We start from the raw sequence: 288,358 nt of genomic DNA, 5'->3' as shown, positions 1-288,358 counted from the left end.
ATAACTTGTCCAAAAGCATCATCGTCACATTCAGCTTGCCACATGTGGTGCAAACATGCAAGCACCAACACATTAACATGTGTTTTCTGACAATATTTGGCAATTACGGTTGGGGTTACCTATTAGCTATTGTTCATCAAGAAGACATTCCAAGATAATGAGTCGATAATTCATGTGATGTTCATTGAGTTGTTGCACAGATGTGATACAGCAGTTAATTTGACTACTTTTGAGGTGTGTTTTACACATCTGGACTGAGCAACTTTATTTGTTCAAAAGACACAAGCATAGACATGTCTTGACTCCAGATTTGTGCTTAATGTTACAATCTAATCTGTATATCAAAAAGCAGTTTATTGCAGGTGTGTTTTTGTATCTCACTTCCCAGAGATGCCTTTTCCGTGAAGGTTGCCTGATACAGCCAGTTAATGCTTCAAATGTTAAGGCTTTAATGAAAGGGCTGTAGGCTCAATTGATATCATGTTGTCTTATTCGCCCTGATGTAGTGAATTTCATTTCATTTTATTAGACATTTATTTAAATGACAATACTTAAGATTCTTATTCTAATGCAAGGAAATGCGAAGCAAATATTTCCAAGACTGTTCACATTTTCTTAAAGCAGAGCCAACATTAGACTTTCACCTTACAGACATAAGGTCTTTGAAAGCTAAACCAAACTGCTGTGCTGATAAACCTCCATAAACCTGGAGAGAAACTCGCTCTGGAGGCAAATTTGGGATTTTACCCTTTGCAGACCATTTACATGCACAAAAACCTATAAAACACTACAGAAAAGGGAAAACCCAAAAGATCATAGTAGGGGCTCTTAATTGTATGTACTTAAAGTATTTCTCTCCTTTGCAAAGTTCCCACTGGGCGCGACATAACTGGCCCAGGCCAGGGGTAGTGATAGGGGCAGATATATTAAATGTTTTGTGTCACATCAGCAACAACAATGAGGGTTGGAAAGAGAAGCAGAGAGAGTGGCTGTTAATGATAACTATAATCGTCTCATCTTTTTGAGTGCCGCATTTGCAAAAATGAAATACTGAATAATTCATCCCGCAGAAATAATAAATAATCACTGGAATTCTAATGGGAATCTGTAGCATGTGTATTTTATGAACGAGCAAAAGATTTAAGACAAACGGGTTCATTATAGCACACACACACACCAAGACACACACAGACTAATTGGTATGATTGCTTCCCCAAACACCCACAGTCTAAACCTTCAAACAAAAGTCTACAGACGGTCTTATCCGAGGAAATCTATGCCAGCTACATAGATAATGTCTTTGTCTCCAGCTCTTTTTTCCCTCTCTGTTCATTGAAGTCATTTTATGCATATTCGTAAAGGCTAATTCTCTGGCTCTCACCCCGATAGTACCCCTCTGTGCATGTCTGTTCATGGCAGGGAGCAGCCACTGTGCGCAGCTGCATTAGGGGAGATAACGGCAAGATTAGGAACACATGATATAGAGCCACACAAAGAGGGAAAAGTTCTACTTAACTTCAGACAGAACTGACTGAGTATGCTGGATTGCTTCCAGGTCTGGAAGATGGCTCGGGTGACGACTGAATCTCATCTAACTCTGAAGTTGAAACCTAAAATATCAGGCAATATGGATGAGATACAATAGCACATAATGTCTACGGCATGGCAAAACAAAGTAACTCCTTTATTTATGTCTATATGACGTGTTGAGTTGGGATAGAGTAGCTTGATCTATTCGAACTCCATTCCATTTTACATATTTTTTAAATATATTTTATATATTTTACATCTTTATTGTTATTATTGCACCTTATGTTATTGCACTAGCGTATTGCACTAGTTTATTCTTGTTTAATATTTGAATTATTTGATTTATCTTATTTGCACTATGCATGTTGAGTTGCTGGAGGAGCCTGGGATATAAGACTTTCATTGCCAACATTTACGCTGTGTCTGCTGTGCATATGACAAATAAAACCTTTGAACCTTTTGAACCTTTGAAAACACACCTTTTAAAAGTTATTTGCATGCCATCTTGTAGAGACACTCCTCAAAGCATGTTTGTTTATTAAAAGATATCAGCATGTATTTATTTCGGCTATATTTTGATACGTGTATTGCATTTAAATCTATGTTTTGGAGATAAGCCCTGCCTCCTGGCCATTGTGTCCAGTTTGAGTGGTGCTAGTAAACACAGGGTGAATTCCCTTCACTTTTTTTATCCTAATTTTGCCTCTTAACATTTAACCATCCAACTGTCCATACAGTTGTTAAAGAATCATTAAACATTTTGATATTGTTTGTGCAAAAGAGACTAGTTCTACTTTTGATACTCTCGGTGCATTTTGCTGATAGCTCTTGTTTAACTCTTTTTTCTAGAATAATTGTGTAAAATATTTTGGGTGTGATGCGATAATGCTTGTTTATTTCTATTGTTTTGAATAATGAATAATCTTTGATCATATCTTATTACTGCTACTGTAATTGTAAAAAATAGACCATCCCATTTATTCTCTTTTGTGTGAATGGTGTAAACATGTGTCATAGTCGAAGAATGAAGTTTGATGTATCCAGAAGTCCAGTATTTACTAACACAACATAACATTCAAGCTTCTCGACACTCATCCCAACACAATTCCTATAAAATACACCCTTGGTGTAGAGAATATAGATGCAATATAAATGTGCTTTTAACAGAAATGCAATATCTGAGACTGTCTTTGTTTATGTCTAAGAGTAGGAAATCATTACTAATTTGCACTGAGAGCCATCCTTAAGTAATATGGCCTTGAAATGTGCTGCCAGTCTTTTTCAGGATAATGGAGTATACAGCACCATAATACAAACAGATGACTCTGAAATGTTGTTCAGCCACTTTATTGTCAGTAGTTGGTATGGCAACAAAACTATCAGGAAAGGTAAGGAAGGCTGTGCATAGCAGCAACATGCTACTTTAAGTCAGGGTAGGAAGTGCTTCTTGTTCTATACATTTTCTATTATTTTCTTAACAAAGTTTCTTGATCACGTTTCAGAACTATGTAGGCTACACTTCCCGCCTGCTTAACATCTGCATATTTCCCTCGAGGCATTTATAATCGAGCCAATACAAACAGACTGAATGGAGTTCAATTATATTAGATTTACTATTTTGCGATTGATTGAAGAGGTTGTATAACTACTTGGTTTACATCTTATGCTTTTCAGTTGTTGACTTTTTACTGTGTGTTGTGCATTGTTACACCATAAGCCATGACATTCATGCAGCAAATCCCCCCCCCCCCCCAGGAATGGGGGAGAGACCGCGGACATAATACTGCAAAGGGCTGCAGGTCTGATATGAATCCATGTCACTGAGATAGGATACAACCAGCGGAGCTACTGTGTGTGAAGATCACAAAAATAGTACAGATGTATTTCCACCCAGGATAAATTCTAATTGTTCATCTTGCTGGGTCTTTAAATCAAAATGGCTACATACCTGCCTGTCTAATCCTCAGCTGTACTTAGTGTTGAGGGTTAATTTGCAATTTTTAAGCATTTTAACATGATGGTGAACAACAAATAAGTACTGCCATTGTAAACATGTGGAAATGCTCACATTGACATTTAAATCAAAGTACTGTTGTTACTTTACACTATAGTCTCACAGAGCAACTACGTAGCTTAACTTTTTTCTCTTAAAACCAAAGGCAAGGCCAATATAGCATTGCCCTGATCGATCCAAACTCCATTCACAAAACAAGCATTTTAAGGAGCTGTTTGCTTGTTGCTTTGCCTGACAAAGCATGAAGGGTCAGCAAATAAAACACAAATGATCCTGCGGTTGAACTCATGCAAGTAAAAAAAGGCAAGAATTCCCTTTCCATCTGGTGAGGCTGTTTCTAACAATTGTATTTTAACACACAGCTTTAAACATTTTTACAGTTTAAACAACTGCTTTTCTTAAAGTTCAGATAAATGAGTTTAGATAAGCTAAACTAAATAAGTTTAGCTTAATTTCAATTGTGTTTTATTCATTAACATGGTAAAGTTTCTGGGTCAACTTGTTTTAAAACCTTGAACAAGGAAGAATCCTTCTCTTTGGTGAATCTTCTGGATTGACGGACAACATCAGGGTATGTGTCTGTCAATATGTTGATGTATCACATCTTCCTTTTACTTGCACCTCAATTTTTCCAGTGCTTCTGGGCCGTGACTTGCTTTCAATATGTACGATTACAAAAAAATATTCTGTGTGGTATAATCGTCCTTGGAAAAGTACGGAACCCGTACAGGGACATGGGAAAATAAAAAAAACGTAAACGTTTCTCGTGCTCACACGAAAGTTTCAAACCTACCTAATGTCAGGTTCGGTCATAGGCAGTGTTCCTGGTTTAATTATTATTTTATGTAATGCATTTAGCATTAAAACACGTGAATTAAAGTGTGGTTGAAGTTTTTTCATGGATTTCAATGACATTCACAAGGCTGGGGTTTCCATTGGTCATCAGCTTTCGGCCGTATGTTGACACTGTGTGACGAAACGAGACCTTGAATAAGATCTCACAGGGAGCTTATGTACTGCTGTGTGTGTACTCCTGAGTGTTCTTATGTACTGCCGCGATACTTTCTTGTGAGCACAGGAAACGTTTGCGTGCGCACGAGAAACTTTCGCGTGAGCACAAGAAATGTTTACGTAGTTTTTTTTTTCCCATGTCCCTTTACGGGTTCCGTAAAAAAGAGATACTTGACTGCAAAATAATTGCACAAAGTTTAGCTGCAAGATTTACAAAAATAGTTCTGAGTGCTTGTGACATCCAAATTGTGAAAACTAAGAGTCAACACAAGAGGAAAATAATTTGGAGAGCAAGTAAAGGTTATTTTTTTCACTCTTTCCCACTCAGTTATAGTAAACATTGCATTATTAATTACAGTCTGCTGAAGTAATATTCATCAATTTAACAGAGAAGCTTTCACTGATATTGGCCTTTGTCTCCTTCCTTGTCACTATGGATACACATACACATCAGTACACACATATACACACAACACACACACAGTAAATGTCACATAAACATGTCTTTTATTACTTTTTTTATAATATGAAGACTTTATTTCCCATATCTAGTTGTAAATTACTTTAACGATGTATGTAAAATGGTGTTAAGGTATGGTTTTTGAATTGGAGCTTTGGTTTCATGAGAATATTTTACCACTTTGACTATTGTAATAACTCATTTTATAACAATGGTAATAATAATTAACTAAGGGTACATGTACGTTTCTCAATTGTGTTTACACAAAGACACTTTTCCAGATTACCAATCTGATTTTTGTGGAATCTTCCTTAGTTTTTCTTTCCAACATGGCAAATAAGGGCAAGTCCTTCTACAGTGTGGTGCATCGCAAGGGCTCCCTCGACAAATAGCAATAGGATTTCCTTACATGGAAAAAAAAACACGTTGTGGCCCTTTTATGATATTTAACATGTTTGTATCAGGATAATCTCCACATACCAACACTTTTTTGAGCGTAAATGCAATTGGCAGAAATGAAAAGTTAACGTAATGCTGTAAACAAACTACTACATCACCAGCGCTAAGCTAAAGGCGAACTCGTGTTGGTGTGATGACATGTAGTAGTTTAATAAGTCACTTTTTAGCAACTGCCGACTTTATGACAGATAGAACCTCCTGGTAGGCACTAGTGGATTATTTACTGCCCTATTTAGGTCGTACAAGAACACATGCAAATCTCTTCAGCTTGTACTACAGACCTTATGTCTGGCTTCGAACCACAAACACGTTCAAAAAGATTGATTTTCAGATGAAGGAACCAGGTGCCCACATGAAAAAAATTCAACTGAGGTCAAACGTTGCCCGTGTCTAAAAACGTTCCCTCATGCGTTGAACCTTGTTGCCAGAAAACCTTGAATGCTCAGTTTTTATTTCCACTGTCCAACCCCCTTGTGTAAGCTAGTTCATATTTGAGGGTTTGAGTCAACATATATTATTCCTACTTTTGAATAAACTTTGCTAACTTGTTGATGTTTGCAAAGGGAAAACTGTACTTCCGTCTCTCTGAAGGGATGCTTCAGAGACGCTGATAAACAGAACTTGGAGAAGATTTTCTTTTGATGCCTTACCGTCTTTTGATAACAAGCACTGGTGGTTAAATATTAATGTGAAACTTCAGATAAAGAAAGTTAAGTTACGTCATCAGCCAAAGTAATCAACAAAAGTGTATGTGAATGCGAACTTTAGAAATCCACAAGGCTAAAAACTTGACCTATGTTTTTGAAGCAGATAAGGAAGCATAACTTAAACATGTATCAGCCAATCAGGTGGGTCAAAAAGTGCGTACATATTATATTTTATTTAGTTACTGTTTTCCAATTATCTTTGTGTTGAACTGATACCTTCTCTCCCATAATGTAAATGTCACATGGTAAATGCAACTTCTTTTTTTTAAAGCGCTTTACTAGGTACTCAAAGTCACTTTACAAAACTTGTTACACAATACACACAAATACAATGAGTTAAATTAGAAAAAATACAAAGGAACTGTAGGACAAAAGGATAATGAACTGGTGGATTAATGACTTTTGGGAAGGACACTCAACAGGAATAAGCAAGTTTGAAGAGGTGGGTTTTGAGTATGTGTTTAAAGGTTGGTAGAGGGGGTTGACTCTCTGATGTGGCATGAGTTCAATGTCCTCAATACACAAACCATATTCTGCTTTTACCTTTGTAAGAAAATAATGATTATCTCGATTTGTTGCATTGGTGTAATAGCCCTGACTCTATGTCACATATGGGTGGAGTGCTTTAAAGTGTGAATTAAAGCTGAAGACTGCAAATGTTTTTTTGTTTATTTTATGTGCTAGAGTGGCTTGTCCATCTTTCAGATGTTTCTGTCGTACAAAATAAAAGTGTAGGGGCGAATGACCCAGATTGTGCAAAGCAAATGGAGAGAGAAATGGAGGAGTTGAATAAGAAGGGAATTACAGATTGTATAGGTGGGTGAGGGGAAATTGGTGTCAAAGAAATCAGAGCATTGTACTACAGTGGACCATGAGTCAGGAGAGACTTGGACTTAATGATTCAAGAGAGAGATTTGTGGTTGTGAACCTGGATGCAGGGAGATGGGAAAAGTTATACAAATGAAGAAAAGTTAGAGGGTGAGTGTGGAAAAGATTAAGTAATGATGTAATGAGGCCAACAGGAAGAGAAGGATGGGCAAAGCAGAAAGTGGGAGGGCAGTGGGTAAAGATGGAGACATAACTGGTGAGGATAATGTGCAAGGAGGGTAAATAAAAGATGTTCACACTTCCACCTAAAACTGTTCACTGCACCACAACATGTGCAGCTATAACAAAAACATGTCTTTGTTAATATGTTTTTCTCTTCAGACCAAATATCCTTTATTGCCTAGCGAATTTGCCTTATTTGCACTTGTGCCTTCAAAGGTCTGTTTTTTCTGAAACTTAAACTGCAAAAACACTGTGAATACATGTAGGTCCAATTATATAAACACACATACTGTACACCCCCATGTTCGTTTTTGTAAGAAACACATTGCATCGACTTGCATTAATTCTCTGAAAAATTAGCACCTTATACATCACCAATGCTCTGCAAGCCCAACCCCAACCCTGGTTGAGGCAGAGCTGGGCCTACGTTACACCAATTATTCACCTCGGCATCTGTTAGTTTTTCTATTGTAGGCAACAACAGTGGTAACTAATCATAAGAAAAGTACGATAGCTCAATAAATGGTTAAACATTCAATAGGTGTGTTCCAATCCATGCACTTTATAATGTCGCCACTGCAAAGACTTTTACATAAACATTACAAGATCCCCATGCTCTCTTAAATGTACTTTCCGTATGTTTAAGTCTATTATAATGCTATACTGACTTGTGTCTGTGAAACGTTTCAACAGCGAGTGTTTTCACACTCCTCTACCTAATGGAAAAAGGCTGTGCAGTTACCTAAAATCTCTTTAAACGTACCCCGGGGCAAGCTTGATTGGTCACATCGTAAATTCAAAAGCCAATCCCTGTCCAAAAAGAAACTGAATACCAAAAACCTGACAGTGAGCTAGCATTAGCATAGTGAATGTATTGAAGTTTTTTTGGTAACTCGACCCTGTAGCTGCCTTCTATACTTTGTATACCAAAACCATTTCCATCAAATTGGATACAAAACAACAGAAAAGAACAAATCCAAGATGTTAACTACACTTTCCAGTCTGATTGGTCTGCTTGTTGCTGCTTTTGTCGGACCCTTCTCTATCCGATGTTTCCTCTAACCATCTTGATGCCTATTGCTTTTTCACCATTCAACACAGAGCAGCTGTCGGCAGGCATGCTTTGCATATTTAAATATTTATAGGTGTCAATAAGGGAAAAAGAGTATATTTGCTCCTGGGAAAAGTATGTTCTACAAACTTTTTACACATTCTCAAAAGTGTCTTCAGGGAAGACTATAAGAAGCACTACCCTATATTAGTAAGTGTGACAGGACAGAAAACTCTAAACTTTGAATCACTAGAGGGAAATATTTTTAAGCAATAACGTTTGCGCAGATGAAGCAGAGCTCAGCCAGGACAACTGCTATGTCAAAACCTATTTGCCTGTGTAAAATCTCTGTCTTGTATCTTGGCTATGGTTAAAGTAGGGTAAGATAAGATGATTAGACGCACACAGGGGAAATTTGCAATTTGTACAAAAATTCAATTTCCATTACTGTGTAACAAATGTGACCGTACACACTCTCAATTAACAAAAGCACACATTGATCCTCCAGCTGTATGATAGGAACAAGTGTTAAATACATTTCCACATAGAATCAGTTTCTGGCAACAAGACAGAACATCAGGACCGAGGTTTCGGCAGAACCCTGGATCATGTTCTGTGATGTGTAAACATTATCAATAAGACTCATTATTACAACCCAGAAAAGGCTTTAAATACATAAATGTTGTTTGAGTGATTTTGGAGAGGTGTCCAGATTTTATATTTGAGAATATTGATTATTGATTACCAATGTATTTGTAAAAACCACAAAGCAAACAAAGAAGTAGCAGATATTTGTGTGTTGTTTATAGTTAATAATGGATAATAAGTTGTCTGTAAAAAAAGAGGGCTATTATAAAGATGCAAATGATGATTATTATACCTTGTTCAATGGCCAACAAAATCAACAAATTAACGCTTAATAATTTGTTTTAGGATCTGATGTCTTTTTGATGTTTATAGATTTTTGTCTCGATATTTTGGTAACCATTAACGGCTATTGTATATTACATATATTTTGTTTAATATGTGCAACAATTACCTTTTAAGAATAGTTTTCTAATGTTATCAGAGTGTGTTATCATAAAGTCTGGTTTTTGATTGACACCTTAATGGTACACATTGTAGAAAACTGCTTTTGGGCCTAAAGGGAAGTGAGGTCTCTTTTATGTGACTGTATTTTCTCCCTGCAATATCATTAATACAAGTACACACCCACACACACACAAATAAACAAAGTGTGTGAACACTTCTGTGGAGCCCTAGGGCCAGCATCAGTTGTAGTAGGAAGATGCAAAGTGACATCCTACTGATTACACTTTTATTCATAAATAGCAAAGTTGACAACTAGCATATGCTTTAAATCATTTTCAGCTGCAACTCACATAAAGAGCTGAAAACAGCATATTTGTTTTTGTCCCAATCTCCTCTAGTACATCTGCCAGCAGCTATCACAGCAGCCATTAGCCAACGTCTGCAGATATGGTAGCCTCGGGTATCAGAGAGGAATTAATTTGGTACACGGTAATATCAGGAAAACAGACCACGGTAATAACCTTTATTTAATACAGGGACACTTGTGTTGTGTTTTTTGTTTGTTTTAATAGATAAAGAACACTCATTTCCCTTTCTGCAGCAGTGGCCTAGGGAGAACAGTAGTAGCAGGAGGACGCACTTCCATATATTCCGCATCCACACCAGTGCTCTATCTGTCACTGCTGGGAAAATAAAGTCTTTTGTGGCTTTGAAGGTATTTCACCTTCTTATAGATCCAAAATAACCTTTCTCTTCCTCTCACCTTTCAAACACTAAATATATTATCTATCCAGCATACAACTCAGATAAACTCATAACAATAGGGCATCACACCTATCATTATCAGCACATCTTAAATATCAGAAACTATTCTAATTATTACATTTCCAATGCAGGTTTTTTTATTCTCTACTTGTCTTATCTACCAAAGAGTCCCAGTATCTGAGAAAGAAGGTGATGAGTTTCTTAATTAAAAGCCTGCATTTCACATTCCTCACTGAGTTTCCACCCTGTTAAAACAATGCCATTAAGGCAAGTTAGATTGGTATTTTACTGAATGAGTTATATTTGGAATCCTTGTCATTCTGTGTTAGTATTACCATTCTGGGGCATGGAAACAAGATGCAAACACAAAGCTGACATCATATTTAAAGTTGCTGTGGTGAACAGTATGAAGATGTGTTTAGCAAACGGTAACTTATTTACACATCCAGCAGTTACAGAGATACAGTATTATTCATTTGGAGGCATGCTTCTGATCATCCGGTGGATTTAAGTCCCTTCAGACACTTTTATATTGTCATTTGATACATTGTCATAAGAAAACTATAAATATATAATGGAAAAGGGAATTGAAAATGCCAGAAATTCAGAAGTAGCAATGATGTGCTGAATGTTTTCTGTTATTTTTCTCCTATAGTAAGCTGGTAAGTGGTTGTGCTATTTTTTGCTCTTTCAATCATAGTTGAGAGTTGAATGTTGACACTGGCCACAGCAGTCAGACTGAATTATGTTCACAAGCTGTAGCTTTAATGAGGCTTGTGTGTAACCAGCAAGTGTCAAGACCCAGCTCTTGAAGTAGAATAGGAAAGGGAAATGCTCCTTGTTGTACTGGGAAAACACATCTTCATGAAAAATGTCAACCGTTGAATCAGGGGTGTGTGAGTGAGTATGTTAATGTAAACTGTGGCAATTTGTGAAACTAAGAAAATCCCAGCAGAAGAAAACCAGACAAAAGGTGCAAGATGCAAAGCCAACTGTATTCTGGATGGGCTGGCCATACAGGAATACATTACCTGAACCTAAAGAGAAACACAAACAAACTAACCCTAATAAAGCCTGATTTGAGAACCAAACCAACCTCAGAAAAGTTAAGCCTGATACCCAATTGATAGAGATGGTGTAAACAAGGCAGCCAGGCAATTGATGCAATCAAATTGTGCTTTGATAGACGGAAAAGGCGCTTTGAACAGCATGGCAAGTTTTAACCTCCTTTATTTAATATTTTATGTTTTTTGACAATTATGATGAAAACAGATCCAAAACACACAGTCTCTCTCACATGATTTGAATATCAAAGTCTTAGCTACTTCTCGCTTTGCTCAGTCGGTTTGAAGTCGGCTGCATGTTTCCCAAGGCTGAAACATCCGCCTGTAGACTTCCCTCCCTTCACAAAGACAAACCAAAGCTTGTCTTTAAGTCAGATTATTATGATGCAAAAGGCTCTTTCCAAATAACAAAATTAGTGTCAAGGCTTCAGAAGTTCTAATCCTTAGCTTTTTTACAATTGACATCATAATCACATTTTTTATCAATCAGTAGATTAATGGAACAGTTTTTTGGGGCATATCTCTCATGATTTTTGATTAAGTTTTATATTACAAAACTAATTTATTTGATGTTTTGTTCGTTTTCAAGTTTTTTTTCCCATTTGAATTTGGAAAGGAGATCCATTTTAAATAGACATGCAGGGCAATTACTCTCAATAAATCACAATGTGAGAAATAACAGAATGAGCCCCCACACAGGCGGTCCCCATTAAAAAAAAAAAAAAGGAAAGTCTTAATGAGGAGTAAGTAAATCTGACCGGGTGGAATTGTTTCGACGCGAGTCGCCCTCTGTGACTAGACACCATTATTGCCTATATCCTCTTCTCTGACAGGGTCCACCCAATTTGTCACATTACATAGCAAAACATTGTTAAGAGTGCTTCATGAGCTGGATGGAATAAGAGGAAATATTGTAATGTACATAACCCCGAGTGGGGACTTGTGGGGCGCAGACACACACACACATAAAGATACACACACGTAGGAAATGAAGAGCTGAAAGGTCAATAAGATCCACCAATTACTGCAACTCATTACTCACAGTGGAGCGGGGGATGAAACGATAGATTGAGAGAGGACAGCTGCTGGTGAAATGTTTTAACAGTTGGATAAATAATCTGTATTTCTCACCATAATCCCCCCCTCCTTCCCACTTGATGTATTTGGCTGAATCCCCACTCACTAGCCCTTTTCTTGCTTTCCTGCAGTTGTTCTTCTTTTTCGCCGGGCATTGTCCTCGCACCACCTTTTTTCTCCCCTCTCATTTATTTCAATTTGTCATGCCTTGCTCCCCCTCCCTCAGTGCAGGGAGGAGGGTGGCGCGTTCAGGACGAGTGCATCGGGAGAAGTGAGGAGAGATGGGCAAAGAAATTGGTATCTCCACTCTTGCTATAATGAAACATTTAGATGCGGCCGCAGCTATGCCTCTGCATTAATGGCTCGGATGAAGGGGAGAGGGGAGGGGAGGGAGGGAGGAGAAGTGGGGGACCAGGCAGTCAGACCACTTCACCCTAATAACCCTCAAATCCAGGTCAGACAGGAATACCGTCAGATAATCAGCGCTGCCACCTTCCCTCCATCCGCCATCATGGCTGGAAAAGGTGTGTGTCTGTGTGTGTGTGTGTGTGTGTGTGTGTGTGTGTGTGTGTGTGTGTGTGTGTGTGTGCGCGGCGTGCGTGCGTGCGTGCGTGTGTGTGTGTGCGTGTGCTTCATTCCTCCTAGGGGAATCTCAGGTGTCATATTTCCTTGACAGGAATGAATATTGACGTTTTTCATCTAGGCCAAGATTAGACTGTTAGCAAACTTCCTTTAAATTGTTCCTCAGTTTAAATCCTAGACGAGATGGTCCACTGACAAAGTGGCTGAGGTATTACCTGGAAATGATGATTGACTGGCAGGATGGCCGTGCATTCATGTAGGAGTGACGGAGGAAAAAACGGAGACTTCATCATCTCTGAAACAACAAAGCCCTTCAGAATAAAAGACCCAGCCACCTTGATGCCACAGTTTCTCAGCCTTCCTTAAGAAGATTCTACAGCAAAGCAGAGAGTTAAAAAAACTTAAGTTTGATTCCACAGTCGTATGGGATACCACACTTGAACTTGCTGCACTTTTTGTCACCCACCTTTAGATGTTTTACCTTTGAAAATAAAACCATTCATAAAATATTGCCATTAATATCAGAACAAAACCAGAGCCGTCTGGGTGCTTTGTTCTCTTTTCAATGTGACTTCTGGAAACTCTCAAGTCCGTTAGTGAATTTCCAACCAGCCCGCTCACTGTCACCCGAGTGTGTTTGCGATGAATCTGCCCTCAACACTTGTCACTTCAGATCCATCGGTTAATGTGCACCGGTGCTGCTCCCAGGCTCTGTGCTATTATTTATCTGAGGCCAGTAACTGAGTATGACATGCAGAAATAAAGACACACCCGTATGCAGGCCAGATAACATACAAGTTCACACATGAAGTCCCTGAAAAGACAAATAGAAATACAAAACACATGGTAAAATGAATGTCCTTTTCATGCACACAATTAGTGTCTCCCCCTTTATTTAACCACCAGCCAGATGAAACACTAAATATCCCAGCTGACAACACTTCACAAACATTACGTAAAGTGTGTGTTTGTACAGCTTCCTGCCATGGATTTCAGGGGACTGTTTCTGTTTACATTGTTTTTCTTTTTCTTGATTTGGTAATAAATTGGCTAGTGACCTGTTGGATGATACGGTACGATATATGACATGGTGTTGCTTCATTTTGTTTCAGTCTAACTTTTTTTAAGTCATGGAACCCTGCACCTCTGTTTCGATTGTCACAGTATCTGTCTCTCTGTCATCAGATTATTCCTCATACAGTACGACTGGACCCCTCGACTTAAAATTGTTGTGTCTATTTTATAACTGTATGAGCCATGATATCTCTTTGGGCTCGCTGTGATTCACAATTTGAAAGAAAAAAAAATGTGACTGTTTTATCAGTACCATCACTGCTGTTGACTTAGCACTCCTTAAACCAGCCAGTTGTAGTGATTATCAACTGCTTTAGCATTAGCAGCTAGGGTAACAAGCCATAGCTAGTCTTTGGATTCCGATTAAAAGGTTTGATTGTGATATATAAAATAGCCAGCTAGCTTTTCATAAAATACAATACACTGAACATAAATATAAAGATAAAAAAAGTATTGCAACTACATTTTCAACAAAAAAGTCAGGGTTTTGTCTAAACCGGGTAACCGTGTCTTACTTTTCAGTGTGTGCCCTCAAACCAAAATGCAGATTATCTTTGTAAAATGTTAAAGTGATGCCAGAAAACAATATTTATTTTCGTCAAAAACTGTATAATAACTCAGAAATACTAACATCGTGTCAGATAGAGCGTCAGACGTCAGAGATAACTTTGTTTTTCTGGAGCTCCAAATAAATAGGGGATGGGTGTCGGGTGGGTCTGCCGGTGGACAAGGCAGCAGCAGGCTTACACTGAAACTGAGATTTCTGAATTTGTTTTTTTACTCTCTTTTTTTTCTGTAGAGGAAGTAAAGATTGAGGATTGAGTTGTTGTTTGTGGTGCAATATATGATTCAGCAGCTTTAACCAATGCATTATTTTCGGTGGAAAGTGGGCGGGGCCCGCAGTTTGGTGATGTTAGTGCCCTCATGCTATATTTTTCTAGAAAAACCCTGGATGTTATGTCGCAAAGGTTGTTGTAGGAACAGAAAAATATATAAACATAGAAAATAAAATAAAATAAACACAATATAAATAAAGGCCACGTTTTGTACTGTGTCATAGCTCAAAAAACTGCTGTGGAAACTTGAACTGGAGAAAAATATAAGAATGAATAAAAAACAATATGTTATGATTCATTAAAGTCATGTGCCATACATGTTGAATGGAAGAAAACTACCCTGCTGGAGCTGATCATTGCTCATTCATCATTTCTTTCTTTGTTTTGTTTTTACTTAAGCATTTTAAATCTCCCATAAGCGTATCACAGAAATATGCTATATGCTTATTCAGTAAGTAAAATAATATTGGTACAGCAATAATGGTAACATTTAATCTATTTTAAATCACCAAGATAAAAGGACATTTGAAATAGCCTGAAACAAACTCTCTTTCTTAGAAAATCAAGCACAAAAACAGATACATTACACTTGATTTATTGCAACCATGACTCGGCAGAAATGAAACCACATCAGAGAGTGTTGGTTTGAGATTAAAGCAGACTATGAAATCGGCTATGAGTGAAAACTACCATTAAGAGCAACAGCAGCTACTCCTAAAGATGCGCCTACATGGTGTCGGAGAATCGGCTTATTTTTTTCCTCCTTTTTTTTTAATGAATGCCTTTTTAACTCATCCTGCTTCTCCTTTTGTCACCCTCAGACACACACTATCTGTAAGCTAATGGCTGCCTAAACCCAACGGCCTGCATAACTCTTCACCATCTGACACTGTACTGTCATATCCGGCCGAGGCTTCATTAATTCCCCATCCTAGAATCAATGACTTGCCTTTGTAACGGATTTGCAGTCTCCGGCACTTTCTTCTTCTCATGCTCTCTCGGTCCCCCTCTCTTCCCCATCTTCCACTTTTTTTTCTTTCCTCTATCCGGTACTACCTCAAGGGAAGAGAAGTAAAGATGAATGACAACGGGGTCATTTTACCACAGGCAAAAATCTCCTTCAGCTAATAGAAAGTGTGTGTGTGTGTGTGTGTGTGTGTGTGTGTGTGTGTGTGTGTGTGTGTGTGTGTGTGTGTGTGTGTGTGTGTGTGTGTGTGTGTGTGTGTGTACTTACATTTTGTTTTAAAACCAAATGTAAGTACATGAGTGCATGCATTTGGGTCTGTGGGCATAAATGTGTGATGTTGCTGGCATCAAGGGTGACATCTCCGCAAATAGTGTCATAGCCTTCCAACCCACTCTGACACTTTGCATTATAGTCACTGTTTGGAGATCAGATCGGGACGGAGCTTCCCGGAAATTTCTCTTCACCTTTGTACTCAAATGTCATTTAGTCTCGGGTCAGCTGTTGCTTCGTGGGCTCAAATGTTTTTGAGTGACAAGATTTCTTGCCTTAAAGCAGGAATTTGGACAGTGCACATTTTGCACATATATTGGCTTTGATAACCTTCACATTTAAAGATGTTTTTTTCTATTTCATTCAAGAGAAGTCAAATATTATCTGTTGTATTAACACTGGTCCAGGGGTCATTATCCGTCAAGTCAGTAAACCTTTTTATCAAATCTCCTGTATTGATATTTATCTTCTTTATTGATCCTCAAGTGGAATCAATAAACCAAAGGCACTTTCAATGACCACAACATCATTTATATCGGCACGTAGCTATAAATAATAAAAGGCTGATGTGCATTCAGAGCACATGGCTCAATAATATTAATCCTACCAGTGGTAATAAAGCTTATTTATAAAGCACTTTGCATCGCTGCGTTTACAGTCTTCTGTAGAAAATGGAGCAATAACTCAACAGATATAAATAGTGAGACAAATACCAGTATGAATAAAAAATACGAGATACATATAATATTATAATGCTTATTTCAGTCTGACAAGAATATAATGCTTTAGAGCTCTTTATTTTGTTTATTCCACAAGCCAAGAAGTTTATGTTTTCGGTTTGGTTTGTTGGTCTTTCAGCAGGATATGGAAACACTGCTGGCCAATTTTCATGAAACTGGATGGAAGGATGATCATGATACAATGAAAAACCCAGCAAAAATGTGCATCAAAAGTGAATATAAAAGGAGATAACAATGATTTGTTTTCTAATAGAAACAGTCTTGGAGAAGGTCCGTTCTCTCTGAGTGCTTTTCTAGGTATGTTCTTTGTGTAAATGTGAAATAACATGACCTTTCTGATAATCTTTAAAAAAGACTCTTTGTGTCTTCCGTGAGTGAAGGTTCCTTATGAACTACGGATGTAAACAGGCATGTCGTCATCTCTGGGTTTAATAAATCCAGTTAGTTAACCATCAAGCCCCTATTAGCTCCTGCCATGACCTCAGTATCTGATGTATCTGCTTCCACTGTTTTATCACTGTGTCTATCACTAACGATGTGAAAGTGATAATGAAATATCACATCTTTTTTTGGTTCCCGTTAAACCTTGCTCTCTTACTCCACCCTCTTTCTCCCTTTGCGTGGCTCTTCTCACACCAGAAGCAGAACCTTATACTTATTACTCATAAGGGAGGTAGAGAGAAAGAGTGTGAGAGGGGCCCCTGTCTCTCATCCGACCCCTCTATTTGTCAGGAGACTCAATCAATGTGTAATTACCGTGGATAGCTATCATAAAAAACAATGGCAAGAGCCCTCTCAAGGTTATCCGCCTAATTGCGTTATTTATAAATATGAAATGGTTGTAAATGCGTCTGCCACAATGGATAGGGTTAACGTCTGATGAACATGATATATTTCCAATTTGCAGTTTGAGATCCATGTGGACAGGTCGATGCGGCTAAGAGCTTTCCTGACTGTGGCTAATAACGCTGATAATAAAGGCCCGCGCCTGAATCAGCCTCTCAGGTAAAACAGATAAGAAGCTCAATTCATTCAACCAGGTTTGACAGCTCAGTGGTTTCAGAGATACTCTGTGATTGTATCTAAAACTCACAAGTGAAGGTGTAATATTTTAATGAATGAAGCCAGTAAAAAAGATGTATTTAAGAATACTTTTCATTCTAAGATAGTGGCCTTAAACTGCAGAGGGACAGGCCTTCATTTTTGATTATATATATTTAATCTTTTCTTTCTGATCTGTCACATTGTCAGTTTAAAATGTCAGATTAAAGTCCTAGTGCTGTCTGCTGGGAGCAATAATGAGGCTGAGACACTTAATGCTAAAATTGCTAATTAGCATTACACACGTGTCATAGAAAAAAACAGTTTTAAAGGTCATTTGGTGGTGAACTACTGTATTAGAACAACATTAACTTGCAAAACAAGTCATCCAGAGGATTGGGGGATGTGAATATGTGCATTCTAAATTCCAATGCTACAGGTTAGCTCCATCGCTAGCATGGCTACAGACACATGTGTAACTCTTATCAATTATTTTTCTATAAGTGTCAAAACGCTATCCAAGTCAGTACTTTGGAAAAATATGTTTCAAAGAGCATTCAAATGTGTGCAGATGAAAAGGTTATGAACCAAAAGCAGAACATGTTAATGGGATGACATGCTTGCCTGTGCAATGAAAAAAGTTAGCCAAAAATGTGCGCTTATCCCGACCTCATGATGCGATAGCTACTTTCTATATACTGTATAGTAGATTTGTTGCTAGCTAAGGTCCGTTCAGTGTCGGTTCAGTCGAAACATTGGCAGTTTAGAGAAAGAAAACATACTTTTGAATCTTTCGTCAGACGGTATTTCAAAATGCTCAGTTCTAGCATGTGAAGTTTTGAGAGTTTGTGACTCATTCCCTTCTTCCCTCACCCAATGTCCTGATGGGAAAACAGCTAACTGACAGCTATATTCCAGTCAGAAGATAAAGAAAAAAAAGCTTTCCATCCTATCAATCATCCCTTTTCATCCATGTGTCTTTCTTTGACTACCAACCTCCTCATCTTATTCCCAGGTAGCGCTCAGTGAGTCAGCCTCTCTTTTCCACCTCTATCTTCCTCCTCTGATCCCCAGCCCGCCACATTGCTTCATCACCTCCACCCCATACCACAACCAGCACCCGACGCCCCTCAGGGAACCATGTCAATCCCGAGCCTATAAGAGGGGGCTTGACATGGGCCTCTGAGGACAGCCAGCTCCCCTTAGCTCCCCCTGCTCACCGGAGGATGAAATTAGCCTCTGGTGGACCGTCCATAGCGGTGGGTCACTCCAGACAACCAGGCAGCGGTGCTTGACCAACGCTTCACCCTCTTTCGCCACAACTGAGCACCCACAAACTCCCCCCCCCCCACCACATCCCTTCCAAACCTCTGGGCTCCATGCCTATAATCCCGCGCACCTCACGTCCGTCTTGCCTTTTTGCCCCCTGGAGTTAAAGCTATTTAACCCCCAGCATGTGGCAGAAAAGCTGGGGCGCAGGGGTGAGGGAGATTGCCCGTTTCACGTTGAGTTCAAGAAAAGTTGCCGTTTAAATCAAAGCCTGTTTGGTATTCCAGAGTGTGAGCCTGCGATTGTCACGTAGCAGGACTAGGGCTGCTGTATATAAGCTGTGAACACTGGATGCAAGAGGATACTACTCTCATCCCCTCTCTGGAATGTTGATTTTCCCTTATACTTCCTTATTTCAGGCCATGGTAAAGCTTCTGTCTTGCTTCTTCATAAATGTACACGAATACCTCTGAAGTCTGCCTCTATTTCTCGGAAAATGCAGTTATGCGACAGCACTTGAAACCTGAAACCATCGTAATGTATGCAACACCAAGCTCCCCTCCTCTGCATATAATTATTACAGCAGTTTGAAGCCCAAAATAGTCGAACACTCCAATCTCATCTAATCCCGAAAACACAGGGCCCGTTCTTTCACGAGCATCCGTGCCAGAAGTCCCCAAAGTTAACGGCGCAATTACCGTGAGTGTCTATTAAAGGCGGGCATAAAAGATGCCTGAGTGTGATTCACCACTGCATCAGACACATAAAGGAAGCAAGATGTGGAGGAAGAGGTGTGAACTCCCATCTTAGAGCAAAGGAGGACAATTACAGCCAGGTTTTAAAGGATGAGATAAGAGCTTGTCTTTAGAGTCTATTTGCTCCAGAACGAGCCGAGGAGCCAAGAGGAGTTTGTTGTATGATAGGAAGGTGGAATGTAAATGACTGCCTTTTGCTCCCTTCCTTGGAGTATTAGCTCCTCTGCACGGCTAATTCCTGTCTCATATTTGTAAAGTCAGTATCCTGTGTATTGGATTTTGATTTTGGGATGCCAAATGGCACAAACGGTAAAAAAAAAAACTTCTGTCAATCAGTATCATTTTTGTTTTTCCCTAAGATTAAGGTTACTTTATTTATATTGCATATTTCAAACAGAAAGGCAATTCAAAGTTCTTTACATAATTATTAACACACAATAATCAAATAAAATGTAAAGAATAAAACTAAACAGACTTTTTTTTTTAAAGAAAGTAGTTCAAATCTGACATGTGTATATTATACTATTTTCTGGTGGTGATTAATCTTCTATTCAGTCTATTTTTAATACACTTTAAATTGTCCTTGGAGGGACTTTCTTTTCGCCAGTGTTTATGATGGGAGCTATTTTTGTATTGGACATATTTTTCCTGCCAAGATGAAAGCTCCTGGCTATCGGAAACACTGGCAACATGCTTTTCTACATTGGAATATAACTTCTACTAAAATATAGAAAGTCTTATAAACAAACAAAACCATTTGAAAACCAAACTGTTTTCCTATTCACACCTTATGTTCTAAAAAAAATCAGGGTTGGAAGTAAAATAAGGCAGTTCAAAGACGACGACCGTTCTCATCTGCACCGCAGTTGGACGATAAGGCAAGCCGTTGTTGTCACTTTCAATAGAATTCACAATAAAGACGCCACCTTTCAGAGAATGTTCCCTTGAAATGTCAGGGCCATCCTCAGGAGCCTTGAAGGACGGCCTCTCTTTAAAAGCAATATTGGCAGTAAACATGCAAGGCGCAGGCTGTCTATCTGCTTCCGCCATCAGAGCGCGGCGGAGGAGGATAATCGCTGTGAAGGAACTGCACCTGCAGGAGTTGAACTTCACTTTTTTCACAAAAATTGGATCTTGGAGATTGTCAGAAGGCAGTTTTGCGTGCTTGGAAAAATCCTTACATTTACCCTCGTCTTCCACAAATACATATAGGGGGATATTGACACATTGCAATATATCTTTCCAGTGCGCTCTCAATATTTGATCTAAGAAAAATCCCTTTTTTCTTGCAAAATATTAGAATAAGTGCATTTCATGGGGTATTTGGGGATATCTCCAGTTTTTTTGTGCTGCTATGCTTTTCTTCCTATCTCATCCACCACAAAATTATTCATCCAATTTATTACTTGGAACTGTAGTGCTGCAGTGGTTAACTAGATGTGGCATCACAGAAGAGCAGCAATCTCTGAGTACTTCTCTGCTGCCTGACTTTCATCCTCAATTTAATTTGGCTGTGTTAAAGAAATAAACTAATACAACAAGGAAAACAAGTACGGGTACAACAGGCTGTTTATGACAATTCTGTATGACTAAAAAGAAAAACCGGAGAGGATGAGTAGTGGCAAAGTGTATTTTTGCATTGTCCATCATGATGCTTTACCTTGGCACTCAAGCTGGCTAACACTAATGGGTTACCATAGACACTATCTGAGCAAAACTGATTTTTCTCTGCTTTATGTGGTTGAGATTTGTAAGATTAATTGAGAATGTACTTAAAGAGTAAGTGTGAGTCTTTTCTCCCACATAGCACATATACAGCTGCGGAAAGAATTAAGAGAACACTCCAATTTTTTCTTAAATCTTTATCTCTACTTGTATGGCAGCCATTCCAGTGTCTGTTGAATTCCAAAACAGAGAAAAAGTGCCATTAGTTTATAGAATACAATAAAGAAAAAATTATAATAATTTTGCTCAAAGACAAACCTATCAAAAATAAAACAAGAGAAACTGATAAGGCTGAAGTGGTCTCTTAATTTTTTCCGAGGCTGTATAAAATACATTAGGTATAACTCACACCTCACTGAACCAAGGTGCTGCGGCTAAAATAGACGTGAAGAGTGAAGAGGAAGAAAGGATTTGTCACAACATCTGTTTCAGGAGTGTCTCACACTGACTGATATTTACCGCTGAATAAAACGAAGTGCTCACAAGGGGGAAGGGTGTTTGACCTTGAAGTAGGAGGCTTAACTGATGAAGATTTATCAAGCACATCTCCTTACAGTTCACTTATCAGTATTTATTATCGAAATGAACAATGCAATGTTATGTTAAAAAGGCCCTATAATGCTTTGGGGTTTTTCTTTTTGTGTTTCTTATGTTTTGTGTATTTTAATGGTCTGCAAAGGCTAAAATCCCTCCAGTTTCTCTCCAACACCCCCCCTGAAACGCTGCCATTGACTCCTTCGTGTACTTGTTTACTCATGCTTCTATTGGCTTACTCTAACATATTGTGCATCACATACAATGCTACGGAGCGGGACATATTATAAGTGGTTAACCACAACAGAGCCTGCCAACTTACCAATCAGAGCAGACTGTGCTCTGGTTTCAGACAGACGGTGAGAAGAGGTGCTGCAGCACAGGCAGTATGAGAGAAATTAACAGTTTTTTGAACATTAATGCAAGTTAAAATGTCACAGTAGAGGAACATAACACAAATTTGAACTTACAAATAATAATAATATGTCCTCTTTAATAGCGTTAAATTAAAAAGTCTAGTATCCTAGCATTGTTTATTTGTGTGTTTATTTAATTACCGATTTATCGTTTTTGTTTATCATTCAACTGGATGACTAACTGGAGGGCTGTTTTCTGTACAAGCTATGCTTTCTGCCCTTCCGCTTCTACTAATTTTGATGGTTTGTCAGATTCATAAATTGACTGCTAATATTGAAATGGTGGAATAAATTATAAAATTAAATTAAGAGAATATTATGTGATTACGCCGTTTCACTCAGCAATTAGTTTTCATCTGCGTAACGTTGACATTCAAATTCTAAATCAACTTCCAAATGGCATCTTGGCTTGGGCTTCAGACCTGCACTACAATCTGAGGCTGCAGCTTTTGAAAGGGGCTTAAAAACCAGGGAGAGTGTATTGAAAAAAAATGCTGTTGAGATGCATCCAGTGTTTTTGGAGCTTGACTGGTTAAATAAGTTGTTCCTGTCCTCAGCTGCACTATAATCACTAGAAGTCATTAATATCATCAAGACGCTACAGTATTGTCTTCCATGTTTCAACACAATAAAAAATGATTTTACTAATCTGCCTCAATACAAATTAAATATCTTTAAGAGCCTCTGTATTACTGTAACTTAATAATATAATCTTGTGTGGAGTGGTTTACAGTATATTCAGGCATGTTATTTAATTAGCACTTTTGTTCTCTTGTGATTTAATCTTGCAGCATACATCTCAGCTTCCATCATCAAGGACTACAGAGAGAGATGCTCAACAGCTTAAGGGAGAATGAAGTAAGTACATATTAACAGATGGATCGGATCATAGATGTGATAAAAATGTAAATGAAGAACAAGAGATTTGAGCCTTTGTGTTAATCAAATGATAAAAAAGAATATAGGAAAATATATCTCACAGACGGAATACATTAAGTAGCATTCAAAGTCTCTCTCTTCAGAACAGGAAGTTGATTTCCTTTTCATCTGTTGCTGTTTACCATCCTTAACCTACAAACTGAGGAGGGATAATAATCACACCAAAATGTCAAAGGATTTTCTTACCACTACTAATTACAGCTATGATTACCTGGAAAATCAAAATCATGAAATCTGTAATTTACTATTCATATCGTACATTTGAGAAGTGCCTGATATTTAGACTCAAGCCCAGACTAATGATACCTTTCCAGGAGTGAAAACACTTTAAAGAAGCCAACTGTATAAAAATTAGCATCCAAATATGGTCATTCCACTCGTATTTATTCCAATAAGCTACATTTTTGTGTGTATGGGAAGCCAGTGTGATCATAGGTCTTGGTGCTGGAGAACATCTGTTGGGTGTGAAAGTACCTTTAGAATTACTAAGGGTGGCAAGGCAGCCTATTCTCCAAAAAATGATGTACTCATTAACAAAAGTGCATTTTAACAGTAGTAATAATATAGTTTATGAGTGCTTTTAAAGGCACAACGCTGGGTAAGACACTTCACAGGGTGGAAATTATTTTTAAATGTCCCTCTCGTGTTATGTGTAATAACGTTTTTTGTGCATGTAAATGGTTTGCAAAGGCGGTAACCCCAAAGTTCCCTCCAGAGGGAGTTTCTCTCCCACACATTTCCCCCCTGCCTGAAAGGCTTCCATTGGACTCATTTGTTTACTTTCTTAACATAGTGACATCACTATAATACTCACAATTGTAATGGATAGTACTCCAACATATTGTATGTGATAGGCTAAGGTGCGCATCTGTAGCAAGTTGACAAATCACCACAGAGCCGGCCAGCTAACCAATCAGAGCAGACTGGGCTCTGGTTTCGGACAGAGGGTGAAAAGAGGTGCTGCAGCACAGGCAGTATGAGAAAAACAAAGAGCTTTCTGAACATTAAATGGTAAATGAACTGGACGTATACACCACTTTATCAGCTTTTAAGGACCCTCAAAGCTCTTTTACAAACTATGAGTCCTTCACCCTTTCACACCTCACATTTATACAGAGTAATGCCAATTGCTTTTGGAAACTAACATTCATAGACATTCACACACCATTGGCCATCGGGAGCAGCTCAGGGTTAAGTATCTTGCCCAAGGATAAAACGACATTTTGAGTGCACGGGCTGGGATCGAACCCACAACCTTCTGGTTCAAGGACGACCACAGTCCAAGCTACAGTCACCACTTAAGTCATGTAAACATGTGATAGTAGAGGCACAAAATACAAATATGACCCTGAAAATGAGCGTAAAATGCCCTCCTTAAACAAACATCCAGAAAAACCTGCAATTTAAATAACTTCTAAAGGTATTTTTATCTTTACTTGAATAATGATGGAAACTTATCATGTCATTTTGTTCAATTTGTGTCATTATGCTTCAATTTACAATGATCACCACACATCTAGCACAGCAACATAATGCAAAGAAAAAAACATGTCCTGCTTAATGCAGTTTTGTTGAATAGGAATTTAAATGTGTAGGACATAGGGTTGGACAAAGACTGCACTTCAGAGGCGGGAGTTAGCTGTACTGTATCGGGAACTAAAGGTGTGTGGAAGTAAAAAAAAAAAAAAGGTGAAATAAAAGAAACAGGAAAGAGGTAAATGTCTCACTATTATGTATTTCACACTACAGTGAGCATTTGACATATCCAATTTCTACCTGAGACACTTACTGTGTGTTTTTGTAGCTGAGAGGGGATATAGGGGAGTTACTGCATAACAGTGTGTGTGTGTGTGTGTGTGTGTGTGTGTGTGTGTGTGTGTGTGTGTGTGTGTGTGTGTGTGTGTGTGTGTGTGTGTGGTTGTGTGTGTGTGTGTGTGTGTGTGTGTGTGTGTGTGTGTGTGTGTGTGTGTGTGTGTGTGTGTGTGTGTGTGTGTGTGTAGTTGAAGCCAGGTAATAAAACATTTTTGTCTTGAATGTGTTTTTAAATAAGCCTTCACTATTTGAATGTGGCCATCTGACAGAGTGGTTGTTTATTTTCTATCGAAACTCTTTATATAAGTGTGTGTGTGTGGGTAAGAAATGATCATTTCACATTTGTTATCCTCTGGGGAGAACACATTTGACGCCCTCAGGGCCACACACTAACACACACACACTCCCTTAGCCCTTCCTGAGGCGCTTTAGCACCTCAATCACCATTCCAAGCTCTTAAAAGCAGAGCGATGCATGCACCATGCTGTCATTTTTTGTCTGTTCCGTAGAATTTGCAATTAAAATTTGCCTGATTAATTATAACAACATGTAACAACATTTTCTTTCTAATTGCTCATCTTTTCTGTTCTGAAGCCTAAAATCTGTCACCACTTGTGAAAAGCATGGAACTCGTTCTCATCAAAGTGCTGGTTAGCGCAAAAAAACGTCACTGACTAAAAAGATGTTTGCCGTCCCTTCTTAATTGCATATTTCTAGAGTAGGAGGTGGCATATATTTTCTCCTTTCCTTCGTTGCCTCTCCCTGAAACTGACCTTGTGGCTCACCAATCTCATTGTCATAATTACCATCATCACAATCACTATTATCTTAATTGGCCTTATCTCCTCGTTAGCTGCTCGTTAGCTAATTGACTCGGAGAATATCCCGACAAACGCTTTGCGCGGCGACACAAAAGGCAACAGACGGAGATCAAGAGCAGACATCTGCCTGTTGAGAGAGGATAAAAACCACGACGAGCTCCAGCTCATCTCTCAAAGTAATGATGTCTCAACAACTGTACACAATTATACCCAGGCAGAACTAGTGCTAATGCAGCCACCACACTAGATACACATGAGGACACACACACACACACACTTTCCTACAAGTGTATGAATACACAGTTAGATCTAGACAGATGCTTAATGACATGTTCAGCTATAAAAAAGTAAAAAGAGGAACGCAATTATACACAAACCTACGTACCCCCACGCTTTCAAGCTATAGGGATTCAGCGTGTCAATTATAGGACATTGAAAAGAAATGGAAAGAAAAAGCTGTAATTACAGCGCGCTGATCTGTGTGGAAATTAGGGAAATGGCAGATAATAGCAGATGATATCAGAATTATTGTCAATTAAAGCTCACGTGAGGTTGCAGATATCCATTTAATGACATGGAGGTGGTTTTGGAAACGCTATAAGAGGAGTAGGAAACTATTTTTTACATCAATTTAAAACACCAAATAGGATCTTGCCAGCATTTCAGAAGTTTCAAGAGGCTTCATGTCATGTCCCAAAACTGTATAATCGGAAATGATTCCTAAAACTTGTGAGGAAATGTTTTTCTTCAAACATGTTGTCTTAAATAATCAATTCATATTTTCTGACCGCCATCCTCTTCTTTTGTATTTCCATACATTCTTGTCCTTCCCCATTTTTTATTTTTTTTGCTCATTTTCCTTGCTCCCTCTTTCTTTCTACTTTGCATTTTGTCTTTGTGTTTTTTACTACACCTCTCTCTTTTTTTCTGTCACTATGTGTAGCTGCAGGGTTGTAGATTCTGGTGGTGTCACTGGTAATAGGGTCCCCTGGGTGCTCTGTTCACTGCTGGGGTCTGAGAACTGGCTGCATAATATTAAAGGAGGGGGGGCCTCGTGTTCTCATGTCCTACTTTCGAAGGGGTTGGTGGCTGGATTTGGTGTGGGCATGTGTGTCAAATGTTAAAGTTACATGAAGCAACCAACAGAAGCTGACCTTAGTAGATGGCTTTTGAACAATTGGTGTGTGTGTGTGTGTGTGTGTGTGTGTGTGTGTGTGTGTGTGTGTGTGTGTGTGTGTGTGTGTGTGTGTGTGTGTGTGTGTGTGTGTGTGTGTGTGTGTGTGTGTTTGGAGGTTTGCTTAGGCTGTAGAACTGAATTAAATGCAATACATACATACAAAACTTTGTAAACTACAGGTCTATATGACTTTGTTACCAACTCACCAAGATGTCATAAAGCATTATGAATATTACACATTTTTTGAAACTTTACAAACCTAAATGGTTGCGTCTTTGTTTCCTAGATGGCTTCCTTTTTCTTCCCTTCCTCACAGGGCCATTTCTCTCATTGTGTGTAGGGCATTGTTGAATAGTGTATAAAGAACATAGAAACCAAGCTGTCCCCTGTAAAAAAGTAGAAAGACTGTAACCGCATTGCAACATTTTATCATTTCTGATTCCTTCACTATAGTTGTAGCATTGTTGGGCAGCTATTGTGCAGCGCCCGGGGAGCAATGGGGAGGGGGGATTGGAGGTGTCCGGTGCCTTGCTCAAGGGCACCACAGCAGGGCCTAGGAGGTGAACTGGGACCTCTCCAAGTAGCAGTCCACTTTCCATATTTCAAGTCTGTTCGGGGACTTGAACCGGCGACCCTACGATTCCCAGTCCAAGCCCCTACTGACTGAGCCACTGCTGGACCCTTTATCCATTGTAATACTGTATGCAAACCCTTATTTTATGAAGTATCTACTAAATAGTTTAGCTATTATAATAGAATAATCCAGTACAAATGTAATCTTAATGATCTAGATTCAAATGTAAAAGTTTAGAGTATTCAGTTATAAGATTTAACTTATCACTTCCTGTGAGAGTCTACCAATTTAAAGAGATACAAAAAGGAATTCACTTTATGAACCATGACAAAAAGGAGTTGTTTGTCTTACTTTAATTTAACAAGACTCGAACACGCAATCCTTTTAAACATTCTGTAAAAAAACATTGTTTTATGGAGTCTTCTCTGCTTATTGTACGTCTGTGGCTCCCACTGTTCATATCAGCAGTAATATAGTGTATATTTCAGTATTTCTCAGGCAGCGCATGAGTAACTCAGTGCAGTTTCACTCATACTGGCTGTCGACTCTGGTGGCTTATTTTCCAATAATAAAGACAAAGATAGAAAAGTCACACAAAGAGAGACATACAGTGAAAGAAAAAAGGAGGGACAAGGTGTTGGAAACATCATCGCTGCAGTATCGGCTGCCAACCTGCCATGGTAACTGTCCAGAAAAATGGTCATCCCTGCAACCAAACTGTTTATAGTACACACATACATACATACAGTATATACTGTATATATATTATACACATCTGTTTATAGTACACATATCTATATATGATACATATCTGCCATATACATCTGTTATACGTAATATATGCATCTGTCCATACCTCCTCTTTCAACAGAGTAAAGTATTTAAATACTTTCAATGTATTCCACATATGTATATATTCACATACTCAAATCTTTAGTGTTGTTATTGTAAATATTCTTCTCTCTTTTTGCACCATGTATGTTGAGTTGTTGGAGGAGCATGGGACATAAGATTTTCATTGCCAACATATACGTTGTATATGCTGTGCATATGACCAATAAAACCTTGAAACCTTGAAACCTTGAAGCAACATACTCTGTGTTGTATAGCAGTGTGGATTTATGGTCTTATGCAAGCAAAATGTGATGAAGTGGCACCAATGAGGCGATTTTTGATGCAGATTGAGGAGTTACCTCATTTTCGAGAGGTATAAAGACAACAGTAATTTAGAAATTGAAACAAGTTACTAAATAGAAAGCAGTTTTATGGTTTAACTAACCATTTTTAAACAGCATAAAAAAAGTTTAGGACATTATTTATTTCAAACCAACTTTGGATCAGCGTTGATGTAAAAATCACACCTAACTAACGCGCCTCCAACTACCAAATGCAGCCGGAGGTCCGTCCAGCCAACCCTGGTGGATCTACACAGTTGGAGGTCCAAACAGCCCCAAGACTTCCTGTCCGTGTATCAATTTGGAAGCAAAAGGATTATGGATATTAATGAGGAAAGGCTCCCCACTGTGAGCCTTTCAAGTTCTAAAATGGTAGTTTCCTGCCAAACCACCTTTTTGAATGCTAACAACCAGTTACTAGGTGTTGTCAGTAGGTCAGAAAGGGCCTGCTACACCAGATATATTAAGTTGTATCAACTATTCCCATGGTTCATCACCAAAATAATCTAATGATTATGCTTTTTGGTTGCATTTATATTTTGACAGCTTCCAGTCTTGAATTATAAGTCAGGGATTTCTCATAGGCAAAAAGTCAAGTGATTAGAATTTGAAGGCAACAGACCTGTCTCAAACAAACTGCAAACCAACACAGAATAAAAGGTAGCAACACTAACCATAGCAACTAAGCTTTCCACTTTCACGTCAGTTGATGCTTTGACTTACATGTATCTGAGGTTAAATGTCAGCTTGTGGGAGGAAGTCAATCTTACACTTTGAGACAGTGGGTGTGCAGTGCTTTCAACCACTCAGTGTGACAATGATGTTCCTGACACCACGCCATTTCTGTCAAGTAAATACGGGTCACTGCGACCAGTTCTATGTAATATTACACTGTGATTATGATGCATTTATGAATTGCAGTCAGAACCGGGTGTAGCTGCATCCCTGTGATATGAGTTTGTTGTTGAATCAAAGCCTCTAAAAAATTCAGCTGTGTCTGAGCTAAGTATTACTGGATAGTAGACAAATGAAGGTGTGTAATGTGTCAGGATCAGGCACTCTTACAGGGGTGATAATATTGGACTTACTGACCTGAAAACATTTTACTAGTCTTCTAAAGTATACCTCATGATCATGATGACTCCACATTCTAGAGCCATTTGTCTAGTTCACATCTGGCTACTAGATTGCTTAAGTAATCTAAAACTTCATCGTATGGTATGATATGGCCTTCTCTCTGCGTTTGTGTCCAAACCTTCTACGTTCAATTCATGCCATTGCTTTTTACTTCCATCAGAAGTATTATTTAGTGTGTCATACTGCAAAAGTGATGAGTACTAGAAAGCCCTCTTTCAGAGCTCATTTCAACATCCGCCTCGTAAATTATTTCAGCGTGTCTTTACTTATTTAATCATTTGGTTTAGATATATTTTCCCTTCTCTTCACCCATCAGTGTATACACCCACTAGTGAACTGGCCTTTAACCTCTCCTGGCCTTTAACCTCCTCCTTGGTCTCCCAACTGCCGCCCTGCTGCCTCAAACAGAGAAATAGATATAAAGAAAATAGAAAAGCTTTATTTTATTAAATTAATTCTGCTGAGAAGGAAATCCTGTTCCCCTTTGGGCTGTGCGGCCGATCAGGAGAGACAATGTAACAAGAGTCTTAGTGCTACCGAGTCTTGTAAAGGTTCAAAAGTCCTGAGGGTCAGGTGGGTTTTATCACCTCAGAAGTCTTATCTGACATTTGTCACAGGGACAGGCCTCGAGAGATAATTGGAATGGGATTCTCCCGCTCTCTCCCCATGCGTTTTTTCTTTCCCCCCTTTTCACACACATTTTCTGCACATTTATCTTGAAGTGCGTACAGAAGTTGGTCTGCGAGCCTCGCCTTCACATCTTTCAATATCTTATCTACGAGTACGACGCCCACGGTTGGCATTTCAAGACGACACATACCGACCCCACATACACAAGATAACTGCCGCTACTACTCACTGTCGCTCACAATGGCCCACACACAAGCTGCGAGTGTGTGTATGTGTGAGTGTGGGCGAATAATTCCTATGAGGAGGCATGTATTGGCTCGGTTGATCTTGTTGTGCTCACGTGTGGTGATGTGTGCATGTTGGCTCATGTCGCTATTTATGCATGAGTTGATGCATTTTCGTTTGGTTCTGGGAGTGTTTGTGTGTATCTGCCTGGTGCAAGCGGTGGTTAGTACCCATTATACAGTAATGCTAGGGCTGTCAGGAAGCCAGCAGGAAGCCTGGTTTTTGCCACAGTGGGAGGAGGCAGCATCATTACCCTTACACCAGCCTCAGTTTCAAAACGGAGTGATACTGTATGCCAGTCTGGACAAAACTGTGTCTTTTCTACATTTTATCTTGAGTGGCCCTCTGGAAGCCATCTCTATTTAATTGTAATGGTGAGCAGAGTAAAAAAAATATTTAACTGTAAGTCATTTTTTACAAACGTGCTTTAAGTGGCATGAGCTAAAACATCTAAATTTTGACTTACACCTTCTAGTTTTTCTAGCCATCAAGGAAGTTTTGGTTTCGTTCAGGGTTTTAATTATGTTTCCAATCACAGTGGCCCCTGCTACAGTGAAGCACTGAAAATATATGAAATTAGGAATTTTGGACACATGCTCAGCATTTAGAAGAAAACTAAAAATGGTTGTGTCCTAAATGTATGATTCAGATAATATGGCAGGGATTTATTGTGTTCGGTTTTCCATGTTTTGCACGTGAAGTCATGGATATAACTCTGTGTGAACCATAACCATGGCAACAACAATCATCAGTGTTTTCCACTTGCAGCTTTTCATTTTCAAGTTCGAAGTACTTTTAGTTTTTAGTTCAAAATAAACCACCAAAAATAAGGACATTTGTGTTTGGTAAATTACTCTTAATTGCAACAATGCTTCTTGGCAATAAATCTTGCACCGAAGGAAAGTCTGTTTATTTCTCTTTTACATTTATGAGGAACATGCATTTGTTGGATGAGCAGCAGAGCTGCGGAGTATGTGGTTTGCACCAATGAAACATTTGCTAAATCGTCTCTGCCAATGCCAAACATCTATTTTTTGTATTTGTTTGGTGGACTGGATGATTGAAATTTGATGAAACAAGAGATACTGTATTGGCAATTTAACAATTTATTAAGTTAAGGGCAGTCATGGCAGGCCTCCTGGCAGCCCAATGAGACCGGTGATTTGCTGCGTGCAGTCAGGTCCGGATTGTCTGGGCAGAGAGCCGTCGGCCAAATCATCCAGCAAACCTTGACTTCAAATCTGAAGGTGATACGGTTCCCAAATGCTGACAGGGTATGGAAACGGTCTGCTTGGGGTGCCGTCTTTTTGGGACGCCCACTTCGTGGCATGTCTTGGACATCCCTCATAATATTGAACTTGGAATTCAGTTTTCAGATGGTACTTCGCTTGACTCCAAATAATTCTGCAACATGGTTCTGCAGAACTCCAGCTAGAAAGTGCGCTAAGGCACCAACTGTAGCAGGGCCCATGCTCATAGGTGGTGAGCACCTGGGGGTACTAGAAGCTCAAATCAAGTCAGTCAATAGCAACAACAATAAAAAGTTTTGCTGCTCATCCCACTATGGCATGTTCCTCACAAATGTGGCACCCCAGAAATAAATCTTTCCACAGAATAAGGTTTATTGCCCAGAAGCATTGTTACAATAAATAAATAATCTACCAAACAAAAATGTCCTTACTTTTTGTGCTTTGTTTGGTTAAAATATGTTTCTTGTGTTTTGTCCATCAGCTTTTTCTATTTTGTGTGTACATTGGACAGGCAATGTATGAATGTACAAAAACCCTGTCGAGCCCAAGTCATTTGAAAGCATCACATGACGTCTTAACAGTCTAAATGAACCTGCAATAAATGATCTGTCCAACTGCCAAGATTTCCCATAACCAAAAGAAAGGAAACTTAACAAATAGTTAAAAGAAAGTCGGAATAATATTGACAGCAAGAGAAAATCATTCCAACACCTTCTTTAGAGGTGTCTATGTGAATATGAAACTGAACAATTGGATGCACCCAAAGGTATTTGACTTAACATTCCCACTTTATAAGGTCTAAAAAGAATAAGCGCTATGTAATATTTCATCGAGTGTTGTTATTTCCGGTTCAAGGATTTACATGATGTTTTACTTTAACAAGAGAAATGGCTAAATGTTCCTTGGGAAAGAACTACAGGGTCAATCTGGAAAACCTACAGTATTTAGTATAGAAAAACTACAGCTATGTTTGACAATACTCTTATCATTAGGGACTGAAACTCCTATGAGTTTAGTATTCACTTTTAGTTAACTCTGCCATTGGTCCCCATTCAATATTGTTTAAATGATTCACTGTTTCGCATGACTTACTGTGTCTACCATGTGTTACAGCAAGTACTGTAAAGTTGTTTTTCAGTGATTTTATGCTGAAATAAAAAACTGCAAAATATTTTTTTCTAAAACTAACAACGATTTGAAGACACTGAAATGCTCTGCAGTCTGGTTATACATCTCCATGGAACCGTGGGACATCCCTTTGAATTTAAGCAGTTTATTCATCCATTGTAAATATGATTATTTTAATAAAGGCACCTCAGTATGCGTTTTATAGCGGGGGCTTTAGTCACTTTCCCAACATTTATTTAAAAAAACTAGCAACCCTCTTGTGTAGCGACACTCTTTTAACACCCAGACCTCTGTAGCTCAACGAAAAAGTACAAATGCTTTAAAACAAATCTTGAACAAAAGAGAAGGACAAAAGTGTGAAAAAAACAAATTGAGTAAACCAGTCAGGCAGCAAATGTATCCTGAAATTAAACGTTGTTGAAGGCCTGTGTTTGTCGTCGAGCAGTGTAACAGCCCCTAGGACACGGACCGTAATGAACTCTGCGCTACGTAGCAGCTTTGTTCTGCCATTTCTATTTCCCCCCTTGCTGATTCTTTATTAGGATCTTCTGTACAAAAGAACGTGATTCGGGTAGGAGATCAACCTCAACCTTCTTCAGCTGTTTGTCATTATCTGCTCCATCGCATTTCGGCCTTACCTTACCTTTAAGACATCGCCATTATAAGAGCAGAACGAACGGGGCGGCCGTAGAGAGGCAATTAAAAATTCAGAGTTATGGGAAGAAGTTTAACTTTTTACCTCAAAGAAGTTTTCTTTGAGGGAAGTGAATTTGAAAGACCAAAGGGCATCTGGAAACATGGACAGAGACAAGGAGACGCTGAGAAATTTTCACCTTAAGGTTTTAAATAAGGAGTGGAGAGGGGAGAAACAAGAGTGGAACAGAAAAACTGGCAGAGTCGGACAGAACAGAGGAGGCTGCTGTAGCTGGTCATTAATAGTCAACCAGGATATACCGCGGGGGGATTGCAGACCGTGGAGGCAGCTTGATAATTCAATCTGTCAAGCGCACACTACAAGCTAGGCCAATTAACTGGAGAGGAGGCAGGCCTGACCCCGACATCCCTCCCTCCCTGCCTCCCCTCATCCTTTCCCCCGTTTGCAACATCCCTGGCATGTGTTAAACCAACATCTCTGCCAGTTAAACTGTCACTCCTGCTGAGGTCAGAAAGAACAGGGAAGCGTGTGTGGCTCGTTGCGTGTAGAATAACTTCATTCTGTTTGCCACACTGTCTGCTCTAATAGTGGGGGGGAGGGGGTTGCAGCGTTTATGTACAGATGGCCAAACAAGAACCGCTGGTAATTGACGGCTAATTGCGAATGCTCGCGCAAACACGTGCCAGGTGTTTCCAACAAATGAAGTGATTTCAGTCTTTCCAATGTATCCTTACATCATCATCTTGTACTCCGTCCTACACACCTTTCTAGAAGACATCCGATGGCAACCCGGCGCTTCTAACAAATAATACAAAAGCGACTAATTAAAAGAGTTAAAGACGCCAAATAAATGCAGTGCAGAGGTGTAGTTGAATGGTGGGGGGAGAGTGGGTGAGGCTGCATGCCAGTTTAATAGGAGCACACGCTTGGGAAAAAAAAACATCTTTTCATACTCGCAGAAAGAGTTGAAAGAGAAGAGCGTGGAGACATTTTGCGAGCAAGGTCGTGGTGGAGTGTGAAAGAAACGTGTCACGGTGAGCAACATACTGTTCGCCGGGCTCAGTACCAGATTGATTGGGCTTTAAATGTGAAAAATAGCTGAAATTATACCACAGAAACCCTCGTTCTACTTACTAAACCTTCAGATATGCTAAAACCTTTTTTCGACCGTCGGTAGGCAGGTGCACTAAAGCCACACTACTAATGTTTCCTCTGTGATTTCCACAGAATAATATCCATCAAATGACAATCATTTCTTCAAAAGACCAGAAGAGATAGAAACCAAGCTTGGGCGACACATACAGAAAGACACTTTGAATATCAAGTGGCTGTTAAAAGGCTTTCATGATCATTAGAATTCTAGATGCATGCTTTCCAATTAGAAGCATTTCTGCACTGTAGAGCTCTACTGTTGCTGTTGAGCCCATGCAGGTTAGCGCAGTGTGTGTGTGAATGTGTGATAGAGTCTTCACATGTCTCTGTGTCACTTTCTGTCTTTCCGCAGCTTCACGGTCCTTCCGTCGTGCTCACTGAAGGGTTAAAGAAGGGCGTCTGTGCGGCTTGCGTGGCTGTGAAATCCAGCACTTTATAATATCTGTTTTGAAGACTCCTGCTTTGATAGTCCTCCACCAAAGAAGAGTCTCCACAGAATTATTTGCCCAACTCCAGACAGCTTCCATGGAAGTGAACTCTAACTTTCCGTGAAGGCGGGTAGATGTAAAGTTCTGCATCAAAGAGCCTCAAAAGTCTCCCCATCTTTCCCTCTCGACCACAAAAAAGGGAAATGGATCTAGTTTTGCATGAACTCTCAAGACGAAGTTATTCAGAGGAGTCTAAAGAGGTTTGAGAGAGTGAGAGGTGAAGCAGGATTTTGGGTTAGAGGTGGAGAACAGCGGTTAGACAAAGAGGGAGGAAAACAAGGCTCTGGTGGTGTGGAACAAGAATCTGGCTCCCCTTCATCAGGAGTAACTGCCTTAGTAAAGATGACTTTTTGGGGTTAGTGCAGTAGAGACGCTTCCCCCTCACTGACACACCTGAACATACATCTCTTTTAAGAGACTCAGGGAGTTTTAGCTGAGGAAGAACCATCTTAAAGACACAGGATTAAAGATACTGAGGATTACCTCTACATGCCACTGCAAGCACATGCGTCTCATAAGCTCCCTGCTTAACTCCCGTACAGTCTTATAGGCTAAATGATAAACACTAATTATAAGAGCAAAGCTTTAAACTGCACAGCCTCGCAGCAAAAACTGGGTTCCTTCACAATAAAACTGTCAGACGGCAAAGCCAGCGTTGTTTGATCATGAAAGTTTCATGACATGTTTCCCTTTCGCTCTGACTTACAAATCTTGCGAGTGTCAATTAGTAGCAGCAGATCAGGAAGCGCTGCCAACTTAAAAACAAACCTTTGTCTTTGACGCTCTGACTCAAGAATGAGAATGAGGATTAAAGGGAACGGGGGAAGACAAAGGGGGGATGCATGTTAGATTTGCATGGCAAACATCCCTGACACTTAGGATTTGTTTGTAGGGCTGCAACACTGTCAAGCGTTCCTTCACTGTTTTTGCGAGAACTTGATTAGACATGATTTTCCTCATTTAAATGTTCCAGAAAGGTCAGGAATGTGCTATAAAAACTTGGAAAAAGGCCACGATTTTCTTTTTAAAGCGGGTTCTAATGGGAGCCAGCTGAGCATGTTAGGAAAAAGCAAGGTTATTTATGAATATAACTTTTTGTTAACTCTACTACTGTAGCAGCAGAAAAAAGATAAAAAGCAATGTACAGAAAAGAAAGCAACAGAAGTTTGAAAAATATTTTGTTTTATGTGTACTAAGTGCATTAACTCTTAAACGCTGTACTTAAATATGTTTTACTCCAATACAACTATTTGCAGGATTACTATCTCCTCTGTAAATTAAAAGTATTGCACATTAGACAATGATAATAACAGTACAACTTATACAATTTAGCAATTAATCAATACAAATAAAATGTATTGGCAACTAATGAACTGTTAATTGTTGGGTCATCTCTCATCGAGAAATGCAATCATTTTATGAATCCAGATGTGCCAATATTAATATTTGCTAGATTTATCTCTGTAGTTTTTTTATATTTTTGTGGTGTGTTAGGACATTTTCTTAGTTTGAGGACCAAGAGTTGGTCTTAAATAGACCAAGAAGCTTCTCTGTAAAGTATAACAATATTTATGAACATGACGTCCCAGTAAGTCCACAAGGGAAACACCGCTGTGGTCCTCCCCCACGCCACTGATCCACAGACCACGTTGAAGGAGTAATCTGTCTACCAGCAGCGTGGAGGAAAAGGCCTCGATCTTCAGTTTACATCAGGTATTGCTACTCTTTGTTCCTTCCGGTCTCGTCTTCTCTCATTGGTTGGCAGCGGGGGCCGGATCCTGTTGGCCCCTTGTCGTCACATGGGCGTATCCCTGTCTCTTCTGTTACAGGTGTGAACTGCTAGCTGTTCCAAAAAATGTAAATCACTGTGAATCAGTCATTTTGCGCTCTTGATTTTTCCTTTATTTACTTAATTTGTGTAACTGGTTGTACTCCTTTGTTTGCTTCCGCAACATAGTGACATCACTACGTAACATTGGCGTAATCTATTGGCTAGCACTACAACAAATCTTACGTCATAGGCTAAGGAAGAGATTGACTGATCACAACAAAGCCGTCCAGTTAACCAATCAGAGCAGACTTGGCTCTGGTTTCAGACAGAGGGTGAAAAGAGGTGCTGCAGCACAGGCAGTATGAGAAAAATAAAGACCTTTTTGAACATTAAAGAATGGAAACATGTCACAGTAGAGGCACAAAAAAATAAATATGAACCTGAAAATTAGCATAATATGGCCCCTTTAATTTGTAGCTGTACTTGTTTTGAAGGTTTTATAAAAAGCAAGAGTATTCAACATCTTGATCTATTGTCCTACCATTACATTAATTTGAACATTTAAATGTGTTTTGTTCTATAATTAAAAACTGTTGTTACCTTCTTAATATGACATCTAATACATATTTCCCCAGCAAATAATCAGCAATCAACATGTTGAATTTTGTATAACAAAGGAAAAAACTACATTGAATGAATTTAACTATTGTATAATTATCATTAGACACATAATACAAGCAACCTAATTAACAGCTTCACAAGATTCTGAATGCTTCTCCTACACTCAACACTGACGAAAAGCTGCAACAAACATGCCTTTGGCAGAGTGACAGAGCCCCAATGGGGAGAGAAGAAAAAAAAACACTTTAAAACCAACATAGTTACCACTATGAAATAATATTTGTTATTCAAAACAGCCTTGTATTTTGCTGATTAACATGTCTACAAACAGATGTTTTACTTTCGTAATAGACTGTAATCTGTGATTCATTGCCAGAAATGTAATCAAGATACAATTCTGAATAAAGGTGTAGTGTATTTGCCGTATCAATTATCACAAGCATAAAAATAAGGTAAGAGGGTAAAGTAGTATTAGGAATGGCCTTAGCTCACGAGATTTTGCAGTATAAGTAAACGTTCTGAGCAACAAGGCTACAGGAAATCCAGCGGGGAAAGTTATGGCCCACTCTTATAAGTAAGCCACACGTTTCCATAGTATTTCCTTTGGCATTTAATAGTTTGTGACACTGAATGACGACCTCAGTCTCCTAAAGGAAGAGAAGGCAACTAGCCAGGAACTGTTGTTGGACTCGCTGTTTTCACAAGCAGGTACACATTGAGTTTCAAAGAAAGAGTCTTTTATAAGGAAGTATTTTGTCATCAGCAAAAGCAAAAATGTAAATTGTTAATTCTTTGGAGAAATGGTAATTCATATCTCAACAACTATTGGATGAATTGCAATAAAATGAGATACAGACATAAAAGGGTGGTGCAGGAATGAGTTGTAAAACCTGTAAATTCCTTAGCATTTCAGTATTTCCGGTTCCCTCGTCTCAACGTCAAAGGTTTTTTGAATGTGCTTGGGGTGAAAAGCCTGAAATATGGTCTGTGGTTCACACAAGCTTGAGATATTTCCATAGAATATAAAAGAGACAACTTAACATCATCCCGCCCAACATTAGCTTAACGGTGGTGACATTAAGTCATGTGACTGTGATGCAGATGTTTGCATCCTTTTGCTATCTTTTAACTTGCGGTGATTGTATTTACACTTATGTATGTCACCATGTGATTATTCTGCTTAATCATAAATGGTGTTTGCCATGCATTATTTTTTCAGATTTATTGTGAAATCACCACTCTACTAGTTCTTTAAGGTTTTGAAGAAGAAGCGTGCTGCTAGTAATAGACTGCACTTTGAGTTGGTTTCAGCTTTCAAGTCAAGATGCATAATTGATATAATAAAGGCCTACATGTTATGTAATCAGAGCTCTGAGAATCAAACTGCCAGTGTTTTGATTTGAAACTTGTAGTACAAGCACTCTGTCCAGGAGCATTAATTCATTCCTCCACTTGAACCTCCGTGTACGCTCCCCTTCCAAAAAAAGCTCTTGAAACAAAGCAGACTCATCTTTTCAGTTATGGCAGGCATCGCTATCATTTTTCCCCATTTCCCAGCAGTTAGACAGCTAGGCTATTGTTCAGCAATGAGATATCACTTTAATTTGGAAAGGGAAGCGAGGACGACAGCGCAGGCTGCTGTTCTCTCTCGGCGTCCATTGTGTCTTGGGAGCTAATAAAAATGAGACTGCTACGCGGTCGCAGCCTCAGTAGAGGAACCCCCTCTGCTGCCCTCAACACACACACACACACACACACACACACACACACACACACACACACACACACACACACACACACACACACACACACACACACTCAAATACTGTATACTTCTTTATTGGCTTAATAATGTGAGACTAAGGGCATGGTGGAAACTGTTTTCTCACTGTGAGGGCTGGAGCCAAAATTCCAACATGAACGCTTTGGCTTTAGGTTTTCTGGAAGACTCGGTAGAACAAAACAGCATGGTGATATAATTAACAACTGCCACCTGTGACAAGCGTGTGTTTGCTTTTGTGGCTGTAATATAGGTCTGTGATAATCATTCCACACCCGCCCCCTTTTGCACTGCATGCAACCACACATGTACAGCAACCTGTTCTTCCTACATTTTTTGAAGTTGAGAGGGAAAACGTGATTTGAACCAGGATTCCTTGTGATATAATAATGAACTGCGCAGATGACACGCTCTCATCCGAGTCTCGCCCCGCAGGCAATTCCCAGAATCTAACCCCTAACATCTGAAGGACGGCACAAACACGGTAGCCCAAGAAAGCACATTAAGGAGAAACTCTCGCTATCTCCCTCCTGACAGCTCACAGGGAACCTCTAGGTAACAAATCAAAAAAGAAAGTCGAAGCCCCCCCAAAACATTTAAATAGAAGTGAGGCACGGTCTCACAATGGTTCTCGCCTTATCTCGCCTCAAACACCTGCCATGTCGGCTGCTACTTATCCTCTGATTACAGCTGTAGCCATTTTTCTGTAATTCGCCAAAAAATTATTCCTGAAATAAATAAGTATTATAACGTGCAGACAGAGTGAAAGCAGGGAGGTGGGGGGAGGAAATAGAGAGAGAGAGCATGTAGTGAAATATTCAAGTGAAATATTCTCTGGGAACATGGTGTTCTGAGATTGGAATAAATAAGTAGACAAGCAGTAGAGGGAAAGAAAAAAGGGAAAAGTCAAAAGGAGGTTTGACGCGATGTCTCGTCTGTAGTCTCCGCTGCACTGTTGATCTCTGCTTCACACAACTCTCAAACAAGGTCATATTATAGCACGCATTGTGTAAAGAATGACAACTTTTCTGCATTCACTTTATGCATCACAGTGTTGTCTGCAGTGGCCATACTAAATGAGATTCTGAAATGTGGCACAACGGTTAGGTAAGGATGCTTGTTGATTGGCGGCACATTACATCATCTTATCTCGTTACATGATATTGATTTGAATCAGTCTATTTATCCAAACCTTATTCCCAGACAACAACGCAAATATTAGACAAATCCGACACTGTTTAAATCCTCAACTACATTGAAGGTAAAGTTAGGGAAATATCTTTTTTATGGATGATTAAAATAATTTAAACTTCAGATGTGTGACAAGAACTGTGACTTTGAACTCCCATCTACTGCAATACATTTGGATGGGATTAACGCAGTTCAAGAACTTTGTGGTTGCAATTATCATACAGTCTGATGCGGCAACAGATGGAAATAGTTGAACCACTATTACATTAAATTACATGTCACTTGTTAAACGCTTTTATCCAAAGCGACTTACAGTCAATACTGTGGAAAATCCACACAGGAGCAACTTGGGGTTAAGAGTCTTGCCCAGGGACACAGCGACATGGCAGTGGGAGTGGAAACTACTCTCCCCTGATCCAAAGATCAGCACACTATCCCATTGTGCCAAAGCCTACCCAATGGCCCCCATTGTAAAACAGCTCCAATGTTGATGAAATAAAATTGTAAATACTTTGAAAACAATGTAGGTACACCGCAAGTAATATGTGACCTGCTCTATCAAAATAGGTTTGATGTCAACCGATCTTTCTGAGGTAAACATGGATTTATGTCAAAAACTCTAGTTATGGTCATTTCGGAATTTTGGTTAGTTTTAGACAAATAATTTTTGCGTTCACAATATGAAGCTTTTATCATCACATTCAGAGCGCCATAACCTCCAACTCTGATCACCGCTGCATCCCAAGTGGCGGCAAGAGGTGTAGCGCCCCCAAATATTAAGCCTGAAGCCCTTTTAAAATAAATCTGTAGCTGGAAAACTTTGAAGGCCTCTTTGTGACATTGTCATTTTATATATTTTGCTTTAAGAGGACAAAAACCTCTTTCCGACAGTGTGTACAAATCAAAATGTGTTTCTGGGTCAAAGTGACTGATTTCGATGGATCAGGTCACATATGGACATAATTGCTAGCGACGATGAGCTGTATCATTACTGAATAACTTTTTTCATTGTAAATGTTTTTAACAGGTTTCGGATAAAATCCTAAGCCTTAGACCTTTGACAGCATATGGTACGGTTAAAACATGTTGACATCGTTTTCTATGTTTGGTTTTAGTTTCAGATCTGTAACAAAATCACTCCAGTCTAGTGGAATTTCAGATGGTCTCGCAACCTTTTGGTGTGTCTTATTAGAATTCACACAAGCTACTCAAACCCCAGCAGGGGAGAAACACTACTGCTTAAACATGCATGAATATGAGTCAGTTAAGATGTAATACTGGCTCGGCTTTAACGCACTCAACAACCCACCATAGTTATACTGTTGCTGAAAATAAATGTACAGCCAATACTTCTTAGTGAGAAGAGAACACAGTAAATTAGAACCCACTTTTTGTATCCTGTCCACTGAGGAAGAATCAGCCCTAATTCAGGTAGGGCGTCGTGTTTTACACATTGATGTTCTTTCCTTAGGCCAATTTGATGAAAAGCAATAGAAGGACCCGCTGAATTCATATGAAAGCATGCAGATTATTGCACACGTTAAAGAAGATCTTGTTTGGTTTATCGGATTAACTCAACAGAATGGGGCGCGTCTCAATAGGTGATGGTATTTGATCCTATACACTCAGCATCCAAGAAGTTCTAATATAATCTTTTTATAGTCAGTCAATCAAAGAGATACAGTGAAAGTATATGCAGGTGGGAGTAAGTTGACTTTTAATATTCAACTTTTAATTTCATCATCATTAAAAACTGAACTATGATGTGAAAGTATGTGAGGAAGGTGATGATGGTGATAGCTTCCATACGGGGCGATATGAGTCACTGATAATGAAACACAGTGCAAAATGACTGTGAATGTAACACAAATTTTATCAGGCGTTTTCATTTTAATCTTCTGACTCCCATCAGATCTACAGAAAATTACAGTGTTTAACGTGCACATGTCTTTCCCATCTGTCTGTCACTGTTGCTTTATTCTTCGTCTCTGCACCCTCCTTTCGCCCTTTTTTTTCTCCTCCATAACTCCTCCCAATACCCCTTTCCACTCAGTAGTAGGTAACAGACAGTGTGAGATGGTCTTTAATCCAAATTCCTCAATTGTGTCAAACAGATAGCAATGCTGCTCTCTGCTGGTCATAACATCCAACCTTATGAGCTGGAGATGAGAAAAATATTAATATTTTTTGGTAGAATGAAATTTTGTATGTAATTCCCATAAAAACATGATTATAAATAATACATTTTATGGATATAGGTTCATGGTTGAGTTTCTCAGCAGTGGATTTTGGCTTCATAATTGCACCTTAACTGTGGGCTTCACTGTATATGCTTGATTCCTCAGCCTCGGGCTAAATGGGGGTTCAGGGTAGATAGCTTATCAACATGAGTGACACGTGTCGAGGCAGGGAACTTGACCAATTGAGAGGCGGTGGAACTGACATTGCACTGAGCCACCCGCAAGGCAAAAATTCACATACATGAGCCTCAATCTCAATTTTCTCTCAGGCGTGTACTTCTATTACAGTTACAGTTGTTGTTGATAGAGAGTGGGGAAATACAGTTTGAGAACTATCAAGTCCAACACAGCTGTCATGGCTTTGAAGGGTTTCAAAGGGACCTGAACAGTACCTGCAGTGATGCAATGTTCCAAAACATATCAGTGTTGTGGATTGTATTGATTGGCATTCATTTTCATCATGCCAGAAAAGACTGATTTTGACCTTGACTATCGAGTTGATGACTCTTACTACGGTTTCGATCTGATGGATAAATGCTTTATACAAAGTGCAACAATTTTTTGTTTTTATAATAAATTGTATCTGATTAGATTACATATATTGGTCATTTGTGTTGAAACACAGTCTAAGCTTCATTCCTCTGGGCAGATGGGGGGGGGGATGTCCAGTTGACTGACAATACAAACCCAGTGTTGCTAGGAGATGTGCTGTCGACATTCATAGTGTTTTACTACTTGTAATCCTTAACAGACTATAATCAAAATCTTGTCTTTTGTCCGCTTTTTTAACCATTAGAGATATATAATGCCTGTCCATCCACAACATTCAACATTTGGGAGGCTCTATTTTGCTGTTAAGTTCATATTCCACTGAAAGACAGCATCAAATAAATGGCCATAACAGTCACGTGTTGATTTGTGGTCTACAGTTTAGAAACTTTTTTGCCCCTTTGGACATTGGCCTCTTGTTTTTTGGAAATGGAAGTGACCGAAGAGCTAAATACTCTCTGAGCTAAATACTATTGAACCCTTACCAAGACATTTTGTAGAAGACTTGATCATCTTATTTTACTCAAAATGGGACCACAATTTACTAAATGATGTTTGGAAGAATGCTTGAAACTGGAAGTTGAGGCTGTAAACTCCTTGGGAAAAGTGAGTAGGGTCATTTTCCCCCAGACTTGTAGACATTGTGTAACAAATGGAGAATCCAGGTTTAAGGCTTACTAGCTTAGCTATTACTAATTCCAATTAATCTAGGGTGCACTTACGCTAAGGCACAATTAATAAAAAATGTGTTTGAACCAATTAGTTAATTTAAAAATAAACACCAAAGATATGCGAGAAAAATAATAATAGTTTCAGTTCGACTTCATGCATGCCTGTATGTGCTGCAACAAACTGAACATTTTAAGCTTCCGTTATCCTGTGTTGTTTGGCTGCCTTAGATGCTTGGCTGATAAACACACTTTCACACTGATGCTTTGCAGCCGAGCAGACTTCCTGCTATTGGAGAGACCTGGAGAGACAGATGGGAAATTAACCAAAGCTGGAGGAGCATTGCCCGGATTTGGCGAAGGCACACCTCTGAGAGATTTCCATTTACTACAGGCTTCTTGTCTTCATCAAAGTTGCCACGATGGTCTCAGTTTTTTCTGTTACTGAAGTGTGTGAATAAAGGAGCCAATGTCACAACACTGCTTACACTGTGAGCCTCATAGAAAAACGTTTTATCCGTATTTATTGCAATCAACAGCTATTTTATCCTATAGATTTTCCAAAAGTTTTCATACATATTCAATCAAGGCTTTTATGCGTCAAACTGCTGGGAATTGACATGAAATAGATGAGTTTTTATCTTCCGTCATATATTTTTTCCACTCGTGTTTGTTGAGAGGTAGAAGGCAGTAATTCTGCAACTGAATGGCTTCCTAATCACACATCACTAATCTGTGTGCCCGCAAACAGCTCCTCACGCTTACCCCGGCTTCCCCTTTTGTTTGCGGACGCGCGGATAATAACGCGGACCATCGCTCCGGTCACAATGAGGAAACGGATCCTGACTCAAATCTCATAACCTGACGCCAGCGACTCACTATTGATTTCTTTCATAAACCACGCTCAGTGTCTCTCTTTACCTCTCCTGCTCTTTCTCTCAGTGTCTCGACCCGCTGTGCTCTCGTCACCCGCGGACTGCACCCACCCCACCCACTCCCCTAAAGAGTAATTACTCACTCCTTTATTTTCTCCTGCGTGGCTCCCTATCGGGCTACTCATCTCTGACAGCGGTGCTGCTCAAATTAAATTCCCCCATCTGATAATGAAAGTCATTAGGTCCCGCTGGAGCTTTGTGGAAGGCCAGACAAAGCCCGGTGGAGGTCCGTGTAATAACCCCAGGATAGTACTAGACTGAACAGAGAGAGAGAAAGGCCGACATTAGATTCACAGCTGATCCCTTTTTACTTGTTATGCATAGGCATCATGTTTTTGAAGATACAAAAATAACCCATTATTTGAATTTAATAATACAAAGTAGGTGAAACAAAATGTATATTTTTTATAATATCTTTGCACAGCATTTCTGTTACACTTGGGTTTTCCTGCACCTGGCTGCATGATCGATGGCCACACCAGTGTTAAAGCTAATTTGAATGTACTTTAAATTAGGTGGCATTTAGAGTTTTCACCATGGGAGTTAGTGTAACCTTCTTCTTACTTTATTACAACCGGATGCAGGTGAAGTGACCTTTGTCATGTTGCGGTTATTTGGTGCAGGGACTTAATTTAGGAAAATAACAAATATTTTATCTTGGTTTTTTCACCTTAAAGGGGCACTATCATGCTCAATTTCAGGTTGGTATCTGAGCTCAGTCTGCTCTGATTCGTTAGCTAGCTGGCTCTGCTGTGGTTTGATTGGTCACCCGCTTAGAAATGTCCTGCCCCTAAGCCCTATGTATGGAAGTAAACAAACGAGTCCAATGGAGGCATTTTAGGGAGGGGGGGAGTGTGTGAAAGAGAAACTCCCTCTGGAGGAAAAATGTGCAGACCATTACCATGCACAAAAACCTATATCACTCAACAGAAAACCCAGAAAAAACATCATAGGACATCTTAAGATCATATCCTGATAGCACCATGGATCTTAGCTGATAAGGACGTTTTGTCATTTTTATTCTTATCATAGTTCAGTGTACAAGTGACAAAGAAGAGTATAAATCTGAATATATCGTAGCTGAAACTGCCACTGAAATACAAAAACTTTTCTCAATACGAGTAACTATGTATTTCTGTGCATTGTCTTAGTTTTACACTGTGTATGTAGACAATACATTTATTTGTTGTCCCTAGCTACATTTAGCTTCTAAAAGGAAACGGCAATCCAAGCCAAGTTTAAGAATGTCGGAAATGCTCAATATTTGGTTTGATTCTCCTGCTAGCCAAATAATCAGGTCTAATGAATAAGAAGAGCAGAGATGGCTGTCTCTATAGTGTGTGTGTGTGTGTGTGTGTGTGTGTGTGTGTGTGTGTGTGTGTGTGTGTGTGTGTGTGTGTGTGTGTGTGTGTGTGTGTGTGTGTGTGTTTGTGTGTGTGTGTTCTCTCTTTGTGTGTGAGTGTGTGTGTGTGTGTGTGTGTGTGTGTGTGTGTGTGTGTGTGTGTGTGTGTGTGTGTGTGTGTGTGTGTGTGTGTGTGTGTGTGTGTGTGTGTGTGTGTGCTCACCATGGCCCAGGTGGGGGGTCCCTTTATTACAACACTCAAACCATCAGGTTCATTAGCCTGACAATTACACATTCATGAATTTGCTGTTAAAATGGCATTTGCTGAGCTGAGTGCCCTGGCTCCTGTCAACCTTAAGTGCTGGGTAAAATACTTTTAATTGGTCTCAGTCTTCCGTCTGGTCGATCACAGGGGTCAGCTTTCTGGGAGTGCGGTTGAAACATGGGGGGCTAAAAGCCTCCAAGATGGTGGGCTTGCAAGAAGCAGAGTGGAGGAGATGCTCGGGAGGGAAAGGTCACGGTAATCACCATAAAGGGCAGCATACAAAATAATTAAAGAGAGAATAATTGGCTAGTAGTTGTTTATGTGTGTGTGTGTGTGTGTGTGTGTGTGTGTGTGTGTGTGTGTGTGTGTGTGTGTGTGTGTGTGTGTGTGTGTGTGTGTGTGTGTGTGTGTGTGTGTGTGTGTATAAGCAGGTGCACTATGAATGCATACCAACATAGTATAGGCACAGAGGCAGACAGTATGTTGGTGTGTGATTGGTAGTGATCACTGTGTACAGGTGTAGAATTTACAGCTGTGTTTACATGATTTATGGAAAATACCTCCACATCCAATTCCTATGCAGGAGATAAATCCAGAATATGCAATATTAAATCTAATTTACATAAGTCATCTAAGTCAGTGTTGTTGTATGACTTTAATCATTACATTCATTGTATTGTAAATCAGACTGGGAGTCACTTTCTGGAGTGATGTCGGTAATGTTGCCAGGCAACCATGTGAGACTCCAGCTTTGTTTTTTTACAAACTCTTGGTGAATAAATATGTTTTCCAAAATGTTTTTATGTTTAAACTAAGTGATTTCTACACATTGACAAATGTTTTCAGCTTTCTGCCGATGCATCAATATGATTTAATGCCATAACATGCTTTAACTTGATTTTCTTTCAATTACATAATATTGTATTTCCCTAGAACATATATCAAACTTTTTCAACTATATTGGATAATTGGACATAACCATGTGGACATTTTCAGAGAAAAAAAGGGTCTCAGAATATGATATTGTTAAATGCATAGACATAGCTATAACATATACTGTCAAACAATTTGACAAAAACAATAGATATTTTACAATGCTAACTACAAGGACATTTTAGGGCGCAGACCTTCTCCTGGGCTACCATAACAAAAAGAAATGTTCAAATCAATTGTCCCTTTTTCTCAAAAAATTCCATGATGATCTCCCTAAGTATGCTGGGAAAGTAAAAACATACAAAACAACCAAACCCTCCTTTGCGAAGTCATTTTGCAAAATTTCACTTGCCGTTGAAAACAAACTTTTATTAGATTATTATTATTAGGGCCCTCCCCATGTTGGCGCCCAAGGTACTTAGGACCATCATTCCCCTCACTACCAGGCCCCTGTACTGTATATGGAAGTGTCTGAGTTGGAGAGATTCACACTTCTTTAGAACAGTGAATTTCTTTTATTATTAAGTTTGGTCTTTTAGGGTTCTGTAGAATTGACCTACAGCTTTTTTTTCCTCATATCAGCTTCCTTTAAATGTACACTACAACTATACAGTCTCACTACATGAACTGTTCAAAACACTAAAAATCTGTCGTGGTTCTTTTAACATTTTGAGTTTGGTTAGAAATTAGTGCATTGAATTGCTTGCACTTTATTTGACTGCTGTGGGACCGTCGTTTCAGTCATTACCAACAAAATAGAAGCGGCATCATGGTGGTCTTCTGCAACGGGAAAGAGAGAATTAATATTTCCAGCACTGCTAACACATGATCACTGTATCTGCCCTGAGAAAGCAGCAAGCGTTTTCACCGTAAACATGGTATAACCAGCATTATGAGATGAGAATCAGAGGCATGCTAATGGTTGAGGGGGATCGATGCCCATGTGGCATTTAGTCAATACCTAACAATGGAACACGTTGAAAACTAAATGCCATAGGAGCACAGTGCTGGAGTTAATTGTGGGATACTTCTCTCCTGCTGTACTTTCACGGCCTAATTAGTTTAAGGTGTCTGGAAAGGGATGTGTGGCTGAATCGATGTTCACCAAATGATGGAAATACACACTATGGTTGGTTTTTCCCCCTCTCGTGATTTCATTGATTTTGAAAATCAGGATAAAAGCTATTTTCCCTTATAGTCACAGGTTGTAATAACTGCTTATTTATTGTATTCTGCTTTTTTCTTCATCTGTTTGTTCCCATGGATGCTCTAAATAATAATAACATACGACTTGTCATATTCACACACTTCCAATTGCAGAATAAATTGGATTTCCCACTGAAAGAAGGGTTCGCTGAATTGTTTGATTTTAGCCGACATGGACAGGACCATTTGACGCCGCCATTGCTGGAGCGTTTCACATCTGTTGTCACAATGGGTGGCACTTACTGATAATGTCTATAATCAGCCTATTTAATGCTTTCAACAGAGTGGCAGATATGAAACAGATGGCGAATCTGCAGGCGTGCTCTAAACACAACACGCTCCATATTATTGAGATCAGCAGTTGGTGGAAGGCCATTGCATCTAAACACTTAAACGTATAGAGGCTGTGAAAGCATGGGAGGGTTAGGAAGGCTGACCAACGCTTTAGAAAAAAGTATTTACAGGTATACTGGACTAACCAACCATGTAAAGACGCTGCTTTCATTTACCGGTAGAAATCCTGGACAAAATGCAAAGCTCTTTACCCTTCCATTGCTATCTACTAGAGAGACTTGTCGGCTTTGTAGTCCTTCTTTGGCCAGGATAAAGAAACCCGCTCCCCCCCCTGCCATGCTGCAGCAGAGATTTGATCAGACCCCCGCTGTGAATCATGTTTACAGTCCTGCACACACACTCCATCCTCCTCAGGAAAGCCAAGGTTTGGTGCACATCTGAAATCTCTTTACAGGTGCTGGCCAAAACATAGGCAGGAGAAACACGCTTTGCCTGATTGCCATCATGTTTGCGAAAATGCTGCTGGTTGTAGTTTGTCAAATGAAGTGCACGTTTGAGAGCTGACAAACAGAGAGGGAGCGTTCTAGATGGATGCTCATTGAGAGGTTATGGTTGCAATCAGAGCCACTGGTGTAAATTGAAATAAAGCTGCCATTTAGGGCCACATACAAAATATGGAGCCATGTACTCATTTGCATGAAGGCTGCAGCTATAGCCAGCGCAAAGCCTGTGTGATTTCCTTTTTTAAGCCTATCTTTGCTTTAGCAGCCTAACAGGGAACAATGTACTATTTGTACTTGTGTATTTATAGATGTAGGTGCACCACGGTGCCATTAAACCATAATCTCCATGTATCCATTATAACGCGTCATCTATTGTCCTTGGTGCCATTAGGTCGGAGGATATGATCTTCAGAGGAACAGGCAACCTGCCATTGGAATTGTCCTTTAAGTGGACGAGCCGTCATTAACAATGATAGCCATGCGGTGGGAATCCCATTCAGCTCTGAGCCCCGCGCCATTCACGCTTGGTAGAAAGACACAAGAAAAACGTTATTCTAATTAACACCCCCAGTGACCCGAAAATAAACATTTATTTTCCCATCTTCTGCGTACAGCAAAAGATTCTTGTCCTTAGCAATTTCAATTTTCATCTTGGTTTTGCTTTCCCGGGTTTCAACCTGTAATTTATGCATCAAATTCATGCATAATTAATTTCAAATTTACCACTGTATAAGTATTAAAACACCAAAACAATTCTATGATAATGGAGGTGTTTGAGGTCCCCCTCAGTTCAAATTAATACCTTCCCCTTCCACCCTTTCTTTTTTTCTTCTTCCGTTCTCTCTGTGAGCAAGAATGAAGGATAAAATAGGTGGAATATTACAGTAACACACTAGTCCAGTGACAAAATCCAGGTTGTCTAATGTAATAATTACATATTCTATAGATGAGATAAGAAGTTGCGATGAGAAGTTGACAAATTAAAGATAAAAGTGCTTCCATGTACAAGTGGCAATTCTGTAATTGTATGTTTTTCTTATGGCTGAACAAACATCTTTGTCCTTGGTTCCAACGAGTCCTTGAAAGTGTGCAAATAATAAGTGACATCATCCCCATATTGTTTTGAAAGTAGACATATGTCTTAGAAAGTACTTGAATTGATATATTTATATTTTTAAAGAAAAAAATGCAATTCTTTAGATACAGTTGATAGGGTACGTTCCACGGTCTGGATGTTTGTGTACCGCAGTTTTTGACATGGTTTTATGCGCCCAGCTCGAAAAAAGTGTGACGTCATGAACATTGATCAGTGTCTCAAAATATTCAATGTTTGGTTCTTGAATTAGAAGCTGTGGGAACCCTGTTTGTCGTTGTTATACATATTTTCACATAAAAGAAAGTGACAGAATCCTTTTTAACAGTAAAAGTTGTGCGTGATGCAAAACACATCCATTCATTGTCAACCGCTTATCCAGAGTCGGGTCACATGGGAAGCAGTTCCAGGTCAGCCCCTTGGTCTACTCCCAGTTGGATGAGCCTGGAACACTTTCCTAAGGAGGTCACAGTGGCATCCTTACCAGGTGCCCAAACCACCTCAACTTGCACCTTTCTATGCAAAGGAGCAGCAGCTCTACTCTGAGTCCCTTCTGGATGGCTGAACTTCTCACCTTACTGCTAAGGGAGATGCAAATTACCCTACGGACAAAAACCTTTCGGCCGCTTGTATCCGCGGTCTCGTTCTTTCGTTCATGACCCGACCTTCATGCGCATAGGAACGAAGATGGTTCGGTAGATCTAGAGCTTTTCCTTCTGGCTCAGCTCTCTCTCCCGCTGCTCTGGTTCTCCGGCCCATCTCACGCTCTTTTGTCGCCTTACATGAGGTAAATGGTGATTCTTAAATTCCTTCACTTGGGGCAAGGACTCATTCCCTACTTGTGGTAGACAGTCCATCGGTTTCCTGCTGAGAACCAAGGCCTCAGATTTAGAGGTGCCAATCCTCAACCCCGCCACTTCATGCTCAGCTACGAACCAATCCAATGAGTGCTGAAGGTTGCAGACCAATGACGCCATCAGAATCACATCATCTGCATAAGCAACGATGCAACCTAAATATCACTGCACCTCGAGTGGTACATTACATTTGCATCAATTGTTTTCAAAAAGGAAAAAGAAAATCAGATTGATTGATTTCAGCACTTAACAGTTAGATAGTCACCAAGTCTTTCAGGAGGGATGATCAGTAGAAATGTAATTCCATGTGAAGGTGAGGGCTTTAATCAGGCCATATTTGGATATTCAGTGTGTGTTTATTGAATATCATCACACTAAATGTACCAACATGTTACAAGTGCAGCTAAATATCCTTTAATATTCCTGTCTCTACTACAGTAAATCCTGTCATTGCTCCAACTGCATTTCCTATATGACAGAAATGGGTCTAGGGGAAACTAACAACCTGCCATTTGATGGCTGCTTTTACCCAAAGTGCCATGCAGCGTCATGATTGCATATATTTTCCGCACAGGTGGCCGAGTGCAAACTGCCCGTAGTCTTGGTAATGTTAAAATGGTACTGTACTGTGTATTATTTGAGCTCTCCATATCTTTCTATATAAGAGAGATTGAGATGTGTCTTTTAAATATAATGTATAAAACACATTCCCTGGAAAAAAAAGAAAAGTCAAACAAAAAATATTTCCTCCTAAATGGGGATGCAGTTTTGAGTATGAAGAGTCTGGGGGGTGGGGATTTAGGGTGTTTTTTGAACTGGCCCTTTAGTTCAGTCATAATTCAAGCCGTGTTCGCAGGGTAAAAAAATAAAGAGAACAGCCCCCACATTAGTGGTTATCTAAATTCTTGAGATCTAGGTACTCAGTTAAAACTACTCATGCGTATTGCTGATGTTAACATGGCTTACAGGTTTTTATAATGGCATTTGATGATGCTGCTCATGTATTCTACCAATCCCCATAAATGTATATAATCGTGGTTGCAGCCAGCCCTATCTTCATATATTGAGGTTACATTAATACAACAATGCAAATTGTGCTTAGGGGGAGTTATTTTTACCAGACATTATGACCTGGAAATATTAAAATGTGTCGGACTTCAACACATTTTACTGGACTGGAACTGGAAAACAGGAGTTACAAGAATACAAAGATCCTGATTCCAGCCTGCCCTGACAAATGTTCATCCTCAGTCACTTTTTTTTGTCTCTTTGAGCTGCATACAAGTCCAATTGTACGGACTTCCTCTATCCCCCTCTATTGTGTTCAACTCCCTCACACTGCTTGCGCCCTGAGGTGCTAGATATAGTCCAAAACAGTCCTGGTTACACAACATCAGTTGTCTGTTTACATACATGTTCGCCACCACTGACACAGATAGTTGATTGGATGTGGAATGCTAGTGGCCACGCAGATGTGGAAGTTTAATTTGTGCTTGAGGGGACATCCTGGCAAAACGCTGTTGTGCTGGATTCTGCCAATGACAAATGAATTCAGCTCAAGTCAGAGACGCTTAACGTCAAGGAATTGGCCATTTATAGTAAATGGTTATACAGTTAGAGTGGCAGAAAATGCTCTGCTGTTCGACGACGCTGTGGGAATATAACATCTGCACAGATTCTTTAAATGTTAATTGTCCTTTATGCAGGGTTATGGGTCAACTTGCATGAACATTAAATCTGAGTGTCACTGCACAGGTACAGTAAAATATTTGTTTTCAATCCGAGAGATTTTAATGAATCCCAACTCAGCTACACAGGCCACCAGGATTTGGTATGCCAATAACAATAAATAATTAACTAAAGCCGGGTGATTTCTATTTACATTCCACCACTTACGTTTGCCTCTTACATTGACGGTCAAACCTGGTCCTCTTCTTTTTTCCTTTTCTTGCATCAGTATTGTCCATCACTATTGTCTCATGCTATGGGGAAAACAAGAAACACTTTTTTGTGCCCACTAAAAATGGGTAACTGCTCCAATTCTTCCTCCATTCCTCAACTGGATTCCTTCAAAACATAGAATGAAGTCTGAAGTACTCATTTTAGACCAAATATTAGCTGTGTTTTTGTTAATATTGCTTTGAATGAAAATCAATATGGGGTATTAGCTTTCTCTATTGCAAATAATCCTATATATTGTCCACATTATTACAAAATAATGTTTAACATTCTGAACAGGGAAGGAGAATTACGCCTAATGAGGAAAAAGAAAGTAACATGGACTGAAATTAGAGCAGTCGTGTGTCAACACGGCAATTAACAAGGCCCTCGCCGCCTATAGCTGAAATGGAGTGGAAGTTTTATCAGCGTAATAAAAGCTTAAGTCTTCCACACCGGGGCCGAGGCTGGGTGTCAATCAACACCCTCCGTCTTCTACCTATCAGACGTGGTCACTCGGCTGTCTCTGCGCAGCTGTTTTTTTTCTTCCTTCTGGCATCAAACATTTTAATGTCATGACATTACATTTTTATAAGAGATAGCTTGGATTGATGAGTCTCTGCTGGATCAATACTTCTGTTCCTCCTCTGAACTGTTGTTGGTAGTAATGGGGTGCCCTTTTGTAGAGTGTGAAGTCTTGTAATCAGGAAAAAGTTTGGATAGCAGAGGCCGACTGAAGGATTTCTTCTGTCCAAACAGAAGTGGAGAGGTTGGTGTGATTTTGCCCGAACACACTAGTCATTTTAGTCAGTCATCTAGACAGTAAAACAATTTGCTGGTAGGCCTTTGAAAGTTGAGTGTGTCGCATGTCAGATACAGAACAGCAATCTGCTGTACCCTTCTTGGTGGGGTTCTATTTTCCAAAATACAGCCTGGTCACCTCCAGCCTGACACCTTAAAGACAGCCTTAAAGTTGTTTGAAAATAAAAGATGAGAAACAAAAGGAATATCAGAAATAGGGACCACCATGTGCCAGAGCCTTCCAGCTGGCTGATGTTGAGTACTTTGGTTAAACTATAAGTCCCATCCTATCAAGGACGCCTATCACAAGAAGTTGTTGATGTTTTAGCAGAAATGCAGCATACTGGGACGCAATCTACAGTTTTTGAAAAGAAATGAAAATGATCTGCCCCAAGGCTCTTGTTATAAAAATGCCTGGTGTGTATGTGTGTAAGAGCACATGCAAAAATTGAGGTAATATTTCAACTGCGAATTGTTAGTATGGCAAACTAACACACGTGCTGTTTCAGGAAATTGTAAAATTGCGTACTGTGAAAACAATTTCCTTTTAATAGCCTTTCTCTGGTTTTGCTAATGCAGCCTTGAGAGCTTTATACTTACAGTGTTCTTGAATCAAAAAATATTTCACAATACTATAGATGTTTCTAACATTCAATTTAAAAAGCCATCAAGCTGCCCACATACAGTACTTTATGCCCTGTAGTTCTGGCAGCACTCATAAATATAGCAAATTATGCTCCCAGAGTACATATTTTATTCTCAGAAATATAAGTACCTCATTCTATAAAGAGAGATTCATGGAAGCGTTATAGAATATCCTTTTTAAAAGCCAATTCCTGCAGAACAGTCAAGTCACAGCAGATGAGGGGAAAGGTGAAGATGGATGAGTGAGAAAAATGGAAGAAGAGGAGAGTGACTTCAGCAAAGTGACGGAGATAAGAGCGAGACATTAGTCGTAGTTCCAGCAGGCATATTTAAGTCACTTGTATTACATCTGATCTCATTGTCGACTTTGACTGCCATGAAGATGAAGCGGCAGAGGTCAAAACGTGATGAAATGTCGGCAGATTTCCCCACAATACCTCTAGGGGAAAGTGCTGACGGGATTGAGGCTGCAGGATGGAATATCAGGGCTTCTTCACACACCTTTATCATTGTAATGAGCCAGAATGGACATGGCCGAGCTTTGTAGGACGGTGTTCTAATGTGCATGTGAGCAGCAGATATGGAAAGATAAGGAGCGAGGGAGGAAAGAAAGGTTATTTCTTCCTTTCATTACTTTCTTTTTTCCCCATTAATACAAGCATCTCCGGAGTCAGCAAACAGCGCAGGGTAAATAGAAATGAAAGCATCTCGCAACGCTTTGGCTGCCATCAGCGTGGTGCATTTAGTCGCGCACACAAGATGCCATCACGGACAGGGAAATGTATGCGGCGAGCGTTTCGCTACAGCAGCGGGTGTTCCTCATTTATTTGCAGAGATTACATGGTGGGTGATCTTGTTTAGGAGGTTTTAGTTTTTGTTTTCACGCTGGATGGGTGGGTAATGTTTGGAGGGAAATGAAGGAAGAAGAGCAACTGTGAGAAATAAATGCGAAAAGTAAACAGAAAAGATTAGGGAATGTCTGGAGAGCACAAGAATGATTGTGTGTCCTTTCAGGCAAGTATTAAATAATGGAAATGCAAGTATATACACATTTTGACCTTGATCAAAATGCACTACTACCTTTCTGATATAACAACAAAAGTTTATCAATCAGCACAGAACGTTAATGTCCTGTCATCTAAAAAAAAAAAGATGTCTCTTCATCAGAAAATATACAACATATGAATCAAATCAACATTGAAGCTTATTTTCCACATGACGAATCCCTTCCAAGTGAATGAAATGAGCTTTGAAAGAGTACGAGGGGGAAAGAGCAGACAAAAAAACGGATCATAATTAGGGGGAAAAAAGCTTCAAATGTTGGTTCCGCTAGCTTAGACTTCTCCCTCCACCACGTCATGCAATCTGCCTTTCTAATTCCCCTAAGCCCCCAAGGCCAATTTTCTGCTATGCTAGCACTATCCTTCCAAGGAATTGCTTATGTTAATATGGCGGATAAAACACTCTCAGCAATTACGGCAATTAATATGTCTGAAATTTAATGTTGTTGTTTACTGCCTTTAAATATTGGCTTTTTTTTATGCCGCTGCGACCAAGCAAAAGATTGAATAAACAAGGAAAACTGCTTTTTTCGTTTATGTTTCTGGAGAACGTTCGATCGGATGAACGGTCCCTCAGTAAAGGAAAACCATAAAGTAAAAGATGTATGAAGGGACAGACCAATCATTTTTTATGTCCGTATGTCTTTAATTTTGAGGACATGTACCTAATGCATGTTTCGTATATACACTGAAATTGGGTTTTTACTCTACCACGCCACCTTCTCGGATAATCTTTTTGAAAATCACAATATACTATGGGGATGGTGGCAAAGTCCATAGGGACTTGGCTTGGGAACTGGAAGGTCACCAGTTAAAGTCCCGGAAAGACCAAGTTCTACCGAGGTGTCCCTGAGATAGGCAATATTTCCTATACTGCTACCCAGGCGCTGTACATATGGCAGCCCACTGCTCCTAACACTAGGATGGATCAAAGGTACTATGTAAATGGCCCCTCTGTGGGACCATTAATGGTTCCTTCTTTGTTCTTCTTTCTTATGGCACCCATTGTCAAAATATTGAGGTTAGTGGTTGAACGGTCGTTTGACTGATTACCAATTAATGGCTAAGATTTAAACAGAAAACAAAACAAGGAAAGTTCTGGAGGAGGATAAACATGTGCAGACTTATTTACAACTCAGAAGCCGAGGCAGGTTCTAACACTGAGGATTCTGAGATCATGTCAACAATTTTCATACAGGAAAAAAAAGTACAGTTTTGTGAAAAAATTAACTTCCAAAAGAAACTTTGTCCTCCATTTATATTCCTGTATGTGTTTTTTAGACTTGTATAACACTTGGACAATATGGACGAACAGATAGCTGCACAAAGCGTGAAATCCAGAGCAAATTCAATACATTTGGCTATTTTTTCAGATTTTTGTGTAGTGGCTTTTTAGTGTCTGGGCAATATGTTCTAGGAAAAGTAATGGTTAAAGTATCTTTAAAACGTTCGTGTTTTACCACTTAACCATAGATAAAATCATTAGTGACAAGTTCTAAACACTGTAGGGTTCATAAAAAATTGTACGCTTTTGTCAGTACAATTCTTGCAGATTTTCCCACCAAATGTGTAGCGCAGCAAAGATGTCAGAGCACACCATTAGCCTTAACGTCAAGCATGAATTCCATATACTGTATAAAGAAATACTTTGTCCTTATATAATAAGACCGGAATTTTATTTTCTGATTTTATTTTTATGAAATAAATAAATAATTGTATATTTTCAAAGTACCTATCTGAGGAGTATCTCACGTTTGATCTTGATTGGATCCACATGCAAATGATTCTATACCGTATGTAACCGTAGACCTGTGAGGATATAGGGCACTCTGCGTTTACACCCGCATATTTTCTGATCACCTACAGAGGCGCTTTGAATGATTACATCGACAACACGTCTGCGATCTACATCTTAAACTAATGTATTTTTGCATAAAGTCAAGATTACACCAGGAGCATGTTGAGTGAAATTGTGTTGTGTTTTTTTCGTGAAAGTCAAGGCTTATGGGGTTATTAATACAACAAATCATCAGTGTAGCATGTGCGAGACAAGGCAACAGCAAGGATAGAGATAGATTGATGGGGAAGGAGATGAGGGGGTGCGGATGAAAGAGACGGCGGCTTGAGAGAGGGAGAGACTATTGCTCATCATAATACAACCCAACCCGAGCTGAGGAAAGAGATGGAAAATGACAGAGGCTCCTAAGTGCACTTTTTGATGCTGAAAGAGCAGGTAAGGCTCTTTGAAAGCAGCCCATCAGTGCTTTTTTCATGGTGTACAGTGCAGGCCATACAAGCATGGGTAAATAACACCTGCAGCATTCAGTCAGTGTGACCCAACATACAAACACTCCTCAACATCAGACAGGTGTAGTGTGTGTGTGTGTGTGTGTGTGTGTGTGTGTGTGTGTGTGTGTGTGTGTGTGTGTGTGTGTGTGTGTGTGTGTGTGTGTGTGTGTGTGTGTGTGTGTGTGTGTGTGTGTGTGTGTGTGTGTGTGTGTGTGTGTGTGTACTGCTTTCTGTCTTTTTCAGATAGAAGTAAAGTCAAACAGTATGCTGCTCTCCATCGTGGCCTGAGTTCTCTCTTTACTTTTTTGTTTTCCTCTGCCCTCTTTCATCCAATATGATCTCCACTTACCTTTCCCCTCAGAACCACCATTATCCCTCCTCAAACATCTCAGGTCAGGTAGTTTCTGAAGTCTTCTTACTCTTTTACACCTTACCTTTCTTCATTGCACCATTCAACATCCATTCATGTATCCAACCGCAGTCAAACACTCATCAGGAGTCCTTTCGCAAAGGAACCAGTTCCAGCTGACGGCCCTAAACTTCCCCTTCCCTGGCCACATCATCCAGCTCTAACTGGAGAAGGCATTTTCAGTGTGGAGATATTATCCATCCACCTGGACCTGAGACTGCCCCTTGGTCCCCGCCTAGCTTGACGTGCCTGGAACGCATCATTACCAGGTGCCTGAACCACCTTATGTGGCTCCCTTCTACGCAAAGAAGCAGCAGCTCTATTTGATTCTGAACTTCTAAATGTATCCCTAAGAGAGATCCCTGCCACTGTATGGAGAAACCCCATGGTGGCCGCTTGTATGCAGAATCTTGTTCTTTGGGTCAGGACCCACCCTTCAGGATCACAGATGAGAGTAGGAAGATTGAGAGCATTGCCTTCTGGCTCAGCTCTCTCTTCATCACAACGTCACTGTAAAGCGACTGGAATACCGCTCGGGCTGCTCCGATTCTCTGGCCAATCTCACGCTTAACTCAAGGGAACGATGGAGCCTTTCATCTTATGCCTGCTTACCTGTTTTAATTGGAAATGTTTTCCCAGGCACTTCCACCTGTTCTAAAATGAATAAGGTCAAGAGGTTAATGTTCTAAAGCGATCGTTAAGGTTTATTAAGGGTAGCTTTTTAACTTAGGTTTCTGCAGTCATCCAATTTAACCAAAGATAGCTTTTTGTTAAGTGGCGGGCAAATCATTCTAATAATTGCATAATGTACCTCCTGTTTTATCAGGGTATTATCACATCACTTAGTAATACGATACGCCTTTTTAGGAAATGTGATGTCTGTTGCTGCTTGTATTCAGGTTAAATGTCCACTTACACTCAACCAATTTTTATGACTGACATTTTCAGAAAAAACAAAAACAAAACATAGTTTTAAAGACAATTTGCTCCAGCACATTCCTATTTGGATATATTTCATTCCTATGGCAAAGCCAAGAATAGCTATTTAAGCCTTATAAGGAATGGAACAGCAGATCATGCCTTTTGCAGTCATTTTGCTTAAAAATTAGCCATGTTCTTCTGACCTTTGCAAGGGAGTGTCAATGTTCGTAGCTGTAGGACTTCGGTACAAAGCCCGTCTTTTTTTGGGGATTTAATGGTCTATTGGACAAATTGTCTTTTGGTCAAACTTTGGGACATTTTCTCTGGAATATTGTGGTTTTAGAATAGTGGGCTTATGCACATTTTCATTTAAAATCAACCATTAATGCAAATTACATTATGATTGATCCGAGAAGAATTATAAACCAGCTTGCATAGACTGATAAGACATAAAACACATTGCGCTACTTTGTGGTAGCGTAATTAATGTTCACAAACTACAATGAGATCAGAGCAGCCCAAAAACCATCAACTGTTAATTAAATATGCATCTGACACTCTGGAACAACAGATGTAGCACACTTATTTTTACGCACTCCTAATTTCCGTTTTCTGTAAATGTTGTTATTCCTTAAAAAGACTCCAGTTAATGCCACAGAAAACAGCAAGGGAGTGTTTATCTTAAAGCAAACAAGAGCTAGATTATAATGCCTCTATTCACTTTAGCAACCCAAGCTAGATTTACAGGCTCCCTGACAGTTATATATTGACAGAGATGGCTACAACTCACACACAAACAGAAGGGTCAGGTGGTCAACACATTGAAAATGATGGCGTTATATATGTATTATTCAGCCTCGGATAGAAAATAAAAAATCCAGTTACTGTTGTTGTGAGCTAAAATGAGAAAATAAATGTTTGAGCCTTTTGACCCTTAATTACAGAGTAGTGCAAAGTAAGCATTTCGCTCCTCTAAACGACAAATATTCTGTCAACTCACTGACAGACAGTTAGTCAAATTGAAATGATGTATGTTCACATGGTACAGTTCATGTGTGAGTGAGTGGATGGGAGTATGTGTAGGTTGGGGGATTCCTCTGTAGACCTCCCTTCTTGTCACTCATCTTGATGAGCTGTCGTTTAACCTGAGGCCAAGTAATGGCCACTCTAAACCCTACACTGGCATTTTAGAAGAAAGAAGATCCAATGCAGCCAATTTGAAATCAATAAACCAAAACTGTTCAAGGATGCCAAATTAACCCAAATGGATTTTCTATTTAAAATGTTAACCTGGAAAAAGGAGATAATGACGTAATCTAAAAAAGTCTCAAAAATGTCCTCATTCATTCAGAGTCTTCTACCTTCCATGAAAGACCAATCAGGATTCATGGAAGGTAGCAATATAAATGATAACATTCGACACAGCTTTTTATTAATTATTTGCTTAACATATATGGAATTATGGCAACATAATGGTATCATTTTAAACAATAGATGAAGTATATTGGTCATCTTTTCAAAAAGGCTGTTTTTAAATATGGTTATGTTCCTTTCTTTCTTTTTTTTTGCTGTAGAAATGTAAGTTCAAAAGTATGACACATCCAAAACATAAAGGGTCTTGAGTAATAAGATAAAATGAAGAGCAAAAATGTATGGCACATATACCAATTGTTGAAAAATGCATATAAAGATATATATATATATATATATATATATATATATATATATATGTAAATTGTTACCCACCCAAAAGATGCTCCATATGTTGCATCTAAAGCAGTACTGTGCAGCTGTGGCCTTATTTTGTGATCAGCTTCAAAGGTGACAAGTGAATTATTATATTTAAGATGTACATTTAAAGTAGAAAAGCGTAATTTAAGACACTTCATAATTAATTATGTAACTCCTTGGGAAAGAGTGTATAATGAAACTGCATATCTCCAGAAGTAAAAAATAACTTATTCTGAAAGCTTCCTCAAATCACACTGAATGAGACGGATTACAGTCAGAACACAAATCTGCAAACTATTAATTTCCTAAAGGGACGGGAACAAGTGAGCCATGGGGAAGGATGAGCATAAAAAGTGAATATATTATCAGTTAATTAAAACACGCCCAGGTGTTTGCTAGCCTCTGCTCTTCCTCTCGTTTTTTGGGTTAGCTGCCAAATTTAGTTTTTTTGGCTGTGGGTCATGAGCTGATTGTGTATGCATGTGTGAATGCTTGTATGAAAACTGGTATCATGGAATAACTAATATAATTCACTGTGGAGCAGTGAATGGACGTTGGATGTACCGGTCAATTGGGCTTCTTCCCTGTCTTTCCCTGGGTGCTGGTTTACAATACGGTATGATGTGATACTGTAGGCTCAGTACGGTACGTAACAATAAGGTACGATACAATATGATACAGTAAAATACCATACGTTTTGATACGATAGTACTTTATTGTCAGATAAAGTCTGAAATCTTCTTGCATCACAGCAGCTCCATTTGCAACACCAACAAGGAAGAGTATTATGCGTGATACGAGGAAACAAACACCTGACATACTATTTTAATCACTGAAGACAATATGTTCAAACCCTTTAACGTACATTTGACCAGGGATAAAAGTCTGCATTTCATTTTTAAATGACTGGTGAACAAAATACTTGCTTTATTAAAAAGTGGGAAAATGTGTCTCCACTTTTTTGCGTAACAATTTGCTAATGCCTTTAAATAAGGGCTGAAATATATATACACATTTTACTGTATATTCAGATGAGCAGTGGTATTGCACTATAGTTTTTTAATATAAAACAAGCCATTCATACAAATAACCTCTGTTTGTAACGAGGATTTGTTAAAACCTAAAGCTAGAAAGCCAATTGAAAAATATAGAGCAGTCCTCTTTGTCACAATCTTTTTATTCGCTGTTTTATTTTGAATTGTCACAGTCTGTTGGTTTCCTGTTTTACTTTGAAAGGTGTTCAGCCCCTGTCTCTGACGCATGTATTTGCTTCCTGTCTCTATGTTTTCCCTCCTGTCTTATTATCTGATTCTGTTCACATGGTGCCTTTGAGTTTTCCCTTCCCTAGCGAGCTGAGTCTTGTCGTCTTCATTGGTCTTGTATGCACATAAGGTCTGATTTTCTGTTGGTGTTTGTGGGTTCTTTTGCGTTTAAGAGCGAGAGATAGAGATAGTTCTTGTCTGTATTGCATGTCAACTTGAATAACTTTTATTTTCGGTTAGAATATTTGTCTGTCTGCACTTGGGTCCATCCTGCGCTGCTCAACCCTAACACTCTTGACCATCTGACTTTCAAAGATCTCAACAATTGAACGATTTGAACGCACTGTGTACTGGAATGCATTCCATTGAATTTGCTGCCAAATGTCACCCTGTTCAGAGCTGGTGTGACCGCCCCTTAAGTAACATTTCCTGTTTAGCAATGTGACTACCACTTGAGAGGCACCATGTTTGCTAACATTTAAACATCAAGATAGAAATCGGATAAAAATCGAGATAAAGGCCCCTTAATCAAGTGTGACTGCAAAGGCCATTTACAGATACAGATCCTGTTAGTACCAGTCGTACATGAGCTTCTGCATCCCGATATCTACACACACACACACACACACACACACACACTCCACTTATTATCTCCCCCTCCCCTCAGGCTCCCTATCCTCCTGTATCCAGCCATCCATCACCACAGCTCTTTTCCACACCACACATCCTTCCTGTCCTCTTTCCTCATGACTGACGGGCATCACCCCTCTTCCTCAGCAACCCCCTCTCATGTACAGACAGACCAATAGGTGGATGTATTGCAGGGACAGAGAAAAAGGTAGATTTGCCTCTCCACCTCTACGCTGTTGCAATATCGAACGCCCGCCCACTCCTGTCATCGCCTTGGTAGATTGCCATTACACTCAGCCACTTCCGAATAGCTCTCCCTCTTTTTATTCTCTTCTTTTATGTCCCTGAAGCTCCTTTCTCTCTTAGTCCATCTCTCCTGTGTTTCATTTTTCTTTCCACCGCTGGCAAATAAGCAACACTGGCGTGACGTTAACGATCAATTTAACAGTATATATTGAGCACAGTTCCCCAGAGAAATTTGTAATCAAGAAGTGTATCGATCCAGTGTATTATTCTGTAGTTTGCTGCGAATGTTGGAACAAAGTCACATAATAACGCTTGATTATGGGCAGATACATCCCACTTTTGGAGACAAAGAAACATTCATACCTGGAATTGAGTATCCCCAGAGAAGAAACTGACTGATTGTCTTTTTACCTTGACAAAAATATCCAAGTTAAATCTATATAGCACTGAGCAAGCTTTGTTCAGCTGCATCATGAAGTCAATTTGCAGGTTGCTTTGACATTTTGCCGTACTTAAGTACTCCGTAAGTTTTGTATTTCACTAAGTTTGTAAGATGACTTTAGCGTTGCATTTTTTCCTGTAACTCTGTTCGACATCTCAAATAATCTTAGGAGGAACACTCCTTTGGTGAATGTCCTCCATTTTGCATTCAATAATGTCATACAACATCAAAGTGTTGTGTCGTTGACTTCGGGAGACTTTGACAGAAGCATGGCACTCTGATAGAGGCACGATTCAAGTTCAAAGAGGAGGTTTTACGCAACCAGGCAACAGAGATGAGCAATGCCGAAAAAGAGAATCTAAATGATCTGATGTACTTGCCTAAAGTTACCTTATGGAATAAAAGAAAATTGTTGATCTAAAACTTGAAACTAAGGCTGAAAAACCAGGAGATGTTAAACACAATTTCAAAATAAGAACCCTGACAGGCAGTTCTTCCAATGGACCAATCAAAAAACCTTTAGCTCTTTAGCTCATTATTCTATATACAGTACACCTAAACTTTTCTTTTTAGATGGGCTTTTCTTTAGTTTCCTTCTGATACTTTGGTCTGTCTTTCTGAACTTGTGACTATGGTGTTGTTAAAAGAAATGCATGACAATCTGCTCAGAGAAAAATCAAAGGGGGTTTTACTTCATCACAGCATGATTCCTAAATTATTGGCATTTAGTCCAACAATTTTCTGACACTTAGCTGAAGCATCGACAAACCACTGTGACGGAGAGCTGTTTTGATCTGTGTAACGTGCGCTACACAGGGCATATTAGCTCTGCTGCTTCCATACGGAGAGCACTTTCTGTTCCTACACCTTGTGTATTATCTCCCAGTCCTGTGCAACTTTAGGAAAACTGCAGCTCCTCCGTCTTCAGCACATCATCAGGGTAGTTATGGTGGAGGTAGTGATGTCCAGTGGACTTCAGTCAAGGCAATGCATGTCTCTTGTGCCTATGCCTCTGCTTTTTTGCCCTTCATTACCATGCAATACATGGTAGTAGTAGTACTGGAACAACATTGGGTCAAACCTGGTAATGTGTGAGAATTTTATTGAACCCGTTAAGGTTTCTGGATTAATTTTGAGTGCTTACACTTACATGTTAACAACCCTAATCTATACCTAAACCCTCGATATTAAAAGGTAGTGCATCTTGTCAGTACTGTAGCTTTTCATTACACATTGTTAGGATTTGTTCGGGATTTATTCCAAACTAATGCACGGAGATCAACTGAGTGAAACTCTGATATGGATGCGTCAATCCTCACCAACTTCAGCTTTGTTGAGTTGAAACTGTGCATAGCATCAAGGCAACCTGCGTTCCTCTGGAGAGCAGGTATGCCACAACACCTTATTGCACTGTTGTTGGAGCGAGGAGCAAGCCAGCTGTGCAGGATGCACTCAACAGCTGGCAGCAAGCCTGTTTGCATGCTCAAACTATAAACAGAATTCTTTTTAAAAAATCACTTCTTTATTGGCATCATTATAAAAGTCTAACAAGCCATTTTGATACCTTTAGGATACATGTTGTGGCCCTTGTTCAAAGTTTCATATCTAAAATGATTAGGGTTATGGAGCCAAGTTGTAGGGAATCAGATGTGTTTTCTTTTTTATTAATTTCGAAAGGAAGAAGAGGTTAATCCAACCTCCTGTTGGCAGTGTGTGGTCATGTGTCGCTCAGGTTACCTTACAAAGTGCTTATCTTAGCTCAGCTGCAATTACAAGGCTCTCTATAGAGTCCTTATCTGGAGTGTTTTCTTCAGTTGCTTGTCCAAAACCTTGTGTGATTCGAAATGGTGGCAACACACCTGTCTGCTCTTCCCTTCAAATTTGACAGGGAAAGAATGCGGGAGCATTCAGCTGTGACATTTTCTGGGCACTTCTAGTGATTGAACTACACACTTTTGGGAAATGCTTTGTTTCTTCTATGAAAGTTATACAACTGTCTACGAGAACACCAAACAGGGCTAACAGGTCCAGCAGACTTTGGGGTATAATTAATAAGGATTTGCAGCCTTTTCATGCACACAGCAGGCTGTTTGTCTTTCCTTGCGTACCTTTCTTACTACATTTTGTGCACGAAAGAGAGGTAAATATCTTAGAAATTGACCTATGCAATATGAATTTTGTGGTGTTCACTGTTCTCTATTTTGGTACAATGACAGCTTGAATGGTAATGAAAGCCATAACACCTGAATTATTTATGTCACAATTTCATTGTGGCTGAGGATGCAATTCCCTTTCCTATAGTCTAAGATCGTAGAAACCCAGCCTGACCTAAAACCGACAGAAATTCAGTTTTGTTTTATTTTGGCCGACTTGAACTTGGGCCAAGATGCTTATTGATAGAACTGTGTTTGTGCGAGTAAGGCGCATTCTGGCACAAAGTGGACCATTTATATGTAGAGCTGCTGGAATATAGAGTTGTTTCCAGAGCAGCCCACTCCAAGGCTCCAAGCTCTGGCCAGTAGGTCCTTCGCTTGTTTGTATCCTTACACTTACGTTTTTTCAAAGGAAACACTTGAACAACCATGTCATGTAGACTAAACCCGGCCATAATATTTGTCTGAATCTTGCCTGACCTGTTGCCTCATACGGGTATCCATATTCTAGTCCATAGTGACTTTTGTTGTGCAGTCTGTGAAAGAGTTTTAAAACGGTATAGTTAGTAATGAGTGTTACCAATTGAAAAAAAGTGATTGAAAATGGCTTGTCTGTTACAGAGAGAAAAAGTCAGAGCAGCAGGAAAGAGAGTATGGCCATACTTGGTATGCTGAATTCATCAAGACAACCGGTTAACATTAAGGAGTTTGTATTAACTTGGAATGAGAGGAAATTAAGAAAAAGCATGTCTCTAATACAAGCCTGTATCAAAAAAAGCCTGGTTCTGTTTCAAGATGTTCTATAGTCACATGAGATTTTCCAGTCCACCCCGAAGCAGGCTGAAGTAGTTCAGCTTGAGGATTGTGAAAGTTTTGCTGATGAGTTAGACCTGCAGCCATTTTCAGCTCTCTGTGGTACTTTTTGTTTTGGGGTTTCCCTTTCCTGTAGTGTGTTTTATAGGTTTTTGTGCATGTTAATGCTCTGAAAAGGCTCATTTACCAAAGTTCCCTCCAGAGGGAGTTTCTCTCCCACACACTTCCCCCTGCCTACACATTGGACTCCTTTGTTGATTATTTAAAGTTACATTATAACATCACTATGTAACACCCGTGCTTATATTGGCTTCTATTGTCTAGAGCTCCAACATATTGAACATGGTATGCTAAGGGGCGGGACATTTCTGACACATCTCTAAGCAGTTGACCATTCACAACAGAGTCGGACAGGTAACCAATCAGAGCAGACTGGGCTCTGGTTTCAGACAGAAGGTGGAAAGAGGTGCTTCAGCACAAGCAGTATGAGAAAGATAAAAACCTTTTTGAACATTGAGGCATGGAGACATGTCACAGTAGAGGCACAAAATATAAATTAGCATGATTCGTCGTCTTATACCCTGTAATTCCAATCAATGATAGGGCATCACGCAAAGCGTTTCCAAAGTGTGGAGATCAGTAAACGTTTAACTGTCTCAGCCGCTGCATTTATAGGGGGGGGGGGAAATACCTTGCTGCTCTCCTACTTCATAGATCATAACTTAAGAGGGAAATGCTAAATGTTTCTTTAAAGCTAAGTGAGCATTCAATCCGGAGAAAGCTGGACCCTCTGACATTCTGTCATCCCTAAAGAGCATGGAGACCTTTATACAAACCATTACTGCTCCCCTTAAGTCTCAGTCACTGCATATGGGTCACAACTGCACTCAGTAATTTCAGTGTGTTCTTCTCTGAATGTGTATCACGTCTGTGCATGTGTGTTTACTCCGAGAAGTCCTCCCACAGTCACCACTGAACGCCTCATGGAACAACTCTTCACTATCCCAATTGGCCTCGCATCCAACAGCGCTCAGCATTTGCCTTTAATGCACTGACTTGCCGGGAACCCTGGGTAAATGGATGTCCTGCTGTTGCGGCCAAATCGCAACACAACATACGAAACAAACACAACAAACAGGGTTCAACTCAACGGGAGCCCTATCACAACACTAATGTAGCGTGCGCTGTATTCATATTTACATTAGAGATGCATTCATGTCTTTATTTCTGAATAATTGTGTGTGTGTGTGTGTGTGTGTGTGTGTGTGTGTGTGTGTGTGTGTGTGTGTGTGTGTGTGTGTGTGTGTGTGTGTGTGTGCGTGCGCGTGCACGTGTGTGTAAGTCTAGCGTGACAGGTTTGTTCTCTGGTGAGGCCAATCACAGCAGAGTTGTGTACACAACGCACAAAACTGGTATCCACAGTACCCAAGGCTCCGCTGTGAAGACATGGCAGGAGTCAAGCAGCTCTTCTCAGTTCCTCTGCTCCCTGCAGTACAGCTTTGGCACACACACATACATGACACCACGCACACACATGTATAAATCAGTCTCTATGTCGACATCGCCTCTGAGGAAAGCCAATCCATTTAGCTCAGCAGTAGCATTTCCATTGGAGCTGCCATTTTGTGGTTGATGATGTGTGTAAGTGTAGTATGCGCCCGTTTCTGTCACGAGATTAGTCAAGTAAGACTTGTAATTGAGGCTTGATGAGCAAAATAATACCAGAGAAAGACTTTTCGTTATACAGCTGACAGTTCCCAGAGAATCTTACATTTCTTTCCTATTCTTGGGAATTCTATTGGATTTTTTTCTTTGTAAAATGCGAGGGTCTAAGGATAGAGATTCTTGTATACTATAATGTAAAGTCTCCTGATACAAATATGTAATTTATTATATTCGTCTTTATAATTACATTTGATTGACTGACAGAAACATTTTCATCTCGTATTACCACACTGCTGTTGGACCTCCTAATCTCACATGCAGCGTGAAATCATTAAACATTTTGAATGATGTTTGTTCACATAGAGGCTAAGCTAACATTCAGAATGAGTTTTGAAATCTGAAATGTTCTGTGGAACTTTATTATTGTCCTGCACAGTATTTAAAACCACAGCTGCTTCACAGGGTTGTTATGTCGTAAATGAACTAATAATAGTTAATGTAAGGTGAAGTGAAGAAACAATAGAGTGCTGCTGGAAGGCGTTTACTTTGAAAGGACCTTTGCCATTATTGGATTCCTCAATAACAGTTAATCACAATGTAATGTGGCATTATTTTAGCAAACACGCATGACTCTGTCCGGTGGAAAAGATAACATAGATACAAAACGTAATCCATTCCTCGACAAAGCCCAACAAAAAATGAGTGCAGGATAATGAATGACATAGGAATTTAAATGTAAAGGATTTGGGGTTTTCCCTTTTTAATTCTAATATTCTCAAATCCATTAAGCAACTGTGTGTTAGTTCCCCCCTCTATACTTTCTGACATTGTTCCTCCTGTTTTTTTGGTGCAAAGGCAACATTTATATTTGTGGATAATTGCAGTCAGACACAGCAAAAGGAAAGTTGAACTCAGCAGAAATACTGAATGAATGTGCTGTCAAATTGTTAGCGTTATATCTTCAGACCTTAGGACAGGGCAGAGAGCAAGAAATTCACAATCTTTCATGAGTTTGGTAACGATGAATCACAAGTTCAAAACACTAATCTTTACTTGAGATTTGGGGGTAGATACAACAACTTCATGGGTGGTGTTATATTAATGAAATGTTAAACTGGTAAGAGGAATCAGAGGGTTTTTAAACTATTTTTTAAAAATGGTTTTCTGATTTATTGGCTTAAAATCCGACATTTCACAACACGTGCGGCAAAAACCTGCAAGCTAGTTCAGTCACCTTGAGCACCAATGATAGATTTACTTGTGATGCGCCTCCTCCCTCTTGCAACCAACCAAACACATTCTCCTAAACCTGCCGCTCTATTTGAACTCCCAGATCTGCCTGCCTCTGCCTCGCTTATGCTGCTGCTTCCACGTTGCTAATGCTCGCCTGTTCCACCACCACCCCAGCATCCACCCCAGCTTCCACCTGTAGGCTCAGGGGGAAAGTTATTTAATCATCACTCAATGTTCTATGTAATTTTGTGGAGTGATGAGGCCTGAGCTTAGACGCCACACTAAAACGTATGATGAATATAATGCTTCTTGTAAAAATATCAAAGAAACATGTGAGTTGTCTGACTGAAGTAAAGTGAATGAGAGAAGTGTTGTCATTACACCAAGATAATTGTGTTTGCTTACTGATATCCAGTTACCTCCAGCCAGTGAAATAGATGTAGCTTGTGCCAGTTCCTCTTCTTCCTAGGGTTTTCACGGCCCTGCGATTCAAGTTAACATTTCAGTCGGAATTGGGGTAGCAACTTTGGGTCAGATTTGCAATATCATTCATTTGCATAGATTTTTTTCACTGATACAGTTTTCAGATTAATCAAAAGTGTAAATGTTGACGGCCCTAGTAAAAATACAACAAACTGTATCTTATCAAAACATATTTATAAGCATTATCACGTGATTTGAAACCGTCTGTGTATAAATGTGTTGAAGTCTGTTAGTAATACGGCTGCATAATTAGTCTTTTGCTCTCCATGATGACTTTAACTAACGCCATGCTCCTTAGTGTGTGTGTGTGTGTGTGTTTGTGTGTGTGTGTGTGTGTGTGTGTGTGTGTGTGTGGTTAGTACAAGTCAAACTCCTGCCAAAGACACAAAGACACTTGTGAACTCTTAGATAAAAGCAGGGTTGTTGTTGTTGTTGTTGTTTTCCCTGATAGAAGGTTGTTGTGTCCTCTTTCTATCCTTCTGTCATCGCCTAACTTCCATAATCTCCTTATGAAAATTCAACATGGCAAACCAGCACAACACAGGCCGCAGCTGCTCCGGTGTAGGTGTGGCGCACGAAGATGTAAATAAATAATTTTGAACAAGTGTCACCTCGCTGGGGAGAGCTAGAGGGGCTCTGGGGGATTGTGACACATCCCACATGGCTTGATACTGTTTCAACTTGTCAGCTATAAAAAAAAAAAATCTAATCCAGCCACTTTCACCTGAGAGCTTAGGTACGCAGTGCAAGTCTCTCAGGATAATTTAGTCTGGAGTGGACTTAGCATACATCAGCCTCATTTTACGCTTCTTATCTTTCCTTGTCACCCTTTGATTCAGTTGACTTTGTTTTCCGCACCTTGTTGACAGATTCATGCTTTTGTTTGTTGTTTAGACCCTGTGAGGATTTATCCCTGCACTGACACAGCTTTTGGCCTCGGAGCTGAACTGTTTGACTCGAGGCAAACTGCTTCTTCTTTTCTTTTCATTTTTTTTTTTCCCTCTGCGCACCCGGTGTAATCCTCACAGATAAAGCAACCTCTCGGAACACAGTGGAGTGTGGCAGTTGCTTAGGCAACAGACTATCCCATCTAATCCAACCTGTTCCCATCTCCCCAAAGTCTGAATACCTGCGCAACTGAAAGGCTTCTTAAGCTTACTACTTGTTAGCCTGGAGTCTTGTGAATAACATATTCTACCGAGATTTCAATAACACCGTGTCTGCATATTCATTGACATATTAGGCGGAGTCACACTGGTCTGAATGCTGGACTGTGGGGAAAAAATTGCACTTAGTTACATTTTTAAAGACCATTTTATGACTTGAACAACACATTTCACTCATGTCCAGCAGTTGACAATTGACCAGGGATGGGAGGGTTACTTTAGAAATGTATCCCGTTACTACTACTAGTAACCTGTTAAAAAGAAATGCTGTCAGTAACGTAACCTAAGTAATGTATCCTGATCACCAAGCCCAGTACAATAACCTCCACATTTTTATAAATGTCATGGAGAACACTGTTAAAAGTGGGCTGTTAATAAATGACATAAGTGACCATTTAATTGTATTTGTAATCTATGATTGTGAAATAAAGACAAAGAAGGAGGAAAATTGCAATAGATATGTAAGAGTAAGAACTGATGAAACAATAAACAAGTTCAGGAATGACCTCTTAAAAAAAGAGTGGAAAGGAGTTTATGTAGAAGAGGTAAATGCTGCATATGAGGCATTTCTAAAGATCTACCTTTCACTGTATGACAAACACTGTCCGACAATGATATGTAAACATAGAAAATCTAGTTTCAATAAAAAGCCTTGGATAAAAAAGGGCTTGCAAAAAGTTTGCAAAAAGAAAAATAAACTTTATAGAGACTTCATTAAATTGAAACAAAGACTGCTGAAGAACAATACAAGACTTATAAAAATAAGATGATATGTATATTGAGACAAGCCAAAAAAGAGTATTATAATAAGAAGTTAAAAGAAAATATAAATGATATCAAAGGCACTTGAAAAATGCTAAACAATGTAATAGGAAATAAACCCGTGTCCACAGGTCTGCCCAGTTATTTCATTAACGACAATAATAAGGAAATAAAAAACATGAATGAAGTGGCAAATTAATTCAATGATTTTTTAGTAAGTGTTGGGCCTAATCTCGCAAATTCTATTAAAAAAACATGAGGATAAGCAAACAGGGAGTGGACTGAATGTGAGACCTAAAGTGTTGCAGTCCATGTTTCTCGGAGAAGCGAGTGAAATGGAAATTAGATCAATTGTAGCAAAATCCCACAATAAGACATCATCTGATAGTGATGGGATCGACATGATTATAGTGAAACAGACTATCGACTGTATGACCAAACCACTAAGCTATATTTTCAATCTTTCTTTTAATACAGGTACTTTTCCAGACAGAATGAAAATAGCAAAGGTTATTCCGATTTTTAAAATGGGAGATAAACACAGCTTTACTAACTACAGACCTGTGTCTCTGCTCTCACAATTTTCCAAAGTGCTTGAAAGACTGTTTGTACAAAAATGTGATACTTTTATTGAAAAGAATACTTTGTTGAATGAGAGTCACTAACAATGAAACACATACTACAGTTTAAAAAAGCTGAAATCAAATTTGAGCTGATAGAAAATGCTCACTATGTTAACAACATATAGGTTCACCTGCTGAATTAAAAACACAACAGATGAACCAAAGAAAGTGAAAACAATAGAGCAGATTCAGGGAGTAGGCGTTCTGATTCACACTTAAAGTATCAGCCTGTACAGCTCACAAAGAAGAAATACAATCTGATCCTTTACAACAAACACTACATGTTCTTTTTAGATGTTTTGTTAACATTGTTCTCCTGCTTGTAATCCCCAATTTTTAGAACAGTAATCTGATAACATCCTTGTTTGGTTGCAACTGTATACAGTTATCTTTTTTTTAATCCTGATTTTGAATCCCTTTACATGTAATCCTAAACCTGGAATTGACTGTAATGTAGATGCAGCTGACGGTATATTACCCCCCCAATTGTTTGTCTTCATGTGTCAAAAGAAAACCCATTCCTCACTTCAGCTCTTCAGTATCCCCATCTCAGAAAGAAATGATTGGGGGAGAGATGATCTGGCAGAGCGTTTTATAATCTTCCCCGGGGTGCCGGGAGCAGCAAAGTGTTGGGGACACAGTATTGATTTATATAAAACTCAATGTTCCCTGCGCTGCCCAGATCTGAGTGTGTCTGCAGCGTGAGAGCGATAAGGGATTGGACTAATGTGAGTGCAGAGCAAAGGGGCCTTGATGCCAAATGGATAAGCTCGGAGTTTTAACAACCTGAAAGTTTCTCTCCTGTCTATTTTATTTTTTCTACATTGTGTGGACGTTACAGTGCTGGGTCTTGATGAATTGGAGCATTAAGGATTATGTTCTCCCAGAGATTCCCCGGTGATTCGGGGTAAAAACTGGAATATGTCACGTCACCGTCTGAGTGAAACGAGCAGCTATACCGCACAGCTTCTGGTCGGATTTATAAGCTTAATTAGGCCGGCCAACAACACTGCAGATTTTACCTTGTCATGGAATTTTATCTGATGTTATCTAAGGGCAGCCGCATCTAATAAAAAAATGTTGCTGGGGTAGCATATACAGCACTTGATAGGAAACAAAATCCGTAGAAATACAGCATGCTGCCTGCAAGGTTCACTATAGGTTATACTCAGAGTAATGTGCAGCTCAGGCAAACAATTGAAGTTCTTTATAAGAGTTTTAATGGGAAATTAATCTAATTGTCTTGTGGAAACGTTTCCTTATTATTTTCCAATTATCCAGTGTTGCTAGCAAGTTGCTTTTCTTTAATTACTTCATTGTTTTTTCTTACCATGTATAATAAACACTCTATAAGGATCACTTGTTTTTTTTCAGGTGTTAATTAAGATACCCCATAATTCAGGAGACTACTGGTGTCTACATTTCAACACAAAGCATATAGGAAGGTATATGTGTATTATTTACCTTATTAAAGTAACAGCACCACAATGTAAAATACCCTAATACAAGTACAAGTACTATGTTTATGTAGTGGAATCAATGAAAATGTAAATAGTAAAATGTAGTCAAAATATCAAACATGAAAGAAGTCATTGTGCAGAATGGGCCCTGTTATTGTTATTAATATTATATATCATTATACTGTTTGAGGTCGTAGATATGGCGCTAATTTGAGCTATTTGATAACTGATTTTCTTTAGTGGGATGTAATTAAAGACGTTTACTTAAATACTGTACCGAAATGCACATTTTAGGTATGTGTATAAGTATTCTTTTAACGCCACTTCTAAATACATAATATACTACGAAAGAAAAGGTTTGCTGCGCTGACCAAGTCTGCATTCATTTTTGTGAAGATACTGGGTATTACCTCATATTTTTGTCAATATAAAGGCTAGACATCAGTGAATATAGTTATGCATGCACACTGGTTCCAAACAACTAATGCACTGTATTGAATATATCCATTTCAATTCCAAATCATTTTTTAGCAATAAATTGCTCAAAATAAGCTGAAACAATTTCCATTTTCAATACATTTTTGGATTTTGCCCAACATTAAATCTATAAATTAGTTTGTTTGGTAGATAATAGCAATTTGCTCCGCAATGAAGGTGCCCTGGCAAAGGAAGCCCTATGTCTTATTACCATGTCTGTGTAAGTTCTATGGAAAGGCCATACTGGATGTTGGATGTACTCTGTGCAGTAATTTACTGGCCTTAACATGCGGAGACCTACTTCTGCAGCACTTTGCTTTACTTTAGTTGGTCCAGTTAATTAATCATAATTTGGGTAAAAATAGTAACCACGCCATGTCTCGTGCTTCAAATCACTGCTGACTTTTTCGGTATAAAAAAAGATGACAGTCTTTCTCTAATCTTAACCAAGAGATTTGAGTGTCTGAACATTACTATATTATGAAGGAAAACAAATGACAAGTTGCAACAGATTTATTCACTAAAATACTTTATCAATATGTTTGGCTGTATTATGTTTCTTTCAAAAACATATTTGCTGCTTCAAGTTAAAATAAAAAGTGCCATAGTTTGTAACGCTGGTGGCCCATGTACCGGGGCTTGGTCCCCATGCAGAGGACCCGGGTTTGAATCCGGCCTGAGAACATTTGCCATCCCCTCTGTCTCCCTATTTAAACTCTGTCACTTCATTAAAGGCACTGGTGCCCAAATTAAACTTAAAAAAAAGAATACTTCAAAATAAAACCAAATTGTAGTAGCGACACAGTTGGAATTTTTGTTTTGTTTTGAACGATCTATGTTCCAAAACCTGAAGTTTTTCAACTAAGAACATGATAAAAAAATCACACAACTTTACCATTAAATGACTTTCAAAAATGTTTTCTAAAGTGAAATAATCTGCACTTGACCTCCTGTCGAAGCTTTAATCTCTATAATAAACATTCTACTTGATCCAATAAAAACTACCATCCTTTGTATGTAAGGCAAAGTCAGGTTAATGATGCATAACATCGTCCCCATGATGTGACGTTAAGAAAAGTGACTGCAGACCCTAGGGTTTTTAGAGCAGTGGGAATAAATATAGCCAAAATAATACAAACATGGAGAATTTGTTTCAAAATGAATGATTTGTTATCAGGAAACTAAAACCAGCATCATTTCCAGCAGTGACTTGTGCATAAAGGTGTATTGTGAGAGCACATAACTTTCCTTTTGCTATGTTCAAATACTGCTTCACATTGTGTGCACTGTGTGCCATGTTTTGTATTTTCCTTTAAACATGAGAACTGGTAGCTGGACTTCTTCAGCGCAGCTCTCATCTGCTGTTCGCATTACAAAGGGGAGCGCTCATGCTTTGATGGAGAAGGTACTCCAGCGCTCCCTCTCTACAACCCCTAATGATACCTGCCTCCAAGCCTATTTCTGGTACATCAAAGGATCAACTGGCCTAAGTGCTTGTGCCACAGTGTGAGAGGTACATATCGAAGCCTGTGTTTGTAAACTCCCATCATTACCATACTGAATTATTTTGCCATATATGCTGCAAAAAGCTTCACCTGTTGGAGGATCTGGCTCTAACGTAAAGCAATGGCACCATCAAATGGACAGCAGGGGTATAGACCGAGCTGCTGGTGGCTGATAATCTTGCTGGATAAAAGAGGAAACCATAAGAAATGTCAAAATGTATGCATGGCTCTAGTTTTAGGCAGGGCAAAGTGCTTTACAAAAATGAAAGACATTAAGATCATCATGAAAAGCATAAACAAATAGCATTTAAAAACATTAACTTTGGCCATTTATAAAATTAAAATACAGACAAGGCACTGACCGTCATGCTCTTACAATGAAAGCCTTCTTTATTACTAAAAGTCTGAAGAAGACACAACTTCTAAACTAATGTAATCCAGACCAATTGTGCATTGGATGGTCCCATTTCTCAAGTTATTTGAAAATAACATGTACGATACAAATAGGATATGTTGTATTTTATTGTTTTTAGCGTTTAAAAAAACATAATCTTGATGGTGCATCCCAAACATTTTTGGGATTATTCACCACTTGAATTGGAAAAACCAGCCCTATCTCACATGTTAATGAAGGGTAATTCATATCAGTCATTGATTCAGATGCGCTTCTAAAGTCAACGTGTTTCCTTGGTCCATGCTGCTTGAAAATCTGGGATTTAGATTTACCGCAATTCTAATACTACACAACCCAAAACACAACCTCCTTGGCAGAGATTATAACATGTCATTGTTGACCTCTGATCTTCCAAATGATAAGGCAAATCTCTGACAGCAGTCACCAAAGTGCCATATTCTGGTTGACTTGAGGGAGCCAACCTGAGCGATGTCAGCTTGTGATTTTCTGTCATGGCTTGAAAAACATCCTCCAACAGCATCTGCTGCTGGAGGAAGGCCAGAGTGATATATCTGTTGCTTAGCAACCACTTTTGACTTATTTTGTTGTGCAGGACCACTAAACAGATTTTTGAGTGTAGGTTGCATCAGTTTGGTTTGATTCCTTTGCAATGCTGGAAACTTGCAGAAATCAAAGACGGGGCGGTTTGTTCTTGATGTGCCTGTGTCTGCACTATTTACTGAAACACATTTCCTAGTACATGACTTTATAGATAAGCGGCACAAGTGAACATATTCAGTAAGGCAAACAATCTTTTTAATCATGTTTGTTGCAGATAAAAGTCCATTCATGTAGTTTAGAATTTACTGAAGAAACACACTCTTTAAAACTCTGGAATTTTCCTCAGTACTTCTACATGTTTAACTTTTCTTCAGTAAATAGGTTATGAGAGGGAAGCAGCGGGGTGGTTATTAATGAAACAAGAACACAATCATGGTCCCACTTACTACTTGAATACCTACTAAATAAACCAGAAACTTGACTCACAGTATGGATTGTATTGATTTCAAAATGATTGGATTGCTTCCGCTATGTTTTCTGTAACTGTCCAAGTCTGTTCACATTTTCCTTTCCATTAGCCAGTCCTTAAACCCTGCCAGAGCCCATGCCGCTTTCCCATTATAGTTTACTTCCTGTCTGTTTTCTTTTGTTGGTTTCTCTGACATCCAGCGCTCCGTCCTTTGACCTCCTTCCTTCTTTTTGACTTCTTTTTCTTTTTTTACTGGTGAAAGTTTAGCTCCCAGGAATCTAAAGTTTTAAAATAAATCTAAAAAGTGTCCTGTGGTGTTTTCAAATGGAGTAAAAATAATGTCCACAGCTGACATTAAATTGACCTGCCTTCTTTCTGTTCCTTGATCCTCCTTAACAGTTCCTTGACAACGGCCTGATCTCCCTAAAAGCAGTCTTTTAGCGAGAGTTAACAACCTCTCAAATGTCCAAATTGACCAATCAGAATTGAGTATTCAACTAAGCCGCGTTATAATTACTGATAATTGTCTGTACATCCATCGGTATATTAAAATAACCAAATGCTAATAGCTAATTTGGTATTCATTTCATTCTAGTTTGACTACAAGTAAACATAAAAAAACAGAGATCATAGCTGACTAACAGATCCATAGCAGGCTTTACTTCCTGTTTTACTCTAAATTCAGGCGTTTTTATCCGAGGGGGGTCCACACTGACTTTGAAATATCCGAAATAAATAAATAATTCAATCAACAGTATTTTTATTAAATAAATCCTATCAAGTGAGTGTTTTTATCTGCCCTATCGTCATTACTTTAATTTGAAATTCAAAGCTCAAGATTAATAAAGCAATGGCATTGAATGTTATTCTTAGTCATATTCATGTAAAATACTTTCCAGTACCAGAGCAAGGCTGTTCCACAACTTTTGTTCCATAATGCATTCATTGCATCATACTAGATGGATTCCAAATATCAGCCCACCATTGTTGCAAGTGCCCTTTAGCATGGCACTGATCCACAACTTGCTCCTCTCTGAGAACAAGTGTGTATGCCAAGAGCAGTGTAGGTGTATACAGGAGAGAGGAGCAAAATACAGGTAATACATCAGGATACATGAATATTGCATCCATTACCATCTATAATACTTAGCACTCTATATACATATGATTACTGCAGTTTTGCTTTGGCTGCTTTTCAACTACATATGACTAGAAAATGCACTTTATTTACAAAAAGCTGCTGTTATTTGTGCTTCTAAAGGAGCAATGTGTCACAAGTAAAAGACTAATGATAGGCTTCAAAAGAACACCACTGCACATGACTAAAGATCGACTGGTGTTTGCCGTGATGACATTTAACGTACCCAACAATATCTGTAATGCCACTCTTCTTATTTAATCACCGCAGAGCTACATTTAGCAGAAACACATTTAAGAAACATTGACTTCAAAATAAGAGAAACCTTCGTAGTATGACCAGTTGTCATTGGATGGTACTACGTGACATTGGTCCTACTGGACCAATAGAATTAAAGCCATTAAGCAACAAAACCAAGTTAACCCATGCTACTTCATGATGAAAATACAACCTTAAGATATTACTTCTGCAGCTGTTGAACATCTGGTAAACAGTCCTGGCACATTGTTTTCAATAGGAGGGGCCATATTATGCTTGTTGGGGTTTTGATTTCCTGTAGTGTGTAATATAGGTTTTGGTGCATGTAAATGATCTGCAAAAGCTAAATTGTCAACGTTTTTGCCTGCTTCTCTCCCTCACGTCCACCCTCGCCCCACCAGCCTGAATCACCTCCATTGGACTACTTTGTTTACTTCTGTAACATAGTGACATCAACAAGTAAGACACACGCTTCTATTGGCTAGCGCTTCAACAGATTGTACCTGGTTTGCTAAGGGGCGGGATATCACTAAGTGGTTGATCAACAACAACAAAGCCGACCAGCTAACCAATCAGAGCAGACAGTTTTGGTGTCAGTTTTATTGCATCTGAGGCTGTCTCTGAGCCTAATGAAAGACTAAGGACATTCTGAATCCACAAAATGTTGCTGCAGCTAACAGCCGCAGTTTAATAACAACTATCTCTACAAATGATGTAATCTAACTCATAGCAACATAGCAAAAGTCAATACAATCTAATTCACCGAACAATTGAGAGACATCTCATAACTGCAGAGCTGTGACATTCTATTATGCTAAGCATGGAAATATGAGAGTGTCATTGTTCAGCGTTTTGTTGTTGGTGACAGGCAGGTAGCAGAAAATAATTCTCCATATATATCTGTTGTTGTGAGTGCAGCGAGGAAAGTGACAAATTGTTTTTGGCAAGTTGCTAATAGAGGGCAGAGCTCACATTGAGCAGTGACAAGTGTCTCCATTTTACATTACAGATGGGACAGCGAATAGGAAGCCTGGGGAAACTGCACCTGTGATATGAAACTGTTCACATGAAGAATTGCGTGTGTTAAAGTGCAACTGGAGCAAAAGATTGGGGAATAACTGGCATGGCTCTGCAATATTAGTAGATTTTCAGATTGCTAAAGTTGCTTCGATAAAGAAGTGAAAAATAAAAACACATCACCCCTATTTCCGCAGTTTCAGTCAGGCACATATAGTAAGTAAGTAGTTAATTGACTGGCATTTGGACTTCAGCGACTTAAACCCTCTTAGACTGTGCAATAAGGGAAATTATTTCACTGTGCATTGCTCTGCATAAAATATTATCTGAGCAATAATCTACATTAATTATTCCATTGTTTAATATATGAATAAGGATTACAGTATACATTTTGAGCAATGATCAGCATTAATATCTTTGTTTATATATTTTTCATTGTTTTATATTTGTAATAAATGAAGGAACTACGAAAGACTACAAAGAAATACATTTTTCCCTTTGGGGATTAAAAAAAAAAAACTCTCCCCGTAAGACAATGAACAAACCAGCAATCGAAATGTACCAGTAGCATGACTTGTAAGTGTAATTCTCTTTTTTACACTGGAGGTTGTTTTCTTTGTGATCAGTAGAGGTCATAGTTTGCCTATTTTTATTGTGATTTCTGGAGGCAAACTGGCACAGACCAAACAGGCTTTGGTTTGCATTGCACTCTTTTTATTTCACTGTATTGGACAGTGCAGTCACATTCGACCAGATTGAAACAATTTAACAACTTCTTGTACATTCTTCTGCTCATGTCTCTTACAAGAACAAATGTCTGCTGTTCCTTAAAGTTTCCTTAAAGAATCTAAACTGTGTGTGCTGTAAATCCACAGGGACTCCATAAAGAGTCTCCAGGTTCCTTCATGCGTTATTCATCTTTGCTGAAATTATTTTTTCTGCAGGTTTCCTGCTGAGTTCTCTGTTACACTGCAATGTGTGCCTTTGAAGACTGCATTGGCATTTATGAAAATGGGGTAACATGTTGTGAGCACATGTTTCCTGCCACATAAATCAGTCTAACTGTAATATTTTGTCTGATTCCCCGTAGGTACACTCAGTCTCTGTTACATGCATATTGTTTGAACCTAGGGTCTTTTGCCCTGGCTTTGACATTAGGTCTTATGCAACCTAGCCCAGGACTCTTCTTCCCCTCTCATATTTGTATTTCCTTATTATCTTACCCCAGATTTGTATTGACTATGGTTTTCGAACCATCAAACTTCAATCTCTATATCCTTGTTCTGGCTCAGTCTTTATTCTTTAAAGGGGCCCTTTTCTTCTAATTTTCAGGTTCAGGTTGTTTGCCTCTACTGTGGCTACTGTACTATATGTACATGCTATAATGATCACGAAGGTCTTTATTTGTCTTATACTGCCTGTGCTTAAGCACCTCTTCTCACCCTCCATCTGAAACCAGAGCCGGTCTGCTCTGATTGCTTAGCTGGCTTGCTCTGTTGTGATAGGTCAACTGCTTTGAGATGTGTTGGAAATGTCCCGCCCCTTAGCCTATCACCTACAAGGTGTTGGAGTGCTAGGGCCTCTTCAATCAAAAATAAACAAATGTAATTGTGGTACCATTCTTGGAAAAAGAATAGAATAGATACAGAAAACGTGTTACAATATTCATATAAACCTCTTGCACTTGGAAATTATGACTTTCTATGAATAGTCTTTTTGAATATTTTGTTCCATAACATTTTAGTTAATTTCATTCTGTAATTTACTAAGTTCCTTGTCACTCAAAGACATTTTATAATTATATTCCAAGTTGCATGCACCTCTAATTTACTGAGATCTAGAGGTTAAACATAGAGGTTGAGTTAAAAAGTGTAGGACTCCTAGCTTGGTGGCTTTAATATTTTTCTCTCAGTCATTTCGTGATATGGTACTAACTACCCAGTTTAAACTAACCAAAGCCTTTTTTTTAAATCAATGTATTGTCTTCATGTGGCAGAACTCTGGGATATTTAAGGATAAAGGTTACTTAAGAAACTAATAGAATACAAGCTGCAAACAGGATGTTTTCCACTTATTTGAAAAAGCAAAATATCAGAACAAGGAAAGCTTCACAGAGAGCATGTGTGCGTGTTTAACGCAGGAGGTGTGGAGGACTTGTACCACTGACAGCTCTAAGACTTCTTAACTTGGGACAGATGTGTCCGGAGACAATACTGCCTATTGTTTCCCAATCAGTCACCAATTCAAACTGAACAAATAAATTGTTACTGGGCAGAAGTAAACACCCCTTTGTTTCCTTGACCGTTGTTTGGATCATTTACGGCTAGAGGTCTTTGTAATGGAGATTGATACTGGCGAAATATACTGTATGTCAACGGGAAGAGACACATCCACAAGATGGTCTGGAGACCACAGGGACGATAGTTATTTCTCTATTCGTCTTCATTAACTTGCAGCAGCGTTTTTCGTCAGCTGTAGCCACTGTCATCTGGAATTTAGATACTGTTTAATAATACCAGACATGATCAGAGATGCTACAGGAATGTTTGATGAATGACTATTAAAGTCCTTCTTGGATGTTTCTTTTGTTTGAAGCAGTAGGTGGAGCAGGAAATATTAAGCTGGCACATTATGTGCTGGTACTTCTGATGCCCAGCAGGCACATAGCAGTATTGTCTGCAGATTCCCTTTAGAAAATGTAGCCTGACTCATTTTTTTTTCTTTTTTTTTGTTTGGTCTGTCACTCATTATTTCGCTGGCACCTTCTCCATCTCACTCCAGTCTCACAGGGTGATGGGGATTTGTATGTGGGATTAACAGCAGTGCCTACTGCACTATAACTGGCTCCTATGAGGTGTAGCATTTCTAATTCTTTCCGACTTTACCTCTATACATTCTGTGCACATATATATGTTTATATGTTGTAACACCCAGATAACCTAGATATTATGTTTTAAGAAACATACTTTTCACTCCAGGTTAGTTTCACACTGAGTGAGTCAAAAGAGCAGCCTGGATGCGTTTTCTTTTTAGCTCCTGGGGAATCTTAAAATGCTATGATGCCATATGGGAGTTGTACTCTTCCCAACATGTTGTGTGTTTGCTCAGGGGTATTTTCAGTGGAGCAGGATCCTCCCCAGGCTGACCCGGGCTCATCCTTTCTACTGTCACCATTATCATTTTCTCTACAAAACTCCTTGACTCTTACCAGCAAAAAAGAAAGTTTGCTTTGGAAGAATTTGACTTTGATCATCACCATAAGTACAAAATGTATATCTGCTATTTATGTGATATAACTTTGTTTGTGTCTCTGTGTCCAAAGTGATAGTTGTTTTGTTTAGCTTAGCTTAGCATACAGCAGCTATTCTGTCTCTGTAAAAAGTTTATTTTTGATTAAACAAAGCAGACATAACAGAATTATCTCAGGAAAAAAAACATTAAAGGTGTTTAAGATGGCATTGTACTTTTTTTATTACAAATGATTGTGTTTTTTAATTAATGTATATAAAGCTAGGCTAACAGTTGTTCATCCTTCCAAACTTTTCTTAAAATGGCAAACAACCCCAAAAAAGCAGTTGGTGGAGACCAAAACAGAGCTAAAAGGACAGTGAATATTGGTCAATGCAGAATTAGACATGCAGGTTGGCAGAAACAGACTCCAAATGAATGCTTATATTTCTCCTGATTGGTTGGATATGCAGATCAACTTTTCGTTCAAGGATATACATTTACTTTCCCATTGCCTGGGAGGGGCTCCCCTAAAAAGTTATTCTGTTGGAAATAGCTGTAGCCACATCTCCTTTGCTAATACCTTACATTTCTTTTACATACTCCTCTCAACTAAATTTTCATGTGAGGGCTAAGAAAGTAGCCAAAGGGAACAATGTCTGTTTGTAATCAGCCCATCCTTTGTGGTCACTTCTCTACTTTTGAATGTAAAGAGACATCAATATTTCGTCCGCTCTAATTAAGCTACCCTTCTGTTTGAAATGCCTCGACTTCAGCTTAGAGAGTTCCACATGAGTGACGTTGTATACTCTGGGAACTTTAAAGTGGTTCCTCTGTGGTCAGACTACCCTTTTGCAACATATTCGGTGCAGTCTTACCTTCCAGCTGGATTGAAACTGAAGCTAAAGCTTTATGGACCAATTGCAGAAGCATTCCACAGCCATGAGCTCCCCGAACATTTGGAAACGTAGGAGCTCTACAATAATTTGCTCTGTCAGGGTACATAATGGCCCAGTCACCAAGCATGCCTCGCTGCAGCGTTATACCTCATTTTGGACGCACGAAAACCATATGCAGAAGAAATCACTGGCCTTGCTGCGTATTATAATCTCCCCACACCCCATTAGATCAATTTAATGACAAGCCCCGCATCCTGCCATTGATGTGGCATGATAGAAAGTACCAGGACATGCTGAGGCTTGGGTTCTCATTAAAGCCGTGTGCCAAACCATTAGTTAAGATGCAGCATGTGGAAGTACTCAGGCTGCGATAAGGCCACTCCCCTGTGAAGACCACCTAATCGTTCCTGCAGAACAACAATTACTGCAAAAGAGATAATCAAAGCTGTGGGGTAGCACAGATTTACTCGATGTGACATCTGTGCCCTTTGATGTGTGCCTCTGTTTTATCAGGCGAAGCAGCACATGGGGTAAAACTATTGATCACAATGGACTTTTGTCCATTTTACTCTTTACAATGGCATCATAACATTCCTTAAGGCAACATCATTAGGAATTGGTACAGTTTGAAATGCACTTATAAACAGCTGTTGTTAATATGGACAGCTGCACATTTGTTATGATTACACAACTAACTCAATTAGGGAGATAAGTACTTTTCTAACACAGCCAAACACCAAGCACATGCAACAACACCAGACATGGTAAACCGGATAATAGTAATTACTACTTTAACAGCAACAAGGCCAGTTGTCTTGCAGCTTTTTATTTTGAAAACACCAACATTGACTGATATCCAGGGGCCTCTTGCTCAGTCACTCTCCTTTTACTTTCTTAACTTCTTTTGTCAACTTCCTTGTCTACACCGCTGCCATAATGTCCGTAGAGGCCGCCAAACCCTATTCCATTTCCCGCTTGCCTTCTAGTCTAGTCTGAGCTGAACTGAGCTGAGCTGACAGCTATCTAGCTGAAAGCAACCGTAGTTAGCAGCAGTTAGCAATTAGCCGTACTGTAGCAACAAATAAAGATTTCTCTCCATCAGGAAAACTCTGGAAATGACAGAGTCCAGGCAAAACAGTTGGAGGATATAAGGTGTAAAACCAAAACACATATCCTCAATAAAATATGATCCAATTTCACACAGTTTTACTTCTGTGAGATCGTACAATTCTATCACTGAAGTTATGTACTGCAAGAAAAATTATTTAGGACATAGATTTGGACTGACATCATTCTCCCTGTTACAAGTCATTGATGCCATTTTGATTTTTAAGCTGTTTATTTGAAGTAAATAGTCAGACAATATTGCTATAGGTTCTAGTTTCTTTTGTCAAAGTATTATAAAACCTTAAAGACAAACAACTCGAGTTTTTAAAGGTGTATTTCTCAATAACAAATTCCATTAAACACCAAAACCTCCCATTAGTAGAAACACATACCAATAGGTGACATGCTTCTAAATTGCTATTGAATACAACAATGTAATACATTTTGAATCACCCCCAACAAATCCAACACATACTAAGCTATAGTGTAGAGTTTAATAAAGTTTATTTATTTTTTTACAACATTGAAGTTGACATCGTCGTAGAATCCAATCCTGCGTGGGATTGAATTAAATAGCTGATGAAAGCTACTGGCTGGTATTTGTTGGTGAAAGGAAAAAAATAATTAAACCAGCCTTATTCCTATTTGTTAGAGCCAGACCTATGTTCTGAAAGGTTTGTAAATGTTGTCCTTTTCTTTTCTGTTAATCAGTACAGACTTTTGCAGAATCTGGCATTAAACAGTCATTGATACTTATCCTGTCAACTCGCAGTATTTTAAAAGCATAAAACAGATTTTCCATGACCAGAAATATATTCTACTACCACTTTGGTATATTAGTGTTTTCAGTTTGCCCACCAAGAGTCTGCTTTATGTTAGAGGTGTTCCTATGTCTGCCTTTACTGTATTGTTTTGATGTCAGCTGCATTTTTGGAGAAAAAGTGTTATTAGATTCATCTTGCATCATAGTTGTCTGCAGCAGGAACGTAAGCCTGTAAATTGTTGAGGTCATATTTGGCAGATGCTAATGTCCTGGTTTAAGAGCGCTGTTAAAAGCCAAATGCTGTGCCATTCTGCGAAAGTGGATTTATTTTATCTTTGTTAATGTTTATTTAGGTGCGGCAGAAGCGTTGGTTCTGTAGAGTCGGAAAATTAAATCATAATATGCATGACTGTAATAGTTTATATACTTAAAGCCTTTTTAGTACCATACAAATCTTGAAGTCTTATATTTAGTACAAGTTAATTTCAACTTTGATGTGCAGCACAAATAAAACATATTATATATGTATAGCCAAGGAAAATGAAGAATTCCAGGGCAAACTTCAAAGATTATTTATAGCCAGGAATGTCTTTAATTTTTAAACTTTTTTTTCTTTTATCCTGCACCTGTGATTGACAATAAAGTCATTTTCTGGACAATATGTAGTGATGGAGTTATAGTGCACAAAGAAATGGAAACTGAGCAAATGCATATTATTCGGGGGAATTCTATCAAACAAATAGCCCTCTATATTACTCTTTATCCTTTAGGGAACTACCAGTCTGTATTTTTGATGAGCGCTGCTGTATAAAATGACCTAGCTGACATACGCAGATTCCAATCATATTCTTCTGTTTATGCATTTTAACTGGGCCCTATTTTGCAAATGTTTAAGTTCATATTTGTATTTTGTGCCTCTACTGTGACATGTCTCCATGCTTTAATGTTCAAAAGCTCTTTATTGTTCTCATACTGCCTGTGCTGCAGCACCTCTTTTCACCCTCTGTCTGAAACCAGAGCCCAGTCTGCTCTGATTGGTTAGCTGGCCGGATGTGTCGGAAATGTCCCGTCCCAAAGCAAATCCCGTACAATTTTTTAGAGCCCTATCAAATAAAAGCACAAATGTTACATACAGTAGTGACGTCTTTATGCTATGGAAGTAAATAAAGGAGTCCAATGGAGGCGTTGCAGGCAAGGGGGGAGTGTGTGGGAGAGAAATTCCCTCTTGATGGAACTTTGTGATTTTAGCCTTTGCAGATCATTTACATGCACACACACGTACAGTATATAACACACCACAGGAAAGGGAAAACCTAAAAAGGCATAGTAGGGGCCCTTTAAACTTCCATTGTGTGTTCCTGTTGTCTTTTAAAGTGTTGTAAGTAAACAAATCATCTGTCTCCAGAGAACCACTGCCAAAATCTAAAAAATTGCATATGAAGAAATCATTCAGGAAGCTGACAAGTCAAGGGCGGAGTTGGTTTGTATTTACAGCTCACAGCAATCCCAAGATAGTAATTCCATAGATTGTTGTTGATATTCAGTATTGACATGCAAAAATACTATTTTGGCATTTTGAAAGGCCAGTAAAAGCATCCATAACATTTTAACGCCAACATTGATTTATGTTTCAAGAGAGTGTGTGCTGGATTTTGCCTCCTTAGTCAGATTTTCTTCACAGTCTATCTTTCAAACTTGTTTTGCCCTGTTGCTCTTTTTCATATCAACTTGCTACACTATATATTCTTGATAACAGGGTCTATTGGCACCCAAATGCCATATTTTAAATCAACACTAAAGGCCAAGCTGTAGGGGGAATGAAGAAGAGTACTAGCAGCATAGAGCAGACTGCTATGAACGGTTTATTAATGGTGTGCAATGCTAAAGAAGAACTGGTTGGTTAACTTGGTTTTGGATTTGTCCATTTGCTGTCATCCATTCATCCATTACTAAGCTTTGATTAATGTAAGATTTTTAATACAAGGTTAATTCCAGACTCACAATAAGACAGACCGCTGAAAACAGTTGACAGGCCCTGATGGCATTCAATGTCAGCACTGCCAGCCCGGCCAAGTCAACCAATCCATCTCCCAGGATTTACTCAACTTTAAATACCAACTACTACCACATTAAAGTCGGGTTAAGAATAATCATCTAAACAGATGTTGCCTTGGTAGAAGGAAACAACGATACATTTACAGTAAATGACGGGTTTATCGTACTAACCCTAACTTACTATGTTTTCTGCACTGGACTTCAGTTCACAAAACTTTGAAACTTTTTCCCCTCAAATAATACTGCTGTGTGTATTGCAAACGTGTAGTCCAACCCTTAGAAGTGCGTTGTGCTGCTTGTTGTATACATTGCTTCTTTGCCGCATTGTGTCAGTGTGGGAAACTAAATGTTTAGACTGTTGTGTTTGACCCAGTGCCCTGGTTACTGTGCCCGGAATGCTGAACCTTTTTGACTGATGTCCTCGTAAAAAATGTCAAACCTAGTTCGGACACTAAAGTTTGCAGGACGATTTTTGGTGCATTTGGCCAAATATAATGTATCATCAACAAGCAACACACCATTTCTAATCAGACGAATGAATGGACTTCTTTAAATACATTTAAATGTATGTCCTTTGATCAATTGGTAATTAGTTTGAAGGAATGAACACAACTTTGGTTATAAAAAGTACTGCAGAACGACGATTCCTTGAGGATAATCAGCGAGTCGTTTGTAAAAAGAAATCAAAACAAAAAGTTCTGGGATTCTTTAGGTATTTCAAGTTGACCAAACTTTTTTTTCCAATACCAGGAAAGGTTAATGTCACCACACCATCACACAAAATGTGTTTCAACTTTTTTCTGTCGAGGAAACAAGCTCGTTATTTTTAAATGGAAAAATGCAGAATTAAAAGGGACTAGTGGACATTTAAAATGACAAATTGGATAGTTAAGGCTGTCTTGCTTTATTAGACTCAATAAACCTTCATGAGTCACTTCCTGCATTTAATTAGGGACATTTGCTTCTGCCTCCTTCACACATATAGTTTTACACATGTTCACATTAAATAGGCCGTCAGTCTGTCATAAATACTAAACCAAGCCACTTTCCCAACAGATCATGGAAACATGCATATTCTCAGGTTCTTCAAAGGACAATAAACAACATGACCATTCTGAATTTTCACTTCAACCTCAGTAGTGATTGCAGTCTAGAAATTGATGTTTGCCCCTAACTGTAGGGGCCACAAATGGTCACTAAATGGTTTAATGACCATGAAAACAAAAACAGCTTTAGGGAGCGTCTGGTGTGCCTTGTGAAGAACGGTATTTTCCAGCGTCATCAGCAAAACATCAGATGAGATCATGGTTTGTGAAGGAGACACACTTGAAGGTGTTTTGGCATCTTTTAAAAGTTCAACACCCTATAAAGACGTATTGCTCGTCAGATTTATTTTGGCACTTATCTGAAGTTATAAACCAAAGTTAATGAAGCTTTTTAGAGACAGTCCCTTAGCAACAGTGTGCAGGCTGCTGTTTGCTTAATATCTTCTTTCGCAACATTTAACATGTTCTGTTACTGCCATAATAGCAGAAAGGTAATTAGCGAGTGCACACACACAGTGATTCAAGCTTTCCATGGTGCAAGTAATAGCTTAATAAAAACTTTTTCACAGTCCAATAATCCCCTAAAGAGCCTCATCAGATTGAACACAGAGGGGGGAAAAGAGATCAAATGTCACAGCAGTCATATAGCTAATGCACGGATTCCGAACCCAGGAGTCATGGCCAGTCGGTTCTGCAAAAGGATGTTTATTTTTCAGATAGTCATCTAACCTTTGGTACTATTTTACAAAGTGCTAGTGCAGCGTTTCACATCTTTAGGCCTCTGAGTTATACATATCAAGTAATCTGAGAAGTGAATCAGATTGTTACTGACTTCATCAGATCGGGTATCGGCCAGTTGGGACCAGTTCACCTTAAATACGTTCTCTTTCTGAACGTTGTCTGTATTTCTCTGTTCATTTGCTGCAGTGAACTTGTCTTAATATGAGGAGGAACTTTGGCAATATATTTGGTTGGAAAATCGTGCTGGTGATATTCACTTCTTGCACCGTCATTTGAAATAATTTTGTGGAAGAAGAATAAACAAAGTGCAATAGTGGAGATGACTAAAAACTAGGACTCATTTTAGGTCTTTTATCATAAATGACAATGAAGTCTGAAGTTAAGTTAAATGAAGAGACTGAAGTTAACAAAACACCAAAAGAGAGAAGTTGCATTTAGTCGCTTTTGTTTTGTGAGGGGAAAAGAGAAAAGGAACATCCACACACAGGGAAATAGGTAACATAAAGAGCAGGAAAAGCATATCATGTTGCTGAATGATGAATTGTAACCCTCGCTCCTGTGGACCTAATCACTGCTCTTCACAGCCTTTTCACAAAAGTAATCTTAAATGAAGTGTTTACTTAGATATATTACGCGTATGTTGAATGAAATACTGTCTGTCCTAAGGTCAGAATACAGTATAGACGCATTTTGAAAAAAATTCAAATTGTATAAACGGAGACCCCTGTTATGACATTGATACTATACTCAATATTGGCAGATGCACAGCTTGGTTAACAAAAAAAGGTACATTGCAAGAAAAATAGCTATATTGAACTGCTTCAGAAAAATGTTTAACATAAAAGATGATTGGGAACCAATAAGCTTGAGAATGCTCTTAGTACGAAGGCCAGCTCTTGTGAAGAGTCCTTCACAAAGTGGAAGTGTCATCATTTGAATAGGCAACATGTTATACTTGCAATTAAAAACCCATTCATGTATGATTATGTTTCTTTTAAACATAGACCTGCTATATACCGACATGGTTGTGGAGGTTTTTGGTAGGATTTTACCCTAAATAAACCGATTTAAGTACAGGCATGCAGATGACATACAACAAAGTCTCTGGTTGTTTGAAACCCGGGTCATACATGTGCAGCAGAGCTCCCATACATGTAACATGTTTACATTGTCATCTTATGGTTGCATTGAAGTCGCCTTGATGAGTGGGTTCCCTTTTACAGGCGCTTACTCATTATGCAGCGAAAATTAAAGTAAAAGCATGCCATGAGGTTTTTGTGGGACTTTTTTCTTGTTCACACTTTAGGTCCGGGGGTTGAAGGATTAATTGAGGGAGGGTCATTTTCAGTTGCTGTTTTTATAACATACAAGACACTGGAGATGTGATTAAAGGTCATAGAAAAACCTGATTTGGACTTGCTTTGTAAGCTTTAAAATAAATCATATTCCTGTATGTTCATAGAGAAGTATGGTCAGCAGACAGGACAGTATCATGACAAATTGTTTGCTTTTTTAGCCAATATGACCTCATTCATTTGTTTGACATGATTGTCTACAATCTGATGTTAGACAGTTGGTGCATTACAGGTTGGCATTGCATGCTTATGATTTACTAGTTTAAGACTTTAAAAACTGGCTTGAGCTAATTTTGGGGGGAAATATCTCTTTATGTCAGCATATTTTAGCACCCTATTATTGTGTTTAAGTTTTACAGGGGATGTCTCCACACTAGTCTCGGCCCATCCCCGTACCACAAACAGAAAACCATATGAGATCAAAGGATGGTAATGAAGCTAACCGCTAACTGCAGGTCTTAACAGCACATGTTAGAAGGAAAGCGGCATACGTTTACTTTCATGAAATTTCATCAGGCACAAACTAAATATATTTAAAGGACTGTGATTCCAGCTTGGATAAATGTACTTTCAATCAGGGCTTGTCAAAACTAAATATTTTCAGATGAATATATATTTATCATATCAACACTGCAAAAAATGAGTAATGATTAGCATGCTCGTACATTTGTACACAATAATTGCAAGCCAAGAACACTTTGTGCCTTTTCTGGACACCCATTATAGTTTTTAACATGTTCTCCATTTATGTTTGGCAGATTGCTATCCTCTAAAAGGGTATGCTGCAGAAGAGTGGCAGATTACAGGCACTTTTTTAGACACTTATGGTAGCGTACACAACAGCAGTTGTTGTAAAAAGGTTTTTTTTCTGTCTTGTCTCCCTTTGGAAACCGAAAATAGATCTTGCTAGCCTAAATCCTAATAGCCTGCCAACATCAATACACTCTTGTTTCTTTATCATTCCAAAGGATTCATGTGAATTGCTCTTTTTCACAGCACTGGTGACAGTTCATCAAGTTTCTCAACATAAATATTGGAGGCAAAGCTCTAGCAGCTCTCTTTGGAGTTGAAAATTTGCCTTGCAACACCTTAAAAAACTTTTTATTTTGCCAACTTACACACATGTCGAAAAATGCAAGTTTTTAGTTGGTCTTTAGTTCAAGATTCCCCCTTTATGCTAAGCTATGCTAATCAACTCCCTGGTCCAGCTTGATATTTGTATCCATGTTTGTGTTGTTTTTTTAAGGGAAAGACAAAACTGCTAAAAATACTATTCATTTAAATGACATGGGTTTAATTCATATCATTTACAACCAGTCTGTAATCAGCAGTGGTTCAGACATATGATATGATACAATGATATGAAGCACACACTATATATGTACACTCAAAATGTTAAACTTTCAGAACTTAATCAATAAGGATAAAGATGCTAACAGCACAGTTAGCATTTATAGAATCCAGCAAACTGACAACATGGTGAAACCCATAGAAAAAATATTTAGCTGACTACAAAACATTTTTGATGCCAGAGATTATAACACCAAAGTGAAAAGACCCCATGATTTATTTCCTTCTGCAATGTCAAAAGACATGTAGGTAGTGCAAAAAGAATGTTACATCCCCTGTTTCTAAGCAGAAGCTATTGCCCGCAGTACTAGTCCTTGGACTAACAATGCTCCTCCACCTTACCAGTTTATGTTGAACTGTTAGTCACAAGTAAGGAGTATGTCGGGACCCTGTGGGTGGTCAGTAAACATCTGCCGGTGAGAGTTGTGTGGTAAGAGCTAACATTGGCCCAAGCAGCCACATAATTTACCAAGTCATCCCGAACCAAGCCTCTCTCATTCTCACATCTAAGTGTCTCCAAGAGATCCAGGAGGCGTTACAAGGTAAGGTATAATGATGGGCATGTGTGTAATGACAGCATTTGTGGATATAACAGCACTCAGTGGCTAAGTTAATGCCATGTATTCAGATTTTGATTTGGTTCAATCCGTAATCAGCACTATGCTGCTAGGACCATTTTTAAACGAAGCACATTTCATCACACTGTCATGTCTTTGCTCATTGGTTTATTATTCTGTCTGAGGAAAATACCTCAACAGGGAAGCTTTAAATTAAAATCAATCATCCTCAGCGATCACAAGCTGACACTGTTTATATTATAACATTTCCCATTTCCATCTTCTATAACTGCTATGTGGGTCTAACTGCATATTTCTCCAACATTATTTACCAAATACACATTTAATATACATACAGCTGTTGGGAAATGTGCATGTAATGGTGAACACATTCAACATTTAGCATGCAAGAGTCAAAGCAATAACAATGTTTATGTTTTTAGCACTGTTATTTTTTAGGTGAAGCATGTTGAGTCTATATCTGTTAGACATATGCTGTATGCCGTAAATAAAACCATGACATGATGTAATGCCCTGAGCATATGGCATTTGGTGTTACAAAGAAATGTGTGGACAGCCTACAGATGATTTTGTAAGGATAAGCAACAAGGATAGACAAACTAAAAAATCCAATACTCATATAGATTTTACATTATTGGACTATTTCTTTCTTAATTGTGCTGTCAGTCGTCTGTTGTTTTTGAAATATTTGTCTTTATCCTTCAGTAGTAATGTGCAACCATTCATCAAATATGTACCCCTGTAGCAATGAGATGTGATTGAATGCTGTGCATTGAAACTTCAATGCTGCATTAACTTCTCTGAGAGCTCCCATGTGGAGAAATGTGGTCTTCAGATGGAGATTCTAGGGGGAATTTACAATTTATCTACAAAGTGGAATTTGATAATGTCTAAACGGTGATGTGTCAGAATTTAGAATTGTTTTAAAGTCCCAAAACGTCTGTTGAGAAAAATGCAGTTTAGTCTTTCATATGTTACACATGAAATTAACAAATGTATGCCATGTTAAATGTACATAATAAACAGCATAGATTGAGTGATACATTGATGGATGCCTAGGTATGTGGTTTTTGTGAGTAGGCCTATTTACTTATACCACATGATGTAGCACAAATCAAGAAAAAACTTGGTCAGTACTGATGACAAATTAACTTTCTAACATTGACAAAACAGAAGTTCAACACTATTCTCTGTAGCTTTTAGGTTTGCATCAAAAAGAAGAAAAAAAACTAGCGATATGAGTTACCAGCTGGTAAACTAAGTATACAAACTGTGTGAGTTTTCTTTGTTTATTTTCTGTCTATTTTGTTAAATGGTGATTTATGTCTGAGAGTTTTATGTGGCTGCAGTTTATTTTTCATGTTTTTGTCATCTATTTATTTATAAAATGACTTACTGCCACCGTAATTTAGTTGTCAGTTTTTGCATGATATAGGACATGCTGTACTCAGTCAATGTTGAAATCTTTGAGCGACTTTAATGCTGCCTTCAAGTACTCCACGTAAGTCAAAATTCTGATACCTATAGCTATACTGGTTAGCCACAGACTAAAACAGCAGTCATGGTAACTTTAGATAATTAAAATATCCTTTATATGTACATATTGCTTGTAATATACACGTTATACATCAACGACGATAAAAACAGACAGCTGAAAATAAATCACCTGAAAAATACGACTTTTCAGAGGAGCATTAACATTTCCGACCCTCGTCGAAGGCAGCAGGCAATCGGGGAGAGGGCTCGAGAGAGGAGGGGGCGTGACGTCATGGCACGGTGCCCCGTCCATGTTTGGCGAAGAAAAAGTTTGTGTAGTTTCGACAAACTCCGTCCACCACCAACAACTAGGGCTAGGGAGCCGCATACTGAGTCTCCATACCTTTAACTTTTGCTTTAGGGATTGTGATATTAACGTAACAATTCTACATGATTTATCTAAAGTGACATTGGTCATCATTATTAAGTTAGCGTTACAAAAACAAAAAAAAGACCAGCGTGTGCTCCTGGATTTACGTCCCACTCACGTTTGAATGAACGGCTAATTGCTGTGTCGTTCAATAGGTCCAGCAAACGGTACCACTGGATGGACTAGGGTTTTTTTTCTTCGCCCATAATTCATGAGTGAGGTACTTATTCCTCGGGGAGTCGCCCATCCTCCGCCGGGTGGTCTCATGTGAAACGTTTCGAGGCAGCGACGAGGGGTTGGGGGCTCCGCTAGCAGAGCCCGGCTTCAGGATGAGGATACCCAGAGGAGGACGCCTGTTCCTGGCGACGTGCCTCGGTTCGCTTTTCGTTCTCGTGCTTTACTTTCAGAGCATCACCAAGCCAGGTAAGACCCCACATACACTCCGCTACCTGACCGAAATAACCACACTAACCGTATGATTATTCGGCTGAAATGTCGTTATTAATAGAATAAGTTGCTATACGAACATATAAGAATCACACAGCTACATACTAACAAAGATGAAGTAAGGGGGTTATTGCGTTGATACTGAATGCACTTTTAACGCGTCATTCAGGCTTTAAATAAGTGCTCTAATAATAATGTGAAAAGCATTACAGGTACACCTGTATGTGTTAAGCTACTGTGTGATACGGCATGTGTACGGACAGAATGAAATGAAATGAAGAATGAATAAGCTCACTGTGAACGGTGTGATGTTGTGATAGCCCCCCTCTTAGCGACCCCCTGCATTCCTGTGCATTAACCCTCCTCTCTCTTCTTACCTCTCCTCTCCCTTTGTTCCCTGGGCTCAGCCCCTTCTAAACATCGGAAAAGCAGATTCCCCCCCTTTCCTCTCAGGGGACTGCAGACACCCAGGAGTAGTAGCAAAAGGGAGAGAGATGATTGATTAGCAATGTGGATAGTATGGAGTAGAGAAGGAGGAAGGTAAAGGTGCACAGAGGAGAAACCAATATCCATTATTTGGTGATATTGTAGAGCAAGGTTATACTATTTTCACAGCTTCACATCCATAATTTCCCCTTGATTGTTTCCAACACACATCACATGAGCCAACGGTTTACACCACTTCAATAAATCATTTTTTATCACCCACCACACATGGAACAATGCTGTCATTCACACAAGCTGCATGTAGCTGAAAACCCACAAGCAACACGTTTTAGCACTCCCGTTTAACCCCCTGCCCCAGCTTGGTGTATGTTTCTCTTATAGCTTGTGACCTGTTCAGGCTTGTCTGCTTTACAGTAGACATTTGAGCCACATGAAAAGCATTTTGGAGCTCCACTTGCGAGGACTAATTCACAGGATGTCAACAAAGCACAGGGCTTCCTTAATTACTGTGTATCTAAGTTGAAGCCAACGCCACATGTCTTGTTTAGTTCTGCATTATCCCTTTAATTTCTCACTTCCTACCCTGTCTAAATCTGACTGGAGCACAGTAAAGTAAATCATGGCATAAGGAACCAGCCAGTAGTCCTTTAATCGAATAATGTGTTGCAAGATGTGTCTTTACTTTGAATAATCATACAGCCAATAAAGGAAAGGTGGGTGGGATTTTTTTCTGGTTGAGATACCCTTCTTCTTTAAGTCTTTAAGGTTAGTCGTGATGTGTTCTTGTGTATATCCAGATCATTTTTCTGTCAAAAGTTCTGGGATACATTTTTATCTGGTATAGCAATAAAATAGTGTGATGAATGTACAACTATCTGTGAGACACGACAACACCTCATAATCCCAATTCACGGGAATATCTTGAGTATGACGTGATGTCACAACCACAGACTGTATGATAATTTGTCAAAAGTCCTTTTCCCTTAACACTGCAAATTTTAAATGCATTTTCAGTGTGGTTAGTAGGTTTGATGGATTTTCAACCAACACCCAGATTATGGAGGTAATGTCGCCTTCATTTTGGATGGAACTGACAAAACAGTGCTAATTGAATAAGCTTAACTCTGAGGTAGGCGTTATACTTGTGGTACTGCTGTGACTGTTCCAGTCTACAAAATGATGATATGCAGTCACTTGTGAAGGTCACATATGAGAAAAGTCTCCTCAGCCTCCTCTGAGCTGATTTTACTCATTTAATGTCTTTCATGCAACCATCATTCAAAGGAACAGTTCACCCCCAACATCCTGGATGAATTATTGTTCCTTCTATCTGCTATTAATCAGTATTGACTGGGTTCAGTTGTGAGTTGCTCAGTGTTAGAAATATTGTCTATAAAGATGTCTTTAAATATAATGGAACTACATGGTGTTTGCCCTGTTGTGTGGCAACTTAAAACAAGGACAAACTTAAAATACTCAAAAGCAATTTCCAAAAATCATTATCCAGTTACTCGAGATAATAAACAGACTTTGTTATGAGATGTTTTATTCAGAAACAGTTTTCTTCCAAGTCTGCAACTCACAGCAAAACAATACAGATTGATAGAAAGCACTAATTGGAAAAGTATAAACACAGGCTTTTCTAGGAATCATTTTAAAGTTCATGTTTCAAGTCCATTCTTCAAAGCCAAATCTCGTAATTAAGCCTACTGTTTAATGCCGGAGAGGAAGCACAGTCCATATTATGGTTGTGCTTCTATTGTCTGACTTCCTGGGCCAACACCCTGGGGTTTGGCCCTCAGGAAAACATGACTCCTATCCAATAGGCTATTATAATCTCATTAGGTAAGTCATGTCAGATCTGCTGCTCTGTTAACTGTTCATTTACTGAGGAATTTGAGTTGGTTTACATTCAGAAATGACACCCCTTTTTTTAAAGCATAGACCATTTAATGATATGTAGTCTAAAGCAAGGTTTCATTTTTCTGTGGCAGTTACAGCCTGCAGGTAGGGTGACCAGATGTCCCGCTTTGTGTGAGACTGCACAGCATTTGTATCATTTGTCCCACACATTTAGCCGATATTCCGCATTTAATTGACAGTTGTCCATTTAAAACGTGGCTTTTTAAAAAAAATGAAGAAACCATTTGGCTGCCATACATGCAGAGATAACGATTTAAGGAAAAAAAAGAGTGGTCTCTGAATTTTCCGGAGCTGTATCTGATGGTTTCTTAGTCCTATATCATAGTAAACAGCAAAAACACATTTGAATCCTTCGCCTTGGACTTGTAGAGTTTTGTTTGAGATGATGTATGATGAAATTCAGGCTGTATCATTGTCATGTATCACCCAGTTAACATCTCAACAGAATCAGATCATGCATTTAGTTAAAGTCATGCATGCAGTTTGTTGCTGTGCTCGATGCTGCAGGTTTCAGGCATAGTTGTATCTAATGGGCAAGAGAAATTCATCCCTATAATCACTGCCGCTCGATCCAAACTAGGGCCCACAAACATTGGACTTTGGGATATTTCTGTTTTGGGAAAGGGGAACATTATCTCCTTTGTCCCTGTTAAGATGTTTTAAATGTCCTCTTGCATGTTGGCAAATGAAAGGTTTGACTGAGTACTTCCAGCAACGTGCTCCCATCACTACTTAATTGTCAGATTTCCCCAAAAAAATCCTCCCTCAAGCCAGTGTGACACTTTGAAGGGAAAAGCCTCTGGGATGTTCTATTTTCAGTCGTCCTCTCTTATTAAATACATCATAATTTCAACGAAAATAGACATGAAAACCCAGTTTCTATTTCCTCTCAGTCGGCCTTTTATGTGGCTGCATTGACTCAGCAGCTGCGTGACGTTTGAGGGTAAATGTTACGATGCCAAGAATCTTACCTCAGCGTGAAAGGGTGGTGCGCAGTGTGCACTTGTAAAAGGTGGGGTGACCTTGTCAGCATTTACTAGGAAAGTGAAATCCACACTTTGTGCTAACTGTGCTCATTTGAAAGCGGTGACACAGGAAACCATTTTTCTATCCTAATCCAGATCATCAAAACGATTTCTTTTACGAGGATAACATAAATAGCACCATTTGAATAAAGCCAATCTGCATTTATTTATCCTTGTCTTGAGATGGTATGAAATCTCATGGCTGCTTGTTATGTTTTGTTTGCATTATGGCTTTGAGCTAACATCAGAACCAGGACTTGGACTCTTGGTAGAATCATCATTCCTGAACCACACACATATTCTCTGTTGGTGTTTGCTCTACATTCACCCTCTCCAACTTTCCCACTCCACTTGCTGGGCAAAGCTTCATGGTTTCACATCCTTGAGGGTGGGAAACCCCTTCTCTCTTTTTCCCAGCCATAGGAGACAATAGTGAAATGATCAAGCTTCTACTCCATGCCATTGTTTGTGTTCTTGACACACACAATGATTAAACCTGAGCGGAATGACAGATCAATAAATAAACTGCCACAGATGGACGACAGGTGTTTGAAGATTGTTTTTGCCACATATCACGGGTGCACATTCTCGTTCACAAAAGCAGTTCTTCTTTGTCTGTCCTGCATGCAGTCAGTGCACCAATTAAAATGATATATTTTACAATCTGTAGACACAGTCATTGTTATCATTGTCCTTGAACAAATGCAATCATGCTCACACATTGAAACAAAGTATAACCCTGTAAGCGCAACTTTAAACAGCATGCAAGTTACTGACAACCATCTGACTTTTTATCAATGCAGCTGTTGTGAAACAAACAAACAAACAAACAAACAAACATATAGAGCCTTTATTATAATGTGACCCCACTACGCCCACAGCTCTTTTGCTCACCACATGCTACACCTGCTGGCTATTTATTCTAAAGACTACTTGTTATCTCTTTCAAGTGTTATATCGTGTACATTGTTAATCCTTCTGGCTGCCATCTTTTTTAATTTTAACTGGGCAATGCTTTGGCTTCGTAAAGGCCTGTCTGATGCTCTCTGTCTGAGGCTGCTGATCTACATTGTTAGCTCTGTGGAAAACCTGTGCCAACTTAGACAGGAAACGGCACCAATTAGCTTTATCTAACATCACAAATCCAGAAAAGCTGGTGCTTACCGGTATTTACTTGCTTTCCATGAGTCAAGTGGAACTCAGTCTGCTCTGATTGGTTAGCTGGCTGGCTCTGTTGAGATTGATCAATCGCTTAGAGATGACTTAGCCTATCACGTACAATGTGTTGGAGCTAGCAAATAGTACCGCTAGTGCTACATACTGATGCCATTATGTAACAGAAGTAACAATGGAGTCCAAAGGAGGGGTTCCAGCAGGGGGGGGGGGGAGAAATTCCCTCTGGACGGAGCTTTGGAATTTTGCCTTTGCAGACCATTTACATGTACACAAACCTATATAACACACTACAGGAAAGGGAAAACCAAAAACAGGGCTTCTTTCAAGGCAGCTTTGAGCTCGACAGAAATAGTGCTTTGATTTATATTATAGTATCAGATGAAACAGAACTTGTATCATATTTAAGTCTACAGCAAGTCTACACACATGATGTACTCGCCTCGTCACTTCATCCCCTTTGGCTCCTCTCATCCTGGCCCCTACATGCATGCTGTATTTATACAGTGGTGAATAACAACCCAAGTGTGTCAAGGCCTCACTTAAATACCTTCATGCCGAATCTGAGTGAACCCATAATCCATCAAACTGAAGTCCTTTCAGCGTTAAGGAGAATTAGAGCGGCCTTCAGGTTTATCCCCGGTCAGTTCTAGCTGTGATATCATACCACGTGTGGAATTAGCTGGTTGGTGTAGTAACTTCATCCTTAAATCTGTTTTGGCAATATTTTAGTTGGAATTGTCTTTATTTGAAGTGTGCCACTTAACATAAAGAGGGCGATGGAGAACTGGAACTGCCTCGCCACAACAAAGCAGATGAGTGGTTGTGTTGTTGGTCTGAGTGTGTAGAGGGTGTGACATTTGAGTTAATCAGCTACAAAACAAAAACAGAAAGTCTGGCGGCTGTGCGATTTCTGATAACCCCGATATCCCTTCCTGTCTTCAGTTGTTTTCATTTTGGCACTTTCAGTTACTCAGTGAATCTGCTTTTTATATGTTCTTTCAGCGTGTGGAAACTTCCATTACGTGGCCCTCATGAAGGCACTCATTTTCAAGTGCAATTAAGTGTAATTTAACCTCCTTTCAAGTAAATATTTACTGTATTGGTACCACAGAATCCTCTTTGCTGTACATCATGATCACAGAGGGGATTAGGGGAGGCTTTTCTTTTTAAGTGGGATTCTTTTCCACCAATAGTAGATGGTGGAGATTTGTTTTGATAAAGAAAATAATATTAACAAAAACGTGCAGGCATTGGGCCACACACAGTGAATGCTTTCTGAATAACCATTTTCCCTCTCTGCCAACTGATGACATAGTGCTGTCTGTTTATAACGCAGCAGTAGAGTTTACAGGGTTAATGGAACCTTGTCTGTCTGTGAATATAACATTAGAAAGTTCAACGGCTGTAAGTGTGTGTGTAGTAACACCGCTGCTGCTCTTCAGTTGAAGAACAGCAATTGTGTCACTTCCCGGGCCTGAGAGGAAGTGGTGGTTTTCTGGTGTATGTGATAGAACACACAAGAAAGAAATAAGATCTGCTTATGATGACCTAAATGTATTTTTCCATGACATACACTGCAATGACTGAGTGCAGGTGAAAGCTTTGATGCATTGTAAAGCACCAGAGAAGCATTCCTGGGTTTAACTACAAAAGATAGCACTGCTGATGAAAGAGAACATCTGAAGTCTGTTTTATTGCTGTGTATAACACGGGTACCTTTTATAGGCTGTTAGAATTCAAGAGAGTAGAAAGACTTTACATCTATTGATAGTCTTTCTTTAAAACTGAGCTCATGGACGCATATGAAACCACGCTCCCCTCAACATGCTTTCACATTCACACCCATGTACACACTCACACACTGAGAGCTTGTGTCCATAATTAAGTTATGCTAACGGCTCTGTGAGGCTGTACTTAGGCTCAGTGGTGCTTTGAGCTAAATGCTAGCATCAGCATGCTAAGATCACAGTGATGATGTTTAGCGGGTTTAATGTTTACCATATGTATATATATATATATATATATATATGTATATATATATATATATATATATATGTATATATATATGTATATATATATATGTATGTATATATGTATATGTGTATATACACACATACATACACAGGCATACACATACTCTCTTTTTTTCATACTGCTCTTTTCACCTACCCTACTGCTTTGAGAGCACATACACATGTGTACTTTATTAAAAGTCACCTATTTTGCAAAATCAACTTTTTCATATCTTTCATACCTAAATGTGTGTTCCCTCTGCGTTAAGAGATTCGGAAAGTTTCTGGAAAAAAGATTCTCTCTCTTCTTGTCCTGATCCATTTATATTGAAACCGGTCTGAAAATGAGCTGATCAGATTTCAGCCACTTTGTGATGTCACAATGTTTTTTTGGGTTCGGTAACACCTGAATCTCCTCCTAGAGCACCATTGTGTTGTTTTAAACCAACAGGGTTTTGCTTTACACTGCAGTCTTTTCTGACCTTGGAACAGCTTATAAAAGTTCCATCATATCGAGGCACTTTTAGTTGACAAACTATCTCCGTAAATACTTTGCCGTTCTGCTCTCTTCCCCTGTGGAGAGATGAGTTGGGATGATAAATGTTTCCTCTCCCTCATGCTGTGTTTATACTTGAAAACTGACAGTAAAGCATTAATATGAGGAGAGTTTCCACAAGTGTCTCTTGACCTATTTCCCAGCTTTCAGAGAAAGCTTCCTGAGTTTGTGGAAAGCTTAGCTGCTTACAATGTGCACTGCAGGGCTGTTGACTGAGAGCTCAGACACCTCTTCCTTTATACTCAGCTCCACCTGGAACTGAGGAGTGTCTGATTTCTGTGCATGATTAGGGTTTTCTGGAAACCTTTTCCTTTCTACTCAACACTAAATAGCATGTATGAATGACATGTGTGTGCCCTGCCTTCAAACACACAACCTACGATTTGAGTTTCACATGTATCCAGCAAAGCTTTCAACATGGTCCAGCAGGACTTAGGTGTCTATCTCTGCGTGATCGGATGATGTGGCACAGATTCGCCCAAAGGAAGTGGAGGATTTTGGTGATTCATGTGAGCTGAGGCAAAGCGGCTGCATCATGACACTTTCAGTCTCACCGCCTGTCTCAGATTCCGTTATACTACGCCCAATGGGCTCATTCATCAGAAGCTGTTCTCTGTTTTCTCACTTCCTCATAATAGCAGGAAGTAGACATGATTTACAGTTTGATTTTAATCCTTTTGTTAGCCATAGTGTCTCAAACTGACAGATGTATAACATTTGGGGGTCATTTCAGAATAAGAGATCAGTGTGATTTGAACTGAGCAAAAAGTAGGAGAGAAGTTGTGTCTCATTCAGGTTTCTATAGCACAGCCCTTTACTGGCATGCTTTCCATTCGATGGAATCCCATTCCCCCCCCTGTCATTCCATAGGTCTTCTTTCAAGTCAATTCCCTCCTGCTAACATTCCATAAAGCACATTCCCATCTCTCTCCACCTCCACCTCCATCTTCATCCCATTCCAGCCTGGTACACCCTATAGATTGTTGAGCCACATGTGTAAAACAAATCACTTTTTTTTTCAAACACTGACTGGCATCAGGCCTGAGTGGGAACAGGAGAGGGGGGAGGGGAGTGGGGGATGGAAGGGGAAGACAGATGTGTTTATAGAGGCTAGAGGAAGAAGGAGAGATGATAACACGGTCTCCGGACAGATATTTAAAACAGTCCTCACACGAGCGGAGCGTCCTGCTGCTCCATCATTACAGATGCAGCCGGGCGTAGTTCTAACCCACAGCCAATCAGGGATGAGTTTCTATCATATTTTGGTTTTGTAACGTTTGAAACAATTGCTTTTGAATGTTCTCCAAATCGTTTTTTGTTTTTATGTTTGTTTTGACTGTGCCCCAAGGTGAATTTGCTGTGCTGATAGATGTCCTGAAGGGTTGCAATAAGTTGGAACAAAGAGAGAGCTGAAGGGGGAGACGTGACTTATATAAGAGTTACAAAGAGAACACACTGTTCCTATGGAATCTGTAAATGAGAGGAGGGAGGATCACGTCATGACAAAGGAGGAGGGTTGGAAACTTGGCTCTGACTGATTGAGTCATTTGAACCTGTGCGCAATGATATGACACATTGTAAAAAAAAGCTAGTGACCAAAAGAAGTGTGTTCAGACTTGAATCAGTGGCACCTTCTTTGTTGTCGTTTACATAAGGCCTGTAAAAAAGTAAGAAATGAACAGGACTGATCGGTTAAGTGAGGTTGTTTTTTTGCTGTCTTTCTGACTGTAGAACCTGGGGTGAAGACAGACAGCAGACCAGGTAAAAGTAGGAGGAGTCCACTGCAGACTCTCTACAATGGAGACCAGGTGAGCACACACACACACACACACACACACACACACACACACACACACACACACACACACACACACACACACACACACACACACACACACACACACACACACACACACACACACACACACACACACACACACACGCACAAATCATACAGTATGTTTGCCAAACGTTTTGCCAGCTCTTTAAAGGTTGAATAATAGAAGCTAATGCCTGTCTAGTGTAGTCTACCACAAGACTAAAATGTCTCTTAATTTCTGTATTCCTTTACAGTTGCATACAAAAATGAATAATCAGATTACTGGTACATTTTAAATAGGATTACAATGTTGCAATACAGTTCAATTGAAAATTAAGAAATGATCAAATACAAATCGATATAATACAGCCAAAGGGGATTTTCCTTTTGGTTTTAATTAAGGCTACTTTCATTTTTCTTTGTTGAAAATATTGATATATTGTTTTATATAAATATACAGCTCCGGAAATTTAAAATTTAGAGACCACTCCAAATGTTTCTTAAATCTTCATCTCTACATGTATGGCAGCCAGTCCAGTGTCTGTTGAATTCCAACACAGAGAAAAAGTGCAATGAATTGAAGTCAAAGAAATAACTATAAATAATAAAACGGGAGAAACTGATAATGCTGAAATGGTCTCTTAATTTTTTCCAGAGCTGTAATATTTAATTGCAGTAGGTGGATACTTGATTTTCTTAAACTAGAGGGGATTAACTAGCACCAGTATGATTTTTGTGAGATGATGACCACCCTGACACCTAAATACCATCTTTTGCATTTATTTGCATCACATTTGATTTTGAGGAACACCAAAGGTAAAGGAAAGTTATCAGGTCACATTGCTTTTAATTTGTGAGGCTCAGATTGGGTTACTGATAAAACATGTTTTAATGTAAATACTAAATGTAACAGAATGCATTCTTAAAGTAACCCTAGTTCCTACTAGCGAGGTATCAGATGACAACACGAAAATAAACCCTTTGTTAAAGGGGTAGTAATGAGCCCACAGAGATCTGAAGCTCCCTAAGGCTTTATGTAGTGTACATTTCAGTTATATGTTCATTTTACCTTACATTCCTGTTTTTATTGTCACTTTCAGTTTTCTACCAGTTTTTATTTTGTAAAACAGCTTTAAAATCCCAAAGTTGATCATTTAGCAGCTGAAGAGCCCGAAACTTCCCTGTAGAAGCACCATAAACAGATCTAAAAAGAGTCAGAAATGCTGCAAATCCATTCTAATGTTCTGCTTTTTGTAGGATATTTAAAGATTATAATAATAATAATAATAATAATCCCCTGAATGTGTGTAGTGATAACCAAACTGTGGTCTCCCTCCTGTAGAGAAACTGGTTCTATGAGTGTCTTTGGGCGCACAACCTCTCTGCATCACATTTAAAAGGTTTTTCTATTTTTGCTTCCTCCTCCTTCAATTCCCCGTTTGGAACCATCCCTCGCCCTGATCCCATCCACAAGCAGCTGGAGCTGCTGGCAGCGCAGAGGTCCCTCCAAGGTCGCAGGGAGCTGCTGGAGCAAGCGTGTCTGAGCCACACCAGGAAGCGCCACGTGCTTTCCCCCGAGGATCTCAAACACCTCATTGTGGATGATAAACACAGTCTCATCTACTGCTACGTACCCAAGGTTGGTGACAATAACATTAAGAAGCGCAGCTGAAACTCTAGGCAGAGGGGGAGAGATGTGAGGCAAGGATATGAGATGAAAGAGACCGCTGCATGTGAAGTTTTCAAAACAAACGCAAGCACATCTTTGTCGTTTAGCATGTGGATTGTTGTCAAAAAGCTCAAACACATTTTAGAATTCATCGTCATTTTTCAGGGTGAATATCCACTCGGCTTAGAAATCATAGATAGGTCTTTATGATTTAAAAACGTGTCACAGAATTTGTTTTTTATTCCCATGGTGCCAAAAATGTCTTGTCAACATTAAAGACTGTGATTTGCATGTTTAGTTGAAACGAGTTGTGATACTATAGTCTGACTGATAGATAGACTGGTGTTTATATTTATTGGTTCTGTACTTGACTTTTTGAGATGCATGGTCCTTGTTCTATAAAGACACAAAGTAAAAGTCAGAGGGATCCAGTGATAGTAAATGTGTACGCTAAAAGCTAATTAATTTCAATAGTTCCAAATAAAAGAATGTAAAAACATGTATGTTTGTGTATTGTGGCCTTAAAGAGAACCCCCCTCTCTTTTTGTCCCCTCCAGGTAGCCTGCACCAACTGGAAGCGCGTCCTCATGGTCCTCACCAGTGACGGCCGCTACACCGACCCCCTCTCCATCCCTGCGAACGAGGCCCACGTGGCGGGGAACCTCCGCACACTCTCCGAGTTCTCCGTCCCAGAGATCAACCGGCGCCTCCGCAGCTACCTCAAGTTCATCTTTGTGCGGGAGCCCTTCGAGCGCCTGGTGTCGGCGTACCGCAACAAGTTCACCCGGAGCTACAACACGGCCTTCCACAAGCGCTACGGAACCAAGATAATCCGCCGGCACCGGCCCGAGCCGGACCCAGAAGAGCTGGAGAAAGGTGATAACGTTTTGTTCCACGAGTTCGTTCAGTACCTCGTGGACCCCCGGACCCAACGGGAGGAACCCTTTAACGAGCACTGGGAGCGGGTGCACTCCCTCTGCCACCCCTGCCTCATCCACTACGACGTGGTGGGGAAGTACGAGACCCTGGAGCCGGACGCCCAGGCTGTTCTCAGTCTTGCCGGAGTGGAGGGAACGCTTCAGTTTCCTACGTCCGGTAAAAGCACCCGGACCGATGGCAGCATGGCCGCACGCTACTTTAAGAACATCAGTCCGTTCTACCAGAAGAAACTGTTCAACCTGTATCGCATGGACTTCCTGCTCTTCAACTACTCCACTCCAGACTACCTCCGGATTTGATGAGGATCAGAGCGTTGACAGAGCTGTGGATGACAACCTTCAGATTTTCAGTTTGTGATCATGTTGCACTTTTTGGTTGCCATCTCTGCCCAGAGTCGTCCATCACAACCTCTGGCTTGTCAGTTAGAACCTCTGGGAAAAAAGACAGCTGTGGAGAATGACTGCGGTTTTCAAAGAGGGGAACTTTTTGTAAATGAAACCAAAAGACAGTTTGCCAAACACCTGTCAGTTGCTTTCTGGTGTGAAAGAGGGTATTGTTCTGATGTTAAGCAGCACAAAGCGCAGATGGGTTGTTCCCAAAGTGTGTTTGAACATTCCAGGTGCCACAAACAAGTCCTTTCTGACGGGGGGGGGCTTTAGGTTCATTTAGAACCCAATATTTATTTTGTATAATTGCGTTTCTCGCCTAGAAATTGCTTCGTGAAACATGTCTTTGACTTTTATTCTTGTCGTCCTTCACATCTGATGTCGGATAAGAGAATTCTGCCCTACCAGCGTCTCCGCGGAGTCCACTACAGTAAACGTTTCCCCGTGGCTCGTTCTTCTGAGAACTAACGAGCCATAAATCAAAGTCACACTTTGGGAGGAGCAGGTTCTCCTCCGGGTGAATGTGCTGACACAGCAGATTCTCTCTCTGGATGGCTTTTATTTATGTATGTTGGTGCATAAAAGTATTTATTATGTGAGGGCCTATGATTTTGTGATTAATGTATTTTATATGAAAGAAGGGATTTCTTTCTGCTTAGAAAGTGACTTGCTGTTTTTGCTTTTGCACATGCCAAACAGAACTCTCCTAGACAATTCTAAAAGCATCATGCTCTTCTCTATGAGGTTCAACCCTGGCTCTGACGCCATTGCCTGGGCTTGTCTTATCTAACATGTGACCAGTGTTGGGTATAGTTACTTTGGAAAGTAGTTAATTAGGTTACAACGTTACTATCAATTAAAAGTTATCAGTTACGTTACAGCGTTACCTATTAATAAAAGTAACGCGTTAGAGTACTCCTGATTACCGAAAATGAAAAGCCGTTTGCAGCGCCTCGCACATGCTGCAGCTTAACTGACGCAGACACACAGCCTACTTTAAATGCACCGAGACGTCCTGACAATGAATAACAGCATCCAACCAAATTAACTCTGCAGGATAACAATAACAAGAAAGACAGTCAGTTATATGCCACACAGCATTTTATTTATTATTTTAAATCACAGAACATGTGATCAAAATTGGTACCCAGCCCAGGTAGCCGATATGATGCAGTTATGAAAGTGCATCAATTTACGTGCGCTTAAGTAAACTGAATCTGAGGTAAACAGGTTGCAGATTCAGATCCATTTATAAATTAACGACCAATCAACGATCTAACAAACATGCCGAATAAAACGAACAATAAAATCGCTCACTGGCACACAGCAGGCACATTACAAATATAGCCTAATAGCTGAACTATGAAAATACTATTCAAGTATCACAGGCCTAAACTCACATACTCTTCAAAGTAGTGATTGAAACGTAGCAAAAGAAGACTTTGGAAACGTTTTTCAACAACACAGAGAGTGCATTTTACCGTTATGTTGTTCTTGTCCTTTACGCTGGTGAATTGAAAATAATGTGCGTACTTCCACGATGAAAACGCTGACCTCTCTGCCATCTTGCCGGGGTTCGAGACACTCACACACACACACACACACACACACACACACACACACACACACACACACACACACACACACACACACACACACACAGAGGTAATGTAGGTCAGCAGCAGGGCACAGACGCATCACAGCGCTGCGCCTCCGCTGACACATCCGCAGGTGGCACAGAACTGTCTGACAAAAAGCAGGCTGCAGTCGGGATTTTAACGGATTACTTAAAAAACTAAGTTACTGATTACCAAACGCACGAAACTAACGCGTTACGTTACTCGTTACTCGATAAAAGTAATTAGAGTACTCCCACAACACTGCATGTGACACACAATCGCTGACTCTATCTCGAAAGTACTTCCGAGTCATTTCCAGAGAAAGTAGCAGTCTACTTAATTCCAGTAAAAGTGTGCTGCTATCCCTCTCTATCACTCCTCTATCACTGTCTGTATTTAGCTGTGGGCAGGTAGGCTGAACAAACAACCACATAGCTGTGGTCGGGGGCCGGGTCCAGCTCAGCTCGGCCCCTGCTCAGAGCTCCCCTTGTTAGCCCGAGCGCAGGCACGTCCAGGGGTTAATCCACCGGCTTCCCCACTGCAGGGCCTTGTTCAGCTGGAGTGACAGCATTTACATTTTGGACATTACAGAGGCTGGTGTAGGAAAATGTTTATTAATGGCTCCGCTGTGAAAAATATCAGTATGCTGCTTCTTTTCATACGGCCTTCAAAGTCTAGAGCGGATGCTAAACTTCAAAGTCGGCGCATGGGGAGTTCGCTGCGTATAGCCGTGTTTTGACAAGACAGAAAAATGCATGGAATTTTAAAAGACGATATCTTTATTAGTGTTTTTTAACGATGTAAAAGGAGTGTAATGCCAAATTGGTGGAAGTCCATAATAATCTATATTGAAACTAAGAGTAAAATCATCTAGATTGTCATGATATTAATTGTAACAGTTGAATCTAGTGCAATATAAAAAAACTATACATTTTTTAAAGCAAGTGAACTTTAAAGTAAATACCATTATTTTTACGTCCCTGTAAATTACTGACCAATTTATTTTCAGGTTAAAGGATTATGTAATTTGGCACTAAATGTTCCTAAAAAGAATGACGTTAATTTATTCAAATCCGGCCAGTAGTTTTCCGTCAACCTCCAGAAAGACAAACAAACAGACAAGCAAAACATATCCTGATTGGCTGAGGTAATAACAGTCTCAGCATTCAGTTTCCATTAACCCTATGATTTAAGCCAAATGATATAATTCCTTTTTTTCAAGAAACCCTCATTTAAATGACAGGAAAGTGTTTAATGTCTTTATCTTCCAAATGTATTTAGTAAAATATTAAAGAATAACATTGGACTGGCCCAGGCATGTCCTCTCTGGAAACATGCTTTTCTTTCGGCCTGCAATGCTTCGAAAAGTGCAATATCGGTGTGTGAGATCTGTAATGTGGTAAACGCTGTGTCCTTATAAGTGTGACTTCCTCTGTCATTGAAGCCTTACGTTTCGTGCAATTCTGCCTATGCCACAATCCATTTCTCTGTTTGCTATGAGTTCAGCCATGGATTACAGGGTTGTCATGTCAATGCTAGCCTCTGTAGCAGTGTGTGATTAAAGCCATAGTTTGCAAGAAGATGTGACTTGCCAAAAACCCAATCACACCCTTCATGTTCTTCTCTTCCACTGTCTGGATGACATGCTGTGCAAAATATAGGTTTGAACTTTTCTTTGTTTTTCTTTCCTGGAAAATACAGATTAGAAATAACCAGTAGGTCGTTCTTTTCAAAGGGTGTGTGTGTATTCATCTCATGCCCGGACGCTGCTGTGAATGAACACAGCTAGTCAAACATCTTTGGTCAGACCTGTCACTTGGTGAGTCATTGTGAAAAAGTCTCCAGTTTACTATGAATGTAATAACTTGATAACTGAAGTGCACTTGCTGATGTTCTGGTTGACTGGCTGGTTACCTTGGAGTTTCTACAAATACAATCCTTAAACAGCAGCTCTGTGTGTGTGGTGTTTTTTTAAACATACTTTACTGACTATTTTATGGAATAATATAACATATCTATTGTTTGGACATACTATTCTAAAAAGATTTTGGGGGAAATACAATCCTATTCAATCAATCCTTTTAATTTAACATCAGTTGTTTTTTGTCATATTTGTATTATACATACCGTGGTTATTCTTTTGTAACATATTTATGAAATTATTTTAAGATGTTTTTCTGACAAACAATACCATGTTGATTTTTGTCTGTTTTTTTACGTACTTTACTATCTCAGTTTTTGTTTTTCTACTCGTGCGAAACCACACTAATTACCACGAAAGTTACGACATCGTTTTTTGTATATGTTTTTGTATATTCTCGACATACTATACAATGCCTTTTTCTGTATGTATTTCCACATATTATACTGTCGTATTTCTATGAAATTTCGACACATGATACGATGCAATATTTGGGATATTTTCGACATACTATCCTCTGTGTTTTTTTTTCTAAATTTGACATAGTACACTATTCCTTTTTTCTATATTTTGATCAAACAATATTCTATATTTTCGACATACTATACTATGCCTGTTTTGGGGACATACTACACTGTCTTTTTCATGTATATATTTGACATACTATGCCTTTTTTTCTATATTCTAGACATACTATACCAAGCCTTTTTATTTATTCGACATATTACTATGTCATTTTTTACGTGAGCAAGAAGAAAATCTTTAATCCAATCTGGCAAGGAATTCAAAATAGCTCCATAGCAGCAGGCCAAGGAGCAGGAAAGTGCATAGATAATTGAAAATGACCGTCTGCTGGGTTGATTGGATCCTTCTGTCACGTTAGAGTAATGAAGTGCACGATGTGTAAAAAGAAAAACCTTTAATGTGGGGTATTTGGGCACAGCATGGAAAGGCTAGACAATTACATTTAAATTGAATTCTGCAAACAGCAAACACGAATCCAATGAACAAAGACAGGTAACCAGAAATTAAATGCATGCAGACAAAAGACACAGCTGGGGAGGGCAGAGAATACACAGGGGCCTCTGGTGAACACAATCAGCTAATAAAACAGGAGGGAAAGCACAGACAGGAAGTTAAAACAGACATGACACAGGGTTAACATTCTTCAAAATAAAACAGGAAACAGACTTTTACATAAATACCACATTATATACAACATCTTTTTTTGGCATATTTTCTACATATTACTGTGTTTTTGTTTGCATAGTTTCGATATATACTATTACTATTTTTCGACATTCTTTATAGCATGTCATTCTTATAATCCATCCAAAGGAGTATAATCCATTTGCAGGTGAAAAGAACTGTGGTAATTCTAAAGTGAATGACCTTGTTTGACCTGCATGCTAAGTCATGCAGGAGAAGAGGGCTTGGTGTTACGTTCCATATGAATTATTTTAGTTAGCTAGTTACTGAGGAAAGTTAGCCGTTACTCTGTTCTGCGCTAGTTTAAAAGTTGCTGTTTTCAAATTTCTCCTGTTTCAGACATCAAAGGTGTAATACTATAAAAATATAAATACGGTATTTAACCTTAATGGGAAAAATCTTAAAATCACAAGATTATATCACAACAGTGTCATTGGAATTGCTATTTGAGTTGCTTACACTTTACACTAAATAAAAGCACCTTAAGCTTCATTGCTTTAAACAAAAGGTGTTGTAAAAATGAATAGTTTTAGTTTTCAGAATTAGTAGAATATATATTTTTATAGTGATAATGGTAGTACCTTATGTAAATCAGAGAAATAATAACCAACTGCTTTAATTATTAATTAATCATTCAAAGTATCTACTCGCACAAAAACATAATGTTATCCTCTCAAATATAGAGATTTGTTTTTCTGTTTTATTTCATACTAAAGTACATAACTTTGGTTCAATGACAAAACAGTGTTAGACTTCACCTTGGTGTTGTTATCTGACATTGTATGGACCAATCGATTGTCTAGAAAATAACTGGTGTATATACGATAATAATCAGTAGTTGAAGACTTAAGTTTTAAAAGTAAAATGAATCTACAATAAAGAAAGTGAATGAAAACGATAGAATAGAAGCTAATATTTGTTTAAACATCCCAAGGTTAGATAATTACAACATGTCACAGCAACTATGTGTAAAATAAAGTGTTTGTCAGTGTTGTGTTCGTCATAAAAACGAGGCAGCAGTCAGCGGGTTTAAGTTTCTCTGCCATCATTGATTTTAACAAGAATGTTGCATACTTTATGAATGCAGGGCTTCCAGACTGAGAAATGCATGTGTGTTTTAATACAAATACAACAGTGGCATTATGTAAGCAGACATTCAATTAATGGTTTAAAATAACTGAAAAATAACAGACAGGTGTTGGTTTTAAGATTAAAGTACATGAAAGAGGACAATAATTCCATATATTATTTAAATTATTAAAGCGGTTTTTAGACACAACATTTATGTCTTTAGGACATTAGAGAAATAGATCTAGGCACACGGGTTGCCTTGAGGGTGTTTTTGATAGCAGCACTTCACATTAAAAGAAATCATCGTGATATCAAAAATTGAGAAAGATTTGCAGGATAGTTCCTCTACACAGAGTGAAGGCTAGTGTAAAAGGGAGACTCAAATATCCGTCCTTGATTTCATCTTTGTCCGTTCAAGCATTTTCTTTTGGCTGAAGCGGCAGGTACGGATGTCGGGTCTCAGACGAGGAGGGGATTGTCCAGCACCGCCACCCCCGCTGCTACGCCTCCATCCGAGTGTTCTGAACTCTTGGTCCTCAGCAGGTGACCCACACACTCATTCATCACCATGTCGTTACCTTTTCTGTTAGAGACGAAGAGAGGTGAAGAATTAGAAGCGTGAAAGATAAAATAATTACTGTTAACCTAGATTGAAAGTGTAAACTCCCTGACTGACATTAAACATACCTACAGCTCCATCTGCTCGCAGTGCATTTGTGAGAGATTAAGCCTTAGTTTAAACTTAAATCAATTCACTTTTTCTGAAAGTACAAAAAGAGGTAGACCTTCGTTTGTATTCGTTTCTCCTTTGGTTAAAACAATACATATTAATGTGGCAGGATAAATGAAACAAGTGACCATTCAAAAAAACTGGACACGAGAACTCAGGGCCAGATGTTAATACGGAAAAATAAATATTGAGAGTGAAAGACGTAATCATGGAGATAGAAAAGAGAAGTAGCATGTTATTAAGTTGTATTGGAAGAAGGGTTTCTTTGTATCATGCCCCGATTAGCTTTTGTTAGTATCAAATGAGCTCAAACACTCAGATACAGACAGAGAGCAAATAGAGCAACTTTTTTGTTACTTTGACACCAAAGAGTACAGTTTGTAATGATTTCCTTCTCAAAGAAAGCAGGATATCAAAAGCGTGATCTGTATGTGTATTAATGGATTTCATTACCGGCGAACCCACTGGGTTTCATACAGTTTTGGCTGCATTAAAGAAAATATTGATGTGAAAAAAAGAGACAATCCCACAGTGGTGTAGTGGCTGTGGGCAATAGCTCATTTTGTTGTTTGTAATACACAAAAATATCTAAATCCTGCTTTAATAATGTACTACTACAAATGCTTGGTAATATTTACAGTGAGTTGTGTAATGTATAGCCAAATTGCACTATTATTGGTTGGAAATTAAATCAATAGTTTTGATCACACACCTGACGTATGTTCCGAACACTCCCAGTTCACTGAGACAGGTGCTGATCTTGAGAGGAGTGTCTTTTCTCAGCAGGTAGTTCTGCACGGGGGTGGGATGAATGAGATCCATCAGAATATAAGCCGTCCTCTCGGTGCTGTCCTTCACTCCCTGCAGGACCTGGCAGATCTCTGACCCATAGATGTTGTTACCTAGAAATAAACAATATATTAATATACTGCAGCCCCTGCTGTATTCAGAAGCTTTACTTTAACATGGGTATCTCTCAATGCTCCCTGCAGCGGTAACTGTGGAAGCACTACAATGAAGACACTGACATTTCAAAGTCCTCTGGTTTAAGAAACTGTGAATGTGGATCTTACCGCCTCCCTCTCTCTGAGGCTTCAGGACGAACCGGTCTGGTGCTGCCAGCGCCATCGCTACTGTCTTGTCCCCTTCAGGTCCCTAAAGACAACCAGGACAAGGACGAAGGACAAGGACGTAAGTTAATCTATCGCATGAATTAAAAAAGCATCAGCAGCATCAGCAGCACACACTATTTACTTCATCTAATTACTTTGTGGTGTAGCGTGGTGAGTATGCCACTAGGTGTCACTGTTGCATTGTCAAATTCCTGCCGTTTGCCCCTTGAAGTACCCCCTTGAAGGACCCCTTCAAGGGCTGCAAATCTTTTTTTTGTCGGTCCCAATGTATTTCACACTTCCAACTATTTTACAACTTTTTACACACCTTAATTCCTGAAACCACTTGTGTTTGATTTTTTACTTAAATTATTTGTCTTTGTTCATACAGCCCTAATTTGAATTCAGTATACTAATATTTATGCAACGTTTTTCTGATGTCTTTGAAAATGTTGTTTGAGAAAAAACCACGACCAAATACAGCCTGCATTTTTTTAAACCACCCGCTTAAATAATGCTCCGGGCAGTTTGTGTAACTTCAGTGTGTGGGTTCAAGTGAGCATTTTTTTGTTTTGTAGTTTTAATTTTGCAAATCATTATCACAGTTAGTTCTAAGCTATTATTTGTTTTTATGTAAATAACTTTTTTAAACAATTTTTAATTTTGTCTGGTAGTTATTTTAACATACATGTTCTATTTTCAACATTGCATTATTGTTTTGGAACGGTGTTTTATTTCAAAACATTTTTCAATTTTTATTTTGCAATACCCAACCTTTGATGCTCTAGTTATTTATGGTCATGTTGATATTTTTTCTAGAATTCATTTGGCCTGGTAGGTATACTTTCAAAAATAAATAAAATGATATATATTCTTCCTAAGTTAAATTATTGTTAGAGAAAGGGGTTCATTCTAATTCTTGTAATTATCTAGCAAAACTGGAAGGCTGTGATTATTTATTTGAAATGATCATTTTAAAGGCTATGAAGCTATCTGCTACTGTGACAGAGTACATCCTACGATAAAAACCTGTTATGGTCTCATCCACAGCCCCTAACCCCACAACACAGAGTTCCATGGGAGTGCAGAGCGACCAGAGGAAGCGGGGTGTGTATAAAACCGCTCAATCACAACGCTGCACGCAGCACGTCTTGTTTCCTCACCAGGTCCAGAGTGTAGAGGCCAGTGAACGTCGCTCTGATCTGTTCCACTACTTGGGCCTGGTCGGGGAAGAACTTCTCCAGAACTCCAGGTCTAGCGAGCACCTGCTGGACCTTCTTGGTTCCGGCCAGGTGAGTGCTGATGTTGGGACACTTCACAGCCAGAGAGCGCTCCATCATCAGACGAGCATCCCAGTCCTACAACAAAACACAAATAAAAGAACAACAACATGATGTTTTCCTTTTCTTCAAGCGTGAACTCTGAAACATACAGTATATTTACCCAGCCAATGATTGAACAGAAATGGATTTAGACATGGCTTGATAAATAAAATTTACATTTGAGCCCAAATTTTGGACCAGTTCCCACATGCTGTAACTAGTTGCTGCATTTGACCAGTGGTGTAAGGAGGAATGAGCTATATATTGGGTTGTTATCTAGCTGTTTTTGTTTGACGTAAATGAATCATTATTTATCAGTTGTTTACGTTTCTATGCTTTTATTTTGAAGGAGGTGTTGCACCTGGTGATTAGTATACATTTGAGACAGGTGGTGGTGGGATTGGCAAGACTAGCATATGTTTTTTTTCCAGGAGAAACAGCCAGAAAGGAAGAAAGAGATAAAGACCATAGTTATACTTATATTATTGGAAATACTTCAATAAACGGAGGAAAGAATATTCTGCCTGGACACTGGACATTATTCCCTGCGTAAGATTTCTGGTGCTCCAGTGGCAGTTTTAGTTTAAGTTGTGTTTTTCTGTTTCATTTCTTTGATTAGTCGCTACAGTCACTATGTATTGCACTTAATACTTCTACGACACTGCAATTCAAACGGAAATATTGTATACTTTTTACCTAACTAGATATTACCTATCTTACAGCTTTAATCTCTTTACAAATTACTTGTATTGCATAAAAACACAACAGTTAAAACATATATGTTTTATAACGGTCATAACTTCCACAATACAAATACAATTTCAAGTGTAGACTGAAGACCTTTTCAGAAATGTAGTTCTGAGGCATGTAGCCGTTCCTGAAGTACACCACAGCAACCTCTTGGCCATCTCTGCAATAATACAAATAAAAATGCACGTTAAAGAAGCACTATCATGATCAACTCCAGGTTCAGATTTGTATTTTCTCTCTCTACTGGGACATGTCTCCATGCTTTAATGTTCAAAAAGCTCTTTATTGTTCTCAGACTGCCTGTGCTGCTGCACCTCTGTTCCCCCTCCGTCTGAAACCAGAGCCCAGTCTGATCTGATTGGTTAGGCGACAGGCGCTGTTGTGATTGGTAAACCCCTTAGAAATGTCCCGCCACTTAGCCTATCACGTACAATGTGTTGAAGTGCTAGCCAATAGAAGCGCAAATGTTACATAGTGATGTCGTTATCTTACGAAAGTAAACAAAAGAGTCCAGCTTGAGGTGTCTTGGGCAGGGGGGAGTGTGTGTGCGAGAGAAACTCCTACTGGAGGGAACTTTGGGATTTTAGCCTTTGCGGACCATTACCATGCATATAAACCTATATAATACACCCCTATGGATACTTCATAACACATTTATTTATTTACATTGAACTTACACAAATAGCCTCTTGTCCTGATCGAGGGAGCCTGTTTTAGAAACATCTTCGAACCGTCTTCTCATTGTGGGAATGTTCCTGAAACACAGGGACAATAGGGGGGCTGGTTACAAAAAGACAAACAACTTGTTGCAGACCATTCAAATGCAATTATGGCATGACAAGACAGAAACCACATGTGGAACAACACGTTCCAGCTCGTCAGGTTTGTTCCATTGATTTAGCATTTGTTAACATCCTAAACCAGCTCCTCCAAACTCACCTGTTCCAGAGCTCTTTCTCAACGTATCGGTGATCAAAGATGTTCCTCTGGACCTCTTCCACCAGGAACATGACGACTGCTCTGTAATGACAGCAATTACTCCTGTCAATCACTCTCACTGCTACTCTGTATTCTTTGTAAGGAGAATGAATTTACTCTGCACATCTTAAATGAGTATGAATGAAACAGTAAGGACGTCAATTCAGGATGTACTTTATGGAGGTCGATTTGTCTCAGTATTATTTGTGTGAATAGATCGACAATCAGTGTGTGAATGTTTAATCAGTTAATGCAAAATACTTAACACAAATGCAAAAAAAAAGGTTGTAGACACAAAAGAAATGGCTGGAAATCTAAAATAAAGATCTGCTTTATACGAACAAATTCCTGATTTTTTTTTATTGTTGATTTACATTAAATGTTGAGTATTTGTGAATATCTTTCCAACATCTGAAATCGTCATTCGGCCATTTTTGGAGCTCAATCTCCTGTCCGCATTTCAAAGTAAGAGCATACTGTGGCTAGTAACATGCATTCTTTATTTTATTATGTAAATGGGACACCGTCAATATCAGTGTGTGTTAATGGTTGCATCTTTTTTATCTAGCACACACTCTTGTATCCATTTCTGTTTGAGTTGGCTTGTTAAGTCAGCTACAGCAAAGTCAACCTTTAGGCTGCTTTGTATGTATTCTTTCAGATGAGTAAAAGTCCCAATGCACAAATACACTTGAGACAAATCTACCTCCATTGACTTTAATTCTTACTTCTCTGATCCGTAGAGCTCCCAGGCTTTAGCCAAACCCCGGGCCAGCCCCGCTGCAGGGTTGTTGTCTAGAATCCGCTCGCTCTCCTTCAGCTGCCCGGCCGCCTTCAGGATGTGTCTGAGAAAAAAGATGAACAACACTTACATCAATTTCAATAAAAGTTCATAATAAAAAAATAAAAACACAGGAAAACTTTTTGCTTTAAAATGGAATACTATTTAAGTCAATACCAAATAAAGAAATGAATATGCCTTTAAAATGAATAAATATGGCTATAAATGAAATAGATATGGCTAGGACATAAAAAAAATGAGGAAATACAGTGGGGCAAAAAAGTATTTAGTCAGCCACCAATTGTGCAAGTTCTCCCATTTAAAAAGATGAGAGGCCTGTAATTTTTATCATAGGTATACCTCAACTATGAGAGACAGAATGAGAAAACAAAATCCAGGAAATCACATTGTAGGATTTTTAAAGAATTTATTTTCTAATGATTGTGGAAAATAAGTATTTGGTCAATAACAAAAGTTCATCTCAATACTTTGTTATATACCCTTTGTTGGCAATGACAGAGGTCAAACGTTTTCTGTAAGTCTTCACAAGGTTTTCACACACTGTTGCTGGTATTTTGGCCCATTCCTCCATGCAGATCTCCTCTAAAAGGTGCAAAAAGTTCTATTTTGGTTTCATCTGACCATATGACATTCTCCCAATCCTCTTCTGGATCATCCAAATGCCCTCTAGCAAACTTCAGACGGGCCTGGACATGTACTGGCTTAAGCAGGGGGACACGTCTGGAACTGCAGGATTTAAGTCCCTGGCGGCGTAGTGTGTTACTGATGGTAGCCTCTGTTACTTTGGTCCCAGCTCTCTGCAGGTCATTCACTAGGGTCCCCCCGTGTGGTTCTGGGATTGTTGCTCACCGTTCTTGTGATCATTTTGACCCCACGGGGTGAGATCTTGCGTGGAGCCCCAGATCGAGGGAGATTAGCAGTGGTCTTGTATGTCTTCCATTTTCTAATAATTGCTCCCACAGTTGATTTCTTCACACCAAGCTGCTTACCTATTGCAGATTCAGTTTTCCCAGCCTGGTGCAGGTCTACAATTTTGTCTCTGGTCTCCTTTGACAGCTCTTTGGTCTTGGCCATAGTGGAGTTTGGAGTATGACTGTTTGAGGTTGTGGACAGGTGTCTTTTATACTGATAACGAGTTCAAAAAGGTGCCATTAATACAGGTAACGAGTGGAGGACAGAGGAGCCTCTTAAAGAAGAAGTTACAGGTCTGTGAGAGCCAGAAATCTTGCTTGTTTGTAGGTGACCAAATACTTATTTTACCGAGGAATTTACCAATGAATTCATTAAAAATCCTACAATGTGATTTCCTGGATTTTGTTTCTCATTCTGTCTCTCATAGTTGAGGTATACCTATGATAAAAATTACAGGCCTCTCTCATCTTTTTAAATGGGAGAACTTGCACAATTGGTGGCTGACTAAATACTTTTTTGCCCCACTGAACATATAGAAATGCTTTAAATAAATACATATAGAAAGGATTAACTATATTTATAAATTAATTCATATTTTTTTGTCAGCTGAAACAAATTAATGTGGAAATATAAAAAAAATAAACATTCGGATTACAAAAAAGTCATTATGGAAGCAATTTTTCGAGCTATCTATTTTTTTTATACATATACATGTTTTCCTTAAATAAATGAAAGAACAGTCTATATATGAAATGCTAATAACTGACCGGTGTACATCTGGCGTGCGTGATGAGAGCCCTCCGAAGCTGGCGGCGATGGTGTTGATCTCGATCTGCTTCAGAGAAGACGAGCCGTCCGCTGCCTGGTCCAGCATGTAGTCTGACCGATTGAGACCCAGCACAACAGGCTGGAGAGAAGTTCAAGATCTCCAGTCAGAAAACTCAGATACCCAAAGCTTTAGCTTCTCTGTTTTAAGCAATATCTGTTTTTCTTTGTGTTTACAGGATAGTACATTTATAAAGTGACGGTTTTGACCATTTATTTGACAAAGTTAGCTATTTAAAGAAAAATCTGAAGGCCATTTTTAACTATTTTCTGATATACAGTGGGGAGAACAAGTATTTGATACACTGCCGATTTTGCAGGTTTTCCCACTTACAAAGCATGTAGAGGTCTGTAATTTTTATCATAGGTACACTTCAACTGTGAGAGACGGAATGCAAAACAAAAATCCAGAAAATCACATTGTATGATTTTTAAATGACTAATTTGCATTTTATTGCATGACATAAGTATTTGATCACCTACCAGTCAGTAAGAATTCCAGCTCTCACAGACCTGCTAGTTTTTCTTTAAGAAGCCCTCCTGTTCTCCACTCATTACTTGTATTAACTGCACCTGTTTGAACTTGTTACCTGTATAAAAGAGACCTGTCCACACACTCAATCAAACAGACTCCCACCTCTCCACAATGGCCAAGACCAGAGAGCTGTGTAAGGACATCAGGGATAAAATTGCTTGGTGAGAAGGCAACAACTGTTGGCGCAATTATTAGAAAATGGAAGAAGTTCAAGATGACGGTCAATCTCCCTCGGTCTGGGGCTCCATGCAAGATCTCACCTCGTGGGACATCAATGATCATGAGGAAGGTGAGGGATCAGCCCAAAACTACACGGCAGGACCTGGTCAATGACCTGAAGAGAGCTGGGACCACAGTCTCAAAGAAAACCATTAGTAACACACTATACCGTCATGGATTAAAATCTTGCAGCGCACGCAAAGTTCCCCTGCTCAAGCCAGCGCATGTCCTGGCCCATCTGAAGTTTGCCAATGACCATCTGGATGATCCAGAGGAGGAATGGGAGAAGGTCATGTGGTCTGATGAGACAATAATAGAGCTTTTTGGTCTGAACTCTACTCGCCGTGTTTGGAGGAAGAACAAGGATGAGTACAACCCCAAGAACACCATCCCAACCGTGAAGCATGGAGGTGTATAAACGTCATTCTTTGGGGATGCTTTTCTGCAAAGGGGAAAAGACGACTGCACCGTATTGAGGGGAGGATGGATGGGGCCATGTATCGCAAGTTCTTGGACAACAACCTCCTTCCCTCAGTAAAAGCATTGAAGATGGCTCGTGGCTGGGTCTTCCAGCATGACAACGACCCAAAACACACAGCCAGGGCAACTAAGGAGTGGCTCCGTAAGAAGCATCTCGAGGTCCTGGAGTAGCCTAGCCAGTCTCCAGACCTGAACCCATAGAAAATCTTTGGAGGGAGCTGAAAGTCCGTATTGCCCAACGACAGCCCCGAAACCTGAAGGATCTGGAGAAGATCTGTATGGAGGAGTGGGCCAAAATCCCTGCTGCAGTGTGTGCAAACCTGGTCAAGAACTACAGGAAACATCTGATCTCTGTAATTGCAAACAAAGGTTTCTGTACCAGATATGAAGTTCTGTTTTTCTGATGTATCAAATACTTGTGTCATGCAGTAAAATGCAAATTAGTTACTTAAAAATCATACAATCTGATTTTCTGTGTGGGTTTTTGTTTTAGATTCCGTCTCTCACAGTTGAAGAGTACCTATGATAAACATTACAGACCTCTACATGCTTTGTGAGTGGAAAAACCTGCAAAATCGGCAGAGTATCAAATACTTGTTCTCCCCTGTATTAGTTGTTTTTTTAGTAAGTATGCATTATTACATTAACTAAGGAAACAATCCGCACGTCTATCATAAGCATGTTATTATTAGTAGCAGACCTGATTTTTTTTTGAGTAGCAGGCCAGTGTGGTCAAGCCACCTGAAAGGCTAACAGACTGAAAACTGAGAAATAAAGTTACATTCCCCTTGCCTAGCACATGCATACAGTTAAACCAATTACATTTCCAACTACTAATAAAAGAGTTTATGACTTCATTTGGATGAAAAAAGCTCTATAAAACGTCAATCCAGGCGTTTACAGGACTACTGAATGATCAGCCTCTTTCCTGTATTGTAAGTTTATGCAAACCGGTTGAGTTTTTTGTATTTGTTTTACTATGTTGATGATCACTGCCTTGCAAACATGCAGAGTATAACACACCATAGCTTTTGTTAAATTGCAGAAATTGTGACCTTAAGGGCTTAGTTCAAATTTCATTTTACTGCACAATATAAATATATCATAGTCTATTTACATTTACATGTATATCGCCTTCTTTTTTTACTGTTTTTATTTTATTTGTATTTGCTTGCACATTTTGCAAAATTCTCTTGCACTATTTTATTTCTATTCTGTTATTTCTCTCACTATTTGTATTGGTTTTATGTTCACGTTGCATTGTTGTAGGAGCCTGGGACTTAAGCTTGTCATTGCTATATCTACACTGTAGCTTCTGTTCATATGACAATAAAGCTTTGAATCTTGAATCTTTGAAACTGAAAACCCATTACAAAGGCTGAAAACACATATTGCTTTTGTATTAAAATAAACAAATGCTAAATGCTATTTGTTTGGCAATTACATTTATATTAGTTTCTATGCATTCTTGATGCTGCGAGATGATCACACTCACTGGTTATCTTTATAATCTAGTAATCATGCTATCAAATGTATGCATTCTAAATATCCTCCATCGTTTCATAAAAAAAAACAAATTCCTCGTTTGTCGGTAAGGAATGCACCCCAAAACAACAGATAATCTTTAATCTATCCAGATTAATATAGGACCGAGATAAAAATAGTAGGTATTTTTTGAGGATCAATTCATTTGTTAAGGATATGTAGCTCTTTAGTTGTTGTTTTTTTCCTGTCCTTATATTGTAATCATTGCATTTTCTTTTTAGTTAGCATTAGCAATAAATGTTATCATGCTGAACAACAAAGCTTAGCGGTGGTGACGTGAAGTCATCTGACAGGGATGTGGTTTGTTTATAGTCCTAACGTTAGCTTTGTAATTCTTGGGATTGCATTTACGCTTAAAAAATCATAAAAGCCGGTGTTAATACGAGGAGATTATCCACACACCTGAGACCTTCCTTCTTTTAGGATTTGTTGGTGGATCTTGAACAACTTCGCCGTGAAATCATCCACTGCAATGGTGCTGTAAACAAAGGAAGTCAACATGTTAAAATCCTGGAATCCAATCCATCAAAATCAAATCAAGGTGTCACAGATTCAGAGGAAGTCCCTTTATTGTTATCACATGCTACCTGGCTAGAGCCTCCTGCAGGAATTCAGCATCCTGGCTGATCTTGTCCACCAGCGTGTTGAAGTGAGTTTGCACCGCCAGCGCCTGGGAGAACACAGCCTCCGGTACCGGTGTGGGGAAGAGTGTGAATGGAGCGTACGTCACCGACTGGAAAACAAAGTGTAAAAACAGAAAAGAATGCTCATCATGAATCCCTGCGATTGCAAACACAGGCTTAATGAAGATCTGTCCCAAATCCTGTGCTCTAAATTCCTAACATTTCTGCCCATTGACTACGCCTGTTTTGACACCCCTGGCTTAACAGCACTCTGGAATGTAGCTCAGGGGGTTAGTGCGATCTTTTTTGCAAATCAGGGGTGCAGCAGTTGGATCCCACCATCTGCAATCAACATGTCCAGGGGGTCTTGGGCAAGAAACTCAACCCTACATTGCTCATGTAGGCCGGTCTATGGCAGTGTGGTTATGCAAGTGGCTTTGGATAAAAGCATTAGCTAAATACCATATAATGTTATAATGTAATGAATGGAATCGTGTCCTCTTACTAGCTGTGGCTTACCTTATGAACTGATTGGACTTATATATATTTAGCTGCTTGAGTAAAAAAATAACTATTGCGGTTGTATGTATGTAGAAGAACTGCTGCAGCGTCCTTTCATTGGCAGATTAACTGTTTGCTAGTTTGTTCCAGTGTTTTTATGGCTATGTCCTTTGTGCATAGGCTATATTACTTGAATAGTTACTTTATTACAGGGCTCATACTGCGTACAACTATTTCTCTCTGTGTATTGAACGTTGTGGTCCTGCAACCTTTTAGTTATGGCAAAGAAATTTGAGGGTAAAAGCCAACAGTTACAATATGACAGAGACGAAGCAACAGTAGTAATAGGTAAGTGTTGCAAAATTGTGATTTGGTAGTAAGTGATTTTATAGCCCTGACAAAGGTCAGCTATTGTAACCCTGACGCTGGTGTTTCCATTGTCTTACTCTTACCCATCTTACTCGAATTATATGATAATGACCAAGCAATAACAACTGGTATGTGATTAATGTAGCATCATAAGAGAGACAGCTGATGAAAGAGGATTTGAATTATGCAAATCAGGTCATTAAATGCTCAGATCTCAAAGCCAGTGTTTACTGCACAACATTATCTTCATACTCATCATGCAGGTGAACTTAAAAAGTGTTCATGTCCTACCTCTGATGAGTTGGGGGTCTCTTGGATCCTCATTAGAACCCCCTTCAGCAGTGCTGTATCTTTTGCCACTACTGCCAAGTTTTCTAATAGTGTAGTATTCATCCTTATCTTCTCTGGTATTGCGTTGGCCATTTTGATTCACCTGTCATGGAAACAAACAGAAGATTATAGGAAACATGTTCAGTCAATTTGAAAATCATAGCAGGTAACAATTTTGTAAATTGATAGCGAGGATAACATTTTATTTAGAATAACATATCATAACCTAAGTCAGTAAATAATCTGCACACTCTTTTTGAACATACCTGCTAAAAACTAAAACTACACCAAGGCTTCAAGTAGTCTACTACAAACTAGCCTACCAAAAAGATCATGTTTAATGCATAGTTTTAAAGCACTTTTAAGGCGAAACATACTCCATACAGTAAGCCCAGTAATACATTTCATTAAGTTGCTTCCTGTGTAGAACTTGTGTTAGAAAGCTAAGCTAGAAAAAACAAATCTAACCTAAACCCCACCATAGTTGTATCCAAACAGCAGGTTAACACTTTAAATTGAACATATGGGCTGTATAGGCTGAACACCTTTGTTAGTAGCTAGTTGATATCTACCTTCAAGCTAGCCGGTTTGTCCAGTCGTTGTTCCTCGTCCTTCTCAACAAGTCTCACAGCACAAAGTGTAACTGTCTGTGGACCAGGTTATACCTCTTATAGAGGTACACTATGCTTAGTAACGTGTAAAATCCAGTTCCTGTATTCTATAGTCCGGATCTGCTGCGCTCCAAACATTCAGTAGCCACGAAGCGGCAGGCGCCTTCTATTGGTTAAACACACTGACGTTACAATTTACACTGACTTGTTCCGCCAATCAGCCCTCACTACGTCACCAAACGCTTTTAGTGAAGTAGAGCTACTGGGCTCAAAAATGCTGACTGAAGAATGAAACAGCACTTTGTTGAAGTGTGTTACCTGGGAAAGAGGAGTTTCTTCTACAGGTAATATGTGTGGCTCATAAGATTTTAAAGAGATTCAAATATCAACATATTACACCGTTTTGTTTCGTTTTCTGAACTGCACTGCAGACATCATAAAACAAACATATAAGAACTAACAACATGTTTCCAAACAGTAATATATAGGTGTGCAGTTGTTTCACAAGGATCACAGAAAGAGCATGCATCTCTAGCCTTTTTCATAATCTAATATCTTGAAGAGATGGAATGGAAAAAAAGTCCACTTGCCATTTCCTATTTACAGCTACTCGATATTTGATCATATCTGTTGGGTAAATATCACAACATAAACAGAAATCGCATTCATAAGAGCACATATTTTGAGTGCTAAAGATTGAGAAAGAAAGAACATCTGTATAAAGTATAAATATGGATCAATTAATTGTTTAACTAAAGGCATTATTGTCATTGCCATTCTGTGAAAATATAGAATTGTTTCGAAGTCTATGAGACGAAGAATAAGTTACACACTGACTATAAACACAATTTTTAAACTTATAGTTAATAAGATATTCAGCTTTAGAATAATAAATAAATATGGAAATATACTGGAGCCATACCAAAAATAAGAATTGCTGGTAGAGATATGTTATAGGCTCCATTAATGCTAAGTGAAAAGTTCTGTTAGGGCCAGGGATTCCCCAGCTGTCGCCCCCCTCCACACCAGCAGAGAGAGCCAAAGCTGTTTTAATAAAAATCACAAGGGTCTTCCTGTTAGCTTCCTGGTTCTGCTGCATAGCATTCCATAAGCTTTTCTGCATATAAACCTACAGCCCTTCAAGCTAACCAGTTTCAGTCAGGTTAGCATACGAGGGGGGAAAGGGGTAAAGCATGGAAAGCATGTAAAGGGTGTACCTGGGGGGGGGGGGGGGGGGGGTTGTACTTGGATGATGTCACATTGGCAGCACATAAGGGGACAGCCGTGCATAACGATCATTGAGCACTGAACTGTATCTGTAATTTTGCTCTGTGTTTCTGTGTAAACTTGTAGATGGCGAGTGGACAGCTGTCCAGGGCGGGGGCGTTGGCATGCACAGGCTGCAGGCATGCGTGTCACGTGATGCTCTACTGTGACACGAAAACTCAGCTGTTTGGGAGAATTCCAATCAGACATATCATACTGGTGAGGAAAAGCACTCTGGGTGTGTCTGTGTGCAGATGCAGGTGTTTAAAAGGGATAGTTTGGATTGTTGGATCTAGGGTTATGTGACACAATTATCCATAGTCAGTATGTCCTCTTTAAAACCAACAGATTCCACTTAGAAAAACAGTCACTTTGATTAACAGAAACACTGTGTTGCTGGTCTTACGCTGCCTCAATCAGTTTGATTATGTGACTTAAAATATCTCAAAATACCCGTTCCCATCCTGGAGATCCCAATCCCCACGAGGGGCTTCATGGTTGGGTCACAAGGCCTTTTTAATAAATACAGTTAGCTTTCTTCTCATTCATTAATATATGTAAAGGAACCATAAGTGTTATATTTAAAGTTTAGATTATTACTAAAGATTAGAGCACGGTATAGTCCTAGCCTTACCTCTTTGTTAATCAGACTCGTCCTGCGTTAGAAAGTATGCAGAACAAAACAATCAAAATGGCAAAAAAAAAAAAAAAAAAGGTTAATTGTTAGGTAAAATAAAATATGTCACTTTGTCAGGGGTGGTCAGTTTATTCAAGAATAGAAATGGGGTAAAAACCAAATATTCACAAAAGATTAATGAAGCATTAGACCAGCAACTCCTTTGTGCTGCAACATAAAAAGAATATAGTATACATGTAACATACATTTAATCCGATCATGACATTATTTAGGTGGCTGAGACATGTTTTACTGCTGCCCTCCTTTACAGCAGTGCATTACTTAGCTCCCTGCTTGTACTCCTGCGTGTTTTTCCAAACTGGGGTGTTTTTTGATAAAGCACCTCTGCCTCTGTATGTGTGTGTGTATGCATCAGTGTGTGAGTGTATAACAGCCTCTGTCACTTCCCACTGCAGATGCAGATGCGCTTTGACGGTCTGCTGGGTTTCCCTGGAGGGTGAGTCTTTCCTGGTGCTGCTTTTTTTTCATCCTTTTATGTGCACACACAGGTATGTTTAGCTCAGCTTTGTAGATCTCTTGTTTGCTTCACAGATGAGCCCTGTCAAAAGATATAAATCTGAACAAACATTCACACATTGTGTCTGGAATACTCCAATGAAGAAACCTTGTTTTCTGCAAGGTGCTTTATCTTGCCCTATAAAGAACAAAAAAACATTAACTGCCAGACATGTCCTGCTTAATTGGTCTTCAACTTTAAAGGGAACACTTGTGCCTTTGTGTCTGTGATTTACACTTCCAAAATTTTTGGGCATGATTCGCCAACACTGAAATTATGTAACAACAATTATGAGAAAATATGAACAAAGAATGGTCAGAAGCAACACGTCCCATTGTTACTCAATATACTGTATATATACAGTATTTTACTTTTAAATTGTATTACTATACTGTGTTAGCAGCAAGTATATATCAAATCTACATTACCTTAAAACTAGTACAATTCCCATTAGTGTCAGCTGTGGGTGTTTAGTGCTAATAAGGGTGAATATTAGCATGCTAACATGCTAAACCAGAATGGTGAACGCGGTAAATGTTATACCTGCTAAACATTTGCAGGTTAGCATGCTAATGTTTAGCAGGTATAACATAATGGTGCCTTAAGTTTAAAGCACCATTATGCTTACACGTGGTAGTGTCTGTAACTGTTGAAACTGTTAAAGATCTTGCAGAACCTGTTGTGATCGATGACTTTTCCTTACCTTAATCATTTAAAAACAATTCCATACCGTAACCATTGTGCGACACTACAAACTTACAAATCTGCTCTAGAAGCTAGACTCTAGTAAATAGCATGTATAGTACAAGAGGATAAGTCATCCATAACGATATGTTTTAATCCCTCTCTGTCCCTTTTTACATTTTGATTTGTTTTTGTGTTTTGCGAGATATTTTGAAATGTGACTATTTTTTTAAGGGGGTATATTATGCTTTTGGGGGTTCACTGTGAAACACTCAGTCTTCTATTGGCTTGCACTCCAACACATCTTAGGTCATGGGCTAAGAGGCAGAACGTCTCTAAGCGGGTGACCGATCACAACAGAGCTGGCCAGCTAATCAATCAGAGCAGACTGGGCTCTGGTTTCAGACAGAGGGTGAAAAGATATTGTAGCACAGGCAGTACGAGAAAAATAAAGACCTCTTTAAACATTAAAACATGGGAACTTGACACAGTAGAGGCACAAAATACAAATATGAACCTGAAAATGAGCATGATAGGGCCCTTTTGATTCCTCAACCAACTTGTGTTTGGGGTTTTAAAATTGAATTACCTTTCAATCAGTTTGATTTATTTACACCTGCTCCGAGGAGTCTCTAGAGAACAACACAGTGGACATTGTTTATTGACTTTCTAATCTCATCCCATGTCCCACACCTCAGGTATGTTACCCCTTCGGAGGAGACCCTGGAGGCGGGGCTCAGCAGGGAATTGTTGGAGGAGTTGGGCGTTGCTCTTCCTATTTTGGCAGAAGATCATGTGGACTGCTGCCAGGCCCCTGCTTCCTCCCATTCGTCCACCTCCCGTCTTATAACCCACTTCTACGTGAAGAAGATGGAGGAGGAACAGATAAAGGAGGTGGAGAAAGAGGCTGCATCCACTGCAACCGATCACGGACAGGAGGTAACGTGTGAGTCCTTTTCCTTCCAGAATGACTGAGCCATTTACTTCATGCTCTGCTCCTCATCAACTCTTCTCTCTCCAGGTTCTGGGAATGGTCAGAGTCCCTCTCTACACCACGAAAAATGGGGGGGGCCTTGCGCCTTTTCTTTCGCACTCATTCATCGGCAACGCTCGCTCGCAGTTGGTGGACTCTCTGCTGCGCCTCGACATGATCGCCCCTGAGGAGTTGCACAAAGCCCTCGGGCATTCTCTAAAGCTATCCACACACAGCGGAGAGGACCTGCAGGCGGCCCTTACACGAACAGAGGCGAAGAGGAAACGGTTCTGAAACAAACCTGCACCAGCACTTCCTCTCCAGAGATACAATGTGGCCCTTAGCGACACAATACTTGACTCACACTTAATCCTAATCACACACACACATACAAACACACACACACACACACACACACAAACACAAACACAAACACAAACACACAGTGTCATGGTGATTCTGAGCTGGTGACTCATAATTGCCTCATGCATCAAACAGTTTGGAGAAAACATTATCATCTGCTCCCCCCATTAATGTAAATAAAATAATTTAACTGAAAATTATATTTGGACTTCTTCTGTCATTTTACTTCTGCCGTGGACTTCACACAGAAAAAATGTAAAAACCACTTATGTAATGCCACAATATGCACAATATGGCGAAAACTATTTCCAACACTCTGTTATGCAACAAATCTAACAATGAAATGAACACGGAAAGTACCAATAAAAAAACAATGATGGAGTCGCAGTTTAACTGCTACTCTCTTTCACCAAACTCATGAAATCTCAGAGCATTTAGATGGTCAAAATTAAACGTTCAAACCAATAACTTATCCTGGCAGGACAATCATGCACTGGCCCCTTTCACGCCCCTCATTAAAGGGGCCCTATTGTACTAAGGAAGTCAATAAAGGATCCGAATCGAGGCGTTTCTGGCAGTGGGGGGAGTGTCTGAAAGGATCTTTGGATATTAGCCTTTGCAGACCATTGACATGCACAAAAAAGGGAAAGGCAAAACTCTAAAAAGCGAAATAGGGCATATTTAAACTGACATTGCTGTGACAATATAAAAAAAGCTTGATGAAAAAAACAAACCATGACAATAAACAGGCACATATACGACATTGCACAGGGCAGTGCTACCTTATATGGTAATGCATAGGCGCCCTGTGCTAGTCTATAATCACAAAGATCAAAGGGGCAGCAGGGAATACTCTCTTTACAATCAGCTAGACTTCTTTGTGTCTGCTCTCAGTTTCTGTGGTTTCATTTACGAAGTTATTGCGCCGGCGCCGGTGCAATCCAAGGATTAATTACGTCCGTGACATACCGTATAGCCTACGGGCGAGGATTTGATTTTGTTTAAGTGTACCCTCGGTGCACATAACGCGCCTGCACCAGATGTTAGTAACCTCATTCCCAGGCAATAATGCTGGCGGTGAGCGAAGGCAGAGACATGATGCTGCCTAATGTTCATCATACCTACTGTACTGTTAGTGTACGATGTGTATCTGTCCTCCATCTGTTTATTTGCAGGTGACATATTGGATATATTACATGGTTTACTATATAGGGCTAGACTAATAAACTTGATTACTAATTCCAAGTCTTCCTCTGCGAAGTATGATGTTTTGTGAATTATGGCCTATTTAGATTAAAAAAAATGAAAGTAAAGCCAGGCCTTAGGACATAGCTCCCTGATTGACAAATCACTACCACTGTACGGTTGAAAGAAACTATTATTTTTATTGTTGATTAATTGTTTGTTCCCAGAAATACAGGGAAATGTCAGACCCAATTCTGCAGAATCCATTGTGATGCCTTCAAATGTCTTGTTTTGTCACTCCTTAACTAAAAGATGTTCACTTTATTATTGTATTATACAGAGAAACCAGGAAATCTTTTCATATAAGTGTTAGGAAAACTGTATTTTCTGGCATTTCTGCATAAAAATTGATTTATCCATTTTCAATTATCCAAAAAGTTGGTTATTACTTCTCTTACAATTGACTAATGAATTAGTCGACTAAATGTGGCTGCTCTGTACTGTATAGTGCAGACATAAACACAGTAAAAATACAACAAAACAGTTGATCTTTTATTCATCACAACGCTGCATTCAGGATGATTAATCCACCTCGATGTTTGGTAAATCACTGCTTTAAACATGGAGTGAAGGGATGAAGGATGCTGAAAGAAACACATTAAATCCCTCATCCTTTATCCAGCATTTTACTGGAATAATAGTATTGTTGTCTCATTGCTTAGTACATGACATGATACCGCCATTATTGACTCATCGAGTGGGATTGATTTGCGAAGGAGTGAAGGGAAATGTGATCCACTGTCGATGTAGCATCTCTTAATCAGAGTGTGCTTTTCTGAGCTGTAGAAAGGGGATAAAGATTGCACCGCATCCGGCACAACAGACAGGAAGCCCTGCTGTCTACGCTTTATGCAAGTCTATTTGTGTGTGTGTGTGTCTGTGTGTGTGTGTGTGTGTGTGTGTGTGTGTGTGTGGTTGTGTGTGAATGCAGCTGCTCGAGAACATGCCATGTCCATAGCATGTGTGCATGGAAAGCGCTGCAGCACGAGAGCGGTAAAGGATGCTGTCATGTGACGGCGAATAATACAAGGTCATCAGAAAAACATTTGGCGAGAGAAAGGGATGGAGGGAGGGAGGGCAGGCGAGGCGAGGGATGGAGATGGATGGAGAGGAGGGGGGGAGCGGGAGCGAGGGATGCTGAGGGAGAAAGGCAGTGTATTCATAGCAGCAGCGGTATTTATAGCCGCCCAGAGGAGAGGAGAGAGCTGGGGGAGGGGCTTGGGTTGGCTTCACGAGGCAGAGAGGGAGGGAATGGGAGGAGAGAGAAAGGGGGAAGGCATATCTGGCAGGAAAGGGAAGAAAGAAAAGAGGGAGGGCTGTTTTTGAGTGTCTGAGAATTGAGAGAGAGAGAGGGAGGGAGGAGGGTTCAGAGCTGAGAGAAATCTGTCAGATTCAAACACACTCCTCTCTCTGTATGTGTTTGTGTGTGACACAGAGAACGAGGGATGATGAGAGGAGAGGAGGAGAGCGGAGGAAGAGATAGAGAAGGACAGAGGAACAGCACAAAGTGAGGTATGTACGGCTGCATGTTAATCCAAAAACAACCTGTGTGTTTATTTATATACATATGCATGTGTGTGTGTGTGTGTGTGTGTGTGTGTGTGTGTGTGTGTGTGTGTGTGTGTGTGTGTGTGTGTGTGTGTGTGTGTGTGTGTGTGTGTGTGTGTGTGTAAAAGTGTGTGCATGTGTGCATGAAGTGAGTATCTGTGTGTTTGTATATAGTTTGTTTAAATGGCACGCTGTATTCACTGGGGGGGTTTCTAAGTGGACAAATGGATGTTATCAATTATGTAATATGTGTGCACCATTTTCAGTGTTGATGCTCTGTGTGTGTGTGTGTGTGTGTGTGTGTGTGTGTGTGTGTGTGTGTGTGTGTGTGTGTGTGTGTGTGTGTGTGTGTGTGTGTGTGTGTGTGTGTGTGTTTGTGTGTTTACATGCTTGTGTAATTATGCCGATGTGTGTTTATGTGCCCATTGTGTGTGCTGCCACAGTGCCTTGACCATATGGGGTGATTTACAGCCTTTTGTAAATATAACTCCTCTATCACTGGCTGTGCTGCCAGAGCCGTAGAACCTTAATCCACACCCCCCCACTCCAGCTTCCACCATTGACAGCTAATTCACATTCTGTTATTATATAATGAAGATAAGCTAATGGCTCAAACAGCCAACCTCTTCTCTCAGAGGCATCCACAAAGTCCTTTGTGCTGGAGTGCAACAACAAAGATTGTGGGGGTAATGTAACAGAGCAGCCTTGTTTCTTTTAACAGAAACTAAGAGAAATTATAGAAAATCTCATCTTTTTTTATTTCATGAGTTGTAGATTACCTTACCATAAAAGTAGGTCCACTCTCAGCATCAGGTACAGTTTCCTAAACATAAATGATGCTTGTTCTTCTCACGATTCATTCCAAAAGCAATTCCCAGTTCACGATGGATTCTTGATTTATTGCATTGGAGTTGATCCTGAAATTAGCACCCCTAACCACTGTGAAAGGTGGTCAGGCAATTTATTGGATGAAAGCATAGTAAAATTTCCGCAAGATTATGATGTTTCTAATTAGAATAAATAGCAACTGTGTGCAGCAATGACACCACACAAAGTTATATCTATAACAAACAGTTTTTACTATAATGTTTTGCAATTTCTCAATAATATGTTTGGGAATAACAGGGATCAAGTTATACAAAAAAAAGGTAGACTAATGCTGTGTGCTTTTCTTTGTCATTACCTTCTTATTTTTTGTGATTGGTAATTTATTGAATAGATAGACACAAATATGAAACGGTAATGGAAAAATATTTACATATATGACGAAGAATGTAGGACTAAGATTAAAATATGGGTTGTTTGTGATTGGAACAAAATACAATTTAATTTTTGAAAATTCAAAAATGTAATTGTACACATAATAACACTGATACTTTTGTGAGTTTTCAAAACTGTCACAATCCATCCCCAGCAAGCTCTAGGTTCTTTAAAATAAAAACAATGACACACTTAAATCACTATAAAGCAGCTGCTCAAAGATGCAAATACCTGACCGCAAACACAAAGCTGATGGTTGACCATCTTGCCTTCTTTGAATCAAAACCACCAAGATAGAAGTTGCTATATGCAGACTTTTTGATTTGCAAAGAACACATCACAAGATATCTCTCTGTACTACTGAGGATAATGTCACAATTGATCTATTTCAGGTGCTTCTGTTTCTGTATTTGCACAAGGCACATGAATTGATGCTCATTCTTATTGACTCACTTATTTTGGTTGAATTAGGGTTAGGAGAATGTCAATACAAAATACATGACATTATCCTACAAATTTGAAACAGTATGAGCCTAAATAAAATGTTTTTTATCATCCAGGAATGGAAATCGTAAATATTTTGAAGTATTGAGTTTAGCGTCAATGTCTACTTAAGGCAATTTGTAAACCCCAAAAGGACCATATGTATGCCGATGACCCACGTGGTCACCTTGAATTCTTAAAAATAACTTTGGAAAAACCAGATAACATTTAAAGAAGGAAAGCAGTTTAATCCCAATCTTTTTTATCCAGATCCTCACTATTTCCCAAACATTTCCCAATGTGTTACCCAATATTACCTGAATCGTAAAGTAACAAAAGCCATGTAAAAAAAAAAGGAAATGTAGTGGAGTATAAGCACAAAGTAGCATAACATGGAATTACATTAGGATCTGATATTGAGCCTCACTCAAATAACCTGTACTACAGCAACACCTCAAAATGAGAGGTAGTGCCACATTAAGCCCAGGGAAGTTCCAGGGAATGCGCTGCTAGTGGAGAAGTGGAGGTCTCAGCAGGGCGGATGTGGCCTACCCGAAAACCTCTCCGCCTCACAGTGCACTGACTGTCTGAAAACAGTTTCACTTTTTTTTCACTTTTTTTTTTCTCATTTAGGCGCTCTACCAGGTTTCACAGCAATGCATTCCACAAACATTGCCTGTAAATGATCTTTTACAAATAAACCCTCCACCATCAGGACCTGAGGAACATAGATGGCAAAGGAAGTTCTTTAGCTCCCTTTGGCTTTAAATTTGCAGCCTTACCTGCTACAAACATGCCTTCAGTGCTTTTGCATTTAAGCCCCAAGGCTGAGTCTGAAAGGCACCTTTACTTCTGTGTAAATTACACATCATTGGTAGCCACACTTGGTTTTATGTGATGCATTATGTGCTGTTCTCCCCTGCCACCTTGAAACTTATCGTCCCTTTAGTGAGTTTTTGGCAGTAATGAAGCTGCTGCAGAAAACTCTCTGTGAGGTTTGCAGGTACAGGGTGCAGATCGTGCAAGAGACAAAGACTGTTGTGGCATACTATGTTATGGTTTCCTGTTTGCAAAAGCAGCAGTTCCGAAAGATATCTAAGAGTTTTTTTCGAATCTGCCAATCTTGCAGAGTTTGCATATGGACACAGCTATCTTGCAACTGCCTGAATCTCATGATGTGTTCTAATAGAAACTTCAGCCAGAGCCAGTATTGGGGGCACTCCATTTGTTGAAGAGCAGGCTAGCTTTATGAAGTACCTCCAGATCTTTGTCGCAGTCCAGCAAGCAATGAAGGAGCTGACATATGCATGAGCTTCAGTGCTTTGCAGTACCATGCATGTTAGCCAATAAAGACATAGGGTCTGATTTGCATGTTTAATTGAACTTAAAGCAAGCCTATACAGCTTTTGGAAGAAGAAATAGCACTTCCTTCCTCTTAAATCAAAAGTTGAATTTATCAGCAAAAATGCACTGTCACTTATTTATACTTAGTCAGAGTTTTTACTACTTCTTGGTGTGGCTTGAAAGTATCTTATAGCTAACCTAACCTAGACTTTGCTTTGTAACTGAAATGAATAAGTCAGTTGTTGTTCTACTGTACTTTATGGCCACAGTGACTTCTGATAAGTAAAACATAGGTAGACTTTCTTACGAAGCTACTGCAGCTGTTTAGTTTTGCTATTAAACAATGTATATCAATGCTATTGCATATCAGTGATGCAGAGGCTAAGATATCCTGAATTCTTGTATCAGTTAAAAAACACTGGATTGGACCTTCCCCATTATGAAACAAAGGACCACATTAAAAGAGCAGTGAACTGAACATGTCTGATTCCAACTAATGAACATTTTTCCCAGCATAGCTAGTGCAAAGAAGTAAAACTGTTTGTTTTTTAAACTGGGAAAAAATCCTTTAAACATATCCTAACTCAACTTTGTGCTGGTTATTGTTGACATTAAAACTTAGCATTACTCCCTTCTTGCTAATCAATAGGGTCATTCTTGCAGACTTAGACATTTCAAAAAAGGACATTATATTCTTTAACTATTTGCACAGTTGGAATAGAACTTCTCAAGATGAGTAAACTAGCCTAGATTTACAACCAAATAGCATCATTCATTGATGTTGTGCTACCATAACCATAACCATAACATGTCTCAGTCTCGTGATGAATCAACTTCAGGTCACGATGAGTCTGCAGAACAGAAACTGCTGTAAAACGTGACTTTACAGCATAAGGTCTATCTGCTGATGGTTTCAGCTAATTGTATTACCCCTCATGTTGCTGCGACACCTACAGTAGATGCAGTACATAACATAGCACATTCCCTATCATTAGCAGGCTTTGTATTCAGTTTGGTTTGTCGCTTTGTCAGCGCAATAACAGAAACCCTACTGGCCTGTATTTCATGAAGTTTGGAGGAAAAGTGTGGCATAGGCTAAGTAAGAATCCATTGAGTCCAAGGAGTATTAAAACTCACACGCACAATATTTCTGAAATTTGGTGCTATGGTGTGAAATGTTGCACTCGTTTACTTGTAGTTAAGTCTGTAATCTCTGAGTGCCCTTTTAGTACTTAATATTTTTTTCTGTCTGATTGTTGAAAAGCCATTTTAAGCTCTATAGTTTCCAAATGAGATGAATCTTAATCTAGTCTTTCAACCTGCAGCATAAATCTCCACATCTTCTTTGAATCCTGTTTGTGATTATACCAAGCATCTCCAGTCAGTCTATCAGACACTCTTTCTAACCTTTGTATGGAGCAGTTAACGTAGAGCACGTTTGACAGCACAGATTAGCATAAGAACATGTTTGACACTATCATGCCACCTGTTAACATTTCAGAGCTTATTTGTGATCATACTGACTAATAAGGATGGAACTTCAATGCTTCTGCATGCTTTTATAGTGCAGCTGAAACCTCCTATTTCCCAAAAGTCAACTTTTCAGGAAGTGAGATCATCTGACCAAGAGTCCAGTTGACACCCATATGTTGTCTTTTTGACGTTTTACACTGCTTTAGCAAAGGTTTGGCTTTGTCCCAGGATTTGCAGGGATCAGGGACCGTTTTTTACTCATAGGAGGCAGCTGTTGGGACACAATGCAGCTTTATGGATTTGAGGCAAGACACTACAGGCAAACTCATTATTTTTCATGAAACAGTCACAATTGTGTGCATTCTGCCTCCCTTACATGTCTGATTTCAGACAAAAACGTGTTATACAAAAAAAATAATCGTCTTTCTGAATTAATCCACTGGGGAACTGAACCAATTGTTTACCCTATCTAACTGTAGTATGTAACATTTGAAGTCTCCTTCCTAAGAATGAATATAACATTTTATTACTAAAAACATGGTGAAATCATTGGTTTTTGTTTAACTGTATTTTCTGTTAGTGGATAGATTAGGAAGAAAAAATTCCTTATGTAAAAACATTTGACTCTCATATGTTTTAAAACTAACCCAGAAAATTGGAGCCTGAATTTACTAGTTCAGATTTCTCCTCTTGAAAAGTATGCACATAAATAACATCTTTAATAAGAGAATGCTTAATTTGCATATTCAAACAAATTCAGATAAGTTGTTTTATATAAAAAATATTGTCTTAATGTAACAAACAAAAGGGGGAAGTTTCATAGTATTATCTATAGGTTAAAATCTCACCCCATTCACCTCCTGCAAGACACTCACAAGATAACATTCCATACAATAACAGGGTCAACGTCTCAGTGTGATTGGCTCTGAGCGATGTCAGGAAATCCCCTTACAGTATCACTCGTACTATCCAACACAACATACCACAAATATTAATTCTGCTCAGTGCCTCATTTTTTCCGTCAGAGCAAATTAGCTGAAAATCCCCTCAAGGATTCATCGCACTGTACCACATATCCTCTCCTCCTTAATCTGCTTTATATGCACTGTGTGACCTCATTCTTTCAATGACCTTGACTTAAAGTGCGAAACGCAATTCCTAGATAACCTCTGTCTCTCTGCCCTCGCTGCCCCTTTTGCCTTCCCCCCCGTTCTCTAAGTCAATCGTGGGTTTTTTTCCCCCACTCTTTTTTTTCTGTATCACTCACAACCCCTCCTCTGTCTTCCTCAGATCATTTACTCTCGCTTTGTTCTGCGCAGATTAATGTCGCGCACTGATGAAGGTCTCCAGAGCCCAAAAGGTCTCAGGGCCCTCAAGGTCTCATTTTCGGAAAATTTGTCTACTGCTCTCGACTCTAGTTCTTTCTGAACGTCTAAAAACTATGTCTGCAACACATCAACCGCATTGTTTTTTGAAGAGGAAATGAGTTACAGTTTTGGATCTTAACCAAACCCAAAATGTAGTTTGAGGCTGATTGAGGAACAATGTTACCAGTGAAAGCAACTGACTTCACTTCAAAACCTGTTGCGAAACTGTCACAGGATGTGGTCAGTGAAGCTCCCCCATGTGTTTGAAATGAAAAAAATACACACACAATGTGTGTGTGAATGTATCTCCTCAGTGCAGTTTACGCTGACTAATTAACAACCATGCAAATGCCTGTGTCTAATGCGCTGGAAGCATTTAGTCATGAGCGTGTAGGGCTAATTTGGTTAACCTTTTAAATGTATGCTAGCTTGGCAATTTACTGTTTAGAACTCCAGAAGCTGGTTTTCCTTGTCCCCCAAAGTTGTTGTCCTACTCTTTGAACAGCATACAACAGTTTTTCGTCATCTAAATCAAGACATAAACTGTCTTAAAAGGGCTAGTAAAGTGATCAAATATTGCTCTTCCATAAAGCTGGAAGGCTTGCATGAGACAGATTCCCTAATTTTGTCCCATGAATGCTTGGTCCTACCCATAATGCCTCGTTTTAAAACACCCTCAAAGCCGGGAAAACAACCAATGCTCTTAGTTGATTTACCAAAGTTTGCAGGTTTTTCCATTTTCCAAGACAAATATAGATGTGAACATGGAAGTGCTATTTCAGGCATTCCATTTTTTGTCCTGACATTCTTACTACCAGCTCCTCAGACGTTAGCTGTTAGCTAGCTATCAGAAGCCTTGGCCGTGTCTAAGGGAGTGTGCCTAATGTGAGCTCTGGGTTAAGTCAAAGGCTCGCAAACAGACAGAGATGGTGCTTTCTGTGGTTTCCCTTCGATCTTTCCTATTTATTTCCCTAGCTATAAATGTATGTTTTAAGCACAGTGACACAAACGTGCATTTTGCTACTGCTGGTCAATTCTTTTCTTATTGTATTGTCTTCTTAAAATGTGTCTTGCTTTCTGACTCTGAACACATTCAAAAGAGGAAAAAATGTGTTACAAATGAACTGGTTCTTTGATAAAAAAAAGTTGCTGGTTCAAGACTGTGTAGGTAAAAACTCCCCCGGGTTTTTGAAAAGGAAACATCCCCTGTATCACCGAGCAGAGAAAACACAATCTGCAGCTTTGATGATTTCATTTGAGTCCGGATTGAATTTTAATGATTGAAACCACTATGTCGATGGGTTTTGTTTACAACTTCAAGAACAAAGTGTTTTGTATTCACAACAGCTTTAAATTGTGCCATTTAATTGCTTCTTCTTCATGGCAACAGTGTCTGGGGCCGATGGGTATTGTGGTATTTAGACCTACCTGCCAAAAAGAAAAAGTTGGAATCATTAAAACTGGAGGCCATAACATTAAACAACTGACTTAGATGTCTCTATGCTGAGCCAAATTCTATTGAGATAACCCTGATGACATTACTCTGGGAATCTTTTCCCAGTTGGTACATGCTGATTAAATTGACTTTGATGTGGGGTATTGGTGAAGTTTCTCTTTAACACCAATGGTAACCCACAAAGCGAATGAAAAATATTGTTATAAATCAACAAACTGCGACCAAAGGTAGAACACAGCTGAGTTTCTGGATGGTCTTCATCGTACTGTGCATCTAGATCTTTGACATTTTCCCTTTTGGAATTGTGTCGAGATTGGTACAGCATGTGTAAGAAAAAATCATTGGAGACATTTGCTTGTGTATTTCACCATTACGTTTATGGACGCGGCTTACCCTAGACCTCGAGGCCTTTTAATATCCTTCATTACTGCTGTTACTCATCACCTCCCGTCTTCCCATCCCCCATCCTTCATCCTTCCTCTCTCACATTGCCCTCTTACTGTCCATTCTGCGCTCTGCCCCCCCACCCTTCACTGTCCCTCCTATTAAATCTCCCTTCTCTGGTGTCACTGTCCCTTTCTGTCTTGTCGCCCTGGCCTCATTTGTCCTCTGGCTCTCTCGTTTTCACATTCTGGTCTCCATAAATCTCTGTTTCTTTCTGCCTGTTGTCCTCTAGTCATCCATATTCTTGTCTCACCGTTATCCTGTCTGCCCCTCCCTTCTATTATCTCTCTGTCTGCTGTTCAGGCCACTTCATCTATGGATCAGTACTCGCATCTGAAACCGAAGGGATTCCATGAACACATCGACCGGACTGACATCCCCGCAGAGAGCAGCCGATCATCACTGATGCCGATGCCCAGCACGAAGCTGTAGAGCAGAAAGGCCAAGGGGTCAGGGAGGAAAGGTCAAGGACTAAAGACCCGGATTAGGCACTGAGGTTGAAAGGTTCCAGGAAAGAATACTTAAAGGCTACAAGAACCACCAGGGGTCAGGAAGGACAGTCCCATTGACGGATAAGAATCAAGGAGTCAAAGATGATGACAGCACATGCAAAGCTGAGGAGGGAGAAGGGAAGTCTGGCCGAGTATGATTCGCAGATGAAAGGTAAGCCGCTATGGATGTGCAAGCAGCCAATTACAAATATACCAGGCCATTAACTGTACATTGTCAGCGGTTTTTCCTACCATTCTAATGCAGTAACATGGGAAACCAATCAGAAGGGGTAAGATACATCCACAACGTTATGATAGGGTAATAGTTTTGTTAGGTTGCACTTTTACTGTATGCAGGTCAGGTTAAAGGCACCAAAAGTATTTGTAAGGTTCAGAAGAAATGGTTTGTGTAAAGATGGTAACCAAGAACTGGTTCCCACCAAGAAACGATGCAAGCTGTATCATGTTTCAATAAGTTTCAGGCAGTAGTCATGGCAGGAAAAAAAGAAATAAGGATTTTAGCATTGCAAGTACTTCCTCGACAAAAAGCAGTGGGATTTCTCCATTGGATTTTGATATTTTCCAGAAAATAAGCTTGGTGGCCAACACACGTTTACGATACTTACACGTTTGTTCAGCAGGATAATTTATACATAATAAAACCACTTTGTAATTTCTGAGGCTTGAATGCAATCAGCTGATATTAACAGCTAACCTAATGCTATAAACAAACCACATCACGGTTGCATGACATCACGTGAATATCGTTAAACTAAAGGCAGATTTGTGTCGTTGAGATGACGTTTAGTAGTTTATTGAATGAATTGTTCGCGGCACCGTTTTTATGAAACATAGAGGCTTCTGACATTGACAGGTTGGGTATTTACTGACTAATTTTATGTCCCAGACCTTTTTCTAACCACAAACACGCTCTACAAACCATTGACTACCCGACGAGGGAACAGGAAGTGGTATAATGCTAGTTTAAGATGTGTTTTCACAGCAGTATTGAAATAGATATTAGAGACCACATTTGTTTAACCAAAGTGTTGTTTAAAGGTGTATATGTTTATTTTATTTTATTTCCTTATTATTTTAATATTGTGTTTTATGCAAACAAACACCATAGATTATAACGAAGTGAATAATTAGCTAAAGCCAATTACTATTTTTCAAACTCGTTTTATCCGGAATGGAAACAAAATAATTGATTGATATGTTGCATCACTTTGCTTCCGTAGGCTACGTCAGTTAAAATAAAACAAAATGTACCTATTTGCTTTACATTCATGCTCCTATTTGACCTCAGTGGACTTCATCGTCTCCTCATGCTCTTCCCAGAAAGCAACCATGTCAATAGATGATGACAGCATTCTTTACCTATTCGTAGGTGTTTCAGCCCCCTTCTAACCCATATCTAGGACACTGATAATTGCCATGTAATGGGCAGATATCATTTTGGAAGAGGCTGGTGTGTGTGTCCTGTGCCTGTCTCCATGTACATCTGTGCCCTTTTATTGCATGTCTGTTTGTGCCGCTGCACTCACCTGCATGCATGAATGCATATAGGATAGCACATGTGCGCTCATGCATGAATCTGTGCTCTAGTCATCCAGCTGCAGACTTTCAGTGAACATCTGCGGCAACATACAATTTATGGCAACTACAACACAACACAAATATTCTGCTTGGTCATGTTCACATATTGCAGTCAACAAAATAACCTCACGCTCAGTTGGAATAACATGTTTTAAAAGAAAATCACTGAGATAAAATGGAGTCTAACTCAGGAATAATTAGAATGGCAATTTCTCTACATGAGCAAAAAAGCATTCCCATTTGTTTTTCTTCGATGAGCATTTTAATGTTTTAAAAAAGAAATGTATACTGATGTGAGATGGCAGTGTTTGGGACTCCATCTCATTAGTATAAGGCCTCTGGCTAATAATCTTACAAAGTATATCCAATCCACTTAGAGCATTGTGGAATAAAGCAGTAATGGCACTAGTTTTGATTCAAATTTTCTCATTTACATTAATGTGTTTGTGCAACGTTTACATGTATGTAGTGGCACCTCTGGGTTTGAAAAGTGAAGCCTTTGTGTAAGTGCCTTAAACCTGCATTTTCTACAAAATCCAAACTGCACTGGTTGCAAAAAGAAGTCTGGTTGTATAGAAGTCTATGAGAAAATGACCCGATTTCACACTTGATTTATCATTCAGTAAACAGTTTCCATAGAGGTTACGGTGCCAATTGCCAGTTTAAAGTATTCTTTAATACAAGATGATGTTCTTTTTAAATATATGGTCCCATTTACAGTTCAACATATGATAAATCTTTAGGGCGTGGCTAACTTGTGATTGACAGGTTGCTACCATGCTATCCATTTTGGATGTGTTTAGTGTTTTTGGATTACAACTTTTAGTGTTTTTTCAATTCATAAAAGTGAGTTGTAACATTTGGTTGCCTAAAAACAATTTGGCCAGCATTTCGTTGTACTCTGCTCCACCCTCTATGGTCACTTCTGGTTCATAAACAATATAGCATTGACCAAAAAAGAAAGATGGCACTGGCCAAAATATCAAAGTATAGGCTTTAAAACCCTAGTCTACAAACAAATAGGACATAACTTTGATAAAGTCGACTTCTTATATACACTGTCTTTCATAAACTCACCCTGTTTTGAAACTTGAGTCTCTTAAAGCCAACAGGAGGGCACAGACTCCCTTAATCAAACTAAAAACAAGAGCTTGATCAATGTTGGCTTTCCAGGATTTTCCCATGACAAAAGCAGTGAATATGTGTGTGATATGCGTTATGTTTTGGAGGATGCACGTTGTGACTGGGCAGCTCTCTGTACTGTACTACAAGGGAGTATGCATGTGTATTTATAGCCAGTATTAGTGATGCTGTCTCCTCACATCCAGTCAGCCCTGGGCCAGTTTCTTACACAGAGACGGAGAAAAAGAGTAAAGAGAGGGGGAAAGAGGGATCGTAGGGTGGGTAGGTGTGGAGGCTGAGAGAAAAAGAAAAGATAGAGAGAGAGCAGAGAAAAGGTGAGAGGAGAAGAAAGAGAGAGAGATGTAGGAGAGAATCATGTTTGTATTAGCCTTTTCAACACAGGGTGCAGCACCCGGCCAGCGCTGCGGGCTTAGCAGTGTTTGCATACGAGCTTAATACATAACCTCGTACTCACAAGCTTGTATGCATGTACACTTGGTGATTACAAGTGAGTGGTGTGTAATAATCTATATGTTGCTGTGTAATTATTCAGTAAGTCTGTGGCTTTCGCACCTCCAAATGTCAGCATGGACGGCATTTTAGTAGAGAAATTTCAAGGAGAAAAATTGTTTTTCATGCACTGGACAATTTTTTAAGTAAAGGTTATTTTGATTGTATAATATGTCTTCTTACAAATTAAAGAACACTTCCAAAACACACCTTTAGGTGTCTGTAGATTTTGCTTAAATTCTACAAAAGTTAGCATTTAGATAATGCCTCATTTGCATATTTAACCATTACATTTCAGAAATGTGTTAAATGATAAATATTGGGAGGTTTACATTTTTTTTCAACCTTGCTGATGTACATTCAACTTTCAAAAGAGTTACGATGTTGTCTTCCGCTGTTTGTTGTTGTAACATTCATCAAGAGGCTGTATGCTTCCATTTTTAAAAGTATTAAAATCCTTACTCCAAGGTGTCCCAAGTCAGGATTGTTTGTTTCAAATTAGTTAAATACAAATGTATGAATGCTTTTCTAGTAGCAAACATATTGCAAAACTATTTTCTTTAGATTAAGTAAAAATGGTAAGTCTTGTATAAGTGGGTTATTCTAAATGTGATCTGATTGCTGTACTCAGATTTAAATAACCGCCCTCTTTATCTCTTTGTGTATCTGTCTTTCTGTGTGTGTGTGTGTGTGTGTGTGTGTGTGTGTGTGTGTGTGTGTGTGTGTGTGTGTGTGTGTGTGTGTGTGTGTGTGTGTGTGTGTGTGTGTGTGTGTGTGTGTGTGTGTGTGTGTGTGTGTATGTGTGGTTGTGTCAGATCTGCGGACTCAGCTGACAGACCAGATCAAGATTTTAGACTCTCAGGTGGAGGTCAAACAGCAGCAGCTCTCAGACCTCTCCGAGTTTCTGCGACGCCGAGGTGACATCGAGACTGAATATGCTCGCGCCCTCGACAAACTCACTGAGCGATTCACACACAAGACTAAGAAGTAAGCATTTATGCATTATATACGAGAGATAAATCATGACCTCATGTCCTAAACAAATTTTCATTGAAAAAATGTGTCTTTTTTTATTTCAATTTACAAGATTATTCTCCCCGAAGTTTGGTCCCCCCTAGAACCACCCGTATGCATTAGGCTTCCCTAAATGTGTGAGGGCACATGTCAGGTGAAGTGTTTCATGAGTCTGTCATTGAGTACGGATGTGTGTTTTTGTCCAGGAAGGAGCAGTGGGGTCAATCTGTATGTCAGGTCTGGTCTGTTCTGCTGACTCAGACTCGGTTGGAGAGCCGGGAACATGCAGCGCTGGGTGACACCTGCTGCAACACACTCACACAGAGACTGGCACACAGTACGGAGGACACACACCGCCTGCACAAACGGGTGAGATGATCTTCGATGTTAGGTCACACACAAGCAGCAACACAAACAGTAGAAATACCAGACCTGCTCATCATTCCTCTCAGCTATTGTAACATTTGATTGATCATATTTAGTTCTTTGTAAGGAGTTGTGGCAGTAAGTAAGTAAATATGTCTGTTATATGTTTGGTTAGATGCCACATGAGACTGGTTACTAAACCAAGCTAAAGAGATTTCAATGTTTTGTTCTACATGTAATACCTTATCCAACTGAAGGATTTTGAAGCATTTACTTTTCATTTCGTCTAGCTAACGAGTGGCTAAATGAAGTTAAATGTAATCACGCCTTAATGTTAGCTTTTTACCTCTAGCGATTACATTTCAGTCAGTTCCACCTCCGAACGCCCAACTATTGTGTCACGCTAAATGTTGCGACCGCAAGGTATTGTGGGACAGCCTTTCATTTAAAATGGCCCAGTGTATCCTAAACTATAGCAGATTTTAAAGGAACCATTTAGAGAATCGGAACAGCTCTTATCATGGCTGCACATCAAGTACTTCACTCCATTAGGAACCTTTGTGGGCGAATTGACAACTTGAACGCAGCCCCGGTGTGGATTTGTGGGGTTATCTTGCTGAACAAAGTGTATACAACACAAACCTTATGTTGCCATAGTGCGTGTTTTCTGCAATGTTGCTGCAGTATATTTTTATTGGTGGGATCAGTCTGGAGCTTATTTCGTCATTCATCCTTTCAGCACTCTATTACCAATATTTGGTAATATATATTTGAGTGATTTGTTTGTGACCCTTATTTCATGTCATACTGTACGTCCCCAAAGCCTCTACCATTTTCACACCATCATCTGTCAGATGAAGGTGTAGGTGCAGGAAAAAAGTTCATTAAAAAACGTAGGCAATGGCAAAAACCAACAAAGATGTAACAAACAGAGATTTATTTCACTTAATATATTACCAACATGATTCATTCCTTGATATTTAAAGAGGATTTTTTTCAGTGCTGCTCGATACATTTTGACAACACTCAATAAGCTGTACACATAACGAACTTCATGAATAATAATAAATTCATGTATTTGCCCTTTTATCTGCATTGGTATTGCAGTGGTATCTGCAGGCTCTTTCACGTTATAAAGCAAACACAGTCATGTAGCTCAAATTACGGGTTGTCAGACACGCTTCCTGTACCTTGTTATAGTTGAAAGTGAGCAGAATATTAATTAGCCACTACAGTCATTTCAGAGCTGCTAAGAGGTTTTTGTTAGGCCCGATGCCAAGCACAGTACTTTTAGCTTTCTGTATCCAATTAGTCAGTTCAAAATAAATAGTACTACTAAAAACAGTGTATACAGGGACAAAAAAACTAAAGTTAAAATACAATGAATGAAGAATGAATAATGATTTGCAAGTGTTTTAATTAGTTTGCATTGCATTCATTTTTTTTATAAGAAAGTGAAAAGCAACCTATAAATGACAAACAATCTTTTATATTATATATTTATTCTGCATGGCTGTCACCAAAGTACATATATCTTACTGTAAAAAAAGGGATAATTGCTAAATTAGGATGAGCATCGACCAGTGTTGTTTAGCTTAGTGATGCATTGTGTTTATAGAGTGTTCTTTAGTTACTTAATTTCATTATCAGTAAATTAAATTGTGATCCAAAGAACAGTTTAGCATCTTGGAACCTTTTACTTTCTTTGCATGAAGTTAAATCAGAAGATGGAAACCACTCTCAAACATGAGTGTTACTAATGTTTTTTTCAACAAATTGCCATCTTTAACAAACTGGACTAGCATTGGTGAAAAAAACATTAATGAGGATCGACTAGTTTTAAACATTTCTGATGAAAACCATTCCATATTTGCGTTTTTCTACTGTACGTTTCATTGCATTTGTTATTTAATCAAGACTTAAATCTCTTGATGAGAAACACATTTTTATCTTTCAACCTTCGCTATATGCCACAAGTTGTCCAACCAGTCCTTTTCTAAATTGAAGGACTCGAAATGTAAAAAAGATGCATGCATTTCATACAACGCTCGGGGCCACACAAAATATTTGAGAAGGCTGCCATTAACCTGAGTACCTGATCTGCTCTAAAGTAATTCCCATATAGGCACTTGACAAACAATCTGCTCTTGTGAATTGAAGAGTAAAGAAGTTGGTATCCAGATGCAGGATGAGTTGCTGAAGGTCACCACTGAAATGCAGACGGTGAGCATTATGCACGTTCGACTTTCCATCTAATAATGCAAAACAATATAACAATGCACTGATGTGGAGTTTCCATTATGTGTCATGTGCTAATAAAGGCTCTGAAGACGTATAACCAGTACCACACAGACTGCCTGATAGCCGAGGGGAAATTGAAGGAGGCTGAGCGGTTGGAGGAGAGACACACTGGCAAATCAGCTGAGCTCGGACTCAGCCAATCAGGAGGCCAGAGGCGGAGCTCTGTCAAGAAAATGGAGAGATTAATGGAGAAAGTGAGTGTGTGTGTGTGTGTGTGTGTGTGTGTGTGTGTGTGTGTGTGTGTGTGTGTGTGTGTGTGTGTGTGTGTGTGTGTGTGTGTGTGTGTGTGTGTGTGTGTGTGTGTGTGTGTGTGAGTGAGTGAGACTAACAGGATGTCTTGAATAATTTCGTGTTCCTGTTGTTGTCTCAGTGTGTTTAGGTGTATAAAATTGAATAGCTGACTGAGCAAATCATGACGATGAGCACCTATATTGTCTTTTTATCAACACTATTTTTTTGTGTTTTTATCTCCTCTTATATCATTTGTGTGTGTGTGTGTGTGTGTGTGTGTGTGTGTGTGTGTGTGTGTGTGTGTGTGTGTGTGTGTGTGTGTGTGTGTGTGTGTGTGTGTGTGTGTGTTTGTGTGTGCACAGAGGCATGGCAGAGTACAGGAGAACCAGCTGAAGTGTACCAAGGCTCGTAATGACTACCTGCTGAATCTGGCAGCGTCCAATGCAGCCATGAACAAGTACTACTTGCAGGACATCAGCACTCTCATCGACGTAAGAATCATACAATACAAAAATATAATTATGGAGCCAGGGGTGTGGATCAACAGTTGTAGAAGAAATCAGAAATTCCAAGAGTTTTTTCTTATCAAAGAACCACATGGCTCCACTTTGCCAGACTGGATAGATCTCATCACACCACAGATGCTGCCATTTGTCATGTTTTATGCCGACAGTAGATCATAATCAAATTACAATACACAGTTGGATTCAACACAAAGGATTTCTTGCATTTTAAATGCACCACTTTAATATCAGAAATATATAACTCTGTTTTCTCAGAAATTTACCCACATGTTTGTGCCACTCTCTCTTTCTATTATCTGCACAAGCCAATATATCGTGTGGAGAAATAATAGAGCAGTTTGGACCATTATTGCCTGTTCACCATGTCTCTCTCTCCATCCTCCCTTCCATACTCTTTCCTCCTCCCTTTCCTCCTTCCTAAATAACATCCACCTTTCCTCCCACCCTTGCAGTGCTGTGATCTGGGTTTCCACCTGTCCGTGGAGAGGGTGATGAAGTGCTACCTGGCCAGTAGGTGGCGCATCGAGAAGACGGAGGAGACGGGCCTGAAGCAGCTGGAGGCTGCTGTGACGGCCCTAGACCAGGGTGGGGACAGAGATGCGTTGTTACAGCAACACGACACCACCTTCTGCCTTCCATTTAAATTCAACTACCATCCACATGAGGGAGACCAGGTGAGGAGGGAGAATCACTGCAGGGAACAGATCAGTGAAATAACATTACGTGCTCTGTTTTAAGTGTCATAGATATTCCCCATGTTAAAATAAAATCAGATACATGCAGTGAATGTGGTCAAGAAAATTAAAGTGAGAAAATAAATCAGATAAATAATAATATTTAAAAAAGATAAATGTTTTAAAATATCCAAATGTTTTGTGTACTTCTTTATTATTTCATTTATTCCTCTCATAATGACACATTTATTTCCCTAATTTTGTAATTTCTTTCTTATGGCACTATTATGAATCCATGCATAACACCCTGTTGCCTATATAATGCCTTTTGGTTTATAGTTCTCACAAATTGCTACTCATATTTGTTTTTCTGCCGGAAATCAAAGCATTACAGAGTTTGGAAAAAAACATTATACCACTGATATGAACTTTAAACTTAAATGTTATATTGTTTGTGTATTTCAGGTGTGTGAGGTCAGTGCGGAGAGCCAGGTGAGGTACGAGCTGGAGACCAGGTTCCAGCAGCTTCAATCTCGACTCGCTGCTGTTACCTTGGAAACAGAGGAGGTAAGCTAATTACTCCGACCGCCTGTTTCTTTAACGATCTGTCCGTGCACTGTCAATCAGTCATTAGGGAAGTAAGTGAATGACAGTATGCAATTAAAAAAAAAAGAGCTTTAAAGGGACACCTACCCCAAAATGAAACTAAACATAATTCAAATTAACTACACTGCTATTTATCATCTTCTTTTAGTGCAAGTTGCCGGGTGTTGGAAACTCAACATTAATGTCTCTTTACAGAAATCATGACCTGATTACTTAAGATAATCAACAGACCTTGTTGTAAGCAGTTTCGTGTGGGAACTACTTTCTTTCTGTCTCGCACGAATGTCTTGCTTATCAGTAGAAGGTAACGTCTTTCTGCACCGTGACTTTGGAGTTAGCTGTCCCTCTAAAGGAAAAATTGCTCCGACTTAACTTCAAGGAAATTAACCGAGATACTTTTACTGATCTGAATTAATCAATCAATCTTTGTTTCCCTTTCTCAGGTCAGCAAAACGCTCAAAGCCACCCTCACAGCCCTACTGGACAACATGTGTGACAGTGACTGTAACCCCTCCCCCGACGTGCTCAGCAGCCTATCACATGAGCCCCCTGGAGGAAACACCGCCCAAAAACTGACCCTTGCCAAGCGTCGAGCCAATCAGCAGGAGACAGAGACCTACTATTTTACAGTGAGTGAGCTAGAGGTGGACGTAAGAAAGACCGAAAACCTTAAAATACACAATTTACAGAATCATCACTTCAGTGTCTTCTGCCCGTCATACTTTTTTGCCTTAGAAAGTGAAGGACTTCCTGATCAGCAGTTCTCTGTCCTTCAAACTTCAAGCCAAACATGACCTTCTGCAAGATGCCATACAGAAAGGTACTCTTTCACTACAATAAGAGATCATCTCCTTAATCAACAGCCCAATGTCTATCAAAATCCAGGTTAATTTCCGTTGTTGGCTTGTTAAAGGCACATTTCTACAAATATCAGTTTTATTTCTATTATGTTGATCAGTTGATCAGTAGTCTGTAAAGGCTGAAATCGCAAAGTAATCTTCAGAGGGAGTTTCTCTCCCACACACTACCCCCCTGCGTGATAGGCCTCCATCGGACTCCTTTGTTTACCTCTGCAACGTAGTGACATCACTGTGTAACACTCATGGTTCTATTAGCTAGCATTCCAACACATCATATGAGATAGGCTAAGGGGCGAGCCATTTCAGACACATCTCTAAATGATTGACCAATCACAACAGAGCTGGCCAGCTATCAGAACAGACTGGACTCACAGTAATCTCACAGTAGAAGCACAAAATACAAATATGAACAGTATGTCTTTTTTAAATACTGTATGCTAGTAGTTTCAAATGCAACCCTGAGGAACCACCTAGATTTTTTTCTTATTTTTAAAAATGTAGTCTTTACAGCCAACCAACGCTAACTTGACCATCTTTAACTTGTTGTTTGTCCTTTTTCTTCCAGCGGAGGCTGTTGACAGTGACCCTTCCAGGTAAACTGTGTATTTACACCACTAATATTAAAGAGAGTATGACTGAGAGAGGCATAGAGAAACGGAGAGAGCACAGAGGACAAGGAGCAGAGGAAAGAGATGATCAAAAGTTGAACTAAATTACAATCATTTGCAATTTTCTATTATGTATATAAAGCTCTTTTTTAAGGAAGGGAATGTGAATTATATGCACGAGGCAATAGCAATACGGGACACAATGACATCTTGAGTATTAACATCCACATGGCATCATTATATTTCCCAGAACACAATGTGCTCGGTCTGTGCGTGTTCGGAAGTCCAGGCCTGTTTCCCAATTCTGCCACACACTCTTCACCACAGACATAGTCTCCTACATACAGGTAACACACACACCTGCACACATCTGCAAATAAGAAAAAACATCCCTTTGAATACACCCCCTGTTCTACCTCATTTTTATTTGCTTGCTGCACTGCGCTGTACTGCTGTTCAACCCTCCAAAGGGAACAATTTAGCAAATCCTGTCACACTGAAGCAGAAGAATTGGTGGAAGCTTCTTACAGCACATGCACACACTAACAGTCCATCCCCCCCAGTGTACTCACAGCTGCCTTCATGTGTATGGTGATGCTTATAGTTTATTGCTGGCTTTTCTCTCCTTTCAATCCCCCCTTTTATCTCTTCCTCTTGTGAAAGGGATTAAAATGCACTGGCCTCTTTGTTGCCTCCTCTCTCGGCTCCTCTTTTCAGAGTGTGTGTGTGTGTGTGTGTGTGTGTGTTTCCTTATGTGCGCCTCTTCCCACTGCTTCTAAATCTTTATTCCCCCTTTTTTTCCACTCTGCCTTTTTTTTATAATCTGTGTTTTTTCTCTATCTCCTCTTTGCTGTGCTTGGCATGGTGCAGAAGAAGAAGGAGAATGTCTCGGACTCAGGTACTAAACCCTACTGTGACGTCTTCTGTTACAAAAGGCCGCTGGGCCTTATTCTGCATTAACCAGGGCATACCTGCCCCTGAGGTCATGTCCCTCGATTTTTTTCTGGAAATGTGCGGTCTAGCAAACAAAGAAAATCACCACCACTTACTGTTAGCATGATAAATAAGCCAATAAACTTGCTTTAGCACAAGGACTAGAAGAGGAGAAACAGCTGGCTAGGCTCTTTCCACCCACTTTCAATGTTCTCAGTTAAAGTAGGAACATCCTTTTTTGGTGGTAAGGCTTTACAGCCCCCTGATTAACTTAATACAGTATGTTATAATATTTAATATGCTGATCACTCACGGGAGGTTCAACAAGATTTAGCCATCATGAACCCAATGTTTTGTAGCCTATATAAAAATGACTACTAAAAAAGTATTTCAGGTTGTTTCTGATGGAAAAACAAAAAAATGTGTTTTTCAGGCCACAACTGACTTTGAAATTTGACCAGACCGATTTCAGAGGATTGAAGTGACTGCACATGTTTCCTTGATCAGAGGGTCCTAAGCAGCAGACTTCTATCCTTAGCAGTGGTCTGTTATTGAAAAATATTAAAACAGCAGACTTCTGAATGTCCAAATTGACCTATCAGAGTCAAGTATTCAACTAAGCCTTCCAATAATGTTTGGGTTTGGACTTATAGTGTCAGTAGAAGTTATGACGGGAATACAGGAGGAAGTCATGTGACGTAGCATCGGTGCGAAACCAGGCGACACGTTAGCATTTAGCATCTTACAAAGTAAGTAAACTTACATACGGTACTTTCAAACTCAACTTGTATTCAACTTAAGTTACATAAGTTACGTAACAACCGTACATATTATAACCTTTATATACACAGTCTATGATAACGCAAACCATAATGTTTTCCGAAAGCCAACTAGGTGTTTTTTTAATAACAGAGATTAACTGGGGTGTTCAGTTCAAAGGTGGTGAGATTTGATCCAATACCTCATAACACTTCTGGCTCTAGCTTGACATTAAATGAGCAGATACAAGAGAAGCTATCACTTTTTTCAAACTGTATTCAAGAAGGCAAGAATCCCCAATGTCTTTTAATCCGCTTTTAGGGTTAGGTTTAAGGTTTCTGTACCAGGAGTTTGCCAGAGTTTCTTTTTTTCAAGTTAACAATTACTAATAGTCATCTTGAACATTGCTATTTGGTTCGGATTATAAGTATTATAGAAACAAAGACACTTCCAAAAGTGTTTTAGCTAGTTCAGTAAATTGTGTTTATAAAACAAACTGACTTTGTCAAATCCTAGTTACGCCCCTGGCAGTAACATAAAATGACCTCACTCATTCAGTGTCATTCATTAGCTGTGTAACTCTTCCTCTGTTTAATCACTGTTTCCCTTGCACTGTATCTTCCTTTCCCCCTGTTATGGCTCATGTGATCCTTTTCCCTTCTCTCTTTGTATCCCAATCCCCATTTTCTCTCATCTCTACTTTTCTGCCTCTCTTTCTTCTCCAGAGCTCGGGGCAGCAGATCCCTGTGGTGGTTGAGAGCTGTATTCGTTTCATAAACCTTCACGGTGAGTCACTTCCTAGTACACCAATGAGCCATGCTGAGAGAGATTTGGACACTGGGGATGAGAAGATGGAAGTACTTTTGGTGTGTGCTTGTGCGTGTGCATGTTTGCAGTTCTGTATGATCCTATATGGAGCATCATGCATCTATGAACATGTTATATAATATAATGTGAGTGTGTGTGTGTCTCAGGCCTCCACCATGAAGGGATATTCAGAGTTCCTGGGTCACAGAGGGAGGTGAACCACATCAGAGATGCATTTGAAAGAGGTAAATGAGATTGGGAAATTAAGTCAGTTTACGGATTGAAATGTATTCGGTCCCTCAATCCAATTATCTAATTTTTGTGAATAAAATTTCTAATGAAGGTCATGAGGTTATTTATTTCCCTTTGGCATAAAAATCCACTTGGACTTAGGGATGGTGGTCAAGGTCAAGGTCACCGTGAACATCAGTACGTCACCCTACTAGGTTTCAAATAGGTTTAAAATAACAATCTGCCTTTCATAAAACATGTTTATAACTCAGGAATTCATATGCTGATTATGACAATAGTTCAAAAAAATGTGTCAAGTTTGATATTTTGGCAGAGCAATATAACTGCGAGTAATAATTATAGTTTTGATTTAGAATTTAAAACCATCTTTGACCATTTAGATCTAAACAAAACATAAATGGTGCAACTTAATAGTTTTCACTGAAAGCAAATGAGATATTTGTATCCTTGAACCAATTAAAACAGATTGAATATTTACATTGCATATTGTATAAACTGTGAAAGAAATTTAAGCAATATATATTGTTTTTATTTCATTATCTATTTGTTTCTCCAATTATGATGTTTACCGTAAGGATGTGCACGGCTTAAATGCTAATTCTAATAGACTTAAGACTGCCCCCCTACATTTTGCTGTAACCTTTCTGCTTTTCATAACTGTACGTTTTTTGCCTCTCGCCGTAGGAGAGGATCCTCTGTCGGACAGTGAGTGTGACCTGGACTCAGTTGCCGGTGTGTTGAAGCTTTACTTCAGAAATCTTGAGCCTCCTCTCTTCCCATACGACAGCTACCCTCAGCTGCTGGAGTGTGTCCGTAAGTCCCCAATATTTGAACTCTAATGTTTATTTAGTTCTTAAACCCTTATACCAGCATTTCATGAACAAGTGTGTAAATCTCATAATTAATGGGTCATGAATGTGCAAATATATTGTCCAAATGTATCAATTTGAGGACATCTTTTTTTATCTGAGATAGGAATTATAAACAAGATTTATGGCCCCGGCCGTGGCGCAACTAGCTGGGGCACCTGCACCGTACGCCGGTGACCCGGGTTCGATTCCCGACCCATGGTCCTTTCCGGATCCCACCCCGACTCTCTCTCTCCCACTTTCCTGTCACTCTCCTATCCGATTAAAGGCAAAAAGCCCCAAAAAATAACTTAAAAAATTAAAATTAAAAAAAAGATTCATGTGTCAGATCTTGCTATGACACATTTATTTGTGTTGGGAAAATGTGACATCAAAGATTTCAAAGTTTTCTACACTTTCTACCCATTGGATTTTTTTAGGACTTTAGATATAAAACACATTTTTGAGACTAAAACAGTTGGTTTCTGTTGCAGGGAATCATTTTGATTGAGCTTTTTGCAGCGTAGCAGCATTACGCAGTGGTTGCCACCTTGCTGATGCTCCTCACACAAAGTATGTAGCTTAGAGTCATTTCTCTTATGTATACTGTTGATTCAAGGCTGTGCATCTTCCACTCTTTCAGCTGGTGCATGCCGCTGCTGTTATCTCTCTCATCCTCTCCTTGTTATTCCTGTAGGCCAAATTTTCTCTTCTAAACAGGAACTCTGAGTCACATTTTGCACAGCTTATCAGGGTCGTGAACCCGCCTTCAGGTTGTTTTCCTGCCTTAAACACCGGGATCTGCTGTCAGTGGCATACTCAATCAACCTAGCCTAAAGTACTAGTCACAACATTTCGTCAAGTTTGAGTCATTTATGCACGTGGGAAAATTCCTAACTGCTGCAGGCATGGGGAAACTGTAACTGCAACCAATACAAATGTTCACATTAGTTTAATTTTTTCCTCTCCCTTATCTGTCATGATCAGAAATCGAGGGGGCAACTGAGAGAGCGGCCCAGATTAAAGCGATTGTCTCCACTTTCCAGCGGCCTCTCCTCATCGTGATGCGCTACCTTTTCGCTTTCCTCAATCAGTAAGCTGACGTCACCCAGTGTGCAATATTCTATCACTTCTATTGCTCTATAACTTCATAACAATAAATAAGTTATTCATAATAACAACTCAGTGTGTGTGTGTTCCCAGTGTGTCTCAGTACAGCGATGAGAACATGATGCAGCCCTACAACCTGGCCGTGTGCTTCGGGCCGAGCCTGCTGAGGGGATTGGATTCTGATGACGCTGTTGCTAGGCAGCCGCAGATCAATGATCTCGTCAAAACCATGATCCTCGAACATGACATCATTTACCCTGGCCAATCAGAACTGCCAGGGCCCGTCTACGAGAAGCACATGACTCTGGAGCAGGAGTACTGGTGAGAGACCAGCAGTCACCGGTGTTAATGTGGAGTCAGTTGGGATAAAGTGTCAATATTTAATTAGAGCCCCAGAACTGACAAATTGTAGTGAAATTAAGAATGAGTCCTGAATAAATTGAATTAATTAGCAGTCAATATTTATTTTCAAATAAATCAAAAATAAATGCTGTTTAAAGCTTATCATTTTAGCTGTCTATGCTATTTTTTAACATATTAATTCATTTCAGCAACTACCCGCTTTGTAATAAAACGAATAAATTCAGTTTAAAGCTTAGCATTTAAGCTTGCAGGCTAATGTCATTATTAACAAATTAATTTATTCAAGCATCTGATAGTGGCAAAGAAAAAAAAAGTGTTTTTTTACCAAGTTATTGAAGGTTAAAGGGAAAGTATAAATCAAATTATTTCTTATTTCTCCTTGTTTTAACTATCTAACTAGTATTTTATCCTTTGTATAGTTGATATAAATGATTATGTTAAAAATGTTCTGGCTTGAGAACCTTTTGATGATTGTCCAAATGTTGTCACTTTCGGCGACAAATATGGTTGAACAGGGAATGAACAGGGAACCAATCGAACTTAAACATGTGATTAAATTGACTTCCAGTACCTCTGTTTAAACTGAATATCCTCTCCCCAGCCTCCCCCTGGGATCTGTTTCTAATGTTAGAGTTTAAGACTCTGTCTGACTTCCAAGCATGAAGAGCGGCTTGCCCATTAGCCCCCCCTTTCATGGCTCATCCTCTCCGAACAGAATATTATGCCATGCCAAAGGAATTTCTGTGCAGCTGGAAGTTCTTTGTGTGAAAACAGATTAATACTATTAAGCTGATTGCTTACTAAAACTGAACAAGAGCCTCGGGCCTATCGACAGTGTCCATGGCAACCTCCAACACCCTAAAGTCAGGTTTTGGGTAATTGACTAAAATGTTCTGTTTTCTGCATGAATCAGTGATATAATATACTTTGTGAGACTCATTTGTTAAGCAGTATGAAGCTTTATGTGAAATAGGATTATAGAAGTGAGGAGGACTGTGGTATTTCAGATGGTCTGTTTAAAGAGGAACAATGTGTGACCAACGACTTTCCCTTTTTCTGTCTGTCTGCAGCGAACCAATCACAGAAGAGGGAGACGGGGAGACCGAGCATCTGCCAAGTGAAGAAGGTGAGGACTTACCTTAAACACCCACACACATATTTTGGATACACAAACATTTTAATTAGACGGATAAAAGATATACAATTTGTAACTGTGTACATGTGTACAGAATGGGAGGCGTTGGCGATGTTTGACTACGCAGCCAGATCTCCGGCAGAGCTGTCCTTCAAGCAGGGAGAGTTGATCATCCTGCACAGCAAGGCCTCCTGTGATTGGTGGAGAGGCGAAGTGGGAGGGGTTAAGGGTCTCATCCCTCACAAGTACATCAGCGTGTTGGATGGGTGAGTGAGATTTCTACTTCAGAACCATTCAGGTAACAACTGCATCCATAGCCAGAACGATGTTGATTATTATGACAGTAGTGGGTATTGGAATGGATCCTGTAGGCATCTTTCCCAGTTTGAGAAATGTACTTTTTTTCCTCATTGGCATCTTAGGGCTTCCATACTTTACCATACAGTGCCTAATAAACTCAACTGACTTTAGTCTTGGAGGCTTCTACAAAACAGTATTGGTGCTAAGATAAATGTAAATCTTTTGAACCATAAAACTAATATAGATTTTTTCTCTCCTGTGATGACTTAAGAACAGGTGAAAAAAAGTGTTTTGATCTTCTCTTTAAACAGGACAGAATGTTACATAACTCACCAACACACAATAAATTGACCTTTAGTTTAGAGTTCATTGAGAAATAAGAACTTATCTTGAGGAAAACACAATTGATCCTCACAAAAACATTATGCTGACAGCAATTACATTCACATGGGATAACTTTTTTTAAAAGGTTATCCTTGCTAAATATATTCTATTCAAATTTGAGGGCTTGTGTAGAAATGCTACTTGTTTACATTTACATTGAATGAAAAGTCCTTAGCCTCAGACCTCATCACACACACACAGACCCATGGTTTCATAATTTACAAAAGGGTATTGGAACCACTGGTTAACACTCACATTTGTATTGTCTTCTCTTCTGTTTGTAGGTGTTTAAACCACGGTAGTTCTTACAGTAGTTGTATAGACAATGTGCGGGTTGTATAAACAATGTGTGGAATAATGAACAGAAACAGCTTTTGATGTTTTACTTTTGAAATTAAGATAAAATTAATACATGCTTTTAAAAAAGTCACAAAGTGTCTATGTGGGGCTGTTACATAGTATTATATTGTATTGTGAGGGGTTTGTGTTATTTTGTCCTTTTGCTATATATTTCTTTAAAAATGTTCCAAATAAAAACAGTGTTCACATTTGAAATAAACCCTGCTTCTGCCGCCTCCCACACTTTTTGTCACCTTTATTCTTTTTTGAAAAAGTTGTACTTGTGAAATGTATTCTTAATATATCTCTCTCTTTTCTTCTCATCTCTTAGGTTAGAGCGAGGGAAAAGAGAGGAGGGGGGAGGAGGGGGAGGCAGCACTGGAAACCTGACAGCAGAAGATCTACAGACGGAGAACACAACTCGGTACACACACATACATACACACACACACACACACACACACACACACACACACACACACACACACAAATATGTACCAACACATACTTGAAAGCACACATGCAATATTATTTCACAGCAAAAAAACACAATATATGAAGACAGCAAAACACACACACACACACACACACACACACACACTCTTTCACATTATTGCACACTGTTACAAACAGGAACAAACTCTTGCACATGAATGCACGACACACAAAGTTACATAAAGTTTCGCTGTCTCGACAGGATGCGGGTTAACAGCGACAGTGCTTCGTTGCCCGGGAGACAGAGAGGAAGTGAGGGTAGCCCTAATCGAAAGCAGCCAACCTCTCCCGCCACACGACACCTGCCAGTGTAAGACTGACATGACACCTTGTGTGTCACGTTTGATGTGTGTACTTGGGGCTAGACTCATCACTCAAAATACATAGAGGTTTTTCTTATTAAAAGGGATGTATAGGACGTGTTAAAAATGTTTATATGTGGCAATAAATGTTTTTTTAAAGGAAGCTTAATGTAGTCATATGAGAAAAAAAAAGTTTGCCATGTTTTCTAAATAAAAAGAAACATTTTTCAAGGGAAATAAAAGTTCTGCTATAGTAATTAGCAAGATACCCCAAAAGTTATCATTAACGTGAACTCAATTTCCTTGAAGCGAACATGTCCCACCTTAAGTTGAATAGATATGTAAATGGTTTTGGGTTTTATATTTTGGAAGATACTTGTATGGTATCGTTATTAGTTTGTGAACTTTGCCTAAGCGTTTCAGGACTAACAGTTGATAAGACCTATTCTGATTTCCTGGACATTAGGGTATTTTTCACAGGAACAGTTATATCTGAAGTGTTTCCAAATTAACCATTGGTAAGGCCAAATGTGGCTTGCATTGGACTAGGTAAGACTTATTATTTAGCCTAGCCAATTTAATAGGCAATCAATGGAAGTATAAAACAGTCCATAAAATAGTTTTATTTTGAAATTGTGAATCAACACATTCTGATTTTGTGACAAAAGCTAAGTCAACAGAGAAACGCTAACAAAGACATAACCAGATTTATGATTCCACCCATGCTTTCGTCTGTAATAATTTAAGGAAAGTTTGCAAGTGTTTGCATTACATTTTTTACTGTCATTTGGACTGAATCCCTGATCTGATGATATTAATAGTCTCTGTAGTTGGGGAAACATAAAACATGAAACAAGGCTCAGATCAGATTTGGATACTTTGGATATATGTTGCGTCTAATCTGTGTTACCTTTTGTCCTCTAGGTCTCAGGAGCGCAGACACACTTTGGACACTGTGAGACAGGGCGGCTTCAGACCACCAGACAGACCTCCATTTGTTCAGGCTGACAGAACACCGGTGGATAAGGTTTGTAGACAATCCTGAACTGATACATTACACCTGTGCCTATTGTACTTATTAAGAATTCAGTAAACTCAATCCAATTCTGTAAAGTTTTTGATGCCAGAGTGCAGGTTAGAGCATTGCCAAGACACTGGAGCTAGGGTTAGGTTAGGGTCAGGGTCAGAATGAAAAAATCAAGGGTAATAGACATCCAAAAGAAAATGTTTAATAAGTGGTTAATACATTGGATGGATATAACTTATGGCTCTTTCCATAACAGGTCCATCATTTCATGTAACTACCTTGGTAATGAGACTTTCTAACAAAGGATCACTGCACTGTTTCTGTTCTGAGATCTTTGTTTTCTGAAGATTGTCATGTGATCAACACATCATGTGCTTGCACTTTGTATCCAAGGACAACATTTGGTGTTTAAAAGTAAGAGTTTAGGAAGTTAGCATGGCCCTTTTGATATTCATATTGAAACTGTTTTGTAAATGTAGCTAAAGCAATTGTAAAGTACTTCAATATTTGTTTGTTCTTCTAATGCTTTGAAGTCAAGTAGTATGTGGTACTTATCACTAGTTAATGTATTACTTAGTTTACATGCCTGCAAAACGTTTTTAGCCACCATTTAGTTGAGCTAATTTAGCTATCATCAAAGCCACCAGAATCATTGATAAAAACTGTAATTTTACCTCACAGAATACGGGAGAAGGTAGTCTACCTCTACCTCGATTATTTGGTTAATTTGTTTCATTGCGTGACTTTGGTGAATCCAAACTAACTCTATAAAACATTAAAGTCACACAACAACAACACCACAATATGATGATGCACACCTATCTTTCTCCTTCTGGATGTACTTGAACACAGCATCTACGTAGCATTTCAGTGGGATGTTCATTATCTTCCATGTGTCCCTCCCCTGCTGTTTGCCTCTCCTCTTCTGCTCTCTCAGGATATGATCAGCCGTCAGATGAACTCGGTGTTCAAGGAGCTCTTGTCTCGCCAGCCAACCCTGCCACCCTCCACCCTCGCACCCCCTGCTCCCTCATCCTCCACCACCTCGTCCTCTTCCTCCTCTGTTCCTCAAGCTGCCCCCACTGCCAAAAAAGTTGGATTTGGCCTCAGAGGAAGGGCCCTTTTCAGACCGGTGGACTAAAAGAGAGGAGAGGATGAGTGGAATTGTTGATTTGTTGTTTATCGATGATGATTATGCTGATGCCGACCATACATTAGGTGAAGATATTGATTTATTTTTTTGACACGTGTATAATATTTGCCATCTCATAGTGCCACTAGTCTCGGTGCCGTGTAACTGTACGTCCCGTGTGTCTGTTTTAAAGCTGGTTTTGGTAATATAATTTTTTTCGGGTCTGTTTGAGTTCCCCAGGCTTTTATACCTATTGGGGAATCAGGGATGTGACATCACCAGACTGACTTTTGAGAGTGATTAACATGATACTTTAAAAAATATATTTAAGCTGCCCCCTAGTGGCGGCTTTGATGTTTGCTTCATTTAAAAAAAAGAAAACTGATCCGGGGCCGGAGTGCCTTCAAATCTTTTACTCTATTTATTTCACTTGAAAAGAACCTCAAGGTGTTCAATATTAAATGAGACGTTATGAAATAAAATCAAGCACATGTTACAATATGGACAGTTTTGTGAATAACTTGAAGAAATAGTTTAAACTCAACTGCTTATTTTGAGGTGTTTTTCATCATTCATTTGTATAATAACATAACTTAATTTGAGATTATCCATTAAAGTTATGTTTATTTTTAAATGTCCAACAGTCTAGTTTTATTTTTCCAAATGACACTTTGATTTTGTGTCAAGTTTAATTCATGACATTTTTTTGTATTTTATTTATATCACTTCTCATGATAGGAGTGTATTCATCACCCTCCCACTTTTCAACCAATTGCTGCCCCCTGCCTTTTAAAGATCCCATAATGTAAAAAATGTGGGTTTTCATGCTTTTTATGATTTTCTAATAGGTCAGGTGCCATATAAATACTGTGAAGAGTCAACCCATGGAGGAATGCACAGCCCGCTTTTAAAAACTGTGCCTTTAAATGAGCCATCAGCACTTCTGTCAGGTTGTGATGTCACAACTATACACATGAAAAGGTAGATAATGTCAATATAGTGGTGTAACTGTCATTCCCTGGCTGCAATTACAATACAGAGACACAGAAAGCTCGAAAACACTGACAAATCAGAGTAGGCTGGGCCTTTTTTGGGAGAGGGCCTTAAAGAGGGAAAAATCAAGCGTTTTAGGAAATACAAATATATATTTTTTTACATTGTAGATTGTGAACATGTTGAACAAATCCAAAATACAAGTATCAACCTGAAAATAGGGATTATAGTTCTCCTTTAAGATAGCTAACTTGACAACACCACATTTGAGCAGCTAGCAACCTGCTAGCTGCTCAAACACAATGCCAATTTAACTCTAAAACTGTAAAAATAAAAAATAGAGGCCCCTGCTTCAAAATAGAGGCCCCTGCTTCAAAATAGAGGCCCCTGTTTAAATAGATAGAGTAAACAGACAGTCCTTTTGAAAGCTTATAAGACTTTACTTAATGCTATCTCCTAGCCAGCTGACTAGCTAGTGTAGCGTGCAAACATCCTCATCTATAGGAGAGACACCGTTGAAAAGTCAAATGAAATAAATAGTGACATTACTGAAATGACAGATGCACAGAGCAGTATTAGGGCCAGGCATAGGGGCAACATCAAGAGGGTGTAGACTATTTTTAAATTTTTGTTTAGAGGAAATTGTCAAAATGTTAAGAGTGATGTCATGGTAAGGTATATTTTCTAACCATAATGAAGTTCCAAGTTTATTTTCAACATGTCAACATCATTCTTTTGATTTTTGCATTATTTAAAAATGTTTTACATTACTCTTAATATTTTAACATTACTATTAACTTTTTTATGAAATGGTATTCTGACTTTATTCTGGGATGGTATTTTAGCTTTTTTCGACCCATTTGAACTTTTTCCCAGACATTTCAACTTTATTCTCAACGTTCAACTTTTTCTTGATATCTTGCCATTATCCTGAACAATTTTGACATAATTCTAACATTTTAACATTATTCCTAAAATATATTTTTAACTTTAATCTCCCCATTCCCTTACGCCTGGCCATAAAACTCTACCGCATCACTGATGAAGAAATACCACGTTATTATAATGAAACAAGTTTTATGAATTTATCAATCATTATTTCCCAAATGATTGTTTTATTGATAATTGTTAGAGACATTTTTCTTGTGTGAATGTTTTATTTCATCATTATTTATCTATTTATTCATTTAATATTGAACATTTTGGGGCCCCAAAGATGTTGGAAAGAATTTAGACGGTATGGTCCGTCATACTTTAGAGCAGCATGCAGCGTAAGCACACACACACACACACACACACACACACACACACACACACACACACACACACACACACACACACACACACACACACACACACACACACACACACACACACACACACACACACACACACACACACACACATTCCCCTTCATATGTGATAAATGGCCTGAAAGGCAGGCTAAAACTCAGGGCTTCTGCAGAGTTAGAGCCAAGCTAACTCAGGTTTGGCTTCAATGGAATAAGTTAGAATTTTTCACCCAGGGCTGTGGTTGTCTTGCTATTCAACTGGAAACTGTGCCCTAGCCTCAAGAGCCAAAATGGTCCCAATATCGGAGTGACTTCCTCTGGTTTAAACTGTGAATGCAATGGCTACATTTTGGAGCCACAATCGAACTCTATCTCTCATTCATCCACACGTTGGCCCCCCTTTGACTATCCAACACCATCTATAGGTCGTCTATAGGTTTTAGGTTTTTAAAGTGCAAGCATAAAATGACTCCAAAAGCATTTGAAATGTTCTTACGTCATGGCATCTCCCCTCTGTTGTGTTTCAGTATTGGAAACATAAAAGGAGAATCCTTTTAGGATTGATTCTGCCTCTATGATTAAAACAACCTGTTATTCTGGATCACTGTTTGATGATGTCACAAAATGTATTGTGTCCAAATGTATATGTGGTATTAAAAAAAAATAACCCAATAAAGTGATGAATGATTATGAATGAAGAGTTGTCAGTGTATTTTAATTGTGTTTCATGGGGGGGATCTACAGGGAGCCATGTGGGATCAGCTTCCCCATACATAGAATTATCCCCATATATTTCTAGCATCCAAAACTGTACCACCATTGTTAAAACACGTTATCAGCTTATTTATTTGCCATTATCAGTTGTTATCATCCCCATTATAATTCTTCTGTCGGATGATGCGAGACTATGAAACAGTCAAAACGTTTATCTCGGTATCTCAGAATGATCATGGTTTTCCAAACAATACATGATATAATGCAACAAACACAACAAAGTATCTTGTGTACATTTAATTAAAAAAGCAAAGAACCTACCAGCGACCTTACACTTTTAATCCCAAAAATGTTTTTAAATATGATGCTGAAATTAAAAACACAAAGGATATAAAGATAGGAAAGTAACAGAATTGAAATATATATATTTAAAGTATATTTTCTGCTGTTGTTTAACAATATTAGGTATACAAGTAAAGGTATATCATAGTTATAAATAAGTACATGTTATTTCTCACCTCGTTGCATGTGTGCATGTGTCCGTGTGTGTGTGTTCGTGTGTGTGTGTGTGTGTGTGTTTGTGTGTGTGGGTGTGTGTGTGTGTGTGTGTGTGTGTGTGTGTGATTGTTTCAATTTTTGTGTAGCGATGTCCCCTCAAGTGCTGTAACATGATCTTTCAGGCCCATCCGCTCCTCTTCCTAAAATAACCCCTTCTCACAGCCATCCAACTCACACACAAGCAATAAGAGGCACTGTACCAAATTAGCACTTCTGGTGTCTGTCTGTGTGTGAGTTCTCATAAGCCAACTCAGCTCTGAGGGACATTGTGATTAAGCGACTGAACTGATCTCATTGACATTTCAGATTAGCACTCTCTGCAGGGCTCCCCTGCCTTCTTATCTCCTTCCTCTGCAAGGGTCTCTGTCACTGATACAGGATTAAGATAGCCCTTTACGTAAGGTAAGTCAGACATGATTCATCATTTCTACTGTTGCTGTCCTGGTTGTGGAACTGCTGCCATTATATCTCAACAAGGATATGATTTGCAACTAGAATCTTGTTTATCAATCCCAATGGGTTACAAGTCTTTAAATCTACTTGCATGAATTATTGATTCGTAACAAAAAGAGTTAATAAACTGCAAGACTTTTCATCATATTTTTTAGATAATATGACGCTTTTATTTTTACTCTATGCATTTCATTTTTTAAATGTCGTTTTAAAATGGCCAGCTGCTATTTACAGATTTTGGTAAGGCTTCTTTTTTGGGGGCTAGCAGGTGCGAGTGCCAGTGATCAGCTTGCTGTTACATGCTACATGCCTTAAATGAAATGTGCTGCAGGGGTGTATCTTATGTGTGTGCTGTCTGGCCATTGATTTACAGTACAAATGTGTGTACTTTAGTGTAATATCAGAATCTATCTTCTTGCAAGTGAAAACCAGTGTATCCTTCGCCCTTCAGTGATGATGATGATGATGATGGTGAGTGATGACTGTCTGGTGGAGTGTAAGATCGATGATGATAGTGATGAGTATGATGACAGAGAAGAAGTACAGATAACCACACCTCCTCCTCCTCCTGAGTTTGCATCCAAAGTCCCGACACCAGCGCCAAAACCTGCGACCCCATCCACAGGCCCTGCTACGCCAACACCCACCCATACGCCATCACCCACCCTTCCTGTCAACAGGGACCCTCATGGCATCAACCAGCACCTTAAGGTTCATTCTGTCATCCTCTTCTGCTGCTATTACTTATGGTGTACCCCAAGGTTCCCTTTTAGGTCCTATTTTGTTTGGATTATTTGTGATTACACTGGAGTCTCTTTTTAGAACAGCTCTTATTTTCGCATTGTTTATGACAGGTGTCAGCAACTGAACAAAGAAAATATGATCGTCATCCACATCTAAGTTATCTTCAAGATAAGATAAAGGTCCTAACCTGATTCCATACACTATAAATAGGCAATTTTTCTTGGGGCTCTACTCAAAAATGAAAGTAAACAAGCAAATAAGCAAGAAATGCTGTTCTTAATGAATTTTCTTTCAGTATGTAAACCTTTCAGAATTAGTTATACTGTGATACTCATTTGTTCCAACAGCAACTTGGAAAAAATATCCGGGCAACACTTTTTTAAAAACTGTTAAACAGATGAATAATTAATCATTTAGGAACCTGTTCTTAGGTTGTAAAAATAGGAGAGAACATTTTTAGATTGGCAATTCCTATAATCTATTTCTGCTTTTATGTGTTCACATCTACTGTAACTGAATACAGTTTTACTTGTTCTATAAACAAACTGCCTTGAATTAACTTTTTTTCTCATCTCATCTATAGGTAGAGGTCAGTGACGTACTGGCCGAGCCCGCCACACCTCATAGCATTGATAGAGTGTGGCTTCACAGCGTGGTTGGCTTCGAGAAGGCTCGTATCTGGACGTACTGCATCCTCTCCTCGCTGTTTGCTGTTCCTTTAGCTTTTCTTTGTGGGATCTTTCTGGCCCTTCTCGCCTGTCTACATGTCTGGTATGTGGATGCAATAAAAATGCTTCCTCATAAAGTTGTGCACATTAGTCACGTGCTCACACATTCTTGAATTACAGTAAATGCAGAACATTCACTACAATTACACATTACTGCAAAACCAGTGATTCCTACTGCTTTGGCTTGTGATTTATGAGTCTAACTGCAGTTTCATATATCTATAGGTTATGAGAAGGCCTGCAATCAATTATTATGTTTTATATCAAATCCCAATATAGAGAGAAAGTTTTTCAGACCCATTGTTTAAATAATTCTCTTCCTCTCTCTCTTTAGGTTTGTGGTGCCTTGCATACAGCTGAGCAACACCTTCCTTCCCTGCCTGCGGTCTTTATGTATGTGTGGTGTAAATGTTTTCATCACTCCCTTCTGTACATCTCTTGCTCTCTGCTGCAGCCAAATTGCTGTTACACTGTCGAACAAGGACTACCATCAAATGAGAAACAAAGAGACCGCCTGAATGAGAGAAAAAGCGAGTGTTATTGAGTGACTGAGTGAGTAAGAGAGAGAATGATTATTTTATAAAAATTTGCATGTGTCTTTTTTTTAGTTTTTTAATTGGCATGGTTCTGCAACATTGACATTGTAATGTTGTTTGATATGTTTTCTACATGTAAAGCCAGTTCATAAACATTTTTGTTATTATTTTGAAAATGTTTTTGATTTAATTGTGCCAAGCAATCAATAAAACAAAAGTCAGAAATTCCATTAGCGTATTTGTTATTGATTTACGTAATAGTCTTTGTGAATGGATTTAACAGATGTTTGCACAGTTGATTCTAGAATAAAGTTGACACAATTAATGAAATGCGTCTTTTGGGATTGAATGTTTTTATATATTATACTAATTTATAAGGGTTTATCTTCACTGATCTTCAAACAATTACCAGAAAACAAACAATGTAGCTGTTCTTTTGTTTTAGGATTTGCTATGTTGTGACTTGCTTTTCCTCATTTTTAAAAAACATTTTATAGACCAACTTTCATAAGTTAATCACAAAGAAACTCCATTTCCTTATCTTTAACGTACACATGAATACAAATGTTTAGGTGTGTTTATTTAACTTTAAGTTATTAACTAAGGGACAGTTGTGAGAGAAATAACCGTTTAAAAAAGGGGTAGTTTGTTATTTGTTACCTTATATGAATATAACACAATTAATTTAATACTTTTACAAAAATAACTTCACATCACATTTTGGTTTGAAGTGATTGCAAACATCTATTGTTCATTGTTTAACATTTTTAATGATGGGTTGTTAACTCCAACCATAACCTTTTTTCAGCCTTTGATACGACGTTGCTTTCTGAATGTAGTAATTCCGAGCTCTCCTGGATAACCTGAAGGCATCGTTTATAGTCTCCCCTTTCTACCCGGCATGCAGTTCGTCGTCGCCATTTTTCTTGTTGTGTTGTGCTGCTGGGAGTTCTATCTTCGTAGCTCTGTATAAAATCAGTCTATTTCAGAATTGAACTTACCTTTTTGTTGATTGTGGAGTAAATAATCTCATTAAAACGCGTCTAGAGAAGGAAGAGCAACATGGCGCAGTACAAAGGAGCCGCCAGTGAGGCCGGCAGAGCCATGCAGCTGATGAAAAAACGAGAAAAAGAAAGATCACAGCTCGAGCAGCTAAAGCAGAAGATAGCAGAGGTGAGTAGCTTTTACACTAAATTATGAGGTGTTTTAATGTTTTACTCCAAACTGACTAAAATTATTATCAAAAATAATTATCGTTCGCCGTTATTGTACCTTACGTGAGAGCCCTAAATGCCAGCGAAGTCGGGGGTCAGTGAAAGCGTCGCAGTTAGTGTTTGTACTATAAAGCTTTATTGGCATATGCACAGTAGCTAAAGTGTAGATATAGCAATGGAAGTTTTAGGTCCCAGGCTCCTCCAACAATGCAACATCGATGTATATAAGACACAACACAATAAAACAAGTTTTAAAAATCAATGACAAAAAGTGCAAGGAGAAAAAAGAGTAGAAATAAAATAATTCAAGATTATGTTGCCAGGCCAACGTGTAAATAATGCAGAAGTAAACTATATACATGTCAAACCAAATAGAGCAAGCTAAATGTTGCAAGTTAAGTAACTGCAGTTTTTATAAAATGATATTATTAATAGGAGTTCTTTCCTTTTATAGCAGTTAAAGAAAAATTATAATGCAACAAAATTGTTCTAAAAATAGAAGAATGTGATTAACATAAATAGCTCTTTAATGTTTGTTTTTGTTGTATTTTCTATAATACATGTCCATACTGTTTATTTCTGTGTTTTTTATAACTATCTGTTCCTATTACGTTATTGTGAATATCTGAAAGCCATGTTGTTGTGCATATAAAAACACATTTAAAAATAAATCTACGTAGCATTTAGCTAGTTATGTGTCATGAAATAAAACATTCTATAATATTATAATCTTACTATTAATGCTTGAAACCATGGCAGGGCTTTCTCACCAGTTTGTCTTGTCTGTTTCCTACAGGACAACATGGTGAAGTCTAACATCGATAAGAAGTTCTCCGCTCACTATGATGCTGTGGAGGCAGAGCTCAAGTCCAGCACAGTCGGTAAGACTCTTAGTGTTTACACATTAAATACTTCCTTTGAAGGAGCATTTGGCTCAAAAGAAATATGGGGAAAGGAAACCAATAATGCAGCATCATTGCACTGTGGCTTGTGGTTCTATATAGCCCTTTGATTGTTGTTTGACTTTTTTCCTTTTTTGATCAGGTCTGGTGACACTGAATGACATGAAGGCCAAGCAGGAGGCGCTGGTGAAGGAGAGAGAGAAGCAGCTGGCAAAGAAGGAGCAGTCCAAGGAGCTCATGCTGTGAGTCATCACTATTAGTGCCTGATCGTGATGTAGTTCTTCTAAATCTTAACATTAGCTTTTTAATTCTGGCTATTGCGTTATGTCATCTAAATCATAAAGTGGTGTTATATTGTGGAGATAATCCTGTTGAACAAAACGTGTATGTACCATCATCGTGTGTTTGACAAAGATATTATTATGTTAAATTCCAAAATCCTGTAGTTTTAAAGGTCTCCTATTATGCAAAATGCACTTTTTGATGTCTTTTATACATAAGTATGTGTCCCCGGTGTGTAAGGACACTCCTCCTTACCCACATCTCTAAAAACGGTGTACAAACGAGCTGATCCAGATTTGATTCGGTTATGACATCATAACCGAAATGTGGGTTGGCTTTACATTGAACTCCCAAACTATCGTCCCCCATATACAGTTGTGAGCTGAATCCCCTCTGCAGCTCCTCTGTGTGTCTGTGTGTTCAGCAGGATGTCTGCAGGAGGGACTTAGAGTTGATGTCAATATAATAAATATAATGTCTCTGTTCTAGTGGTAAACACTGAGAAGTGCTTCAGAAATAATGCAGGATGTGGTTTGGAACATATCATGGGGTTTAATCACGGCAGCGTTTAACTGAGTTTCTCCTTTAGAAACCTCCCTCTTCAGAGAGAGAGTTGCATGACGCTCCAAAGAGGCGTGGTCAGCTTCAGCTCAGCTCAAATTTAAAGCGACAGTCACAGAATCAGCACTTCAGGAACAGGGCAGAAATAGAGGGGTACGAGGCATGCTACAATGGGGGATCTGTTTGGTATTTTAAGCAAAACAATTCACAGACATGATTTGTATAGATATTGCCCTACAATATATTGTTCAAATATAGCAGAATAGGAGACCTTTAAGCCAAGGGAGCCCATGTGAAGTTCTCGGCGGTGTGCAATAACTCTTTAAAACAGTAGTGTGCTGTCAACTAGTGATTATACGTGTGTGCAGAAACTGCTTGGAACACGATTATTTTTATATTTCTTGTGCCTTTTTAAATATTAAATGAAGGTTTATTTTAGGGGTTTGTGCTCCTAAGTAGCTATTGTCCTGAAGCCCAAAACCTGCCGTCCAACCCGACCTGTCCCAACAAGCAAGGCGTACCCCCAGCTGCTAACTGTAACAGTAATAGCTTTGTTTTTTTCTGGGCACCTGTTCAATTTGGCAACTATAAGACAGCTGTCAATGCACGAAGATGCATACTGTATTTATTAAATCACATTTAAGTCAGGCGGGGAAAGGTGATGTGTGTAATCATGGCTGTCGGTCATTCCCGTCTTCCTTTGTTTATATCGCTGTTATTTTTTTGTTTGCAGCAAGCTGGAGAAGCAGAAAGAGAAGAAGAGGAAGGAGGAACAGAAGAGGAAAATCGCCAGTTTATCGTTTAATCCGGACGAAGGAGAAGGAGAAGAAGAGGAGGAAGAAGAGGAGGAAGAGGATGGTGTGTATTAACTATATGAATGTTGAAGCCACAGCAGAAAAGAGCCCAACTCACATCCTCAACATCCATATGTAAAATCTAAATGAATTTTGCACAAATTTCCCCGTGGCTTGCAGTTGATTTTATCGCGTCATTCAAACTGACTGTTTACGCGCCCGGGCTCAATTGTTTAGTTTCTTTCTGCACTCAATTACGGAAGATATTACAACTATTGCTGCTTTGTACCTTCTGTGGAAGTCCTACAAAAGTATCATCAAACGCTGTGGTGTCTGAGTTCATAATATCATTCAGCTTGGCACACAGTTTGGAGAATTTCATCGTCTTATCCAGGCAATTCCTCACTTATCTTACTCCCAGCCAGCTCTTGTTTGTTTCTGTCCAGGTAGATATATGACATTCGTGAGGTCCGGAGCGAAGTCAAGTCTATCTGCGTCTTTACATTGACATCTAATCGCGACACGCCAAACGCATTAGGTCCGATGTGAACACACCATTAGAGCCACCAACATCAAACTGTTTTCCAGAAAGCAAAAACAAAAAGGAATCTTTGTCTAATGGCAGTAGAAAAGGAGTCTATATCCATCAGATTTTCGCAGAATAAAAACACTGCATATAAGCGCTTTCTAGTAAAAAAAGACTTTGAGAAAATAAAAATACCAGACCATCAATGCATATATAAAACATTGGGGGTCAAATCAAACAAAGTAACATGTCGTTGCTGCATCACATCCGCATCTCAAATACATTTATTATATAAATATAGAAGTTTACGTTGAGGTTTGATGATTTATTTATTGTTATTACAGCATATAGAGTACATTTACTTACTTTCTTTTTTTTTGTTGCTTGCAAAGTAAGAAGTTTTAAATATTTAGCTTTCTTGCTGAATTAATTTAGGAGATTAACACCACTCCATTCTAATGCTAAATAACAGGCTACAACTAGGAGACAGTTAGCATAGCATTGCTACTCTGTGGCACATAACCCAAAAAATATCAGCCTATCAGTTTTATATTTAGTTTTTTGTACTAATGAAGAGATTTAACATGGTTACTAAAAAGTTTGTCTAATGAATATTTGACTATGTCTTATAGATTTTCCAACAAAGAAGAAGAAGCTGGGGAAAAATCCAGACGTGGACACCAGCTTCCTTCCTGATCGAGACAGAGAGGTGAGGGGAATATAAAACACCAATCATTCTTCTTATTTCTTTTTTCTTTACTGTGTTGTGACATTTTTATAATTCTGGTAAATATTTGAGGGAGGAATCATATTGAAGATTGAACTGTAAAGGCCAGTGGAACTTAAAGTTCAGCTTAACCTTGCAGCATGAAGAAATAGACACAAACCCAAGCAGCACTGAGGAGAAGTTAATGTGATTACAAGGCATTTTATATAGATATCTGCCTTTTTTAACAAACAAACAGACTTCCGAATAATTGTAGTTTAAATTTTTCATGGATAAACTTTAACATTTTCCCTGTCTCTTGTGCTCAGGAGGAGGAGAATCGTCTCAGAGAGGAACTGCGGCAGGAGTGGGAGCTCAAACAGGAGAAGATCAAGAGTGAGTATCTGAGTTGCTGCACACACAAACATCCCTGTTTAGCTCAGTTGTGTAGCTCAACTCTAATTACAAGCACACAGTCTGTCCACAATGACCTTGTTGAAATCCCTGTTTTACTTACGAACACACACTTCCTCTCAATCCAAAATAATGGTGTGTATTTTTGTCTTCAGGTGAGGAAATCGAGATCACATTCAGCTACTGGGACGGCTCAGGGCATCGTAAGACTGTCAAGGTAAAACACCATGAGCTTATATTACTTTCCTAAAGCTACATATCTATTGATTATGTGGGTCAAACAATACTTTTACAAAGTGTTTACTCTCTCCATTGTTTCCTTCTGTATTTGGCCCACAGATGAAGAAGGGGAATACCATCCAGAACTTCCTGCAGAGGGCCCTGGAGGTCCTCAGAAAGGATTTCAGTGAGCTCAGGTGAGCTGTTGAAGACAGCATACACCATCACTATTGATGAATGAATAGTAGTAGTTAGGGTTGTAACGGTTCACAAACATTACGGTTCGGTACGTAGCTCTGTTTTTAGGTCACGGTTCGGTACGTAGCTCTGTTTTTAGGTCACGGTTCGGTACGTAGCTCTGTTTTTAGGTCACGGTTCGGTACGTTTTCGGTACAGCAGAAAAAAATTATCACAAAACACAACATATTTTTGGGGTTTTTAATTATTATTAAACTGTGAATATTCTCTCAAATAAATACTAAGTATAATAAAATAAACATTAAGGTGCAGCATTTTGAAAATGAACTGTACTGTCCTGTTCACATCAGCAGCTTGACATTCGGACTCGTTGGCAGCTTGTACATTCATTGTATTTTCATATTTCTTTTCAGAAAACTAACTTGTCCACTTGTTTCCTGGCCTCTCCAACTTCCATTCTGACACTACCTCCTTCAGTACCTCTGCCAGATGTATGCTTGTGTGCTGGTCGTAAATGGGGGGGGGGTTGCAGGATGTGGCTCTGCATGTTCCGGTGGCAGTCGGGTGTAATGTAGTGCACCGTTACTGTTAAATAACTCTCTGTCATGCCAGCTCGCTAATCCAGTACTGAGTGACCCGACAGACAACAAAGAATAAATGTATTCATAACTAGCTGGTTTTGTTGGAGAGGTAGATAGAATAGCTACATGTGTATGGTCTAATTTGAAGTGTGTGTTTTGCTCCGCTCACCGGTCCGTACCGCGGCGGAGCTGCAGGTGATCGGGCGGAGCTGCGTGTTCTCCGTCAGCGGCTGCTGATCCTGATCACTGATCTCTCTCTCTCGTCAGTTTATATTACACTCGCGTTTATGTCCATATCGATCAGATCTAGCTGGTGATAGCTAATGGTATGAGTGCCTGCTTATCAAAGGACACCTAAACAATAAGCGTTGCTTGGCAACGGGGTATAGCGGCAAATTATAGCGGCGCTGATTAGCAGCAGAGTGCGAGTTGACAGGTGCTTGTCATCTTCCCTTTACAAGCTTCAAAAATGTATATATTGTGTGAATTTGGCAATAAAAGTTTCATATTCTGAAAGCCAATACTTTGTTTATTTAAAATCAGGAATCAGGAAGAGGTTGACTAATCACAACAGGGCCGTCCAGCTAACCAATCAGAGCAGACTGGGCTCTGGTTTCAGACAGAGGGTGAAAAGAGGTGCTGCAGTAATGGCAGTATGAGAAAAATAAAGACCTTTTTGAACATTAAAGCATGGAGACATGTCACAGTAGAGACACTACATACCAGAATGACCCTGGAAATGAGCACGATAGGGCCTTTAAATGTTTAAATTCCTCATTACTGAACTGATTTTCCTGTGCACAGGTCTGCTGGAGTAGAGCAGCTCATGTACATCAAAGAGGATCTGATCATACCACATGTAAGTGCACACACACACACACACATCACACACACACACACCAATAAAAACTGTTGAACGGTTGCCTGACTTTGTTTTTGATTTGATTCGTTTCTCTCCATTTAATTTAAGTAGAAGTGTCTGGACAGAGTTTTGATTCATGAATGTTTCCTGTAACACTCCAGGCGTTTCTCAAGCCTGTTCAGCCATACTCTTTGGCTATGGCCGGCCTCTTCTGCTTTCTAAAGGATGAAAAGATAAAGATCTCGATTATTTTCTATTTTGTGATCTGACAAGGCGATTGTATGGCTGAGTGATTTACAAAAACATCACATTTCACAATATTTCTGATGAAATACCTCAATATTGAATGCACTTCATGTCATTGAACTGACGCTTAGAGTGACTCGCACACAGGAAAATACCGTATGAACCCCTGCCAGAGCAATTTGCCTAAGGACACAGCTGCCAACTGTTTCTGTTACCTTAGATATTGTATTTCTTGAGAACTAGTAAAAAAAAAAACAGAATAAATAAACCTTATAATGTAATAGCTTTCAATCTGTGCAATATACACCAATGCCACCTTAAAAAATATCTTATAGAGTCTAGAGAAAGTCTGAAAATATTTAACTGTGTCCGGCAGGTGTGGCACTTTTCTCCTCTTTGATTGTTCTCATCTGTTTTCAGCACCACAGTTTCTACGACTTCATTGTGACCAAAGCCAGAGGCAAATCTGGTGAGTGAACCACAGCTTTCAGCTTTGTTTTTACCCGTCATATTTTGAAATAGTTGTGTTTACTGCCTTTGGACTCAGTGTATCTGTGTTCCCCCAGGTCCTCTGTTCAGCTTCGACGTCCATGACGATATCCGTCTGGTGAATGACGCCACCGTTGAGAAAGATGAGGTGAGGATTTCTTTAAAAAAAAAAAAAAAAGCACAGTGAGAGGGAATGAACAGAATTCTTTAGTTGATCTGAACCAGTGCCGAAACTGAAATCCTGAGACAGTTTGTCTGTCGTTTTAGAAGGAATTAATATCATGCATAACTTAAAAATATTTCCAATTCTGGAGTCAATACATTTGTCCGTTTTCAGAATCAGCTTTTTCTTTATTATCCAAGACATATTTCAATGTAATTCTTTGCTAAAGTGATTTGTGCTATCCATATTTAAGTTATAGATGCTGATTTAAATTCTAAGAGTTTTGCAACAAAAAAATACACTTGATGATATTTTGCTACATTTGTATCAGTCTAACATCAGCGGAAGACTATAAATAAAGCTGACACTAGAACTTTGCACATGCAAATAATTATAAAAATAATAACAACACTTTTATCTGCCATAATAAAGTGCTTTACAATAGAGAAAGTAGACACAAAATAACTCAAATAAATTGCAAAATGAATGGAAAACAAATGGAGAATAAGGTTTAAATCAAGTGTTAATAATGCTGAACCTCATTTACTTTCCACTCCTTCCACTCAACTGTACATATTCTTTTTTACTCTGTAATGCTGTTTATTTTAATTTAATTTTGACATTTGTTTATTTCTAATTATGTGCAATGCCTTGTTTTGTTTTATGCTGCTACAACGCATACATTTCCAAGTTAGGGGTTAATAAAGTACCTGTTATATTATCTTAAGATGGAAAATCAAACCAATAAAGCTAAAAGTATTCAAATCAGTGCGCAGACATGCAGCATGCACAAGCAGCTATTAAATAAATAAAAATCGGGGTTTTCCATCTTGAGTCATCACTGCCTTGCAGCACATTTTAAACTTTATTGTGAGGAACTGACAGCTTCTGAGCGTCTTCCTAGAAAACATTAAACGGGATCTCGCATGAATCGAGCATCCAACTGTATTTCATCATGCCTCTGCTGGCAAAACAGACTTTGAATCAGAATTCCCATAATTGATGTTTTCCTAGTGATCAGTTCATGCTTACATCTCAGAGTAAGTGTGCAGGCATCCTTGGATTGTTATTTGAGTGTGCATTTTTTGCAAAGTTAGACCCCTTTCTGTTGTTTTCTCTTTAAAGTCTCACGCTGGTAAAGTGGTGCTGAGGAGCTGGTATGAGAAGAACAAACACATCTTCCCCGCGAGTCGCTGGGAGCCATACGATCCTGAGAAGAAATGGGACAAATATACGGTGAGGGACCAATCAGGTTCTATCTAATCTTTATCTTCTATCAGTGTTGGGAGGGTTACTTTAAAGAGGCCCTATTATGCTTTTGGGGGTTTTCCCTTTCCTGTAGTGTGTTGTATAAGTTTGTGTGCATGTAAATGCACACAAAGCAAAGGATACAAATTTCCTGCAGAGGTAGTTTCTCTCCCTCCCGCGCTTCTATTGGGTAGCAATCCAACAATTTGTAGGTGATTTGTAGTCTTTAAGCAGCTGGCCAATCACAACAGAGCTGGCCAGCTTACCGATCTTTGCAGGCTGGGAAAAAAAGAAGAAATATCAAACAGATGTTTTTTACTAAAGTGTATTATGTAAGAGAACAGAACCCCGTAACCTCAGAAAAGATGAAACCAAGATATTTAGTATGTCAAACCTGCCTTTCATCAAGCCTATTCAGGCAGCAGCCGACACAGCAACAGTGAAACACATGAGCACTTACTACAGTTTAAAAAAGCAGAACTACCATCTGAGCTGACGCTTTAGTTTAATACTCACACACACTATTTTATGAACATTTATTTATTTGTTTATTCCACACATGGCAGTTATTTTTTTATGTACACTTAACACACATTTTATAGCACATGGTGGAAAGGAGCAGGGAGAAGAACATCTTATTTTACCTACCCCTTCTTAAAGTAAAATAACCAAAAAATGAAAGGACGATCATGAAAAAGAAAAGATGAATATAAAAACATTTTCTTTCAGGCACAGTTGCTTACAAATATCTACGGAAACACAAAACCAGAACACAATCAAAAGTCTACTTCATATTGTCTGATTTCTTTTTCTTTTTACATTTTCTTAAACTGAAACATGTTAATACAGTCCTTTTTAAATCGTTTTTCAATTCCACCTTTTTTACGCCAACTACAGAGACATGCGTTTGCTTTAAAGTAGTACGTGCAAACTGATGCTTAAAATTCCATTTTCTCCTTTGATACTCATCCTGTGAGATTAAAACACATTGATATTTTCTGGTAGTATTCTTGTTTTTTGCTTTATCCATAACTATAGCCGTCTGTTACTCTCACACACACTATTTTATGAACATAGGTTCACCTACTGAATAAAAAAAGAACAAAGGAACCAAAGAAAGTGAAAGCCATAAAGCAGATTCAGGCAGTAGCTGTATAGATTCACACTTGAAGTATTAGCCTACAGAACAGAACAGTGAACAGAGAAGAAATACAATCTGATCCTTTTACTACAAACACTATATGATCTTTTACATTTTCAGTAATCCTGCAAGTAATCCCCAATGTATTGGAAAGTAACTGTAATCAGATTACCTTTTGTTCAGCTCTATTCAGTGTTTTTCTCTATTGAACATCTTGTATTAAGTTTTAGTCAGGATCTACATTTTGTTGGTGTTAAATTCGCACTATAAATAAATGCCACACATTCTCAGAAATCCCTTTTTTCACAAATGTGTTTACACAAGGCTCTTTAATAAAAGTGTGGACCTTGGTAACGTCACAAAAGCTTATTGTGTTGTTTACAGCTACGCCCTATTAAATCAACACTCATAACCTTTGTTTACGCTCTAAAGAAACGACTAATCCGTGTGTGCGGTAGATTACCTCACTGAAAATACTGAAGCTCTTTGAAGAAAACCTCCCCAAAGCGGAGAAACTTTGCCTACATTTTCTTGCATCGGCACGCTCTGGAATACCACTGGTTAACCCGGTTACCCGGCATAGGCTCAGAGTCGTGTAAGGACACAGTGGATCGGTTCAGAGTATTTACAGGAGAGGGTTAAGGGCGGAAAGAGGAAGTCAATTCAGGTTTTACTCCAGCTCCAACATGACAATTATATGTCAATTGATCATCTTGTTGACATGGAATGTTTAATCAAACGTCTTGGCATAGCTCTGAGGTGAACAATGGAGCCGAAAAGAAGAAGAAGAAGCAGTCTGGACAAACTGCAGTTCATTTGAATTAAAACTGTCAGAAGCTGAAACAACCCCCCCTCCATTGGACTCCTTTCTTTACTTATGTAACACAGTGACACACTACGTCACACTTGCATTTCTTACACATTGTACATGATAGGCTACATCGCTAGCTGGTTGACCAATCAGAACAGAGCCGGCCAGGTAACCAATCAGAGCAGACTGGGCTCTGGTTTCAGACAGAGGGTGAAAAGATGTTGCAGCACAGGCAGTATGAGGAAAATAAAGAGCTTTTGATATGTAGCAGTAAAGATACAAATTTGAACCTGAAAATTAGCATTAAAAGTCCTCTTTCAACTCTTTTTTTATTCAATCTAAATCCTGTTGTGTGCCTCCTTTTGTGACTGACAAGCAGGAGTAACACTTGGATTAAATCTAAATATTTTGTTAGATAAAAACATTTTCTGAATTTGCATTTATGGATTTCATTTATATTTTTCTATCCCTAAATGTCCACTTTTGCTCATCACAAAGCTCAGGAGTTTTTGGAAATGTTTGGATCACATGAGCTGGATACAATACTTTGAAGCCGCCACTGGAATCTCACTCTACAAATAGTAGGAGAACTTCGGAGCTTCATTTGAAAACCTCTGATAGCCTTAAGTGTAATATAATATGGTGCTATGGTGGTAATTTGAGCGATAATGCATGTGTTTGTGTATAAATGGCTGGCACAGGATTTAGTGAGATGTTTGTTTTTACAAATGAGATCAAGAATGAATCTAAAACAGGCAGACTCTGATATACAAACAGTCCGTTTGTGGTAAAATATTCCTTTAATCAAAGTTTGATTATTTGTTCAGATGGTGTGTTTCATCCTGTGTATTGTGCTTGTTTTTGTTCTTCAGATCCGGTGAAACAGCTGTCCTCTCCACTCTCTGGAATCCTTCATGCAGATTTTTCTTTTTGTTACTTTTCATGTTATTTTACTCATTTAATCAATGCTTTATCCAGATGTGATAAACTATTGATTCATAACTTGACTTTGAAATACTAGATTTTCCCACATGTATTTGAATTGCAAATGTTTCCTGTGAAAACATTCATGTGTGTATAGCTCATTAACATGATAATAAACAGCCTGGGTATGACTCAGTTTAATGAAACTCTCATTCCTTCGAGTGTTGACTCTCGAGCTGTTTTTAGCCGCTCAGCTTATGCTCCTGCAGCAAAGAATGAACACGTCTGGCGGCGTCACTGTTAGCACACGCTTGTTGGCATGGCTGCACCCCCCCCACCCCGTAGCCTGAAGACACCACTCCCCTGGACGCCTCCTCCCTGGTTTGCTGTCACTTACTCTCACGCACTATAGGCATCACACTTCCAACGCTGGCTTCTTCCAGGCGCTGAGTGCATTGTTTATGTGTGTTTGAGGTCTGGTGCTCTCAGTTGGATCATGTCATGCGGGCTCTAGCAGCATGTGGACGGCAGCGCTTGTTGTGTTTCTGTCCTTGGCTCTCTGTCAGCCTCTCCGGGCTCAGGAGGACGCCATCACTCCTCAGGACTGCAGCCTGGACTGCATTAAAGAGGTAAAGCTCATAATCCCACTTTTTGTGTTTCATTTACACACGTTCTGCTTCAGCTCAGTGAGTTGTGAAGAGTGTGTTGACATAGAAGCAGGATTATCTTCCGTTGCGGATACTTAGTGTGTGGTGTCTACATTCTTCTGTTTCGTTGGAGTTCTACTAAGAAACTATTTTCAACTTTTAAAAAAACATTACAGCTGACCTGAGATGTACACAGCATGGGAATGTAAATGTTTACCAAATACTTTAGTACACTTTTAAGGTACTTGTACTTTAAAATGTCTATGTTTTGCAACTTTACACTTCTACTCCACTACATGAAAAAAACACATTCTGTATATTTTACTCTACTGTAGTTATCTAGAAGCTCTAGTTTTTAGATATGTGTTTAAAAGCTAGATATATTACATTTAATCTCAAAGCTAGAGCTATTAGATTTTAGATAATAGCTATAACTTTTTTGTTGTTGTTTAGTGTCAATAGTCTTCTAAAAGCTCTAGCTCATAGGTGTTTACTGCATTTATCTAAACTTTCTAGCTAAAGGAACATGTTAAAATAGTTACCCTTCAGATAACAATTTATCCTCCATTTTATGTCCTTTTAAAATAATTTCTCAACGATTTGGTTGACTTTGAGATGTTTATATCTATACCTACAGATTGAATCTTTATGTGTTGAGAAAGTTTGGAGCGAATTTGTCTTTAAAATTCTCTTGAACAGCTGGAAAATTCTTCACATGCCTGAAAACCGTCTATTTTACCGCCTCATAAATCTCACAAAAAGGTTGACGTTGTATACATGGTTCTCACAGGAAAACGACAAACCTACAAATACAAGATTATTTTATGGACTATGATGCATTGCTGTAGATCAATGTTGGAAGAAGTTAATTTTTTACCTGAATAAAAATAACAGTAATACATTTTAAAAGTACTCACGTAAAAGTCCTGCATTCAAAACCTTGCTTAAGTAAAAGTACAAAAGTATTAGCATCGAAATATAATGAAGTAGCAAAAGTAAAGTACTCGTAATGCATATATATTACGTTTCTGGGTAACCATTATGATTATTGATTTGTTTTAATCACAGCTGGTAAATATAGATCTAATTTAAATAACGTTATATACTGCTGCTGGATGTTTTAACCTATAAATAAATGTCAATTATTATTTAATAATTGGTTTATATTTAGTATTAGCAGATAATCTAAATCATAACTACTAATTACAAGTTGTCAAATAAATGTAGAGGTACAACTACAATATTGACTTCTAAAATGCAGTGGAAAGTAAGTATCTCAAAACTGTTCTTCAGTACCGTACTATACAAAGCACTTAGAGTTGTAAAATGCCACACGAATACAACATCAGTATTAATCCAAAAACATTACGTATAATCATAATCATGCAAGGACGCAGCACAAGCAAGATACAATTACGATAATATTACAATAGGTAAAACTAGTTATAAAAAATAAAGAGTTATATCACAACACAACACATGAACAATAATACCGGTACAATTTTACCAAATGAAAAGCTATATCAAGGATATGAAAATAAGTAAAAACAGAAAGAATTTGATTAAAATACAATAAAACATGAACAATGTTTACAGTAATCTTTAATTTACGCTTCTTATTATTTGTTTTATTTAGTAGTAAGACGCTGAGAGGGCACATCTGTTGCACGGAGACTTTTGCTTATTATTGGAAACGTTGCTCGCATTGCTTTTACTGAAGTCATTTTCTGAATGTAGCAATTGCTTGTATTGGATCTTTTTCTCAGTGTGGGAAAAATGTCAAACATGCTGCTTCTCCTGCAGCTGCATCTGTTGACATGGCTGCAGTGTAAAGGAGGAGGTTAAAAGGTCAAACCTATCCTGATCCCAACGGGCTGAAAATAAACAGACATTAGATTAATTTATGGTTTCTAAGGCTGGTTTTTGTTATAATTTTACATATGGTTCGTTTTCATCAAACGAGTAATATGATAATAAACAGCACGTCAGGGGTCATGCAACAGATGTGGAGGGCGAAAGTCATCTCTCTCTGCTTTCACATTGTTTTTCTGTCTTTTTTCTGATCTGCGATCTTGATCGTGTACTACATGGAGTTAAACATGGTCCAAAAACTTATTTTAAAATATATCTTTGAAGGTTTAAGTTTTGATGCTGAATTTTGGAAAATACTATTATGAATTGAAAAGGGATTAAACAAATTCAGTTTAGTTTAGTTATAATTTTGACTGAATTGTTTATTCACTTATAATAAACATATATTTATTTAGATTTTACCAATTTCAAGAACCTTTTTTAATTAATGTTTTTAAATGATCACATTTTGTATGGCTCTGATTTAGCTCCACAAAAATACTGGATTATTTTACTATACATTTTAGTTATGGAAGAACTATACAAATACACTGGCTGGCTCATTTCTACAAATAGGTTTACATATACCAAGAAATAGCTTTGGTGTAAAATTGTGCATACATGTAGATGAAGGGCCTTCTTCCTACTTTCACACTGTCCATCTTTTTTGAGCGTCTAAAAGTTGATAAGTCAAAGCAATGTTTGTTTGCTATCTTTTATCTGTACTGCATCCACATGAGCTTTTATAATAGTACTATATTTTTAGTTGTGGTTACATATTCTTCTTTCTGTGTCTCTGTATGCACGACTTATACCAAAGCAAATTCCTCGTTATGTAAACCTACTTAGTAATAAAACTGATTCTGACAATTTCATGTCGGGCTACGGGACATGAGTAGACTTTGGTTGTGTGCAGGCGAACAGTCCGTGGTGAGCGCAAAGGAGCTGGAACGCATAAACCCAAATGCAATCAGGGAAACCCAACGACTATTGTCTGACAAACATTACATAATTTTCAGTTTAACCCATTATTAGTGGTCGTTGTCCCTAGAGGCTAAATCATGAGGCATGGTGAGTCACGGATTACATAATCAGGAAAAAACAAAGGTAACTGCATTCCTACAGTTACACAAACAAAATAGTTATTAGATTACTGTTTCATTTCTAAAATTGGGGATTGCTGGCAGGATTACAATGTAACTGCAAAACTAAAAAAATCAGCAGGTGAATCTATATATGTTCATACAAATACTGTGTATGAGCTGAACCATATGTAGTTGTTAGGATCTCAGTTTTGTATTTATAGTTTACAGTTTTATTTTGAAGTATGTCTGGTCTTGTTCACTTCCTGTCTTGTGTAGTCTACTTCCTGTCTTTAGTTTCCCTCCTGTCTGATTGTCTGATCGTGCTCACCTTTTGCCCCTGAGTGTCTCCTCTCCCTTCCCAGCTGTTTCTTGTCTTGTGATTACCCTCCTCTGTATTTAGTCTGTGCTTTCCATTGTGTTCTTTGTCGTGTCGTCGTCGTTGTTGGTCATTTGCCTGTTCCCTGAACTCGTTTGGATAACCCTTTTTCAGCCCTCCTTTTTCCACCGGTTTGCCTTTGTTTTTCATTCGATACTTTTACGTTGTTCCTAGATTCGCATTTTTGTCACCAGCTTTTTAGTAATAAAAGCTCGCCCTTGGTTATACATTTGAACCTCTGCCTCCTCTATTGCTTCTGCACCTGGGTCCTTCCCCCAATCCTGACAGTACGACACGACCAAAGAATGGACCCAGCAGAAAAATTTGAGGATGCCTTCCCAGGACAAGAGGTCTTGATGGCCCACCAGGCAACCTCGACCCAGGTACCTCTGCTGCCTGACCTCCACATCATGATGCAGCGGCTGGCTACCATGATAGATCAGCTGATCCCCATAGAGGCTATTCTACCTCCGCCCTTAGCGCCGGCACCTGTTCCAGCTCTTGACCTGACTGGATACGTTCTGGAGCTTCGTGTTTGAACGGCCGACTGCTACACTGCCCTTGCCCCGTCCTCATTGTCACTTCAAGGTTTTGCCCCGGCCTTCACATTGTTCCCAGGCCGATTCCCGGCCGACATGCTTCCAGCTGCGGTCCGGCCCACTCCATCCCCTCCTACCCGGCCGACTCCAGCCACTCCTGTCCGGTCGGCGGCCCAGCCCACACCAGCCCCGCCTGTCCTGTCGGCGGCCCGGCCGACTCAAGCCCCGCCTGTCCAGGCGACTCCAGCCCCACCTGCTCCTGTCCTGTTTGGGGTCCCGTGGAGACCTGTTCTGCCGGGGGTCCAGCCGACATCATGTCCTGTTCCATTGGGGGTCCCGCCAACACCTGATCCTGCGCCGTTGGGGATCTCGCCGTCACCTGTTCCGATGGGGTTCCCGCCAACACCTACACCTGCTCCGTTCCCGTTGGGGGTCCCACCGTCACCTGTTCCAATGGGGGTCCCGCCAACACCTGCGCCGTTGGGGGTCCCGCCGTCACCTGTTCTGATGGGTGCCCTGCCAACACGTGCTCCTGTTCCGATGGGGGTCCCGCCAACACGCGCTCATGTTCCCTTGGGGGTCCCGCCTGTCGCCCGTTCTGATGGGGGTCCCGCCAACACCTGCTCCTTCACCGCTCCCGCCGACGCCAGTACATGTCTCGCCGTCCTCCAGCCCATCCTCCGGAGGCGTCTCGCCATCCTCCAGCCCATCCTCCGGAGGTGTCTCGACATCCTCCAGCCCGTCCTTCAGAGGCGTCTCGCGCACTCCTGCCCGGACCCGGAGTGTCCCCGCAGTGGCCTCCATTGCCCTCCTGCCCGCCCCCCAGAGTTCCCTCGCCGTGACCTACGCCCCTGTCTCTGGGGCCTCACGGCCTCTGCCTTGCTCCTGGGCCGCCCAAACTTTTTTTTTTTTACAGGAACTAGTGATTGTAACATAATACATAATTTAAGTAACCCCCCCAACCGTGACCGGAACCCATGACTATTGGTCATTGCCCCCAGAGGCTTAATCATGTTCATATTGCCAGTGTTGTAAAGTAACCAAGTACATTTACTCAAGTACTGTACTTGAGTACTGTTTTGAGAGCTTGGTACTTTACTTGAGTATTTCAATGTTTTGCTTCAATTAAGAGGTGATTATTGTACTTCTACTCCACTACATTTATTCAATACCTTTAGTTACTTGTGGTAAATATAATCAACCCTTAAATCAGACTTTAGTTCACCTTGAGTAAATTCAGCAGCTACCCTGCAGTATACAAAGCCATTACAACTAGCTGCACCTTTACCAGCTTTGAGAACACTTTAATGATCAATAATTATAAAACACATCAGAGATATTATTCTGAAATGGACCAATCAAACAATGACTACTTTTGGTACTTTATGTTCATGCTAATACTTTTCTACTTTTACTTCAGTTACATTTTGAATGCAGGACTTTTACTGTGACAGAGTATTCCAGAGTGTACCTTGGTACTTCTACTTTAGTTTAAGTACCAGATCTGAGTCCTTCTCCCACCTGTGCAAATCGCTAGCGGATAGGTTTCAAGACTGTGATTATAAATACTATAACCCTCAGAATATCATATTCAAAACAGTTTCATATTTGTCTTACTGCAGCAGTATTTACAAGAGGAAAACTGCCCATTTTGCTGAAATTACTACATGTTGTGGCCTGGACCTCAGCTGTCTTTGAAACACCAGAATTATTGTGCACATGGACTCAAAAGGGTAGCTCCAGGCAGTAGGATCAGGATACTATCACAGGGCTACAGCTGCTCTTGGTGCACATGGTGTTATCAACCTCTGGTCGAGAGTTGTTTACCTTCGAACGGACCGAGGAACAGTGTTAGGTTGCTCGTATGTCAGTTCTTGGAGAGAGATGCTTCCTTTGTTGCATTCCCTGAGGTTTCTCACATTTTTGGGGGATTTTATCCTTGTCTGCTCAAAGGGGCTGTCTAAAGACAAAGGGTGTCGTATCCTGTAGAAATTCTAAAACCCCCGTGATGCAATTTTGTAATTTCTGATTGCGGGTTATCTAAGTTCCATTTGATTTATTGTGACAGATGTATTATTTCATTGTGAGTATTCCAGTTGAGGGCTTCCAGTTTGCGCCTTGAATGCTAAAACATGTTAGCATTAAAGGCGCAAACTGTACAGAACCTTTTAGTTCTAAGCTTGCGTGCAAGTATGTATTTAGGGTTCAAAGACGTTTTGACAGCCTCTACCTAACTTGACAGTTTAACCACCATTGTTTGAACCAACATGCTTACACACTCTTCACTCTACACGCTCTCTCTTGCCTATTACAGCATTTGTTCTTCTCTCATTTTCTCTACCTGTTTGTGTAGTTATGCTCTCTACACCTGCAGGGCAGATGGGCTATTCTTCACTTAGACGTAGGCTTCACAAAGCAGATTTAAGACAATCTGGTTTTGAGAAGTCACATTGGGTTGTTGACTAATGCCTTTGATGTGTGCTTCTTTAAACCGGTTCAGGTTACTTGTAGTTATCCGTTGCCACGCACAAACCCAGTGATACTGTGAATTAGAATCACATTTTAATTATTGAGCATTACATGGAAACAGTCAGAAATGGAGCCATATTGTTTTATAATATGATGTTATATACCCTGTAAAAAGACCTGGTCCACTTTCTGGATCATTGTTTAGGACAGTCTTCTTCGGTTCAAGATTCTTTTACAAAATAAATGTAGCCAGTGTCTGCGTTGTGTTGTTGAATGAGACCCCGAGTCAGCATATCATTGGAGCCGATCTCCGTTTATTCGGAACAACTGATAACAAATGAAAGTATATTTTATGCCCTCACACTTCGGCTGCTGTACAGATTAAAAAAGAAAGAAATGATTTAGCATACACACATGTTCACAGCTTAATGCAGAAATGTCTGAAAATAGTGCTGTTTACTTCTCCCATGTTTACAACAGAGCAGAGGACAACGTGAAGGACACAATATAAAGGGGGGAAGTCACCACAAAAATAATCATTTGGTTCAGGGAATGAAATTGTGATGTTCCGCCCTCTGATTTGAGGCCTTACAAGTCACGTATTAACTTTTGGAAGGTACAGAACACAGAATTTGTGTGACTATAACAAAAATCTTATAAATTGTTATTAAAATCTTATAGCTCGGTAACATTTGTGTTTCTGCTTAAAACAACCTGGGAAAGCGGTGTGTGTTTTTTTCTTCATTTCTGTCACCCAATACTCCTTGGACTCGGCAGCGTAACATGTACGCAGTTCTGGAATTGTTCACCATGGATCTAATCTAATGAGTTGTTTAAATTAAGGTCAACCTATTGAATCTGTTTTCATCCGTAATAATGCCCAGCTTTTATATTAAATTATTCACCTTCATTTATTCAAGGTGTTCGCCTGACATAAAATGTTCAGATTTGCAATCAAAGAACTGCATTTAAAGGTGCTAAGAATGAATTCATTATTGCTTTCTCTCCTGCAGGGAGGACCTGGATGTGAATACTGCAGAATAACCAGAGCTGATATCAAGACAGCTCTGGGCTTTAACTCTATTAAAGAGTTTGGAAGTAAGTCGGGATGCACAAGAGCCCAGTGCCTATACATACAAATATCTGCATTCTGTGTGAGTGCGCTGGGACATTTTGTTGAAGCATTAGCCTAATTGCGGTAACAGCTTTTGGCAGCAGTAAGATGCTAAACCCTCAAAAATGTTTAAGCTGCAGGACATTAACTTCTAAGCTACACTACAGAATTATATGAACATTTTCTAGGATTTGAACCCTGGCCAGCCTTTAGTAAATAGAGTAGGGGTGTGGCCAGTTGTCATCACTGAGATAATAATATACAAAAGCAAATTGCATCAGTCTACTGACTAATGTAAAAGATGAACAAAAATGATTCTGCATCATGATAGATATCAATCAAACTTCACTCTATTTTATTTATATGCAACGATAAACCACATTTAAATTGAGTAATTATTATAATTATTTAAGCTAAGCTAGCGGTGTAGCTTCTGTCCATTAGCTGGTTGGTTAACCTTTTTGGTTCAGACTGAAATATCTCAACTATTGGATGGAATACAAAGACAAGAAGTCCTTTTCTATAAAACCTGTAAGGTCCTGCAAGCATGGTAATAATAATTGTAACTTTAGCAGTGCTTACAGACTACAGTCTCGCTCATATCTTTCACATTACTTATCCAGAACTGTATTGGATGCTAGCCCAAATCATAACTCTCACTTGACATCTATGTACTAATCTATTGTTATTTCTCCTCAGGCTGTATTCCCTGGCCATGTTTTGAGTTGCTAGGAGAAAAAGACCCAAAAATCTGTCAGCACTATGTCCACAGTCCAAATAATGTGGAGGTTGAGTTTGCAAATGAACCAAACCCAGAATCTGACACCATAGTTGTCTCCTGGAAGCCCAGCTACTATGGTAGGTTGACATGGATTGACTAAGCCGATTTCTTGTTAAAAGTAGAGTAGTTAAACCATTTTTGATTCCAATTGAATTGTGCAGTAAATTAAATTTGTCAATGTAAATTCATGTTGAGAGAGATGAAGTTTGTCACAAGTTCATCTTACCATTTTGCTTTTTTGAAACAATAACAGGCCTCCTGATTAGCTGGGAGGCAAAACTTTAAAAAATAATAATCATAAAGTGGTTGGTCGGTTTTTAAGTCTCTAGGCAGTTTTGAAACTAATTTATCATATCAGACACAAAGTGCCTCCCTCTTTTCAAGGTCTGACACCCAACATTTATTTCAGCTGAAATCAATTGTGTAACTATAGAAATGTGATAAACAATGCGTCACATTATGAGAATGCTTCAAAGTATATGAGAAAACCTGTTTGATCATTTTTGTTGAAATGACAAATGATCGACGAACAGACTTTCTTGTTGGAAGAATGAATTAACCTGAACAAGCGGTAGCACATTGTAGCACACATAAAGATGTGACAATGAAGTAACAACATGGAAGCTGGGTAATCGCTGAGCCTTTGCCACTGAATGAACTCGTTTGCTGTTTGATTTAGGGATCGCCTTCCTGCGAGGCTTTCAGGTGTCACTCCAGGCTCTGGGAGGGTCAAGTGTTGCCTGTCAGCTCTTCCTCTTCCACCGTAACCTCTCCCTTCCTGCATCACAATCCAATAGGGTAAGAAGGGCCTCTTGCTTTGACCATTTTCTGTCTGGTATGTTGTTTTTGTCAAAACAAGTTCTTGTTACAGAGTTCCCACGTTTTTTACTCACGGCATTGCTCCAAGCTTATTTGCATATTTACATTATAATAGTACTTTTTCCAGATACATTTTTTTTATTTAAACATTTACTATTGATTGACTTGATTTGTTAAGCTCTAACTGTTTTCTAGTTTGAATATTATAATTTGTTTTATTAAAGTATTTATTTTTGACTTTAATAGTTTTTCATACATGTTCTTTTATCAAAATAAAACATTTGACATACTATATGTATAAAACAAAACATGCCCTATCATATGCCTTAAATTTGAAGGAGATATCCTATTTGTAGGTGCAAAAATGTACATAAAAAAGAAATGTGTTATACATTTCTATTTAGATGTTTTATTATATATAAACATTTTTTTACCAGTGAGTAGATCATAAAACTTCCCCCCTCTTACGAAAGAATTCCCAATGAGAGAAACATAAGTGCACAGCTCATTATTTAAAAAAGTATGACCTAGTGATAGTGAAGTTGTTTTCACATCCTCCCTGAAGAATCTGAAAATATGTCTTAACGCAAAACAGCTGTGGATTTTACACTAAAAGTCTTCCAGTGGTTGTAAAATTCACAGGGGGAAGCCACGTCAAGAAAAGCCCGTTATTTATTTCTCCTTTCAAAGATCTCTTTGAGGACCTAGCTTACCACACCCTGTATGACCTCATGCATATTTGTGATCAGTGGTCAGAATCCCACACTAGCTCAGGTACTGTAGACACCCAGGCTTGATAGCATCAGGTGATAGTGATGACAAAGTAAAAACAATTCTGACAGGAGGTTTAGGGGACAGGTATAATTACATATTATTAGTAGGTCCTGGCTTTGACATTGAATTTGTTGTCTATTTTTTCACATTACAAGGCAACAGACTGCTGTCCAATTACTTTAAAATCTGTGCATTTTCATACATGTTGTTGAGGAGTCATCATAGAATAAATAAAAATGTGTTGAACCAACAAGCTATTTTTACAGTAAGTGAATACAGCATGGCTGTATAGGGAGAACTGGTGGAGGCAGGCCCCTTTCATTCCTATATGAATGTTGCTCAGTGGTGCATGAGGCCAAAATGAAGCGACTGTAGTTTCAGAAAGTACCCAGATCATCTAGGGCCTTTTGCTTATAGAGCATGCGTACTTGAGTTTTCATTAAGCCTGGCCTCCGATTTCCCGCTCTCTGCCCAGTCTGATGAATGGATAGGGAAATTAACCCTGGATTCAGCTTTTAGCACATTTAATAACTTTGTTGTGCACTGTTTTAGCACAACTTTACTGTACTGCTATCTTTTCAGAAAAACTATAGGAACTGGCCGATTCCTCCCCTGCACGTCAAATGTTAACAAAATTCCAACAAAATAGTTATGTGTCTGCCATGTGATTCGAAATCTGCTCTTAAATGTACTTCCCATGCTACATCCTTCCACCAATGTTATTAAAATTATTGCAGTAGCAACAAACAAAAATCATACAGAAAATTCCCTGAAATCTAGTAAAAATCTGAATTTGTGTCGCAATGGAAACCCAGTTTGAGGCGGCAGTAGCTCAGTCTGTTGGGACGGTTCATGTCCCGATTGGACCAAAGCAATACGGATCGTGGACTGGTAGCTTGAAAGCTGGCCACGCCCCTTTGTAGCATCATGCAACTCTCTCTCTGAAGAGAGAAGTTTCTAATGGAGAAACTCAGCTAAACACCGCCGTGATTAAACCCCATATTATGTTCAAAACCACATCAAGCATTATTTCCGAAATAGTTCTCAGTGTTTACCACTAGAACAGATACATTATATGTATTATATATACACAGGCCCGGCCCGGACCAATATACCGCCCTAGGCAAGATTTTAGCTTGCGACCCAATCATGGCCCAGTCGCAAACACTCCACCTTACAAGGGGGGGGATGTATGCTTAAGGGCCCACTAGAGGGCGCTCCCCACCAATTCAGTGCCCTAGGCGGGCGCCTAGTTCACCTGTGGCCAGGTCCGGCCCTGTATATACATAAACTCTCCTGCAGACATCCTGCTGAACACACAGACACACAGAGGTGCTGCGGAGGGATTCAGCTCGCGACTGTATATGGGGGATGATAGGTTGGGACGTGTCATGTGGGCGGGACGTTGCCAAGAGTTCAATGTAAAGCCAGCGCACATTTCCGATGTGACGTCATATCGGCAGCAAATCTGGATCAGTTCGTTTGTACCTCGTTTTTAGAGATGTGGGTAAGGAGGTAAAGAGAGAGGGTTGTATTATCTGACGCTATGTGTGTCTCCTTACACACCCGGGGCACATGTTATGTATGAAAGACAGCAAAAAGTGCATTTTGCATAATAGGGGACCTTTAAAGTGACAGTCACAGAATCAGCACTTCAGGAACAGGGCTGAAATAGAGGGGGATGAGGCATGCTACAATGGGGGATCTGTTTGGTATTTTGAGCAAAACACTTTACAGAGAGGTTTTGTATAGATATTGCCCTACAATATATTGTTCACATATAGCATAATAGAAGACCTTTAAGATCACATTCTCCTCAACGATCAACATGTCAAAGCTCACCTGATCAGATGAGAGTGTGTAGCGCGTTGAATGAAACCAACACCATGACCTTTGCTTCACTCTGCAGGTGTACAAGTCGGACCCTTTCCCCGGCCTCCCCCTGGGGTCCCAGTATGCTGTTACTGTCATGGCCCTGCCAGTGCCTGTAGAGTGGGAGAGGTTCTACCGCAGCAGGATCTTCTCCTCACGCTGTAAGACCCCTTCAAGCCAGATATTATCTCTGAAGGCACACTTAGGCACAAGCAAAGTTTCACTGTAGATTAAAGAACGTTCACTGCCTAAGGATAACATTCAAAACCTTTTCTCCTTACTCTGTGTTTGGGCGTGTGCCTGTCTGTCCGCAGCTAATCTTACATACTACTGCACACTTCAGCCTACAATTTACTAGTTATTTATGACAGTATGCTTCAGGACCTCCCAAGTTTGTTGTGAAGTTGACCGTCTTAAACTGTCATTCACTGGAGACTCATTTTCAGTAGTGGCGATAAGCGACTTCTTTAATTGTGGTTTTTCCAGCTTAAAATATGTCTTGAATGTGATGAGTTGCACAAAGCATGGTTTGCATATTGTAACCATCTTAAAGAGGACATAATATGCTTATTTTCAGGTTCATATTTGTATTTTGTGCTTCTACGGTGACTTGTTTACATACTTTAATGTTCAGAAAGGTCTTTCTTTTTCTCATACTGCCTGTAGCACCTCTTTTCTGTCCTCTGGAGGGGATACCGGGATTTTAGCCTTGGTCGACCATTTCAAGTTCAAGTTCAAAGTTTTATTGGTCAAATGTTTGCAAAAAGAACATTTTACATACAGTGAAATTTACATGCACAAAAACGTATACAGGAAAGGGAAAACGTAAAAAGCCTGAATGCCTCAATTGGACTCCTTTGTTTACTTATGTAACATAGTGACATCACTCTGTAACACTTGCGCTTCTGTTGGCTACCGTTCCAACACATTTAACGTGATAGGCTAATGTGCAGGACAACTATTTCCATCTTGTGTTTTTATTACTTTCTTGTTGGTTTCACTCTATGAGTTTAGCTGCTGTTTTTTATTGAAATTCCATCTTTTTGTTTACCAAAAGTGTTATGTGAATAATAATGTGCATGTCATGTTTTTGCAGCATGTGCAGAGAAGAACGGTCTTGACAAGTGCAAAAATGGTGAGAGAAAATGTTTCACATTGTTCAATAACTGTAGTGTCAAGGCACCTTATATTCTTAATATGATTGTTTTAACATCTGTCAATGTTACATGTTGTGGTTATAGACTGGTACCCCAAACACATTGAGGTGCAACAGGAGGGGACGGCCATCACCGTGACCTTTAACCTGGCTCCTCCACAGCTGGGCATCAGGAGCTACTTCTCCTTGTGTTACGCCAACGGCATAAAGAAATACACAGACATGTCACCTGTCAGTCTACAGCTTTAGATTCTGTTTTTATTCCTCTGCAATAACACTTTGCTTATGTTGATTGTATTGTAGAATGTTTTGGTAACCATGTTACTTTCATAATTGCCTTAGAATTTCAGCAAAAACAAGACTCACCACAGCTTTCAGATGAACGACCTTCAAGAAGGAACCAATTACACTTGTGAGGTAAAATCTAATTATAACAAATACTATATGGAAGTAGATTTGTTGTTATGTAACCACACACCTTACACTTCAAAACATTTAGTAAATTAATAGAAATGTATTTATATTGCAGATCTGCAAATATACAAACAGACATACACAAATGTACTTCCATTATTGCTGTATATTTAACTTGCCTATTGTTTTGTGTGGCTTTGATTTAATAAGCCATTTTAAAATACCACACTCAGAACAAATGTTTTATTTGGGCTATGCTAATTTCAATATTATTTTGTTTTCTTTGTCTTAAAATAAAATGTCTTGTAGTTTGACAAAATAATTGTAACTTTACTTTTTTTGTGCTTTTTATGGAGTTTTTTTTACCACATTTAATCTACATCATCAGTAGGTAGTTTAGTCATATGGGAAGTGTGAAACTTTATGAGATATGGTTAAAATCTCCAGAAACAGCTTGTTAGTCGACTTTAACTTAAACCTGGATTTATCTCTATATTATTTTTCACAAAAGACAAACTGACGTACCTGTTTTTTAAACATGCATTATAGTTAGTTACTGCTCCTGATGCTCTTTGGGCATCACTTTTCAACATGCAGGATTGTCCAATTTAAAGATGACATTTTATGCTAATTTTCAGAATTATATTTGTATTTTGTGCCTCTGCTGGGACATGTTTTCATGCTTTAAGAGATCGTTTGTGAAGAACTCCCTCCGACTTTAGCCTCTGCAGACCATTTACATACATCACACAATATAACACACTACAGGACAGGGAAACCACAAAGAAGCATAACAGGACCTCTTTAATATTCTTTATCAAACTGCAATTTCCAAGGTCAATCATAAAACTCGCTCAACCTTTCTTGTGTCACAGATTGCAGCTAACGAAATGGACGCAGTGAGGAAAACGTTCAATGTTCAGGTTTCTAGCTTTCCTGAAGGTAGGAGGCTGTTTGGTTGCTACTGTGTTAGTATTTATGCTTTCCTGTGGGCAGTTCAATTTTAATCAAAGCAAATTCACTCTTTGCATTAATTTGTCAGTTTGACTGAATTATCATGTTATTATAACACTCCCATCCTCAGCAGTTGCGACACTAGACTCTGTGAGTCCCTCAATGGCTCTGATGCTTCCTCTGGGTCTGTCTGTGGCAGCCATATTTGTAGTCCTACTGGCTGCTCTTACCTGGAAGACCAGGCTGCAGATGAAGAAAGTCTTCGTTAAACAAGGTGCAAAGACAAACAAAGAACTTCATGACAAATGACTGTTTGCATTACTGGATGCTAATTCAAGATAAAATAAATATTGTTTTTTTGAGTCATGATCTGAATGCCAGAATTATTTTTGTCATCCATTCAGATATTATACAGCAGCAAGAAGAGAGCGGCACCCAAGAGGAATTGATGCCTCTGCCCAGAAACAGGCCGACCCCTCCTCGTCTTCTGATTTGCTACAGCAGCTGTGATGGCCCTGCCCATGTTAAAGCCATCATGCAGTTAGGGGCCTTCATACAGCAACACATGGCCACTCAGGTAGAAGACGTGACACTAACTGGCTGTTCATTATACACTATTTAGCAGATGGTTTTTTTCCAATGGGACTTAATAACTGCATTTGCCCCAAAGGACAACATTAGGAAATGGATTAAAATGGTAGAAATATTGTAAAGACTCTTTGCACTATGCAATTTGTTACATGCTACAGGCAGAAACAAATTAACCTTGGTGAACAACTAGGAACCTTTTCAGCTTTTTATTATATACATTTTTTGGTTATTTTGCATTGGTAATGCATAAGAATACTTTTATACAAGGTTTTTTTTGTCATCCTCATCTCCCCCCTTAAAAGTCTCTAATGAAGTATGTGGCTGAAAAAAGGGACATTTCAGGATTACTCTCAAGAGCACAGCAGTAGATTAATAATAGTTACTATTTTCTACCAGATTGACACATTTTCTAATATTTTTATATAGGGCTAATAATAATTGTAATTGTTGGTGTATTATGGAGTACTGCAATGTTAGATGCGACAGATCCAAACACAATTTGCTAAACATAATCATATTCCAGACTTTGAAAATAAATAATACCCCTGGATATTAATATACAGAAAATAAGTAATTTTTATGATCTTTTCTTAAAATCAGCAAAATGCATTATGTAAACAAACTGGGATTTAAAGGGTTAACAATTTTCAAAATGTGTGAACTTTTGATGGTTATGATCTGGATTACGACTGGCCTTGATTTAAAAATGATACTTAATGAAAGTGGAAACTAATATTAGTGTATATTATTTTTCTGGCAGTTTTTAACATGGAAATTCAAAAGGATTGCAACTATTCTGAAGAGATGCATAAGCGATAGTAATAGTAAAAAAAAAGACATCTAACCGCCTCTGATTATACTGTATGTTATATATTAGACCACATCTATATTATATAATTTTTGTTGTTAAATGGGTTATCCAATCAGTTTAGGGACACTGTTTTTTTTCCCGTCTTCCCTAATTCCCAGTGGTGTTTGCTCTATTTCATAGAACAAAACTAGTAAATCTCTTTAGCGTGTATTAACGACATAATTTAAGTCCCTAATCTAAACACAAACAAATCCATACAAAACTTCCAGACTTGGGGTCCTGCAAGTGGGAAATTGTGTCCTCTTTTCTGGTTATGATTCATAACTCTACCACACGATTGTCTTTAATGATGTAATGTTTTCTCGTTGTTTGTTTTGCGGTTGTAGGTGCTATGATGCAAGAACAAGTTCAGACTTAATCTGACAATATGATATTGTCGTATTTCCCCTCAGGTATGCCTGGACCTGTGGGATTCTCTGAGCGTGGCTGAGGAAGGCGGCATGGCCTGGCACTGCCGGCAGATCCGGGAGAGTGACTTCATTTTGGTGATATGTTCCCGGGGCCTGAACCGCAGGAGTAAGCCTTCAGAGGGTAGTGTATATGAAAGGGCAGACGAAAGACTCCACTATGGCTCTAACGTCTTCTGCTCTGAAGCTGCAGTCCAAGTTATTGGAGAGGAGGTGGGCCGCGCCAAAGCCAGGGGCCAGGACTTGTCCAAATACATGGCGGCCATTTTTGATTATTCCGATGAAACTGACATCCCCAACGAGCTGAGGCTTGTTTCTAACTACATGCTGACACGCGATTTACAGCTGCTTTTCTCCCACCTCCATGGAGTGTCTCTGCACGGGCCGGGGCATTACCTGAAGATAAATCATATATCTGAGGACGGGTTTACTAAGTTACCATCCGGAGCTGCTCTGCAGTGGGCTATTTATGAAGCTCAGATGGAAATAACGGCAAAAAGGCATCACTGTGTTGGAAGTAAAGGGGACTCGGAAGATAAAAAGTAATCCATGACAACTTCCAGGCAAAGTGGCCCCACTAAGGAGAAGGAGCCATTCCAATGCTGCTACTTACCCACTTCCAATCGGTTTGTTTTTGGAGGTCCACCAAATAATGTGCCTTTCCAAATCCACTATTGTGCAGTGGAAGTCATAGAGCAGTTCAGTGTAAACATATGTTTGTAGGCCAACCCTGAAGCTGGCATTGCAAGGGCTCCCTCAGCAAAAAGCAATGGGATTTTTCCATTGGATTTAAGAATATTACGGAAAAGAAGATCTGTGGCCCACACAAGGATACTTAGACGTTTTGTTCAGTGGGATAATATCCACATATTAACACCATTCTTGTGATTTCGAAAGTGTTAATGCAATTGCCAGAAGGGAAAAGCTAACATAACGCTATAAACAAACTACACACGTCAACTCCACTAAGTTAAAGGCGGCTAATGTTAAGCTTTGTGACGTTTAGGAGTCTAATGTTGTCACTTGTTATAAACTGCTATTGTTATGACTCAAATAAGCTTGAAACATGCCACGGGTATTTAATGACGTATTTTATGTCTTAGAAAAAACTGTTTTGTTGTGAAACCTGGCGCTGTATTTACATCCTACACCTCAATCAGAAAGTGAGACTAGGGAGGGAGTTGGTGCCATCACGGAATGGAAAGATGTAGGGGTTGGTTTGGAATTGGGCCGTTGTGAAGGTGACTATTACATCCACATTCCCAGCTATTATGTGTCCTTAGGAAAGGAACCAACAAAACATCTCTGTGTCAGTTGTTCTGCAGTGACAGCACCCGTGCACTTGAAATATGACCTCTGAAATATGTTGGGAAAGATTTAAAAAATGTCCAGTAATGTGCATAATGGTCATTTAAGCTCTCTTATCCCCACCAATGTATCTGGCAGACATTTTTGTTTTTTGTAATTTCATTTTAAAATAAAACAATAAGTGTGTCTTTAATATTAACTTTGCACATGTGAGGTTTTGAAGTTATTCTTTGTTAATGTTTTCCTTGAAGTACACATTGTATACATGCATGTTTTGCAGTATTACACATTTATTGATACATGTGCATATCATATACAGTACATGGGAATGGATGAATAGGTCAAATCATTTTAGTATTAGGGGAATGTGAGGTGACACGCTGATAAATGTAAGTTGACTTGATTTATTTGTGAAATATTGATTTTATATAATGCATCAAATCATTTAATAAAATACGTATAAAAAGCGATTTCTGGCTTATCATTTACTGTATGTATCCATGGAATGTACATGAATCTGTTAAGTGTTTTGTTTTTTTTGCAGGAATTGCTGATGCTACAGGTTGCCAGGCTGGCGAAAAACACACGTACTTACTGTCTAAAATAACATCGAAAAAGTGATCAACGCTCATCTACGGAAGAGGATTAGGGCCACATGAACATCTTTTGGGGGGATGTCAGAATTCTGACTTTTCTCAGAATTCTGACCTTAAAGTCAAATTCTGATTTTAAAGATTAAAGTCAGAATTCAGAATTCAGACATCCCCCCCAAAAAAATGTTCATGTAGCCCCAATCCTCTTCCGTACTCATCTGACTACATTGCTTTAGATTTATTTTTGAGTGTATGGTTGGTTCGTTTATAATTTTCCGGTTTTGCGACGTAAGCAGAAGGACCTGGCAACCCGGTTGGAGCGGTGGTCGCTGTGAGCTGTGAGCTCAGTCAGCTCTCTCTGACAGGCAGCGTGGAAAGATGGTGCTCGACTTGGACCAGTTTCGCACCGACAAAGGTGGCGATCCAGAAGTCATCCGTGAGATCCAAAGGAAGAGGTTTAAAGATGTTACACTCGTTGATAAACTGGTGGCTGCAGATACGGAGTGGAGAAAATGTAAGACCTCTTTTATTTCAGTCATAGTAGCTAACGCTATCACGGTGGCTAATGATGCTAGCGTAAAGTGAATGTATTTTCTATTGGAGGTAGCTCACGCCAAACTCTACTCAAAACGGTGTCTTCTTATTTTTGGAAGGCAAATATGGCCATCGTTTTCATTCCATATGGGATATTTGAGTACTTCAGGTATACTTAGTAATGTAGTGTTCTATTCGGCACCTTACAGTGTGGGTAAATATTGATTTATAGAGGATTTATTCTATTGATTCAGTTCAGACTTCCCCCCGCAATAAGGTGACTTTCGCTCACTGACTTACACTGCAGCAGACTGGAGAAAGTAAACTATTAAAATAGTAAACGCCTTTCTTGGTGCATTAAATGTATGCCGTATACACCAGTGGGCATCATTTTAACAGTGTGTACAATAATTTACCTTGTACAACACTTGAGATTTGGCAAACATGTATATCCGTATTTGAATTGATGAAGAGAACAGCACTCAATGGGGCTAATGTTAGCATGGCTAACATCAATAAACGAATCCAAATGAGCCATGTGGTTATTTTACAATATGTGAAAGGTAGTTACTCAATAAAAGGCTTTAAATAGCTAAATACCAAGCTGTAGTTAATCTTGCATTCCCATATGTTTGTTGGAAGATATGATACAAAAGGTTTGCTAATGTTGTGTTAGCTTAGCAATGCCGGTAACGTGCAATCTGATGCAATCCCAGTCTGCAACATGACAAGTCAACCTCGCCCTGCAGTGTAGCTACAGACAGGCATTCTGACTCAGCAACTGATTGTATCATTACATTTTAATATGCGTCTTTTTGTTTTAAAGTTTGTATACATTTGTATCACTGTTTGTGATTGCGTGATGTAGCGTTGCAACAGCTGTCACCAGGTTACCTGTCCTGTCAGTACTGCAACACACACACACACACACACACACACACACACACACACACACACACACACACACACACACACACACACACACACACACACACACACTCTACCATGCACTGACTGACTGTGATTTTCCCCTTCAAAAGGCCGCTTTACTGCAGACAACCTGAACAAAGCAAAGAACCTCTGCAGTAAGAGCATTGGGGAGAAAATGAAGGTATGGAAGCACGAACAGACCACTTTTGATATAAAGTCAAACGGGAGAAATAACCATATTTGCCAACATTTTTGGCAAGGGGTTTTTTGTATCAAATTAGGGGGTAGCTACTCTTGTAACTTATAAAAGAAGGAAATAATAAAATGTCAAATGTTTTGGCAGATTTCACAAAATGCAGACCTGTTTCGTTTAACATTTTCCCGTAACACCGGTGTCTGATATTTGATTATTTTATTTTCAAAATACTCTCCATTTATCTCCGTCTCACATTCAGTGACGACGACAAGGCTAGTGTCCTGGGATAAACAGATACAGTACAGGAAAAACAAATTATGGAAGTTTGTCATATATATTGGGAGAAATAAGGAAAAGTTGTTACCCTACGAGGAAAGAAGACTGCTATAAAAAGAAAGAGTTTCCCCAAATTGTGAAGGATGGCAAGTTTGGAAAAAACAAGCTTTAAGAGGGTGAATTTAACTGTATTTATGACCTATTGTTGTTACTGTTGTTAACGCAGAAGAAGGAACCAGTTGGGGATGATGACTCTCTACCGGAAGAAGCCCAAAACGTGGAGTCCCTAACAGCTGAGACACTATCAGTATGAATGCCCGCTTTAATCTTTTGAGTTTTTGCACTTTGTTACACACGTTTCTGCAAAGACAGAACTCACAAAATTCTTTCTTTGCTTTCGTTAACATGTTTGCACGTTTTCGTTTCTTTGTCAGCCCCTGACAGTAACCCAGATCAAGAAGGTACGTCTATTAGTGGAGGAGGCGGTGGAGAAATCTGACATCCAGAGGACAAAGCTGGAGGCAGAGCGCTTCGAGTACCTGAGGGAGATCGGCAATCTTCTGCACCCGTCTGTGCCCATCAGCAACGATGAGGTGAGTGGCTCCATACAGGCTGGTAAAAGAAAGAGCAGAGCACATAATCTGGTTTTTATCAGATTGATTGACAAGTAATCTACCATTTATGAAGATTAGCTGCCCCAGCAATTACTAAATCATATACTAACATTTTAAAGATTTGTATAGCATTATTGACTCCTAGAAGTTCTAGAGAACACTCTAGGAGAGTGGCTTTTTCTTGAAAGTCAGGTGAAAAGCTGATTTTTATCTTAGGTAAACATGTATTTTCAATAGTTATTCATACAAGGAAAAAAAACGAAACTATTACACTCTCAGAGGAGTGTTTTGGCCGTACTAAAGAGAGGTCTTTGTATAAATTGCCTGTCATAATGTTCACAGATAAGGTCTATCTAAAAAGAATACAGCTCTAATTTGCTGTGAATGCTTGCTTGCACCTTAAAGATAAACTGTTTAAAATGTACACATGTTTGTTTACTTTTCTGCTGAAAATTAGATTTGAAACTGAATATCAGTATCATAACCAAGATGTAAACAATAAACGTTCGCCAAATTGAAAAAACTCCTTTTTAACGGTAAAGAAGTTGACTTTAGTATTTAGAATTACTTGTTTTTGTCTGATCATCTCTTCCATATCAAATGACACCCTTTTTCACATTGTAGAAGCTGAGTGCAAAGGGTGTTTGGCATCTTGTTTGACAAAAGACTGATTTAATGTTTATCCTAATTAGTGCACATTGATTCCATGTCCACCAACTAAACATTTTAGGAAGCGTCAACAGCAGCCATGCTTAGTCTAGTTTAATTTACCCCTTTGGTGCTTTTTCTTTGGCTTTGTGTGAATGCTGGTCCATCTGTGGTCCGCATTTGGAGGGGTAATTTCTGAGAATGGAGAGGTTAATTTCTGGTAGAAACACGAAACAAAACCAATCGCAGGAAGCGTACCATCAATGTGGAATTTCATTGGTTTGAAAATATTGGTTTCTATATATATGTGCTTGGACCCAGCGGTCACCAGCCAGTTCATATTCTGTAACTGGAGTAGCATGAACGCATGACAAATTAGCAAGTAAGCTAGCTATACAGCTGATTGTAATAATAGTATTATTGTACCTATACAGACGTGGACAAAATTGTTGGTACCCTTCCCTTTGAAGAAAGAAAAACCCTCAATGGTCACTGAAATAACTTGAATCCGACAAAAGTAATAATAAATAAAAATGTAATAAAAAATAACGAAGGAAAACCAGACATTGTGGTTCAACAGAATCATTAAAAAAAAAAAAATAATGAAACTGGCCTGGACAAAAATGATTGGAAATAATTTGACCACAGGGTCATTTTAAACTAAGGTGTGTCCTGTAATTAGCATCACAGGTGTCTTCAGACTTGTAATCAGTCAGTCTTTCTATTTAAAGGGTGAACAGTAGTCACTGTGCTGTTTAGTATCATGGTGTGTACCACACTGAACATGGAGCACAGAAAGCTAAGGAGAGAGTTGTCTCAGGATATTAGAAAGAAAATTATAGACAAGCATGTTAAAGGTAAAGGCTGTAAGACCATTACAAGCAACTTGGTGTTCCTGTGACTGCAGTTGCACATATTATTCAGAAGTTTAAGGTCCATGGGACTGTAGCCAACCTCCCTGGACGTGGCTGCAAGAGGAAAATTAATGACAAATTGAAGAGACGGATAATACGAATGGTAACCGAAGATCCCCGAACAACTTCCAAAGAGATTAGAGGTGAACTCCAAGGTCAAGGTACGTCAGTGTCAGATCGCACCATCCGCCACTGTTTGAGCCAAAGTGGACTTAAAGGAAGATGACCAAGTAGGACACCACTTTGAAAGCAAATCATAAAAAAGCGAGACTGGAATTTCAAGTCACATCAGCGCTATGTTTACAGACGCAAAAATGAAGAGTAAAAAGACAAAGACCACTATACCTACTGTGAAACATGGAGGAGGCTCTGTTATGTTCTGGGGCTGCTTTGCTGCATCTGGCACAGGGTGTGTTGAATCTGTGCAGGGTATCATGAAATCTCAAGACTATCAAGGCATTTTGGAGCGAGATGTGCTGCCCAGTGTCAGAAAGCTTGGTCTTAGTCGCAGGTCATAGGTCCTCCAACAGGATAATGACCCAAAACACACAGCTAAAAACACCAAAGAATGGCTCAGAACAAAACGTTGGACTTTTCTGAAGTCGCCTTCAGAAACATGCAGTCTGGAGAAGGCACCCTTCAAACCTGAGACAGCTGGAGCAGTCTGTTAATGAGGACTGGGCCAAAATACCTGTCGACAGGTGCAGAAGTCTCATTTGAGAGTTTAAAAAAAACGCTTGATTGCAGTGATTGACTCAAAAGGTTGTGCAACAAAATATTATCTTAAGGGTACCATCATTTTTGTCGAGGCCAGTTTCACTATTTTGTTTTTTAAAATGATTCTGTTGAACCACAGTTCAAAAGCAATGTCTGATTTTCATTTGTTATTTTTCAATACATTTTTATTTATTATTACTTTTGTCAGATTCAAGTTATTTCAGTGACCATTGTGGGTTTTTCTTTCTTTAAAGAAAGGGTACCAACAATTTTGTCCACGTCTGTACATGGTCTGCTAGGCTCCCAAAGTTCCCTCTGCCATAATCTCCACACCGGAAAATTGAGTGTATCATACTCACTCTGGTTTAGATTGAGGAGGTGGACCTTTCGCTGTGAACCCGCCATAAAAGCTTCCTCTTGTTTTCCTGCTGACAGGACGCAGACAACAAGGTGGAGCGTACCTGGGGTGACTGCAGCGGGCAGAAGAAGTACTCCCACGTTGACCTGGTGGTCATGATCGACGGCTTTGATGGAGAGAGGGGAGCTGTGGTGGCCGGAAGCAGAGGTTACTTCCTGAAGGTGAGGGCAGATGTAACGCATGCAGTAGATGAACAGGTATATCACCAGAGAGCAGCTGTAATGTTTTCCTCTTGTCTCTTCTCCGTCATCTCGCCTCAGGGGCCACTGGTGTTCTTGGAACAGGCTCTCATCACGTATGGCTTAAGGATCCTCCACAGCAAGAACTACACCCCCCTCTACACGCCCTTCTTCATGAGGAAAGAGGTCATGCAGGAAGTGGCCCAGCTCAGTCAGTTTGACGATGAGCTCTACAAGGTTAGAAGGTTTTTAACGACTTCTTAAACAATTTATGTTTACCTGTGTTGAACCTTAAGAGGGACTGTCATACCTCCCCTCTGTCTTGCACAATCCTGCAACATTGAGAAAAATAAATTGAGATTTAAGTATTTTATTGGCATCTGAGATCAAACACCAGCAGTAATAAAACCATTGTTTTGGAACGAGAAGTTCAGGTGTCCACGAGTTCCAGTGGTGGTAGAGCCCCCTGGAGGCCTCAACAAAGAACTGCACATTGTTAGAGAGCAGTAGTACACTCAGTGTCATTTTACATTGTTGCACGGTATGACTTTATAATGACACATTTTTATGAACAAATATTCTGACTGAAGTTGATCACTCAAATCTTTTGTGAAAAAAATACAAAATTAGGTTTTGTTACAATATTTAAAGAGTTGATCAATATAGCATTTTCTTAGATATCCTAATAAATACTTATGTTTTAATTTTTTATTGTAAAACTAACTTAAATGTATGGAATATTCAATTTGAACAAATGCACAGGTCGTGATATTCATCAAATTGCAAAAATAATCATTTGAATTCACGCATTTTCCAGTTTTCTTTATCTCTGTGCAAACCTTTATAATTGTTTTATCAACATTGTTTCTATGTCCTAACCCCGTCTGTGTTTCCTCCAGGTCATCGGTAAGGGCAGCGAGAAGTCAGATGACAACTCGGTGGATGAAAAGTACCTGATCGCCACCTCGGAGCAGCCCATTGCCGCCTTCCTCAGGGACGAGTGGCTCAAACCCGAGGACCTGCCCATCCGCTACGCTGGCTTCTCCACTTGCTTCAGACAGGAAGTGGGCTCACACGGCCGAGACACCCGCGGGATCTTCAGAGTTCACCAGTTCGAGAAGGTCAACTGTGGGACCAAAGCAGTCTCTTATTTTATTTGTTGTAGTCCAGGAAATATAAGATTCTAAATAACCTAGAAATGGCTTTCTGTGGCTTTTATTTTGAAAAACAAGCCTAAACCCTGGCATCCTATAACAATAATCACCATATGGTTTTTTTTTGGAAAAAGTAGACCTTGTCCTGAGCTTCTGGCAAGGATACAGGCTTTGTCAAGTGTTCCTGTTAGGATACTTTTACCCAAATGTGCCTTTTTAATTTAGAAAAACAAGCCTTGCAGGATACAGTTACTCAATGGGGCTTTTATTTTGAATAACATGCCAACCTGGAGCTTAATGTAAGGATACTGTTACTCTGAGGCTTTTATTTTGAAAAACAGAGCTAGCCTGGAGCATGCTACAAAGACACATTTACTTTATGGGGCTTTCATTTTTAAATAATGCTTTATCCTGAGCTTCCTGTAACAATAGAGTTACAGCTCCCTGGAAACTTTTTTTAGGTTTGGAAAACAAGCCTCATCCTGAGCTTCTGTTGAGACAGAATTACTCTATGGGGCTTTATTTAAAAAAAAACATGACTCATCCTCATCTCAATGGGGCTTTTATTGATAAAATGAGACTGATGTCCACAGGTTATTCCATAAGAAGGGGCTGTGACAGAAAAGGCACCTTTGTCTTCTGACTTTACCACTTTTTAGGTATAACTTATTTAACTATTAAAGTCATTGAGCTCTTCAAAATCTATATGGAAATTCTGTGCTTTGAACTGAGTCAGTGATTTATTGTTTTGGTGAAAAACAATGTGTTTAAATCTCAAAATGTTTTTCTTCTATAGATTGAGCAGTTTGTGTATGCCTCCCCCCATGACAACAAATCATGGGAGATGTTTGATGAGATGATTGGGACAGCGGAGGAGTTCTACCAGTCGCTAGGAATTCCCTATCGCATCGTCAACATCGTTTCAGGTACGTCTGACACACACACACACACACACACACACACACACACACACTCTCTGAAGCACCTGATAGGACTTTAAATACTATCCAAACAAATAGTCCAGTGTTGCCACACTTTTCTAAAACTCAAGGTTGCACTTTAAATTTGATCACTTTGACAAAGCCACGGACAAATAATTTGCAGCTGCTTGCTGAATGTGTTACAATGCGTGAGCTGCTCTAAAAGTCGGTACAGGAAGAAAAGGCTTGATCACAAGCTGCTGTTAGAGCGATAATGACTCAGACATGAAGTAAGTTCCTGCTCCTGGTGTTATCATAGGTGCCCTGAACCATGCCGCCAGTAAGAAGCTGGACCTGGAAGCCTGGTTCCCAGGCTCCGGGGCCTACAGAGAGCTGGTCTCCTGCTCCAACTGCCTTGACTACCAGGCCCGGCGCCTCCGCATCCGCTACGGACAGACCAAGAAGATGATGGACAAAGTGAGGGCACGTTGTGAACGTTGTGTTGTGGCTACACACTGATTTAATTGTCAGCGTATATAATTCTTCCTCTCTCTCTCTGTGTAGGCTGAGTATGTGCACATGCTGAACGCCACCATGTGCGCCACCACCCGTGTGATGTGCGCCATCCTGGAGAACTACCAAACGGAAGAAGGCATCGTAATTCCAGAGAAGCTCCAGCCCTTCATGCCTCCTGGTAAGCTGAATTCAAAATGATTAGAAATAAAGAAAGTCAAGCCATAGCCAGAGGAGCAAGCTGGGCTAAACTAGGCTAACGAGCCAGCTACCGTTAGCATAGTTTAGTACACAAAAGCTACCTTGGCTTGTGCCAGACATTGTTCATAGACATCATTATATTAATAACCTGTGCTTGGTGTTGTTTTTTTACCTAGACTATGACCTGAGAGATTTAGTTTTGTCAGACTTCAAAAGATTTTCCCGCCAAAATTGGTAAATATCGGCTAAAGTAAACACTGGTACTTTTTTTCCCCCTCCAGGTATGACGGAGATCATTAAGTTTGTGAAGCCGGCTCCCATCGATCAGGAGACCACTAAGAAAGCCAAGAAGCAGCAGGATGGAGGAGGAGGCAAGAAGAAGAAGCAGGGAGGAGGAGGGGGAGACCAAAACCTGCCCAGCGCCATGGAGACCATGTCTGTCAACGAGTCATAGACAGCTTCACAAACACACACACAGAAACAGATGGAACAGAGCATCGTGTGTCACCATTGGGGTCCTGTTGTCCTTATAACGAAGTAGCTCTGTCCCATCTGTGTCTATCGTGATCATCTCACATCCACCCCCCCATTTACATGTGTCTCACATCTGCAGCAACTCTGAACCTCAAACAAAGTTATTGTAATCAAAATCAGCCGCTACTTTTTCACGTCAGTAGGTTTCTTCTTTAGTAACTGATCAGCAAATCTGCATCTGTTCTTCTGAAATGGGTTTATCCTCTTTTAATGATTCAGAAATCAACCTCAATCCGTGATCAGCTATTTGAATGGTCTGCTTTAGGCTCCCCTTCACGTCGTCATCGATATCAAACCACCGTTGTGTCGCTGTTACCAGAATGCTTTTCACTGGATTATGATTGAAACATCTACATCGTATGAACTCGCTATACAAAGGGATATATATATGATTGAGCGCTTACTGTACACAGACAATAAATACAGTTGCTATGGAAGTTATCTTTGTGTGGGTTTTCTTTTCCTCAAATCCAGGAATCAAAAAGTATGGAAGCCCTGAGAGGCATATTAAAAAAGGTGAATTTGGCTACTGTGTTTAACCCTTCAAAAACAGATCAAAAAGGTCCAACCAGTATATTCGTTAAGTTACATATTTTTGGTTTTATCTGTAAAACATGAAAAATGTTTTCTTTTCAGGTGTTATGGCAGTGTCATATTCATTTTGACCACTAGAGGCTAGGTGCAAAAATTCCCAAATGACTTAAAGGCACCCTATTTTGCTCATTTTCAGGTTCATATCTGTATTTTGTGCCTCTACTGTGACATATTTCCATGCTTTCATTTTCAAAAGCTCTTTATTTTTCCCATACTGCCTGTACTGCAGCATGTGTTTTCACCCTCTGTCTGAAACCAGAGCCCTGTCTGCTCTGATTGGCTATCTGGCCGGCTCTGTGGTGATAGGTTAAACACTTAGATGTCAGGCCCCTTCACCTATCACATACAATGTGTTGGAGTGCTTGCCAATAGAGGCGCAAGTATTACATAGTGATGTCAACAAAGGTGTCCAATGAAGGTGTTTCAGGCAGGGGGGAGTGTGTGGAAGAGAAACTTCCTCTGGAGGAAACACCTGGGTTTTAGCCTTTGCAGACCATTTACATGCACAACAACCTATATAACACGCTACGGGAAAGGGAAAACCCAAAAAGCATATAAGGGTCCCTTTAATTTTTTCGTGCACTCTAAACACAATGTACATACAGTATAGTGTGTGTTGTTACATTGCTGTCATGCAATCATGAAACAATGTAACAGAAATATGTAAGGAACATATAGAATAGCAGGAAATAATATCCAAAAAGTCCTAACATCATCTTAATAACTTCTGAACATGCTGTTACATTTTGGTCTTTTTAAATGTTTGCCTTCCATGAGTCGCCAGAAGTTTTCATGACATTTCCAGCCACCCTGATATCTGATAAAGCAATAAGGAAGACTTGACGGTTACTTATTAACTCCTACAGACTTTACACCCATCCGTCTGTACTGCAATAAGAAGACGGTTTACTCTGGGTACGTCGTATTTGCACTCGGGTAAGATTAATACAGAATTTCATCGACCATTAAAACACATTACACCTCTAATGTCTATTTTTACGTCAGCCTGCAGGGTTTAGTTTGGCACCAGAAGTGAGAAAATGAGTGACACAGAGGGAGACAATGAGATCTCCTTTCCAGTAAAGGTAAACGCTGATTTTTTATTTACTTATTCTGAATGTGGCTTAGTTTGTCATCGACTGGACTTGTGATATTTACTGTATGTACAGCAGCTTTTCATAATGTGACATTACTTTGATATTCAACCTTTTCCTAACCCTAACCCTAACCCTGTTTACGTTTTTTACTTTAAACTGTAGTTTCTTGGCCGAGTTGAGGTGGCCCGTTCTGATGGACTCCAGATCCTGTCTGAGGCTGTTCAGAGCCTAAAGGTCAGAAACTACCAGTCGCATTATATTTATTTCATTTTTGAATGCTCATTTTTGAAGCCTTTCCTCTTTTTATTTTAATGTGATAGGGTTTTGCATGTGTTATCGAAGCATTATATTACATATACACCAAGACAGCTTACAAAGACAAAATATGTAGCCACAAACAGATAAAAAAGTGGGAAGAATAACGGCTAATGGTACAGTAAATCATGTCCATAATTACTACCGCATGATACCTCTCACACCACAACACATATTGGTTAATATTGGAAGAATAGGTATAGACTTTACATCATTTTTTGGAGGAGCAGGTTGATGAAGGTCTACGGAAAAGGATAAGGGCCACATGGGAAACGTCTTTGTGAGATCTGACTGAGAGTGAGTTTTTTTTGGTTATCAGAGAAAAAACTGTAATTTCAGAACTAAAAAAAGAATCCCATGAGGCCCTTATCTTCCTTTCAGATTTGTTATAATTTTAGAATTCTGGTACAGGAGGGAAGTATTTCCCTTATAAAAGTCAACAATTATATATACAGTGGGGCAAAAAAGTATTTAGTCAGCCACCAATTGTGCAAGTTCCCCATTTAAAGAGATGAGAGAGGCCTGTAATTTTCATCATAGGTATACCTCAACTATGAGAGACAGAATGAGAAAAAAAATCCAGGAAATCACATTGTAGGATTTTTAAAGAATTCATTTTCTAATTATTGTGGAAAATAAGTATTTGGTCAATAACAAAAGTTCATCTCAATACTTTGTTATATACCCTTTGTTGGCAATGACAGAGGTCAAACGTTTTCTGTAAGTCTTCACAAGGTTTTCACACACTGTTGCTGGTATTTTGGCCCATTCCTCCATGCAGATCTCCTCTAAAGCAGTGATGTTTTGGGGCTGTCGCTGGGCAACACGGACTTTCAACTCCCTCCAAAGATTTTCTATGGGGTTGAGATCTAGAGACTGGCTAGGCCACTCCAGGACCTTGAAATGCTTCTTACGAAGCCACTCCTTCGTTGCCCTGGCGGTGTGTTTGGGATCATTGTCATGCTGAAAGACCCAGCCACGCTTCATCTTCAGTGCCCTTGCTGATGGAAGGAGGTTTTCACTCAAAATCTCACGATACATGGCCCCATTCATTCTTTCCTTTACACGGATCAGTCGTCCTGGTCCCTTTGCAGAAAAACAGCCCCAAAGCATGATGTTTCCACCCCCATGCTTCACAGTAGGTATGGTGTTCTTTGGATGCAACTCTGCATTCTTTCTCCTCCAAACACGACGAGTTGAGTTTTTACCAAAAGGTTCTATTTTGGTTTCATCTGACCATATGACATTCTCCCAATCCTCTTCTGGATCATCCAAATGCTCTCTAGCAAACTTCAGACGGGCCTGGACATGTACTGGCTTAAGCAGGGGGACACGTCTGGAACTGCAGGATTTAAGTCCCTGGCGGCGTAGTGTGTTACTGATGGTAGCCTCTGTTACTTTGGTCCCAGCTCTCTGCAGGTCATTCACTAGGTCCCCCCGTGTGGTTCTGGGAGTGTTGCTCACCGTTCTTGTGATCATTTTGACAGCTCTTTGGTCTTGGCCATAGTGGAGTTTGGAGTATGACTGTTTGAGGTTGTGGACAGGTGTCTTTTATACTGATAATGAGTTCAAAAAGGTGCCATTAATACAGGTAACGAGTGGAGGACAGAGGAGCCTCTTAAAGAAGAAGTTACAGGTCTGTGAGAGCCAGAAATCTTGCTTGTTTGTAGGTGACCAAATACTTATTTTACCGAGGAATTTACCAATTAATTCATTACAAATCCTACAATGTGATTTTCTGGATTTTGTTTCTCATTTTGTCTCTCATAGTTGAGGTATACCTATGATAAAAATTACAGGCCTCTCTCATCTTTTTAAATGGGAGAACTTGCACAATTGGTGGCTGACTAAATACTTTTTTGCCCCACTGTACACAACTGACAGTACAAGGGTTTATTTCAATTTTATATTCATGTACATGCCAATGTGGATTTAATAGCTTGGATTCCTCGGCACTGAACTGTATTCTGTGACATTGTATCAACTATGGCTATATAAACTTGTTAACTAAATAAGTTTATAAGATGCAGCTACAACGTGAAAGGAGATCCATCCCCTTTCTTCCCCAGACTCCAGATCAATTCTCCTCAGAAAAGGCAGCGAGGAAGAGCAAGGTCCATCTCTTCCTGTCGCTCAGTGGGATAGACATATTGGAAAACAAAACAAAGGTGAGGGGCAAACATATATCAATTATTATACCAGAACCAAGGGTACATACGTATGGATGAAGTTCTGAAGGGGACTTAAGGGTACAGAAACTAAAAATGAATGCAAAGATGTATAATGCTATACTAAAAAGACACAGAAAAACACACAATAATAAAAGAAATCTTAACAACTTCAAAGAGACTCAGAAAGAACACCGAGACTTAAATTACTTCAAAATGTGTACAACCACTACAAAGAGGCCCAACAGGACTACAAGAAAAAACATACAACTATAGAGACTTAAAATAACTACAAAAAACGACTGCAAAGAGATTCTGTCTAAGAAAATGTCTACAAAAATGTAATAAAATAATAAAAAAGAGACCCACAATGACAACAGGGGGAAAAAATAAAATAATGCTCAACAAGTTTCATGTAGGAGAGGTGGTTGAACCTTGTTACATGTCTATGCTAGAGGGCCCTATATTTCATATTCAACCCATGTGCATAAGATGTATTCCCTTGCGTTCTTGGCCTTGAATTATTATCTTTAATCTTCCTGTCTTCCCTACCCTCAGTTTCTGCTGTACTCGTGTCCTCTGTCCACTATTTCCTTCTGTGCCGTCCTGCCATCTTCGCCCAAAGTGTTTGGATTTGTGGCTCGACACCCTGCAGCAGACACCAACCACTGCTACCTGTTCCAGAGCCAGACGTTTGTGAGTATTCCTGACAAATCACTCCTATGACTTGGTGGTTTATTTTAGTTATTTGAGCCGAAGATCATTAATTGACTTAACATGTTTCAGTCTCACGTGCTGGTGTCAGTCATTGGGGATGCATTCCGAGCTTCAAAAAAAGAGGAGAGCGTCAGGGGAGGGAGAGATCTCATAGTGGAGGCCCTCAGACATAAGGTTTTTACGCTGAATTGTATTTTTTATGTCAAAGCTAGAGTTTCACGTGTCTCTGTCATAATGCACATTGTTGTTAAATTACTCATAAATAGTAACCAGTTCCTACACATGTGTAACGTTTTTAATGTCAAGGGTTGCATTTTCATCAGTTTCTCTTTCTTCCTCTTTCTTATCTTCATTTTTTGTTTTTTTTAGAATAAAATGCTGCAAAGAGAGAATGCGGAGCTGAAGAGGAGACTTGATAGACAGACTGATGTGTAGTGATTGAGACACATACTAATGAACCTTTTCTATTCTCATGAAAAACCTTCCAATAGCAAAACATAAAGGCCAATGTTTTGTTATTACCACGTAAATTCTATGTTTATTACCAATTTTCTCTGATCAGGTGTTGTGACGTTACGCACATCCACACCAGTAGAGGGCAGCAGTAATCAAACAAGGAAGAACTCGAAGCGGTGCGTTCAAATGCTACCCTTTCCGTGTTCTTGTGCCTTTGTAAATCATTTAAGAAAATGCCTCAGAGAAAATTAATATGTGAAATGATGGCCGAGTTATGCTGTGTGGCTTGTGCTCAATCGTAACAACTCACAATAAATATTATTTTAGAAACTACTGGTAAAGTCATTATTTGCAACTCTTCAACAACTGGATAAAAAGTCAAACTTGTGTGCCTGACATTTTGCTTATAATTGATTGTCTTCCATAGAGATTATCTAACGCAATCAACGCTATATTAAACACTAAATTGTACATTAAGCACGTAGTTGATCCATATAGAGGCAGACATACAACTGCCGTAGAAGGAAGCAGAACGTACGGAGGGCACGTGAAGGCAACAACACATGAACACACACTTGTGTATGACGGAAAGCAGTGAGTGGGTGCGCACTGCTGTAAACCATGGTGTAAACCAGATTTTGGGATGGCAAAGTTGAACTTTTCGGTCTAAAAGGTAAGTAAAGTTTGTATAAATAAGCTAACTTACGCTGCAGGTGGCTACAGGCACTGGGAGCTTACAGCAAACCTGTAGAACATGACCATTAGTTAGCATGCTAGCCACGCCACCCCTGGACAACATTGCTAACTTCACATTTTGACTGTCTGAGCTGATTGTGTTTAATGGAGATGCCCTCGGTTATTACCGGCGGACACAGGGGCAATATCTGCAAACCACAGCTGAGTCAGTTCCTTGCATACTTTCTGGCTTTATGGCTTGTTCTCATCCACCTGCAGACCGCAAGTCGATGGGAAACTAGTTAAACTGCCATGGGGACACGGTGGTCTCGCAGCGAGAGCAGCCTGTCGCTCCTCCCGGAGAGGCAGAGCTCAGTGCGGCAGGGAGAGGACCAGGACTCCGATAACGACTCTCTGGACGGACTCGTGCGGCGCGAGGACATAGCTCAGTTCCCCTACGTGGAATTCACTGGCAGGGACAGCATAACGTGTCCGACGTGCCAAGGCACCGGGCGAATACCCTCAGGTGAGTAAAAACAATGTTATACATCACTGGAATTATACTTAAACGTAGGTGCGTGACGTCAGAATTAGAGCACACTCATATATCCAATTTCAGTCTCAAAAGTGTTGAACATATTTAGTTGCATTTTGTTTATGGGCAATAAGGAAGACATGCATATCAGTGGTATGCGTGTTCATGTTTTTAACACTGCTCACGTCATTCAAAGTGGTATTAAAGATCCCCAAGCAATGTAATTTGATGACACTTAAGTAATAAAACAAATGTGTAATAGCATTGCATTTATTGTTTTCAATGTAAGAGAGAGGCTGTCATCGCGAGGCTTTGCATTTGCCTAGGGCCTCAAAATCGAGATATGGACTACTGCAATGCTATACTACAATATTTGCTATTGTACAGACTTTATAAAAAATGTTGTTTTATACAGGTTGTGCTAATAAAACAACACCATAACCATTTATTAATAATAATAATACATTTTTCCATGATGTGTTTTTTCCGTCCAAAATTGTGAATCCATTGCAATTTCAGTAAAAATAATCACAATGAGATTTTTTTTTTCCAAATCCTGCATCCCTATCCAATACCTATTTTCTTTTTTTAGACTAACAATAATCAGTATGTTGCACAACTCTTTATCTCTTACTTTATAGGTCAAGTGAATGAACTGGTAGCATTGATCCCATACAGCGACCAAAGGTTACGACCCCAAAGAACGTAAGTAACCAAATGTACTAATGTTTTTTTTCTTGCCCCCGAAAAATAATGTTTTTCTGATTCCCAGCTGTTCATTTAATAATGTCAGAGTCAATTCGAATTCATGTTTTTGCATTACCAACCTTTTATCCAGGTGTGTTCAAGCTTTGTTTTATGCTTTTTGGTGTTGTAGGAAGCTGTATGTGGTCCTGTCAGTCGTCTTGTGCCTCCTTGCTTCCTCCCTCGTGGCCTTCTTCCTCTTCCCTCGCTCTGTGATCGTGGTGGATGATGGGATTCACTCTGTGTCGGTGCGCTTTGACCACTCCGAAAATAAAGTCCTAATGAACATGACGGTACGTTTTCTATAATACATGCACTTTACTCTCTAATACAACAGGCCTGCAGTTCATTCCACCCTCACGGAGGTTCTAATATGACATGCGCTGATTAAATTACATTTATAGACAATTGAAAGACAGCATTGTAGCGTATTTTACTGACACACAATGTATGTACCTTTTGTTTAGAATGGAATCACTAAACTCCCTTGGAAGAAAATTATTGAGTATTTATTTTAAATATTTGTAGTCCTTGAGAATTAAGTAGTGAAGCACTGAGCCTCTTGGCACAAATTTCAGTTTTATACAGCACAGAAAACTCTTTAGATCAAACCAGGACAATAGATTTTTTTCCACCACTTGCCACTGGGTTTCCGTTGTGAAATTCTGTATGTATTGAGGTGTTTATTTAACTGTAATTTATTTTTGAGGATGTAGTTTATGGTTTTGTTGACTATATTACATTCTTTTTGTAATCCCCCTTCATTTATTTAAGTAAATTGGACTTAACATTATAATCCCAGGTACCTAATAAACTGTTTTTTGGACTTTTGTGGGGGATTAGTGATATCATTTAATTGTGTCCTTATTTATTTTTAAATACTTATGAACTTCCTTTTCAACAGAGCACTCTGAACCTGAGCAACCCGAACTTCTTCTCGGTGCTGGTGCAGAGTGTGAGCTGTCAGGTCCTCTACATGAAGATGGTGATCGGAAACCAGCAGCTGAACAACGTCACCACCATCCAGCCGCTCAGCCAGAGACAGGTACACACACTTCATCAGTTCATGTTAATTATAAAAGCCAAGTTTTTTTCTAGAAAAATATAGTACAAAGGTGCTAACGTCACATCCGGACAAAATTACGGCCCGCCCACTTTCCGGCGAGAATAATGCGTTTGAGTGAAGCGAAAAAATATAGTTTTTTCATTTCTTAAAGCTGCCGAGTCATATATTGCACCTCAAACAACAAATCAATCCTGAGTTACGGTTTCTACATCCTCGACAGAACAATGGACGGTAAAATAAACAATCTAATTCAGTAAGCCTGCTGCCTGCCACACGTCCACCAGCAGACCCACCAGAGATCCATCCCATATTTATTCAGAGCTCCGTAAAACAAAGCTGTCTCGGCCGTCTGACAGTCCATTTGACGTGATTTAATTTCAAGTAATTATACAGTTTTTGAAGAACAGAAATATTGTTTTCTGGCATCACTTTAACATTTTATGGGGAAAATGCTTAAGACAAAACCATGGAAGGGGTTTTGAGTTAAGGCATTTTGTCTGCATAATCAACACCAGGGGTTGGTTGAGACACCGCTTCCTGCTGGTACAAAGTTCAGCATGCAAACAAAGCTGTTACCACTGAAAAGCACGCTGAGGGTGTGCCTGTTTAAATATACAGAACTATTACATAACTCTCCTTCAAAAGGCATGATCACTTTATTATAGTAGTGCTTCTACTATGTCATGTCTCCATGCTGTAATGTTCAAAAAGCTCTTTATTGTTCTCATACTGCCTGTGCTGCAGCAGCTCTTTTCCCCCTCTGTCTGAAACCAGAGCCCAGTCTGCTCTGATTGGTTAGCTGGCCAGCTCGGTTTTGATTGATCAACTGCTTAGAGCTGTCCCGCCCCTAAGCCTTTCACGTATTATGTTTTCAATATCAATATAACAACGAATGTAGGGTCGACCATTGTTGCTTTCACAAAATATTTACACAATTTTGATGAATAACCAACATAAATGTGGATACAATGGCTAAATAGGCAAAGGGAAATCAAATAAAGCCAGAACAGTTGTGTAAATACAGAAAAGCATATCACTTTCCAGCTTTGAAAACCAGGTAAAGACATTCTGTGATATTAAGATATAATAAATCTAAGACAATAAGTAGTCCGGATGTTTAGTTAATAATGATATATTACCCACCCATAATTAAAGGGATACATTTACAAGAAAATATCAAATATTTTTGACCAAAACATTAACATTTTCTTGGTTTTGAACTACTGCTAGTTCGATTTGTTGAGCATTCAAAAATAATATTTATTGTTTTAGACTGAAGGGCATGTTTCAGATATACAGAAGATGTCTACACGATTTGGAAAAAAGAACAGATTATTTTGACTGATGATGGGAATAGTATTTAGGAGGGATTTATCAGTTTCCATCATTATTCTCATGTTGATATTGCACTGTAGCTGTGTTACTTGTTTTCTTATCACCCATACCCTACAAAATGTGAGCATTGTGCACATTTTCTTTCTCCATTATCTCATTATCTTAACTTCTGATAAACACACTGAAGTTACTTATCAGCTCCAGATAATAGGGTGTTGATCCGTGGTGTTGTGTCTGTGTCCCGCAGGTGAACTACACGGTCAGTGTGGAGATCGGGAGCGGTGCCCCCTACGTCTAGTAAGTCTGTCTAATCTACGTTTGTCAAATCAGTGAATTTTCATTGACCAGACAATTTAGAGTACAAGTGCCCCTTTAACTTTAAAGCAACACATTTTATATTGTTTATAAAGCCATGTAAATGAGACAGTGAGCGGAATTACATGTGATTTGTATTTATTCCAGTTCAACAATCTAAATCTTTTCTGTTGTTTTTCTTTTTCAGCGCCTTCTGTACCATGCCCAGCATTAAAGTCCACAACATTGTCGTTTCTATGCAGTAAGTTCCACCTTTTATCCTCACAAGTACTGAGATTTTGCACTCTAAACTTACAGTGGCAAGTGGCAAAATACTCCAAAATGTAGTAAATATACAGCACAACTACTTCTAAACTGTGTCAAAATGAAACACTTCAGAGGAACTGATAGTTATTTTCCACCTTTGTACCATAATGCAGTTGCTTATCAGCCGACGGTCAGCTGTGTTGTCTGTTTGCATGTTATGTAACACTGAGAGACTGTTAGCACACAGGCCACTTCCTCAAGAGTGACACTGGTGAACCAGTACTATTTTTAATAAACTCTATAACCTTTGGCTCTGTAGCAGAGACTCAATAAGCTTCCTTTCTAGGGCTGTGCCCGACTTAAAGCTTTATTTATAACGTTGACATTTAAAATTTGGGATGAGATTTCAGAATATTTTATATACACTACGGCTGTCACTTTTTGAAAAAATCACAATCGATTTTTTTAGGCTTACATTTTCATTGAATCGATTGTAGAATCGATTTTCCACATCTACGTTTCAATTTTCAAAACAAAGGCCAACGCACTGCCATTAGGACTAACATAAAGAGGGCGCAAGAGACGTACAGGCCACCATGTTTGATTATTTATTGCGTGAAGTTTGTGTATAACAAACAGGAGCATTCTCGAAAAACAATAAGCAGTATGGACTGCCACAACATCAATGATGAAAAACATTACTGCAGGCTTCTGGCTGTTCACCATTATAAATATGAAACACATTTCGCATACGCAGGCGATTGTTGAAGAGTTTGAAAATAAAACTTAAAATTCACTTGAGGACTAGCTAACATAAAAATAGGTTGAAAATATTTCACTTAGCCAACACGCAGGATCGCTACATTCCCCACAACAGACCAGAACATACTGAGTCTGCATATGCCCCCTCATAGTTGTAGTGCTGCTGTGATATGGGAACTCACGATCGCACAGTTTGCATTCCACTTTGTCCTTCTCCATAGTTTTGCCTTCTGCCCAAAATCCGAAGTGCTTCCATATCGAACTCCTCATGTGATTAGGGGGTATCACTCCTCTCTCACATCGCCCTCCATTTTTTGGCAAAACACTAGGCTGCGGCAGCCGACACTATCAGGCTGTTTCCGGTGCGTACAGTTGGTGGGAATTTACTTTTTAGCCGTCGCAATGCCTGCTGCACTTTCAGAATTCTTTTCTTTTCTGCTTGTTTGTGAGTTATGTTAATAATAATCATAATGAAATGAAATATTTTTTATTTGTTAAAAAATAAGTAATTTGGTAAAAATCGATTCCCTCTTTTAGTTTTCGAAACTTGTGTTGGTCGGTCCAATCGATTGTACAATCGGTTCTCGAACAAAGTGACAGCCCTAATATACACCGAGGGAAATTTGGTTTTGTGTCAGTTACTCCATTTTAGAATAAAACAAATAAAATGATTGATATAACGATCAGAAGTTCAAGTAAGAATGCATTTTAATATAACATTTAATAAAGACTTAAATATAAACATATTCCTACAAAAAATAGTACAATACAAATATGTATACAGAGGAAGAAACATAGAGGAAGTTCAAGTAATAATATGAAATAACTTAAAGTTCTATTTAAGCTCCGTTTTAATAATAAAATAAAAAAAGATTAATACAACAAATCAATACAAATATATAAAAAAAGAAAATAAGTTAAAATAAAATATATAATAATATTACAAATATTTAGATTATCAATAGAGGTCTAAGTAAAATGTGCACACTGCTAAAAAATATACTATGTATATTACAAAAATAACCATACTTAAATAGTAATATAATTGATAACATACTGTATGTAAACATAATAAAAAATGATTTAAAATAAATAAAATGCTGATTACTTAATATTTCTATGTTGGTCTTGGACTTATTGTGGTAATTGTCTGTATCGTCCCATTTGTTTTCAGAACCACGGTAAAAACCTCATACATGGTGCGGACGTCCCAGAACAGCCTGGAGGCGTACCGCTACATCGACTGCGGCTCCAACACCACGCGCACCAAGCAGCACAGGCTCCCCTCCTCAGTCCACACACCCCCCCTCAGCGCCCCGCTGCTGTGAGGTTAGGCTGCATACTCCAGGATGCTTTAAGCCGACCACCAGCAGAACCCATCAGACGCTGCTCTCTCTTGATTTTGCAGTAAGCAGCTGATAACTCGTGCCATTTAACGATGTCGCCGGCCAACAGGCGACTGAATGTGTGAGGCGTGGATATTTCCTGCCCTTTTTGGGGGATTGTTTTTACTTGCGTTAGCAGGGATGATTATTGTCTAATGCAATACGAGTAAAAAAGGTTGACTTCTCAAACTTGCTGACAGGATGAGTCACATGTTCAGCTGCTGATAGGAGTGACTAATTGAACGTCAAGCACTCTGTGTCCCAGCAGGACAGAGAAAGCTCTTTCTTTAAAGGGAATGGCTGACATTCCCAGCCGACAAAGGCATTTAGCTTTAATTAACACTGCGTGGTTGTGTGCTGTCGTACTATGGGAGCGTTCTGCAGCGGAGCTTTAATGGCTTTGTGGTGTTACACTGTTAGGCTGGAGTGAAGGAGGCCGATTGCTGTTTTCTGTTTGGGATTAAATGCGACAACAGAAGGGAAACCTTAATGATTTAATGTTTTGCACCTTTAAACCAGGACCTATTGTTAGAAGTATTACTTTTGCTGTGTTATTTAACTTAAACGGAAGCTAAAAAATGGCATTTAACATATCACAGATGATTTTAAGGAATTTATATGTTATTTTTGTTAGCTCTGAGCACAGCAGGTGTAAGCATACTGATTTTAGATTCAGAGCAGAGTAGTGTCACAGAGAGGACTACTGCTCTCAGGTTATTACTGAAGCTAATACGGAGGCCCTGAGATGGAAGTGGGTAATAAAAATCCAGTAATCAGTAAAAAAAACTGTATCCAAGAACAGGTGATTAATATGTTTTTCATTTGTGAAACGGGTGGGGCAATGCAGTTTTGCCAGGTGAAGAAAAACATTTGCAACAATAACTATTCTGTTATTTTCTTTTAAATCTCAAAAGCGTTTGAAAGTTATCAACGTGTATTGTAATATTAATTTCAATGTGCTTTTATTTTTCTTCCTCGATTAAAATATATATCTAGCCAATAGAAGAATCATGACAGTAATGGCACACAATCTTTTTAGTAGTGCAACTCACCCTCTTGTTGTCAAAATCAGTATTACAACAACAAAACCATTTTTTATTCACCTGCCAACTTTATTCCCCACCTGTTCATAGATCCTTTTAAAAAAACAAAGTTTTTAAAATATTATCCCAGCAATGTTTTTATCAGATGCTTTTAAATAACAAACACTGGTAAGAAAACGTTTCCATTAAAAACAAATCTCTGGAATAGTTTGTCATTGGCCTCTCAGGGTTTCCGTACACTTATGTCTTCATATAAACTAGGATATTATTTTATAATTTACACTCCTAGCTAAGCTACTGTGGAATATCAATGGTGCTGTTGAACATATGAATACAGTATCCTCTCAAGCATGGCCTTTAAAATCCAGATGTGCAAACGCAAACTGTTAAGATTGAAAGTGTGTGTGTATGTTTAAGTATACTTACATTGGGTCTGACAGTTATTGATCCACACTGTTATGTCCTCTGCATTTTCCTTCATCTGCGTGTTCTACTCCTCCGTGTCATATTAATCATTTCTCATCCTCAGATCAGGAAGTACATAATCAGTTTTCATGGCTGTTGAAATTCTACATTAAATGTTCATTAATTATTTCTGCTAAAGGATCTGTTCTGTCATGAGTTTGACTTTAAAATGGAAACCAATAACTTAAAACAATTTGCATTTGTTATTTTTTTAAACGGACAGTTTGTACATTTGTGAATGATTTTACCAGGGTTTTCAAAAAAACGGTTTATATTGTCATGCTTAAAAGTTATTAAAGGGATGTTTGAATAAATAAAACTAATAATGAAGCCCAATATTTGTTGTTTCGGAGTCTTTTATTTTTGCTAAACCTTCACAACTAATCGTCAATTAATTGAATTGGCAAGAAATTAATTCACAACAACTTAGATGTCAAAATGTCCATAGGTACAACACTGGCACCCACATTGCTCCCTTATGAGTGTGTGTGTGTGTGTGTGTGTGTGTGTGTGGATGTTTAATGCTCCCAATGAGCAGGTCACACATGTATGGTAGCCTCTGCCACCAGTGTGTGAATGGGTAACTGTTGGCCGTTAAGTGTTTTGAGTGTACGAATAGAAACCACTTTATAAATGAAATGTATTTATTACATTTAATCTCTTTTTAGATTCCTTTCGAACAACAAGCCAATCCCGTCCTGCTGCTAGCCTCTTAAATGTGAGCATTTGCAGCTTTTCTTTGTGTAATAGCGTCAAAAGGAATACCTTATCGAGAAAATGAACGGCAGATCCTGAAGCGTCTGATCTCACTCATCTCTTTTCCCGCTCTCAAAATCCCAGAAAAAGGTTTGTACTTTTTATTTTAAGCAGGAGCAGCTAAACAATCTCTTCCTTTTTTTTGGTTGGATAATTGTTTTGTCTATAAATACATTTTACAGTAAATCCACCTTTTATCTGATATGATTGTAATGTATCCCTCTCAGATCTGATAGGAGAGGTCCTGGAGGTTCTCCCAGTGAATAACATCAGCTGAAAGGAGCAGGTGACTCTTCTCTTCCTCACAGACTCCTGTGAAGTGTGTTCATTATGCTCACCTCTATGTCTGTCCCGCTCCCCTCATCCTGTAACATCCTCTTCCTCTACCTGCACTCCGTAGAAACACAGTTAAAGATGACTTCACACTCACTGGCATAAACCGCAGGTACAAAATTGCCCTTAGGATTACACTTAATAAATAAATAGAGGCACAGGAATAAGTGTTTCATCTGTAAATTAGTTAGTATTTTAGCTCAATCATCTGAAAGTCAGTGGTCTTTGTTCTGGATTTGGTGTTGTAAATTATTTCTGTGGTTAACAAAAGCTCCGGAGTTTCATGTGATGTGCTATGACATAAAACACGTCAATAAATTCCCCACTAGTGAATGTGTGAAGCTTCCATGTGTCTGTCAAACTGAGATTGCTAATAAATAGCTCGATGAGGCTGCTCTAGGTCATCATGCTGAACATTAGCCACCTTTAGCTTAGCATTGGTGAGTTGACGTCATGCGACAAAGATGCGGTCCTTTATAGCAGGGGTCTTCAACGTTTTTCAGGCCAGGGACCCCCAAACTGATGGAGAGTTGGAGCAGGGACCCCCTACTATTAATATGGCATACAATTGTGTTTTATATTAAACGGGGCCTAGTGCAGTGTGTAAACATAGATACTGTTATTGTACATTCAATACTAAGCTATTCAAATAATACACAGGTTAATATATTCATGTTTTTATTTTAAACAAGTGCAAGGTACAGTGTGGCCGTACCACTGCCATTTATGAACATATATCTTGCACACAACACAGGGCTATTAAAATAAATCACAATAAAAGTTTGAACTTTAAACAAGTGCAAGGTGCAGAGTGGCTGTGCCACTGTCATTTATAAACAAACACTGAGCTATGAGATTTTAACACTAAACATGCATGTAGATGGGACAATGAATCCTCAAACCATCTGTGGATGGCACACGTACTCTCACATCAGTGAGATGTCTGACCCTGATGAGCAGCACACAGCTGATCCAGCCTTGGACGGATGGAGGTTGTCAGGCAGAGGGTCATATCAGCCTCAGGCTGCAGCCTTGACCTGTATTTGTTTTTCAAGTAAGTCAGTGAGGAAAATCCACTTTCGCAAAGATAGGTTGTGGCAAAGGGCAAAAGGCTCATCATGGCTTTTCCTGCCAATTGCGGAAAGTCTTTCTGGCAAGAGATCCAGAACTGGGTGAGTGGTTTTGTGTCATATGTGTCTGAACGTACTGTCAGTGGATAGTTCGATTAGCTGATCCTCCTCCGTCACTGTCAGGTGTGTGCCGTCTGCTGCGTTGTCTGTGAATGGAAACAGTATCCATGTCTTGTCCCTGCTCCAGGAGTCAGCCTCAGAAAAGTAGTGCCCAAATTGTCCCTCGAGCGCCTCCAAATGCGCAAGAATTGCGCGTGTAATGGGGGGCGAGAGCACAGCAGAATCTCCCAGCTCATCCACTGATGGAAACATGGAAAATATTTCCTCCCCGATGAGCTCCCTCCACCTTTTGATTTTTTTTAGAAAGCCTTCCATTTTGTCATACAGTTGAATGGCATGGGTATTGCGGCCTTGCATTGAACTGCTCAGTTTGTTCAGCTCAGCGAAAACATCAGCAAGATAGGCAAGTTTGGTGACCCAAACATTGTCACTGAAAAGTGCAGCCAGCTCTGTGCGCTTTTGGAGAAGTAAAAACTCCCGAATAGACTTGCGCAATTCCAGCACACGTGACAACACTGTTCCATGTGAAAGCCACCGAACCTCGGAATGGTAGAGTAGCGCAGTGTGTTCTTCTCCCTCAGCAGCACAGAGATTCGAGAAGAGACGTGTTTGCAATGCGCTCTTCTTGACTAGGTTGACTACTTTCACTACCGAGTCCATGACATCTGCCAATTCAGCGCTCATATCTTTGGCAACAAGTGACTCCCTGTGTAGCATGCAGTGCGTCCAAATCACTTGCGGAGACACATCCCTTACAAGCGCGATTAGTCCACTTTTTAAACCAGCCATGGCTCTTGCACCGTCAGTGCACAGCGCAATACATTTTGTCCACGGAATGTCATTCTCTCTGAAAAAAACATCGATCACTTTGAAGATTTCAGAACTAGTTGTGCGTTGAGGGAGGCACTTACAAAACAAAAATTCCTCCTGCATTTCCTTATCATCGACAAAGCGCACAAACGCCAGAAGCTGGGCGTCCTTCGACACATCTGTTGACTCGTCTAATTGTAACGCAAATGCATCTGCCAACCTCAGCTTCTCTATCAGTTGCATCCTCACATCAGATGCCATCTCGTCTATACGGCGAGCTATGGTTGTGTCCGACACTGGAAAGGTTTTCAGTTTATTAATGTCAATATCATTTCCATACATGGTTTTACACATATCGGTTGCTGAAGGCAATATTAAATCCTCTGCAAGTGTGTATGGCTGTTTCTTCTGGGCAATCCGAAGGGCAATTTGATAAGAGCATTTCAAAGCTAGCTCCCCAACTTTGGCTGATTTTCTGATCAATGTCTGTTGACCTTGGAGGGATTTGAGGCTAGCTTGGAAGTATTCAACAGGTTTGTCTTTTAAGTGGCTGTGTGTTGTCTCCAAGTGACGCTGCAGCTTTGATGGCTTCATAGATTCATTTGAAAGAACAGTAGAGCAAATGACACACATTGGAAACTCAATGCCATCTGTCTCCTTAAAGGTAAACCCGAACTTCAGATAATGATCTGAATATTTTCGTGTCTTCTCCCTTTTGCGCTTACCCTTATTAGCTGCAACATCTGCAGGCGCAGCAGGTTCTGCCTCGTCACTTGCATGTTCACTGGTGGATGGTATCTCGCTTGTGCTTGTTGATTTTTTCGCTCGAGTTACAAAACGATCCATTTTATATGTATGGTCTTCTCAATAATGTCGCTGCGTGCATCCCTGTGTCTGGGTCTTCAGTAAACTGGGGCCTGAATAGGCTCTCGTCCAATCATGGGGAACCTGACAGAGCCAGCGCATAGACATAATATTATGTCTATGAGCCAGCGTGTGTCACACGGCCTCGTGATTGGCACATCTGCCTCCATTTTTCCGTTCGCTATAATATTTTGGATTTGTGTTGTGCATTTAAAGACATTGCAATTTGTGGGAAAAAACGGTTTGTAAAAAAAATATATATATATAAAAAATTGTCTAATCAACCAAAGATTTCGCGACCCCCCTGCAGTACCTCCGCGGACCCCCTGGGGGTCGCGACCCCCCTGTTGAAGACCTCTGCTTTATAGCATTACCTTAGCTATTTACTTCTGCTGTTTGGATTTATGCTTCAACAATACTTAAAGTGGTGTTAACATGTGTAGATTGTCCTGCTGAACAAAACAAAATAGTTGTCATCATCACATGCTGGTTAAGGGAGAATTCAGCAGTCGATACAAAGATACAAACACGCACACAAAAAAACAAACACTGACCACAAAACACTTTAGGTACCACATCATTTCTGTTTAATCTATTCTTCATTTTTTGGCATACAAAATAGCATAATGTCCTTTATAAACAAACACGTTTCCTTTTTTATATATCTCATACACGGTCCTATAGCTGCATGTGAAAATATATTACTACATAATATAGAGATCAACAAGAAAAAATAGACCACAATATATTATCGCTGGAATACAAGAAGTGTTTTTCTACGTTTCAAGGCAACACACTAAAATAAATGCATAGTAAAAACACCAAGAAGCAATAAGTACAAAAATATAGCAGGATAAAAAGCTTATTAATACAAGAGTGCTTTGTCTTTGGTTAAGTACGTCTGTCTTCAGGCCACTGCTTTGCTCTGTGTGTATTTACCTGACTGCTGTTTGTTAACTTAATATCTTTTATATTGAATTGTAAAGCAGTGAATAAACCCATTTAACGGCAATGGTGCGTCTGAACACTGTTCGTCCTTCCCAAGCTTTTCCCCCATATCACATACATTTCTTTAAAAATGGAAGTTAACAAAAACCTAACCCGACTTTTTTACTGAAATACCCTCGACACACACGCATGCCACGACCTCGCACACACACGCAGGCAACTACCTCGCACACACACTTGTTAAAAGTTAAAAACCTCACATTCATGTTTACTTTCATCAGAGAGTTATGTCTCTTTCTCGCTCCGATGTAATAAGTGTATGTGATTGTCGGTTATGATTAAAGCTCTTATTATGAAGGCAAGAGTGGCTGTAAATGCACTGTACATACGTGTCAATACCTGAACACCTCTAGATATAGAAACTTAATTACATCTTCAGGGCTTTGGTCACTTTATAACAGAATATAAACACCTTCTGTTATTAAAGGAGGCTCTTTTGTTTTAATGGTTGAACATTTTCGGGCTTTTCGCCCCCAAAACAGTGCAAGGAAAAGTCCTCTTGTAATATCTTCAAACAGTCTGATGTGTGTGTCATTTAAAGCTCCTTATAGCACTTATAAAAGTTGTATTTAGTCATGTGCCTGTTTCAAAAAAGCGAGTTAAACTTGATCGGTTACTCTGGAAAACTGGTATTATGAAGCTGTATTAACCACAACAAAAAGCAGACTTTCTGAATCAAATGATCTGGTCTTCCAGATTCAGGCATTTCTAAATCCTGATGTGGCCTTTGATATGTCATATATAGAATTAAAGATGTCTAAAAGGTAATTGTGATATTCAATGGCGCTATTTGGACAAAGGCACTGATAGTAAAGCACTTTGTAAATTTCCCCTCTGTGGGACGAATAAAGGTATTCTGATTCTGATTTGTGTAAGAAAACTGACTGGGTTTAAAACTGAATCGCTGGTACCAGGTCACTATGGTGTTCTACCCTGCTTAAAAGTGAGTTAGCTTCATGATACCAGAAATCCTGAGTTATGGCACAAGATAGCTGCCTTTCCCATCAATCTCTTTTTATGAAACAGACCCCTCCTAGATGTAGAACATTTTGATTTTGTTCCTGTAAATCCACTGTTGTAGAAGTTTTCTCTGAGGCCTCCTTGTCCGAGAGGAGTTGTAACACTTAACATCATGGCTTAGTTTGATACTTCACCACGGTTCCTCCAAAGATAACTAACTATATGACAACAATTGAAAAGTAGTGTTGTATTGTCAACAGCCCTTTAGGAGCAGGCAGAGTAATGAAAACCCATCATGCCTTTTGAAATGTGTTCACACCAATTGATGGACAAAGAGCGTTTTGTGTCAGGGCTCAGAAAACACTAGCACTGGGCTGTTACAATGCATTAAAAGCTTTATATAAGCATCTCCATGCCACTGTTTGTCTGCTAGCCTCCGTCTCTTGCTCCCCTCTATCGGCGCTGGGACAACATGACCTTGTTGATGAAGTTGACGATGGCGGAGGCAGGTTGCTCGGGGTCCAGCTCTGCAAACAAGTGGCAAACGTTCTCTGCCACACTGCCCGGCTTCCTGGCTACAAAACCAAACACCCTAGAGGAAGAGACAGAGCATGCGAAGACACCGGTTATTGAGAATAACTACTAATTCATTAAAAAATTAGAAGTGAAAAGGAGAAACATTGTGTCTAGTACTCCAAGTCTCACTGTAACAGCCCACTGGAGTATACGGAAGTCCTGAGCAACAAGTGAGATTTTTTTTTTTTTTTGTGTCTACTACGGGTCCGATGTAAACAGTTTTTGGTCCCAGGGAAACTGTTCAAAGCCCATATATTTCTTTAACTTTTCTTAGTTTCCTTTAAAACAGGTGGAAAAAAATGGTTTTGGCAAGTGAAAAAGGAATTTTGAATCAGTGTTTAATACTCATTTTGGCTTAAAGACGCTTATTATTAGGGTGCATGGAAAAACGGAGAAAATGAATGGTTTTAGCTATTTAAAATCTATTTCACATGTTTCACAGAGTAAATAAGGAGTCATTTAGAATAATCATTCTCGCAAAACAGTTTTTTTTCACCTGGGAAAACATTTGTTCCTCCTGTTTCACAGACTCTATGAAAATAAATATGAATTAAGGAAGATAATCTCTGTTTAACTTTCTTTTTTTCACACTTAATAAATGAATCAAGAAAAAAAGAAGTTGCCTCTCAGGGCTTCCGTAGCGTCAACTACCATGAAACAATCAGTATTATGTACTATGGGGTGATGAAAGGTTTGATTTTCATTGTTAAATCATGTCAGCTGGAATGAATTTTGCCAAGGTTCAAACGCAATCTGACGCCATGCATTGCTCGGACTCTGGGGGAATCTAAACACCCATTCTAAATACACACATGCATACACTCGCATCATTTTTCTCTCAGTTGCCCGGAAATGAAACACAAACAGAGCACTTACTTAACAGCCGTGTTCTCTGAGTTAGTCCACCTGAAGCCGAGGGAGAGAGAAACCATTCTCAGACACACACACACACACACACAGGCAGCGCTGCTAAACAAGCCAATGCAGCTGCAGCCTCAGCACACATCGCCTCTTGTTTGTCATGCATGCTAACAAATGCACTGATAATAAATCCATGCGAGGGCTCACAGAAATATATGCAGTGGATGATCAAGGGAGCAACATTAAAAAAACAGTTGTTTGTGGGGACATCTGCTGATTTTATGTTAGTTATGGTTCAAACCACAGCTACAAGAGCCAAAAAAAGATTGCAACCGTCTTACCTCCTGTCCTTAGGGTCGATGCTGCTGAAGGTTACACTGTTCACTGGGTAATGTCTCCTGAAGAAAACCCTAGAAGAAAAAATAAACAATAATGTGACCCTTTGGCCTAATACTACTGTTGCTCATTTATGACCGTATGCATAAGGACTTCTTGTGGATGAAAAAAACACTCACGCTCCTGTGAACCCACCAGTAGGGGCCGCAAGTGATCATCAATTGCTAAAGAAGCAAAAGGCTAAAAACAAGCCTCACCTTGTCAGTTGCAGGCAACATTTTGGCCTTAGTTGTGGTCCAAAAACTGAAATAAGTCAGTTAGTATGCCAAAAAAAGATCAAGTGTGTCCTGATACATAGCATGTCTCATGCCAGGAGTTTATTCTACAATTGATCCTAAGAAACTACACGATAATTGCATGACTTCACTTCACCACCGCTAAGCTACCAGCGGCTAATTTTCCGCGTTATAACGTTTTTAATGTCATTTAGCCTCTTGTTAGCAACTCCCGTTTTTTAGACATGCAAGAGCATCAGAGGTTCAATGGTGGGAAGTTTACTGAAATAAAAAAGTAGAAAAACATCCACAGACATTTTTTACTTCAAGATGAGGGAGCACAGAAGTGCTAAATGCTAACACATGTTTTAAACTCTTATTCTCGAGGGAATCTGGTACCTGCGCTGGCTGTCGGTCAGCGTGATGCCCTGCGACGTCACTTTGAACTGGACCACGGTGGCAGCGGGGCGAGGGTTACGACCCAGGGAGGCATCTGTTGCCTTGGCAATGGCCTGGGGGCCGGTGAGAGACTCTGTTTCCACGGAGTTCAGGTAGAGGACGTTACAGGCTGAGTGGAGAGGGATAGACAGAGAGGTGAGCATAATGACAACACCTCACAGGAGTCTGTGTTGGAGGAAGAGAGGAGTCACCTGCTCCTTGTTTCAGCAGGTCAGCAGCCGTGCTGATGTTATTCACAGGGAGGACCTCCGGGACCTCTCCTATCAGATCTGAGAGGATACATTACAACCATATCAGATAAAAGGTGGATTTCCAGTCAAATTTATTTATAGACAAAACAATTATCCAACAAAGTAACAGGTGACTAATTGATGATACAAATATTTTCAAGTTGCTCCAACTTAGTACAAACCTTTTTCTGGGATCTTGAGAGTGGAGGGTAAAGAGATGGGCGTGATGGAGTGTTGGTAGACTAATGCAGACAGACTCCCTGTTGGTAACAGGACAAATATATCACATTCCCCAGAGTCCAATAATGAGCTTTCGTTAAGGTGCCTTAGAGCCCCAGAGAATGTAATATTTTTCCATAAAACGCCTGTAAATGTGTTAAAAATACCCATTTTCAAAACTGTAATGAAACTTAATATTGTAAAACTGTTAATGATGTTATATAATGTCCTGACTGACACAGTGGTCACAATTTGTCCAATAATGTTACCTTTATTTAGGAAATGTTCACATAAGTGGTTACTAACTTATTATACTTTATGATTAAATTATCGATAATTTAAAAAATAATAATAATCTGTCAGGAAATTGTATTGCTTTATTAGTAAAAACATTTTTGTTTGAATATAATATAGATCAGGTAGAGTGCAATTTAATTTTTTTATGTTGTTCAAATGGAAATTATTACATTATTTGGTGCTTCATGCCTGGCTTTTAAATGTTCTTCCCTGAGACACAGACATGAAAAGCATTCTTAAGCTGGTTCAGGAAAACATACCAAAGTAGGGCTCATTCTGACATCCTTTAATCTTGACTCCCCGAGGGCCCGTCTCTATTAGGAAGTGTCTGACCAGCTGTTCCAGAGGGTCGCTCACTGAAATAGCACAGATTTGCTGTAAACAAGTATTATTGCCTACCTAGGGACAAAGCAACTGCCAAATCCATCAAATGTCACATACAATAGCTGGCTGGTGTGTCAAGGGGTGAGGAGAAAATGTTCATATTTTATTTTGAAATGACGCAAATCATTTTTACCTTTGCTGTTGTGGTTGTTTGCATTGGGAGGAGGTGTAGCCACCTTCAGGGCCAGGCCGTAGGCCCCCTGAAAAGAGTTGCTGTCCCTGATCAGGAAGGTTCCTGGCTCTCTCTCCTTCAGAGCTGCAATTGCTGCGAGTAAACACAATGAAAATGTTAATATACCTACTGAAATGTGTCTGATCATAGCAAATGTACGGAAGCCCGGACATGCAGAAACTATTCTGAAAAAAGGACTGGTAGGATTTTCTTCATGAGTGAGTTCTAAATATATAGTGTAAATAAATGTTTGTCTAGAAATGAATTTTAATCTGCCATTTTTACTCCTATAAAGGACATTTTGGTGTTCCGACAAAAAAAGATCTGTTTTCACTTTTTAATTTGAATTAGAAACTAAATTATCCTCGGAAAATGATGCTTTTACATAGACATTTATTTTGGCCCCACCTGCGTAACACATCCAAATCAATATTTTTTTCACACAGTACTGGAAACAAATTTGATTTTGAAAATAGATCACCGCTTTTTTTTTCCCTAGAAGAGCGTCCGTTAAACAAGACTTTCAGTCATAATTACGAAAAAGAACATGAAAGAAATGAAAGGGTTTCCTTCTCTCAGATCTACCTTGCTCTCTGGAGATGCCGGGCTTGTACCAGAACCTCGAACTGTCCTGGACAAACTTCACACTGACCCTGTTCTCGGTCTCCACCAACGCCACTGCATCATTTTTGCCTACAGGGGCTGCAATCTCCCCCACAGTGGGAGAGAACGTGACATGGTGCTGATGCTGGGCGGTGCTGCCGTTTGAGGGAGTCATGTGTCCCCCGGCTGTCCTCAGAGTTCCCACGCCATCGTTGGGGGAACCTGGCTGGACTGGCAGGTGGCGCTTCTCTGGCAGAGGTGGCTGGGGGTGAGGAAGCGGGATGGAGATGGTGGAATAGTTGGAGTAGGAGGGTGGATAGAGCTGAGGGGTGTGAGCCGAGTAGCAGGGCCTCTTGTTGGTGTCGAGAGCAGAGGAGTGTCCGGCAGCGCTGTGCTCCATGCCTGGGTAGTGGTGGTGTTGGGGTCCGTGCTGCTGGATGTGGTTCAGATGATGGGGATCTGACCCACTCAACATCAACCTCCTACCCAAAGTGGCAAAGCCGGGAACTGGGGTATCAGAGATTGGGGAGCCCTCCCCGCTACTAGAGGCCGGCTGTGGGGGTCGTGATGAAGCTATGTTGGGAGATGCAGGGGCAGGCGTTGTGTTCGACGTCATTGGTTTTGCGGTTTCTGATTGAGATGGTTGAGAAGGTCCGTTGACCTGTGCTGAGGTCTGTCTGGCTTGGGTTTGGCTCTGAGGCTGGGGCACTGTCTGTGCCACATTGAACGCCAGACCAGCAGCTTCTGAAGAATGGGGGGTCTGGACTGTGACGGGGCCAGGTTGTGGGTGTGTATCCGGTACAGACGAAGCACGGATAGGGGATGAAGGAGCCTGGTAGAGTCCCTGGTGTGAATTGTTCTGTGTTGCAGAATCAACAGAAGAAGTGTTCTGGGTCGTCAAAGCTGACGGCGTGTTTGGGCTACAGTGCTGCTGTTGGGGGGCAGTAAGGGAGGGGTCAGCTGGTGCAGTGCAGTGGTTCTGGGGTAGAACAGGTGCGGCTGTGTGTGGTTGTGTGTCTTTGGTTGTCTGCGGTAGCGATGGCAGGTCTGTGCTGCTTCTTTGGCTTTCCAGGGATTCCTGGGCGATGATATCTGCACGATGGTGTCCCTCCTGGGACTGGGGGGCCTCGTAGTCACTGCTGAGGATGTCTGTGGTCCGGATCTCGTATTCTCTTCCTCCTGGACTGGGGCTTCAATGGATACACAAGAGAATTACTATAACAGGACTGGTTGCAATATAGGGAAAGGTTTCCAAAAATTCACATTTTACCTCCTTTATTGAATCTTTATTCTTATCAATACCCCATGTTCACCTTGCCGTTACCTGCAACTTGTATCTGGATATAGTTTTGGATAATAAACACTGGATGATGCAAGAATGTGTGAAATGGGATTGGAATGCGATCAGCCAGATTAGCTTTCTGAAGGTGGTCGGGCTCGCATTGTGATCAGATCTCTTCCAGGTGTAAATGAAGTCTGATCAAGATCTTAAGAAAAAATATGGGCCAAGTCAGGATGACAAGCGGGCTTATTTATGCCAGATACCCTGTCAGTGTATTACCTACAGATGACATTGGTCAACTAGCCTATGATGGACATCTTTAAGTACTTCAGACCATCGAAATTTTCCCTTTCCCTGACGGTGAGGATCAGCCAAATTGACACTAGTGTCCCTCAGAATGAAAGAGGGGTGGAATACCTTTCCTGTGTGCGTAGCGGGCTGCTGGTGTGTACAGGAGTGGGCGGTCCAGACATGTCGGATGGCGTTGAGCATGCTGCGTGGTTGTCTCTGTGGACCCTCTTAAAGGAACCATGGGTAATGTGATCCCTCCATCCCACACTTTCACCAGAACTACGAAGGCCGTCTGTAAAGGAAGGGAATGATGTAAAACATTTATAAGTTCACACATTATTTGTATATTTGGGTGTAGATTGAGACAATTTGTGAGTTATGTGTTAGTTAAGCACTAATGCTTAATCGCAGGCTGATTATGGATCATTTAAACACACTGTTATGGGAAAACACATGTCTGAATGTCTCTGTTTCACCGTGACTCACCAGTATGTGAGTCAGAACCGTATGACTGCTGCGAGTCCGGATGGTGGTGGTGGTGGTGGTTATGCTCTGCTTGCCCGTTGCTATGGCTGCATGGCCCTGTCATGGAGGAGGCCGGTGGCAGTGGGGACGTGGACTCGGACTGGTAACCCGAGGCGTAGCCCCTGCTTTCAGACGGCGAGGGCTGGTAGGGCGAGCAGGGGCACACCTGGCGGGGCGTTTGGTAACCGCTGCTGCTGCTGCTGTACTTCAGGTCTAGGTGGGAGTGAGCGTGGGACCTCGACGCCTCTGGATAAGCAGGGTGACCTGATGGCAAGGGGTCAAATGTGAAGGCTGGGAGATCGTGACCCTGTGGACCATAGGAGGCTACGGTGGCCCTCCTGTGCCAATATTCAGCCTCTCTGTCCCTCTCCCACAGGAGCTCCGCCTCCCTGTCTCTCTCCCAGTGGAGGGACAACTCTCTTCCTCGTCTCAGCCCAGGATCCCTCTCCCAGTGGAGCTCTGACCCTCTAGGTAGCTCCGCCTCCCTTGCTCTCCTATGTCCCACCTCCCTCTGCTGAAGCTCCGCCTCTCTGTCCCAGTGGAAGCCGTCCCCTTGGTCCAGCCTCAAGCTGTGATAGGCCGCCGAGTCTTCTCTCCTGATGCTGCAGTCTCTGCAAGGGCAGCCAGGGGGCGGCATACCATCAATTAACATTATGTCATGGTAGGTGGGGCTGGTGGAGGGTTTGGGGTGGTGAGGGTGGGGATGGTGATGGCTGTGAGGTGGAGGAGGGGGATGATAGGGAGTGTAGTCGTCTTCCCGACAGCAGAGACGCCCAGGGGCAGACAGAGGGTGGTGGAGCGGGTGGTTATGAGAGTGAGGGGTGAGGTCCGGCGATGGGTAAGGGCAGATGTGTCGAGACGGGGGATTCTCCGAGCAGGAGCGGTGCATGTAGTGTGGCGGACCAGCCTGGCGGTCCCACACCAGATCTGGAGGTGGGAGGGTCTGGTGGGGGTGAGGGTTGTAGTGCTGGCACAGATCCATGTGGGAAGGAGGAGCAGCCGGGTTTGGGCTGGCAGAAGGAGTCGCCCCGTGGTGCCCGTTGGTGCCAGGAGCGCGATCCAAGCAGTAACCATTAGGCATGAGGAGGGTGCGGTCACACCCGGGTTCAGCACAACGCTGGGACCGGTAACCGTCCCGGCAAGAACAGGACCGACTGAGCTTCAGCGTCCCTGTTCTCTCAGACGGCAAAGACTCTCCATCGTCCAAGATGGCGGTCTCTCGTTCTCCATCCCGGTTCCCCTCTATCCCTCCCAGAAGACGTTCAAGATCCTCTCTTTCCTGTCTGGTTGGGGGCAGCGGGCGAGTGGGCTCCTCCTTGCGCTCAGGGTGGACGGATGATTGGTGCAAATGGTGGGAATGGTGGGAATGGGCTGAGAGCGCAGAGTCAGAACCTTGAGCGATGAGACGATCTGACCTATCCTCTTCAAAGCCTGCCGCCGGGCTGCTGCCATTGGTTGAGGTGAGAGAACCAGAGCCAGGACCTCGACGCTTCTTTATCTGGGCGTACAGACTGCCATCTACAGGCCCTCTGGTGTGGGCAATATCTACTGTAGGAGAGAAAGACAGAACAGCTCTCAAACTAAGAGTACTCATTGGATATACACAAAAATAGAAATGGGCCTGTCAGAACTTTATTCAACAGCTGTTTTGTTTGGCTTTCTCGATTGAAACCTCCAGCACAGTTGCTTGATATTGGGAAAAACTTCTGGGCCAATTTCAATGAAACTTGTTGGAAGGGTGTAGCATGGTCCAAAGAAGAATCCATTTCATTTTGGAGCTAAGGGGGAATACAAATTACTTTTTACTTTCTTTTACTCCTAGATAATTTTGAGTGCCCCTTATTTATAACTATTCCTTGTTAGTAATGCTTGAAATAAGGCTGAGTTTGTTACCTTCCAGGCTGTCCTGGTATCGCTCGTTGAAGTTCTCATAGGAATCCCAGCGGACCAATGGGTCAGCAGTGTTGTAGTCGACAGTGACTGCCGGGTCGTTCTTATGGTACTCACGACCTGGGAAAATACATGTCCAATTTCCATTTGTAGTTGTATAGTCCGATTGAGCATTTAAATTACATTGTCTTTGAAAACCTTGGAAAAATAGCAAATCAACTAAAATTTGAAAAGATAATAGGGAGGATTTGAAGTAGAGTGAACCAACCTTTGATTTTCTCAGGTCCAGAAGAGAAGACAAACTCGACTGTGGCATCAGATGGAAATCGCTCATCTTGGTAGAAGAAAAAGGAAATACAATGGTTTGTTCATATTTAATGCTTTATTAACTGGCATGGATTGGAATGGATGTCATTCCAAAGAGGAAATGAGCGTTATTATTGTACACTGAATCCACAGAGCAGTGCTCACTGGGCCTCCTTTACAGTCTCTGAGGGATATTTGGACATACTCCCTCTCACTCTCTATATAGTCACCTCCAGGGAGCTGTAATAGTGTCCAGTATGGGGGTTTAGCTACTACTATTAAAGGATTTATTCAACCACAGTAATGGAGCCATTCTATGTAGCAAACCACTGTGAAGACATTCCCACAATGAACATTTCCAAACATTATGACATCAGTGGTATGACAATTATCCTACAACAACTAACAATTTGTGCTCCCAGTCAATTTAAAGGTACAGTACACCTCAAAAATAAAAAAAATAGATATGTTTCCTCTTTACATGTATTTATATTTATCAGTCTAGATCTTTTAAATTGAGTTGCAGAGTGTTTATTAAGCGTATCATTAAGCATTATTAACCAATATTAAGTGTAGCGTTGTTCGCCTTGTTACCAATAGGACTAGGTGGCACTTGGCTTGTGGTGCTAAAAAATTCAACAAATGCGTCCATTTTCAAAACATATGACAAAGATACTCAAGATAATCCACAGCAGTTTTTTGTAGGAAATAATTTATTTCTACCAAACTACACAAGTACAACTAAGAACTATGACCGCCCACAAGGAATGGGAAGGGTGACAGGTGTAGATCAGTAGAAGGACAAAATAGGGGATCTGATATATTGTAGCAATTATCCATTTCCTATTCTAAAGATGATTCAAAAACTCTTTGACTTAGGAGGAAATCTTAATCACAAACTGCATATAAATTCAAATGGGTCCATGATTAGGAAATGCTCCGTATAATATCCATCCATAGAAACTCACCAACACAAGCTTCGTCCAGCTCCCCTTTACCAAACCAGAGCTGGGAGCCGTGGATGGTGCAGGTGTGGAACTGCAGCCTGAACACAGTGTCTCTGTCTGCGCTCTGGGCTCGCCTGTGGTAGCATTTGACCTGCAGAGGGCAGCAGAGAGGGAGGAGGGACGCAGCTCAGAATGCATGTGGGATAATGAGGGGTAAGTGTTCCAAACTGATTGACACCTACACTTTGAAAATGACTGGATGCACAAAAAGGACAAATTGTGATGCCTTGTTAACAAATTAAATGTGTCTTGCAGAGAGGAGATATGGCCTGTGGTGTTCAAGGTATTTAGATATTTTATTTAATTAAAAGCAGGGATACTATAGTGCAGAAATACTTGATACAAGCCCTGGATTTAAAACCTTATTTTAGTAATATTACAAAAGCATTAGTTGCCCAAATATGCTTACTAAGAGTAATGCAGGATGCTGTACAATATGTTATTATATTATAATTATTGATGCATTTATGTGTTCATCACCTAATTCAGCATCTAGTTTTACCACATATAGCCTACCGATGTTTATTTTATTTATTAAACAATGGATCAATGAAGCTTTTTTACACCATAAATGATTTGAAGATTATACTTTGTATTATTCATTTGAAATAACCATCCTGAGCCAAGTTATTAAAAAAACGTGGTTGCTTTTCACCATTGCACATGGCAAAAGTAAATATATCAGTTTATGTATTTACTAAAACATTTTTATTTATTTTCCATGTGAACTCACCATGATGTCCCCCTTTAGCAGCAGTGCAGGTTCGATGGTCACACAGAGACGCCTGCCTCCGGTCCCCTGAAGGTCACTGTAGACAGCACACACACACACACACACACACACACACACACACACACACACACACACACACACACACACACACACACACCGGTTAAAAAACTCTCAAAGAATGCAAACAGATGCAGTATGTCAACAAACTCTGAAAGACTGATTTTTTGTTAGCATCATGGTATTGACTGCTATTTAAATGATTGATTTGAGAAGTATTTGGATCATGCTCTCAATTGACAATGGCTATATTCACAACTTGAGATGAGTCATCGAGTTAAAAGCTGGATAGAAGAAGAAAAAGGCCCTTTGTGTAGAGTTCTTCACATCTATCTGTTACTCTGTGACAGTGCTGAAATCCTTGCTCATTAGGACCAAACCATTATCATATCTGCCACGTGACTCACTATATGCCAGAAGTGTAGACCAGCTGCATGGACTGGTAGATCTTCAGGAAGGGGAAGTAACCTAGGAGGAGGAGGAGAGAAATTCAGACATAGCGAGCATTATCAACATGCAGATAGAGGAATGTGCCAACCCCTCCGTCTGGACTTGATGATCAGATTAAAGATAAACAGACAAGTGTGTGTGGGTGGAGGCTGGATATGAGCTCTGCAGTCAGCAACATAGCTGTGATTCAGCGGGAAAACCTCTCAGTGCACCAAGACAAGCAAACGGGGGAAAGCAAAGAGGGTACACCTCCGTTTAGACATTGTTTTCAGAAACAAGTATCTACAGTTGTACTGGTTAGCAAACGGTCCCAGTGTATGACTGATGACTGGGTGTGTGTAAGCAAAAGTGACCTAAAAGAAAAATGTGCCTTTTCTAGTAAAGGTCCCCTATTATACTCTTTTTCAACAATATACTTTTAGATCTCAGATATATACAAAACCTGTCTCTGTGTTTGGCCCAAAAAGATTGTGCATTGTAGCATGCGCTTAACTCCTCTGTAATTTTAAGTGCTAATGAGCTGCTGCTGGCCACGCCCCTCTCGAAAACACAATGGTGCTCTAGGGGGAGATTCAGGTAATAAGGTGGGCAGGTGTTACCTTGGTTGGTTATTGGCTAATGGTTGCACAACCCAAAAGAACATTGTGACATCACAAAGTGGCCAAATTCTGATCAGCTCATTTTCAGATTTTTATTTAGATGGATCAGGACAAAAAGAGAGAGAATCTTTTTCCTGAAATTTTCCGATTCTCTCAACACAGAGGGGACGAATGTTTATGTATAAAAGACATGAACAAGTGGATTTTCTATAATAGGTGACATTGAAGTAGTTTTTTAATGCCTCTGGGATCAGTTCACCACCATATAGGACTAAATCATTTTTGACGGTAATAACGGTAGACTTTTTTGCTGGCAAGATTGGTATCCAGTTTAAAGGAAGCTGAATGAGATTTGAGTTTAGAAAATGAATTTGACGTTATACTGTATTTTGTAGGTATGGCTGATACTTGGGAAGGATCGCCTACGAGAAAAATAAAATAATTGATCATACAAAAATGACTAAATGTAAACAGAGATAGAGCATGGGTGGAAACAAGAAAACACCTTGGTTATAATAGGTATTTTTGTTCATAAAATAAATGTTGGGTTGTGGTATGTATTTATTTACCATTTCAACAGTTTTTTTCTTTTAATATTATTTATTATTTCATCCTAATGTATAGTTATTCTTTATGTGAAATTACTATTTAATAATCATAGTTGTCATTTAAACATACCACGATTATTAGACATTTTAGGTAGCTAAATTGGATATCAAAATAGAGAGGATCTAATAAGAGAAAGGAGATACCCGTTGTAACATGTTTGTTTTGCTTTGGTGATGTGGCTAATAGATTAAGAGCTCACCTCCTTCCCCCTGGAAGTTGGGGAGTGATGGGATGAGAACCTGGTGCAGGAAGAGAGGACTGCTGTTCATCTTGATGGCCCCCGACAGAAGGCCCCCGAAGTAATAGATGTATCTGAAGGAGACAGATGGTTGTGATATAAAACAAGTAAGATAAAAATGGGGAATAACCATAACAGATGGAGATCATGTACATCTTTCAAAGAGAGGAGAAGAATGCAGACGATGCTGTTCTCAGATAGAAAGCCAGCAGTGGTTTCTACAAGGTAAAATGACAGACACAAATATTTTAGAGTCTAAATATTTGACACAATCCCGTCAGTACAAAACCATTCTTGTTACTGTCACATTTCACCTTGATTCAGGAAGGATTTTGATTCAGTTGTCATTTACTTGAAAGAAGTTTACTACCTTAAAAGTGACTAGTACTATACATTTTAAAGTGTGTATATATTTTAATCTTAGGGACATATTTCAAAGGACTAGTTTGATATTTTTGGACGAAAAAATAAACTTCAAAACATGATGGGATTTGAACCGAAGCACTAGGTTTGACCATCGGTAAATATGCTTTATTGCACTCTTGCCCAGAGTTAAATGAAAATATAGATATCATTCAGCAGTTTATTCTCTCATATAAATCACAAAGAAAGAGAATATGCAATATAGAAAAGAAAATAGAAATGGTCTGAATTGAGTTTTATTTAATTTTTTTCATAATTGTATCATACTTTACGAACAGTCTCTACGTCCAAAACCACCACATGGATTTTATAATGTTTTGTTTGTTTTACCAATTCCTTGGGAGACATTTTTACACTGTCACTGTTGATGACAACATACTTTATTTAAATCTACGACTGCCTGCTGTCGTAAATAAAGGTATTCCTAAAAGCACTACCAAGGGTTCCATTATATTCCAGTGTACCAGAGATTTATAGGTGACAGTGAGCCAGCATGCGAAATACCGGGATCCTGACTCTAAAGGAAGCTAACTGGAATGCGGTCACCATTAATCTTCTTTTTACATGTCAAAAGTCTGCAGTGAAAAAGGAAAAATGAGCAGTAAATGGGGATGCATTTACTACTAAGCTCTGCTATGATGAAGGATACCCTCAACCCACCCCGCCCACTACCACCACTCATCACCCCCGGCCCATTTCCCCTCATTTCATCTCTTTGCCTCTACCTGTTTTGGGACGGCTGCAGGGAAGAGGACACCTTATCTTCACAGAACTTCCTCATGGCCAGAGTACTGAGAGCCTGGTCCGCCCTGCACATAAATATACAAAGACACACACACAGACACACACACAGACACACACACACAGACACACAGACACAGACACACACACACAAAACACACACAGACAATTTCCATCATGGGACTTGCAGCAGACCCTGTGCATGCCAGAGAGAACATGGAGAGGATACAGCTGGCATTGGCCACAGTATGAAGCCGTTTCCACTGTTCCTGCGCTAAATCCAACGGGCTTCATTTATCAAAACAAATTATCAACAGCGTCTGAATGGAAACCATTGTGCCGCCTGTACACACATCACACGCAAGACACACTGTTGCAATGATTTTTTTAAGCACCTTGGCCATATACATGTGAAATTTAGTACGATTTGTTCTATAAACTTTATGTTTGCATGAACAAGAAAATATCAAATGGAGTTTCTTTAAATGTCTTGAACATACACACACACATAATGACACACACTCACCCTGCAGAGATCTTGCTGTAGTGCATGTAGGCTGCGATGATCACGCCTGTTTTACCTTTGTTGCCCTGCAGGAGGAAGAGAAGGCAAAGATATGACGTGCTGATTTCATCCTATGGTCTGCATAGTTGGGAGGGTTACTTTAGAAATGTATTCCATTATTACATACATTCCATTATTTGCAATGCCAAAATATGCTAGAGAAAAGAAACATCACACAGTATTTTTGTTTAACAAATAAGGTGCTTTTCAAAAAATAATATATACAACAAAAAAAAAACCTGGCTATTTCAGCCTTTGCAGACCATTTACATGCACAAAAACCCATATAACACACTACAGGAAAGGGAGAACTCCGTAAATATAATAGGGCCTCTTTAAAAAGGGAATTGATGTTATTGTGAAGTGTTTACATATGTGCGTATGTGCTTGGTTTTGAAATGAACTGTAACCATTATTTGATGTAACTGTAAGGAAATACAGTTACCTTTTTTCCCCTTGTTTTATGTAATCCATAACTCTCCATAGCCTGGTGGTTTGCACTACCAAAGCTTGATTTTTGTCAGTTGTACAGTAAGAAATGCCATGCGGACAGCAAATTAAAAGCTTCCTGTGGTTTCCTTTTTTTTCATTGGGTGCTCCTCAACACATTCCAAAGACATTCCAGCCTCAAATTCCTAATGCGACCCCACCAACACTCCACCTCCACCCTGAGCACAAATTAAAGCCTGTTTAACTCTATGTGTCCCCCTATTGACATTTTTATATCCCCATCTAATTTCTTCTTCTCCTGCAGCTGTAGAGAGAATGGCCTCTGGAGCTGGAATGTAGTGGAGAGTCAGCAGACCACAGAAGCAGTCTGGTTTTAGGATTTAAATTCTCTGGACCAAAAGCAATAAATAAACATGCAAACGGGCCGTGGGAGCCCGGTCTCCCCTCGGTGATAGCTGCTCACTTTGGTTACGGTGGTAAAAGTTAAAACTGACACCACTTTCTTGAAAGAATGACATAAAATGACTCACTAACATGGAGTTCTCAGAGTTTCTTGTGGATTGTAGGGTTCATTTTAAGGCTTAAAGACTTATTATGTCCACTCTTTGAGTTTAAGTTATGTTTCCATGGCCATATCTGACTTAATTTGTGATTTAAGTAGGGTATGGAGAGATTAATGCTAAAAACAAGCAAATAAAAGTACATGTCGCCGACATACATGTTGGTATTTATCAATGTTAGCATGTTGCAGCATCATAAATAAGTTAGTTGTTTATATTATTTCTATGTTGCTAGCTTTCCCAGTATAGCATACGTAAGTTTTATTGTAATGTTTTACTTTCTCATTTTATAGTCCTTATAAGTCTAGAATGAAAGTATTGTACTTTAACTTTATTTATTCATATAGCATTTATGAAGTTACTGGTTATTTAGGATTTGATTTCTTATTGCAGTTTTGTAGTGTAAACTGCCAGATAAAACTAGTTCAATAATCTCAAATACTACAATACAAAAGATTGAGTTGACAGTTATTTAATTTTATAAATAAATAAAAATGAAAGATATGGTAAATATGTAATCATTATTTATTGAACATTAAAGGTAGAGAAAGAAATGATCTGTTGTGAAATTCTGTAATGGTGTTGACTAGAGCAGGGGTGTCCAAACTACGGCCCGGGGGCCAAATGCGGCCTGCGGCCCACTTTTAATTGTCCCTCAGAAAATGCTAATAGTATAGACCTTTCATATTTCCCATTATTATCAGCAATCTGAGGCTACTGTTTTAATTAATGAGCTGCCAACTAAATAACTGAAACCCTACCGAGAGCTGAGATGATTCTTGAAGCATTTTCAAGTATAAAGAAAAATGTACCTACATTGATTAATTTTGCAAACTTATAAACTTATAACTTATGAAGCCATATACCTCACCTCTAGTGAGGGGCCCAGACCTTTCTATGTTTTTCTGTATGTGGCCCTCAGGGAAAAAAGTTTGGACACCCCTAGATACAGGCTTTATTTAAGATAAACTGAGGTATGACTTCAATCAGACTTTCTCTCTTTTTTTTATGAACAAAAATAAAAGTAGTTGTACTATTATATGGTGCACTAAATGTAATTTTTGTTAGCTTTAATATCCAACTGTGTTATAATTTAAATATAATTCCCTCACACTTTGGTACTCATTTCCTTTTTGTGTTGATTGGAGGTTATTCAGATCACCTGCTTGCTTCTAATTAAGAGTTGAGAGCAGCTTGGTGCATTTCCCTGAATCCGGTTAATGTTAATATAATTTGAGAGCCATTTTTTCATTGATAAGGCACTATTTTTGTTTTCATGTTGTTGGAGCTGGTTCCCAGTCTTCTTGCTGATCACCTAACATTTGCCAATAAGCCCACTCCCCAGGTTAAAACAAGCAGATTAGCACTCTTTACCATTCGACATATGTTGCAACAAAACTACATTTGGAAACATCTGCCTGTTTGAAGGCCTGATTAACAGTAGGACGTCTGTCTGGGGGAAAAAAACAACAACCTGGCAGCCCCCTGAACTCTGACCTTGCAGTGCAGGACCACCACGTGCTGGGGGTCAGATGTCAGCCACGTCTCAATGGCCTTACATATCGCACAGATCTTATCCAGCGGCGGGGCGTGGAGGTCGGGCCAGCCAAAGTCGTGAACCTGTAGATTGAGGGGAAGATCATGTGTTTTGAGGAGATTAAATGTAATGATGTGCACTGCATTCTCCCACAATATGTTGTGAGGACAAGTTCTACCTTCGTGTTTAGTCGTGTGATATCATGACGCCTCTCGGAGAGGTTCAGGAGCTGGAACAGAAAAGATGTTAATCATGGGAGTGACGGAATAAAACAAACTGCTTATTTGTGGGTTGCCAAGTATATTTTGTGGCTTCCTGTGTGACTCCATTTTGCAACAAACTTCGCCAGAATAAGGATGAAGGTTAAATCACTGCTGTAACAAACACCATCAACTTCTGTAATCACTCACCAGAAACTTGTCCTGGTGTTTGGACTTGAGCATGGCCGCCACCTCCTTCAGGTTCACGCGGTACCTCTGCTCCTCCAGCTTCGGGGGGAAGAACACAGAGATGATCCTCTCGGTGATGTAAGTCAGGTCAAAGTCATAGTGGCGCTCCATGACTCTCTCCATCACGCGGTCCACGCTGAAGCTCCTGGACAAGGAAACACAGAGGGGGAGAAAGGTTAAAAGGGAGCAGAAGGTCACGGGTTGTTTGCAGCAGATCAACACGAACACATTCAGATGGAAACCTCTGGCTGCATGCACGGATGGAGAGAAAATGAAAATACAGGATGAAAGGGAACAAGAGAAATTGGATACTGTGTGTGACATGAAGGCATCATCTAAAGCCAACTTGTTCCTACACATGACTGATGCTAAATCTTCCTGAAAAAATGAATGCGGTTGCCATCATGGAGAGGGAGGGTAGTATAAAAAGGTTACTGGTTCGAGTAAAGGGAAGAGTAGTGCAGATGGAACTCATAGCCATTGTGAGCATTACATATGTTTTCTCTGGATCAAAGTAATATACAGAAGGAAGAGGCAAATGAGAAAACAAATTTACATTTCCTAAGTCTGATCTATATTTTTTCTCTTCTGTCTTAGGAAATATCTTGCTCTTCTTTTTTATTTTTCTATCAGTTACACTTGAAATTTTGGCAAATAAGTAGGGAAAGAAAATGTGTTTGCCAGGATAATTTTTCAAATAGTTAAAAACGTATTTTTGCATCTGTTCGTTTGTTTGTTGTTGTAATACTCATGTAAGCCACAAGAGGCAGTAATGCACCACCACCACCATATGTTCTGAATTAAACTAAAAGCAGCACATTAAAATACACTTCTCCCCTTTTAAGACTTTAACATTTGCAAATAAAACAAAGTATACTGTATGAAAAAAAAAACACCCGAATGAAAACTTTTATGATCTTTTTTTAGCTTGTTCTTGAGTTGTAAACACAGGAGAAGAAGATATACTCACTTGTCTCTCAGTGCTAAAGCAACAAGTACTTTAATATAAAAAAGCTTACATTACAACAAAGAATGCATTGATTTTTACCTTGGCAGGGTGTTTCTCTGTTTGGTGTAGGTCAGAGACTTGGTGGACCCCTGAAAAAAAAAAAAAGATACAGTTGGCGTTCCCATTACACCAAAACATAGTCCAGTCAAGCACACATGTTTTATTACTTTTATTTAATTTCCACTTAATGAACCAGTATGTAATTTCAACCAAACATTATTAGTATAGCAAGAGAGCAAGAACAGAGGGGAGTTCTATGACACCTCCCTAAAACGGAGTGTAATGAACATGGCAGCCTATAAGAGACACTTTTTTTCTTTTTTTTTAAAGCCCCAAATGGGTTTCCCCTGACAGGCTTTGTAATTTCCAAGATAGATAGCATGACACTGGGGATACAGGGTGAAGACAGACAATGGAAGATGGAGATAAAAAGTTTGGAGAGGAGTAAGACAAGAAGACAGGATGGGAGGTTTAAGTGTGCTCACCAGGTGCTGGATGTGTCGAGAAGGAGCGGTCCCTCGACGCTGCTGGATGTAAGAAAACGTGATAGGAAGTAGAAGATAGGAGATAAGGGTGTGAAGAGTAGGATGGTAGGAGGACGTGGGATAAATGGAGGTCGAAAGGAGGTGAGAGAGAGGAAGAAGAGAAGATGAGGGGGACACAAAGGAAGGAAAGGAGAGTTAATTAAACAAACAGACTCTAATGGATAAACATTACTACTTCCTGTAGCAACATCAACAGTTTTCTCTGGAAACCTTCAGTGCTCCAGGAATGAACCGCGTTCAAACTGGGTTGAGGGCTCGGCTTCCCTAAAGGAATGCAGCAGGAGGAAACCATACGGTGGTTTTGGGAAGCCATCGCTCTTAACTAAGGCCAGACAGAGAGACAGAAAACTGCTCTTGTAGACAGAATGCTTCTAAGGAAATGAGATGAAGGAGACTTACCAGATCATTGGTGGGAGCTGGGATGCATGCCGAGGTCACCTGGAATACACAAAGACAGACACATGTGAATACAATGTTTAAACACACAGGAAAAAACAGACAAGAATCCTTTTCGCTCTGACAAGAAAATGGAAAAAATCCACAAAAAAGACGAAAGCCCAATTTAATATTGAAACTTAAGAGACTTGATACCGATTTTAAAATGTTGTGATAAGCGTGATGCTCTAGCAGGGAGAAATGTATGCTATACTACAACTGACAAACCAACAAATCAATGAAGGTGGCTTGCTATATTTTTGCAGTATCACCGCTTAAAGGTTGCATATGCGCTTGTTGGCGAGGTCATGTAGTTAAGACAAGATCTTTTAAATGTAACATACCAGTAATTGTGGGAAAGTAATTACCTGAAGCCTGTTACTTTGTCACTGTAGAGCTAACATAGCATTAGCCTCAGTTAGCTAAGTGTTATCTTCGCTAACGACACTGTTGAGAAAACTAGCATGCCAATCTGAACATATTATGCTAGGACACAAAACTATTTCAGAAGTTAAGTAAGATACCACTTTGGATTCTACACCACAGATGGAAATAAAGTTGATAAATGCAGCGGTGATTGTTGAATTTTCAATGTATTAAATCTTAGATTGTAACTAGGGTGCTAGCTTAGCAGGACTAGACAAAGAGAGGTCAAGGTACCTAACTCTTGGTAAAAAAGTCAAGGTGTTTCCTAAAATGTTTTCAGAAAATGTTGAACATTTTCAGAAAATGTTGAACATTTTCAGAAAGTTGTTATCAATGCCTAGGAGGTTCCTTTTTTGGTTCAATGTGTCTTATTTCAGCATGATTACAGGAAAACTACTAGCCCAATTTTAATTAAATTATTTAAAATAAATCAACATGTCTCTTATAAATGCAGGGGAATAAAACATGCACGTACAGAAGTAATAACAACATATATAAAGTATTTCTAAATACATATTCGGCCATCAATCAACATCAAACAGTAACTGCCCTTGCATTGTTGCGCAAGAAAATCCTCACATTTTTACCTTGTATCTCAATTTGTAGACTACAGCTGGGAACACTGCCGACCTAACATTAGGATATTACTTCCCCACTATCAGACAGCCTAGCAGTGCAACTTCTTGAGGCCAGACTTGGGGAAGAATACACAGAGACAGATAAACACTGTCTGTGAAACTACTTAGATGCACTCAAGTGTCACATTAAATACAAGTGCAGTTGATGATTGAGAGCATGTTTGTAAAATGTAAAGTATGGGCAAATGTTAACACAACTGGAGGAGCACTGAGACAGAAGCATACGGAGTGACACATCCAACTCCCATATCTGTTATAATAAGCCTACAGCCCAATGAACAGCAGCCCTAATGAAGGGGGCCGAGGGCCACAGTCGTGCTTACGTAACACACGCAACACATGAACACCCACACACACAGCAGTGTTCCCGTTACATGGCCCTTTTTTGGACTGTTTATTTGGATACAGGAAAAGGGCAAGGGCTTGTGTATATCTCATTGTGCACAAAAGGGAAGTTGCACAGGCCCTGAACCTGAGGGTGTGTCACCTTGCATGTGTGTGTGTGTGTGTGTGTGTTGTACAGTGTATGTTCTTACTTTAAAATCAAGCTTGGTCTCTTACTTATCCTTGTACGTAACTACGGACATCAACAGGAAGCCAGAGGAACAGATAATGAGCTAAATCGAGACTCGTCTGGTCTGACAGAAGTCGCAGGAAATCTGTTCGGCGATTGAATGACTAACTGGACAATGTTCCTGCATGACTCACTCTGAGAATTAATGTTAGTTTTTTCCATCTCCATTGGGAAATGAATGTCAAATCCTATCCTGTGTTGTGGTTCTTTATTTATTCCCAGTCTGAACCCAATTTATGACCATCTCCTAGTTCCGTCAAGCTGATCTAGATTAGTTTTCAGGGGTTTTTTTTAGATCAGAGGAAGGACATCAAAAAGTCCCTTTCCAAAAAACGAGATTGACTTTAGTCGTCATATGCAACCCATATGCCAAGATACAAATGGGGCTCTCAATCAAGTCCTTGCTCTATGAATATTGCAGGGCTCAGCTTGATGGACCCTGCTTCTATCATTCTTCTACTCAAATTTCTGACAACCATGACAAGTAAGCAATTACCTCCCTCCTGCCCCGGTCAAATATCTTAGTCCCTGTCTTTACTAAGTCTTGTTAAAAGGAAAGATGCCTCTTCTTATCAATTGTCTTCTCTCTACTGTAATCCCTTTCAATTGTTCCAACTTCAGTTTACATTTTAGGCGTTTAGCAAAAATGTTTGTAGAGAGCAGCTAATAATAGTAAGTAGATGGTTATTTAGTGTCCTTGTACCTGACACTTTTACTACTTCAAGATTATGGAAGAACTATCACCCCCCAAAATCATGACACTTGTTTAAAGGAATAGCATTGGGGACGGAAGAATAAATAACATTTTTGGAGCAGATTCTTATCCCAGTGCAGATACATACAATATTTTTGACTTTATACAGTATGTTGCACATCTGCAGTTGGGCGTAGGGTTGAACATAGCACATCTCACAGGAATTCTGTCCAAATTCTGTTCCACTTTTCTGCTATTAATACCTGTGGGATCCTGGGATTGACTCAATCACTTGACCAATTTCATTGGGAGTGCCACTGCACTGTGAAATATACCTACAAATTAAATAATAGTAGTTTAGTTGATAATAGTGTACAGTTCTTGATAGTGGTTTGTGTCGCTTGTGTTGATATAGGACAGTTAATGCCAAACAGTCAGTGAGATAATATGTTAATAAAGCATTCAAACAAAACCAAGGTCTTATAACAAAAAGACTGATCTATTAAGCTATTTATTATTATTGTTTATGTTCTTTGAAATGTATGATTCATAAGTGAAACCAAAAATACCTACTGTTTCTTTCCAATGCCAATCAACACTAACTCTCTCCATTAACCTCATTAAACCCTCCCTGCTACAAGTGCTTGCCAGTTTTCCAAGCCAATCAGAGTCTTCCTCTTTCCTTGCTTAATCACCTCACCCCTTTCACCTGAGCTTATACAACGCCTGCACCAAATTACCTTATTTGGTTAGTTTGTATTTAAGTTCTTGTTGCCTTTATGTCCACTCAGCAAGAAATGTTCAAGCCTTATAAAGCTTGAGGATGGTGACATAAAGAGAATCTGCTATCCCTGAAGAATAATGTAAATTGGGAAAGTCAATGTGTCAGACATTCAATGGAAGCCACAAAACTCCTAATGAAATCTGGTGGTATTGTTGGAAAATGTAAGCAATTCAACTAGCTTCTAACAAGACAAATGAGAACCTTCTGGACTCACTGGTTCCAGTTTCTCCTTTAATCTTGGAAGAAGTCCACACCATCCACATTGTCTAAAATTTCCAGTTGTTATGACTACGGTTACCAAATTTTGAACGTGTACCCCTCTTTCTCTGACAGCTTGCATCAGGCTTTACCTAGGTTGACACTTTTGCTTCTTCTTATTCAAAATGTGTCCCTCTTCCCCTCAATGTATTCCTCTACATCCCTCTCTCCCAGTGCCCAGTGAAGGGGCCTGCTAAGGGCGGCAGCTAAGCCAGAACAAACACACCACACCAGATTCCATCTCCCCAGGCCAACACTTACGCACAAACTTCCTGCTAATAGACCTCCACCCATCTCATGTCTCTGTCCAAATTTCATCCCCCTTCACGTCCCCTCTTTACGTTTGCCATTTTGTGAGGCAGATTTTCCCCTCCATATTTCTTCCAATTGTTGTACTTTCCCCTTCTTTGTTTTCCTAGTCTCACTCCAATTTCTCCTAACCTCAATCTTGCTTTGTGTATTCTCTCCACCTACTCTTTCTTACAATCTCAATACTTCCTTTCCCTTTCTCTGCTTCCTTTTTTCTTCTCTAATCGATTTCGTAGAAACCCTTTCCTGTTTGTCTTCCTTTCACCACTCACCTTCCGGCAAACCTTGAAATCTTTTCAGCCTTCCTTTTGTACCTCCCCTGTTGTTCTTACGTCTTTTAGTCCCTGGTCTAAAAGTGTCTCAAAACTAAAAGGTCATAGGTTTGATTCCAAGTAACCAAATATCCTTGAAAAAAGACAAAGAACTACGACCTGCTTGTCCTAACATGCTCCAGATTGTGCTGGTAGCATGCCTAAAATGTTCTTAAAAATAAAGTAAAACAATGAAGAAGCTTGAGAACAGTAACATGACATCAAAGTGAGCAATGTGACTAAATCAACCATGCATATTACTTACTAATTTATTACAGGATTATGCTTTTAGTGTGCTTTGTTGGTTTCTTTGTCAGTTTATTGGCAGGATTAAAGAAAAAAACTAGTGGCCTAATATGCAGGCAACTTGGTAGAAGGGTGTAGCATGGGTCAAGGAAGAACCCATTACATTTTGGATATTTGAACTTGTGAAAATGGGCTTGAAAGTTCTGTGAATCCCCCTCTTGTGCTTCCCTCAGCTGCCTTGTCTCAGCACAGTCCAGCTGGTGACTCTAAGAGAGCTGTGACCCACCATAACCCTCAACACCACCCCCCCCCCCCCCCGCCCCTTTCGTCCATCCCTTTCCCTATCCTCTTCCTTCCATTTCCATCTGCCAGCCCTCTGTCCTCTCCCTCTCTGTCCATTCTTTTTTTGTATTTCTGCAGTGGCCTTGGGTCCTGCAGCCCTTTACATGCTCTTTGATCCATCAAAGCCAGCAGAAGCATGGCTAATGGATAATGCACAGCCCTCCACTCTCAACGCATGGCTTAAGAGCTGTGGGTTTCAAGAAGGATAACTAAGGCTGAGGTAGCAGCCCTGGTATGTTATTAGTGTGAGAAACTGGTGTGTTTGTGAGAGCCTGCCACAGTGAATTTGAAAGTGGGGCACAATATGCGTGTGAATACTGTATATTTTCCCAGTAGAAGAAAACAACTAAGGCTGTAACTGTTTATTTGGAATTCAAACTCCTGTTTGATCAAATGCTTAATCTTTAAAGACCTGTTTTTAATTCTCACTGTGGAAGCGCAAGCAGGCTGTGCCTTGGTTGTTTCCAAAACACTGTCACATGACCCATTTCACGACACATTTTTGCCTTTAACACAGCTTTCCCTTATTTTCCTTTTTTGTTATGGAGCAGCCATTTCTGGGTCTAACAGATGTCTGAAATGTTGTAGAGTGTAAGAAATATAGGTCAACGTTGACTTATTCTAAATTAATTCATTAAAGAGTACATTCTGAAACCAGAGCCCAGTCTGCTCTGATTGGTTAGCTGGCCGGCTCTGTTGTGATTGGTCAACTGCTTAGAGATGTGTTGGAAACGTCCGCCTCCTAATACGTACAATGTGTTAAAGCGCTAGCTAATAGAAGCACGGGTTATACATAGTGATGTCACTATGTTAGGTAAGTAAACGAAGGAGTACAAGTTAGGCGTTTCACGGCAGCTTAGGGAATGTGTGGGAGAGAAACTCCCTCTGGAGGGAACTTTGGGATTTTAGTCTTTGCAGACCATTTACATGCACAAAAAAACGAAAACCCCCAAAAACAGAATAGGGCCTCTTTGAGTCAACTTACTTAATGAACATGACCTAATTTACCCAAACATTTAATTTGAACTCAAATCATCTTCGATCCCTTTACCTAACAATGCAGTTTTGTTTTAATTCGCAATGTGAATGGGTTTGAAACTGTGACCATTTCACAATATGCGCCTTATACTGTCCCACGATCATTTGTTGTTTTGAAGTCAATCGCAAACAACCAATTTGTCAATCAGGTATGAAGACATGATAAAAGAACTATACAGCAACAATGTGTCGTAAATAACCAGATAGTGATCAAACCCGAACCGCCCTGTAGCTACATGTAAACACATGCCGCATTTGCTTTGATGGTTAGCCTAAATAGTGTCCTCATTCCTTAAGCTCTCTTGGGAGAGCCAATCAGAGGGCAATGATGAAAGCTGCAACATATCAGCAGTGAAAGCCGATGCTGGTCGTGGCCTTGAGATCTTTCATCACCATCATCAGCGAGCAAGCTATAGAAGAATATAGCGGGCCTTGAAGTAAATGGAGCAAAAAGACCCCAGAGAGCAATTTCTTCTCTAAACACTGTTAGTAAGACGGGTATGTCAGCTTCAATGAAGTACCTGCAGAGGAGTGACTAGACACATAAGGGTACAAATAGAACAAAGCAACTACTGCTATGCTAATCTGAACATACATGTCGTAATAACAGTTACTTCATACCCTTCTCAACAGGCGTTCTGGTAAATGTACCGTTAACTACATGTTCCAAATACCGAAACCCTATGCTACCTTCAAGGCAATATTGCTCAAGCGTGTCAAGAGTGCCCCTGTTTTCTGTCATAGTTCAAATTCCAAACAGACGAACAGCAAAAGGAATGTATAGTAAAAGCAGTCCGAGCAAATTAAAATCCTTCTTAAGCAGGGGAAAAATAAGAAACAGGGATGTTTTTTTTTCACAATAACTTAAATTGAGGTGGGTTGGCAATCACATGCTCTATTGGATCCACCTGTTGACTAAAGCCCTTCTGGATAACGTGGATGGAAAACAGCACCTCTGTTCCAGACGTTTGTATTACATCCTGTGATGCAAAGCTAAGAGGTTTAAGGGAGCAATTTCTAAAAACATGACAGAAATCCCACTTACTGACTGACTTAGTGCCATTGCACTGGAATTTCACCCATAGAGCAATAGTCTCTAAAGTTGTTTGTCATGTGGATTTATATGCAAGCTTGGGGAAGACTTATGTAATAGTTACGACTTAACAATTTATCACGCTTTGCCAATTAGCTATCTGTTTTAAATCCTAGGTTTAGAAGTCTAGCCAGCCTTCTAAAAGCCAGCTTTGTTTTTCTCTAAATGGTTGCCAATGGCATTTCTTATTATATTAAGTTTTTCATATTATATTAAGTCCATGATCTCATTAATATAACACTGGGAAAAACATGTAATTTTAAGATTAAATTAAAGAGTCCCCATTTTGCCTTTTCTCCTTTCCTGTATTGTGTTTTGTACGTTTCTGTGTATATAAATGGTTGGCAAAGGGGGGAATTTCTCTCCCTCACACAGAAAACGCCTCCCCTGGACTCCTTCGTTACTTCTGTTACATAATGACATCACCAAGTAACACGTGCGCTTCTATTGGCACGCGCTCCAACAAAGTGTTTGTGATTTGCTAAAGAGGCGTGACATTTCTAAGCTGTTGACCAATCACAACAGAGATGGCCAGCTAACCAATCAGAGCAGACTGGACTCTGGTTTCAGACAGAGGGTGAAAAGAGTTGCTGCAGCACAGGCAGAATGAGAAAAATAAAGAGCTTTCTGAACATTAAAGCATGGAAAATTGTCACATTAGAGGCACAACATACAAATATGAACCTGAAAAATGAGCATATGTCCTCTTTAAAACTTCTTTCATACATGTCTGCTGGTCTGGTGGGTTAAGGGTCATTTTATGGCAGGGTTGAGAGTTACCTAGCTTAGCTTTATGACTATCCTTCAAATGCACCCCACATGTCTAATGCCCCTTAATCATGACAAGGTGGACGTCATGAGAAAACCAAAAAGCACCCAGCTTGTACGAGGGGACTTCAAGGCAATGGTTAAGCAAAAACAACATATATGGGTGAAGGACTTCTATCCTCCCGACTCAGGAGTCCCATATCGCACTTTTTAGCACTTTACTGTACGTGGGACCAGCTAACAAAGACATTATCTGTGTTTTCTTTCTTTTTCTCCCTGTTCAGCACATCTTTCCCTCGCTCAGTCTTTGTCTCTTGTTCCCACACTTTGTTTTGACCCCAAAAAGAAAGAAAGGGGTCTGTGTCTCAAGCTGTTTCGTTTCTGCTCCAAGCAGCTGAGAGGGAAGCCGAAGATATCGCAGGTCACATGGGTCCCTGTGTTGGAGTCTTTATGACTGCAGGGGATACATTTCCCTGTTGTGGAGCTTTATTTTGACTACACAGACTACACATACACGATGCACAGATATACTCATGAAGCTTTGCAGATGGAAAACACAAACAGAAATGCAAATTAGTGGCCAATTCAATACGGATACATTTAGTAACAATCTTAACATAACTCGTACTGATCACTTTTTAAAATGGTGGGGTTTTTCAAAAATAATGGTCATTATAGATTTGTTTTAATAGCAAATGGATTATAAAAGCAAACAAGAGCATAAATACAAAGTATTTTCATGGTGTGTTGACAACAGCACTGTTCTCATCCACCCATCTTCACCATCCCAGACAAGGGCTGTAAGCTGGACAAAAATAGATGCGGGTAAATAAACAAAGTAGGAAGCCATGGGTTGGGATGAGATTGGGAGAGATCAACAATATAAAAATGTCCTGTGAACCAACCAACACGCAGCGTTATTACGGATCTCACAGTCCTTCCCTCCCTCTGCGGTTGAGCATCTGTCATTCATCCTGTTGATAAGTAGGCATAGATACGATTCCCCAAAGCACTACATCCACTGCTCTACAATTTCAACAGTGTTTAACATACAGTATGCACAAATACATTCTTATCATTCAGACATTGTACATTATCAACTGTTGCTTTAGGACCCATCTCCCTTTGCAGAGTTCACAAACAAAATAGTGTGGATATGTCCTTATCTTGTCTTTCTGGGATTTATTTGTTATTATTTTAGATGTTTAATTTAGAAAGAAGCCAATAGTTGAATGCTAGTTCATAACCTTTTTTTATAGATATCACCAAAATCTGTAAAGTGCTGCACCAGTGTGGGTATCAATATGTAAGATTCCCGGTAACAGAGACATCTAAACGGTCTCTTCCTGTTAGATATAAGAAGGGCCAAACCCACAGGACAATTAGTGCTGCTTATGCATGTGCACAAACACACACACACACACACACACACACACACACACACACACACACACACACACACACACACACACACACACACACACACACACACACACACACACACACACAAACACAGAAAACGCAGACTGGCGGAGGCCCAATTTGGCTAACTTAGCTGTCATGCTTATGGTTTTAGCTCTCATCAACATCGCTCACTCACTTGTTCATGCCCTTGCTCTCTTGCTATACACACACAAAAAACGCACACACACAGTTCTAACTCAAAACATGCTAGCCTATCTCGGCAATTACCAGAGCTGTCTGTGATAAAGCAATGACTCCTTTATTCAGGAAGGACAGCCTCTGTTATGTTGAAACGATACAGTTGGATCCTGTTATCCTGATGACTCACTGACAACATGAGGTTCAGAGCCTGCAGGAGGCCTGGGCCCAAGGCCACAAAACTCTAACCATATATTACACACTTCTTTATGTAAAACATATCCCCTAACTAAATTTCCATGATGATTCCCACCATGTTTAAAGTGATTAAGAAGATAGTTAGACCAAGGAAATAAAATCTGTAACAACAACAAAGTGTTTTGTAGTTTGTGCCTTGGTATAAGTCGGACAGCATTGTATTCTGTAACGGCCAAGAGCCTGTTGACTGTTGGCTGTTTCCTGTGAGGATGTGTTGGTGTGTTGCAGGTCCAGGATAGGGGTGGAGCTGATGAGGCCAATCAATGTAACTGGGGACACCTGGCCAGTGCCCCAGGAGCTACTTGAGCCCAGCTGCCCCGAGTCAGTGGCGCTCCATGACTCTCAGCAGGACCTGTGTCGGACGCCCTGTCGAAGATCCCCTTCCCCTCGCCCAGCCTGGGTCCTTGATTTTGCTTTATATAAAATAAATGTGAATTTGTTCTTGGGAAAACCCTTTTGCGTGTCAATTTTTTTGTTCTGGCCTGCGAGCCGGTCATAAAAACTCAAAAAACGTTTGACACTAAGCAGTGGTGGAAAAACACAGCACACATGTCCCTAGAGGACAAAAAAGTCTGCACCAAATAACATATGTTATGTTTTTTGAGTTAAATCTTTTGAAAAACTTCAGTACTGATCATAACTACACAATGTTCATCTATTTTGAAGAATTGAAACCACTGAGATTGTTTTTGTTTGTATAAAAGCATGGATTTGCCTAATAGTAATAGAATGCACTGGGGGTCTGAGTTGCTCCTTTTGCTCCACACTTTATTATAGTCTATTTATAGGATCAGAGAGTGAACCTTGACCCTAACCCTAATCCTACAAATTCCCAATTGCCAGAGCTATAATATCAAAATTAAAAGCCAAGAATGTTACAGCAACAAGTGACATATTCCTCATATATCAGGAAGAGATTTGACCCTTGGACAGGAAGTCTGTAGGGTGGGGGGGATGTTGGGTCAACTGTGATGTTAGAATACAGTGTTTGGAAAACATGGCACTTTTTTCTACCATTACTCGATCGTTCCATCACCTCATCGCTTCCTCTGGTCTGTTTCTGTTAGCCGGACAAAATGGACTTGAGGAAAATGACCCAAGCAAAGAAAGCAAAAGTAAAAGAAAAACTTTGCAGACTGTTTTCTTTAAAGTCTCTCTTTCATCTAGAGAGCATTTTCTTTGCTAATAATAAAGGGTTCTGGAATTCAACAGCAACTGTCCTGATGAAAGGCTTTTATGTGGGATAGCTTTAGGAGGTTAATGCTGCTCTTCCTCTCATCCAGGCATCCTCCCCCACTTCCATTCTATCTATCTGTACTTGATTGTACATCCTCTTCTTGTAAAACGGAGCAGGCAGTACAGACAGTTCAGTGCTTAGTCTTGATGTGAAATGTTTTTGGACATGCTCATTGGATAAGGTTAAGATATATGGGGGATCCTGGTGCACAGCGGGAGAAGCAGGGATTGTAATCACTGTGATACACAGCTCTGCTCTGCCAACATACACCATCTGTAGGATGGCTTATCACTCAACTATTTTTCCAGTTGGTGAAATAAGAGTTTATGTCTCTGCAATTCCAATGCATGGTACGGCACAGGTCTTCTCAACTCAATTCATTCCTCTTTGTCCAAAAGTTGATGATAGTATGTGGTAGCGAGCTGGGTTAATAAGGTGTAGTTCAATGCCTACATTGAGATGGGTACTGTTCCCAGTGGCAAACCAACTAGAGCAGGGGTTTTCAACTGGTTTTGTCCCAGGGACCACCATTCGGACTAGAAAGCAATCCGCGGCCCACTGATGTGCCTGCGCGTGCGCGTGTGTATTTGGTGTTACATGCATAGCTCAATGCATGAAACATGAAAGAGAGGCCACGCAGATTTTATAATAATAAAAGTAGATTTATTAAATTAAATTAAATTAAAGATTATTTTAAAGAAAGAATAAAGAATAATAAAGTGTTGTGCAATTCAGTATTGGGAAAAGTAACTAAAAATGTCATGCAAAGTCAGTCTAGGTGTGTGACAAAACAACAACGGAGAACAAAAATCCAACAACACCGGAGAACCAAAATCCAACAAATGAAGACCAAGGCAGCCTCAACTGCTGGCTGGTCAGGGCTTTTATAACCCAGCCAGGACAGACCTGTCACCAATCACCTGCTGTAGAGACAGAGAGATTGAGAAAAGCAGAGAGAGATTGAGAAAAGCAGGGAGAGAGAACAGGCTTACCATTAACACACAAACCCGCCAGGGTCGTAACAGTGAAAACATGGGAGAATTAGGCCTACCTGTCAGTGTGATATCTGGGCGTGGTGAAGTCCACACAGCCTGTCTATTCGTGGCGAAATGGTAGACAGAGACAGTCTCATGTCATTCTCTGGATCAAGCCTAGCCCTGTACTTATTCTTTAAGTACGCCAGTGTAGAAAAACCACTCTCACACAGGTATGTGGTTGGAAAGGGCAAAAGACACCTCATTGCTTTTGCAGCAAGCTGTGGAAATTCTGTCTGGCAACTTATCCAGAATTTAACAAGGGGCTGTGTGTCGTACATATGCCTCCTGACAGAGTCTGTGGACATCTCAATCAGCTTATCCTCTTCCACAGCCGTCAGACTTGACCCTACTGATGCATCGTCACTGAATGGGAGCAGGATCCACTTGCTGTCACGGCGCCACTCTTCCGAATCAGTGAAGTACTTTGCGAATTGACGCACAAGCTTCCTCAAATGCTCACATATAGTGTCGTTGATGTCAGTGCTGTCAGGGTATTCCTCAACTGAAGGAAACATCGCCAAGTTATTGCTCTCCACTCGTTCGATCATGGACTTTTGTTGAACGATCAGTGATGACTGATGCTCACTGACAACATGGGTTCAGAGCCTGCAGAGCCTGGGCCCAGCACAAAACTCTACCTATATTACAACTTCTTTATGTAAACATTCCCCTAACAATTTCCATGATGTTCCCACCATGTTTAAAGTGATTAAGAAGATAGTTAGACCAAGGAAATAAAATCTGTAACAACAACAAAGTGTTTTGTAGTTTGTGCCTTGGTATAAGTCGGACAGCATTGTATTCTGTAACGGCCAAGAGCCTGTTGACTGTTGGCTGTTTCCTGTGAGGATGTGTTGGTGTGTTGCAGGTCCAGGATAGGGGTGGAGCTGATGAGGCCAATCATGTAACTGGGGACACCTGGCCAGTGCCCCAGGAGCTACTTGAGCCCAGCTGCCCCGAGTCAGTGGCGCTCCATGACTCTCAGCAGGACCTGTGTCGGACGCCCTGTCGAAGATCCCCTTCCCCTCGCCCAGCCTGGGTCCCTTGATTTTGCTTTATATAAAATAAATGTGAATTTGTTCTTGGGGAAAACCCTTTTGCGTGTCAATTTTTTTGTTCTGGCCTGCGAGCCGGTCATAAAAACTCAAAAAAAGTTTGACACTAAGCAGTGGTGGAAAAACACAGCACACATGTCCCTAGAGGGACAAAAAAGTCTGCACCAAATAACATATGTTATGTTTTTTGAGTTAAATCTTTTGAAAAAACTTCAGTACTGATCATAACTACACAATGTTCATCTATTTTGAAGAATTGAAACCACTGAGATTGTTTTTGTTTGTATAAAAGCATGGATTGCCTAATAGTAATAGAATGCACTGGGGGTCTGAGTTGCTCCTTTTGCTCCACACTTTATTATAGTCTATTTATAGGATCAGAGAGTGAACCTTGACCCTAACCCTATCCTACAAATTCCCAATTGCCAGAGCTATAATATCAAAATTAAAAGCCAAGAATGTTACAGCAACAAGTGACATATTCCTCATATATCAGGAAGAGATTTGACCCTTGGACAGGAAGTCTGTAGGGTGGGGGGGATGTTGGGTCAACTGTGATGTTAGAATACAGTGTTTGGAAAACATGGCACTTTTTTCTACCATTACTCGATCGTTCCATCACCTCATCGCTTCCTCTGGTCTGTTTCTGTTAGCCGGACAAAATGGACTTGAGGAAAATGACCCAAGCAAAGAAGCAAAAGTAAAAGAAAAACTTTGCAGACTGTTTTCTTTAAAGTCTCTCTTTCATCTAGAGAGCATTTTCTTTGCTAATAATAAAGGGTTCTGGAATTCAACAGCAACTGTCCTGATGAAAGGCTTTTATGTGGGATAGCTTTAGGAGGTTAATGCTGCTCTTCCTCTCATCCAGGCATCCTCCCCCACTTCCATTCTATCTATCTGTACTTGATTGTACATCCTCTTCTTGTAAAACGGAGCAGGCAGTACAGACAGTTCAGTGCTTAGTCTTGATGTGAAATGTTTTTGGACATGCTCATTGGATAAGGTTAAGATATATGGGGGATCCTGGTGCACAGCGGGAGAAGCAGGGATTGTAATCACTGTGATACACAGCTCTGCTCTGCCAACATACACCATCTGTAGGATGGCTTATCACTCAACTATTTTTCCAGTTGGTGAAACAAGAGTTTATGTCTCTGCAATTCCAATGCATGGTACGGCACAGGTCTTCTCAACTCAATTCATTCCTCTTTGTCCAAAAGTTGATGATAGTATGTGGTAGCGAGCTGGGTTAATAAGGTGTAGTTCAATGCCTACATTGAGATGGGTACTGTTCCCAGTGGCAAACCAACTAGAGAAAGGACCTGCTACCAAAAGTGAGTTTGAGTAGACATACAGCGATAATGATTAGGTACTCACACATCTTGTTTGAAGGATAACTTTGGTGTTTTTCAACCTGTGTTTTGATGACTATGGAGAAAATCATTTTGGAAATTGGTCCAGTATTGAGAGAGAGAGAACGCAGTATTGTGTAATGTCAATGTACATCCACTAAAAGTGCATGTTTTTGCCAACAGGCTTTAGTGGTTGACAGTATAATGAAAAGCACCCTGACATTAAATACAGTAGATCTACCTTTTGCTTGATCTGGACTGCTTTTGAATGTACCCAACCAAGACCTGCTCAAGCAGAAATCTTTGGTCTCAAATACTGCAAGAGATTACTTGTTGAGTGCCTGTGTTTTAAAAGTTTGATTGTGAGGGCGCACAGAAAGTGTAGCTTAGACAATTTTGACAATTCCTAACCTGCGTAACCCTCTTCTTAGATCTCGGAACAAACTTCTCCTTGAGCACTTTAGTTTGATTTATTGAAATCAACATCACTTGCAAAATCGTTTTGCAGTTATTGCAATTGGGAAACTAACTTTTAGTACCATGGACAATGTTGAACGAGCTCAGAATATGGATGAATTGAAAGCTTTTATTCTAATGTGATGAAACTCAAAAGCAAACCTACCCAAACCTATTCAAGGGCAACAGTCAGCCGATCAGTGTATACAGTACATGGAGTCAGTAAAGGATCCCCCCCCCCCCCCTCGCCCGCCTAGCGGAAAGGACTCTTCTTCCCTAATTAGACAGACAGGCCAGTCAACTTGACAGGGGCTGTATTTCACAAATTGTAATCCCTTCTTCTCCTACTGTTCCCCCTTGCCCCCTCTCTGTGTCTTTCCCTGACTTCCCTACATCTCTTTGCCTCTGGGCCCCGGGCATTCTCCCTCTCTCCCCCCGATTCCCTGTTGACTACATTTTCCACTTGAGTTCAAAGATAAGAGGAACTGTTCTCTGAGAGAAGGACATGCTGAAATAAAAACAGTTAAGGGCCTTCTGTTTGTTTGAGTGTATAAGAGAGACTGTGTTTTTTTTATAGAGCAGTGATGGGTTAGCTGGGGGCTGTTGACATGGGGGCAAAGAGAAGGGAACATAGTTACAGAAGGGAACAAAATACCACAAAATGTACAAAACACCCACAAATAATCACCAATCTTTCTCTGTAGGAGGGCATTTCCAGAAAACCGGAGCTGACAGGAGTCTAGGCGGTGTTGTATAACGAAAGATTTGTCACCAGATTTACAGTAAAGACAGCGGTGGATTTGTAAATAGAAGCATGGGGAGAACAGGATGGCTTACAGATGACCGAGGGCTGATATCCAGATGTGTGACTGCACACAAACGGGGTTAATATGCTCATTGAGGAGGGTAGAGGTGGTTCATTCATTATGCAAGGTTATAGGTAATAGCTGCCAAATGGGAATCAGGTGCAAGTGAGGCAACACCTTGAACTAATAAGATTCTTAACTGAGAAAAACAGCACAAAACTGGTCATTCTCCGTGGCAGGAAGGCTAAGGCTAATTAGTTAGGTAGTCAGACAGCTGGGACCTGTTATTCAGATCTATTTATTATGCATTTTACAATTCACAGTGTAACAGATGGATTCCAACCCAAATCCATCCTTCTTTGGACTCCCCCCTTCCCACAAGGTTAGATAACAACTGAGATGAACACATCAGCCAGATCCTCCCCCTCCCTGCCTTATCTGACCTCTCCCTTCCTGGGAAGCAACGATGGATATCGCAATCTAACAACCAATCAACAACCACATAAACACCACGAGAGTCACAGAAAGGCTAATAAACAACACCCTATTGCTTTCGTTAATCAGTCTTACCAAGGGATTACGTTTGTCCAAAATTATATTCACTCGCTTTAACCATTTTTAGGTTTTATCCTTCCAAAAGGAGATAGCATTTTGAAAAATAAGTTTTGTGATAAGATGGTTTTAGCAAGAAGGGCCTGTTCAGACCACCAGCCAAACCTGTTGTTGTCCTATCCAGACTGTATCCACATTACTTTTGGGGTATAGAGAAAAAAAACGGTTAAAATGCAAATGTTTTGGCAAATTGGATTCAAACCATATTTGGAGTTGGACTGATTCCAATCAGATTTGTACAGATGCGCCTCAGCCCACACATTCTGGCCGATCAATTCAGAAGTAAAGTGACACACTTTGACACTTTTTTTGTCACCTTACCTCAGAAGTACTTGCTCAAAGCTTCTCCAAAATGTTTTTCTCAAAACCCTGGCTTTACTTCTTCATTGCTTGTACTTTTTCAAAGTCATCCTTTCATCCCTGAACTCATCCTCATGGCTCTCCTCAGATAATAAACGTTAGGATGGGGTGAAGCTCGAGGAATGAGGCTTGTCTTTGCCACATGCCTTCGCCCTTGGCTTTCTTTCTCGCCCGCTGCCAGCCAAGGCTCCCTTTTTCTATCCCCTCTTCATCACTTTGGCCATGGCTGGCATTCTCCCCCTCTGCATCCCTCTGTCTATTCATTACACCATCCGCTTCATCAATGTTCCTTTCACAGAGGCAGCACTGTGGGTGCGAGCGAGGCTTGCAGCTCTTTCCGAGGAATGCAACTGAGCGGTCTTCTGTTGGCAGATATCTCAAGACTTCTGCCCTCAAAGAGCGACTGTCATGTATTTTCACACCTCACTAGCAGAACAATGTACTAAGCAGTTTGGATAACCATTAAAATGTTATTCCGACAGTCTAGGGCAGTCACATGAAAATATGACCAAGGATGGATACCTCCCAGTGGTCTGCCCGATTAAGAAAGATTAGAGGGTCAGCATTTGGGCTTAACCTGGAATTAGTTGGGTCATGGTTATGGTTGACGATGACTGCACATTTTACCTCTTACAGAGCAGGTTGTGTTCACAGTAAGGATGTCAAATGCGAAATTCTGAAATCATGGCAGAACTTTTTATTCAAGAGATGACACATTTGGGTAGATGCAAGCAATATCATGTTTCCCAGTTCAACATCACTTTCAATGATGTCTACAACTCACAACACAACTGACTCTTCTTTTCATTTGGAGGCCATAGGTGGTCTGCTGAGAAACTTTACAGAAACCCACATAATGAACTGTATGGGTAATTAAGGGAAAAAATGAGGGTAAATACAATAAACTCATGGGGGTAGATTCTTACCTTTGCCTCACATTTTCTGTGGGTTGCTGTCTTGCATACTAAAAGGAAATAAAGAAATACATGGCAAAATTAGTATATGGTTAAATTGCTTTCCATTTGTCATCGAAACTGGAATCTCATTAGATTTTAAAGTGTGTACTATATGTGGTGCAGTAAAAAAGGTTACTTGATTCATGATGTTTAAAGCTAATGTTGATGATTTTCATCCATACCATCATTAATCTGAAGTATTTTGGCAAGGAAAGTCACTTAATCAAATTCTAATATTAATATTTTGTCCGTTAGAGTCACTAACTACAGTTGTGTGTGACCAATCTGTAACAATGATGAGAAAATGTACCTCTGCAGAAGGAACCAACGTTGTCCACGTTCTGTCGGCACACGCTGCATTGTCGCTTCTTTTTAAAGGTCTTTTCCTTGAAGACGTGGGGCTCTCCCTTCCCCCCCTATGCAGAAAAAAATAAATAGGAATACCACTCAGTTAGAAACCTGATACAGAATCAAACATTAGGATATAGTTTGCTGCCTGATCTCAAACAATGCAAAAGGAAGCCTTGTTTGACCTTCATCCAAGCGTTTCATTCGGTTAAACCTCCATACACTTCCATCTGATGGATGAAAACTAAAAGTTGGACCCAAATCTTTTCAAAGAAATACATAAGAAAACAAAGTTATGGCGTGTGGGTTAGTGGACTGTAATAATGACAGGATTGTGAATGACATACATAGTTTGTATTTCACGACTTTGGCCACATCCATTCTCTACTCCCTTTGGCTCTTGAACTTCTGTTCTGGTTGTGTAACTGTCTTCCAGTAATAATCCTTGTGGTTCCCGCCCATACCACACTATAATCCTTAGTGTGTGGGTATGTTTCAGTGTGTGTATGTGAGAAGTTTTGTGAAAAAGAAAAAAGGAGCAAATGTGTTAATGTAATTCTTAAAAAGAGATTGAGGAAAAGCGAAAGTAAAAGATGTCCACCTCTTATTTTTCCAATGTCAATATTTCTCACAAAGTCTGCTAGTGTGTGTATCTGTGAGTGCTTGTGAGTGTGTGGTAGCCAATCCCGGCCAGTGCCTCTTTGTTTCCCAACATGGGATCACATCCACAGATGACTGAGTCTGACATGACTTTGAGAACATGGGAATGCTTACAACCCAGGGCTAAGTATTTGGATAGCTTAGCATGTTTTCATGCATGGATACATAGAAGGAGGAGGGAGTAAGAGTGTGGGGGTGGTGGGCATGTGAACATAAACAGTATGTGCAATGTCATACTGAGGCAGGCACACATACTCTGGAAACTGGCATGTATCCAGTCAAAAATGTAGGATTTATGCCATAATGTGTTTCTCTGTTCACTCCTCTTACGAGTAAATATGAGTGTGAACCATTGACTGTATGAAAGAAGTGGATGTAACCTTCAGGTCTGAAAAGAGTTGCCTTCAAACCTGAAATTGTTCTAATGGCTAGAAGTTGCAACTCCATAATATGTAGTATATTCTTGGGTTAGGTTTAGGGTTAGTATAGATTGTATAGAAGTCTATGAAAAAATGTTTTCTCATTTCATTTTTTACCTCACTTTACATTTTCCTGATGAGCTTATGGTCTCAATCTCCAATTTGTGTGTGACCCATTTAGACTAAAACGGACGATGAAGCAGCGTATGCTTTAGGGCGTGGCCTCTTCTAGATCAGGATATACGTAGGTGTAGCAATGAAAATATTTCCTCTGCTACACCATCTCATCTTACTATGGTCACTTCTTGATCTTGATCCAATAAAAATAAGATAGGAAGACTTCAATACAACGCCAACTCATTAGATGATGTGACTTTGAGTATGTCCAATTTATCTTTACACAGTTTATGGAGCAAACACAACCATGACAACAGCCATTAAAAGGAGATGTTGGCTACTCAGTGTCCATATTTCCATAGCTTTGGATAATTAACCTGACACATAAAGGGTTTTTTGTTTTCTTTGTGTGTGCTTTTCCTCCATGGTAACAAAGACAGGGTGCTGTTTACACTCTTTTCTCCCATTATTCTGTTGCTCTGACTCTGTTCTAGGGACTGGACAGTGTTTGGACAGCTGCCTGCCTGGCATCACCCTCTGCCAGCTGTGTTACATGGCCGCTGTCCGGCTCCAGTACAACTGTACTCCAACCACAGCAAACTGGATAGTGATGGAGTGGGTGGGTGGATCAGGTGCAGGTGGTAGGCTGTAGTGTGATATGGTTTGGTCAGGGGGATTGACGTTGCTCTCTAAAACTGTGTGGCTATTAATCTTGGAAATGATATATTTCTTGTTTTATTTTTATCTGGCTCGGTATAGCTTCTTCACAGTAACTAACCAGAATCCACACAGAGAATATGTTTAATGAACACTTCCTCTGTTTGATGAATCCTTGATTTGGCTATCCTTCCTTACTCCAAGTCTTTCCTGCATGTAAAAATTGCTGCTTTGCCAATTTAACAACGTCATGTTGGCTATGCTTATTAGTTCCACCTTGACATTCATGACTGATGATCACACTATATATATTTTTTTTTCTACAGGATTTTTATATTATATTTGTTTCTTATATTTTTTTGTTGTGCATGATTTTCTTTTTTTGTGTGAATTTTTGCAATATAAGCTTTCAACTTTAATTACTGCACGAATCCACCAAAGTTAATTCCTTGTATTTAAAAACCTTGAATAAACGTGGAAACTTTGAGATAGTCTCCAGAACACCAAACAACTTGTAGATTCAGTCCAAAGTAGGCCACCATCCTCATTTGTGAACTTTTGCAATAATCTTGTGAAGTTTGTCTGTGTTTGTGTTTGTGCAAGCATGAATGAGTATACCCATGGGGCCCTGGTAAGTTTAAAAAAGCAATCAGTTACAGTCAGCTAAACCGCAGTGGTGATGTGGGCTGAGAGATAAACACGTAGAGGAGAGGTTGGCAACATTCTTCCTGTCTCAGACACAATCAATACCACTATATAGTCCAACCACAGGCAATCATGGTCAGACAGTGAAACACCACTCTACTACTGCATGCACTCTCTACTACAACGGTTGACAACAATACAAGCGACTTTACTCTGGTTCATGTAAGTGGACTGCTTGGTTACTCTCCACTGGTGAACCACTTTGTTTCATGCAGCTGTCATCCGTTGGTGACCTAGGGGGTTAAGGCGCTAACCATGGGCCGCATCATCCCAGTTTGTGCCCACAGTCATCTCCCGTTTCTCTTTATTCCCTTATTTCTTGTGTTCTCTCTATTTTATCTTTCCAATAAAGGTCAAATGCCATATCTTGCAATGTTTAAAAAAGTAATTTGTTTTTTCCGCTCAGCAATTCCATGCCGGATCCACTTGAAGTTGAATGGGTTCCTTCTTGGCCCAGGCTTCACCCTTCCAACAAGTTTCATGAAATTCAGTCTAGTAGGTTTTGCGCAAACCTACTGACGTAAAACACCAAACTGAACCAAATACATATCCTCATTGGCAGAGGTATAAGTGCTATTTTGCAAAAGGCAACATGATATTTTGCAAATTGGTTTGTGTGAACAATGATTTTGGTGAAGTGAACTTTACACAAATATTTGTTAAGGCAGAGACTTATCACTTTTAAAATAGGAATGATCTCAGTGAAGTTTAAAGATCTTTCCTTAGCTTGGAAGCAGTCGGTCCATTAAGTAGAACAAACTTTAGGAGGAGAAGTCTTAAAGGTCCATAACAACTACCAAATGAACTCGGGAGAGAGAGAGTCACTTGTATTTATTTTAGATACATGGTTGAGTGTCAATACTGGCAAATTAACTGTTATTGCTCTTGGTATGCACTTGTGGCTCATGATATTCTGCTCAGGAGCACTAACGTTTTTTTTCTACCATTTTTGTAGTTTCAATCATTTATACGTAAAGCTTAAGGTATGTAGTTAGCAAGGTATTTAGCTCTGAACCTACTCAAAAAGGATTCAAAGAAAACACAAACAAAATGTATTGCTAAAAGCTTCAGCTGCTGTTCAGATGGAAAACATAATTGCCCTGACTTTGATTCGAAAATATTTTGTCACGCATACATATGTAAAATGGGAGAGATAAAGTGCAAATTTAACAGTGTTGCAACAACAATCAGTATTAAGCTCAGTTTTTTTTCAAGTCCAACAAGCCTGTTCTATCATAAAGGCAGTAAGGCAATATGGACCTTACAAATCTCTGCTTTCTCTTTTGTTAAAATAGGTACAGTTAAACACTCTCAAGAGCAAACGCATGGTTAAGTATTTAACATAAACAACATATGTAATGACAGTTAGAAAAAAGACAAGTCCCCTGCAGAACAAATGAAGAGTTCAGGGCATTTGGTCCTGTATCATGAGGAAACTACTGCATGATCACCTTTAAAAACTAGCAAATCTGTAGCACATGGCTCAACCTGGGAGTCCAGCAAAGGAAACCTCAGTAAAGGCGGTTTACAACTTAGAAAGCAGAAAACAGCTGGTAGAGTGTAAAAACAACCTGTGATGCTGCCTGATCCCCAGGATAGTAATTACCTTCACCAGTGTAATGGATAAAAAACATCTTCCCCTGGTACAACATGTGTTATTCAGCATTCAGTTAGCTGATAAAGACACTGGTTGGATCAATTCAACAACAGTACATATTTTTTTAAAAGAGCACAATTGTTAGCAAATAATCAAATCTATTTAATTCCCTGAAACTGTAGATGCACAACCATTACTGACAAATACCGATGGACAAACCTTCACAAGCATACAATACATGTGAACACTATAAGCTACAGTACAGTAGTCTCCACCAGCTGGGACCTGCCTGTATTTCCACAGAAGTGACACAACCTGTAAACAGCTACCTGAGACCTCAGGAAGAGAAACTCTTTACACACAAACTCACGCGTAGACGTGTGTCCCAGCAGACAGTCAGTGGAAACAGACATCCTTCCCCTTTCCTCTTCCTGTCACCATGTATCGCCCCCCCTGTATCCCAGGACCTCCCCTACAACATCTGTTATGCACAAGAACCCCCTTTTTCTAATATTTTTAGATTTCTGGCAGAAAAGGGGACCAGGGTTTTCTGGAGTCAAAGAAATGCTTTCTAAATACCTCCCCCCCCCACCCTTTTGGCTGCACGTCTGCCAGCAATCACTGAACAGAAGCTGGATTGAACGTGGGAGGGGTTGAACACAAGAGATGCACACACAGGCAGAGATTTATGCATACAAATGTAAAAACTAACAAACAGAAACCATTCCTGCTCCTGGAAACTCACATGCTACTTCCTTCTTCTTCCTCTCTAAAAATAGTCTTGATATTTAGACAATGATGGGCATTGTGTGGGAGTGGGGACCACAAGACCGTGACCTCAGCTTCAGCTGCAGATGGTCAACGAGGACACACATCGAAAGAAGCCTCGAGGCGGAAACTTCTCGTACTGATTTTGTCATTAGAAGAACTCTGTGACTCATAATGGAACTTTGTCTCAGATCTTTAGATCATTGCTTCCCAGCCTGGCACAGTCATTTCGCTTTGCGTCACTTCTGCACACCCAAAAGTCTGGCCAACCCTGGCACCACCAGGACAAACTGCATGAACTATTTTCTCATGTCATCACAAGAACTCTTTACTGATTAGTTGCAAAGAAATATTTTTGACCAGAATATGTGCATTTCAGTCCTGTTTAGCTCCAAATGAGGGTAGATTGTTTCGACCTGGGTCAAAGTGGCACTAATACAAAGCTCCCCCCTGATTGGCCACAGGCAGCAGGTGAGAGGGTTTAAAGGCTTTTGGAAGACAACAAACTGGTTGGTCTCCAGGAAAAATGTAGCAAGACTGGTGTTTTGGACGCCAAGTAATAAACCTAAGGAAGTGGGTTTTTTCCTTTTTCCTTTTTGTCGGAATACATTTTGTTTATCTGACAAAATGTTGATACCAAAATATGTATTCTCGGAGGTCTGCCTAATTATTATACATAATTGGATTGACTTCAATACACCAACTCTACAGTTCTGTAATGGTATAACTACCTGTTGGCAAATTCACAAAAGATGGTTAAGAAAAGTCAAGATCAATGCAGCAGAACTGGAGATTACCCACAATTCAAATCTCCTGCAGAGAGTTTTGTCAAATTCAGATGTATAACTCTAGTTTTTCTTTTGTCCAAATACACAACCCCAAATTGTTTAGATTTTTAAACTTGCAAAGACAAGCAAATATCGTTTTCCCATTGAAAATATCTCTGGTAAAATCCAGACTTGGCCCCTAGTTTCAATAGAAGTCCCCTGACCCTCCTTTTTCGTGACAGGAACATTTATTTATCCATCAGAAATGGAAGTGGCCATTTCACAAGCCAAACATCTGTTATATCGGCTTATCTCACTATGTTATGCTCCAACACACACACAGCCTTTCAGTGGTGTATGTTTTCTTGTATACTTGAATCCCACCCTCCATTGAGAGTGTTTCTCATGGGTCTGGGTTCCTGCATCATTTGTTGGCATCAAGGCCAGCGTTTGTGTTAATAAACGTGTCAATTCATTTATGTGAGTGTGCACGTATGTGTCCGTAGGGTTGGGCAGGCAGTGGAGGGAACAGAGACTGCCTGTTCCCGAGGTGAGGTCAGCATGATGCACTTCCGTTTGCTAGGACTCCTGCTGCTAACACAAACACACACACAAACACACAATGAGGTTTCTATTAGAGCTGCACACAATCAAAATGTATTTTTTGGAACCGCAATATGGACTAGTGTGAAATACGAAATCGCAGTACCAGCAATATTTGGTAGAGAAAAAAATACGTCCGAATATCTTAGGGCAGTTTTTGGGTGCCTAGCCCACAAACGTAATCTACAGACTTAATAAATCATAGTTTTTTGGTAGAGATCCCTTAAAAAAAAAAACATTATCATTTTTTTTCTTTGATAATATGAATAATGCTTCAAATAAAATGTCCTCTAATATTGCGAATCATATCGTAATTGCAATATTAGTCAAGATCATAGTAATAACTTGTTTTTTTCCAAATTGTGCAGTTTATATTACTATAGAGGACATTACATGGATTTACATTCATTTCCTAAAGACCTAATCAAAATACATTAATCCTAGTCTTAAACTTAGCCTTGAACCTAAAATGTACAGATTTAAGGAGCATTTTGTCCCCAAAAGCACCATCACTGCCACCATCCCCATCCCCCTTGCTGCAGTTGTTGATATTTACTGGCAAAATGCACCATCTGTTTTGCCTCAAAAAGTTACTCAAGGTTCTATGAAGTGGCTTCGGTAAGTGGATGACATCATCCAGGAGGATGAAGTGATGGTTAAGCATATTAGTCAGATCCGACCAGGTTCAAGCCTCAGTTCTGTTTCAAGGAAACCTGTTACTGCTTCTGCTGGACTTACTAGAAGCAAGTCATTGGCATCAATTTGGTTTTATAGCTGTAGGATTTTCCAGGCAGGACTGAAAGGCTGCTACTGTAGATTTCAGTGTTACTGCATCTGGCACCAGGGAATGTGAGCCAGGCTCTGTTTCAGCGTCTTGGGCCTGGCAGTGAACAGGGGGCGTCCCGAGTAAACACAGCCATCATGGACCATCAAACCTCTCAGTTACACCCAATCATTACAAATTTAGAATACCTACTGTACACTGAGCACAACAACAGGACTGTGCTGCTGGTTCGAGAGCATCTCCAGTGACTCGCTCGAAGGCAGCACACACAAAGTATAGTTTTTTCCTTATACTGAAAGACCCACATGTTCCCACAAAGGACTTTACATGGCGAATCAAAAAGATTATTCAACTAACTCTTGATATAAAAGTCTTTCATGAAGTTTTCATGTTTTTGTAGGTTTTACTTGTGATAACAATTGGTGGGTTTTCTTTTGGGCATGCAGTTACTCCAAGACCTGCCAACTGTTTGCTAAAGCTGGCAGTACACAGGTCATATTCCTTGTGTCACCGTATTTGGTAACTATCGGGACATTTTTTACACTTCATATCGCTACATTTGCAACAGGACCTAATTTGATATCCAAACTGAATATGCTGTCTACAGGACCAGTATCAAATTTGGAATAGTGTACTTTTTGGAATAATCGAATATTAGTGTGCATGTCGTTTGTCTTTGTAGCCAGGTTTTCCCAGACAAAAATATTTTCAAATCACAAGCTCTTTTTCTTATCTGACCAAAACGTTAGCTTACCGCCACCTATCTCCATATATGTTTCACATAGGAGAAAAACTGCTAATGACCACTGTTATCAGCAAAGGAAAGGTTGGAGAGGTTGGACAATGTTATCTTGTTGTTAATGCGCAGCTTTTTTCCCTCATGTCCCAAAGCAGGATAGGAACTCTGACAAGGGACCATGATATGGAGCCAACACTCATGTAATGGTCGGATGTATGAACCACGCAATAGCCATTAATCAGTGTAGGCAAGCACACACACCTACAGTGTGTCCTTTCTACAGTATGCTGTAATTCTTTGGAAAAATATCCATCCCAGTATCTCAAAGTCCAAGGTGATTTCTTCAAAATGTTGGTTTGTCAGTTTAAAACTCAAAGATATTTCAATTTGATATGAAATAAAACAGAGAAAGGCAGGACATTTCCTTGAGTGGTTAAAAACTGAATTGTCTTGCTTTTTTGCATTATTTGAATGATGATAATAGGCAATATATATTTTCTATCAATCGACTTCTCAATGAGTGGTCCAACACCAAGTGTGATCATGCATACATGTGGCAAGGCATGTATTTGGTTACAGTAACCTACACACACACACACACACACACACACACACACACACACACACACACACACACACACACACACACACACACACACACACCATAGCTTGTCATCACAATCTGAGAAGGTTGAGAGCTACAAATGTATGTTGGTGTAACTCATGCCTACTCTTCTTAATGGCACTAGCTTTAGACCAAATTGCACTTTTAGTCAACTACTTGGACACATCATATATTGCAGAACATAAAATGTCTTCATCTAACAACAAAAGTATTAATGAGGTGTAAGAAAAATCAGCTAAAGCAGAGTGAGTGGCAGCTCTTGCTCTTGGCTTTGGACCATTTAGACTTAAAGCTAGAAAGAATAATAAAGGAAACGTATAGAAACCAACCATTTAAGTACCTGCACATATATCTTACACAACTGAATCCATTAACTATTCCAAATACGGTAAATGTATAGTTATGAATAGTTTTTTTAAAAAAAATGCAATTATGTAATCATCTTATTGTAAAAACACTAACCTCGTGAGAAACATGCTCCCCCCCTCTAACATGACTTGGCGACATTAACAGTAGCTGACGGCGCTGACGCAGTAACAGTGGGGTGGGGGCTGCTTAGTGCATCATATGACTCTATTCAGAACATTTTATGTCACTTTTAATGAAGTGCGACGCTGCTAGAAACTTCTCACAGAACAAGCCCCTGTTTAATTCTCCATGTTTCTCTTTACTGCAGTGGCATACCATCATTATTAAGTTTGTAGCTAAACGTGGGGCAATAACTCATAAGAAAAATCATACAAGTAAAGTGTAGCATGCTTTTCAAGTTATGGCGCCCCTGCACAGCCAACACATGAAAACTCAGCATCATACATTAAAATAAATCCTTCATACAAACAGCAAAAACTGATTCAAGTAACGGAAAAATACTTTTTCCAGGTTAAAAGAATGTGGGGTCTTACCTTGTTCATTTTCCCGCTAATCATATTCCCTGGTTTAAAGGCTGCCCCTCATTCTCAGAGAACACCATCAACAACATGTCCTGCCACTGAGGTAACTTGTTTTCTTTGCCCCGGTCCACCCTCCGTACAGGGGCTGGAGAGGGGCGGGGCCACACGGAGGCTGGAAGCATGTGTGGAGTACTATTACTGGATTACATCCCCCTGATTGGTCGGTTTCAGGAGGGAGCGTAGGGATACTTGATTGTGATTGGCCGAATTAGACGCTCTAATATCCCTAGGAAGAAAGTCAGATTGCGCTATCAAACAGCGTCATAGTTTGTTTTTTTTATCACATATTTTTTACTTTGCATCTTTTGAAATACATGTGTGATGGGAGTGTGTAATATTATGATCTTTAAAGTAGTTTGAAATACATTTAAATGTAAAAATCTGTAATTACATAACCACAGAAGCAGCCCTGTCATTCATGACAAGATCCAAAGTATGGTATAATTGGTGGAGCTGGGTGTGACTTTGTAAAAAATAGCAGAAGAGGTGTCAAATCTTAGCATGTAAACTAACTTGTAGCAATGCAGCGAACACCCACACACCCACCCACACACACACACACACACACACACACACACACACACACACACACACACACACACACACACACACACACACACACACATCAAGGGTATTTAATTATGGGCCCCATATGCAGAGGGTGGCTCTTGGCGTCCTCTTCTCTTCAGAATATACATAAGTAAGTTCGCAATTTACTGACATTTTTGTCATTAAATAGCATACGAAGATAATGTTGACTGACTTGACTTCTAGACCCCTTTTTCTGATGTTCCTACCCAATTAAGGTCACTCATCCTTTTGATTTTAAGTATGGTATCAAAAAAATATAATGATGGGATATTTTGATTTTTAAGGCTTTTTGTCTGTTTTTTTAAAATCAGTTTTACAGCTTAAATTACTTGGCAGATTCAGACTAACAATACCAAATCTAACAATAAATATATAATATGTCAATAAAGCTTATTTTTTCCTGGGTCTGGGACTGTCAAACTACTGTAGCCTACCCAGCAGCAGTATGGTTAATATATGAAATACATATAAATAACATTGAATTATGTCCACTTTTAACACATTTATGCACTGATAACCACAATCCTGTGATAAATATTATTCTAAAATACATTATGCTACTATGCATAATGAGTTACTTTAATTTGGGTATTTTAATTGTATTTGACGCTCTCTTTTGTCCTCATTTTTAACATCTGCATTGACACTGCTGCTAAGTGACTAGTGTGTTAGTAGCAGCGCCTAGTGGTGAAATAAAAGCAATGCACCAAGTAAATTATCTCTTGAAAATTCCTTAATACAGATACTTTTTGGTACAGTGAATTTTGATGAAGTGTTACTAAATACATGAATAAAGCAATGTTTGCGTGTTTTGAAGAGCTCTACAAGCGAAACAAGCGAACAATTCCTTACATCAAACATGGCGATATAAATCTCTGACTCCTTGTCCAGCAATCTGCACATGCTTATGGTTGTGATTATATGTATGCCCATGTGTGCACAGAGGTTCATTCCTTTCCAGTTGCCCGTCTTACATCGTTAGCCAGTATTATTCCCCAGCCTCAGACTCCTAATGCACCGAGCATTATTTCTGTCTGCAGCCTTAAATCTCTAAGTTCCTCCATATGTGTTATATTGACATGCAGGTACAGTATATCCCCACCAATCAGTGTGAAACTTATTCAGTAACCCCCCCAACCCCCTCCAAACAACACGTGCAATAATGCACTCCCTTCCTTTTGCTCACAACCCAAGAATTTCCAGCTTTGACTGACAAAAAAGTTGATGGATTGTGTGGTTCTTGGGGAGTTTAATTGTTTGTAGAATTTTTCGGCTCCCTTTCTTGCGGAATGAGTGAAAGAAGAAGGGGGGAGATGGATTAAGGAGAAAGGTAATTGGGAGGTGTAGGGAGACCACATCGAATACAAGACATACTACCGATGGGACCATGAGAGACAGGAAGCTGGTCTTGGGATTGGAATGAGAGGTTGAGTTAAATTGGGGGAGGGTCGTGTTGCAAGAGATGGAGAAAAAGGGGGCACGCTTTTGCAAACATATGGAATGAATCCTGAGACCATTTTTCTTGGTACCTACACACTCTGAATGACCTCACCCAATGCAAGGTGTTTGGGATTTGTGTACTTCTTGAAACATTGAACGAATTCCAGGTGTTCCAGTCCTTGTTGAATGGAGGATTTAAAGATGTGAGGAAGTGGAAGGACTTGGATCGTACTTGGAGGTAAATGAGAAAGAGGGGGACAGAGTTGGAACCAGCGCCAAGAGGAAATGAGGGGAATAGGAGGAGGAGGAGGCTGGAAAAGGGGGCTGAGTTGCTTGACGAAGGATTGTGTAAGACAGCAGTACGCCAAAGGCTGATAAGGTGCAGCTGTTGAAGGAGCGAAAGCGCGAGAAAGCAGTGGGTGAGAATCAAAGATACTCATGACCCCTCGAGCATGTGTTCACGTTTATGGTGCCGATGAGTTCAATAAAGTCCTTTCCGTTAGCCATCGCTGATCGAACCCAAAGACCTTTGTCAAAACTGAGGCAAATGTCAAGCTCGACATTTTTGAGTGCATAGTTTGCTTTGGGGTGTTTCTTTTAAGGGCGGTGCTGGGATTTGATGGGGGGGTTTTGCGGACTAACTGCAGGAGGAAATGGTTTATGTCTTTCCCTTTTCCCTTGTTCAACTTTTATCTTTGTGTCCGCTACAAACACAGCGTCAATAATTCCTCAAATCCTGCTCAGTTTGGGATGGATCATTGTTTTAAAGCCACAGGAATCTAGTCAGCCACATCCCCAGACTGGGGTTTACATAATTCATCTCTTTTCTTACGTGCAGGAGTGTGAGAGTTACGTAGATGTCTATTCTACTCTTCTTTGTTTTATTCTGGATGTTCTGGGGGGGGGGTCTATATTTAACCCCAGCTGGTCAGTGTTCCTTCCTGTTTTGGGAGTGTGTTCATAGTGAATGCCTGTGGCCCAAGGTTTCAGTATTGGTCACGGCCAGTATAAACTTTGTTGCTCATGAGAAATTACAGGGAAGCTAGACAAATACATACCAAACCGCTGTCACAACGCCTTCCCTCTATGTATTTTTGGACTCCACAATAATCGCAAAAATGAGCAGAGCAAGTGGTATAACTAATTTAAATTTGTATCCTCAGTAGTGACTAGAAGAAGCTTGAAAGAGAAAATAATTGACTTTCTAGAGTACTATTAGAGAATTACTATATTTCTGGGCAAACCAAAACTTTGAAATTGTAGAGATAGGAATTCAGAGATATTGCATTACAGACAAAGAGATCAACATATCAACTCTTAATTAAGGACTAAAGCTTTGTTCAGACTACCGGCCCAAAACCATTCATTTGGACAGTCAAACAATATACCCCAAATAGACATTTTGCACAGATTTACTTAAAACAGTGTCAACTGCAAATAAAAGACATGAAATAAAAAAAATCAAATCTGAAATGCTGAGCAGAATCCATGCTGATAGCAGCAGGGTGCCATAGAGGACAACATTGAGAAAAAAGAGCAGTCCTTAGACAGGAGCCGAAAGAACCACAATTGATTGTTTGTATCGCAAAATGATGGACTCAAATCTCTCAAGCTTCACCAGAATAGCAACACATGAAGAGCTTAGTTATGTGTTTTCTTGAAAACAACAGTAGGGACAATCCGTCTTAAAGATCTCAAAGCATATCCTTCTAATTGTCAATATTTCAGTCTGGACCAAAGTTGTTGATTAACCAATCTCTGAACATATTAGCTATGAGTCTGGCTATGACTTGGCTTCGGTTCCGGTTTAGTCAACTTATTTCCGAATCTAGGTTTCTTATTCTATGCCCTAGTCATTATTTACAGTCCTAGTCCTCAAAAGCAAAGAAGAGTTGGAATTGAGTGGATTGTTTGACAAGTGGCCAGTTAACAAACTAATTGTAAACAAATGAATATCTACATTGTCATCAGACGATAGCATATGGGTTCCAAGATTGCATTTATGCCAAGTCGTTCTGCCTCTTTTGCTTTACAACAGACTGTTTACCTCCATGAACCCAAAACCTGCTCGAACATGATCGGTCAGAACAATTTGGACTAATAATAGAAACCAGACAGCTTACAAATCTAAAATTGTGTCCTGCTGCATACAGGTTGTGCAATCACATATCTGTTTATAGAGATGTTGTATGAACTCAAAATGCAATCTCCAGAGCCCTGCTGCTTTCGTAGTTAAAAAAAACCTAAACTCCAGCTGTTTTTAATAACTATTCATATTATTATCGGTTGCTACAATATGTATCTCAGACTTGAAATTTTGGCTTGTTTATGTCGGTGAATAGAATACATGTTTATTGTAATAATGGACAGATATTTAAAGGATGTAACATTCAATACCAGTATGTGTTTATGATCATATTAACAATTGGACAGTTTAGAAAAAATATTTTTACAACAGAATCCCAAGTTGGCAGTTTCATTACTTTTGTCTGAAACTTGTCTACTCTGATTTATTTCACATAAATTCAACATCACTCTAGAGGGTTTGTACTTTTTGTACATTATTCTAAAAGAGAACCATATGAACTTCTTTGTATGTGCATCAGACCCTGTTTATTTGAGGACTACCTTTTTAGGAGGGTGTTTATTGCTCAGCTACTCTCTATCAACAACTCACAAGAAACATTTGGCAGTGAGGCATTAAAGTGAATTCCTAAGCTTAGGCCAATCCATTAATTAGCTACAAGTAAACAAAATAACACCAATAATCACCCTTTCAGGGTGTGGTCAGAACTGAAGCAAATATGTTCACTTAAGTAGGTAAAGAAACAAATTAAAAATTAAGGAGTCTGAAATCATGCATGAAATCTTTGAAAAATATTTCAAAATGATTCTTTAAAAGGAAGAAAACATGTGATAAAAACATCCTCTTACCCTGTTCCTGACATAACAGCCAGGACATTATGCAATAAATACTGGGAGCAACATGCGGAACATCATTTTTCTGTTGCCAAGTGTTTCCAGAAAGTAGTTGGCATGCGTCTGACTGGGTATGTGGGTGGCTTTTACATGGGTAAAAACAAATTAAAGCCAAGCCACATTCTGGTTAAGCTCTCAGTAATAGCTGTATCTTCTAACACCTACGACTGATATGGGCCAATGGAAAAAAAGCATGAAATGATTAAGAGCAAGGAGTGAAAAACAAGTAAATAAAAATATGACCATGAATAGATAGGACATTAAGGATAATGAGTGGGATCTAACTGGTTCCCACAGTCCTGTTTGGGGTCGGGAACTGCAGGATGACGTGGTCCAGAGGGCTCTGCATTCCCACGCTGTTCAGCATGTGATACTGAGCTACTGGGATTGTGGTGCAACCAAGCATGCACACACAACACCACACACTTACACAAGCCCAGATGCAAGACATGCACATTTAGAAAAATGAACGCTCTCACATCTGGATAAAAAAGCTACAGAGACTCAAAGGTGTATGTAATCAAATGTGATGTCAACTCTTCGACACAGGTCAAAGGGCTCAATGTTCTCTTGATGGTTCATAGCAACTTAAGACAAGCTAACTAGCGTGCCTCTGTTTATATGCTAGTAATTCCCCATCATGCTGAGGTCTTCATAACACTGCCATTGTCTCTGCACAGATGTGCCCTCAGCTCGGAGAAGCCATCGTCATCCACATCATCTTTCAAATCAAGGGCCAAACAAGACACACACGCTCATTGTGAGAATATAAACAATCACTTCTTCAAGTTTCTTCAGATCTCCTGCACATGTCACGAGAGCGGAATAACACTAATATCATATTGGAATTTGAGCAAATTTAAGGAAAGGATTTCTTTTTTGTTTGCACTTTTCTATCACACGTGGATCTGATATTGGCTGACCACATGATCCTAAGCTAATGCTGACCTTTGACCTGAGGGCAGCAGGAAAAGGGAATTTCCCATCAGGTATTAAAAGTATAACATGACCAGTGGCTTTACTTAATTCAAATTCTAAGCTTGATCTGGAAATGTCTTTGTTTGAACCAAAAATATATTTTAAGTATGCTCTCCTGATCTTTTGATGTCTAAATTGTGCTAAATAATCAAACTTTCTGTTGGAATTCATCAACATGGCTAAGGAATCAAACATTTTGGCTAAACATTGGCAGACTAAGAATGACAGTTTCAGAAAAGTATAAAAATTGAAGCCACAGAATCCGAGATCTTTTTTTTTGAGATTTATTTTTCTTGTCAAAACCTGGTGTCTACATTACCTATTCAACCTGCATGTCAACAGTTCAGTGCGAGATATAAGTGCATGATGCTAGCAATGTCAAATAAAGGCTAGATTTGCTATCCTCAGGGCTAAAACCCCAACCCAACAACTTGTAGTTTTAAGACCCTAACTGTCAATGATATTATAATATCAATGCTATGCATACAGATGCAGTGGAATAATATTTCACGTGGAAGACATGCAATAAACACAATGCAAGTTTCTTTCATCTTTTTTTTTCAACAGTCGTGACTTTGACAAAAAATACGACTTTTTTAATTTGATTTATTAACTTATACTGTTAGATAATAGCCCAAACAATGATCATAACAGATTGCCAATACTTTAAATCAATCAATAACAAATGTTGTGGTATCTTTCCTCATCATACTCAGTATAGACTTTGGGCACAAATGTGTTAATCAAGCTACTTATATTAATAAGTGTAAGACCTCAAAGAAACATAGGGTTTTATAAAATTAACCATAATGCCATAATAAAATAAATATGGTTGGCATTATTGTGCCTAACAAAATACAAGTCTTACATATAATTCCCAAATAGTGTACGTTTAAACTACAAACATCTCACTCAGCCAAGAAATTGCAACCTGCGTCATGTTAACTATGAACACAGGCACTCTTCACGTGCATCAACATATTCCTGCGCTATTATAGGGACCATGTTTATTTAAAATGTCACCAAACGCTCATGTAAACACACTTTGTGCACACTGACCTTTGTCAGCCTCATCCTGCCGCTTTCACTCCTCTCCAGACTTCTTCTCTTCAGAGACGGGTTTCTGCCAACGGCCACCACTGGTTGCACCTCTTCCTCCCCACACCAGTCCGAACTCAGGACGCAACCCATATAGGTGGATGGCTCCTTGACTTTGGACCTTTTTTTCTTCACCTCCCCCCTCTATCTCCCTCTCTTCTGTCCTCTCTCCCGCTCTGTCCAGCCCCGGGCTCCTGGGCAGATGTTTTTGTCAGCTGCAGAGAGAGGACAGGGAGGACCTTCCTCTTTTCTTGGCTCTTGCTATGTGGACAGAGGGAAGCATACACTCTGCATGCTCTTGCTGTTTCCCCCACCTCCCTTCTACACACACTTTTAAAAACACCTCTCTTTCCAACTTGCTGCACTCACATGTGGATTTGCCTCCACCCCCCTCTCTTCTTTGTTTCACACACCCAAACGTTCCTACTTTTTCTTGGTTTTGACGCAGACGACACCATTCAATACATCCCTACACTCTCCTTCATTCCTTTCTTCTGTCTTCCCCTGTCCCAGTCCTCCCATCCCAAGAACTCTCCCTTCCTCCTCTCTCCTGCTTCTACCTCTCTTCTGGGGTTGCCTCACTCTTACATATACAATTACCTCTCTGTTCTCACCCCCACCCATCCACCCTCTTCTCCTCGGCAGTTTCCTGCTCCCAGATACAGGCAGTCCCTCTTTTTAGCTCGGCCAATACATTGTTGGTATTGTCTAGAAAACAACCAAGAAAAACCAAACAGTGAGGGCAGCTGTTGGGATGCTGCGGTGATTCAGAATGGACTGAGCCTTCTCTTGTTTACAACCAGTGTTTGTTGCAATCCCGTCCCTTACACCACAGAATTGACCTAACATAAAAAAAAGATGTATGAAGGAATGTTAGATGCAACTTAGTTTTTTAGGATTGCTGCCAGGAGCACAAAAAGGGAATTTATAGCATTTCTAAAAGCATTACCATTGCTCATGTTTCTGGTCCTCACGGCCTCTTTGCTGTTGTTTATTTCTTCTCCCTAGAGTGTTTTGGCTGCTAAGCAAGAGCTCACAAGGCTTGGAAGAGTGACTGTACCCCTTAAAAGGCAAATTCTTGATGCGCCTCCAAAAGCACCCCTCCCCTTCTTTGTATTTACGCTCTACATTCGCCCTTTTCTCTACATTTGTTTTCTTCTTCTTCGTCCCAGGTCTTTATTTAGGCAGTGTTGAGACAGTCTTGTTGTCCTAGGCATTTTGCCCCAGACAAGCCTTCCAGGTGTCCTTCCTTTTACTCCTTTACCATACCATCAATCCCTCACCCGAGTCCTGTTTCTCTTAGACCCCTTTCCAGCCCCTCCTTCTTCCTTTTTAACTCTCCCCTCCGATGTATGTCTTTCAAGCAAGGTCTCAGACATGAGCTCAGGCTGCAGACAGCGTTTACAACTAACCCCCCCATTGGTTTAACATGCCAAGAAATTAACTCCTTCTAATCAACTCAGGTCCTGCCAAGGTCGTGCCTTTGCATTTGGAACGTATGGAGAAAGATGGGAGCCATCCTGCAGACAGAGACATCTTCCATTGCTTATTAAGTCAAAAGAAATATCCAGATATAATGTGATTAGAAGATATGGCACTGATATAGTCCTCATACTAGAAAAGTATTTCTCTGCAAAGACGTGGCTACATTCTGTTGCAGCATACTTGGCACGTCAGGGTCCTTGGCAGAAATGAGTTTGAGTCTGGATCAGTGAAGATTAACGACAGATTTCAGGGAGTTTTTGATAAGGAGGATAGGGGGGAGAGCAAGGATAACATCTTAGACAAGAGTTTATACAGACAAGATAAACCAAGCCCATATATGGAGAGGCAGGGAGAAACAGAAGGGATTGTAATGGAGAAACAAAAGCTGAAGAAACAAAGCTGCACAGAAATAGACACAGTTGTGATGATGTCATTGGTGACGCCACCCAAGCCTTCCTTACATGTCAGAGCGTCTTTAACTGAACATTTATTTTCACCTATGAAGTTTCATCGTTGCCAATGGCACTAAACAAACATCATAAAATACATTCAATGTTGCTTAACAACCTTCTTACCCTCTTGGCCATTCTGCTTTGCCCAAGCATCTGTTTTTGTGGGTCAATCTTGAACCCTGCATAACTTGAGGAATTTCGGACAAGTGCACAGCAGTAACACATTTGTGGGCCACAGACCGAGGATTTCATGCCAAGGGTGTGTGAGCTGGTTACACTCACATCCCATCAAGCAGGGATGAACGAACAGGACTGTTGCAATGCAGACACTTGCTAAATGATGCTAGGTTTTTCTGGGTTTGTTTGGGAGTTTGTCTGACCCCTAGTGGGGAAAAAGCACTCATTCAGACTAAGACCTTTAGTGTGTTATATAGGTTTTGGTTCATGTAAATGGTCTGCAAAGGCTAAAATCCCAAAGTACCCTCCAGGGAGAGATTCTCTCCCTCACACCCTTCCCTTGCCTGAAACACCTCAATCAGACTCCTTTGGTTACTTCCCTAACATAAAGACATCACTATGTAACACTCACGCTTGTATTGGCCAGCGCCATTGTACGTTATAAGCTAAGGGGTGGGCCATCTCTAGGTGGTTGTCCAATAACAACAGACCTGGCCAGCTAACCAATCAGAGCAGACTGGGCTCTGGTTTCAGACAGAGGGTGAAAAGAGGTGCTGCAGCACAGGCAGTATGAGAAACATTATTTGAATTAAATTAAAGCATGTAAACATGTCAAAGTAAAAGCACAAAATACGAACCTGAAATTAAACATTTTGTCATCTTTAACATGTAAATATTAGTAAAATGATATTCTTCCTATTGTCCAAAACCACTCCGATTCTGTTATATGTTCATACTCTATGGTAGAGAGCTCCATTATCATTGCCAAACTCTTTTAAAAAACATGTTAACCATCTCACCTTGCGAGCGGGATTCTCATGGTACCATGAGATCACACGCTTCTCTAGTCACACTTTAAGTAATGCATTTGTGTCCGGTCAACCATAACAGGAATAATGGGCGTCCTGTGAGGAGCTACTGGAAGCTACTCAGCTGTTAAGGTGTGTGAAATGACACGGAGAGGACACTGTTTTTCAAAAACACGGGTAAGTGCAACATGATGAAACACGTGAAAATAATCCTTCAAATTCCCCAGTTTGAGTTATAATACAGGTAGGGGTCAAGTGTTGAGATGTACTTACACATTGTTGGTGTTGTAACAAGATTTGTTGACAATAATAAAACACTAGGCAAGGCTATATCCTATTTAATCTGTATTTAGGTGGGATTGGCACTCAGCTCAGGACATAAGTGAAGTGGACACAAACATAATTCACGTCATCAAGCTACACAGGACACCACAGCTGTGTTGCACTATGACCTCTAAAACAGGAAATAACACAAAAAAAGGCAGAACTCTTTTTTCCCTCCAATTTTACAAAAGTTTAATATTTTCAGACAAAACATATATATTTTCTTCAAGTGTTGAGTGCAAATTTGCCTAAAATCCTTGTTAGTTATTGACCTTGCGTTCATCCGCCTCACAGGTGTAGCATATTAAGATGGTGATGAAGCAGCATGATTACCACACAGGCGGTGCTTGTTCTGGTAACAGTAAATGGCAAATCTAAATTGTGCAGCTTTATCACACAACACAGTGCCTCAGATGTCCTAATTTCTAATGTCTTGGCATGACGACGGCAGGAATGTGTACAAGAGCTGACGACTGTGAATTGACTGTTTATTTCAGATAAGCTAGGTCTTTTCTGGAAATTTGGCAGCACATTTAGCCAGCCTGGCAAACCACGAGTAACCACGCTAGTCTTTTTGTCTGAGACCAGCCACCAAGACAGTTTGATGCAACAGTTAGTTTAAAAAAACAATCCCTGCAATTTCTGTCAGAGAGTTTCTCAGTCAAGCTCATCATTGTTCTCCTCATCTTCAGCAGGGTCTTGATTTAACAAGAGTCAGTCATTGCAACCAACTTGTGTCGGCAAGAGCTGACCCTCAATGGTGACTGGAACTTTGAATTATATTTACAGATAAATCCCATGTGAACAAAAAATACATATCTGCAACTCTAATGTGAATCAGCATCTTGGAATGCAACCTGTTGGGTGCATGGATTTTATTAAACTAATGTGTTGATTTATATTTTTTTTCTCAGAGTATATAAGGGAATATACTTTTTGCTCATATCCTGCAAGGCCAGGAATATATGCTCTTCATTTTTTAAATTGACGTCAGATTTGACACAGAGCACGCTGTGAATACAAAAGCCGGAAACGGAGTGTCTTGGCTTCTAGCTGAGTCATGATGGACATTTTGGGAGGGAAACTGAAATCAAGGTTAAGCTAGCTATAATAAAAGGGGAAAATAAAGTCCACCACTGAATTGGGTTGCAGGATTATCCCAATGATCTTTTATCAACGTATTACTGAAAACTGTTGCAGTGTTCACATGGCACACCTGATTAACAATCTTTAAAACACTGCTGGGGTTTTCTGTATGTACTGTATCTCTGTAACACATTTTGGCAAGGGTTTTCCACTGATTTTGATTAATTACTCCAAGGAGCTTTTGTCTTAATTGCAGATGGTTGTCTGTCTGTCAGCAGGAGCTCAGTAAAACATATAGTACGATTTTCATTAAAAATAGTATAAACATTTAACATGGGCCAAGAAAGAACCAATATATCACAGGATTCATACACAGACTGCTGTATTTTTTTGGAAACTGCCTTGCGCTCTCATAATTCCCACTAAAAATACATCAAAATGAACAGAGTGCAAACGTCCACAACTACCCCATTCCTCCAAGAAGTAGACAAGGGTGTGTGGCCTATGATGCAGGAGGTTACATGAAAACTACTATGCTGTATGGAGAGGGCACCAAGTGGTAAAAACAGCAGTACTGAACTCAGCAAAACAAACTATTTCTGATCTATTTTCTCTTCAGCTGGTGAAAAAGGCTGCTTTTCTCTGTCTAATATTGGAAATGGTTTATTTTCGTGGTTTTTGGTCACTGGTCAGACCAAACAAGTTTTTTTATTATTTATTTTTTACAGATTTCTTGTATTTTATCGTTTCGATGACCAATAGAGAAAAAAATAATCAGAAGATACATTCATCAAATATATTTTAGTAACTGCAGTCACCAAATTCCATCTGCTGAGGAACACAACAGTAAGTGAATGGTCGACTGTTTTCCAAGGAGGTTAATTTTAGTGAATTCAATTTAGCTTTAAATTGTGTAAAACATGTTTTGCAGAATAAAGATAGGCGCAAATATGTGCAAAAGAGGCCTCTTGTGGTCAGACTGAGCCAAACATCTCTCCACACTGTGATGTCACACTTCTACTCAAACATCACTAGAGGGCAGTGCAGGCACAGGAATAAGAACGTCTCTCTCTTCAAGCTTACATTTATATTATATTCAATTTCTGAATCCGCTGCATGAAACCATTACACCCTTTAAAGTATAGTTGCTAAAGAATGAGTTACACGGTGGTACACGGTACATGCATCTGCACAATCCAGGTAATTGAGCGTTAGTCCTTTGACTCAGTTGATTTTTTAACTTTAAAAGGCCCTTTTGCGTCTGAAGACATTAACCACACACGTATATTCTTTTGTAGTAATTCATTTTATTTGTGTGTATACCATCGTATTTAGATTCCTTAAACAGGCATGATGACAAAAGAAAAAATAAATAATGGCCTGATTTTTACAGAACTTGAAGGAAGGGTGTATCATGTTCTAATAAAGAACACATTCTTATTTTTTGGAGCGGATCCAAAGCACGGGGCGGATACACACATTATTTCTCACTTATGGAATCGGCCTTGGGAATGTCCTAGATCCTTTCTAGTTTCTTTTGTTATAGGAAAGAACAACATTCTGGATCGGTGTGGCTTTACCGTGAGAGAGAAGTGATACTGACTGAGGTGATACCAGCTGCTGAGTAAATTTGTCACAAAACTGTCGGATTTATTTCACTTTCTGCCACATGTCGGTTATGTCTCTCTGTGTAAAAACAGTATATTCATAGATCCATCACATCTGTCACACATCCATTGCTTCTGTTTTACCCAAAACCAACCATTATCTCTATGGTAACAACGTCTCTCTGAAAGTCTACAGAACTGTGTTTATAGGGGCCACAATCTGTGTGAGGGTAACCCTGAAAGACAAGAAAAGAATACCGGATTAGAACGTTTTATATTTTCACTCCTCACAGATTTTTTTCCTGCTGATCATCAAAACCAGAGCCTGAAAAGTCTTGGTAACCCCCACACAGCTCAATCATTGTTTTGACAACAGTTCCTCCCACACACATTCCTGCAGTAGCTGCCGGACCTCCACTACTGTACACAGTTTGATATGGTTCCCATGAGTGTATCACCAAGGAAAAATGTCTTTGTTTTACATTACTCGACTTTGTTTAGTGCTCATTCGTGTACATTGCACTTCCTGTGTGGCTAATCATACACTGGGTCACCAGCAGTAGGAACAAAAACGAGAACTGTAATCAGGGTGGGGTTGGATTGGATTATGCAATCAGATTACATAATTCAGTTTATTAAATGTGTTTTTAAAACATTTTTGACACTGTATTTGAATATTTGATTTGAGTATGTATCAAAAATGTTTTTCTTAATAACCAAAGTAGCCTACTTACTGACATAAATGAGGTATTTTCCCTAAAATATAGCAACAAATGAAAGGATCTCGTAAATAAAAAATAACTAATTGAAAGAATACCCACGATCATTTAAAATCAAATTAATATCTTTCACGACATTGGCTGAGGAAGACAGCATTTTACAAATTATTTATCTATTATGTATTTATTTATTTATTAACTAAATGCTATAACTTCACGTTAATCCTTTTAAAAAAACTTGTTTTTTCTTTTCTGATTTTGTGTATTACAGCTCTAACTGTATTTCATATTATTGTGTGTTCCCTATCACTGTACAATTTCATAAAATGCAAAAAAAAAAAACTCATGTAGAATACAAACAGTATATCTTCAGTTTGTGCCATTATTGTAACTCAAAGGGTTTTCTGATATGACCGACTGCAAATGCGGGATATGCAAAAGACATTTCATTTGCTTTGTTAATGTTTTGTGATGTTTAAAGAGAATTTTGAAAATCAAATTTAGTGGC

General features: G+C 39.6%; 11 protein-coding genes across 29 annotated transcripts; 9 read left to right on the top strand and 2 right to left on the bottom strand.

Annotated features, from left to right (window-relative positions):
* The first annotated feature begins 95,364 nt into the window (after positions 1-95,364).
* si:ch211-236h17.3 (carbohydrate sulfotransferase 11) lies at positions 95,365-111,447 on the top strand. Of its 2 annotated transcripts, none has more exons than XM_063883577.1 (4): positions 95,365-95,903; positions 104,798-104,874; positions 106,363-106,524; positions 107,112-111,447. In XM_063883577.1, exons 1-4 carry the CDS (start codon positions 95,810-95,812, stop codon positions 107,790-107,792), a joined length of 1,014 nt encoding a protein of 337 aa, XP_063739647.1. In that variant the 5' UTR covers positions 95,365-95,809; the 3' UTR covers positions 107,793-111,447. The 2 variants fall into 2 exon arrangements, with proteins under 2 accessions (XP_063739647.1, XP_063739638.1); XM_063883568.1 differs by having other exon boundaries at positions 106,360-106,524.
* Positions 111,448-113,310: 1,863 nt separating this feature from the next.
* gss (glutathione synthetase) lies at positions 113,311-126,502 on the bottom strand. Its single transcript, XM_063883557.1, has 13 exons — positions 126,305-126,502; positions 125,694-125,835; positions 124,497-124,642; positions 124,312-124,387; positions 121,073-121,212; positions 119,320-119,436; positions 118,553-118,633; positions 118,291-118,368; positions 117,704-117,773; positions 116,705-116,899; positions 115,503-115,584; positions 115,142-115,331; positions 113,311-114,282 (listed from the first exon to the last, which is right to left on the bottom strand). The coding sequence occupies exons 2-13, from the start codon at positions 125,823-125,825 to the stop codon at positions 114,159-114,161; spliced, it is 1,431 nt and encodes a 476-aa protein (XP_063739627.1). The 5' UTR covers positions 125,826-125,835; positions 126,305-126,502; the 3' UTR covers positions 113,311-114,158.
* Positions 126,503-126,591: 89 nt separating this feature from the next.
* On the top strand, positions 126,592-131,022 carry zgc:103759 (U8 snoRNA-decapping enzyme). Of its 3 annotated transcripts, none has more exons than XM_063908120.1 (5): positions 126,592-126,687; positions 127,697-127,828; positions 128,702-128,742; positions 130,185-130,425; positions 130,508-131,022. In XM_063908120.1, exons 2-5 carry the CDS (start codon positions 127,697-127,699, stop codon positions 130,751-130,753), a joined length of 660 nt encoding a protein of 219 aa, XP_063764190.1. In that variant the 5' UTR covers positions 126,592-126,687; the 3' UTR covers positions 130,754-131,022. The 3 variants fall into 3 exon arrangements, with proteins under 3 accessions (XP_063764190.1, XP_063764109.1, XP_063764271.1); XM_063908039.1 differs by lacking the exon at positions 126,592-126,687 and adding an exon at positions 127,409-127,505; XM_063908201.1 differs by lacking the exon at positions 126,592-126,687 and adding an exon at positions 127,409-127,505 and having other exon boundaries at positions 130,185-130,432.
* A 2,404-nt stretch (positions 131,023-133,426) lies between these two features.
* arhgap4b (Rho GTPase activating protein 4b) lies at positions 133,427-165,517 on the top strand. 2 transcript variants are annotated; one of them, XM_063884657.1, is made up of 24 exons: positions 133,427-133,579; positions 141,746-142,105; positions 145,980-146,151; positions 146,385-146,547; positions 148,705-148,767; positions 148,866-149,039; positions 149,439-149,567; positions 150,053-150,274; positions 150,740-150,841; positions 151,324-151,509; positions 151,616-151,700; positions 152,306-152,333; positions 153,219-153,246; positions 154,766-154,826; positions 155,015-155,092; positions 155,784-155,912; positions 156,935-157,040; positions 157,151-157,378; positions 158,491-158,546; positions 158,650-158,821; positions 159,910-160,002; positions 160,276-160,383; positions 161,300-161,402; positions 162,340-165,517. In XM_063884657.1, the coding sequence occupies exons 2-24, from the start codon at positions 142,036-142,038 to the stop codon at positions 162,541-162,543; spliced, it is 2,760 nt and encodes a 919-aa protein (XP_063740727.1). In that variant the 5' UTR covers positions 133,427-133,579; positions 141,746-142,035; the 3' UTR covers positions 162,544-165,517. The 2 variants fall into 2 exon arrangements, with proteins under 2 accessions (XP_063740727.1, XP_063740720.1); XM_063884650.1 differs by lacking the exon at positions 153,219-153,246 and adding an exon at positions 152,599-152,695.
* A 798-nt stretch (positions 165,518-166,315) lies between these two features.
* cav4b (caveolin 4b) lies at positions 166,316-168,692 on the top strand. 2 transcript variants are annotated; one of them, XM_063894384.1, is made up of 4 exons: positions 166,316-166,493; positions 166,967-167,255; positions 167,872-168,059; positions 168,351-168,692. In XM_063894384.1, the coding sequence occupies exons 2-4, from the start codon at positions 166,998-167,000 to the stop codon at positions 168,532-168,534; spliced, it is 630 nt and encodes a 209-aa protein (XP_063750454.1). In that variant the 5' UTR covers positions 166,316-166,493; positions 166,967-166,997; the 3' UTR covers positions 168,535-168,692. The 2 variants fall into 2 exon arrangements, with proteins under 2 accessions (XP_063750454.1, XP_063750447.1); XM_063894377.1 differs by having other exon boundaries at positions 166,340-166,493; positions 166,996-167,255.
* A 766-nt stretch (positions 168,693-169,458) lies between these two features.
* fam50a (family with sequence similarity 50 member A) lies at positions 169,459-181,039 on the top strand. The gene is made up of 13 exons (XM_063886053.1): positions 169,459-169,725; positions 170,563-170,647; positions 170,811-170,910; positions 172,245-172,369; positions 173,464-173,540; positions 173,867-173,933; positions 174,107-174,168; positions 174,291-174,367; positions 175,754-175,808; positions 176,478-176,526; positions 176,624-176,694; positions 177,835-177,945; positions 180,782-181,039. The coding sequence occupies exons 1-13, from the start codon at positions 169,615-169,617 to the stop codon at positions 180,788-180,790; spliced, it is 999 nt and encodes a 332-aa protein (XP_063742123.1). The 5' UTR covers positions 169,459-169,614; the 3' UTR covers positions 180,791-181,039.
* A 92-nt stretch (positions 181,040-181,131) lies between these two features.
* Positions 181,132-199,331, top strand: si:ch211-207e14.4 (interleukin-17 receptor D). 3 transcript variants are annotated; one of them, XM_063886031.1, is made up of 13 exons: positions 181,132-181,214; positions 181,308-181,462; positions 188,814-188,898; positions 189,614-189,772; positions 190,375-190,493; positions 193,198-193,321; positions 194,257-194,295; positions 194,402-194,547; positions 194,659-194,733; positions 195,606-195,672; positions 195,815-195,958; positions 196,089-196,261; positions 197,539-199,331. In XM_063886031.1, exons 2-13 carry the CDS (start codon positions 181,352-181,354, stop codon positions 198,097-198,099), a joined length of 1,803 nt encoding a protein of 600 aa, XP_063742101.1. In that variant the 5' UTR covers positions 181,132-181,214; positions 181,308-181,351; the 3' UTR covers positions 198,100-199,331. The 3 variants fall into 3 exon arrangements, with proteins under 3 accessions (XP_063742101.1, XP_063742110.1, XP_063742094.1); XM_063886040.1 differs by having other exon boundaries at positions 181,179-181,462; positions 195,818-195,958; XM_063886024.1 differs by having other exon boundaries at positions 181,179-181,462.
* A 395-nt stretch (positions 199,332-199,726) lies between these two features.
* Positions 199,727-208,643, top strand: sars1 (seryl-tRNA synthetase 1). The gene is made up of 11 exons (XM_063893669.1): positions 199,727-199,968; positions 201,029-201,099; positions 201,617-201,697; positions 201,825-201,983; positions 204,719-204,862; positions 204,962-205,117; positions 205,780-206,001; positions 206,831-206,960; positions 207,274-207,431; positions 207,519-207,648; positions 207,950-208,643. Exons 1-11 carry the CDS (start codon positions 199,833-199,835, stop codon positions 208,120-208,122), a joined length of 1,560 nt encoding a protein of 519 aa, XP_063749739.1. The 5' UTR covers positions 199,727-199,832; the 3' UTR covers positions 208,123-208,643.
* A 999-nt stretch (positions 208,644-209,642) lies between these two features.
* Positions 209,643-213,879, top strand: LOC134865163 (PTB domain-containing engulfment adapter protein 1-like). Of its 4 annotated transcripts, none has more exons than XM_063884638.1 (7): positions 209,643-209,711; positions 209,802-209,881; positions 210,056-210,127; positions 212,278-212,376; positions 212,935-213,072; positions 213,163-213,267; positions 213,463-213,879. In XM_063884638.1, the coding sequence occupies exons 2-7, from the start codon at positions 209,837-209,839 to the stop codon at positions 213,526-213,528; spliced, it is 525 nt and encodes a 174-aa protein (XP_063740708.1). In that variant the 5' UTR covers positions 209,643-209,711; positions 209,802-209,836; the 3' UTR covers positions 213,529-213,879. The 4 variants fall into 4 exon arrangements, with proteins under 4 accessions (XP_063740708.1, XP_063740691.1, XP_063740700.1 ...); XM_063884621.1 differs by having other exon boundaries at positions 209,661-209,711; positions 212,239-212,376; XM_063884630.1 differs by having other exon boundaries at positions 209,662-209,732.
* Positions 213,880-214,033: 154 nt separating this feature from the next.
* Positions 214,034-222,458, top strand: tmem106c (transmembrane protein 106C). The gene is made up of 8 exons (XM_063884604.1): positions 214,034-214,222; positions 214,504-214,750; positions 215,401-215,464; positions 215,637-215,796; positions 216,408-216,548; positions 218,152-218,201; positions 218,407-218,460; positions 220,402-222,458. The coding sequence occupies exons 2-8, from the start codon at positions 214,537-214,539 to the stop codon at positions 220,553-220,555; spliced, it is 837 nt and encodes a 278-aa protein (XP_063740674.1). The 5' UTR covers positions 214,034-214,222; positions 214,504-214,536; the 3' UTR covers positions 220,556-222,458.
* Positions 222,459-226,637: 4,179 nt separating this feature from the next.
* tns2a (tensin 2a) lies at positions 226,638-281,732 on the bottom strand. Of its 9 annotated transcripts, none has more exons than XM_063882335.1 (28): positions 281,153-281,732; positions 264,677-264,782; positions 264,337-264,374; positions 247,119-247,157; positions 246,660-246,701; positions 246,214-246,263; positions 245,127-245,310; positions 244,895-244,945; positions 244,677-244,799; positions 242,131-242,195; positions 241,589-241,672; positions 240,402-240,514; positions 238,952-239,012; positions 238,488-238,563; positions 237,716-237,845; positions 236,710-236,775; positions 236,445-236,561; positions 234,513-236,096; positions 234,153-234,318; positions 232,436-233,643; positions 231,812-231,943; positions 231,555-231,650; positions 230,961-231,038; positions 230,740-230,817; positions 230,489-230,657; positions 229,820-229,888; positions 229,494-229,523; positions 226,638-228,633 (listed from the first exon to the last, which is right to left on the bottom strand). In XM_063882335.1, the coding sequence occupies exons 1-28, from the start codon at positions 281,282-281,284 to the stop codon at positions 228,495-228,497; spliced, it is 5,226 nt and encodes a 1,741-aa protein (XP_063738405.1). In that variant the 5' UTR covers positions 281,285-281,732; the 3' UTR covers positions 226,638-228,494. The 9 variants fall into 9 exon arrangements, with proteins under 9 accessions (XP_063738405.1, XP_063738483.1, XP_063738248.1 ...); XM_063882413.1 differs by having other exon boundaries at positions 246,660-246,698; XM_063882178.1 differs by having other exon boundaries at positions 234,513-236,099; positions 281,153-281,731.
* Positions 281,733-288,358: the final 6,626 nt, after the last annotated feature.

This window comes from Eleginops maclovinus, chromosome 1 (assembly GCF_036324505.1).
Source record: "Eleginops maclovinus isolate JMC-PN-2008 ecotype Puerto Natales chromosome 1, JC_Emac_rtc_rv5, whole genome shotgun sequence".
NCBI classification, from domain to species: Eukaryota; Metazoa; Chordata; class Actinopteri; order Perciformes; family Eleginopidae; genus Eleginops; species Eleginops maclovinus.
This window is presented reverse-complemented; position numbering and strand designations above follow the sequence as displayed.

What these genes read in the sequence shown, in the direction of transcription:
- arhgap4b (XM_063884650.1), top strand. Translation starts at nt 142,036, where the DNA reads ATGATGACAGCACATGCAAAGCTGAGGAGGGAGAAGGGAAGTCTGGCC. An exon ending in GTATGATTCGCAGATGAAAG is followed by an intron (nt 142,106 to 145,979) that starts GTAAGCCGCTAT and finishes TGGTTGTGTCAG; the next exon opens with ATCTGCGGACTCAGCTGACA. An exon ending in TTACCTTGGAAACAGAGGAG is followed by an intron (nt 150,842 to 151,323) that starts GTAAGCTAATTA and finishes TCCCTTTCTCAG; the next exon opens with GTCAGCAAAACGCTCAAAGC.
- gss (XM_063883557.1), bottom strand. Translation starts at nt 125,825, where the DNA reads ATGGCCAACGCAATACCAGAGAAGATAAGGATGAATACTACACTATTA. An exon ending in CAGGACAAGAGGCTATTTGT is followed by an intron (nt 117,774 to 118,290) that starts GTAAGTTCAATG and finishes GTATTATTGCAG; the next exon opens with AGATGGCCAAGAGGTTGCTG. An exon ending in GCCTCAGAGAGAGGGAGGCG is followed by an intron (nt 115,332 to 115,502) that starts GTAAGATCCACA and finishes GTTTATTTCTAG; the next exon opens with GTAACAACATCTATGGGTCA.
- tmem106c (XM_063884604.1), top strand. Translation starts at nt 214,537, where the DNA reads ATGGGGACACGGTGGTCTCGCAGCGAGAGCAGCCTGTCGCTCCTCCCG. An exon ending in AAGTCCTAATGAACATGACG is followed by an intron (nt 215,797 to 216,407) that starts GTACGTTTTCTA and finishes CCTTTTCAACAG; the next exon opens with AGCACTCTGAACCTGAGCAA. An exon ending in AACATTGTCGTTTCTATGCA is followed by an intron (nt 218,461 to 220,401) that starts GTAAGTTCCACC and finishes ATTTGTTTTCAG; the next exon opens with AACCACGGTAAAAACCTCAT.
- zgc:103759 (XM_063908120.1), top strand. Translation starts at nt 127,697, where the DNA reads ATGGCGAGTGGACAGCTGTCCAGGGCGGGGGCGTTGGCATGCACAGGC. An exon ending in CAATCAGACATATCATACTG is followed by an intron (nt 127,829 to 128,701) that starts GTGAGGAAAAGC and finishes TTCCCACTGCAG; the next exon opens with ATGCAGATGCGCTTTGACGG. An exon ending in CAACCGATCACGGACAGGAG is followed by an intron (nt 130,426 to 130,507) that starts GTAACGTGTGAG and finishes TTCTCTCTCCAG; the next exon opens with GTTCTGGGAATGGTCAGAGT.
- cav4b (XM_063894384.1), top strand. Translation starts at nt 166,998, where the DNA reads ATGATGATGATGATGATGGTGAGTGATGACTGTCTGGTGGAGTGTAAG. An exon ending in GCATCAACCAGCACCTTAAG is followed by an intron (nt 167,256 to 167,871) that starts GTTCATTCTGTC and finishes TCTCATCTATAG; the next exon opens with GTAGAGGTCAGTGACGTACT. An exon ending in CTCGCCTGTCTACATGTCTG is followed by an intron (nt 168,060 to 168,350) that starts GTATGTGGATGC and finishes CTCTCTCTTTAG; the next exon opens with GTTTGTGGTGCCTTGCATAC.
- tns2a (XM_063882178.1), bottom strand. Translation starts at nt 281,284, where the DNA reads ATGGGTTGCGTCCTGAGTTCGGACTGGTGTGGGGAGGAAGAGGTGCAA. An exon ending in TACAGCAAGATCTCTGCAGG is followed by an intron (nt 241,673 to 242,130) that starts GTGAGTGTGTGT and finishes ATTTATGTGCAG; the next exon opens with GGCGGACCAGGCTCTCAGTA. An exon ending in CCTGCTGAAACAAGGAGCAG is followed by an intron (nt 230,658 to 230,739) that starts GTGACTCCTCTC and finishes CTCTCCACTCAG; the next exon opens with CCTGTAACGTCCTCTACCTG.
- LOC134865163 (XM_063884621.1), top strand. Translation starts at nt 209,837, where the DNA reads ATGAGTGACACAGAGGGAGACAATGAGATCTCCTTTCCAGTAAAG. An exon ending in AGATCTCCTTTCCAGTAAAG is followed by an intron (nt 209,882 to 210,055) that starts GTAAACGCTGAT and finishes TTTAAACTGTAG; the next exon opens with TTTCTTGGCCGAGTTGAGGT. An exon ending in AGGCTGTTCAGAGCCTAAAG is followed by an intron (nt 210,128 to 212,238) that starts GTCAGAAACTAC and finishes TATAAGATGCAG; the next exon opens with CTACAACGTGAAAGGAGATC.
- si:ch211-236h17.3 (XM_063883568.1), top strand. Translation starts at nt 95,810, where the DNA reads ATGAGGATACCCAGAGGAGGACGCCTGTTCCTGGCGACGTGCCTCGGT. An exon ending in TCAGAGCATCACCAAGCCAG is followed by an intron (nt 95,904 to 104,797) that starts GTAAGACCCCAC and finishes TTCTGACTGTAG; the next exon opens with AACCTGGGGTGAAGACAGAC. An exon ending in CTCTCTACAATGGAGACCAG is followed by an intron (nt 104,875 to 106,359) that starts GTGAGCACACAC and finishes CCCATCCACAAG; the next exon opens with CAGCTGGAGCTGCTGGCAGC.
- si:ch211-207e14.4 (XM_063886031.1), top strand. Translation starts at nt 181,352, where the DNA reads ATGTGGACGGCAGCGCTTGTTGTGTTTCTGTCCTTGGCTCTCTGTCAG. An exon ending in CTCTATTAAAGAGTTTGGAA is followed by an intron (nt 188,899 to 189,613) that starts GTAAGTCGGGAT and finishes ATTTCTCCTCAG; the next exon opens with GCTGTATTCCCTGGCCATGT. An exon ending in CTGCATCACAATCCAATAGG is followed by an intron (nt 190,494 to 193,197) that starts GTAAGAAGGGCC and finishes TTCACTCTGCAG; the next exon opens with GTGTACAAGTCGGACCCTTT.
- sars1 (XM_063893669.1), top strand. Translation starts at nt 199,833, where the DNA reads ATGGTGCTCGACTTGGACCAGTTTCGCACCGACAAAGGTGGCGATCCA. An exon ending in AGATACGGAGTGGAGAAAAT is followed by an intron (nt 199,969 to 201,028) that starts GTAAGACCTCTT and finishes CCCCTTCAAAAG; the next exon opens with GCCGCTTTACTGCAGACAAC. An exon ending in TTGACGATGAGCTCTACAAG is followed by an intron (nt 205,118 to 205,779) that starts GTTAGAAGGTTT and finishes TGTTTCCTCCAG; the next exon opens with GTCATCGGTAAGGGCAGCGA.
- fam50a (XM_063886053.1), top strand. Translation starts at nt 169,615, where the DNA reads ATGGCGCAGTACAAAGGAGCCGCCAGTGAGGCCGGCAGAGCCATGCAG. An exon ending in CAAACAGGAGAAGATCAAGA is followed by an intron (nt 173,934 to 174,106) that starts GTGAGTATCTGA and finishes TTTTGTCTTCAG; the next exon opens with GTGAGGAAATCGAGATCACA. An exon ending in GGCATCGTAAGACTGTCAAG is followed by an intron (nt 174,169 to 174,290) that starts GTAAAACACCAT and finishes TTTGGCCCACAG; the next exon opens with ATGAAGAAGGGGAATACCAT.